The sequence below is a fragment of the Mustela lutreola genome, chromosome 18, assembly GCF_030435805.1.
Source record: "Mustela lutreola isolate mMusLut2 chromosome 18, mMusLut2.pri, whole genome shotgun sequence".
NCBI classification, from domain to species: domain Eukaryota; kingdom Metazoa; phylum Chordata; class Mammalia; order Carnivora; family Mustelidae; genus Mustela; species Mustela lutreola.
Window position 1 is genome coordinate 15,370,900 of NC_081307.1, and position 288,358 is coordinate 15,659,257.

At 40.7% G+C, this 288,358-nt stretch overlaps 2 protein-coding genes across 7 annotated transcripts; both read right to left on the reverse strand.

Moving 5' to 3' along the window:
• Positions 1-27,185: 27,185 nt before the first annotated feature.
• Positions 27,186-50,177, reverse strand: MTNR1A (melatonin receptor 1A). The gene is made up of 2 exons (XM_059156328.1): positions 49,952-50,177; positions 27,186-28,054 (listed from the first exon to the last, which is right to left on the reverse strand). Exons 1-2 carry the CDS (start codon positions 50,175-50,177, stop codon positions 27,186-27,188), a joined length of 1,095 nt encoding a protein of 364 aa, XP_059012311.1.
• Positions 50,178-67,771: 17,594 nt separating this feature from the next.
• Positions 67,772-195,470, reverse strand: FAT1 (FAT atypical cadherin 1). 6 transcript variants are annotated; one of them, XM_059156316.1, is made up of 29 exons: positions 194,653-195,466; positions 177,353-180,635; positions 139,564-139,878; positions 116,166-116,227; positions 112,757-113,086; positions 112,197-112,407; positions 109,881-110,020; positions 105,045-105,320; positions 104,709-104,919; positions 95,392-99,459; positions 94,634-94,830; positions 92,012-92,165; positions 90,948-91,181; positions 89,561-89,950; positions 87,805-88,019; positions 87,414-87,551; positions 85,130-85,273; positions 84,364-84,561; positions 83,143-83,944; positions 82,875-83,006; positions 81,082-81,239; positions 79,984-80,446; positions 78,346-78,499; positions 78,124-78,234; positions 76,014-76,645; positions 74,666-74,803; positions 72,252-72,311; positions 70,002-70,037; positions 67,772-69,214 (listed from the first exon to the last, which is right to left on the reverse strand). In XM_059156316.1, exons 2-29 carry the CDS (start codon positions 180,615-180,617, stop codon positions 68,586-68,588), a joined length of 13,863 nt encoding a protein of 4,620 aa, XP_059012299.1. In that variant the 5' UTR covers positions 180,618-180,635; positions 194,653-195,466; the 3' UTR covers positions 67,772-68,585. The 6 variants fall into 6 exon arrangements, with proteins under 6 accessions (XP_059012299.1, XP_059012300.1, XP_059012301.1 ...); XM_059156317.1 differs by lacking the exon at positions 194,653-195,466 and adding an exon at positions 191,880-192,016; XM_059156318.1 differs by lacking the exon at positions 72,252-72,311.
• Between the last annotated feature and the right edge of the window lie 92,888 nt (positions 195,471-288,358).

Below are 288,358 nucleotides of genomic sequence, written 5' to 3' on the forward strand. Positions count from 1 at the left end.
TTCTTTATTCTCTAATCTGCTATTGATTTGCTCTAGTATATTTTTCATTTCAGTTTTCTAAATTCCTCAACTCTAGTTCTTTTTTATATTTTCTATCTCTTTGTTGAAATTCTCACGGTGTCCATCCACTCTTTTCTCAAGCCCAGTGAATATCTTGATGATCATTACTTTGAGTTCTGTATTAGGCACAATGCTTATATCCATTTCATTTAGCTCTTTCACTGTAATTTTGTGCTGTGTCTCAGGCTGTTACTTAGTATTCTGGCTTTTTAAGGATGGGGACTCAATTTCCTATTACCCTGTTGTTCTCCCAGAGCTAAGTCTCACTGTTTTTCAAAGCCAGACATGATGAAGACTCTGGTACAGGTCACCAGTTCTAGGAGTATATAGCCTGGGGTCTGATCCTCTTCTCCATGCTTATGGTATCCCTCCCATTTATGGTTAGTCACTCTGGGGTTTTGGTTCCCAACTATCTCTGCCAATCTTACCCCTTTCATTGTGGCCTAATCTATGATGAGCTCTGGAAGGTCTATTCTGCCAGTCTTCAGATCTTTTTCAGAATTAGTTGTATAGATGGAGCTCTTTTCTCCATGTGTCTGTGGGACAAGGTAAGCTCAGGATACTCCCACTCTGCCATCCTGCCTTAATTTCACCATGATAAAACATTTTTGGTTACATAAAGTAGATATAAATAAATGAAGAGCAATATTATGTTATGATTAAGAGGACTCAATATTGTTAAACTTCTAGTTCTCAAGTGAATCCATAAGTTGAATTGCAAATCCAGTTGAAATCTCAGTAGGTTTTTTTGGGGTAGAAAATGGCAAACCGATCTAAAATTGGTATAGTCCTTATTTCGTGCCATATCCAAAATATAACTCAAAATGAATAATAGATCTAAATATAACACCTAAAATTATAACCTTTGGAAGAAAATGTAAGAAAACTCTCTGTGACTTATGTGAAACCCATTGGAATGTAAAATAATACAATAATTTTGGAAAGCAGTTTAGGCAGTTTATTTAAGTTATTTAAAAAAATTCCTATTTAAGTCAACTGTTCTTTTCCTGGGTGTTTCTATTCAAAGGAGCAAATAATTACAGGTTTAATTACATTTAATATTACATATGCTGTATGTTTGTACTCTAGAATATAATTAAACAGAGAGAGAATATATAACAAAAATCAAAGATTGGCTATTTAACACAAGAGGCCTTGCTTTCTGCCTGTCTCAGCTTTGACATAACTTTCTCACTAAGCTTAAACATTTCTAGCTTTTGATTTAAAGTGAGAGGCTTTCATCTCTAAAACAGGGCTCCCACCTTATTCATTTTTACATATTCAGAAATGTATTTTATCCCAGAATTCTTCCAAGGAGGAAAAGACAAAGAACAAGAAGCATCAAACAAGGAAAGGAAGAGAGTTCTCTTTTAATAAAGAAGTATATTCTTTCACTCTTAGGTACTGAGAGCAAGGATATCTCTTTTGCTTATCTTTATTTCCATGAGCAATCACTCTTCCTGTGAGAACCATATACTTGCTGTTGAAACATTTTGAGGGACATGTCAGTGAACTATGTTTAGAAAGGTAGTATGACTTATTAAGGTTAATATCTAGAAGCCTTTCATTCCTTAGGAAGCAAAAGAAGTGTTCTATCTCCTGACTGCAACCTACAGATTTTCCAAAAGACAGATAAGCAGTCCACTCTGATAAATGGTCAGTTAGTCAACTAACAGCTTTTTTTATATGCTGAGTAGTGCAAGAGTTCTTTGAAAGAATGATATTTTTCAAAGATGTTGAAATCATATCACATTTGAAAGAACAGATATCCATTTTAATGGATAAAACCACAAGAGAAGGAAGAACGTAAACTCCATGAAGCAGGGCTTTACATTGTTCTCTGCTGTAACCCCAGTGCCTGGCACATGTTAAATAGTCCATAAATAGTCTATGATGTGAGTACAGGTAATGGTGCAGACAGAATTGGAGCTTCCATGCCCAGTGTCTTTAAATATAAAAAGATAGAGAATATACTTAATCCTCTGCCCCATAATTTTATGTTAATTATATCTACTCTAAATTTATAAACTTAAAAAAACACATTTTGATGGGTGATTTTATTATTCAACCTCTCATGCACAGTGCCAGGAAGAAAGCTGTCAGTTAGTATATTAGATAGGGGACTACAGAGAAGTAGGATGTATAGGATGATTAACTGTGTATCAACTTGAGTGGGCCAAGGTACCCAGATATTTGACCTCAATGTTTCTGTGAAAGCATCATGTTTGCATGAGACTAATATTCAGATCAGTAGACTTTGAAGAAAGCAGATGACCCTCCATAATGTGGGTGGGCCTCATCTGATCAGTTGAAGGCCTTAAAAACAAAGACCGAGGTTTCCTGAAGAAGAAGGAATTCTGCAGCTTTACTGCAGAAAGCTTTGGGACTTGAACTGCAAATCAGCTCTTTCCTGGCTTCCAGCCTGCCTGCTGACCCTGCAGATCTGGGGCTTTCCACCTTCCATAATCACATGAGCCTATTCCTTATGATCAATATATTACCCCCTTCCCACCTACTTTATAAGTCAGGGTTCTTCAGAGTTTCTCTTCAGTTTCTCTGAAGAACACTGACTAACACAATGAGAGAGAGTGTGTGTGTGATTGATTTTGAATTGGCTCATGCAATCAAAGAGGCTGTCAAGTCCAAAATCTGAAGGATGGGTCAATAACCTACAGACCCAGGGAAGGTTTTATCTGCAGTTCAAGTCCAAAGGCAGTCTGCTGGAAGAATTCTTTCTCCTTGGGACAGTAAATTTTTTATTAAAGTCTTCCACAGATCAGATAAGGCTTACCCCACATTATGATGGCTATCAGCTCTATTAGGTCTACTGATTTAAATGTTAATCTTATTTTAAAAATACCTTCACACAAATAGCTAGAATAATGATTGACTTCATATCCGGGTACCATGATATAATGAGGTTGACACATAAAATTAACTATCACAGCACACATTTTTTACCTCTTTTTAAAAAAGTGCAATTAGGTGTCAAAGGCTGAAATCTGCTTTTTATAACATCTTATTCATTAGCACCTGAAGCCACATCATATAAACCTTGTCTGCCTAGACTTCAATTTTTTCCAAAGAACTTCATTACCATTCTAATCAGGTATGTTCTTCTCCAAACTCAGTAATTTGGTCTTTCAACACTTTCTTATCCATCACCCTGGGCTTTTCTACCCTGGAAATTCTTATCAGGAAATTAGAATATCTGTGTGCCTCTAAAGATTTAGCATCTAAATATGATAAAAATCACTATTTTCACATTTTCTCCACATGCCTTCCCATCTCTTTAAGTAATTCCAATAAAACCATCACAGATTGAAATCTGTCATTGGAATCAGCTGCCTTCTTAATGTAATTGAAAGTTCTGGTTCAAAATGGCATCCAGCTAACATTCTCAAATCCTTTTTCATTTAACTTCTAACTAAAATGCCAAAAAAAAGTCAGGGAGAAAGGTTGAAAATCACAACACAAAGCGGGCATCCTAATGTTTGATCGAGCAACATGTTAACAATAATCATGAAAAAAGGATGAAACTGAATTGAGAAGAATCCAAATCAGAATTTAGCACATCATATAGAGAGGTTCACTCCATAAGAAATGGGCCACTTTGAAAAGCTGAAAGGTTTCTGTCTTCTAAAACTGAAGTATATGTAGCAATGGATCCAAGTTTCTAAAAAATAGAATTAATAAAAGCAGTCAAATTTACATCACCTTAGAAAGTTTCTTTATGAACTCTGCTATTGACGGAATTTATGTCCCCTAGAAATTCATGTGTTGAAATCCAAGTCCCCAAGGTGATGATATGAAGAGGTAAGGGGCCTTGGGAGGTGATTAGGTTATGAGGTGGAGCCCTCAGAAATGGGATTCATGCTCTTGTAAAAAGATATAAAAGAACTTGAATTTTGTCTTTTTCTCTGCTGGTTAAAAAAAATGTATTCCAGTTATTATGGCCTTATAACAAATTATATGAAAACTCAAATAGTAAAATATGACAACAGGAATTTAGGTCAGATTTTTAGAGAGGACAAAGCTAGAAAGGCTTGTCTTTGTTCCACAGTGTTTGTAGGTTCATCTGGAAGACACACAGGCTGAGGGCTAGAAACTTCCAAACGCTCTTTATTCACATGTCTGGAGATTGATGCTAGGGGCCTCAGTTGGGCTGTACTTGAGACTTTCCAGATGATCTCTCCACACAGTCTAGTTTGGATTTCCTTGCAACATGGTGGTTGGATTCTCAAGATCAAGTTGAGAGAGTGTGAGAGAAAGATGGTATCATTACTTTTGTCATAATTTGTCAAAACAGTTGCAAAATCTTGGTCAGAGGAAGGAAAATAGACTGTTTCTTTTTCTTTAACTTCCCTTCACCTATCCACCCCCTCCCCCAATCCCCGGTAATCATCAGCTCCTTTTTCTCAGTATTTATGAGTCTATTTCTATTTGTTTGTTTTGGTTTGGTTTTTAGATTGCACATATAAGTGAAATCATTTGAAATTTGTCTTTCTCTGCCTGACTTACTGAACTTCCCAAAATGCCCTCTAGGTCCATTAATGTTGTTGCAAATGACATGATCTCATTCTTTTTAAGGATAACATTCCATTGTATATGTATACCACATCTTTAACTATTCTTCTATCAGTGGACACTTGGGCTGCTTCCAGATCTTTGCCATTGTAAATAATGCAGCAATGTACATGGACATGTATCTTTTTGAATTAGTGTTTTCATTTTCTTTGGGTACCTAGCCAATTGGGCAATCACTGGGTTATATGGTATTTCTATTTTTAATTTTTTAAAGAAGCCCCATATTGTTTTCCATAGGCTATACCAATTGGTATCTTACCAACAGCCCATAAGGCTTCCCCTTCTCCACATCCTCACCAACAACTATTATTTCTTAACTTTTTAACGGTTAGCTATTCAAACCACTGTGAGGTAATAGCTCGTTATGGTTTTGATTTGCATTTCCCTAATGATAGTGATATTGAGCATCTTTTCATCTCCTTTGATTATCTGTATATCTTCTTTGGAAAAATATCTATTCAGGTCCTCTGCCCATTTTTAAATCAGATTATTGTTATCTGTGTTGAGTTGTATGAATTCTTCACACATTTTGGGTATTAACCCCTTATAAGATATATCATTTGCAAATATCTTCTCTCATTTTAGTGGATTGCATTTTTGTTTCTTTTTCTTTTCTTTTCTTTCTTTTTTCTTTTTTTCTTTTTTGGTTGGTTGTTTCCTTTACTGTGCAGAAGCTTTTTAGTTTGATGTAGTAGGTTCTGCCTCTTAATAGGAATGAAAAAATTATGAGAGAACATGTAGGACTAGAATTCTTGCTGTGATTTTTTTTTTTGGGAAAATGCAACCTTCCACATAATCCATTATTAACCAAGAGGATAGATAAAGACATTTGGGGACATGCAGGAATTTTGAAAGTTTACCACAAATAGCTATTCTCTAAAACATAATTTCAAAAAGTCATTCATAGCAAAATACATGAATTAGGTCTAAGGAAAAAGAAGTTGGACATTTAAAAGAGGGGGGAAGGTAAGTTTAAAAAAAAAGTAAATGTACAGTAATGTCTAAATAATTGCTAAAACCAATAATCTGCAACTAAAATTCCAGATGATTTTAATGTAAACATGTTAGAGTTTTCCTTGATTGTTTTAACATGAATTTCAGATACTTATGGGAAAATAACATTAAACTATATGTTAGAAAATATAAGAGTGACTACTGGACAACACAGCATCATAATACAACAATAACAGGAGAAGCAGTGAAAATTGAATTAATCCAAATCAGCTAGAAAGGGGTTTGGGGAGTGGAAACAAACATGATCACCCTGCTTGGAACATTCCTGCAGAAGCCATGCCATCTGCCAAGTAAGGTCTGTGGGGACCAGCAGAGGTTCCTGAGCTGTGTTTAGCAGTGATAGTGTTGACAAGAAATAGTCAGGAGGCTGGGTTTCTACACCACATGCACAGTCTTCAGAATTCAGAGGAATTACATTCGAAAGGTGCCCTGGCTAGCAGTGGAATAAATAGCCTGTTGACAACCCATAACATCATCACTGTGTTTATTGTCATTTGGATTTTAAGAAGAAATGCCATCCCTGAAAACAAGATTATATGTACACATAAGTGGGAAAACACAACCAATTTCTGAAGACTATTATGAGAATGAGATGATTTTTTTTTAAAGTCTTGGGACAGGTAAGAAACACAGATGGTCATCATAATTTTTGTAGCCAGTCTCACAGTCTCTGAATTACAAGATTTCAGGAGTTTTTCTTTTTTTGTCTTCTTTCTAATTGACATAAGGAACACATCGTGCTCTGAGAAGGAATATAATAAAAAGACACAAATTGTAGGGAAGAAAAGAAACAGAGTAAGTCAAAGACATGGCAGGACAAGCTCAGATACTGGAGTGTTAATAATTTTAACATTGTTTACCTAAAATAGCCTTACCTGTCTCCTGGGCTTGTTTAGGGTTTAACAAGAAAAGACCATTTAGGTAGCTTTCTTTGTTCAAAGGTATCTAATTTTCTTTTTTCAGTTAGATGATTTATGGTCAATTTACTTTATTTCATAAAGGGCCCAAACTGCCTCTTGAAATTTAGGCTGTAGAAATAACTGCAGCTGGGTATTATGATAAAAGACTGACTTTGAAAGCACTTGGGAAGTAAACCATATTGATTATTATGGTAAAATATCTTGTTTGATATATATCCCAGAAAGAGCCAGGCTGACATTACTGTATTACGTTCTTTTAGAGAAAGGCATTAGTTGAATTCCAGAGAAAGAAAGAGAGAAATGAGGAAAGAATATATGGCTGTAAATTGATAAACTTTTAACATTTCCTTTTGAGAACTCCGTGCAGACCTCTATCAACCTGTAATCCATCCACCTTATCTTTTCTTCTCATTCCCCATGGGAACTGTTCCAGGCTTTTTGCTGACTCACTATCCCATCAGCCTATCACTAAGGCTCATCAGGCTCTCTTTTCCTTCTGAATTCTCTCCCAGTCCAGCTTATTCTTCAAGGACTAGCAAAAGCCTATCTCCTATATGAGTTTTTCCAGACCACTCAGGCTTTCTAACAATAAGGGACAGTTTGCAAGCGCACTCATTTTGCATTTGTATGAATTTGCTAGGACTTCCCCAACAAATACCACAAGCTGAGTGGCTTACACAACAGAAATTTATTTTCTCACAGCTCTGGAAGCTGGAAGTCCAAGAGCTAAGTGTCAGCATGGTTGATACTATTCTGAAGCCTCTCTCATTGGCTTGCAGATGGCCATCTTCTCACTGTGTCTCCATACAGCCTTCCCACTGTGTGTGTGTGTCTGTGTTTTAATCTCCTTTTCTTAAGGACACCTAATCATATTGGATTGGGTCTCCCTCCCCCAACAACCCTCTTTTACCTTAATTATCTCTTTAAAGGCACTATCTCCAAATAAAGTTGCATTCTGAGATATCGGGGGTTAGGGCTTCAACATAACGAATTAGGGGAGACACAATTCAGCCCATAATAGTTCTTTACTACACCTTGCCATTTCACCTTGCTGTTTTGTATGGCTCTTAAATGTTTATTTTCTGTATGATCCTTAAGAAGATGCAAAGCTTGAAGGACTAATATCAAACATTTGTTTCATTTTACCCTTAGCAGCACTTTGCGCTAAGAAATGGACATCAGTGGGGCACCTGGGTGGCTCAGTGGGTTAACCCTCTTACATCAGTGCTTTTGGAAAGAATGGTTGGAGTTTTGGCTAGTTCCCAATTATTCTTTCAAATAATTGTCAGCTTTGGTGATGCTCTTCTTCTGTATTAATGTTGCCCCCTTTAGACCATTACTGACTCTGTGGGTGAGAATCATAGAATGGTGAGGGGGTGGGGAGTGGCCAGAGCTTTATCTGGAGGATGCAGAAATGAAAGAGGACGGTGCACTCATAGAGCAAAGAACTATTAGAACGGGTATATTTCTTGGTAGTGAAATCAGACTCACCAGTAATTATGTTCTCAATTGATTTTATCCTATCCTAGTCCCAAAAGTATCTAAAGAAGCTACCAAAGACAGCCAAGTTAATTTCTTAGAATGGAATTCCAAGATCTAGAGGAGGTCTTTTTTTTTTTTTTTAAGATTTTATTTATTTATATGACAGATAGAGATCACAAGTAGTCAGAGAAGCAGGCAGAGAGAGAGGAGGAAGCAGGCACCCTGCTGAGCAGAGAGCCCAATGCGGGGCTCGATCCCAGGACCCTGAGATCATGACCTGAGCCGAAGGCAGAGGCTTTAACCCACTGAGCCACCCAGGTGCCCCATAGAGGAGGTCTTTTTTAAGGTAAAGCTTTAAATGTTTATTTTTATTGTTCTTCTATAGTTTATTTCTGTTGGAAACTGAGGCCAGGAGACTTTAAGCAAAACCTTAACAATATTCTGTGGCTTATCTAGTAGGGTTTGGGTGATGGGGGCCACTTGGATAGGTCAGGAGCTGAGAAAATTTGGTGGTAGGTGTTCTCTCTTGGTCCCATCTGACAAATTCCTATTCATTCTTCGGTCATCCAAAACCTTTAGCACACCTCTGTGTCGATTGTAGTTTAAAATCTGCAGCCCTTAGCAGATTATGAAATTCCAAGGGCAAGAACAGTCTTACTCCTGGTCAAATGAACACAGTGGAATGACTCTGAAAAGGGTCAATGGATCAGTAAAAATAATTGATAAATGGTAGACTGCATTCTAGGGCAGAGCAACTCAACTGCTTAATCAGTTGCTGAATTATTTAAAATACAGAACACTTTCCTTTTAGTTACTTGGACATATTTCTAGATAATCTTAGATTGAGGTCCCATTCTATCTAGTAAAATATACTTCTTTCAATTTCATATTATATTTACTACTAACGCCACTAAATATTTTATTAATATTCCAAGAAAAGCTCAGTGCCTTTATACACAACCTTGTCACCTACGGGTCCTTCTCTCAAAGTGTATAGAAGAATGCCTTCCTGTGGATCCTGCAGATACTCCAATTTTTATGCAGAATAGTAGAATAAGGTCAGGGACTCAGGAGTGTGACTGCTTGGTTTCCATCCCTGCCCCCATCACTTACTAGTTGTACGTCTCTGGTAAAATTACTTACACTTTCTGGCTCTCAACTTTTCACAAGTAAAATGAGGATAAAAATAGCCATCCATGCCTCTTAGATTTGCTGTGAGAATTAACTGGCAGTAGATGGGACAGAGGCACCACTTTATTTATAAGGTGATTATTTAAAATGCCTGGTACTCAGCAAGCCATAACAATTCTGTCAGAGACCTTTTACATAGATGATAATCTATGTATACCCAAGCCTTAAGACTTTAGGCATCAGTTCCTCCTTGTTCCATGCCCAAAGAAGCCCTAACATTCTTTCTTCCCCAGAATCAGCTCTTGAGACCATAAATTGAGTTGGACACCCACTCTACAAGTTCTAATTTCCTTATTCAGTATCCTTGTTTCCTATCCTGCTCCCTTTCCTTCTTATCTTCATGGTTGTCTTGTTATGAAGCCTAGGAAGCCTTCTAGGATAGAAGGTGGTGTGAGGGTTGGGAGATAGGATAAGATAAGAGCAGGGACGTTTGCTTCAAAGTCCAGGAATTGCCAAGGGTCTCTTTAAGGCATTGCTCTTGCTTTTGATTCTCCCAGATTTAGGCCTGGGGTCTTACATCTATATTTTAACACTTCTTCTGTATTAACTGCCAAGAGAATACTTTCTGGATGATTTTTAAGGTAGAGCATAGTCACCATTTTATGTCAAATCTCTAAAGATATTTATCCTTACTTTTTTTTAAAGGAGCTTCATTGTGGTGTGTGTGTGTGTGTGTGTGTGTGTGTGTGTGTGTGTGTATGTGTAAATGGAATATTACACAGCCATAAAAAGGATGAGATCTTGCCACTTGTGACAATATGGATGGGTCTAGAAGGCATTATGCTAAGTAAAATCAGTCAGAGAAAGACAAATACTATGATTTCACTTAAATGTGGATCTAAAAAAAAATGAATAAACAAACAAAAAGCAGAATCAGTCCCATAAAAATAGAGCGCAAACTGATGGTTGCTGGTCTGTGGGGGTGAGATGTACAAAAAGGGTGACAGGGAGTAGGAGATATAGAAATATAGTTATAGGAATATACGGTTATAGTAATAACTTAGAGGAATAAGTTACAGGAATAAAAGGCAGGGCATAGAGAATAGAGCTGATGATACTGTAGTAGCATCATATGGTAACAGATGGTAGCTACACTTGTAGAGAGCATAGCGTAACACACAGAATTACTGAATCACTGAATTGTACACTGTTGTACATCTGAAACTCATATAACATTGTATGTCAACTATATTAAAATTTTTAAAAAACACTGAAAAGAAAAGGAGCTTTAAAACCTGCGAACTTGGAAGGGCCAACCAGTGCTAACTGAATAAATAATGGCCTATTTAATTAAAATAATAATTAAATTAAATTAAATCAATAAAAATTAATTTGATTTAATAAAATTAAAAATTAACAATGAAATTAAAATATTTCATACAACATAAGTTCATTTAGATTTAATTTTTTTCATATAGTATTTTATTTATTTATTTATTTTTTCAATTTATTTATTTTCAGAAAAACAGTATTCATTATTTTTTCACCACACCCAGTGCTCCATGCAATCTGTGCCCTCCATAATACCCACCACCTGGTACCCCAACCTCCCACACCCCCGCCATTTCAAACCCCTCAGATTGTTTTTCAGAGTCCATAGTCTCTCATGATTCACCTCCCCTTCCAATTTACCCCGACTCCCTTCTCCTCTCTAACACCCCTTGTCCTCCATGATATTTGTTATGCTCCACAAATAGGTGAAACCATATGATAATTGACTCTCTCTGCTTGACTTATTTCACTCAGCATCATCTCTTCCAGTCCCGTCCATGTTGCTACAAAAGTTGGGTATTCATCCTTTCTGATGGAGGCATAATACTCCATAGTGTATATGGACCACATCTTCCTTATCCATTCGTCCGTTGAAGGGCATCTTGGTTCTTTCCATAGTTTGGCGACTATGGCCATTGCTGCTATAAACATTGGGGTACACATGGCCCTTCTTTTCACGACATCTGTATCTTTGGGGTAAATACCCAGGAGTGCAATGGCAGGGTCATAGGGAAGTTTTATTTTTAATTTTTTGAGGAATCTCCACACTGTTCTCCTAAGAGGCTGCACCATCTTGCATTCCCACCAACAGAGTAAGAGGGTTCCCCTTTCTCCACATCCTCTCCAACACATGTTGTTTCCGGTTTTGTTAATTTTGGCCATTCTAACTGGTGTAAGGTGATATCTCAATGAGGTTTTAATTTGAATCTCCCTGAGGGCTAATGATGATGAACATTTTTTCATGTGTCTGATAGCCATTTGTATGTCTTGATTGGAGAAGTGTCTGTTCATATCTTCTGCCCATTTTTTGATATGATTGTCTGTTTTGTGTGTGTTGAGTTTGAGGAGTTCTTTATAGATCCTGGATATCAACCTTTTGTCTGTACTGTCATTTGCAAATATCTTCTCCCATTCCATGGGTTGCCTCTTTGTTTTTTTGACTGTTTCCTTTGCTGTGCAGAAGCTTTTGATTTTGATGAAGTCCCAAATGTTTATTTTCACTTTTGTTTCCTTTGCCTTTGGAGACATATCTTGAAAGAAGTTGCTGTGGCTGATATTGAAGAGATTACTGCCTATGTTCTCCTCTAGGATTCTGATGGATTCCTGTCTCACGTTGAGGTCTTTTATCCATTTTGAGTTTATCTTTGTGTATGGTGTAAGAGAATGGTCGAGTTTCATTCTTCTACATATAGCTGTCCAGTTTTCCCAGCACCATTTATTGAAGAGACTGTCTTTTTTCCACTGTATATTTTTTCCTTAGGAAATAGTTTTTATAAAGAGAAAAATTGACTCAACATTTCCTAGCAGAAAAAAAATGCTTATATATTTTCAGTCCAAGAATCATGATTTAAGTGCTAAAAACAATAATAATGATCCTTCATATATGAACCCTTTATAGTTTCAAGATGTTTTTTTATAGTTGCCCTAATTAACAGTGAACACTCCTTACACAGACAAGGCAGCCATCACTCTTGACATTTTGCAGATGACACAACTCTAGCTTAAGTTTACAGAGAATTAAATCCCAGGTCCTCTGACTCCTGATCCACTGCTCTTTCCAATAAATCATACTGAAGTGGGAGAAAAAATGAAGTAAGATCAAGAAAAAAATCTCATTAATGGCATCACTCCCCTCAAAGGTGAGATCCTAAGAACTCAATATGTAAGTAGTCTACTGGCACACAGACAAGAAAGGGCTTTTCAGAAGATCTTGAAAGAAACACTTTCCATTACACAGTTTCCTCCCACCTTGAAAAAATACAGGCTTCTAGTGACAATCGTATCATTAGAAACATCTACCCTACTCCAATTGTCCATGGAAATTATAAGGGCATTAGAGAACATTGTGAATATTATCAGTGATTGCTTGAGTTGCAAAGTAAGAAATCATGTTGGGCTGCTTTGTGCTCTGGGGGATGGGGGGGCTCTTTATGAGGAGTCATTAGCTCAACAGAGTCCTTTCAGATAATACAAGACTTTAAAAGCCATGTGCGCTCATATTGGTGAGGGGAAAAAAACCCAGATGAATAACAAGCTAGGAAGAATGCAAGACAAGAAAATTTTCCTTTTTAAGAATTATCGATATATTTAAGAGTCTCTTCACTTTTAAATTAGGAAGTGCAAAAATGTGTGATGTGTTTAGAAAAAAAAATTATCTTTTGGAAACATCTTCATCTTTGCAACTAATGGAGCCTTTCTGAATATGGCCAGAGATGTATGTACTCAGACTTTTTATGTCATTTAATGTTTTTAAACAGACTTTTAAAATAAACATAATAATCATATTGAGTTCAAAACCACAAATTCAGGAAAACCAGCCAAAACATGAATCGTGCACAACCAACCTAGATGCTAGAGATATAGAAGCAAATAAGATACTCTCTTTCCCTTCCTGGAATTTGCAGGATTCTAGAAAGAAGACAGAAATAGAATAAGAAATTGGTGTTACTGACATTGGAGCTTGGTTAACAACCCAAAGTGTACAGGCTGCTATGGAAATCAAGGACGATTTCACAAGGAATAATGTCTAAGCTGAGACCCCCCCCCACCACCACAGGAGGGGTCTGATGACCTTTTGAAGATTGATGACTTTCCTGTGATTATTTTTAATCTTAGCCCTTTATTTTCTTCCAGCTATAACAGTGTGTATTGGAAAGAGCAGGTGGGCAGAGGACTAGCCAGAGATAGCATGGGCATGATGAGAAGCTGTAGACTCAGAGTGAGGGGTCCTGTACTTCACTCCCTTAAGATCAAGTACTTAGCCTGGTTTAAACAAATTTGGATATAGTTCTTTATAAATATGACATAGCTCCGTTTCTAAGAGCGTGCGTTTGTTTGTTTGTTTGTTGGATTATCCCTCTCTCCATACATTTGTAGAAATGGGTCAGGGGGGTTTTGATCCGATAAGACATTTTTCACAGTTGTATGCCAAAGCAACACTATTAAAACAAGGGGGTTTAATCTGCTGTCTAACACAGCACAGTGACTTCTAACCTCTAGGCAGAATGCCTTTACAAGCACCAAAAGAACTTTCACAGTGAGAAATCAAAGAATCCGCTATTGAAAACAGCCATTAATTTACTTAGCATATTTTTTAAAATCAAGAAATAGGGGGTCTATCCCATTTCTCCTTGCTCTATGATTTGTCTGGTATTTGAAGCACATCTAGGAAGGAATTCGACTTTTCCTCACAAAATTGTTAATGTTTTATTTTTTATTGTGGAAAAATATAAAATTTTCCTCCTGAACCATTTTTAAGTATACAGTTGAGTGGTAAGTATGTTCACCTTGTCGTGCCATTATTCTCCAGGACTTTCTGTCTGGCCAAACTGAACCTCTGTACCCATCCAGCAACTCCCTATTGCTCCCCTCACCCACTGCCACCCACCCTTCTGCTTTCTGTCGCTATGAATTTGACTACTGTAGTAGTTGTATAACTGGAATCCTACAATACTTGTCTTTTTTTTTTTTTTTTTTTTACGATTTTATTGACTTATTTGACAGAGATCACAAGTAGGCAGAGAGGCAGGCAGAGAGAGAGAGGGAAGCAGGCTCCCTGCTGAGCAGAGAGTCCGATGCGGGACTCGATCCCAGGACCCTGAGATCATGACCTGAGCCAAAGGCAGAGGCTTTAGCCCACTGAGCCACCCAAGCACCCCAATACTTGTCTTTTTATGTCTGGCTCATTTCACTTAGCTTAATGTTCTCAAGATTCACCCATGTTATAACATGAGTCAGAATCTCCTTCCTTCTTAAGGTTGAATGCCGTTTCCATTGTAGGTATAGACCACATTTTGTTTACCCATTCAAGTGAATACTGGGTTGCTTCCACCTTTTGGCTACTGTGAATAATGCTGCTGTGAACATGGGCATTTAATTATTTAGGACACCTACCCCAAAGTGGAATTGCTAGATCATATGGTAATTCTACTTTTAATTTTTTGAGGAACCACGGTCCTGTTTTCCACTGGAAAATTTCCAAGTAAAACTGTCAGTGAAAGTAGAGTTAATAAAAAGTATATGTATGTACATAATATATGCACAATTTTTTGAATAATTCTGTGGTCTCTAAATTATTCTAGAGGAATAATTAAATAAATTATATAAGACCCAAGCAATCATGTCTTTAGGGGGCACAGTCATTGAAGCAAATCCTACTTAAAAACAAAACAAAACAGGGGCACCTGGGTGGCTCAGTGGGTTAAAGCCTCTGCCTTCGGCTCAGGTCATGATCCCAGAGTCCTGGAATCGAGCCCTATATCGGGCTGTCTGCTTAGCGGGGAGCCTTCTTCCCCCTCTCTCTCTGCCTGCCTCTAGGCCTACTTGTGACCTCTCTCTCTCTCTGTCAAATAAATAAAAAATATCTTTAAAAAAAACAAAACAGAATACATGGATTCCAAGAACACTAAGATTCTCATGCAGATGAGTGGAACAGCAAAGGTGCCTGTTTGCTACACTGGGGGATTATACATGAGTGGGTTTCTTGGGAGGTGGAGATTGGTATGCAGGAAATCTTAAAGAAGTACAGTTAGAATCAATACCTCTGGGTAAATGAAAGAAGCAGTAATGTGCACTGAATTAAATTGCAGTGACATCACAACAAAGGCCTCAGACAACCCCACGGATGGGGGATAGATCCGGGACAGGACTTTTGAATTGGCTCAAGTTGGCCTAAGGGACCCAGCCTCTGTACTCCGAGGACTTGGGCTGTTCTTTGGGAAGAAAGCATAATGACGGGTGAAGCACCTCTCCTTAGTCTATGGCATGGGCCCAAGAGAAAATCTGCTGAGAAGTGTCGGTTGCTACACTGCAGTCTCCTGATGGCAAGATGGTGGCGCCCACCTGACCTTAGGACTCAGTGAGTCTCAGTTCTTGACAAGCAGTTCTGGGGGTCTTGTCTCTGGAAGTTCCATGGGTAGGCTCCATCGTTACTGGGGATTAGCAACATGCCAGGAGCTCTTTTGCAAAAAGTATATAGTTTTGCCCTGGAGTTAGCATGGATATGCTCCAGATCCCAGGGGTCTAAATTGTAATTATCCTCCTGGGGCTGCCATAAACTACACACACACACACACACACACACACACACACACACACACAGCGGTTTTTTCCACACCTGCAGTACTTCTGCTGTGGTGTCTGCCAAGTTGTATGACCCTCCCAGCCTGGATCTGCTGGAGAGCCATTTTCTGCCCTAGAAACCACACCAAGCTGGCAGGCTTATTTATCAGCTTGTGTGTGGGGTAGAGTAGGGTTCCCAAGTATAAAGTGAGCTGTCTCCAGAAGTTGGAGTTGTGTTTTCTTCTTAGTGGTGAGAATTGAAAAGTGTAAATGTGGCTTGTATTATTGAGGGGATGTCCCAGCATGTATTGGACCACTGGACCACTAAAACCTTCCCTTCTGTGGTCCTCTGGCATGTGTGGCTCTTGTCCCACCACCCAGTGTGCTTGCCGTTTTGTGCTTACTTGGTCCAATTAACGTAATAAATCAACAAAGAAGATTTAATAGACAGACGTAATGTTCTGTAGGATGTCCAAGTGATCCCAACCACCTAGACTATATTATGGGAGGGAGGGGAGATGATCCCTGGTTAATGCAACCTGTAAAACAGCTAATGCAAACTGTTTCTGATCCTTTTTTATAGTAGGAATAGGGAAGTTTACATTGATTAGATTAGTGGTGACTGACCAGGTCCCTGAGCCATGTCACTCTGTTCCACCTTGAGCACAGCTGGTGCAATGGGCTACAACTAGAGTTTGTAGTAGTCCATTGTCATCTTCTTGAACCCAGCTGGCTTCTTGAAGGGTCTGGCTGGTGAGTTTAGGATATATTGTGCATTTCCTGCATCCTTTAGGTTTTTAAGGCTGGCTCTAATTTCTATTTTATCCAGAGAGTTCCTGACTTAAGAGAATTCAACCTAAGATTTATTGACTTTACAGAGGGGTTAAAATATTCAGTAGAAACTGTACTTCAATCTTTTGGCCTTTACCCAGGCTCCCAACATGCAATACAATCTTCACTCATGATGCTGAACTGCTGCTGTGAGCTGTGGCACCCAGTCACGAGAGTCAACAACCGATGTCCGTACAACCATTCTACACTGCTCAATCATTCTATTTTTTACTTTCAGTACAGTATTCAATAAATTACATGAGTTTTTCAATACTTGATTATAAGTAGACTTCTGTGAGATGATTTTGCCTGACAGCAGGCTAATGTAAGTGTTCTGAGCACGCTGAAGGGCTCTGCACTTACTATGCCTGACCTACTGACCTCACAGATCACATGTTCAGTAGTAGGTATAGTAAACGCATTTTGGACATGCTATTTTTTCAACTTGTGGATTTTTTTGGATGTCACCCCATTGTAAGTTGAGGAGGATCTGTATTGTTTTGAATTAGTATTTTAGCTTAGGGGAGGAGGGTCATGGACTGTTTCAGAGTCATCTGTTTTTCTTTTCACACTATGATAGCTCTTCTCACTGACCAAGGGACCAGTGTTGGGTTTCTGGCAATTACAGAGTCTATCCATTCCAGGTGTATGAGCAGAACAGAAAGAAATGACCACTTGGTACCCCCCCCAATATGTTCACCTCCCCACAACATGAGCACTTACGACCCTCTGATGACACATATAAATGTCAGCTAGGACCCTGTATCCAGTTCTCCAAATGTCTGTATATTTCCTTTTCCCCAGTGCACCACTGATGAAGTAAGTAATTACAGGTCCCTTTGGGAAAAGAATGGCAGAATCATTACCATATGTACCTGCTGAGGTGTTTCATGTTTGCTCCTCCCTAGAATTTAGACTCTCCTTTAGTCGGTGGGTTCAGAATCTGCTTATCATAGTGTGGAAATTGAACATGGCTTTTTGTTGAGGCAGCTCCCCTTCATCCATCTTCTAATTTCTTTTGATGTATAGATTGACCAATACTTTGGGTCATTTTAAACAAATCCATTTGTTACAAGTCATTGATAAATTTCTTAAGTCTCTCTTAATACTATTTTATTTTAATATTAAATTAATTTTTTATATTAATAAAAATAAAATTAATTTTATTTTATATTAATCTCTCTCTCTTTTTTTTTTTAAAGATTTTATTTATTTATTTGACAGAGATCACAAGTAGGCAGAGAGGCAGGCAGAGAGAGAGAGAGAGAGAGAGAGAGAGAGAGAAGCAGGCTTCCTGCGGAGCAGGGAGCCCGATGCGGGGCTCGATCCCAGGACCCTGAGATCATGACCCGAGCTGAAGGCAGCAGCCCAAACCACTGAGCCACCCAGGTGCCCCAATATCTCTCTTAATATAAAATGTTCCCCCACACCTTTTTTTTCTTTCAATTACTTGCTAGAAATGATATTTTCTTCTGTAAATTTTAGCATATTTTGAATTTTGCTGATTGCTTCCTGTGATATTATTATGTGCACCTGTTCCATATATTTCCTGATAATTTCTAATTACATCAGATTCACTTTTGAGTTTTGGAAGACAAGACTACTTCATAGGTGATATTGTATATATTTAGTTGTCTCTTTATGATGTTAGCTGCTGTACTACCTACTAATTATGTGTTACCATGCCCTTCCATGACATGGTGAGCCCTTTGGAGAGCAAATACATTAGTATTCATCACTTTACCCCTACAACCTAGCATGGTTTCTCAAATACAATAGGTGCCCAATATTTCCTAAATGTTTAGTGAATCTAGGAACTCACAGTTCTGTTCAGCTCTAACTCTTTGTAGATCATTGGCAAGACAGTTAATTTTTAATGAATCGCATTTTCATTGTCTAAAAAATGAAAGGATTGATTTAAACCTGGCCTCAAAGTTTCCTTCAAAAATTATATGAAATGGTCAAGAATATAAACGACCTTGCGCCCACCAAAGGTTGTAAGAAGAAATAAAGTACCAAGCCCATGAACACATACTAAGAAATACTGTTTTTCTCTTTTTAAAAAATCTTTTTACAGGAGTACATTTGCTAAGTAATGCAACAAATTTGGAATAGAATATAATTTGTTGGTTGCATCTATCAATCTGGGCCAAATAACATTCAATTAAATTAATCCCTTCTGTGGTGGGTAAGAATATACAAATACATGATCTGTGAACACATATGAATTAACAGTTTCATCTGATGTATTCTATTGCTTTTTTTGTTTCTCTCTACCATTATTTCTACTCTAAGCTTTATTAATTTCTTTCCTTCTGCTGGTCTTAGGTTTGTTTGTTGTTACTTTTCTAGCTCCATTAGGTGCAAGGTTAGGTTGTTTATTTGAGACTTTTCTTGCTTCTCAAGATAGGCCTGTATTACTAGTGTACACTTGCCTATTAGGCCCACTTTTACTGCATCCCAGAGGTTTTGAAATATTGTTTTCATTTTCACTTTTTTCCATATACTTTTTTATTTCTTCTTTGATTTCCTCATTGACCCATTCATTGTTGAGTAGCACGTTATTTAACCCATGTATGTGTGGTCTCTACAGAATTTTTTCCTGGGAATGACTTATTTCATAGTTTTGTGGTCAGAAAGGATGCATTGTAGAACTTGATCTTCTTGCATTCGTTGACCTTTGTTTTTTGGGCTAATATGTGACCTATTCTGGAGAATGTTCTATGTGCTTTTGGAAAGAATGAGCATTCTACTGTTTTAGGATGGAATGCTCTGAATGTATCTGTTAAATCCATCCATTTCAGTGTGCCATTCAAAGCCATTATTTCCTGGTTGATGTTCTGTTTGGATGATCTATCTACTGTTTGTCGATGTAATGACGTAGACGATGTAAGTAGGAGTGTTAAAGTTCCCTATTCTTATTGTGGTATTATCAATTAGTTCCTTTGGGTTTTTATTAACCATTTTATGCATCTAGGTGCTACCATGTTGGGTATGTAAATATTTATAATCGTTATATATTCTTGTTGGATTGTCCCCTTTATTATTGTATGGTGTTCTTTGTCTCTTCTTACAGTCTTTGTTTCAAGGTGTATTTTGTTCAATATAAGTATTGCTACTCTGGCTTTCTTTTGACATCATTTGCATGACAGATGTTTCTCCATGCTTTCACTTTCAATCTGTAGTTGTCTTCAGGTCTAAAATGTGTCTTTTATATGCAGCATATAGACGGGTTTTGCTTTATTATCATTATTCAACCCTATGTCTTCTGATGGGAGTGTTTCATCCCTTTACATTCAAAGTGACTATTTTTTTTTTTTTTAAGATTTTATTTATTTATTTGACAGACAGAGATCACAAGTAGGCAGAGAGGCAGGCAGAGAGAGAGAGGGAAGCAGGCTCCCTGCTGAGCAGAGAGCCCGATGCGGGACTCGATCCCAGGACCCTGCGATCATGACCTGAGCCGAAGGCAGCGGCTTAACCCACTGAGCCACCCAGGCGCCCTCAAAGTGACTATTGATAAATATGTACTTATTGCCATTTTCTTATTGTTTTGTGGTTGTTTCTGAAGATTTTCTCTGATCCTTTCTTGTCTTCCTCTCTTTCATGTTTTGTTGATTATCTTGATTTATGTATCTGGATTTCTTTCTCTTTATTCTACATAAATTTATTAGTGGGTTTGAAAGATGCTTACCATCTGTTTGTGTATAGCCTCTTCTGCATATAACAGACTATAGTAAGTTGGTGGTGATTCAAGTTTGAGCCCATTCCTCCCTTCTCTCCTCCTCACATTTTAGGTATATGTCATCATATTTTATATCCTTTTTTGTGAGTTCCTTGACTAACTTTTACAGAAATATTCATTTTTACTGCTTTTGTGTTTCCTATATTTATACTGTCACTTTTGGTCTCTCCTTTCCATTCAGAGTCCTATTTAATATCTCTTGCACAGTTCGTTTAGTGCCCACAACCTCCTTTATCTTTTGTTTGTCTAGGAAACTCTCTCTCCTTCTATTCTGAATGATTGCCTTCCTGGATAGAGTATTCTTGGTTATCGAGTTCTCCCACTCAACATTTTCAATATATCACAGCACTGTCTTCTGGCTTGCCAAATTTCTGTTGAAAAATCTCCTGCTAGCCTTATGGGTTTTCCCTTATAAGTTAAGATCTTCTTTCCTGTATAAGCTAAGGAGTACTTTTGCTGCTTTAAAATTTTTTTCTTTTTCACTGTATTTATAAATTTAATTACTGTATGTTTTGGTGTCTGTCTGCTTTTATTGTTTTTGTTGATTGGTCTCTGTTCCTCCTGGATCTGGATGTCTGTTTCCTTCCACAGAGTAATAAGTTTTTAGTTATTTCCTTCTTTGAGTAAGTTTTCTGTCTCTCTCTTCTCTCTTCTTCTGGGACTCCTATACAATGTAAGTTACTACATTTGATGGAGTCATTGAGTTCCCTAAGTCTATTCTCATTTTGCATAATTCTTCTTTCTCTTTTTGTTTCACTAATTGCTTTCCATTACTCTGTCTTCTAAGTCACTAATTAGTTACTCAGCTTCTTCCAACCTTCTGTCCATTCTAACAAGTTGTGTTTCTCATTTCACTTAGTGTGTCCGTTGTCTCCACTATGTTACTAATGATCTATTTTAAAGGTCTCACTCATGTCTGCCACTCTTTCCTCAAGTCCACTGAGTATCCTCGTGATCATTGTTTTAATGTCTTTTTATATAAGGCATGTTCTTATATCTGTTCTGCTTAGATCTCTGGCCATGGCCTTGTCCTGTTCATTTAGGATAAACTTCTCTATCTCCTGATTTTGTCTGCCTCTCTATGTTTCTCTGTGTTAAAAAAGTCAGCTGTGTCTTCTGCTCTTGAAAGTAGTCACTTTATGAAGAGGAGGTCCTAGTGTGCCCTGAAGTGCTGTGTCCCCTGTTCACCAGACTCTGGCCCTTTAAGAACATATTCTATGTATGTTCTTTACATTGTACTATTGTGTCTGAGTCACTTTTCCTTTCTGTGCAGTTGTCTGCACTGACACTCTGCCTGTCGTGGACTGTGCTTGCTCTCCATTAGGGGACCCAAGCAGGTGAGCTCTTTGGGGGGCATGATAGTGGGGAACTTGGGAGCAGGGCAGTTGGTGTTAGCAAAATGCTGCTGGGCCATTATTCCTATGCCAGGTTCCTGGTGGCTGGTGGTTGCATGCCAGTGCAGCCAGGGACATGCAGCTGAGCATGATATGCTGGTTTGGCTCATATTTAACTGTTTTGAATTATCTAGACATTTATTCTCTAGCTCAGTGGTCACAGAGTCAGTGAGGATATTATAGCTTCTTGGCACCTATACTCAAGAGTCCTTAGAGATTGGTTGAACTCATTTTGGAAACAGAAAGTTCAATTCATTTTTCTGTTCCAAACAAAACTATTTTTCCACCCTATGTTAAGAAACCAGATACATGTGCATCACTCATAGAAAGTCACAGTTCTGTCAGAAATTAGAGCACCCAATGAGCACAAGAAAAGACAGGATTGGTATCTAATATTTAAAAGCAACAATAATCGGGACGCCTGGGTGGCTCAGTTGGTTGAGCAGCTGCCTTCGGCTCAGGTCATGATCCCAGCGTCCTGGGATCGAGTCCCACATTGGGCTCCTTGCTCAGCGGGGAACCTGCTTCTCCCTCTGCCTCTGCCTGCCATTCTGTCTGCCTGTGCTTGCTCTCTCCCCCCCTCTCTCTGATAAATAAATAAAATCTTTTTAAAAAAAAGCAACAATAATCAATTGGTTTTGAAATGGGCATATTAATCATAGACTTTCTGTCACCACAACACAGAAATGTGTCCTTGTAATAAACTGCTCCCTAGAGTCAGAGCATTATCACTAACAATGTAGCACAACATCTAAATAATCTTTTATACTTTAAAGCTGTGTACACTGTACATTCTCTTAAAAATCATCAACATTAAAGATAACACTAAAAACAGCCTATTGGCCAAAACACACAATATACACAGGTACACACAGACATCCATACATGAAATTGTCCTCCCAAGTTAAACTCTCTAATGGCAAAAAATACTGCTAAGTAATTGCTTTTATTAATTTAAGATGTTTCTATTCTAGAGAAGGTAAATATTATAAATATGATTAAGGCTTATGATTCTAACATCATTGTATGTTCCTTTATGATTGATGTCCCATAGTTGAATTTAAATTTCTCTCTGCCACCTTAAAACCAGGTGATACACATGTGACTCTATTATCCTTTGGTGGTGGACAAGCATGAGTTGACCCCATATCCAATTAGAACATGTTCCAGTGGGGCACCTGAATGGCTCATTCATTAAGTGTCTGCCTTTGGCTTAGGTTATGATCTGAGGGTCCTGGGATCGAGCCTCTCATTGAGCTTCCTACTGGGTAGGAAGCCTGCTTCTCCTTCTCTCCCTCTTCCTGTTTGTGTTCCCTCTCTTGATGTGTCTCTCTCTGTCAAATAAATAAAATCTTAAAAAAAAAAAAAAAGACTATGTCCCCAGCCTTTTAAGAATTTGGCACAGCTAAGATCATATTTCTCTAAACATTATAATTACTGGACAATCTCCTGGTACCCATTTAGTATGTTACTGAATTTTTACCATTTGTTACTGTTACATTATATGTACACTAAGATTTTGGTTAAATGTCCCACCATTTTGGCCTTTTCCTATATCTTACAAATCGAGTTTACATTCAGAGTTTGGTGTTCCAAAGACCTCAGCTAAAATAAGAACTCACTTATCAGCAACATAAATATTAAATATGATTAAAATCACTTTCTTTTCTTCTCTAGATTTTCACCAACACACAGTTTTAGGAGATTTACAGAAGTGATCAATATATGCCATTGTGGAGAACATAAAACTTTTTGTACTGTACAAGATAATTTTTTTAATGGAGATTATTTTCTAAGTGTCAAAGTAGGGAAAAGTAAAAAGTGGGGAAAGGTAAATTATAAAAATTATTTTTAAAAAGAAAATGCTGCTTATGCTCAGGCAATTCTTAAATATAATAATTTAGTAATTTAAACTGACTAGAAATATAACTATTTTATTCCAAATATCTTTTCTTATTCACAATGAAATATTTGATGATGCATCAGAGACAGTCCAAAAAATGGTCAAAATTAGTATTCATTATATAACATTGAAGCTGAATTTGTTTACTCAATGAGCAATTATGGATTTAATATCCAAGATTGGTTATTCTCTCATATTACTTGCCAGAATATTTAAAATCGGGTAGTTCTGCTTTGTGAGACAAAAAGTCATATTTATACATGGAAATGATTCAAACATAAACATTTGGAAAGGAAATATACAATAGAGTAGACAAACTAAAATTATTCCTCCCCCAATCTATTATTAGTTTTAAACAAATAAAATCACATTTTATGTGATTATGTAGCTTACATAATAAAGTATAGGCAGTATGTTCCAAACTAATCTGTTCCAACAGGTATAAAAAATAAAATAACATATATTTAAAAGTGACATTATCTGGTGACGAAAAAAAAATTCTATGTGACTTAAATTTTTTTAAAAAAGAATACGATTGAAGCCGTCCTTCCAGTGTTAATATTCAAATGTTTTATTTAAATTAGGATGGTCAAATTCTTTGATCTCTCCACTTCAAATGGATATTAGTGTAGGGACTTAAATTGCATAATGCTAACAATTGCACATAATTCTAGCAATTGATTTTGGAAAAGACAGTGATAGATGTTATGCTATTCTTACTCCAAATCAAATGGTTTTGATTTTGCCTATCCAGAATTTCAGATTCCACTGAGTGCTTTGGAAAGAAAGGTGTTTCCCCCTGATGTTATTATAGATACTGTTTGCAGCCTTACAAAGCCTCCAGCCTATGCAGTGGAATCTAAGATACAGGCAAATACAGATGTTCATAAAATTTGTAAATGTGCCACTCCAAATATTATTTCTTTTCATTTCTTTCAAGATTGTATTTATTTATTTGACAGACAGAGATCACAAGCATGCAGAACAGCAGGCAGAGGGGGGAGAGGGGAAGCAGGCTCCCTGCTGAGCAGAGAGCCCAATGTGGGGCTTGATCCCAGGACCCTGGGATCATGACCTGAGCCAAAGGCAGAGGCTTTAACCCACTGAGCCACCCAGATGCCCCATTTCTTCTCATTTCTAACACTCACATCACCACTAGAACTCTGATAGACAGAGGGAAGGCTAAAAAATTATTACATTGGTAAATAAATAACTCTGATAGATTAAAAAGGTTTAATTTAACAGAGGTTTATAGCTGATTAACACAACACAGCAAATGTCATTGAATTTGTTTCCTTGAATAAGGCAGCACATGTTCGACCATGCTACCCACATACCAATTTGTACTAAGCAACAGTCATTTGACAAATAGTAATCTCATAGTCTTGAAAGAGTTAATATTCCACGGTACAAAACAGTTTGTCCACTGGAAAACCAGGTACAACTGATTACATATTTGAATTTTGGGAGGGAAAAAAACATATCTAGCTAAGGACTTCCTGCTTATTAATATTATAGTGAGGAAGCCAGCAATAATATGTTGAATGTTTATAAAACTTCTACAGTGAGATTCCATTATGGAAATCTGAGAGTTTGACTTTGGTCTTCATGAGATGCTTTTTCATTGTCAATATTTTAACTAGATAGTATTCTGGTGTAGGGAAGAACAACATTTCAAGACTTTGTTACATATCTGATTTTAAGGTGAGATCCTCTACTTGGCAGACAATTTTTAAAGGGCAGAGTTTCTATTAAGTATTTTTGCTATTGTATAAATTAAACAAAATTCTATAAAGAGCAAAAGAATATACAGTTAGCAACATAGTAGTTTATTCCCAGTTTCAAGATAAAAGTATCCTGCATTTTAAAAAGTTTAGGTTAACATGGTAACTTTTTTAAGGTTTGGTTATCTGAAATTTGGAACATAGTTTTAAAAATTATCTATACTATTTAGTGTTGGTTCTGATTAGAACATTTACACATAAATGACTTGATGGGCAAAGTTTTAGAGAAAACTTACATACACACACACACATGCTTGCGCACGCACGCAGACCTTTCTCCCAGCCACAAACCATAATTTAGTGTTTCCCAAATACGCTTGATGAAAACAGTTATCAGAGGAACCTTGTAAAACATATGGTAGAACTTTCCAAGGAGATTCTGATCTAGATCTAGAGATAATCACAAATATATCCAGCTCACTTTTTACCTTGTATATATACCTCTGCAAATCACCAACTCTTTCTACTATGTAATAGTTTTGTTGAAGAACTTGAAAACACAAGAAAACATGGCTCTAATTTCCTGCAAAGCATTCCAGTAACAAACTTGACAGTGTCCTAAATAGCGTTTTGGGGTAAACCAGAGCCATAATTTCTGAAACCATACTTTATATGTGCACTTTTTCTTCTCCTAGACTTTTAGGATTATTAGGGCAATCAAATACTGAAATAAATTATTAAAGAGTATTGCTTCGAAATATCTATAAAAGAAAAAGTATCTGGGTTAAATATTTACTTGCCCCACTAGATTATCAATCTAGGACACATTCAGCATAGTATATAAGGATCTACAGCTCTTTGATCCTTTATCAGTTTTAACCAAACTGATTAGATGACTTCATAAATTAACAGATCAATTCAAAACAGTTTGTCAGTGTTAAAATAATACTTTTATTATAAAGTATATTATTATAACACTTCAGTGATAAAACAATAAAGCCAATGTCTAATAAAGTCAAGTAGAGTTTTATGTTTATGTTTATGTTTTATATTTATGATAAAATAATAAAGCCAATGTCTAATAAAGTAGAGTTTTATGTTTCGCTATTGTTTTCAAATACTATAGTTATTGGCATCCAAACAAGAGATCCGTCATATACTTAGCTTTTTATCTAGTTGAATGTGCAACTTTTAGTCTTAGTAGAAAGAGACCACATTCATGATCCTGACTGTAGTTACCCAATGCTACCAACTCCCAACTGGAAACTTTGTTGTGGTTGTTGCTATTATGTCAAGGTGTTCCCTGACTTATTTTCAGCCTTTCACTGTGTAATGAATCAATCATCTTACCTTTCTCTTTTTGTCCCATTTGCTTGTTTATAACTATGATACAACATTTGTTTTCCAATGAGAAAGCCTCAAAAAGTGGAGGAAAAAGCAATTCCTTTGTGATATTCATTTACAATAAAAGTCCGCACACTCTTTCTCTACTTGAATACATTTAGCAGTTTTAATTAAAATTACTGCCCTACCCTTGTCCCTGAACCACATTCTCGAATGAACTTGTAGCTCTCTGTACGTTCTGAATTTCTTTTCATAAGCAGAATTAGAGACTTATTCAAAAGGCTGATAACATATGAGCTCATAAACTAGAGGCAGCCTCTTAAAGTGTGTGTTTTCTCAACTATGCTGTGTTTCTAGGCATCTGTCAAGAAGGAAGCAAACATGAAAATGAGTAAGACCTTGGGCAGTGTGTATATCTTGCCAGCAGAGCTTTGTCTTTTAAACAGAGTCCACTTTTATTAGGTTATTTTTGGTCATTAATGGAGAGGGTTTGCACTTAACCCTATGTGCTGCATCATTTGAAATATCCACAAAGAATATTCTGACTGAACACAGTGAGACTATAATCCTTCTGTATTCCTTTCTGAAATTTTTGTTCAGTAGCCCATATATGATTGCATTGAGGCAGCTGTTGAAATATGCCATGTAGTAACTGGCCACAAAGAGCCACTCTGGTATCCGGGGCCCCATGCTGGCAGGGTCTGAAGCCACAGCAAGACCAATAAAGTTGAGAGGAGCCCAGCAAATGGCAAAAAGGACAAAAACCACAAACATGGTGACAAAATTCCTGAAGTCCTGTGGTTTCATTTTGGGTTTATTGTTGGGTTTCACCCTCTGTCTGACCTGAAGAACCAGAATCCATATTCTTAGGTAACAGAAGATGACTATCGTCATGGGAACGATGAAATGGAAAACCACCACAGCTATGGTGTATGCTGAACTGATAGACTGTGCAAAGGTGCAGGAGTAGACCCTTGGGTCATACTGCAGGGTTCCGGTACGCAAGTTGGGCATGACCGCCACGAGCGTCAGCGTCCATATCAGGAACACGTAGCAGAGGGAATTCTTGTTACTGTACAGCTTGTCGTACTTGAGACTGTGGCAGATGTAGCAGTAACGGTTAACAGCAATTCCAGTGATATTGAAGACGGAGCCAATGACACTGAGGCCCATCAGGAAACCACTGATTTGGCAGTGCAGATAGCCCAGGTTCCATCCATTGTTAAATATAGATGTCAGCACCAAGGGGTAGGGGTAAACAGCCACCACCAGGTCTGCAACTGCAAGGCTCACCACAAATATATTTCCTAAAAGAGAAAGGTTTAGAAAGTACAGGTTACCCCCAGTTTTATATACATTGCATTGGTTTTCTTTCACAGTTCTTATTTTTTTAAAGAACTGTTTCTGCAACCCCATTAACCTGGCATCACAGTCACTGCCATGCATAATCCATGCATAATGATAGTACCCTCTTCATAAGGCTATGATGAGGCCAAGTTGAGGCATTCCACATCAAATGCTGAGCAGTATCTGTCAAATAAGTGTTCAATGACTGTTGTTGGTTGTTGGTGTTCAATAACACTCTCACCTCAATCTAAAGGAAAAGGTAGAAATACTTCTAGGTTTCATAAAGAACCCAAAGTATAAAAATTAAACCCTAAATATTTTCTGTGTTAATATGGTAACTCAACACATTTGAAAGTATAAAAACAAGGAACTCCAGTCAAATTTTGTAAGATCTCTGCAAGGATGTTCTTTGCTTTTGCAGCTCATTTGCCTTTGTTTCTTACTATTCCTTCTGCCTTCAATGGCTCTTCTCTCTAATTTTTAAAATGCCACCCAATTTCCCAAATCCAACTTAAATGGAAATGCTCCAAATCTTTACTTATTTGCCCAACTACAGGAAGACCTTCCTCCTTCGTAGGCTTTTAAATCACTTTATTTTATCACATTTAGTTGAGATTAAGTTGTAATAAATTACATTCAATAAAACCTTATTAACTGCATTTAATAGGTACTGGCTAAACAGGAAGGAACAGCCAAGGGTCCTATGATCCTCAAACTTAGAAAAACAAAATTAAAAGAGAGAGAAAGAAGTATAAGAGTATGTGTAGAAAAAGAGGCAGCAAGTAATGGAGTGAGCTAGGAAGAAGCAGGGAAGAACATTCCAGGTGGAGTAACTATATATTTTGCCTTTTATTATATTTATTTGTAAAGTTAGGTTTCCTTTATTTCTATACAGTAGTGCCCTAAGAGTGTGTCCTCCTTATAATAGGATCTTGAATAGTAGTTCCTAGTCAAGACTTTTGCTCAACTGCTTGATGACAGATACTAAAATGTGATTTCCCAATATCTGAAATAAAACAACCTTTGTATTTTAGGTTCCTATTTAATTAATTTTATTCCTATTCCTCCAAAAATTGCAAAGAAGTGAAGTTAAAGAACGGTTGTGGCTAAAAAAAGGGAAGGTTTTGTCATAGAGGTAGGAATTTCAGATAAATTGCTGTAAAAACAATTTCTTTGAAAACTGGTTACATGAGGCCAAATTAAAGCAATAAAAACAAATTTATTTTTCCCCAAAGAACAATTTCAATCACCAGTGAAATATTTGAATTCCAAAGTGGGCTTGTTTTAATGAATTTTTAACTCAAAATGCATAATACTTTAAAAATATGTATAATATATGAAATTCAGCTACAAATTACCATCAGAGCAGCCCATTTTTACCCACAACATCACGATGACAAACCGACATAAATAGAGTTATTTTTAAAGAGCTTAAGTATAAGGTAATAAACAATGTCCTAGACTTCTTTCATAGCATTACTCCTCTGCTCCATTTAGTTTAGAGCAATTATGCTTCTTTTTGTTCATGTCATTACATTAATTAAATCATTAGTTTAGTTTTCTTTGAACTAATCCCCTTTCACAAGTGTCTGGAGAAAGAAAAATTAAGCCATAGACTGTACGCAGATGTGGCTATCAGGTAACTCAACTGGAAGCTTTGTCATATCTGCTAGGGGTGTGTGTGTGTGTGTGTGTGTGTGTGTATGTGTGAGAGAGAGATGGGGAGGAAGAGGGGTGATAACAGTAATTAAATAACTTCATCCTGATTGTACACATTATAAGATCATCTCTTCCATCTCAGCTCTACGTACCTCCAGAGAGACAGTGATCTATCCTTTTTACAGACACCCGACACTCCCTACAACCAGCTCAGCACTGCATTCTGAAACTCAGAATAATTCCTGTTAATGGCTAGCAAATTGCTTTTCTGTTGGATTCACTTCCACTCCTTACTGCAGAGCAATTATGGACTCCTAGGATGTTAAGATTGAGAGAAATATTAAGAATATGAGTGATCACACAGGGTAATTCCCACTTTTTAGACGTGAGGAAAACAGAAATACAGAGTTCATTTGGATGAAGTCATACAATTAATGCCAATACAGCACCAGGGCTGTTTCTTTGTTATCATAGTGAAGGGGTAGGAGCACACACCTCTTGGAATGGGCACGGAGTGTGAAGATACTTGTGTGCTTACAAACACTCACCAAAAAGCAATCTCAGCAGAAGAGGGTTTGTTTTCATTTTGTTTTGTTAGCAGAAGAGGTTCTTAATGACACAGCTTGTGGACATTAATCTTTCCTTGGCCATCACTGTCCCTGACCAACAAGCTCAAAAAGTTATCATGCCCCAGAAATAGAAGTTACAAATGGGCCCAGCCACATAGACTACAACTCATGAAAATGATCTGCTTATAGCCACTGCTGTCCTACTGAATCCCCAAACTGTCTAGAACAGAGACCAACACTGATATGCTGCCATTCCCAGAAATATCAGCCAGACAATGGTGGTAGATTGACCGCATTGGACCACTTCTGTCATCAAAGGGGGAGTACTTTGTTCTCGGTGGAATAGAAGCATATTCTGGGTATGAATTTGCCTTTCCTATCCTTAATTATTCACCAATCAGATATCCATAGAATCCCAAGGTGACTTTGTCTTTGTTTATGATAAAAAAACATTGCTTCTGACTGAGTAACCGAATTTGTAGCAAAGGAAGCAAGGCATTGTGGTAGAATGGCTTATGAAGGTTTAGTTTCAGCATCAGCTGAATGAGCATAGGGTAATGTCACCCAGGGTGTAGTATGTGTTATAAATGAAGGACTGGATTCATAGATCAGGTAATCAAGTGTGGAAATGGTCATTTTTCCTCTCAGAATTATGCTAGTGACACTCTAGCAAAGCATTTGTTTCCTGTCTCCACAACGAGTTCTGTCGTTCTCAAGTCTTGGTTTCCAAGAGAGGAATGTTCTTTACCAAGAGATATAATTGTGGTTTCCTTAAACTGGAAGTTGAGACTGCCACCTGGCTCCTTTGGACTCCTCATTCCAGGAAATCCATAGACTGTGGGGTCACTGTCCCAAGTGAGGTGACTGATGCTGATTATCAAGGGAAAATTGGGTTGGGACTACACAGTAGGAGCAAGGATGGATATGTTTGCTATGCAGGAGCTCCCTCCCCTGAAGTGCCTTGGTACCAGCATGCCCTGTGATAAAACCCAATGGAAGGGGCGCCTGGGTGGCTCAGTGGGTTAAGCCTCTCCCTTTGGCTCGATCATGATCTCAGGGTCCTGGGGTCAAACCCCACATCAGGCTCTCCGCTCAGCAGGGACCCTGCTTCCCCCCCTCTCTTTGCCTGCCTCTCTGCCTGCTTGTGATTGCTCTCTCTCTGTCAAATGAATAAATTTTAAAAATCTTAAAAAAAAACCAAACCAATGGAAAATGAAGCATCCCAATTCAGGCAGGAATGCCAATGTGCTAGAGCCTTAGGAAGGAAGGTTTGAGTCACCTGGACAGGCAAGAAATCTATCTCCCCATCTAACATTATACAAAATTTGGGCCTTGAGTTTGTCTTCATCAGCATGTTTCTGTGGCTCTTGCTATCTTGTTCCTAATTCGGTAACAGTCGAATCTGTTTGATGATTTCACCTGAGGAGAATTCATTTCCTTGTGTGGACTCCCCTCAGTACTCTGGCCAGGGGTGCCCATTACCATGGCAAGCTGGTCTCTGGGTTATTTCTCACATCCTGTCTGTGTCATAGGCCTTTGAGTAGATGCTACCAATACCTTTTCCAAGTGCCCTCTGCCAGGCTGGTGCACTTACTCCCGAATTTTGATGGGTGTTGGGTGCTTCCTTTTACTCACAGCTCCCTCCTCCAGGGAATTGCCCTCGGTTGAGTAGACAATGAGCGAAGAGTTGACAGTGGAGTATAAAAGCCCCGCCCCTTTGCCTTCAGCAGTTCCAACTTTGTGGTTGGACTTACACCTAGAGTCCCCGGCTTGTTAGATCTGGCCAAGTCTAGGCTTCACCTGAGATCCTGTCCTTGCTTGACGCTTCCTCTGCCCTAGGCAGCTTCTCTTGTCCACTATAGGTTCCTCCTGAGAGCAATCCCTCAATAAAGCTTGAGTAGCAAACCTGCCAGCTCCCTTTTAGGTTCTGTTTGTAGGCAACCTCACGTGGACCTTCAGCTCTGTGATGGGGTTAGGTGGTTTTCTAAAGTCTGCCACTTCTTAGGAAAAAAAAAAAAGAAGAAGAAGAAGAAGAAGAATTACTTACTCTGCTATCTGACAGAAAAAAACAAACTAACTAGCCATGTTGGGTTCAAATTCCAGACTTAAATCCTTTTTGGTCTTGCTCTTTATTCTTTTCATCCTTGCTATGTGTATGTATGCTCCCAACATCAAAACAACATGAGACTCTGTGCATGTGCACAGAAGTCTGTCTCCCTCTAAGACCTCTTGAGGTCCAGGACTCTGGAAGCACAGTATCTGGCACATTGCAGGTGCTCAGGAACAGTTTGCAAAATGAACTAATGTACCCGTAAGTCTCTATACTCTACTCATGCAAAGGTAGAAATTAGTTGCTTTTTTGTTCTTATTTGCCAGGATGTTGGTTGGAGAGGCAAAGGAACAGGCAATGTCTTGCACTCTTAAATTTTAAAGGACTATATTTGAGAAACTTGTCTTTGCAGATTGTTAGCGGCAATGCAGACCTTAAGTTTAGAAACAAACATATCTGCATTCAGATCCCGACTCTGACACTTGCTAAATGACCTTGGGTAAGTCATAGCTCCCCGGAGCCTTCATCTATTAATATGTAATAAATCAAGATAATAAGGACCATGGTGAGAATTTGAGAGAGTGCATGGAACACCTCTGGCTCTGGATAAATACTCATTCCTTCTCTTCTGCCGTGATGGAAAGCGCATGTCAGGTTTCACAGAAGGCTCCTCCCCTGGTCAGAGAGCCCTTGCTGAGGCAACACGTCTGCAGGCAAGGACTCCTCCCCTAATCCTTGTCATCTTGCAGAGCTCTCCTTTGGCAAATAAGCCTCCTTCTATCCCCCTGTCCTTCTGGCTATCAGCCCTTTCCTCTCCCTTCAAACAATCAGACAAGGCTGTGCCTCTGTTTCCGTCCCCCCTATTTTAAATTCACCTTCCTGTAACACCTGGGTTCACCTGGGTTCACCTGTAACACACCACATTGCTGAAACTTCTGTCTGGTCATCGGTGGCATTCTTGCTGAGCCTTCTTTCAGCCTTCATCCTCCTTAAAGTCCTGAAACATAATATCCTGTTCATGTAACACCTGTCCACATACTCCCACCTTGTGTGAATAGTGGAAGATACTATCCTGTGGTACCTGATCACATCTAGGAACCTCGCTCTCTTGCCTCCTTCAACCCACTTGCTTCCTTAGCTCTTTGGTCTCTTTGTCTCACTTTGTCTTCCCTGTCCTACTCCTTAACTTGGCTTGGCGGTGACTCCCTAATGCTGTAAACATAGTTGACTGATGTGTTGTCTTGACTGTTCTGGTACTGTAGCATGTATGCAATTAAAGAGGCTAAGAAGACTTTATAAGAAACTAACACATAACCTCTTGCTCTAGTCCAGTTCTCAATCAATTTGTAGAAGTGTGAAATCCTGCCAGGAATTCTCATTATCTAGATCTGGTTACTCTTTTCTCATAAGGGTGGTTTACGCAGATGCCTGTAATATGTAACCACATTACAGCCAGATTGATTCAGCCTTTCCTCTGTAAGCTAAACACAAACTACTGATGTCAGAGGGAGTTTGGGAAGATGGCAGAGTAGGAGAACCCTGAGCTCAGCCTGCACCGTGTTTGCAACTAGATACCATCCACATCCAAGTCAGTAAACCAGAGAGCGACCTCAAGACTGGTAGGACCAACTCCACAGCTAAATATGGAGAAGCTGCATCTGAAAGGGGATAAAGATCAGAAAGGCAGAGAGAGGCTACCTGCAGGAGGGAAGGAGCTGCACATATGCAGAGGGCAGAGAAATGGGCCCTTGTGGCAGGGAGCTCACACAGGGAAACCTAATCTCCCCTTTGGTTTTAAAACCAAAGGGGTTGAAAATCATAAGAGTTTGTAAAACCAGCGAGACTTGCAGCCCGGGGCTTAAAAGTCACCTTACTCAGCACTGGGGGAGCCGGGAGGGCAAGTGATAACCAGGTGGCTGCCCTTAAAGAGACAGCAGCCCATATGGAGAGGCGAAGTAACAACAGCAGTTTATACAACACTGGAGGCAACCGGGAGACAGCTCTGTTCATAATGGTTTTGGAGCATGTTGCGGGATGTCTTTGAAAACAAAGAAGCTGCAAGTGCCATTTTCCTCCCTTGCCCCCCAGCATAAACACAGAGTCTCTATCCTGAAAAGTTATCATTCAGAATAGTTCAGAATTTTCCCCAGACAAAAGCTCAAGACCACTGAACCAGTCCTGCATGAAGTATTAAAGGGGACTCTTTATTTTTTTTTCTTTTTTTTTCTTTTCAGCATAACAGTATTCATTGTTTTTGCACCACACCCAGTGCTCCATGCAAGACCTGCCCTCCCTAATACCTTTATACCAGGTCCATTGGTCCCAGAACCCACATTATTCAAAGGGAACATATTGCCCCCAGAACTTGAGTCTGTAATAGAACTAATTTTCTACAGATAGGAATGTTTTATTTATAAAGTGTTATATATAAAATAACTTTGTATATATATTGTATTTATATGTATTGTATTTTATAACCAATATAAAACATAACCTGTTTTGTAAATAGGCTTTTAAAAAAACACTTATATGGTAAGGGGCACCTGTGTGGCTCAGTCGTTTAAGCAACCAACTCTGGATTTTGGCTCAGGTCATGATCTCAGGGTTGTGAGATCAAGCGCTGTGTTGGGCTCCACTCTCAGAGGGGAGTCTGCTTAAATTTCTCTCTCCCTCTGCCTCCCCCCAAAATAAATAAATAAATCTTTAAAAAAAAAAAACAAAAAACAGTTTGTGTTGTAAAAGAATGTAATAATACCTATACACATGGCCCAAAAATGAAAATAGCTCAAGGTATTCTAAACACAAATATAGGAAATAATTAAAGGTAAACTAATAGGATGAATTAAATAACAAAGGTATACATGCAATTTAAATTATTTTTTAAAGATTTTCTTTATTTATTTGATAGAAAGATCACAAGCAGGCAGAGAGGCAGGGGGGAGGGTGGGAAGAAAGCAGGCTCCCTGCTGAGCAGAGAGCCCGATGCAGGGCTCCATCCCAGGACCCTGAGATCATGACCTGAGCCGAGGCAGAGACTTAACCCACTGAACCACCCAGGTGCCCCTTAAAATTATTTTTTAATTGGAAAATGAAACTCTTAAAAGTAAAAACTAAAATTTAAGCCAAATCTTAAAATAAGAATGAATTAGCTGGAATAGTGTTTGTCTTGCCACAGAACTCTGTCTCAGGCTCCAAAATCATACTAGACCTGGCACAGAGGAGATATCCAACAGACATTTAAAAAAAAAGAAAAGAAAGGAATTAATGCATGAAGGATAAAATCACATTATCCTTTTCAAGATCACATAAGAAAAGAGTTTTATATTTTGAAGTGTGTTAAGAAAATTATAAAAGATATTTATCATCTTCCATTTAATAACTATGAGAGAAAATGTTTTAAAATTGAAGTTAGCAGGCTGGTAGTCAAACTTCCAAGGGGTATTTTTCCAGGCTGTATTACTTCCTTCATAGATGCAAAGTCAATGTATTGTTTGCCAATAGCTATGCTTTGTCTCCATTATTGACAATTTTTTTGAAGTTCTCTCCTTGATTCTGCCCCATGTGTGAAGTAGCTTTCATATTTCCTTATTTTTTTTTTTTACTTATTCTTTCACCTGATGTTAATACTAACATTTTATTTATGTATTTTTATTTTTTAAAAGATTTTATTTATTTATTTAACACACAGAGAAAGATCACAAGTGGTCAGAGAGGAAGGCACTGGGTGGGGGGGGGGGACAGGCTCCCTGCTGAGCAGAGATCCTCATGCGGAGCTTGATCCCAGGACTCTGAGATCATGACCTGAGCCAAAGGCAGATGCTCAACTGACTGAGCCACCCAGGCACCCCAATTCATATATTTAAATTTGAATTTTAGCTACACTACAAATAACTTATTTTAAAAATTATGTTAGTCACCATAGTTTTTGATGTAGTATTCCAAGATTCATTGTTTGCGTATAACACCCAGTGCTCCATGCAATATGTGCCCTCCTTAATACCCATCACTGGGCTAACCAATTTCCCCCACCCCCCTCCCTTCTAAAATCCTCAGTTTGTTTCCCGGAGTCCATAGTCTCTCATAGTTCATCTCCTCCTCTGATTTCTCCCCCTTCATTTTTCCCTTCATTCTCTTAATGTCCTCCACGCTATTCCTTCTGTTCCATTAGTAAGTGAAACCATATGATAATTGACTTTCTCTGCTTGACTTATTTCACTCAGTATAATCTCCTCCAGTTCCATCCATGTTGATACAAATGCTGGGTATTCATCCAAGGTGGTAATCTCAGTGTGGTTTTGATTTGAATGTCCCGATGGCTAATGAGGATGAACATTTTTCCATGTGTTTGTTAGCCATTTGTATGTCTTCTTTGGAGAAGTGTCTTCACTTCTTCTGCCCATTTTTTGGCTTGATTATTTGTTTTTTGGGGTGTTGAGGTTGAGAAGTTCTTTATAGATCTTGGATATCAGCCCTTTGTCTGTAGCATCATTTGCAAATATATTCTTCCATTCCGTGGGTTGCCTCTTTGTTTTGTTAACTATTTCCTTTGTTGTGTAGGAACTTTTAAAATTATTTTAAATTTTTTCATTTTCAGTTGAAGTATAGTTGACATACAGTTTTAGTTTCAGGTGCACAATATAGTGATTCAGCTTTCACATACATCACAAAACACTCACCAGGGTAAGTTTAGTTACCATCTGTCAGGCAGTGTCTTTTAAAACAACTGATGAGTACTTCATCTACCAACCAAGTTTTCAAATATATCTTGAAAAAATTTTCTGCTAAATAAGCATGTTTCTAGTCTTAAACATTTACAAATGCCTTAAATACAAAAGTCTTAAACAAATGCCATGTCTTATTTTTATTTGAAAAGAGAAGAATTTTAAGTGCCGTGATTGAAAGTAATCTCTTTGAAACTAGGATCCATGTTTTTACACAAGCTTAGTATGTTGTCTTGTATTTTGACAAACCAACAATAATTTGCTGACAATTTATATTCCATCTTATACTGTAAGTATACAATAAATATTTATTTAAATAAATATTCAATCCAGTAAGCTCCAAAAGCACTCCAAGATCAGAGCAGGTAAGTGTCCTTTTAAGCCAGAAGCTCCACAACTCAAATTCAACCTAGGTAGCCTGAAAAAATATTCAGCATGAATATTTATTTTTTTTTTCTTATTCTTTTCACTTTTTCTGAGACTGCATTCAATGTGATTGCCAAAGCGGATAGCTCTGCAGAAGAATAAATCCTAGAGCACCTCAACCAGGAAATCCAGAATTTTATTCCCCAATTGTAGCATCATTGAATTTCACTGAAATTTCTTGAGATGTCAATAGAGCTGTCACATGTCAGATCAACTTGGTTAGGCAACCTGTTTGAGAAATTCAGGATGCTGATTAAGGAAGTATCTTTAGACTCCTTAGGAGAGTCTAAAGTGGATGATAGCAGAATGGATGATACTGGTGATGCCATTTCTGAGCATGAACAACTGCCTCCTGAAAAGCAATTAATTGGGGCACCTGGGTGGCTGAGTCAGTTGACAGTTGGACTCTTGATTTTGGTTCAGGTCATGACCTCAGGGTCCTGGGATCGAGCCCTGTGTCAGGCTCCACACTCAGTGGGGAGTCTACTTGAGATTCTCTCTCTCCTCGCCCCCATCCTTGCCTGCTCACACATGCTCTTTCCTTCCCTTTCTCTAAATAAATAAATCTTTAAAAAAAAAAAAAGTCAGTTAATTGCCTCTGGTAGCTTAGAAAATCCTGAGAGTGTATGTTTTTCATTTTTAGGAAATAGGGCATTTCTGCAAGCTAGGCAACTTAAAACTCCTTAGGAAAAGGAAAGAAAGTCAAGCTACCTTATGAAGACCTTAGTATTCACCTCAAATATTCCAATTATCTTTTTTTTTAAGGCTGCTAATAAAGAATGAGCAGAGCAAGGTCCAGAGACTATAGATATTTTTCAAAAGAGGTATTTTTTTCAATGGAAAGTGTAGTTGACACACAGTGTTACATTGGTTTCTGGTGTACAGTATAGTGATGTGGCAGCTGTGTAAGTGATGCTGTGTTCACCGCAAGTGTAGCTCCCATTTCTCCCCATACACTGTTACAGTACCATTGACTACACTCCCTATGCTGTACCTTTCATTCCCATCATCTATTCATTCCATAACTGGACTCCTGTACTTCTCACTTCCCCATCCCCTCTGACAACACAAGTTCTCTGTATTTTTGGGTCTTTTCTGTTTTGTTTTGTTTAGATTCCACATACAACTGAAATCATATGGTATTTGTCTTTAACTTATTTCACTTAGCATAATACCCCCTAGGTCCACCTGTGTTGTCACAAGTGGCAAGATCTCATTCTTTTTTATGACTAATATTGCATTGTGTGTGTGTGTGTGTGTGTGTGTGTGTGTGTGTATGTGTATCCAGATACACTACATATTCTTTATCCATGCATTTGTCAATGGACACTTAGGTTGTTTCCACATCTCAGCTGTTGTAAATAACGTTGCAGTGAATATAAGGGTAGATATCTTTTCAGCTTGGTGTTTTTTGTGGAATTGCTGGATCTTATGGTAGTTCTATTTTTAAAGTTTCTGAGGAAACTCCACACTGTTTTCGATAGTGGCTTCACCAGTTTACATTCCCACCAACAGTGCACAAGGGTCCCTTTTCTCCACATCCTTGCCAATACTTGTTATTTCTTCTTTTTGATAATACCAATCCTAACAGGTATGAGGTGATAGCTCATTGTGGTTTTGATTTGCATTTTCTTGATGATGAGTGATGAGTGATGTTGAGCATCTTTTTATGTGTCTTTTGGGCATCTGGATGTCTTCTTTGGAAAAATGTGTGTTCAGTCAGATCTTCTGTCCATTTCTTATTCAGATTGTTTTTTTATGTTGAGTTGTATAAGTTCTTTATATTTTTTTGGATATTAACTCCTTTTCAGATGTATCATCTGCAAATAACTTCTTGCATTTGAGTTTATTTTTGTATATAGTCTAAGAAAGTGGTCCAGTTTCATTCTTTCGCATGTAGCTCTCCAGTTTCCTAGCACCATTTATTGAAGAGACTGTCTTTTCTCCACTGTATATTCTTGCCTCCGTTGTCATAAATTAATTGATCATATAAGTGTGGGTTTATTTCTGAGCTCTCTACTCTGCTCCATTGATTTATGTGTCTATACTTTTCTGGTTATTACTGCATGTATTATATCTTGAAATCTGGGATTGTGATACCTCTAGCTTTGTTCTTCTTTCTCAAGATTGCTTTGGCTTTCGGGACCTTTTGTGGTTCCATACACATTTCAGGATTATTTATTCTTATCTTGTGAAAAATACTATCGTGTGAAAAATACCTTAGCAAATACTATGGTGTTTTGCTAAGGATTGCATTGAATCTGTAGATTACTTTGGGTAGAATGGACAGCTTAGCAATATGAATCATGAGCATGGAATATCTTTCTATTTGTGTCACCTTCAATTTCTTTAATCAATATTTTACAGTTTTTGAAGTGCATCTCTTCCATCTCAGTTAAGTTTTTTCCTAAGTATTTATTCTTTTTGGTGCAATTGTAACTAGACTTGTTTTCAATTCAGATATTTTTGGATATCAGATATTTTTAAAAACAGAGATAATATCAGATATTTTAAAAACAGAGCCATCAGATGTTAGTAAGAACTAAATGCAGGAGGTTTAATTTAGAACATTTTATCTTTGGTTAACTTTCAGATTTGACAAGAGAAAAGTTTTTATGATAAGCTCCATCTTATCTGTAATTAATTTATTGCTAGAAACTGCTACTTTTTTTCCTTTTTCTTTTTTTAAAGATTTTTATTTATTTATTTGACAGAGACACAGTGAGAGAAGGAACACAAACAGGGAGACTAGGAGAGGAGGAAGCAGGCTTCCTACAGCAGGGAGCCTGATGCGGGGCTTGATCTCAGGACACTGGGATCATGACCTGAGCCCAAGGTAGACGCTTAACGACTGAGCCACCCAGGCACCCTGAAAAATTGCTACTTTCTTATGAGATGAATCTTGGAGGATCCAAAGATCAGATCCAAATTTAATCATGTAGCCCTCCAAATCAATGATGTATTTAGGAGTCTTAATCCACTGCCATAAGGTTTCCAAGCAATTCTGAGGATTGCTTTGGCAAATTTGGCAAAAATTTAGAGTTCGTTAATAATATACTACACAGACCAGAAGAAAAGGTCATGAAACTTTAAACAGTGGCTAAGAATGCAAGGGGAAAAAGTCAATAAAATGTCTTTAAAAATAAAAAATTGCCTGAATCAATAATTTTGAATCTTAGAAAGAGCTACAGGAGGAAAATGTCAACAGTACTGACAAGAACTCTGTCAGATTGAGGATTATATTAAACATTGATTTTGTTAGCTTGAAATCATTTTCCAAGTCTGTACATACAGTCAGGTCATAACTTTTTGAATGTCAACGTACTTGTCTGAGAAATTTCTCGTAGCTTCCAGAGCTGATTCATTTTAAATTAGAGAACAGCTTGGATATTGAAATTATCAGCCTCTCAAAGGTTGGATATTAAAACAGTCTTGAGTCACAGTCCTACTTGCTATGGAGAGAAAATGTTTATTAAGAAAGGGAAAATTGTGACATCAGAGAATTTGTGTAATTTCCATAATGCCGTAAAAGAAATTTAGATCCTATATCTTTAGTTTCTGATTGATTTCACTTCTTACTGTTAATATTGTCCATTTACTTAAAAAAAATTAAAAAATTACATAAAAACTACTAATTATAGAATATATTAATAATGGGCGCCTGGGTGGCTCAGTGGGTTAAAGCCTCTGCCTTCAGCTCAGGTCATGATCACAGGGTCCTGGGATCCAGCCCCACATCGGGCTCCCTGCTCAGCGGGGAGCCTGCTTCCCCCTCTCTCTCTGCCTGCCTCTCTGCCTACTTGTGGTCTCTGTCTGTCAAATAAATAAATAAAATCTTTTAAAAAAAGAATATATTAATAATAACATTATAATGTCATTATTCCTGTGGTATTTTACCACTTCAAAGTGATTGGTTGAAGGACAGGTGGACGGATGGGCAAAATCTTAATCTATCCTCCTAGCAACCCTGTGAGACGGGTACTCCACTGGACAGATGGAGAAACTCAGGCTTGGAGAGATTGAGTAACTAGATCCCACACATAGCACAAATAAAAGTATTACAGACATGAAAGACTCAGCCTGGGTCTGATTTTAATTCCTGTGCTCCTTGCACTGTCACACTGGGTGGGTCCCTGGAATAAGAAGTACTGATCATTTATCTGTGAATTTGGGGTTTTAGTTTTCTTACATACCTGAGGAGGTTTTTAAAGGACAAAATAAACAAAATGTGGGACAGTGCTTTGAAAACTGAGAATTGCCCTATGTGCATAAATACAAAGCACCAGACATTCCAAACAGGAAGTTATTTTTCTGCTTCATCTACAGAAATCAGATAAAAATAGCTGTCTCTGAAAAGTAAACCACAGACTACAATTTCACCAATTTCCTACTTTAGTTTTCTCAAGCTTGAGAATGTTTCAGACACAAATCAATAAATTTTTAAAATAAAATCATAGGGTTGAAAAACTAAATTCCTTTAATTATTAGGATTAGGTTGATAAGGATGCTAAAAATACTCATAATTTCAAGTAGAAATGTTCACCAAAAGATGACCAGTTTTTGTAAAATCAGTTATGGATGGACCAGAACAATTAAAAAAAAAAAGACAAATTTTATCAAAAAAAGTTTAATATTTTCAATCATTACAGCAGAGTAGATCATTGGGGGGGAATATTGTCTGTTTCAATTGCCCATGTCCCAGAAGTTAGACCTTTGTTACAATTCTATTGACCTTATAGCTGATGTCCATGGATATTAAGTGAATCACAGGAAAGCATCACTTTAAGTAAGAAGAGACTATAGGATGCAAAATGAATCTTTATGGAGAAAGATTTCTGAAAAGATAAACTGCCTCAGTAGAATTGTCCAAAATGCATTTTCTTTTTCTTTTGAGACTGGGGCAATTGGCGCATATACAGATGTTTTGTTTTATGTTTTCGGATGTAACGATCCCACAGAACACTGGTTTTCAATCGCCAGTAAATCATGTAACTAGCCACCTTTAGGACCTGGATAGAGACATCATGAGTTGATTTTGCAAGAGACATTGTCTGATTCTTTAATTTATAACGTGGTAAAGGGCTTATCTTCCATCCACTTTTGAACACGTAAGTGAGAGGGATGTGCTCATTCCTGTGAACCCCCCTGTTCTTTAGATGTGTGTTACCACAAATGGAATGGCCAAGCTGGCAGCCAATTTAGGCTGTTGCTCCTAACAATGTAACCAAAATGTGGTTACATTTTGAAGGGGCCCCTGCTGACAGACCTAGAAGAACCTGACTCCAGCAATGCTCCGTGAGGAGGACTGTTCACTCGCACACACCACACATTAGCTCACCACCTGTGTCCCCAGGTCATCCCACCCAAACACAAGAACATGCCTGAGTCACAGAGGACCAACCCATTGTTTCTGTGTAGTTGGTTTCTTCATTCTCTTCCAAGAAGGGAGAAATCTATATGGGAAATTTCTAAAACTTGTGTACATGTGTTAGGAAATAAAACAGGGAAACCAGATGTCATACAGAGGTCTTTTTCTCTAGTAGATATACGACAAGTGACCCAGGTAGTTTAGGACAAGTGAGGCACACGAGGACACCGTTTCCTAGCTCTGGTGTCCGAAATCACTGCCTGTGTCTGTCATTGCACCCACAGTTCTTATACTTCACAGGGAGTTTACTAACCCTGTAAACACAAGGATACCAGAATCGGAAAGGAATCACAGATTTTGCCCAGCCCCATCATTTTACTGATGTGAAAACAGTACAGGGAAATTGGGGGATGATTTAGCTATAATTGTAAATCCATTCTGTAAAGAAGAACTAGAGTTCGGTTCCTGGATCTGTTCTCTTTGCAAGCTCCTCCTGGACGATCTGATACATTTGTCCCCAGCACAGGAGCCCTGGACTGTGTGTGCATACATGTGCTTACATCTGTTTCCACCCCATCTCTGATGACTTGCCCCTGAGCTCTGTCCCGACATTTCTAAGTTAGGAAAGGAAACTTCCATCTGTCCCTTCCACACCACTCTTCCCCATTCCCACAGGATCCCATAAGGGTCAGAACTTAGAACTTGCTTTCAGGAACTCGTGAATATCAGATGACCCAGCAGTTCAGAAGACTATTTCAGCCTTGTTGTTGGTCTGAATGATTTTGTGGGCCAGCCCTGAAGCCAAGTGTCATATCATATATTCTTTTAAAACATTTATAAGTGAACTTCTAGAATATGTTTGTTAAGTTCAGGGCTGTCTTTTTTGCTGATGCACAACAGACCCAGGAAACAGATACACATGTGACCTCTACTAAGGGATCAAACCTAATGATGATGATTAAACGGTACTGAAGAACAGGGAGTAAGAAATAAAGGGGAAGAAAAAAAGAGAAGGCAAAGGAATAAAAATGAAAGCCAGGAGACAGTGAACAGAATGGCCAAGGGCTCAGTCAAGGTAGCTGGGTCCCCTTCACTGGGACTGGAGTACTGGTGGACTGGAGTACTGGTGGACTGATGGTGAGAGTGGCCACGGGTCACGGAGAAGGCAGTGAGCCTCAGCCTTCAGTATCTGAGCAAGGACTACAGAGAGAGAAAGAGCCAAGTTCAGTACAGACAACCATCTGCTTGTGGAGAGTAGAGGAGGAAAATGGACATTGGTGGCCTTCCGTACTTAGACAAGGCATAAGTTCTAGTTCAAGTGGTGACTAATACTACTTCTATCAACAGCCTCATTTCATTTCTCTGAAGTGATGGTCACATGTATGTACATAAGGAAAAATACATTAAGCAGGGTCTTTGATTTGCATACTCAATTGTGTGTCTTTTGCCTCGATTTAAAAACAGTCTTTTTTCAGTAGGCATGCACTCCTGAGACTGTAAGCATCTTAAAAACAGGCCTGGGGCATCCCAGGTTGAAACTCAGATCTCTGGGCCCTAAGTTCATGTCTCTTTGCAGCTTCTCTGAGTAGTAATGCAGAATGGAGAGAGAGAACACTCCATGTAGGCCTAAAAGAAACAAGCGCAAGCGGTCTTGCCGCCAACGAGTTATACTCAAGCCCGTCGTGCAGAGCTGATGCTCCATTCTTATAGCCATTCTGGGGAACTTCTTGATTTCAAAATAATAATAAACTCCTTTAGGTAGGTATCTTCCTAAAATCTTCTGGCCCTGTGTTCTTAAACAGAACACAGTGGATGTGACTGGACCTTTCCTTGAATACTCAGGATCACAATGAATAAATACATTATTGAACTATATGTTTTCAGGAGCAGTTAATGGTGAGCAGTTATTTGCTTTATGACTTGCCTCCCAAAGATTGTGCTTGTTTAGTTGTTCTTTCTTTTCTTTTTTTTTTTTTTTTAAAGATCTTATTTATTTATTTGACAGATGGAGATCACAGGTAGGCAGAGAAGCAGGCAGAGGGGCGGGGAAGCAGGCTCCCTGCTGAGCAGAGAGCCTGATGTGGGGCTTCATCCCAGAACCCTGGGATCATGACCTGAGCTGAAGGCAGAGGCTTCAACCCACTAAGCCACCCAGGCACCCCTGTGCTTGTTTAGTTTTTCAGACTAGCTTTTATTGAGTTTATTTCAACCCATGCTGTTTGCCGCATGTACTGTTCCTTTAAATGTATCAGTTATCTTCCTAATTTATGACATAGTCTGGACACTAGCCTCTCTCTGCAGGGTACTCTAAAAACCAATCAGCTCTGGGAGAAAGCCCACTATTTTTGGTTATTTTTATTTTTATTTATTGGCTATATTCTAGATAGGTTTGATTGCCAAATAATTGAATTTTGAATACACGAGATATGACCATACTCTAGCTTAATTTTTTAAGTAAAAGTTTTAGTTAAGCATGATGTATATAGAGAAAAGTACACAGATCATAAGTCTACAGTTCAGTTGTTTTTAACAGATTTCAACCAAAGAAAAGGTTCTTTGTGAATGTCTGGGTGGCTCCGTCAGTTAAGCATCTGACTCCTGATTTTGGTTCAGGTCATGATCTCAGGTTCCTGGTATTGAGGCCAAGGCCCAGCCTGACTTCAGGCTCCATGCTCAGTGGGGAATCTGCTTGAGATTCTCTTTCCCTCTCTCTCCGCCCTCCCCCTACACACACACACACACACACACACACACAAGCGCACTCTGACTCTCTAAATTAAAGTTCTTTTGGGGACACATGTATGGCTCAGTCGGTTAAGCATTTGCCTTCAGCTCATGTCACAACCCCAGGGTCCATGCTCAGCAGGGAGCCTGCTTCTCCCTCTGCCTTCTTCTCCCCCTGCTTGTGTTCTCTCTCTCTTTGATAAATTAATAAAATCTTTAGAAAAATAAAGTTGCTTTTAACATAGCTTTGTTAGATATACCTAGCAAAAAGAGCACATAACATTACCTACTTTGTCATTTTCAAAGTATGCATCGTTTTCCGTATGCAAAGTATCCTTTCCCATATGTGTGAGGCTAAGAAATAGATACTTTCTGTATTTAACATACGTGTAAAATAGAGGTTAGAGAACTGATTTCTCAGATCACAGAGTAGAGAGCAAGGATAGTAATCCTCGTGTGCCAGTGCAGGAATCTGCCCATTACTATTGCAATGAAATTTACTCAGAAGGAGCAAATAAGGTATCATCGATTCTAGTATCAAAATTTGGACAGGAGGGAGCAGACATTCTGCCAGCACCTAAGATCATGGTGGACGTTTGAAGCCTGTGTCTGCTCTGACAGACCAGGGTCCCTGATGTACAGCTGTTAAAGATCATGAATTTCTTCTCTGGGAAGTCGAATGTCAACGTGCTCTCTTGGCAGCAGTGTGGGGAGGGAGGGTGGGCATAAGTGACCCTGCCATTACACCAGGTGGCCAAAAGAGAGCTCAAAGCTTAAGATGCCTTAGCATTCTTATTTCCTTATCTCATTTCTTCTATTTTCTTCTTTGCCTCTTTTATCCTTAATGCCCACACAATAATGTAACTGAAAGGGAGGGGTTGTACAATCGTAAGAACTTTGGATAAGCATCCCAAAACTCAAGTGAAAACCAGCTATTTCTCTTCCCTGTTTCAAATTACCATCCATTCTAGAAAGCCTCACGTGGTTTGAGCTGGAACAGTGGTACATCTGAATAAAGAGTCCCAATTACATAAGTATGAAAGTTCAAAAGCTTCACAAACTAAAACTCACTTCAAGTCTCCCCATTAGCTACAGAAAGGCGTTTATAGACTGCCCTGCTGAAAAATTGCTTAGCACCTGAACAGAATACAAAATACAAAGTTGCATAGAAGGTGCATTTCTTCTAACTCGTTTTCATAAAACAGCAGAAGTAGAATTATTTCGGGCATGTGAATATTTTTTGAGAGGAAAGTTCCTGCAAGCTACAAACTTGCCAAGTGTTGCACTTGTTGCTACTAACAAAGCAGAATGAGCTCTAGGGGCAAGCTCTGTGAATTTTATGCCCCACTCCACCACTTAAAGGATGCCTTCAGTTCCTCCTTTGTAGAAGAGACTAACAGTGGCATCTCTCACCACAGGGCTTCCCTGAGAACTCGGTTCACATAGCCTTCAGAACTGTGTCTGGCCCACAGACAACTGCTTTTAGTGCCAGAAGGGAAAGAGACTCTTTTTTGTTTGTTTTCACAAGGGAACAAAGGAATGCAACAGACAGGTCAAAGCAAAAGTCCTATTATCAAACCCTTATCCAAGGAACCAAAATAATCAGTAATGCAACACAGAGATTACAAAGCAGATTAACCTGTCATAACGGAGTCAGCTTCCCCGGACCCCAGAGATAGAAGGGACAGACTTCTAGGCTGTCAAGAAATCAGCCACGATGAGAAAGCAGCCTTCCCCCACAGCTTCTCTCCTGGGATGAGACAGATAATTCTTCTTAATTTTTTTTTTTAAGATTTTAAGATTTTATTTTTGAGTAGTCTTTACACTCAGCATGGGCCTTGACCCCACAACCCCAAGATCAAGAGTCTCACGTTCCATCCACGGAGCCAGTTACGTGCCCCAAGACAGATAATTCTTCTACCATGCTCCCAGCACTGCATTCTCTCAAACCCTTCTTTATTCCCCCATCCAATTTATTTAAATTAAACCAAAAGCAAAAATGACTCACCCATTTTTCTCATCCTCCTGTCCCCCCCCCCCCCCCCACCGACCCTCTGGCAACCATCAGTCTATATCTATGAGCTTGCTTGTTTATTTATTTATTTTTTTATTTATTTAAGATCTCACATCTAAGAGAGATCATATGGTATTGGTCTTTCTCTGACTTAATTCACTTAGCGTAATACCCTAAAGGTTTATCCATGTTGTCAAAATGGCAAGATTTCATTCATACATACAAATATGTGTATAACTTCTTTATATATGTATTTGTGTGTGTGTGTGTGTGTGTGTGTGTGTGTGTGTGTTTATGCGCAACATTTCCTTTATACATTCATCTGTTAGACACTTAGGCTGTTTCCGTATCTTGCCTACTGTAAATAATGCTACAATGAACATGGGGGTGCAGATACCTTTTTGAGTTGGTGTTCTTGTTCTCTTTTAATAAATACCTAGAAGTGGAGTTGCTGGAATACATGGTAGTCCTGTTTTTAATTTTTTGAGGAACTTCCATACTGTTCCACAGTGGCTGCCCCAGTCTGCATTCCAACAATTTACAACAGTGCACAGGGTTCCCTTTTCTCTCCACATCCTCACCAACACGTTATTACTTCTTTTTGATGATAGCAGTCTGGTGGGTGTGAGGTGATATCTTATGGTTTTGATTTTTATTTCCCTGATGATAAGTGAGGTTGAGCATCCTGTTATGTACATGTTGGCTATTCAGATGTCTTCTTTAAAAAAAAAAAATTGTCTATTCAGGTACACTGGGTAGCTCAGTTGGTTGAGTGGCCAAATCCTGATTTTGGCTCAGGTCCTGATCTCAGAGTCCTGGGACTGAGACCCCAAGTTCTCTACACTTAGACACAGAGTCTGCTCAAAGATTCTCTCTCCCTCTCCTGCTGCCCCCCCCCCCCATTCAAGCTCGCTCACTCACTCACTCTCTCTCTAAAACAAAAAAAATTCTCATTCAGATCTGCCCATTTTTCAATCAGATTTTTTTTCACTACTGAGATGTTTGACTTCTGTATATATTTTAAGTATTAGCCCCTTATCAAATGTGATTTGCAAATATTTCCTCCCACTCAGCAGTTTGCCTTTTTCATTTTGTTGATGATTTCCTTTCCTGGGCAGAAACTTTTCACTTTGGTGTGGTTTCCACTTCTTTATTTTTACTTTTGTTGCTTTGGCTTTTTTTCAAAAAAGCATCATGTAGACTGTGTCAAGGAACTCACTGCCTGTGGTTCTTCAAAGAGTCTCTTTTTGAAGGCAGAATTCCTCTAGTTTAAGCCAATCATATATGAAATGAGGTTATTCAGTGGACTAACTCAAATTCAGTTCATGGTATCAGGTGATAATCAAGTTACTTCTTAAACTACTCACTGTCCCAAGCATTAAAATGAAAAGGGGTCCCTCCCTGGAGAGAGCTAAAGAAAATCACAGCATTGATCAACTACTCTATTAGAGCATTTTTCCTTCCCCTCCCCTGCCTACCTCCAAAATGTCAGCTTCTAAATAAAGAAGTAGGCACTTAATCTAAAGATCTGAACATCCAGTGTCCTCTGGAAAATCATCGCTGGTCTTCCACCCAAGAGAAAGCTTCATTTCATTGCTTGGAGGATAAAGCAAGATTAATTAACTCAAACACAGAATTAGCTTGAGTAGCATATTATATGTAAGTATACTCTTTACTGTAACATTTCCTGTTTTAAAATGGAAACTTGTTTAACTTGGAGGAATAGGAATCATGTGTAGGAAGCTTGGAAGTCCTTTTAAATTGCATGCTAAAAACTGAAAACTACTCCAGGACAACAAAACTAAAGAAAAGCTTCTCATTTCACAAGCTTATTATTTTCTCCTATTTTCACAAAGGTGGGGAGAGATTATCTGAAAAAACCAAGCAACTGATAAGTTCATTGATCTGATTGGGCAGGACTTCAGGAGGAACTTTCTGCATCCTGCATCTGATGTGTCTCAATCCAGTAAACCTCAAAAATTGACCACTGTGCAGTGGGGCTTTCCCCCAAAGTAAAGAGAACCTGACTTGGGCAAAGTGTTTTACCCCTTAGGGACTTAAGATTTTTTGTTTCATTGTGAGGGGTGAGGAGGGAGAAAAAGGAAAACACAAAACAAAACAAATTAAAAAAAAAAAAACAAAAACAAAACTTACACAGGCAGGTTAAAGGAAAAGTAAATTTCCGGTGGGAAAAAACTCAAGTCACCTTTTTTAGAAAAAGCTAATTGACGGCAACGGAGGGGACTGTGTTCTGCAAAGGGGACAGAAAGGGGAGAGGCGGCCGCCGGGTGGACGTAGTGGGCTGCCCGGCCCCGGGAGCCCCTACCTGCGTTCCTCAGCTTCTTGTTCCGATACACGGACAGGATGACCAGGAGGTTGCCCAGGACGTCCACCACGATGGTGAAGATGAGGATGAAGGCAAGGGTGCAGGCCACCCAGGAGGGTCGCGGCCCTGCGCCCTCCCCGCCTCCCGGGGCCCGCTGAGAGGCATTGAGCAGCGAGCTGTCATTGCCCTTCGGGGTCCCGCCCGGCGCACCCCACAGCCCGGCCATCGCACCCTCCGAGTGCAGGGCCACCCACTCCACCACGGCTAATGGCTCCTCCTGGTGCCACTCCCCATCGCAAGTGCTCTTTTCCCACGACCCCTGGCTCCGCCAGCTCCCTGCAGCGGGACTCCGCACCTGCACCTGCACCCCCAGCCCCGCCCGGTGACACCTGGCATCCGCCCGGAGGCTCCTCGGCCGCGGGGCTCCGGGTGCCGTCCCCGCAGCCTGTGCCAACAGCGCCCCCGTGCGGCGGGCCTGCACCGCGCCGTCTGCGCTCTCGCCACGCCGCGCGCCCAGGGGAGCTAGAGTGGGAAGAAACCAAGGAACTTTCTCAGTGAGGTATCGCACCATTCCTGGAAGAGAAATCGCTTCCCTCACTCCCCCCACACCCGCTCCCGACCCACAGAGTGAGGCGGCCAGCCACAATTTTCATATTCTTCCCCCAAAAGCTACTTTTCTTTTGATATTTCCTGAACACGGTCCTTAAAATTTATTAAAAATAAATTTTCCAATTTAAAAATTCCAAGTTCTTGTCCTCCACCTCTCTGCATGCCTCTGGTTGCTGGCCCAGGTAATCAGAGGGAGAACGAAGACACTTGAAATGTCGGCATGAAATGACAGAATGTTCCACTGAGAAGCTGATTCAAAGCATCTCTAAACTTGTCATTTCAATTTCAAATGTCAGTGGATTGAATAGTTTCAAAGTAGCCACAGTCTTGCTTCACACCCAACACAGGCGGCTACTCTTCTGGCCGATTTCTTCCAGGAGCAGTACAGATCCCAGAGACCTCCAGCCGCCACACCCTGCTGCTCTCCCTGAGGACATCCTGGCTTATGTGGGGCCCAACTCACCCTATAGCTCCTCCTCCTCCCCTTCCTCCCCTCCAGGTTTTTTTTATGAACTGAAGATATTTTTCATAGGAACACCAACACATTCATCTGTTTGTAATACTGTACACATTAATCCAATGCATGTATTCAGGTAAATAAAAGACCCCATAAGATCAATAAAAAAACTAGTACTTCTATATGCAAATTTGATATAAATGACGCTCTTTAATTTTGCATTTGTGAGTGGAGGTGAATGAGTGTTTTTTTAGAGTCCCGCTCTGGAACTGAAGTTTATTTTACTTTTCATTTACAATGCGCTCTCTCTCTCTCTTTTTTAAATAATAGCTTTATAGAGATACATTTCACATGCTGTACAATTCACCCATTGTTGAATTCAGAGTATGTGACCATCATCAGAATCAGTTTTAGAACATTTTCATTAACTCCTCCACCCCCCTGGCCAAATTCAGTCTCTATTGGCTGTTACTCCCCAGCCCTCCCTGCCCTAGAAAACCATTTTCTGTCTCAATAGACTTGCCTATTCTGGACACTGTATATAAATAACTGCAAAATATGTGGTACTTTGGGACAAGCATCTTTCACTAAGATGTTTTCAAGGTTTGTAGACGGTGAAGCATCTGTTGATATGCCCTCTTGTTTATTGTCATTTGAGAATTCCATTGTATCGATATGGCATATTTGTTTATCCATCAGATGAGGGACATTTGGGTTCTTTCTACTTCTTCTACATGGAATGTTAGTTTTGCCATCTTGTGAACTTTATATGGTGGGTCCATACATATGTAAATGTTTGCTTTTATGTCCAACTTCTTCTGTTCAATATTAATTTGTGAGATTGGGGACATCTGGCTGCCCCCGCAGAGCACGTGACTCTTGATTTTGAGGTTGTAAGTTCCAGCCCTCTGTAGTCACCCTATAGCTCTTAAAAAGTTTCACTTGATCCCTGAAGGTGTCTAGGAAATCTGCAACCTCAGTATATAACTACCAGCCACCAGCTGCTGGAAATCATTCCAAAAGAATCTGAAGTGTGGCAAGCCGAGTACAGTCTGGAACTTTTCAGTAAAGCAGCCAAAGACTGGTAGGATATGTCCCAAGGAAATAAATAAATCCCCACCTACCCAAGGGTATCCAGCTTCCACTTTCCCTTTTAGATCTCTCCTGTATACATGCCTGAGCAGGAAAGTCCTGGGTAAAATCAATTCCCTTGCATTAGTGAACGTACTTGTTCAGGAAATTCTTTACGTACGTGGCTCTATGCTCAAACATAGTCCTTACCTTCTAAATGGCAGCGTGGGTTGGGGGTGCAGAAGTGAAATGCAGAGTCCACAAAAAAGGAGGGCATGGAGGAAGGAATTTAGAAATGAATACATACATTAAATGACTGAATAAGAGGGTTTTTAATTAATAAACTTTACTTTTTAGAACAATTTTAGGCTTACAGCAAAATTGAGAGAAATTACGGGGAGTTCCCGTATATGCTCCTCCCCACACCTGCACAGTCTCCCCTGCGCACTAGATCCCCACTCCATGGTGGTGCATCTGTTACATTCTGTGAACCCACACGATTCATCATTGTCCAAAGTCATAGTTCACATCAGGGTTCGTTACGGGTGTTCTGCATTCTGTGGGTTTGGACAGGTGTATCGATGACATGTATCCACTGTCATAATACGTCCACTGACTAAGAATCCTTTGTGTTCTGCCTGTTTTTCCCACCCTCTCCTCATCCCTCAGAACCAATGACCTTTTTAGTGTCTCCACAGTTTTTGGCATTTCCTGAATGTCCTCTGGTTGCTGTCACACAGTATCGGGCCTTGTTAGTTTGGCTTCTTTCACTTAGTAATCTACTTCTGAGTTTCCTCAGTGCCTTTGCATGGCTTAATAGCTCATTCTTTTTAGTCCTGAAAAATATGCCATTGTCTGGATGTACCATAGTTTATTTATCTGTTCACCTAGTGGAGACCATCTTCATTGCTTCCAAGTTTTGGCAATGAAGAATGAACCTGCTCTAAATATCCATTGTTGTGTGGCTATAAGTTTTCAGCTCCTTTGGGTAAATACCAAGGTGCACCATTGCCAGAGTGTATGTTAAGAGTATGTTTAGTTTTGTAAGAAACCACCAAACTGTCTACCGAACTGGCTGTACTATTTTTGCAACCCCCCCACCTCGCCCCCAAGTGATAAATCCACATCTCCATCAGCATTTGGCATTGTCAGTGTTCCAGATTTGGACCATTCTAGCAGTAGCGGTATCTTACGTTCTTTTAATTTGCCGTTCCCCAGTGATACATGATGTTGAAAATATTTTCATATGTTGACCTGTCATCTGTATGTCTTCATTGATAACGTGTCTATTCCGGTCTTTTGCCCATTTTTTTGTAACACATTTTTGGTTTTCTCACTGTTTTCAGTATTCTTTGTGTATTTTAGGCAACGACCCTTAATCAGATGAGTCTTTTGCAAATATTTTCTTCCAGTCTGTGGCTTGTCTTCTCATTCTTTTCACGTAGTTGTTCACAGAGCAGAATTTTTTTTATTTTATTAACATGTACCTTATCAATTATTTCTTTCATGGATTATGTCTTTGGTGTTGTATCCAATAAGTCACCTCCATATCCAAGGCCATCGAGGTGTTCTTCCACATTATCTACAAGAAGGCTTAGCATTTTGCATCTTACATTGAGATCTGTAATCCATTTGAGTTGATTTTGTGAAAGGCATAAAGTCCGTTGTATTTGCAGGTGAAAAGGCTATTTTTGTTCAGTTGTATCTCACTTTTGCTCCTTCTCAAAGATTATTGATTGTATTTGTGAATCTATTTCTGGGATTGCTGTCCTGTTCCATTGATGTACTTGTCTGTTCTTTTACAAATACCACACTATCCTGATTACTGTAGCTCTATGGTGAGTCTTAAAGTCAGATAAGTACCATTCCTCTGACTTCATTCTTCTCAGTTAATACTCAGTTGGCTTTCTATCTTTTGCCTCTCCATATAAATGTTAGAATTGATGTATCCACAGACATAAAACAAAATCCACATTGCATTGAATCTATAGATAAAGGTGGGAAACTGACATCTTAACAATACTGAGTTTTCTAAAGTACAAACACAGACCATGTCTCCATCATTTTTAAAGTTCTCCTTGGATACCTCTCAGCAGAATTTTACAATTTTTCTCATATAGATGTACATTTTTTTTAAGATTTGTACCTAAGGATTTCTTTTTTTTTTTTTTTAAAGATTTTATTTATTTATTTGACATAGAGAGCAATCACAAGTAGACAGAGAGGCAGACAGAGAGAGAGGAGGAAGCAGGCTCCCTGCTGAGCAGAGAGACTGATGTGGGGCTTGGTCCCAGGACCCCAAGATCATGACCTGAGCCAAAGGCAGAGGCTTTAACCCACTGAGCCACCTAGGCACCCCAGGATTTCTTTTTTTAAGGGCACTAATGAAAATGATAAAGTATTTTTTTTTATTTCCAATTTTGCATGTTCATTACTGGTTGTGGGAAAGCAGTCTAACCTTGGAGTCTGTAACCTTGTTATAACCACTTATTTGTTCCAGACATTTTGTGTGTGTGTGTGTGTATTCTTTTGAGTTTTCTACATAGGCGATCATATCATCTGTGAAAAAGACAGTTTTATGTCTTCCTTCCCAATTCATATACCTCTTATTTCCTTTTATTATCTTACTGGATTAACTATGATTTCTAGTATGATGTTGAAAAGCAATGGTAAGAGGTCACATCCGTGCATTGTTCCTGATCATAGTGGAAAACTTCAGGCTACTTACCATTAAGTATGATGTTAGCTATAGTTTTTTCGTAAATGTTCTTTATCAAGTAGAGAAAGTCCCCTCTGTTTATAATTTACTGAGACTTTTTATCATTAATAGATCGGATTTTGTCAGATTCTTTTTCTGCATCTATTGATATGATTGGTGTTTTTTTTTTAGCTTATCGATGTGGCAGACTACATTAATTGATTTTCAGATATTGAACCAGGCTAGTATACCTGGGATTTATTACATATATATGCTATAAATTACCCTCCTCTAAGCATTCCTTTCAGCATATTTCACAAATTTTGATGTTTTCCTTTTCATTTGCAATTGTTTTTAATTGCTCTTAGGGTTTCTTCTTTGACTCATGTGTTATTTAGAAAGGTACTATTTAATCTCCAAGCATTTGGAGATTTTCCACCTATCTTTCAGTTATTAACGTCTGCTTTAATTTCACTATGGTCTGAGAGCAGATAATGTATAATTCCTACTCTTTTAAGTTTGTTAAGGTGTGTTTTATGATCTTGGTCTAATTTGGTAAGCTTTCCCCCTGTACCTGAGAAGAATATGTAATGTGCTCTTGTTGGATGATGTAGTCTGTAGATGTCAGTTATATCTAGTTGATTAATTGTACTCTTAAGTTCAATAATGTCCTCACTGATTTTCTGCATGCTGGATTTGTCCATTTCTGACAGAAAAAATGTTAATGTCTCCCACTCTAATAGTAGATTCATCTATTTCTCTAGTTTTGTCAGTTTATGCCTCATGAATTTTGAGACTCTGTTGTTGGGTGCATACATGTTAAGCATTGTTATTTCTTCTGGACAGTTGAACCTTTTATCATTACATAATGCTCCTCCTTACCCCTCAAAAGTCTGAAGTCAGCTTTAAAATTAATATAGCTACTCCTGTTTCCTTTTGATTAGTATTAGCATGATATATCTTTAACCCTTTAATTTTGATCTATATATGTCCTTATATTTAATGTGGGCTTTTTTTTTTTTTTTTTTTTTTTGATCCTCTCTGACAGTCTCTTTTAAGTGGTATGATTTAGACCATATGTGTTCAAGGTAATTATTGATACAGTTGGATTAATAGCTACCCTACTCATATGGTCTTTCTAGTTTTTTGCATTTGTCCTTTGTTCCTACTTTGTCATTTGCTATTTTTTTTCTGTCTTTTGTTTTAGTTGAACACTTTATATGATTTCATTTTCTCCTTTCTTAGTATCACTGCTGCTGCTGCTCCTTTTTTTTTTTTTTTTTTTTACTTTTTTGTGGTTTTCCAAGAGTTCGCAGTGTACACTTATAACTAATCCTTGGGGTGCCTGGGTGGCTCAGTAGGTAAAGCATCTGCCTTCGGCTCAGGTCATGATCTCAGGGTCCTGAGATTCAGCCCCATGTCCAGCTCCCTGCTCAGTGGGAGTCTGCTGCTTCTTCTCCCTCTACCTGTTATGCTTTCTCACTCTCTCTCTGTCTGTCTCAAATAAAAAAATAAAATCTTTAAGCAGAGTAACTAATCCAAAGTCCACTTTCAAATAACATGATACCACTTCTGGGTAGTATAAGTACTTTATAATAAGAAAATATTTCTAATTTCTCTCTCCCATCCTTTGTAACATTGCTGTCATTCATTTCATTTAGATATAGGCATACCTAAGTATGTATATGTACATAAGCATGCATAATCAAATACATTGTTGCTCTTATTATTTTGAACAAACTGTAATCTGTTAGATGAATTAAGAATAAGAAAAAGAGGTTGTTATTTTACCTTTATTCATTCTTGGATACTCTTCTCTTCTTTGGGTAGATCCAAGTTTCTGACCTATATATATTAAAGAATGTCTTTCAACTTTTCTTTTTCTTTCTTTTTTTTTTTTTTAAGATTTTATTTATTTATTTACAAACAGAGATCACAAGTAGGCGGGGGTGGGGTGGGGTGGGAGCAGGCTCCCCACTGAGCAGAGAGCCTGATATGGGGCTCGATCCCAGGACCCTGAGATCATGACCTGAGCTGAAGGCGGATGCTTTAACTCACTGAGCCACCCAGGTGCCCCTTTCAACTTTTCTTATAAGGCAAGTCTATTGGCAATAAATTCCCACAATCTTTGTTTGTCTGAGAAAGTCTTTCTTTTGCCTTTGCCTTTTAAGAATAATACCTCAGGGTACAGAATTCTAGGTTGGTGGTTTTTTCCTCTCAACACATCTAATATTTTTTTTTAAAGATTTTATTTATTTATTTGAGAGAGAGGACGGTGAGAGAGAGCATGAGCAAAGAGGAGGTCAGAGGGTGAAGCAGACTCCCCATGGAGCTGGGAGCCCGATGCGGGACTCGATCCCGTGACTCTGGGATGATGACCTGAGCCGAAGGCAGTCGTCCAACCAACTGAGCCACCCAGGCGTCGCAACAACACATCTAATATTTCCCTGTACTCTCTGCTTACATGGTTTCTGAAAAGTCAGATGTAATTGTTGTACTTGCTCCTCTATAGGCAAGGCATTTTTACCTTCTTTTTATCTTAGATTTCTGCAGTTTGAATATAATATTTTGGGCAGGTTTGTTGTTGTTATTGTTTGCTTGTTTGTTGCTGGGGGTAGGGGAGTGGAGTTTGTGGGGCGGCTGTTGCACTTACCCTGCTTGCTGTTCTCCAGGTTTCCTGGATCTGTAGTTTGGTGTTTGACTTTAATTTGGGATAAGTCTCAGTCATTATTGCTTCAGGTATTATTTCTGTTCCTTTCTGTCTTTCTTTTCTTTCTGATATTGTCATTACATGTATGTTATGCTTTTTGCAGGTATCTTACATTTCTTGGACATTCTGGGTTTTTTCAGGATTTTTTCTCTTTGCTTTTCCATTTTAGAATTTTCTCTTTTCATATCCTCAAAGTCAGGGAAACTTTCTTCAGCCATGTCTAGTCTACTAATGACCCCATCATGGACATTCTCCTCTTCTATTACAGAGTTTTTGACAGCGTTTCTTTTCTATTCTTTCTTAGAATTTCCATAGCTCTGCCTACATTATCCATCTGTTCTTACATGTTGCCTCCTTTATCCATTAAAGGCCTCATATTAATCAGAGTTTTAAAATATTCCGATCTGATAATTCCAGCATTCCTACTGTCACTGACTCTGTTTCTGATGCATCTTCTCTTCAAGCTGGTTTTACCTTTTAGTATGCCTTGTAATTTTTTGTTCCAAGGTGCACATGATCTATTTTTATTCAATAGAGAAAAGGAACTGTGGTAAATATGCCTTTAGTATATAGCAGGAAGGTGTGGGGGGAGAGAAGTGTTCCATAGGTCTCTGATTAAGGCTGTTATGGAGCCTGTGCCCCTGAACTGTGAACTTTACTAATGTTTCTGTCCCCCCCGACCCTTTTGTGGGACAGGATGGTTGGAAGGGATTGAGGACTCGTATTTCCTTTCCCCCACATAGAAGTCTAGAGCTAACTGGAGTAGGGTATTTCTCTCCCCCCTCCCAGTTAGGTAAGGCTTTGATAAACCCCCAGCAGCTTAGAATCTGGGTAAACAGTTTCTCTTGAGGGCAGATCTTATTAAGAAGAATAGAATGCTCTGGACTCTTTCAAAATGTTTTTTCCCCCTCTGCCTGCTGAAAGCAGTAGAGAATTTTCTGTGATACTCTCTGTGAGGGCCTAGAAGGGCTTCTCATGGTAAACTCACAGAAACGTGAGGGCCCTCTCTAATTGAGTCCTTCCAGGGTTTTTAATTTTCAGACTTGTCCACACTGAGCCTCTACTAATTCAGTTACAGTTCAGATTTTCCTGTCACAGCTGGTGGGTTTCTGCTCTGCTGAGTTGTGATTCTCTGTATCTAATGTCTCTCTCTTCAGTTTTGGGGGTATTAGTGTGCCTGTGCCCTCACTTCTCTTATGGCTCTAGGAAGAGTTGCTGATTTCTCGTCTTGTTTAGATTTTTACCTTGCAGTTAGAATGGAGTGGTGACTTCTAAGGTCCTTATATGCCAGGAATAAATAAGTATTTACAAAAAGAGTTGATTATGGTCAAATGGGGTTAATTCCAGAAACCAAGGGTTTGTAGAGCATAAAATATATTAATATAAATTACTGTATATATAGATCAAAGGAGGTAAACCACCTGATCATATTTATACATGTTAAAGTGGTATTTTATTTTATTTTCTTGTTATGTTTTAAAGATTTTATGTATTTATTTGACAGAAAGGAAGTGCAAGCAGGGGGAGCAGCAGGCAGAGGGAGAAGCAGGTAGGGGGAGGGGCAGGCTCCCGCTGAGCGGGGAGCCCGATGCAGGACTCTGGGATCATGACCTGAGCCGAAGGCAGCCACTTTAACTGACTGAGCCATCCAGGCACCCTAAAATGATATTTTAGAATTCCCTATCCATTCCCAATTTTTAAAAGTTTCTATAACTTTAGTAAGAACAGAGTGAATACTATAAAGAATATTTCAAAATAATTCTCTTTAACTTAAAAGAGAAATGCAAGAGTTATTTTCCTTTAAGTCGGGAAGAAGTAATGCCTGCTAACATCACACCTACTTAGCATTGTGCTAGGTGTTTCTGAGAATGAAACGATATTAAAAGAGAAAAATGTAAAAATCAGTATTTGCAAAAAGGAGTATATGTACTTTCTTAAATTCCAGGAAAAATGAGAGCACCTAATGAGAAGGTCTGATACATAATAGCAATCAATGTAGAATTACTAGAAACTGGCTTCATCAGCAATGTGCAGGGCAATGTGTAAAGAAATTTTTTTAAAAACTAAATACCTCAAAACTTCATTGAGTATCTTGAAAGAAAACACAAAGGGACAGACAAACCATGCTCCTGGATTGAAAGCTTGAAAATTAATTTCCCAAATACTTTTTGCCAGCCCAACAAAAATAACAATAGCATTAAAAAAAAAAATCATGAAGTTCCTTGAAAGAATGTGTAGAAAAAAGGATTTGAATAAATGAGGGGGAGAGGGTATTAGTTGCCAATGTTAAACCATCCATGAAAAGTTACAATAACTGTGGGGCACCGGGGGGGGGGGGCATAGTGGGTTAAGCCTCTGCCTTTGGCTCAAGTCATCATCTCAGGGTCTGGGATGGAGCCCTGCATTGGGCTCTCTCCTCAACAGGGTGCCTGCTTCCCCCCGTCTCTCTGCCTACTTGTGATCAATATGTCAAATAAATAAAATCTTTAAAAAAATTACAATAACTGAAATCATGTGAACATTAACAATTGAAGATAACACAAGATCAAGTTTTGATGATTTCCCATCAGTGAAGGAAGGTTACATTATAAAAGCAAAGATTCATTTAAGAAAATGTAGGTAAAAAATATATGTATATAGGTTAAAAAATAAAATAAAATGTAGGTAAATACTTCTGTAACTTTGGTGTGAAAAGAACTCCGGCATGAAAAAGAGGATAGGACAGACAGCACTCAGAACCATAGAAGGAACAGTAGTAGCTACTGTATGCTGCATACTCAACACGTCCCAGTTCTGGGACAAGTATTCTCCGTGCATTCTCCACACAATCTGCTAGTGGTCCTAAAAGGTTGGGTATGGCTGGGAGTAGTTTATGGACGAGAGACTGGTGGCTCTAGAAGGTCATGTGATGCACCAAAGGGCCACAGCAGGTAGGGGATAGAGGCAGGATTTGCACTGTGGCCCCTCGGGCTCCTGAGAGGTGGTGTTTCTCAGCCAGGATAGATTTGACTGCACAAAAGTTAAAAGTTCTTCTCCTTTTTTTTTTTTTTTTAAAGTGCCATCAACAAGTAAAAGCCAGTTTAGACCAGGGAAATGATTTGCGGCCTATCATATAGAATATCAATGACCTTCATTATGTAGAGGATTTTTTTTCAAATAAGAAAATGATAGAAATATATTTTAAGGATATAATTAGAGAATTAAAAACTAAAACCTATATGCAACTTCTCATTGAGAAAACAAAAACCAAATGTATGGGAAGTTACCATTATAGTTACCAGCTATCACTTTTGAAAACATTAAGAGGAATGGTAGGTCCAAGTGTGATAAAAAAATATATACATATTGAAATCTGAGAAAAATTCCTGTGCACTACATAAAAGTCTTAAAACTGCATATTCATTTGACCTAATAATTCCACTGGTAGAAAATAGTGTATGGACACGTGGTTGTGCCTCACAGCATTGTCTGTAAGATTTAAAACCTAAACCTATAATTGGGGTTTTGGTAAATCAGTATAATCAATAGGTGAATAGAGCAGCACAGATGGCTGTCTCCCACCAAGGGGATGGTGTGATGGGGGAGGGGGAGAGTGCATATGGAAAGCTTCACAGTCTTTCTGGCTGGGAATGAGGGAAGGGAATAGGAAAACCATAAATACGCAAAGAATGGGAAATTCCCCAAGAGAAAGGAGCCAGAGGGGGGATTCCCCAGACTCTGACTGCCCCTGTCAGAAAGTGAGTGGTGTCTAAACCCACACATATAAGGAGTACACTCGAAGCAGTCCTATAGACAAGGGCTAACTCAGACTGGAGTGGCCACCCTTCAACGATGCCCTTTGCTCCTTGACCTTCTTGACCTTGGCCTTTCCAGCCTTGACCTTCCTAACCATTCTTTCCCTCAGCCAGGGCGTCTAATCCAGCCTCCAACCCATGAACTTTCTCTCATTCCTCAAACATCCTATTGTCGGGACCGCCTCCGGCCGGGAAAGTCCCCGCCGTTACAAGATGGCGCTTGGCTCACTGACAGCAAAATAGCTGCAAGTAAACAAGGAACGTTCTGGTGAAGCCTGCCTAAAGGAGGACATAGTCATTGGCTGTTTCAAATTTAATCAGCATAGTAACAGCACTCTCATTGGCTCTCCCCATTGCTTGGCCCCTTATTGGTCACCCTGCTGTATATAAGCTAAGGAAGGTGACGGAATGAAGCATTAACACCATACCAGGCTGATTGTCGTTCTTGCGGGCCAAGAGTGACACCTATTACCCACTTCCTGTTCTCCATAGTTCTTTCTGCATGGAATGCTCCTTCCACACTCTTCTCTGGAATCGCTTTGCTTTCCCCATGAAGTCAGGTCCCACATCTTGCTTCTCCTTTCCTCCTCAGTGCTCCTGCAGGTCACAGTATGCCCTTTATCCTAATACTTACAAGCCACACGTACCTCTTTTCTTGCTGGAGTCCCACCACATGGCTGGGAAGCTTGGGCCGGGGGCTTGTTCTCAGTTGCACCCCCAGGACTGAGCATAGCATCTGGGCTACAGTAGACACCAACAATTTTTTGTTGAATAAAATGAGAGAATAAATGATTCCATTATTGCCTGCTGGCTTTAAGCTGATGTAATTTCCATGAAATTATGTCTTTCATCATATTTGGAAACTTCTAATTTATCAGAAAAAACATTGCTATTTGTCAGACTAATGGATTTTTAATGCATTTGTCACCCTCAAGTCATGAGACATTTTCTCTGTTTCTTCCGTTAATAACAAGGAGAAGTATATTTTTTCAAAGAATTTTTATGTTGCATTATAATAGAGGAGTTAATATGGATTTTATTTGCTGGCCTGCTTTAAGAAGAACATTATAGTTAGGTACTCGAAAAGTTTGTAAAACAACACAAGAATTTAAATTTTATTTAGAGTATATATATTTTCACCAAATGTAAATGTATCCTAATTTCAAGAGCTAAATATACCATTAAAGAAATACTTTGTTTTTTACCATTACTTTATATAATTTACAAAGTTTCATTTCATACTAAGATGAGAAAGATTGCTTGCAGAAGAAAATAGTTCAAGGGATATTAAGAATAGTGGACATTTTCCTGGTGATACATGTAAAAATACACTACAGAATCATAAGTACATGCACCATGGCAGGGGTTATAAAATATATGTGCCCATGATTTTGGCTGGAAATCAGTGAAGTAAAGGGACAGATACGTGCTTATATGAGAACAGACCACCTGGAATTGGAATTGGCGAGTGAGGGGCTGATTTGGCCAGAAAGTCCTGAGACTTCCCTCTTGGCTCAGGGACCCCATGTGTGGACCCCTGGGGTAGCTATGGTCTGAGGCACCATACCTTTGTGTTTCTTGGGTCTTCAGGAGGCATGCTGAGAAGGCAGAAGAATGCCAGTCAGTTCGTGATCAAGTTCCAAAGTGTGTATTGTGACATTTCCAGTAGCAGGGATGAAGGGGAAACTGCATAGAACTAAAAATGACTGCTATTTCAGCACTGACATAGTCTAGAGTGCTTTAGGAGTTGGGAGAAAGAGGGTTCAACTTCGTAGTTCAGTTTTTAGTCAATATACATTGCTGCATGGAACACAACCCTTGACCACACTGAAATTTGTTTTTCCTCAAAGGCTACATGACCGCTCATTAGCAAGTTTTGCCCACTTTTATGTGTGCAGGGTATAGCAAAGGGTAGGCTAGACCAGTGTTTGTTAATGCAACCCAGGAGATAATTTGAACCGAATGAATGAATGAATGAATGAATGAATATATGGAAGGAAGGATGGAAGGGAAGAAGGAAGGATGGATAGAAGGACGGACGGATGTACAGACGGAGACAAGAGACAGAGTGTGAGGAGGGGCACCTGAGCCTCAGGAGCACTACAGTTTGAATCCCAGGTGAACGGAGAGGATACTTTACTTTGTTAAATGAAGCAGGTGGAAAAATAAGACGCGGGGTGGCAAGCTATAAATGTGACCCCAAACACTCATCTCATTACTAAGAGTGGGGACTTAGTCTTGCCCATCCTTCACCGAATGGCAAACACGATGCTTCTGGCCTTCACTGACTAGAGCAGATACTCAGAAACAACTTCTGGATGAATGAGCAGCAAAATTGGCATCTTTTTTTTTTTTTAAGATTTTATTTATTTATTTGACAGACAGAGATCCCAAGTAGGCAGAGAGCAGGCAGAGAGGGGAAGGGGAAGCAGGCTCCCTGCTGAGCAGAGAGCCCGATGTGGGGCTCGATCCCAGGACCCTGAGATCATGACCTGAGCTGAAGGCAGAGGCTTAACCCACTGAGCCACCCAGCGCCCAAAACTGGCATCTTGAGACTTTACCTGGCCCCACGGCGTCCAGTCTCCAGCGTGGAATGCTCTGACTTCGTAGAAAACAATGCAGATGCAAATGGCCCAAACTCTCTTGGATTCGAGGTCCTTAGTCAAATCTAAACTAGGTTAGGAAGCTTCTTTGAATTAGAGCATGTTCTATAAAGGCACTAAGTCAACGAAACTTTCAGGGATGCCTGGTGGCCCAGTTAGTTAAGCATCTTGATTTTGGCTCAGGTTCTCAGGGTTGTGAGCTTGAGCCTGCGTGAGACTGCGCTGGGCATGGATTCTTTCTCCTCCTCTCCTTCTGCTCCCCACCCCCCAAATATGAAACTTACATATGACACATCTTAAAAATAAGCTATTAAAATACCTGTTTGAAGACTGGGGTGGCAGTGAGGGAGGAAAGAGTACAGCAGCGAAAGCATTTGGTGAACATCTACTTTGCGCCAGAATGCTGGTGAGGACTTCTGCGTGTGCAGGCCGGTTCGCTTCAGTGATGCTTCAGAGGGAAGGCTGGGGATGGAGCTTTGAGACCAGAGTCAGGGCGCTGGATTTCAGTCCCAACACGGACCTGTGGAGTGACCTTCAGAAAATTATCTCTGAAAGTGGGAATGGTTTCCTGATCTGGAAAGTGGGAATGCTAAAGGGGAGGGGGGTCACTGGATAGATTCAAAGAGTTACTAACTGCAGAATGGAAGGTAAGCAGGTCTCCTGAGAAGCCTCATTTCGATCGCTGGTTTGATTCCGCGGAGCTCCTGTGTGGCACTGACGGCTCACACCTCCTTTTCAAAGGAAGCACCTAAATACAAGTTGGTTCTTCATCATACAGCTAATGAGCGGCAAGACACAGCTTAGAACTTTGAGGTCTGTGGCTCAAAAGCCAGCAGTTTCCACCTGCCACCGATGCCAGAAGGCATGAGAGTTCGCAAGTGTACCCCGAGAAACCACAGTTTTAAAAAGGACCCCTCTTGCAAACGGAGTTAAACTGAACCCGAAACTATGCAGAGCTACCTTAGCAGGGGTGCAGACTGCGGTCTGAGCTGGTCCTGGAATGCCCTGTTTCCCCAAGGCAGGGCATTCGGGGAAGCAGGGCACCTGCCGGGTGGGGTAGCAAGTCTTGGTGGGCTCTGCCCTCAGACCCCGCAGGCTGAATGGGGCTTTACCGCTTGCCAGCTTCGCAGCAGACAGATGTCTGTTTCTCTTACATAAACTGTGAACGATGACAAGAGGTGAATGAGCTCCTCCCCCGTCCACCTACATGGGGGTTGTAAGGGTTATGTAGCCACAGCTCTTAAAGCATGGTGCAGACACAGGTGTTCGCTGCTGCTCTTAATAAAGAAGAAACTGAGCTCTGACACTCATGAGGAGGGTAGCTCCAGAACCCCAGTGTGACTCAAAACTATGGCACAGAAATTAAAGGTCAGTCCACTGTTTCCAATGACCAGAGGGTATTTTTGAATCTTTTTCAAAACTTTTTAAATCTTGTGAAATTCCCCATTAGAAGTAAAAACGTAGCATTTGAGATCATTATTAGAAACAATCTCAGTCCAGTAAGAACTTTTAGTTGGAGAACCTTTGTGCATTTTACACATGTGGTTTAAAGAAATTTTAGTGAGGTCTACAAATAAATTTTATTTTGTTCCACCCTATCTTAAAGCCTCTACTGAAAGTATACTTACCCTTGAAAGAAGGGAAAGGCTCAATTAAGGTAATTACCTAAAAACACAAATCACAAGAGCATCATTGAAAAACGTTTGCCGTCTTCATTGGCAGGGACTAATATTCCGTATCTGGTGAGGAGGTGGGGCTGTGCTTCTCAGTCTCGGACAGGCCTGAAGAGGCGGACACAGCATCGGGGTGGATGAGGGTTTGTTCCTCCTCCTGTATTCTTCCTGTATCCTAAACTGTTAGGTGGTACTTACAAACATTACAATTAATTGAAGCAACCATCATTAGACATTATGAGAATTTCTCTTTACTCCTTGAGACAACTGGGTAATGGCTCTGGTTTAGAACCACTGAGCTATCTGTCATGTCTCCTAGAGACCCTGCTCTCGTAGCTCTTTGTGAGATCTATTAGGTCCAATGACAACTGCATTCAAACGTTACACATTTTCTGTGTCTAGCATCCTTTGAAAACCTAGCCTCTTCTAGAGCCACACTTTCTGACAGCATGGGGACAAGCGCATTCATTCCCTAAGGGTTCACATAAGCAGGGGTTTTCTTGGGGGAAAGAAAAATACTTGTCCTTTCCAAGTGGCTCATTCTGTTTGCAGTAGAGGCAGTGAACTGCTGTGAAGAAATGAAATTCTGACAAATAACTGGCTCTCAGCTGGTGCACTAATTGAAACTGAACCTAATGCTTCTGATGAAGAGTGATCATTAAGTCCACGCCAGTCTGCAAATCAGAACGAGCAGCCCACGTGGACCTTCAGAAGGTTACAGAGCGGAGCCAGTGGGCTGGGAGAAGGCAGCGGTGGCCAGCGGAGGGGAATCCGGAACTGGAGCAAGGCTGAGGGAGGTGGAGGGGCGCTGGGGTAGTTTTCCAGGTCTGATTACAACCTGACTGCGAAATTTCTATGAAGTTACTGAAAACTCCATAGGAATTCAATCTAATTTTGTGAAGATGATCCAGTTCCTGACTACTTTATTTTTCACAGAAACCAACTCAGAGCAGGAGGAGACAGAGCAGGATTTCCCAGAGTTCTACCAAAGCTTCCTCGCATCCAGATGCTAACTGTGCAGCCCTCAGGGCGGCAGGGAGGAGCCTGGGCCTCACCCCACGGGGCGCGGCGCGCCCGCACACCTGTGGTTTTCAGCAGCCTCCCCTCCCCCCCCACCACTGTGTATATGCCGTGACGGGGAGCAGACAAGGTAGGGGTTTTTTTGTCTTTTTGTGAACAATCACATACAGTAGGTGACCAAAAAATTCTTTTGGATAAATTAATGAAATGGCTTCAGATTTTGAAAAGTAAAAGAAAAATTAAGGCAACTGTTTCAGAAAAAGGGAAAGTAGCAAGGTAATTGGAAATAAACATCATGTACTACACTTAGTGCAGCAGTGAGTGTTACCACTACCAGAACAGTGCGAACCCTGTATGTGCATTAATCCGAAAGTCAGGGTTTAACTACAAGGAAGTGGGTTAATAGTTATAAGGCCTTCCTTGAACGTCACGCTGCATTAGTACACAATTCCTAAAAAAATTAGTGACCCCAGAAGCAATACAGAGACCTAAACATATGAACAGGGAAACAGGAAACTGCTCAGAGTTGCACCTGGATACAGCAGAAGGTATGACACGAGGGTGCTGTTTCTCAGTTATCACAGCCAGCTCTGATGTTTAGACTTTGCACCTGATCTCCTCTGGTAAAGCAAAGAAGGCATTTACTTCATGTACTTAAAGGAAAAAAAGTAGCTTTCTGAAGTTCTGAGAGCGCCTGAATCTGTCCTGCGTGTCATAGGACAGAGGGCAGGTAATAAGTACCGATTTCACTGTATCCACATGGCAAATAGCTTCTTGGTTTCAGACTAAATCATACACAAGTAGGTGTTTCTCGATTACAGAAGATAAAGTGCTTTGTACTTCGTTTTTGATAAAGTCAGAGGGGAAGACCATAGGAGCCTTTAAATGATACCCAACAAATACTGAGAAAATGTATAAAGGGAAGTTTTCTTGAAGTTTTAGTCGGAAAACACATAAAAGAGCAGGGTCTTGGGCCTACACCTGGAACTCTGAGCAGGCTCCAGTGGCCGTGTACTGCCACCTAGTGGCTACATCTGTAAGTACCACCGGGTTTGGCATCTGGGCCCTTCACATCGAAGGCCCCAAAAACCTAAGGTCTCTACACCCGTCCGCGTTCTTTGGCAACTCCTCTTTAAATCCTAAGCAAGGGCCTCAACACAGGAAAAACAGGCAGTAACGCTACAGTATTTTATTAATAATTTATTGTCAGTAAGAAAGACTGGCTAATGGTAGTTTTCAGTAAAAACCTTTACATGACTGTTGCATCACAAATATACAGACACTATAAAAACTGTGTCGTGATGGTTTTGGTTCTAAACAGGTAAGCAGAAGGTCCCCATTACACTTTCCAGTAATGAAAAATGTTTATAATTCTAAAATACAGTAACTCATTTAAGACATGTCCATGTGGAAGATCTTTCCTCCTCCTATGTACAGCGAGAAATCAAAGGCTATATTGAAATGTCTTAATGAAATGTCGTACTTCAGTGGAAAAGGACACATAATGAAACCCTGGTTACATTAAAAAATCAGGGTGCCAGGTAATGACGCTAACACCACCAAATTTCGGTCAAAAACAAATGCACCAAGTATTTGGAAAAACCTAGTTAAAACTATAAGAAATCAGATCTGTACATAAAATTTACAAAAAAAAATTAAAATAATCAAATCTATATAAATACATGAATCATGCTAACAAGGTGATAGGACTGATTTTTTGTTTCATTATTTTAACAGACACATGTAAATGCAGACAGAGGTTTGGAAATGGCACGGCCAAAGGAAACCTCCTCCCGTTACAGTAGGTTCGGACACCGGAAATGGCTAACTTGTCCAGAGGTGCGTGACTCAGTGCAGCCATGCCCATCGTAGCTCACCCAAAAAGAAGAAAAGGAAAGAAAAGCGCTGAAGCACTGCTGCGGAGAACGATGCGGAAGATCACGTACAGAACCAGCTCCAGGTTCGGTCGGGTCCAGGCACTTTGGGGGGAGGCTGAGCGTCACACCTGCGTGTGTTGCTGCGCATCCAGCGGGGGCACCGTCACCTCCTCGAAGTGACCGTCCTCCCCGCTCTCGTAGTCACTCATCATGACCTCCGACTCCACGTCACAGCACGCCGACACGTCAGAGCAGGAGGCCGTGGAGGCGTACACGGACAGGGGCATGGTTTCTGCGGGAGGGGCTTCAAAGTTTCTGGGGTACCCCGGAGGGAAGGGGGCATAGGGTTCTCTGCACGGACTGTTCTCGCCGGCGCCTGGTTTTTGAGGTTCAGACATATCGACGGGGTAGAAATTGGGCAGATACTGATTCAAGTGGAACCTCTGCCGGTTTCGCGAGGAGGAGCCCAGACTGCCCGCGGCGGGCATGTCTCTGGGAGGGTGTATGGACTCGAACTGGTCACTGAATTCCGGAGGCAAGGGCGGCAGTTCGTCAGGGGCGGGGAAGTCTTCTGGTGGCGGTGGGAAATCGCTCTCGATGTCATAGCCTCCGGGGTAATAGTCTGTGTCGATGGCGTTCGGATCTGCTGAGTAGAGTGGGGTCTGCTCGTCAATGACCTCGTAATTGGGAAATTCTTGTATATCTGGCAGAGGAACGCTCGGCATCCAATCCGACGTATCCCAGTGATAGCCTTGGTAGGAAAGAGAACAGATTTCAGTTTCTTTCCTCCCTGCTATCTGTGCCATCGCACAAAGAGCTCAGCGTAGAGCAAGCGCGAGGGCGTCCCACGGGTTCCTCCCTGCGGAATCCCCTGCTCGATGCTTTGAGGGCCTCCCGCTGCCCCCCTCACCCCGACTGAGTTTTGACCACCTCTCTGAACTAAGCTCTAGTTCCAAAAGGAGGACCGAGAGTTTCACGTAGGTGCCTGACTTTCAAGGAAAGCAAACAAGTCTGAACAGAAGCAGTGTGCCGGCATCTGAAGGACAGGTACTTTCCAACAAGCGCTTCCCAACAGCCCTTCAGGACCCACTGCTCTATCCAAAGGGGATCAGCTCAGGCTCAGGACACAGTGACATGCTAACATTACAAAAGAAAATTCCTTTATAGACATTAATAAAGGTACGTAACAAAGCATGCTTCCAAATCAAGCAAAATGCAACCCAAAACTGAAAAACAGCCCAAGTTTGGATCGATTACAACACCCAGTTTTTGTTACATTTACAAGGACAAAGAATCATTTTGGACTATAATTTTTTTTAGAAACCCCCCGATATGGGGATGCTCCCTCCGCCCTGGAGATTACGGAACTCCTCGGACACGCAGGCGAGGCGACAGGTTTAGAATGCAGCACAGACAGCTCTGGACTCAGTTACTGCGGCATCCACGGAGCAGACAAGTGAAGCAAGTCAGCCGTGGGGGCAAACCTTTACCAATTTTTTTTAGTGAGTATCAATGAACAACTGGCATGCATAAGTCACCTCTTGATTTGCTGAGGTCAGGAGCAGCCAAAGACTCTTTTGGTGGCAGAGTAGAGAGAAAAGAAAATATTTATAATTAAAACAGAAAGATGACTGGAAAGGCAATCACGATCAGTACATAACACAATGCCCACTGTCTATCAAGGCCCATGCAGCCATGGACCAGCCTCGGAGCCGGAGCCGTGCTCCCCGGAAGGTCCGAATGGCAGAGAAATGCACGCGGCACAAATGAAATGGGACGGGGAGGAGAGGAAAAGACTGGGATGATCAACTCGGCCGGGAGCTCCGTGGGAGTTTGCTTTCTCTTTCTTTTTTCTGGCTATCGGAACCTGAACGCACCCAATTTGATTAGGAATAGTTTATAAGCCCCAATAGCACGTAAATTGAGAGGGAACTTAAAGGACACCTTCGTGATACTGAACAGTATGATGACACAATCCAAATACATCTAAGACACACTTCACAGCACAGTACAGCCCTCAAAGGTACGTTACATTCAGACAAATCCACTATTGCAGGGACTCATGAATGGACAGAAGAAACTCTCTACAAACCCTGCCCATTCTGAATGTGACTCGATCTTCCCATTGTTCCCTTGTCCCGGGAGAGAGCATGGGCTGTGCTGACTCCTGCCCACACCCCAGAGCTGCAAAGCCACTCGCTCCTTCACGACTCTGACTCCGGGTTTGTACACAGAACTCCAGCATGGAGGCCGCAGGCCCCAAAAGATGTAAATCCCACTTTAGTAAGGGCCCCGGCCCTGGGCAGGTTGCTTACCCTGGCTAAACTTCAAGTTCTTATCTTTGAAAGGCAAGTGGAAATCCCTTTAATAGAAGGATTAAATCAGATAATGTAGAGGTCAAGCCCAAACTCAGCTGTTGTCATGATTCTTATTCTTGGAAAGTAGTAATCACAATAGAAATAGGGTCATTTGAGAGCTTTTCTGAATGCTTTCCATGCATTGTACAATTGTTCCCGAAAACCCATGTATTAAATAAAGAAATCTGGAGCAAAGAGGACCTGACTGGTGGTTCTCTTCTAGGAATTTAAAGCTAAAAGTGAACCACCATGGTGACGCTAAAAAATAAGCCAGTATTTAGTCAATGTGTAACTACAGAATTGTTTCTAAAGTCTACAAAAATGTAATTTCTTAACCCACTGAGCCACCCAGGCGTCCCAGCAAAAATGTAATTTCTTGAAGAGAGAACTTGACCACCTGTTACTCCAGGTGGCAGAGCAGAGAGAAAAGAAAATATTTATAATTAAAACAGAAAGATGACTGGAAAGGCAATCACGATCAGTACATAACACAATGCCCACTGTCTATCAAGGCAGGACCCACTTGCCTTCAAACAAGCGGTCAACTTTAAATACAGTTTCTATTACTTTTCAGTGAAGGAGAACCCATGAAAGAATGGTTTTAAGTTCTGCTTTCTAAAATTCCATCCATATTTATAACTAAAATCCACGAGACAAAATACAGATCACAGTACCTGTTCCTGGGGAAGTTACAAGCTTCCGCCTGGCCTGCCCTATCCTGAAACCATCCTCTCAACTCAATCTTAAAAACACACCTGTCTTCCCAAAGACAATCCCCTAAGGGTAATGCACTCTTGATTGTGTAGAGAAAGGCAAATTCTAAGCCCTCCTGGAGATGGGATTTACAATTTAAAAGCTACTAGGCTGTGCAATTTACATGTGATTACTCCTACTTCAGTGCATTAATAAAGGGCTTATTTAAAGTAACTTTAGGTGCTGATCAATGCCCTTTCAGAGAATTTTAAACAGAGATAAAGCTTCATATTAATTTTCACTACACCATATAATGAAAAGAATTACTTTCTGCCATGTTCTATCATTATCCTTAATCACACTCAGGTAATTATAAAAGCTGTGCGTTAGTGTTATTCCTATGAAGAAGATTGAAAAAAAGAAATGTTCAGCTAGAATGTAACTACTAAGCCTCTTAATACCATGTCATGTAAAGCCAAGCTGTCAAGATCCCACAGGTCACTTCTGATGTCTATATAAATTCACGACGAGTGGCAAAGAGTGACAAAGACGTAACATTACGTAAGGATATTTTTGCAACATATCTGGATTACGAATATACATACACACCATGCACAAAAGTACTCAACCCCCTCAAAACCACACACTTTTTTTTTATACACTACAACAGGCGAAAGCACAGGATTCTCTGTGGCAGGGACTATAAACACAAACACAGCACACGTATTGTGACTATACCTTCTTCATTCACCGTGTCAACGACAGCGTTGACAAGGTGGATTACAGTCACTATGGAAGCTTGTAAAAAGGTACAAAAGGAGTAAATTAGGAAAACCTTCAGTTAGAAAATAGTGCATGAAATAGGATTTCTTTATATAATTTCTACTTCCTAATTTAAAAATGTGAAAACTTTAACATAACACGTAATATAATTATGCATGAGCCCTGTACTCTTGCTATTATGTATCTTAGATATCTTTCTAGTCCAGCTATACGCAGTCGTTGTTAATCAAAGGGCTAAAGTAAGCACACTATACTGTAATTTAAGACATATTTTAGCTCTAAGTTTTCTCACTTGCAGATCCTAGTCATGACAAAACAATCCTTATTTAAACATCTCATGGGCAAAAGACTTCACATTTAAACAGTAAAGTGCTTGCTAAGCCAATTCTCTGGATTTATTTAATGAATTTGTACCTTCCAAGAAAAATTTAGTATTACATAATAAGATAAAATATGTAATATAAATACAAAACTGGCTTTAATTCTGTTCTATATACTCCCAACTACAAATTTCTTATCTTTTTTTTGCAGACGGGCTAACAGCTGGGGAGCTAACATACCAGCAGAGAAATGCAGACTGTCTGCCTGGCTGTTTCCTAGGTAAATTCCCTTTTATTTATAGATCAGATTGTTTTAAAGCATCTACGCCAAGATAAACATGTGTGCATTGTGGAAAGCTGAACAATGGCCCTCCAAGATGTCCCCATCTAATCCTGGGAGACGGTGAATATGTTAGCATCCCTGGCAAAGGGACTGACTTTGCTCGTATGATTAAAGGTCTGGAGATGGGGAGATTTTCCTAAATGGTCTGTAGTGGGTGGAGGGAGTGAGGACTACAGAAGAATGGCCAAGGAGAGAGGCAATGTTGTCTTTGCAAGGAGACCATCTTCTAGAAGCTGGGAAAGGTCAGGGAGCAGGTTCTCCTCTAGAGGGGGCAGAAACACAGTGCCCTGCCAACACTTTCATGTGAGCCCACTGACCTACGGTGGGATTTCTAAACTACAGAACTGTAAGATGATAAATTTACCTTGTGTTTAGCCACCACCTTTGTGGGGATCTGTTATGAAAGCCTCAGAAAACTAAAAATATAATTTAAGTCCACATTTTTTATCTGGACTTTGACTGATAAAAATTAAAATACAAACACTCCTGGATATGTTTTCTTTCTCATGCTAAATTTTCCAGCAATTAACTTTTGTAACTGATGGGCCACAGTTTATTAAAAGCCGTTAGCAGTATTAAGAAGAATGATGTTCTGAGGAAAACATTGACAAGATTCTGAAATTTATTTATGAAGAGCATTTGAGGAACCAAAATATAAATTACATAAACTGGCAACACTAAAGTTTTAAATTAAGCCTAATGGAAAAAAGAATTCATTTTGTTGGTTTAATAAGCAAAGCTACGCTCATAGACTCCGTCAGTAAGTAATAAGTAATAAACACAGGTGGACTCTGATCTGACACATAAGATGCTTGAAATCATACGAATGGAGTAAACTTGTGGCCATCTTTACTTTGGGAAAAGACTGAAATATATTATGAACTATTACTCTGGGTTTAGAAATTAATAATAATGGGTTAATTATTTGAAATGGCTAAACACATTACATTTTTATGCAAAAAAAAAGTAAAACTTACTAATTCTGAGCTGCAAAAATTTCCACTAACAACTATTTTATTACTGAATATTGACCATTTTCTCTACTGCTCTGTGTTATCATGGCAAAGCTGTTACTGATGCAGTTTACCTAGAGAAATCAGATCAACAGAACTGGCATCAAAGATCCCACTGTCAAACTTTCTTCATTAGAAATATAATCAGACTTACTAGCAGTCTCTTAAACTGTGCTCTCAGTCAGTACGCTCTGATCCAAATGGGAGCTGGGGCCGCAGGGGAGTTGGGGGAAGAGACAAATAAAACCTTGTAATAGTGAAGGAGCTCCCGGAGCTGAACATTCCGACTACCCCATCGCCTCCCAGGGGTGCAGCAGGAGGAGGGTGGGGGGCTGTGGTCAGGAAAGCTGCTGCAAGCATTTTTTAAAACCCCACAAAACCTCTAGAACATTTACTATTGTGGGGGAAAAAAAAAAAAAAACAACCAACAATCAGAAAAACTCTTTCAGTTAAGTGTATTTTCTTCCCTACTTCCGACAGGCTGCTGCAGTTCAAAGACCTGTCCCATTAGGAACGTCTGAAATACTCTCCCCGCTGCAGACGCTCATGCAAGTTGTACAAGGGGCTGTGCACCGGTGGTCCCGAGTGGGACGTGAACAGTCGCAGCCTCCACACCCACGACACTCCCACACGCAATGCCATGCCCACAGCGTGGCAAGCAAGCCTGCGCCGCGTTTCAGACTCTTCACTCACCATTGTCATCGCAGGACTCGGACTGGAAGGAGCTGAGAGACTGCACCTCTGACAGGCTCTCCCGGGCGCTGTATGGATGCGAAGGCTTTTCCTCCAGGGGTTTCTTGGACAGGCAGGGATCAAGGTCCACGACTTTAGCTAAAAGGAAAAGGACAATGGTCAGCTCCAGGACGGTGAGGCCTCCGCTCGGCTCGCTGCTGTGTCCTCACACAGGGCAAGCACACCCGAACGCTGCCTGAGCCTGCCGGCCTCCAGGCACAACTGAAAGAAAACGGGGGAAGCGACTGGAACCTTCAAACCTGCAGGTATTCCGGCAGATTCCCAGAACAGAAAAAGTCTCCATAAACCCAACTGTGGAGATCATGAGACAGTATGGGGAATTAAAACCTCCTCTTAAAAATAACATACAGGGGCGCCTGGGTGGCTCAGTGGGTTGAGCCGCTGCCTTCGGCTCGGGTCATGATCTCGGGGTCCTGGGATTGAGTCCTGCATCGGGCTCTCTGCTCAGCAGGGAGCCTACTTCCTCCTCTCTCTCTGCCTGCCTCTCTGCCTACTTGTGATCTCTCTCTGTCAAATAAATAAATAAAATCTTAAAAAAAAAAAAAAAAAGACACATACAGCCATTTTTAAAGCATCAAATGTTACAGACTGCTGTTACAAATACTATGCTTCTCTTTTTAAAACATCCATCATACAGGGGCTCCTGGATGGCTCAGTGGGTTAAAGCCTCTGCCTTCAGCTCATGATCTCAGGGTCCTGGGATCAAGCCCCGCGTCGGGCTCTCTGCTCAGCGTGGAGCCTGCTTACCTCTCTACCTGCCTCTCTGTCTGCCAAATAAATAAAATCTTCAAAAAAAAATTCCATCAGGGGCGCCTGGGTGGCTCAGTGGTTTAAACCTCTGCCTTCAGCTCAGGTCATGATCTCAGGGTCGTGGGATCAAGCCCCACGTTGGGCTCTCTGCTCGGCGGGGAGCCTGCTTCCTCCTCTCTCTCTGCCTGCCTCTCTGCCTACTTGTGATCTCTCTCTGTCTGTTTAAAAAAAAAAAAAAATCCATCATACAAATATTCTTCCTAATTTGTCCTAATAAGCCCCCCAAATCCTGAGAGCCCATATCCATCCCAGAAAGAGCTGCTCTCTCCTGAGTATGAGGTCCTTGATTGACAGACCACCACGGCTCTCGGCCACGACAAGCATCTCACATCACACCCCCAGGTCTGGGAGCCCGAGCGCACTGATCCCTGTCGTGGGCTCCACCACGTGACCGGGCCCACTGGCTGCTTTAGCAGAAGGTACAAGGTCACAGTTCAGCTCAGTGACATTTGATGCAGGTGCAAAGGGCCACGCTTACTGTCGTAGTCGAAGTCCCAGCTGGGCTTCTGTATGGAGTCACTGTCCGACGGGGAGTTTGAGGGCGGCGGGGGCGGCAAGTTTGGAGCCACGCTGCAGACGGCCACGGCTTTCCGGTGTCCGTGCACAGCTTCGGGGTTAAAGGTGCTGAACTCCGGATGCTCCGGGATGGCAGATCCTTCAAAGGAATTGCGGTCCAGGTTGTTCCTGGAGTCGCTTGGAATGCTTGGAGTGTAGGAGATAGGACGGACAGGCACCTGGGGTGGTATGTCTGAGTAAATGTTCTTATTGAGCTTGGCATCAAAATACGGTCTTTGCAAGAAAGCGGCGCTGGGGCCCAGGTGCTTGTCTTCGGGTTCGGCCTGGTGTTTCTTCTTCCGACTGACTATCTTGCGGCAGAGGACAAACAGCCCCACCAGCAGGAAGATCCCCGTTACAAAGACGAGAATGCCTATGCCCTCGGCCAGGCCGATGTTCCACGGAGTGGACACGTACTGATTGGGCGTGGCGTCCTCGCAGTGTCGGCCCCGGTACTCACGGCTGCAGTTGCAGTGGTAGGAGCCGTGCGTGTTTTCACACAGCGCCCCGTTGCGACAGGGGCTGGCGGCACACTCGTCAACGTCACTCTGACACCTGCCAAGAGCGAGGACAGACACTTGCCACACACGTCTCAAGAGGCCAGCCCCCCTAGTTCCCAGAGCCCAGGGACTGAACACAAACACAACAGCGTGAGTAACCACCAAAAAAACGCTACCAACAAGTTATTACAACGAAAAAACCCCTCATGGAGTAATTAGTCACGTGAGTCTACACGGGGTCCCTCGGGGAGAGATGCAGGACATCACGCTGTATGTAACTGATGCCACAGATGATTAACCCAAACCCACCGGCTAAGCATTCAGTCTGCGTCTCATTCTCTTTGTTCAGAATGCACACTGGATAAATGGCCTGCTGGCAACTGTTCTGAAAGGCTAGCTTAAATCTCTAAGAAAATCTTCCTGTTTAGAAATAGGATGGTTGCATAAAACATGTGAAAGATTAGAAATTTTCCATTTTAAAACAGTTCTCCTGCTGAAAACCTCCCACAGCCCCTCACCTGAGTACTCCCAGGCTGCTCCACCCCCTCTGCCTTTCCAAACGGGGGCAGATGTGCCCGACGCTTCTCAAAGCCTCCCCACTTTTATAAAATATATCTACTGCCCTTCCCTGTACTCAACTGCCAGTCAACAGTGGAGACATTTTTGTCAAATATATTATCAACTGACTGGAATTAGGAAAGTCAGTTTAAGAACTAAGACCACAGGGTGCCTGGGTGGCTCATCGTTAAGTGTCTGTCTTCAGCTCAGGGTCATGATCCCAGGGTCCCAGGATCAAGCCCCGCATGAGGCTCCCTGCTCAGTGGGAAGCATGCTTCTCCCTCTCCCACTCCCCATTCTTGTGTTCCCTCTCTCAGTCAAATAAAATCTTAAAAAGGAACTAAGACCATGTGACTGATGGCAAAACTCACTACTCCAACCACCGCTGAAGCAGAAGCGTAGGCAGACGCCCACAGGCCGCCGGCCCTCACAGCCTGCACACAGGACGGGGCACACCTCAGTGAGGCGGGAGCCACTGACAGACAACGTGCAGTTACTTGGTAAACCGAACAGTGACCGGGCATGCGGGAACTAACACGCCTGCTTCTTTCAAGGTGTAGCACGAGCCCCCCTGGGCCCCATTTTCCTCCCCCAGAAAGCAGCTGCTAGATACTAGATAGACGTGAGTTATGACATATTCTGAAGAGGGGTCACTGCTGTCCCACTGCAAAGACAGGTAACAACTCCGGGTGCCTCTGCTGTAACAGAATTACCGCTCCCCACACGGGTCCTGCCTGTGAGCAGCTTGTGCGTGAAGACCTCTCGAGGACGGAAGTAGGCATTTTCAAGCACGACGTTCCAGTTACCGGCTCCGTCTTTTAAAGAGTGAAAGGGTAACAGCAGCCAAGACCTCAGGGTGTAGAACGTGAGGTTCTAAAGCAGCGCTGCCCCACATGAACAGAGCTCTGCTACGTCTGCGAATTGACGTGACAAGACGGGGAGGTGCAAACACAGGTGCTAGAAGAAGCCAGTTACCTTTCTCCCCTAAAACCCGAATCACACTGGCAGACCGCACCATCCAAACTGTCAAAGCACGTGCCCCCGTTCTTGCAGGGCTCATCCGTGCAGTAGGGGCTAAGCTGGCACCTGCGGGGGGAGAGGGACAGAGGCATCCGGCGTCACACTTGTACTGCAAAGGACACAACAGGGAACAAAAGGAGGCATTTCCAGGACTCTCACCCCGAGAGCCACACTGACCTCTGACCGGTGTATAAGCCTCTGCACTGACACACAAAGTCCCCGTTGTCCACGATGCATGTGCCGCCGTAAAGACACGGGTTGGAGGAGCACGGGTTAACGCTCAGCTCACAGGACGCCCCAACGTACAGGGCACTGCACTTGCAGTAATAACCTGTAGGTGCGAGATGAGAAAAAAAAGCTCATTCAATAACTCAAAATATCTGAGCAGAATACTGGTTTTCACTTTTAAGAGAAGCCCTCGTTAACAGCCGCGAGACCCGCAGAAGTTCGTACAGTTCCCGTTCTCTCTGGGCACAGTGTCGTCTGTATCAACAATCTCTCACTTCCGCTGTTGGCAAAACCAAACCAGAAGAGCTGCACAGAGAACCCATAATTAGCTTCAGTTAATCAGAACTTGTGGGCCAAGGACAGACAGCAAAGAAAGTCCCTTCTTTGAGTGACCATGCGGACTGAGAGCCCTTCTGGCCGAACACATCCCCGTTTGTCCGCAGCTCCCAGACTTTTAAAGGCTGCGATAGTAACGTGAAAGCCCTCGGGAGACTATGAACTACCATCGGGGAAAGGGACTGTCACAGGTGTCCCAACGAGCATAAAGAATGTCAGATTTCTTGCCAAGACTGTGGCCTGGGACGATTCATGTGGTAGACTTCCTCCTACTGTCCCTGGGCAGGACTGCGCTTCCCCGCTGCCGCTGCAGGGGGGCACGGCTGTGAGAGCTTCTCTAGCCCAAGACGCGCTCCTCTGAGCCCGAAGCTTTAGGAGCCTGTGTGTGGCACCACGCTCTCCTCCTCCTGCTGCTATAGGGATCACGGTAGCCCGTTTCAAGAAGAGGCTGCTCAGCCCCATCCCTGAGTGAAGGACGATGGGGTCCCTGCTGAGCTGACGTGGGCATGCAACGTGAGCACAGGATAAACCTGCACGCGGCGTCCTCTGGTGGGGATAACCTGGCCTGTTCTTGGCATGCATAGGGTATGCACAGACATGTCCCCAAAATAACACAACGCCAAATCCTCTGAAATCCCACTCAAGCGCCATTCTCATTTTTGCTTCATTCATCACACACAGCTCTACTGATCAGGCACTGTGACTGTCCTGTCCTTTCACAGCATTACTGGGAAGGGGACAAAAAGGGGCCAGGTTAACAAAATGCCACGGAGTCCTCTACTACTCCACTACTACTTCGGGACAGGACTGGTTATACTCCCAAGAGGGTTCGAGGCATTCTGCAAAACCAAACCCCATCTGTAGCAAGGCTAGCAGTCCCTACATGCTGAGCCATCAGACCTAGGGGGCCCTGCGGAAGGAAAGCGTGCACAGTCCTGAGTCCCGGCGGGCCAGCCCCGATGTGACCGGAAGAAGACTGTGCAAAGCAGACACCACAGGCAAGAGGACAGAGCCAGCAGAGCTTCGCCAGTGGGTGCCGGCGCGGAACGAGGAGGAAGTTCTGCAGCCTGACTGGGGGGACCTGGGGGGAGCCATCCTGAGTCCAGCCCTGCTCTGGTTTCCCTCAGTTCCAACACTGACCGCAGGATCCGACACCATCGTTCGCATGGGAAGGGGAAGCAGAAAGACCTGAGGCTCTTCCCAAGTGTCTCCGCGTGCAGCGCTCTGAAGATGACTAGCGCCGAGGCCTACCTCCAGCAGGAGACGGGTGGCAAATGCCTCCATTCTGGCAAGGGTTGCTGGAGCAGTCTTCGGTAGCTGTTAGTAAGCACCCAGGAGAGACGTCCACCCATTCTTCAATGTGTGCATAGCTTCTCGGTTTGTTGTTCAGAGGGAGCTCCTGCCCGTTCAAATAGATGGAGTCCATACAGCCCCGGAAACCGTTCCCGACTTGCGGGCTTCTCCCGTGCCTGGTGCCTTGCTGACGGATGTGGCCACCGAAAAACACATGGTTATCCAGGTTTAGGGTTTTCAGGGTCCCGGGGGCTGTGCCTGATGCAGTATGAACTTGGTCTAGAACCAACCTAGCATAGTTTCCATTCACTTCTAGAGACACGGCATGCCACAGCCCATCGTTGACTTGAATGCTCTGAACAGACACGATGCCAGGACCACTTCCACAGTCAAACTTGTACTGCAGCCTTCCATTATGAATCTGTGTCAAAGACAATTACCATTCACATTACTCTTACAGGACCGTCCACGAGGAACTGGTCAAACATCCAAAGGAGAGGTACATTTAGTGACTGAAGGGAAAAGTGAGTGAGACTGCCTTTAAGCACTGCAGAACACACACTCGTCTCATCAGTGCCCAGAGTAAAAATGAACCTAACACAAGTTCAAGTGCCAAGTGCACCTCCGAAAAGCATCATGGAAATCACCCACAATTAGCTGTTAACCGAATAACAACCAAAAATAGCATCAGGTAAAATCAAAAGTGAATTAAATGCATTAAAAAAAAAAAAAGACGATGATTAGCACTATTTAAACAGTTACGAATGCTCTCTATAAACGGTCTCTGTAACATTAGTAAGATGTAATACCACTGAGAGTTTGAATGTTAACTGTCACGTGACCTATAGATGCTGTGAGAAACAGAAGTCAATCTCTGTATTATGGAAGAGCAAAAAGAGCTTTTTAGCCCCAACGTCAAAAACTTAAGAGAGGTATCAAGGAACTATTTAAATGTGGAATAAAACCATGTCCCTTAATTTTTTTTCCCCCAAAATGGACAACATGAACATAAAACAGAATTTCGTGTTTTTAAAGTCTTCAGGTACAAAAACGTACCTCCAAGATGCTGTAGTCGGTCCCGCGGGCATACATCACAACCGCGTGAGCAGAGTAGGTTCTGAGCCTCATGGTCAGCTTCATCTCCAGTCTGTTTTCATTTTCCATTAGACGGTATTTCACAAAGCTGTTTCCAGTAAATGTGACCGATGAACTCCCTGAATCATGAAGAGGAAAACATGAATCAGAACCAAGTTGAAGCATATTTATAAAAGTGAGATTTCCCCCCAACAGTGATCCAAGTTTTTATCTAAGGTTACAACATTATAAAACTCAATTCAACGGAAAATGTTTATTTGCTTTAATAAAAAGCACAGCATAACTGGATTTCTTTTGGAAGAGAACTGGTCTACTAGATCAGAGAGAAACGAATTCTATAACAACGCAAGATCTAAGTATAAAAAGGTTCAGTACAAAATTATTAGGAGACAATTGAGGAGAATATTCACACAGCCATGGTGGTCTGGGGAAACTTTTCAGCAAAGTATAATCCCCAGTCTCCAAAAATGATGAATATCACTCTGCAGAGGTAGTAATGGTTATGTAAAATTACACAGAACTGACAAAAATTAAATTTCAAAATGACAAGAGACACTTTAAACAAATCAAAACACCAGTAATAGACAGTGGGATGGAGGTAACATTCACGCTCACAGCACACGGAATGTTCTAAACACTGAAAACAAGACACAGATAACCCCGACAGGCAAGGAAAGCATAGGAACAGGCCAGTCCAGAGAGGAAATGCTAGGAGGAGTAAATAAAACTTTCACAGGAAGCTGCAGCAATGCAAACTAAAACAACTAGTTATCATTTCATGCCTACTGGATGGGGGAACTTGTTTTTTAATTGAAAACCTTATACTGACAAGAGAATGGACAGACGGTCACAAAGGACTGTAAGTAAGGAACTGGTGTGACTTTCTGGGAAACTAACATAATAGAAATATTTAAAAATTAAAAGTGTAGTTAATCTTTGACATAGTAAATCCTAGTTTTTAGAAAGCACCAATAAAGGCTCTATGTATAAAGTACTTTTTAAAAAAATTAAAGTACAATTAACATACAATGTAGTATTAGTTTCAGAACTACAACGGAATGACCCAATAATTCTGTCCATTCTCAGTGCGTCACCATGATTAAGTGTAGAAAAGGATTTGGTTTTTTTTTTTTTTTTTTTTTTAAAGAATTTTATTTATTTGACAGAGAGTGAGAGGAGGAGAGAGAGCACAAGTGGGAGGAGCAGCAGAGGGAGAGGGGGAAGCAGGCTGCCTGCTGAGCAGGGACCCTGAGATCATGACCTGAGCCGAAGGCAGCGGCTTAACCCACTGGACCACCCAGGTGCCCCCAAAGGATTCGTTTTTAACACGAGAAAACATCTTCACAACCTCAAGCTCATTTATAATTAAGGACAAAGCTGACAAAAAACAATCCAGCCCCTCAGAAGCATTAGGTTTATGGGCATGGACTTGGGAAGATGCCCACAACACATGTTAAGCCACAGAAAACCAAGCAGGAGACTGTGAGAGGTGGGGAGTCCAGTTTTTCTTTCTTTTTTTTTTTTTTTTAGTAAAGAGAATGTGGAGAAAACCACTCTGAGTATGTACTCGTGGGACTGTGATGTCGGCACGAGCAGTCAGAGGGAAGGAAGAGCGTCGCTAGTAACTCAGCGGTACACACAGAGAACGGAGAAGTGACTTCGGCTCTCGATTCGTCTTAAGCCCAACTTGTTATAATCAATGCGCTTTATATCTGTCAACTCCAATAAAGAGAAGGATGGCACTGAACTCTTACCCGGGCACGGACCAAACTTGCCACCCGGGCAGACGCAGGAGTATCTGTTGTCTCCTGGATCCGGGACACACTCAGATCCCTCAGGGCACGGACTGTCTTCACATCCATGATGGACAAGTGGGCATTTTCCCTCTTTGTTTAAAAAACAGAGGGGGAGGGGAAGCTCATTAACAGGAATTTCAGGAAAACAGTCGTTACTGTGTAGACTTCGAAGGCTGCCCATGGAATGACCTGGACCCCCCCGCTGTCAGGGACTTGTATGTGTTACCTGTGCAGAGACACACGGCTGTTCGGTGGTGGCGCGGGGTCACAAAACTCAGTCTGGCCGTGCTATGCGTTGACATGACGTTTTCATCCATGGTCACCTTCTCGTCACAGAATTTCCACGGGCAATCCAGTCCTGCACAGAGCTTCTGGAATACGTCCAGTATCCTGACACCAATGATTTCTTCAATATCCGTCACGGAAGAATTAATCTTGTGCAGGAGCTGCTTGGTTGAAATGGGGGCGCTACCCGAGTTCTCCACGAAAAGCAGGACATCCAGATGTGGAGGAGGCTCAGAGGGCTGCAAACTGACCATCTGTACGTCGTTCCTCCTCACCCCCAAGATGTTCCGTAAAGCCCGTTGGAAGTTGCGCCAGTAGTCCCCAACAAACTCCTCCGGAGTGAGATTGGCGAAGCGGAGTGTGATGCTGTGGTTCAGCATCTCCTGTGTCACCTGCCGGATGTGCACAGTGATGTCTGCCACCGTCGTAAATCTCCCATCGGTGACACTGACGTTGAGGAGGTACTGCCCCACATCCAGCTTTTTGTGGGCTATCAGCTTACCGCCGGTGCTGGAAACAGAGAAGAGCTTGTCCATTTGGGGATCCAGACTGTAGGTTAAAGTGTCATACACATCTTGGTCTGTGGCGTGAATCTTCCCAATGACGCCACCTGAGTATTCCTCTCCAAAAGCCGTAATGAAAATCTCTAGTGGCAAGATCGCAGGTGGATAGACGCTCTCCTCAATGACCCGGATGTCAACATATGTCAAAGATGACAACGGAGGCTTTCCATTATCTGCCACCTGTGAGGAAATTAAAACAAACAAACAAAAAAACCCAAAAACTCCTTTGTCTTTGTTTACAATTTCTTACTAAAATATATTCACACTGTTCATGTTTCAAAAAATTACCAATGACCAGATACTTATTTCTCTACATAAGAAGCCTAGCTAGGAAAAGGAAAAATATTTCTTCACAGCCTTTTTGCTAACTCGTAAGGAAGCTTAGCTCTGTCAAGGTCTATGAAGTGACCAAATGAATAAATGAGACCCCCTCAATGTACACTGGGATCAAAACAAAGGTATGGCAAAGAAATAAAAACAAATAAAAAACCCCCACAATTCTCATTTTGTTTTCTCATGAAACGTAAGCTGTTCACACAGGAGACAGCTTCCAAACGGGCTCTCCTCTAGGAATCCACAACAAAATCAGACTTTCATACCTTCACGTGCAGGAGGTAATGATCTTTCTCCTTCCTCTTTACGGCAGCGGACGTCAGCAGGACCCCTTGCTGGTTCACTGCGAAGGCCCCCTCCTCGTTCCCACTCACGACAGTAAAGAAGAAGGGCGGGCCATTGTGCGAGGAGTCCCTGTCGGTCACAACCAGCTGCAGCACGCTGAAGCCCACCGGCTTATTCTCCTGCAGGACACAAGGACCAAAAGACACAAGACTTTCAACAAGACCGAATCTATATGGTACGAGACACAGGCAGGTTTTCTGTAACACGAAGTAAACAGAACACAAAGCGCTGCTGTGTCCCACCGGACAGGACAGAGAAGACGGGGTGAGGGTGGGGCAGTGATGTGGAGGGGGAGGGGCAAAGGGGGCGGTGGGGGCTGGGGGAGGGCACGCGTGAGAGGCGAGGATGCACGGGCAGAAGTGCGAGGGGGATGGAGTCGGGGAGTCGGGGAGGCGGAACACGGAAGACGTGGATGAGAGTCTCGGACACGTCTCCAATACAGGACAGCAGAAAATAGGATTAAGGATCAAGCCAGTGAGAATGTCTTAAAAAGCACAAAAAGAGAGAAAAGTTAGCTCTATCTTGAAAACACTCATTCTGTAATACTGACAGACGGATTTTACTCTCCCTGTTTTTCTAAATAGTTGTTTTTGGAAAAGAAAGCTGTTTCCAACAAACTGAGGCCGAAAGAAGAGCTCACTTCCAAAGGCAGGTGTTCGATGAGCCCTCTAGCATCCCCGAGACTACCTGGATGATGACGCTGTAGTTTTCCCTGGAGAAGACCGGGGCGTTGTCGTTGACATCCGACACGTCGATGTTCACGGTGGTCGTGTTGACCCGGGGCGGACTGCCGTTGTCAGACGCTTGAACTGTCAGTGTGTAACCTGAAATCTGTTCAGACACAAGAGAAAAAGAACACATGTCCACTTCACAAAGCCCAAATACGGGGTTTCATCAGATGCGGACTGGCAGCCCGGAAGGGCAGACCTGAGTAACCGTCCTCACGTGCTGTGTCTCGTATGCGGGCAATTCTCCGAGCGACGACAAGCACGCTGCAAAGACCTACACATCCGAGTGTGCGCTCAACAGAAGCGACCACTGGTGGTTAGAGTCTCTGATGCACGCTAGACCTTCTCATTCTGTGAAAGCATTCCCACTTTGATAAATAACAGATTAATGGAACTTGTAACAGAGAAGTAATACAGTGAGAAAAACGGAACAGAGCCGGAAGGCTGCTGCACTCGAAGTAAGAGGGATGGCAGCTTTCTCTAAGGCCCAAATGGGACCGTCTGCCGGAAGCCGAGGGAAGCCGTCTTCTGGCCCCAAGGGTTTCCTCATCTTCAACACCTCAGGACACTCCAGATCACCCTCCCCATCCCTTTTGCACTCAGATTACAGTCCCTGTCCAAATCCCCTAGGGTGAGTTCTCTGTGACCCCCCTCCCTACAAAGGAAACTACGTCAAGTGAGGTGGATTCCTTTCGAGGGCAGGCCCCGTGAAGCTCTCTTCCAGAGGGAGAGGTGGAAGATGCCAGAAGTGGGCTAAACCCCAGAGTATGTTCTGCAGAACAGGAGTCCTGGAGGGTGCCCCAACAGGAAAGGGCAAACGGCCTGGGACATACCACACGCCTTTGTCCTGAACATCAGCACATTAAAGGAGCAGACAGGCGCGTCCGTCACAAACACTCATAGCTGTTCAGCCAGCAGCACGGCAACCGTAAGCCTAACATCGGGCTTCCTAAGCTCTTGCAAAGTCCCTGCTCAACAGTAACAGGTCACAGAAGGAATGGAAGAACTGAGACTTGAACGAGGTAGCTCATCACTGTATTCCCAGATCCCTCTCATCTTAGCTCTACCCGCTAGTGTTCTGAAACTATACTCCACTGTCACCAATGTCCTTTTAATTCACTTCTGGACTTTGGGACCTCTCCAGGCAGCTCCCTGAGTGTGTGAGAGGAGGGACAGAGGGACGGAGGGACAGCCTGGCGTTGCTCATACGAACTCACTACCTCAAGCTGCTTCTATCATCCTCTTCAGAGGCTCGAGCCATATCTGTATTTCCAGCTTTCACATTTCTTAAGTTTGAGTAAAATCTCCAAATACTGGCTGAAAATTTCTCCTCACATAAGCCACTCTCCTCTAAAACTCAACACATCAAACCCCACAGGCCACTGCGTCTCCTCCCGGGGCAGAGTCAACGGCCTCACGACCGGCTCTCGGAGGGCAGTCCCCAGGCCCAGGTGGCGAACGACAACCGCCGTCTCGGACGCGGCTGCCTCCCACGCAGGGCCTTATCTGAGCTGTGCAGATTCGGATTTCTCCCTCACGGAGCCTCCACAGTTGTCTTCTCACTTGCTCGTCGGCACCTGCCAACCGGGCTGCTGTTGCTTCACGGTAGAGTACTGGGGGCTGGTCTGCCCGCCTCGCTGGCACCCCTCACACCGACCGTGGCACTCACCTTCCCACTGGTCTCCTTGGGGAGTTACACCCGGGCTCGCAACTGCTCACTAACCGCCGCTGCTTGCGGCATCCAGTCTGAGCCTCGGATGTGTTCCTCGCACACCATTCTACTGCGTCCCTCACTTCTTGGTAGGATTCCTCTACTCCAATACAGCCCAATACAGTCACCTGAATACTACACACATCCTCCTGTCCCCATGCCTCGGTTGACGAAGTTCCTCACAGGGCCTCCCCTTCTCTCAACGACCATGGTTTTCTGAAGTCTCTGCCATTATTGAAAACCTAGTGACTAGCTCCATGAAGTGTCTCCAAACAATGGAGCCAAGAGTAGTTTCTTCCTGAAGATAAGCCTTTATTATTTAAACTTCTATCCATATGAAACACATCTCTTACACTCGGAGATTTCCCTACTGGAATTGCTTTTCAAGCGTTTGTACCTTGCTTGTCAGTGCCTGAACAAGGCTGGTTCTACCCTCCCCATACTTCCCATCATGTGACAGATGTGAGCACAAGAACTTATACGTACTGATTTGGTGATTTGTAAACAATTTAAACCAAACTTTTGCACATACCGTTTCCCGGTCCAGAAGCTTGGTCACTTTCACTTCTCCCCTGGTAGGGTCAATCGTAAACGGACTTCCTTGGTTACCATCTATAATCGAATAGCGGATGTGGCTGTTTGAAGGTCCATCGGTGTCATCAGCCATAACCTAGAAAACATCAGACTCCTGCTTAGGAGACAGCTAAGGAAGGGGCAGGGGTCTACTAAGCCCATTTCTGGTACCAATAGCTAGCTGTTATAAAGCAGTAATTTACAACAGACTTAATAACTGACTGGGATAACAAAAGACATTTCCACATCTTCCAATTATTTTTGAGTAAGGCCACAACAAAAATAACAAAAAAAATTCCTCCGAAATTTCCTGCAAAGATCCAGAAGAACATAGTAGAGAAGAGACACACCGTGATGACGGACTGCTCGAGAAGGGCGTCTTCACTGATCACTGCCGTGTAGGTGTCTTGGCTGAACACAGGGGAGTTATCATTGATATCAGTTACATTAATGTTCACGGTTGCAACATCACTTAAGGAAGGCGTGCCTCCGTCAGTGGCCTCGACAGTCAGGTAATATTCATGAGAGCTTTCATAATCCAGATTCTCAATGATAAATATGGCCCCTAAATGGAAAACAAAATGATTTTCAGGACTTTTAAGTGCTACCGCTTCCTTCCATGGTGACGGGAACACACTTCTACACAAACCATTTCTGCCCCAAAAGTTTGCTTATTATTTGTGTAGGTTTTCTAGTATCTTAACTCAGCAATTACAAATTATAAATCTGCCCACTCATGGATGCTCATTTATTTCTCTGTGGTATTTAAATTGCTTCCCTAGTCAACACTACCCACATCCCACTAGAAAGTGATTATATCTCTTCTCTCTTCCAAAACACAGTTTACTACAGACATCTCTCTAATAACATAAAAAGGAAAAAGAATTCCACTCTTCAGCTTTTATTTTCCCTTTCCTTCTCATAGACGTTTTCCTTTTAAAGAAATGTACATCTTTTTTTTTAATCTCCAGAATAACTATTCACATCCTGCCCCCCCCCCAAAATCACTTTTTGATTTAACAATTCCTTTAACACCCCACTTCTTCAGGGTGCCTGGGTGGCTCAGTCGGTTAAGCAGCTGCCTTTAGCTCAGGTCATGATCCCGGAGTCCCGGGATTGAGTTCCACATCAGGTTCCTAGCTCCATGGGGAGTCAACTTCTCCCTCTGACCTTCTCCCCTCTCATGCTCTCAAATAAATAAATAAAAATCTTTAAAAAAAACAAAACCCAAAACAACACCCTTCTTTATAGACCATCCTAGGAAGGAGCCCTAAAAACAGTAATTCTTTGATATGCATTAAAAATCCATTTTTAGGGTGCCTGGGTAGCTCAGTGGGTTAAGCCTTTGCCTTTGGCTCAGGTCATGATCTCAGGGTCCTGGGATCGAGCCCCATATCGGGCTCTCTGCTCAGCGGGGAGCCTGCTTCCCCTCTGTCTCTGCCTGCCTCTCTGCCTACCTGTGATCTCTCTCTGTCAAATAAATAAAATCTTTAAAAAAAAAAAAAAGTTTTTAAACAGCATCATCACACTCCTACTCTTCATCTCAGTCACACACAATTAAATACGGTTTGAAAGGAGTGACTTTTTACAAGTTTTGAAGACTTACAGCGGATTCAGACCACGGTTAACAAGACAACAAAAGTGTTTACACAGCAAGAGTCACTAGCTGCTTCCACTCTTGACCTTGCTGATAGCTGCCACTCAGTTTGATTCAAGGACTTCGACTATTCTATATAACTAACATAATGAAAACGTCAATTTTAATGAATCATCAGATGCCCCCTGTGGAAACTAAGATCAAAGAGGTCGAAACCACTGTTTTGCATAAGAAGCTACTTTCACGTGGGAGAGAGCACAGGACTGGCACGCAAGGTCCTCTTCTGTCTTCTACTCTTTACCGTTATGCCATCCTGACTGCATCACTAGAGTGGGCTTCTTTAATTTTTCACTTAAAGGTCTAAACCACTCTGAATCCCACTTAAAGTAACAACACAAAGAAAACTCAAGTTTTATCTTTTCAGAGTAGCCACAGCCGATTTCTGATCTCTTTGTAGCAAGCCTTTGGGGCAGAATCAAGGGCCTCCTCTCATTCACCGGGTAGGTCACCTGTTTTAGAATCTATGCTGAATTTTCCATGTTCATTTCCACTTATTATCGAGTAGGTGATTTCTGCATTTGCTTCAATATCCCGGCTGGCCGCATACACTTGAAGAACTTCTGTTCCGATAAGAATGTCCTCGGACACGGTGGCACCGTATTCACGGTATTCGAACACAGGTGGGTTGTCATTTATGTCCAAAACCGACACAACGACAGTGCTCGTTGCAGTCAACCTCCTCGGCAAACCTTGATCCGTGGCTTTCAAAGTCAGGGTGTACACGGCCTGCTGTTCTCTATCCAAGGGCTTTTCTAACTGAATGATTCCAGATAATTCATTAATGGAGAACTGCCCATCAGCCGAGTCGATGAGTGAGTAGGAGATCTTCTGATTCAGTCCTGGTGATACATGACCATATGTAAGACTTTTATTTTGAGAAATTTAAATTTTCTGAGAAAACATGCAGCATATTTTTAAAAGGGAAAACACTCATACGCATTACTTAGACATTCTTATGACTATCACCTTTAAAAAGCAAATGTTTTCATTAACAATTTACTAACTTAAACATGATTTCATAGTCACCTGGCTTTTTAAGACGATACTCTATAGGAATGTATGCTAGAATACCCAGCAGCGCTTTTAAAATGAAGTCAAAGATCTGAGAAGCAACATTTTTGTTATTGCTCTAATTCTTCAGTACTAGTCTGACTTAAGAAATTATTTTTATTCTCTGCTATGCAAATGTTATAAACATGTGTCCTAGAGGATTGTACTCTCTATAAAATTATGAGAGGTCTGTTAAACTATACCAATGTAACATTTGCTTCTGTTCTGCTTCCATATTAACATCTCTATGGTACTAATGGTTTATTCACAACATAACACCTCAGTTCATTAATTCAAATGGATACAAAGATCTGTTAATATAGTCACTAACCATAATTTTAAGGACACCACAGATGTCCTATAATAGTTAAGTACATGGGGCACAATTTGGGGACTTCAAATATTCATTAAAAAATGAATTCATGGGTGGCTCAGTGAGTTAAGCCTCTGCCTTCAGCTCAGGTCGTGATCCCACAGTCCTGGGATCAAGCCCCACATCAGGCCCTCTGCTTGGTGGGGAGCCTGCCTTCTCCTCTCTCTGCCTGCCTCTCTGCCTGCTTGTGATCTCTCGCTCTGTCAAATAAATAAATAAAATCTTAAAAAAAAAATTCATTATTCTAAAGATTCCATTCCACTTTTAAAGCTGAGAAATAAAATAATAGAAGTTATTTGATATGCCTAAGGTGAGGTTAAGTCAAAGAGGCTGAATTTGGGATGTGTTCTGGACAGAGGTCCCTGTAATCCTTGAGCACATCTTAAAGACAAAAAGCATCACCTAGACAGTACCTGCATCTGCGTCCGTGGCCTGCACCCTGGTCAGCAGCGTCCCAGGCTCTGTGTTCTCAAACACGGTGATGGCATATAGGTCGGCGGAGAACTCGGGGGCATTATCGTTCACGTCTTCTAATGTGAGCACAAGATTAGCCTGACAGAATCGGCCCCCTCCGTCTGTGGCCTTGACCAGGAGGTTATAAATTGCTTGCTCCTCACGATCAAGAGGGGCTAATGTTTTCAGTTCACCTAAAAACAAACAAAAGTAAACGGACTCATTTGAAATGTTAAGATGCGAACTGCAAATGCACATCTTACCATTTCTCCCCATTTTCTCTTACGATGACAGAACTGGGGAGGCACAGTGGTATCAGTGACAGGAGTCAAGAGCTGCAGGAGCCCAGGGAGAGCTAGGTTTCCAGACCCTGCCGCCTGCCAGCTCTTCAACTCACAAAGATTTCGAGGCCAGCGCCTCTCAGATTATACATAATATCACAAAAACAGAAGAAGAAGAAAAAAAAGCACTACTTAATTTACCAAATCTAAAATATTTTTAAATTGACTCATAGCTTCATATGTTTACAATTAGTTCTGGGGCGGGGGAAGCTGCCAGAAAATTGTAATTTTAACAAAATACAAATTATAAGAGGGAAAACACTTTTAGAAGATTTTAAATACAAATAGAATACTACTAATCATTTTAAGGAGTATGCTAAATAATTTATGTCCACGGATTGAAGAAAACAAACTATATACAAAATAAAGCAGAAAGTTTGAGAGATACTTAAATTTTTGAACTATTTTTTAAAAAAAGAAGTTGATACTAATCTCAATTTTAAATCCTTGGTTCAAGTAGGTGATGTTGTTAATTTTTTAAAATCTTTAAATCTTTTTTTTTAATCTCAAATTTTACACAGTAAATTGCTGTGTAGATTTTTAAAAGATGCCAATTTTGTAGTATCAGAGTACATTTTATAGGAACAGAATGTAATTTCAAATTTTACATGGGACCTAAAATCACCCGGATATAGGAGAGGACTTTATTGGAACATAGTTAATTTTGCAAAGCCCGTCTTTACCTGTGTCTGGATTTAGTTTGAATTTTTCTGCGCCTGGACCAAACAACGTGTAAGTCATGTCTGCGTTGGAGCGGATGTCCGCATCTGTAGCGGACACCTGCAGGATCAGCTTCCCAGGAAAGGCGTCTTCTGGAATCGTGTCCGAGTATAAAGTCTACAACGATTTTAAGTAATGTTGTGAACATAAAACATGAAGGGTTAACATGACTGCCAAGAGAATAATGGGAAAAAAATCATTTAACTTTGGTCACAGAAAACATGGGACATGACGGAATTTAAAATCCAAGGAGCTTTGAAAACTATTTTTCTTTTAAAACAAAACAGAGTCGTGTAACAAGTAACTCCTCTCTCTCACTGAGAGAGTCTAACCTGACATTTACGCACAGAAGTCTGAATACTTGACATCTCTGAGTTGGGTTCATGTTCAACTTAAGTTCTTATAAGAAAACATAAGTAGTATTCCATATTTATCCAAAAACTGTAGAGTAAATGCCTGTTACATCATGTCTACTTCTTTTCAATACAGGAAATTCATTAGTTGCAATCGTTCCCAACACATGACCAGCTATAATTGCACCTGAGACAGCAGTGATCCCCATGTCATGAGGGAAAACAGAGAATCCCCAAGGTCCGGGGGGCGGGGGGCGGGGGCTCTGGGGCTCTTCTCCTCCACCCCTCCCTTCCCAGCTGACCGAACTCTAACATAACGAATGGTTAGTTCCACTTCCAACTAATCAGAAACTTCCACCATAAACCAAAGCATAAGACAAACAGGTTAAGATTTTGTTGACTTTTCTCTCTTAATGTGAGCTCAGTTTTAGGTAAATGACATTTTATGGCTCATGAAACAGGATATTTTGCAATACTGATGATTTCAAATGATCTAATGTCCTAATTTTATTATTTCCAAAGATGACAAGGCATTGTATCCAAGTCATATGCGAAGTATTTAAAAAAAAAAAAAAAAAAAAAAGAGGCAAGCAAGCAAGCAAGCTAGCAAAACACATTTATTTTCTGTAAGACACACAGACATCCTCCGCTCCCCCGCCACCAACCCACTCAAAACGCTGCTGCCAGAAAGTCCGCATGTGGACTGAACTCTTCATTCCTCTGGAGCGCCTTTCCCTCCTGATGGCACCGTACTGTCCGGAGAACGGCTCTGTCCCCTTCCACTGCTGCGACACTGCCCAGCGACTCTGCCCCTCTTCAAGGCCACTGTCCCCCACTGTCCCTCACTCCCCCAGCCTCCCCTTTATCTGCCACTCTTCATCCTTCCTCGGACTCCCCTCTTTCTTCACTGGCCAAATCCGTGTGTGTATTCACACACACCCTCTCTGGAGTCTGGCGTCCGTCCACCTCAGGATACAAAGCTTGTGGTCTCTAAGCCAGTCTCCACGTCCCAAAGTCCCAATCCACATCTCCCTCCTCTGCTTGGCCACCAAAGCTCCACTCGCTGGCCTGCCTCCTAAAAATCGTCTCCTCCTGGGCTCTCAGTAACACTGCCCATATGGTTCCCTCCACCCACCTCTGCTTCCTCCTCCCTCTCCCCAGGAAATACCCCTGCGGACTCTCGGTCCCTTTTTGTTATTATCCTCTCAAGTGGATTCCAATGTTAGTTCACGGTAGAAACTGTCAAGTTTACATCTGTCCCGAGTCCCCATCTTCAGTCTTACCGTCTCTCTCAACGTCTACAAAACCTATTCCAGACTGTCCCACTACCTCACACCAAGTCTGACCTGGACACAACACGCTTCCTTTTAGACCAATGCCACCCTATGCTGCATCTTTGGTCTCTCTCCCTCTTCTTGTAGCAAACAGCAGTCACTCCTGATCCGACACATCTGCCGGGCTGTCCCACGCAGGCAGCACCTAGGACACCGGCTTGTCCTTCCTCTCCCTCGGCCCCCTCTGCCTACCCCCCAACCCGGGCTCTCACGTGATCACCTACGTGCACCTGATCCCAACACATTCATCGTCTTTAAGGAACTCTTCCTTCACGTCATCACCACCTTCCAAGTACAAATGGGGGAGGAGTCCCGACCCCCGTGCTTATCTGAGCACCACTTCCCCGAGGTGGAGCTTCTGCTCCCTCCCCGGCTGCAGGGAGCACAGCCACTCCAGGCCTCCCCCACGGCCCCGATGGGAGCGGCTCCTCTCCGGTGCACTTGTTCTCCTAAGTCAACGGGCTCTACCGCTGTAGCAAAACCCTCATCTGCCTCTTCATTTCTCAGGTGTGTGCGAGAGCAGGTGCCGCCCAAAACCAACTTATGAAAGCAAAATGGAGCTTTGCAGATGAACTACTGCTCGGGTATCTTCCCAGAATAATCGCATCCCCCAAGACAGGGAATGAAAATTTCTCAGAGCTTGTTTAGAGTTAAACTGTAAGCCTGCCCATGATTTCCAGTGTTTTTGAATGAGACTTTGAAACGACTTAGCATTCCCCCAAATAGTTCTGGAGCCACTCCAGTTCCTGCTCCACTGAACACTCACCTTCGCTTAAACCGTCAGAGGTTATAATGTGAAACGCATCTGAATCACACCCAGCATCCCATGACAGTCCTACTCAGAGGGTGAACAAGGAATCATAATATAGAAATTCATAATATAGAGAGAACAGCCCACCTTTTCACAGACTGGACTGTTGTCATTTGCATCAAGAACTTTCACTTCAACTATGGCTTTGGATGAGAAGGTCCCATCAGTTGCTGTGATGGTCAGAAGATAATTGTCCCTTTTTTCCCTGTCTAGAGGTTTCTTCACATAGACCTTCCATTCATTCTGTATGTTTTCAATAGCAAACTGTCCCAAAGGATCTCCTCCTATTAAATCAATGGAAGATAAGGACAGTCAAGTTTATTGAAATAAGGAACGATCTAAGTAACAGGAGAAAGAAACTGCTCAAATATATATAGAACGTTATACATTATAACAAGAATTTTTACATTTTTACAAGAATTACTTTAAAAAAAAAACTATTATATTTAAATTTGGTATATTAGGTTTCCGACTTACCACCCCTTCCCCAAATCACGGCATTAAAATGTGTACTGAAAAACAGTATTAAGCTAAGTAAAATGCAAAGCCTACTAAACAATACTTCAGCCTATGCTGAAGCTATAGTTAATTATAATGTATCTGTCATATGCTAATTCAACAGAATGAATCATAAAAATCAAAAACAGTCAAATGGAACAAGTGTTCACTTTCCTCAGGCAGAGAACTTGAAATGTAGTTTAACAGATGTTATTTCTACTTATTTCAGATATAACGTTACTAAAATCATCCCCTTAACTCCCCATTTTCCCAAAACATGCACTTCAAAATGTGTACCTCTAGCACAATTTATTTTTAACTTACACCCTCGCATTGAAATATTTTACCTGTGATGTAATATGTAACTTGTTTGTTAATCTCCTCAGAATCAGCATCCGTGGTACTTAAGATGGCGATGACACCGCCTGGGGGATCATCTTCACTCACAGTCCCCTTATAAATCTCTGCCGTGAACCGCGGGGGGCTGTCATTGACGTCAGTGACTGTAACATCCACAATGGCTGTGGAGGACAGCTGAACCTTCTCACCGTGATCTGAGGCAACCACTCGAATCTGGTAATTGCCTCTCTCCTCATGGTCAAGTTCCTTCAGGGTCGTAATCCAGCCTGTCTCCACATTAATGGCAAAAGATTCGATGACTTCTACACTTTGTGACTGATCTAGACTGTACATGACTTGGCCATTGGTTCCCGAATCGAGATCGGATGCCCGGATCTGGATGACTCTACTTCCCCCTGGCAGGTTTTCAACAATAAATGCCTCATACGGGTTCGACTCTAACACAGGGCTGTTATCATTGGCATCTTTCACTTGGATGCTGACATCCACAGAAGCCACCACTTCGTAGTCCTCATGAGTGCACTTGGCAAGTACAGAAAACTGGTACCACTTAGTTGTCTCATGATCAAGACTCTTCTCCAGTTTCAGTCTGCCACTCTGCCTGTCGATCACAAAGAACTCATCCCTGTTACTTTCGGGAGTATTCCCTTTGACTAGGCTGTAAAGAATGGTCCCACTATGTTCTGCTCGGATGAGATCGATCTCTGTCCCAATAGGCATGTCTTCTGAAACCGTGTAGGTGTAAAATGGCTCTGAAAATTTTGGAAGTTGTATTTCTGGTGGAAGTATTTTTACATAGACGGGGACAACAGATTCTCTGGATGGAGACCCACTATCCACAGCTCTCACGAAGAAAGTGAAGAACTCATTTTCCAAGCCAATTAAGCTTTCTTTTGTAGTTATTACACCAGAGAGCTTGTTAATTTCCAAATTCTCTTTGACACTTTCAGAATCTGCTTCGATGGCATAGGTGACATCAGCATTGGATCCCTCATCAGCATCACTTGCAAGAACTTTAATGACTGATGTCCCTTTGGGAGCGCTGGAGCCAATGTCCACTTCATACCTGGTTGCTCGAAACTGGGGTGCATTGTCATTGTCATCTGTAAGGATGACGTTAACGGTGCAGAAGGCAACCTTTCCTCCAGTATCCTTAGCCATTAAACGAACCGCGATCACTTTCTCCGCTGGGGTTTCTCGATCGAGTTTCTCCAGAGTAAATATCTGTCCTCTCTCATTTGTGTAAAATCTGTCTTTGGCAAAGTCATTGACAATATGGTAAGTAATGTGACCGTAAATACCAGAATCCCCATCGGTTGCTTTGACCTCAATCACCAGGGTGTGTACGGGAGCATTTTCAGCTAACTCCACTTCATATTCGCTCTGAAGGAAAACAGGGCTGTGCAGATTGCCTCCAATTACAGTTATGTGAACCTGAGCCGAACCCCTAAAAACTCCATCGGAAACAGAAATGTTAAGACTGTAAAACGGCTTCAAGGTGTGCCGGCGCAGGTTTGAGAGTGTGATAATCCCCGTCTCACTGTCCATGACAAAATTCTTCTGGTCGTTGCCAGAAAGAATGGAATAGTCCAACTTGTCTACGTCTGAATTGTCTGCGTCATAGGCTTTGACACAGGTCACGAAATGCCCATGGCTGGCATGCTCGCTAATTCTGGCTTCATAAATCTGCTGGTCAAACAGCGGCGGATTATCGTTGAGGTCTGTGACCTCCACGGTGACGATGACATCACTGCTCAGGGGGGGCATGCCACTATCCACAGCCCTCACAAAAATCCTGTGTTGCTGGAACTGCTCATAATCCAAAGTCCTGACGAGCGAAATGAGGCCAGTGCTGCTGTCGATGTGGAAATGATCATGGCTTCTGCTGTGATTCCCGAACATGTGGTAGGAAATTCCTCTGTTGGGTTCGGAATCTGAATCGGTCGCTCTGACTTGAACGACAGACGTGCCGATGACGGACGCCTCCGACAGTGCTGTGGCGTAACCCTGCTGACTGAAGACGGGAGCGTTATCATTGACGTCTTCCACAATGATGTCGACAAACACCTCGGCATGGGCGCCGGTCAGGGAGTCGGTCGCTCGGATGCTCAGCTTATACGCTGGGTGCGACTCAAAGTCCAGAGGAGCTACGACACTTAGGACCCCGGTGTTGAAATTAATGGTAAACTGGCCAAAGGGATCTCCATCGGTGATGCTGTAGAACACTTTCAAGCCTTCCGGACTGTTGGCTTGTACGTGGACGACCGGACTGTGCAGCTGGATGTTCTCTGGCACCTCGGCGCTGTAAAAGGGTTTCTCAAACACAGGCATGGCTTTATTCATAACAGTGATGGGCACGATCACTTCAGCGGAAAAGGCTGGGTTCCCTCCATCTTTTGCGACCACTGTGATGAGGTATTCTTTATTTAAAGTGTCAGGTTCAAATTGCTTTTTCAGGGAAATTTCGCCTGAGGCTCCAATCTGAAAATGTTCGTGGTGCTCCTTCAGGTAGTAATTCACCTCCCCATTTCTGCCGCTGTCTCGGTCCACGGCGGTAACGTAGCGAATCACGTGGCCCACCACAGTGTCCACTTTGACAACGGCATAGTAAGGGAGGTTGACAAACACTGGTGCATTGTCGTTCTGGTCTTCTATGGTGACCTTGACGACAACGTGGGCCACTGCCGAAGGCTTCTGTTCTTGGGTCACTTCTACCACCACATCAAATGCCTCCTGCTGTTCGCGATCGAATGGTATGCCCGTGGTTGACAGCACGCCTGAAGTCCGGCTTATCTTAAATCTGCGGTCTGGGTTGAGGATCTGATAAAACAAGGGCTCATTGATGGGGTTCCCAATGGCAGTGATGACAGCTAACGTTCTGGCTTCAGTGGAATTCTCTTTCACTACTGCGGAGTAGAAATCCCGGGTAAACTTTAGCTGGCTTTCTTTGCTTTCTTTCACGTTAATTTTCACAGAGGTAAAGCTTACAAATCTGCCGTCAGAAGCTCTCACGGTTAACTCGTACCGGCTCCTTAACTGAGCTGTGTTCTGTACAGTTATAGTCCCTGTCTGGTGGTCCATAGAAAACTTCTCCCCAATGTTGCCTTCGGTGATGGAGTACATCAACTGTGAGAATGCACTCGAATCGGCATCTGTGGCATTTACTGTGATGACTTTGACTCCTCTGTATGTTGGCAGCAAGAGAGATGCTTCGTATAACGATCTGGAGAACACAGGAGGGCAATCATTAATGTCGATTACACGGATGGTCACGTTAGCCGCATACGCAGCAAATAAACGCGGTGTACCCATGTCGTGCACTTGTACGGTCAAGTGGAAAGTACTTGTTTCTTCATAGTCCAAACTCAGCACGGTATGAATAGCACCAGTGCTAGAATCAATAGCAAAGTATTTGTGTACAGATGGTTCAACAATGTGATAAACGAGCAAAGCATTGGATTCTTTATCAGCATCGGTTGCTCGAATCACTAACGGGATGTTCTTGTCAGTTAGCACCACACTGTTGATTGAAGCTGATTCGCTAATGAGTCCCGTATACTCTGCCTGCATAAAGACGGGCAAGTTGTCATTTTCATCTTGCAGGTGCACCAGAACAGTTGTGTTAGTAGACAAACCAGCCATGTTAGTTCCTTGGATGATCAATGTGTAAATGGGCAAAGTTTCAAAATCCAGGGCTTTCTGAGTGATGATACTTCCAGAATGTGGATTAATATCAAAAGCATCGGCTACATTTCCATCTTTTATTTCATACACCACCGATGACTGACTGTGGGCTGTGACCATCCCGACGAAACTCCCAATGCTGACAGTTTCACTGATTTCCACAGAATATTCTTTTGATGTAAACTTAGGAGAGGCATTGTCCGCAATCGTGACAAAGATATGCACAGAAGTTATTTCACTCATAGGTGGACTGCCTTGATCTGTAGCTTTTACCATTAAGTCATATTCCACTTGGCTGTTTCGATCTAACTCTTTGGCAGTTTTTATAGAGCCCAAGACGGGATCAATTGTGAAAGAATTTCCAATATTTCCTGGGGGTGTGTGAAAAAAAAACATGTTAGAGAAAAATATAAGGACCAATACAAGTCACTGTTGGAGATACAGAGATAAAGCTATCCTCAGAAGTGATATTCTAAAATGAAACAGAAATTCAGGAGTTATTAATATTTGAATGGAACTCATTTCATTTTTAGCCACCTATAATACAGTAGATTTTTCTGAGTTTTGTCCATAAAGTATGAAAAGCAAGAAACAGAAGAAAGATTACTCTATAACCTAAAGCCAGAACTCACTTGCTATTGGTTGAGCCAGATACTTGTTGTGGAATGTATGGTTATCCTTTTGTAAGGTAAGGTAAGAATTTTCCATCAGTTCCGAAAAAACCCTTTGGAACATACTTCTGGTTTCAGCATGTATCTCCTCTAAGTTCTCAAGATTCTTATTCATTATGAAAGGGAAGACGTCAATTCACTAAGAAAAACTTTAACAAGCTTCAAGAGAGTTGTCCCTTATTTTAAATATTCAGGAAATTGATGAATTACCTTGTGTATAATCTGCCCCACTATGCAGGCTTCAAAGATTTCAGTCATACTCCCTTCTTAATCTTTTCCACGTGAATCTGCCCTCTGTGTCCCTGGTTCTCTCTACTGGGGGCGATCTCGCCTAGATGGACAGGCAGCCATGTCTAGACACATTTTTGGTTATCACTACCTAGAGTGTGCTGCTAACACCCGCTGAGTAGAGACCAGGGATGCTGTTAAACATCCTACAATGCACGGACAGCTCCCATAAGGAAGGTTTTTTTGCTCCCAAGTATCAGTAGTGCTGAGAGAACAAACTGCCCCCCCCACCCCCACCAGAACAGACTGTGTTCCTTGCTTCTCTTTGGACCTTTTCTAGCTATACTGTATACATATATTTAGCTTCAAATGCAATTCCATAACAGTTCTCGGTTTTGTATCATCACCGAGATCTTTCTGGAGACACCAGCAGTTTACTGAAGTTTAGCAGTTTACATCTCTGGATAGATTCAGGCAGTGCTGTGGGGTCCTCAGATCGATCCATCCACCCACACTTCATGCCTTTTCTGTTTCACACCAGGGTCCAGAATCCATTATCCAAGCCACAGTACTGCATTTATTTTCCCCAAATGAACTATTACACTTCCCCACAACAAAGCTGACTTGCCCCTTACCTGCTTTTTTAAGTTTTGTTTTCCTCTAGGTTTGCAACTGTGTGGGGTACACTTCAGAGGCCAGAACAACTTACTGAGTGATGTGCAAACCAGGAGATTGACCGAGCACCCCTTTCCCCACATCACTACTAGTCAACACTTCCCCTGTAGCCTTCATTTCCTTCTTTTAATATGTTTTCTCAAAATCCATGATACCATTTTTTCTGAGGCCAGATCCAGTCTGGTTTTCATTAAGCCTGCCTGGCTCCGCGTCTAGGCACCACAGTCTGCAACACAGCAGAGGCCCAGGCTGTCTTCAGGCCCCCAAGTTCCAAGCTGAACCCTCACGCACAAATGGGGTCACACTGCCTCTACCACGCCTCACAGACCTCTAATTTCTTCCTGTCTGCATTTATGAGTCAACAATCCCAGATTCTCACGTTGTGCTTTAGCCAGTCACCGAAACTCCAAGGACCTCTTTCCTCCTACGTGGGCATCACCCCATCTTTCAAAAGCATGACCGGTTGCCTGGGACTGGGAGGGTGACCATGAAAACCTGTGGACGATGGTTTTCACCTGCACCCCTCAGGCTGTCCTATGTCTGTACTAACAGCAGCCGACCTACCACAGTTTACATTTAACCGTCTCATCCCTCTCTTATTTTATACGGTGAAACCTTAAAGCTTCAAACACGCAAGGCCCTCCAGAGCGGAATAAATACATATTCTACCTGCGCTAACGCAAGCTGGTGGCATCATTAGAACTTGCCATCTTCTGCACAAAGTACTCGCTGCCCTCCAGCCTTGCTAGCTCCTCACACCTCAACCGGGAAAGCACATGCTCACTGCAGCATGACTGTATTTGGGGGGTCCTTTCTGGAACTGTCTTCCCTACCTATTCTCACTGCTTCTTCATTCATTCATTCAGGTTTTACCCAAATGTTCCTCTGCTTAGAGAATGCGATGGTGAAGCCTCCCTTTACCTCCCTAATCAGAACGGCTGTTTCTGCCCCCATACCCTCTTCTTTTCTTTATAGCACATATTGCAACCTTCTTATTCATTCTCCCTCTAGGACATAAGTCCCCATTTAAGCATGGGTTGTTTTACTATTTATCATCTGTGCTTAGAAAAATGCCTGACACATAGGAGATACTCAGTAAGTGTTGAAGTTGTTGTATGGAAAGATAATAAGGCACTATTTTTATCTGATTTTGTTTTCCTGCGTTTTACTTCTATCATCTCCAGCAACGACTTGTTAGATTAAGCACTACAGTTGAAAGTATTAACAAAAAAAAGTCTACTAATCGGAAATTCCTGAGAAATTTTTACCAGCATGTAAAATTCAGGAACATTACTACCTGGAGTATTATCTTAACAAGAGGCTAAACAGGAACCCAGGCAGTCAATTAGCAGACAGCTCCTACATACATCTCCACTGTGGCAGAACTTCTTGGGTTTGCAGATGGGCAAGCAACATGTTCCTGTGGCAGAACACGAAGGGCCACTGAGTGGCTTACGCAGACCCCTGTCTGACCTAGTAACAGCTACATCAGATACTGAGACACACATGCAGTATTTGTAAGGGAACTCCCAGCACAAGCAGCAGAGTCTGCACCAGCTTGGAGGCTTGGGCGTTCACTTTAGCTGAAGATACTGGTGATTTCTAAATAGTCTTAGATTATTGTTTGAAGAAGGCGATTATCCAAACGTGAATCTGTACTCATTAGCAAGGACTGTACTACACACATACACCCCAAAGGGCATGTCAGAGCTGTGCGCAAAAATCCATTTCTCCCCGCTGGGCACACGCTGCGGACGCTCAGTAAAGTGCTGCCTGCCTGACCACTGGCGGCCTCGAGTAGGAAACCTCCAGTTTCTATTGCAATTATATTTAACCTAACTTTGGGGAAGGAAATCAATTCTAGTTATTAAGTTCAATTACTGACTGTCTTTTATTTCTAGGCATTGTGACAGTTTTGAAGTTACAATAATCTACCTAAAAAAAAAAAAAGAAAAGAAAAGAAAAGAAAACACCAAACAATCCAGAGTATGGCCCTGATTGTCTCTAAACACACAAGTCAATTGTTACGGAAAATTTCCTTTAATTAATTCTTTTCCCTAAAGACTCCTAATCAGACCAAACTCTTTGCTCAATAAATTGCTGCTAATTAAACATGCAGTGTTACAGCCTGAATCTATAACTAGTTTTTTGAACTTTACGAAATGTAATCTGACATCAATGAGAAGCAGGTGAATATAATAAGTAACTTAAATGAAAGGAGGTACGACCATTTTACATTTCCTATTATTCCAACAGATTCACATACACACGCTTCTGCATTTTAATGGTAGCTGCTGCCTACAAATGCTTTTTGTATTACCAAATCTAGAAAGATTATCTTCTTAGGAGTCCAAATTCTGTATTGAAATAGGTCCTTGGTATCATCTATTCTTTGAGGGGAGATAGAGTTCCATTCTTGGAATACCAAATTACTAATCCCATCAGTCATTACAAGCATTTCAAGAATGTACATGCCTTCAGTCAGGCACCAACAATCATATTTTAACCACCCAGTTGTTGAAAATTATGTGAAAGCTAAGGGAAAAGTTTAACATTTTCTCCTACACAAACCCAGGCGGTTTGTCTATGAGAAAATTATTTTGCTGAACTGCTCAGGCATGCACAAATGGAATGCACTGTTTTTTTTTTTTTTTTTTTTAACAGCTAAATTTCTAAAGAAGTGGAAAAACCTGCATCTTTGTTCAAGGCGCTAACTATACTACATTTGAATCCTGAACCCCAGGGAAGTACAGAGAATCTTATTTTGTAATTGACTAAATTTGGTTGTTTTCAGTTAAAGAAATGAGGCTTCAAATGTATTAAGAAATAAAAATAGTTTAGTCACATAAAACACATCGATTTTTTTTTTTTAATTACTCTTCACGCTCAGGTTTTGACTATATAACCTAGAACTGATGCATCTACCAATTCTAATGTGTAGGAAAGGCACAATTTTTAAATATGCAGAGGAACGGACTTATGCAAATCAAGTTAAGTGCACGATATTCTAAAATCATTGTAAAGACAAAAGAATGAGAGAGACTATATTCTTTGCACTAACGATTACCTTGAGAAACATGGAAAAACGGAAGGAGGCTTCTTGATCCTTCATCACATACTCACTGCATGTGGCACGAGTAGGGAAGGTCCCCAAACAAAATGAATTCTGACTGTACAAATCATATGCTCTAAAGCAGACCCCTATTTCAATCAGAAGCTTCCTTTTTGCATGAACATATACAACTGCGGACCAATGATGGCCTCTACCTACATCCCACGCCTAGCACGGCACTTGACACAGAAAACAGGCTTCATCAGTCCATGGAATGAGGAGAGGAAAGACTATGACTAGCATCATACAAGAGAAGAGAGAACAAAACACCTTACTTGGATCCTCTTTGTATCTACCAGCAAGACTCGGGATCTCTTGCCCGATCATATGAAGAAGAAATGTTCAAACCCTTCCTTGCCCAGCTCTCCAAAAGACTTCCTGGGCTTTGCAACATCTCAACTTTGGGGGGCCTACATAACAACCCAATTCCATGAACGAAACCAAACTGTTAAAGATTCAGGAGGGTGAAAGGGGCAGAAAAGCTAACCCTGGAAGGGGCAGCGGAGGAACGACACTCTGTCATGGCAATTCCTACTATGCCCAAGAGAAAATGCTCTGACTAAAAGTGAAATCACTGAAGCCAGTGGTTTCTTAAGAGTGTTTCACAGTTAACAAGTATTATAAAGGAAAATGTTGTATGGTTAAAAAAAATTGTGGAAATATCGAATTGAATCAAATACAGTTTTCTTCACTCTGGAACTTCTCAGAGCCTTGAACTATGCTAATAATGTGAATCTTTTTATTTAACGTAAGACTTTTTGCTTTCTATTGAGTGAAAAGCTTAAAAAAAGGTCTTCTTTCTCCTAACAAGAAAAATGGTAGCTAAAGATTAATTTAAGCAATTTTTACGGCAATACACAAATGTTTCTACATACAGAACTAGTTTTAGAAAATAAATATATACTTTTTAATCTACTGAATGCTCCAAAAATACCTGATTCGATGGAATACAGCACTTCAGCATTCTTCCCTTTGTCCTTGTCCAGAGCTGTAACCTGCAACACAACTGAGCCGACAGCCGCTGATTCATAAACCCGCCCTTCATAGGAGGAACTTGTGAACCAGGGGGCGTGGTCGTTTGTGTCGCTGACATTAACAACAATCCGAGCAAAGTTTCGCTTTACAGGGACATCTTGATCCCGCACCTGAAAGAATCAATAGGTTATCAGTGCTGTCCGAGGTTTCCCGGTCTTTGATTAAAGATCACTCGGAAAGACGTGAAACCCTTCAGAAAACAAACGGTGGCCAACGAATGAGCAGAAAGCCATACCATGACTGTAAGAATGTGCTGGTGGATGGCTTCATGATCAAGTGTTTCAGAAGTCGAGAGAGAGCCTGTTGCAGGGTCAAGACGAAATTTCTTGAGACTCAGTGGATCAATGCTGCTCTGCAGAGTATAGATCAGCTTGTTTTTCTCATCCTTATCCATTGCACTGATTTGCAAAATTTCTGTTTCTGGCACTGTGTCTTCAGGAATAACAACTTCATACTTTGATGTAGAAAACTGAGGACGGTGGTCATTTGTATCTATTACTTTGATGAATACCTATTAAGGACATAAAGACTCAAATTACAGTAATATCCTTAACTGTGATATTTTATTATTTACCGAATCAAGGGGAAACATAAGATGCACATTGAAAAAAAACTTTTTAGCAAAATGAAACAATGAGAAATAAAAGAAACAAAAATCTAAAATAAAAAAAATCTTTAAAATTTTCCATTGATATATTACCCAGATCTGTAAGATAATGAAGACCTTTCTAATTTCTTGAAACTAACTTTGAAGGGCAAATGTAACATCCTTCAAACGCTTCTTTCTGACTGCACACTTCATTTCTCTCAGGTCTCCACAGGAGAGAGATTTCTAGAGCACTCATGTCAGGAGAACACAGAATTTACTTCAGCTGGATTTACAGAAGATAATTTCCTCTATCAGATCTGAATCTGCAGCTACCAAGCAAACGAGGGGACTATGGTACTAGATAAATACCGTATTCAAATTTCTTGTTCTAATTGTTGAGACTCCAAATTCCTACCAACAAATTAGAAATGTGCTTTAAAAATCTTTACTACATTTTTACAATCACAAAACCTACATATAAATAGTAAACCCATTCATTTCCTAAAAGCACTTTAAATACACTAAAGATAAGCTCTCTTAAATACCTCAACACAGAATAACAACCTTAAAGGGGGAAAAAAGCCAATACTGAAAAAACTCAGCTGAATTTTTAAAAATATGTGTTTTTTTTTTTTTACTTTAACGCTAAGAGGATTAATTTTCAGACGGAAAAGACGTGTGTGGAGATAAGGCATAGTGGAAATCACTACTGACTACAAAGATGGTTTATGGTTACAAACAAGAAATCTGAGCTTCGTTGGCACGTGTGGAATAAAGAGGTTTGCTAGTCCTGACGGCCCAGGAGGCCGCAGTGTCAGGAATGCACAGGTGAAGCTATTATCCACCCCCGTGCAGGCATATGAGCTGCAGGTCTTTCCATGACGATTATACCAGCGTTCTCATAAAACACGACAACATCAGTGATGGATTTGTAACATTACACTTTATATACGTATTAAATGCATTTGCTAAACCCAAGAAAGGTTTTTTGTGGAAGTTACATAAACATTTAAAACCACAGACCGTTTTTAAAGGTCGACGATCCACAAGCGATGGTTTTATAATTTCTCTAAGTTTAATCATTACATATTCATTTCCACTGTACATTTACATAGTACTTTTCTAATGGGAGTATTGGGTAGAGGTAGTTGATTCCTGCTCTCAAGTCAATTAGTCACAACTCGGTAGGAACAAGGAAGGTAAAAACCACCAATTCTGATACAGCGATTCAAAGGAAGCACACTCACAGAGCCCTTATCCACGCAGCACGCACCCCCACGTTACCGGGGAGCAAGTACGATGAACGTACAGCAGTCCCTGCGCTCGGGAAGCTCTCAGGCTCGGCCGGTGAGGTCGTACGCACTCCGAGATCAGGCTGCACATATTACCAAGCGAGTTATCAAGAAAGCCTTTACGAGTCCCGAGATGGCGAGGGACATTCTGAAAGCTTTTAAGGAGAAGGTAAGGCTTTGCTTGCATAGGTCTTAGGTTGGTAATCAATACTTACTAGGATGGGGTTTGGGGGCGGGGGGGACCTTGGTCAGAGACAGGAAGGCAAGAAGTGGCATCAAACACCCTATCTCCTCAACACTAGAGAGAAGGACTTGGAACTAAGGGATGGTAAGAGCAGGGAGAAGGTGGCATCCAGTGCGCAGAGCCTGGACTCGCAGGCAGAGGCTGGAGAGCTACAGCTCGCGTAGGCCCTAACCAGCTGATCAGAGGAAATTCACCTTTACCGCCTCTTCCCAACTGGGCAGACCCCTGCGGTAGTGGACACAGCCAGGTGAACCGCAGGGACAGAGGATGGAGACAGGCAGGGGACTGAGGTGTCCAGCAGCAAGTGCACACTAGCGCGGCTGCGACCTCACCTACCCCTCAGAGGGCCTTGTGAGGACAAAATCACTATGTCCCTTTCCCGGTGACAAATGGAAGCCAAGAGGGTTACAGCCACTTGCCCAGGGACAGGGTAAGATTCAAACCAATCGACCTGTGCATAATGCTGATGCTCAAGAGAAACAGAAGGAAACATAAAAGCAAAGCTGTTTCAAAGAAGAAAAAAAAAAGCCATAACTGGATTTGGTTAAGTGATCTTGAGATAGGAGTGAAGTGAAGCAACTTGAGTTGATACTGGTCAGATCCCAAGCAGCAAACAGCAGGACAGGAACGCAAGGAGCAGTGCTGTTTCAGCAGAGCACTGGGACCTCCCACCTCCCCCTCTGCTGCTGATGCACCGTGGCTCACGCGACACTGCTCCCCAAACCTCCGACCTGCATGCAGCGACGTCTGCCCTGGTGCTTCCCGAGTTTTACCTACAAGCCCAAATCTACCCTGTCCTCCCGTTCCTCAACAATCCAGTTCTCATCTCCGTGTCGCCCTCCACGTGCGTTTGCTGCTCCGTTCTCATCCCTGTTCGGATCGCCCTGTCCTGGGCCCACGTGGAAACTGAAACCTAATTACTGCCTGTCCCCTTGGTCCTGTACCTTCACAGGGGAGTCTGGGCTCTGGGACCATATCTTTGAGACTCGGACTCCCCTTTCCTGCCAGCAAATCATGAGGATATTATCAAGACTCCCTGAAAATAACTCAAAAGAAGTTTTTAGGTATAAAGGCAGCACTACAACTTAAGATATTTGTGTCCCTGGGAAGACTGCAATTTATTTCCTGGGTTTTACAGGAAATTTTAGTCAATCGACTTCACATTTCATATGAAGTTTTTAATGGTATTTGCTAAAAACTGCAATTATTTGGGAAGGGGCATACTGCTACTCATTCATTTATGTCACAAGCAATAAATGCTACAGGTAAATAGATCGTCTTCATTAATGAGAATGGCTGGCACGGACGGCCACTGCTACTGCTTCTTAAGTTCCTTTTGCTGGATTTCCGCTTAGTAGATTATTTGAACTGGTCCACGTACAGTTATACTCTTTAAATCTTTCAAAATTCATCCTGTTAAGTTTATTACAACTCCATGTTTTTATTCTCATTTTCATGCTCTAAAGTTTAATTTCTATAATGAGAACGGTTACTGACAGAAATGAAATTTTAATACTGTACTAAAACTTTTACATAACAATCTCAAAATGACCCCAAAGCATGGTACATATGTCAATTTTAAATACACTAAAAATCACAACCACGTGGAGAAAGGTCTTTTTCATAACTGGCTCTGAATCATCTACTCATTTATTAATTTTTTTTTTTTTTTAAAGATTTTATTTTTATTTATTTGACAGACAGAGATTACAAGTAGGCAGAGAGGCAGGCAGAGAGAGAGGAGGAAGCAGGCTCTCCGCTGAGCAGAGAGCCCGATGTGGGGCTCGATCCCAGGACCCTGGGATCATGACCTGAGCCGAAGGCAGAGGCTTTAACCCACTGAGCCACCCAGGCGCCCCGAAGTTTAAAAGTCATTTATTAATTAAAAATACATCACAGACTTTTATTCTTCAGCGCAACTAAATGATGTAGCAGACGATCTCTCTCATTTGAGATTTAAATTAGTATCATCTAAAGATAAAAAACTGGAATTCGGAAGCATTTTCTCTCCTAATATTTAATTTCTTCCTTTGTCTTTTAGGACACAGCAGATATACATGTAAATCTTAGCTTCCACCATCCTAAGGTGAGCTCAACGAGGTTAGGACTGTTTCCCAGTATTCAGTTTCTTGAACAATACCTTCCACAACAAATGTTCAACAAATTCTCACAGAGCCCACACTAAGAATCAAAGAGAATTTAAGGTATAGGATTTTAACATTTAAAATTTGAAATCCCGGGCGCCTGGGTGGCTCAGTGGGTTAAGCCGCTGCCTTCGGCTCAGGTCATGATCTCAGGGTCCTGGAATCAAGTCCCGCATCGGGCTCTCTGCTCAGCAGGGAGCCTGCTTCCTCCTCTCTCTCTCTCTCTGCCTGCCTCTCTGCCTACTTGTGATGTCTCTCTGTCAAATAAATAAAATAAAAAATCTTTAAATTTGAAATCCCAGTAATCTGGCCATCTCTTAAATCACCATGTAGGAACAAGTAAAGATGTTAAAGTGATTACAAGAACAATTCTATCAACCATTTTATACAACCCTCGTTAAAATAGCCAAAAGGGGAAAGAATTTAAAAAGTGATTTAGAACATGATTAATCACTTTAATGAGCTTTAACGAAAAGGACTTGGACACATTCATCCTCAAGAGCGATACAATTTATACTAATGCTGTTCAAAGTCAGTATAAAATTGAAAGATCTTGATAATCAAAAGTGGGTAGTTGTTTCTAAGTCTTCTTTCAGAATTTCCAAAACTGGTTAATTACAGTCCAAACCTACATTTTCTTTCCCTAAATACAAATCCTTGGTGTGCCTCTATGTAAGCCCTATCAATACAGTAGCTGTGCTTGGGAGTCTTAGAGAACAGAATCACGTGGCCTGCGCACCCTAAAATCAGAAGGTCATTAGCAGCCCACCTCTGACGAACGCATCATCAGTGATTCACTTACCTGCGTGAGGATAGCGGTGGTTCCGTCTGTAGCTTCAACTGTGAGGTTATAGCTTGATTTCTGTTCCGCATCAAGAGGTTTGGCAACAATGATGGTCCCAGTGCCCTTGTCCACATCAAAGTGGCTGTCGTAGTTGCCACCTAGTTTAAGTTAGGACATACAGAAAAGTATGAAAACCTCTCACTTCTTTTGTGGCTTTCTAATTCTTCATGACAGAGGGGAAAAAAACCCCACTTCTGATATACTGCTCAAGGTGATCCCAAGGAGCTTTCATTTTGGAAGACAAGAAAAGGGCCAATTAGAAAGACAGAGCCTACTAACGCAAACTTGAGCCCGAACTGTCAAGGGAAGCTACTGAGAGGAAAGCAAGAAAGCAACTCTGAAGGCAGAAAAACACTGCTAATATTGCCAATGAGTTACTTTCCATTCGCTTTTTCGGGGGTTCTGGATAGGTCTTTAATTTATATATCCCAGTAGCTATATATCAAACATCCTTTACTGAACAGAGTCAGCCATTCAAATGCTTAATTACTCAAAAAAGATTCGTGATGCCTGAAGCACACTGCCCTAAAAAGTAAACTATTAAAAACAAATGTTAACTCTGAGAAAAATCATAGCAGTTAACATCAATTAGTTCTGCCTCTTATACACTTAAAAAGACATTTTCCTCATTGTTGCCAAACACAAAGCTTAATGAATCAAGTTTCTGTGCTGCTGACATCAAATGCATTCCCAGTTACGTTCTAGGTAGAACTCTTCCCACATCCACTGAACTGGAGATACTCTTATCAATGAAGTGATATGGAATGAAAATATAGTCTTAATGTCATGATGAGGCTCTACTACTAAATCTTACCGAAAAGTAAAATGACACGCACATTAAAACAAACCAAAAAACTTCAGTGAAATCTAAAACTAAGGCTGATTTTGGGATGTCTTAGAAGTCAGCATGATGTGTGCAACTGGAATGGGTGACCATGGGCGCGCCATGAAAACAAGGGGAAATGGAAAACAGTCACTAGAAATAAAAAAGGTTTTAAAAACCGATGCTTTTCTTTTAGATCCCATAATCTAAGGCAAATTATGGGATCTCAGCAGATACCTTCTGCTGTACAGTTCGGGTCACAAGTCATCTGAATGATGGAAAACACTTCTCTAGCGAGTGTGTCTCCTGGCACAGCCACAAAGAAGCAAGCAAGCATGGAAGGCAAGCACAGAACAAGGAAGAGCGTCAATCAGACCAGTTCCAACGGCGGTCAGCGTCACACACAGCCCAGTCAGGGCCTGGCTCATCTGGAAGTGTGACAGGAGTTAACAGGGAGCCAACAAACGACTCTGATCGTAGTTCACTGTGAAAATCATGTTTCTTCTTTAAAACTTAAAGTGAGGGTTTCGGAGGTGTGGATGACCTCAACGATTTCATACAACGCCCGGAGCTGGGGACGCAGCCGAACCGCGTGCTGGGGGAAATGAAGCGGTGAAGCCCGCGCCGCCCACGTCGCAGCCGCCTCACATGCTGACACGACATTTCGTGGGAGGGTGGCTATGGGCTGAAAGAGGGAAGCAGGGATCCGCGGGACCAACTGGAGAGGAGTCACAACCCATACTTATGCTTTTAAAGATCCTGATGATTAATAGCACATGAGGAAATACCATTGAAAAAACAAAGATGTCAAAGTTTAAGGTGAATTTCTTTCCTATGTACAAGAGAGTAAGGGAACACGTTCTCTGTCTAAACTCAATTAAATGAAAAACAAAAAACTCAAATAGGCATATAACCTTTATTTTAGGGTCAATGAACCTCCTGAACCCTGCTTCCCACATTCCCAAAATGTGGTAAATAAAACACAGAAGGCCACAGATGGCATTCTCATTTTTAAGTTATACAATTAAATTTGTAACATTATTCCCTATAAAATACTGACATGTGACAGTCACAGTTATTTTAAGCATTCAAACCATATTCGCTAAAAATAGCAATGTGCCATATGTTATGTAACAAGAAGGAAAATTAAAAAGTTGTGCTTTTGGACCACAACATTCAGGTTTCTAACTCCTTCATGCACTTCTGAAAACCTTATTTTAACATTAAGGGTATGGTACATGCATGGCAGCAATTTTAAACAAGTTCAGTACACGGCTAGGTGTTGTAAAACCTTTTGTGATCAAAATACTGCAATTTAAGACAAATTCTCCACTTCTAAGTCTCACTTAATAATTTTAAATCCAGAGATATATACAAAAATCAGAAAACCAAAGATAGGTTCTCCTCAGTGTAACCTATGCAGGGACAATAAAACTCTGAGGAAGACTCACCAATGATGTCAAACCAAAGAGGCGTGCCAGGAGGCTCCACAGAGATCACGCCAATCATGTGAGCCACTGGATCGCTTTCCATGACAGTGAAGGAAAAAAATGGTTCTTCAAATGAAATTGGCTCCACTGATGGCTTGGGTTTGGAGATCCATTCAATATGGAGTCGAGTGGTTGATGACTTTTGGGGGCGACCATTATCAACTGCCTTAATCTATAAAATATAAGCAGAGGGGATGGAGGGAGCAAATTAGAAGTTACATCCCACAACCGAAGCACAGACTGGTTTGGTCTCAAACTGAGCCAATTTCAAACACTTCGTTTCTGTATTTGCATATTCCCCATGTATAAGCCTTGATCAAAAAGAGTGACCTCTTCATGCCACACTCAACATACATAGTAACTGGAGTGATGGCTGATAATGGAAACCCGAAGCAAGATTTCCCGACTGGACACACACACTGAGGCCCCTTCTTGAAGAGAGAGAAAGTTTTCAGAGAAGTGACATTAAGACCAGATGAACGAAAGTATGTGAGAAATTCAAAGATGAGATCCTAACTTACTGAAAGAATATCATATTCTCCAGCTCCAGAAAACTTCTTGGATGAAACCACTCCGGTTTTGGGCTCAATAAAAAATTTGCCATGTTCATTTCCATCTTCAATGCTGTAAGAGATTTCCGCATTGGGACCTTCATCTTTGTCTGTCGCTATAACACGATAGATGGGCTCCCGCTTGGCATTTCTTTCTCGTTCTGGTCTTTCCCGCTCTGGGAGCCTGATTTTGTAGAACTTCTGCAGGAACTGAGGTTTGTTATCATTTTCATCAAGGATTTTCACAATCACTCTTGCAATGGTGGATTTGGGGGGAATACCGTTGTCAGTCACAGTAACCTGTTTTTGAAAAGTAACAGATCAACAAATGTTTTTAAAATATAACTATATAAAAAGTGACTCTCTTCCTAATTAATGATAAGCCACATTTGCACAGACCTGCAGAGTTCACACACACTATGATGCACACCATGTTCTCTCCTTTGACAAGAGCCCATGAGGAGGCAAGATGATGATGTGTCCTGTTCCAAACAGGGACGGGGGAGCGACAAGGGCCCAGTAAGAGGCTCTTCCCTCCCCACACCACCTCTCTCTGCACTACCGCACCTATAACATGAATGTTGCCAAAATGGGAAGCTATCAAAAACAGCTTATTTTTTTTTTTTTTTTAAAAAACAACTTATTTTTATGCCAAGAAAAGATACATGAAGATTTTGCTTTTAAATATGAGTCCGGTGACAAATAACATACACTCTATGCACTTAAAAATCAAATCTCCACATATTGCATTAAAAACCTTCATTTTTAGGCAACAATAAAGCAAGCTAAATCTTCAATTTAAAATATATGTGAAGGAGCATGCCTTTTAATACTAGCTGTCATCATTTTGTTCTGACTCTTTTCTCGTTCAGAAGTCCTCCACGTTTAGGACAGCAGATATAAAAATTTCCATTCAGACCCACTTATTAAGTAAGATCTTCAGTAAGAAAAATGTGAAGTAATGGTCATTCTCGAATTATTCATGTACTCAGCTGAGGAACAGAAATCGGAGTCTTTTCCCCCCGAACCAAATGTCCCCTTTACTTTGCTGTGGACATTAAAAGCAATGGCCTTAGGAATAGCTATTTTTCTCTCACCACATCCTCCAAAAATAATGGTTGAAATACTAAAAATATTAAAGTATACTGAAGTTTTCTGTGGAACTGTTTTGTTAGGTTTTTAAAAAGCTTGGTGAATATAAATCCTGTTGTTTATAGAAGTGTGAATATATCCTAATGGTACTTGCCAAGAATATTTAAGGAGTTGCTTAAAGTACATGATTTACAATCCCACACTCTAAAAATAAAACAAAATATACACTTACTATTAATTTTAATCTCTCAAAACACTCCCTTTTGATCAGTTCTCATATGGTCTTTAGGGACAAGAAAAAAATCAAAGAGAAATATAAGTGGGCACTATGTTTGTGGTAATCATACCAAAATGTTAAGGCTGGGTTTAATAATCAAAAGCCAGTAACACAGTTTTTTAACATGGGATAGGGAAAAAAAAACCTCTTCTTTAAGACCGTCAAATCAATGCCAGTGTTGGCCCTCAAATCCACCACCAAAAAGGATTACAGAAAACATACAAGGTATGTAGGTCACAAACCATTACAAAGGCTTATTTCCCATCAACATCTTCATATTATCTACAAAGTCCTACGTATCTTGTACTTGTTCCCACCCAGCCTTGGACTTTACTATAAAAAGGTGGCTTTGGAGGGAGGCACATGGCGGACAGGTGTCCACTGTAGTTCTAACCAGGGTGTGGCCGCAGCAAGATGTGAATGCCTGGGACCTGCCACCCTGGAAAGCAGGCCACCTGCTTCCTTTCTTAGGGAACCACAGTCTCATTCTCAAACACTGTAGGGACTGAATCAAAATTCTGAACTCTGATCTAACAGAAGGAAAATGAATTTAAGGGAACTGTACGACCTAAGACTAACACTCAGATGTAACACATGAAGAGATTTACAAACTATAGGGAGATCTGGGAGCGCAGTCAGTTAGGCATCCCACTCCTGATTTCAGCTCCGGTCACGATCTGGGGGTCCTGGGATTGAGCTCCATGTGGGGCTCGGGGCTCAGCAGGGAGTCTGCTTGAAGATTCTCTCTCCCTCCACCCCTCCCACTGTTCACATGCTCTGTCTCTCCCGCTCTTGCTCTCAAAATAAATTTTTAAAATCTTAAAAAAATAACAATAATAATTACTAACTGTAATGGTGGCTGTGAAACCACATTTTCTAGACAGGATATTCACAAGCACACACACACACACTACAGAGCTATAAAAAGTATTTTCCTGACAAAGAAATTTGGGCAAGGATAAAATGAAATTAAGCAGGCAGCATTATGAATAGCGATAATATAAAATGGGAGACATGAGTATTAATAAAAACAACCAACCACCGTTCAGGCCTTTCCCAAGCACGCGTACTGGAAGAATGGAGGACTCGTGTGGGTATCTCACAGGTCAACAAGCACTCAGTCTTCCCCGGCTCCAATGACCAACATTGGCTTTAACATGTGGTAGTGGTTACCATACGAAACCTCTACGTGTGGTAGAAACCTTTCTACGTGTGGTAGAAAGTCAACAGAGGTTACGTGTCCGCTCTGCTCAGTTTTCCTCTCCAAGAGAAACTCTCCCAACTGCCCCTTCTCAGCCTCTTCCTGACCTGGAGACCCTGGCACCCAGCAATCGCCTGTGGCCTCACCTCCACATGACCCTCTACCTTCCTCCTCCTATCCCTGCTCCTGCAAGGTGCCTACCATCCACCAGCACGCCAGTGTAGGACAAGCCGCGTTTCTTTCAGGGACTAGACATTTTAAATTACCCATGAAAACAAGAAGCCTGTCAGAAGAGATCATTTTAGAAAAGCACACATCAGTCTTTAATCTTTTATTTCAGAAATGTTTAAAAATCACAAAACTTTCTCCAGTTCAGTTTAAAATGCAAAAACAATGCAATTATTTGAGAACAACACAAAAACCAGAAACAAACCACAGTTGAATGAGATCAATTAATATCATATAAATATCCTGGAAACAGAATACTAAGGAAAAAGATGTAGAAGGCATACAGAAAAAGTATGTCTTATGTAAATGAAAAGGCAATGTAAATACTATTGTTTCCAGTTTGTTTGCTCTGTATGTATGCACAAAAATTAGAAAAGAACTTACACAGTGATCTTGTTTTGGGGAGAGACGGATTTAAGGAGACATGAACTACACTAAAAAATGTTTCCTTTCCCCTTTTCTTTTAGTAATGACCAGAAGCTAATACAACAAAATCATAATACTTATGAATATTAATGTGAACAAGAATGCTTTCCCATATTTCCAAATCTCTTAAATAATTAAAATAAAGAAATGCTTACTTCTAATATATGTTCATCTTGCTGCTCTCGGTCTAGTTTCCTTGATGTCGTTGTGATAAGACCTATCAAATGAAAACAGTTCATTAATCCTTACGGATAAAACCAATTACAAAATACTGTCATTGAAACCACACTGAGTATAAAAGTCTGAGCAAATCTTTGGATTCCCAAGGGAAAAAAATGATTAATCCAGGTTCAATTATTTTATTTACAAACAATATACTTTCTCATTTTAATGATTCTTCAACAGTGGATAAATGACAGAGGATGAAGAAAATGGCAAAATTGGGGCACCTGGGTAGCTCAGTGGGTTAAGCCTCTGCCTTCAGCTCAGGTCATGATCTCAGGGTCCTGGGATCAAGCCCCACATTGGGCTCTCTGCTGGGAGCCTGCTTCCCTCTCTCTCTCTGCCTGCCTCTCTGCCTACTTGTGATCTCTGTCTGTCAAATGAATAAATAAAAATCTTAAAAAAAAAAAACATTTAAAAAAAAAAAAAAAAAAAAAAAAGAAAATGGCAAAATTGAAATCAGTTACACTTTTTTGTTTGTTCAGTGGTTTGAATAAACATTTTATCAGTAGAGATTTTTAAAAACTAAGATGAAGTTACCCAGGATTTCAAACTCCTCTAACTGCTGCAGTGATGATTAAGAACTAACAGAAAAATCTTCCATAACTGTATTAAATAGGACCACTGGAAAATCTAATGTTGACTACGATTTATTATCTTTAAATCATTTACCCTCAGAAGTGAAGAACGGTTATAAAAGTACTTTTCCAGGAAATACTGTTCAAGTATCAATTTCCAGTGAAAGAAAAAACATAAGTGATCCTCAAAGAAACCCTATATTCTTTGTTTCTTTGATCTTTCTATCAAACTAGAAAATCTATAGTTTCAATCTCTCTCTAGAACTTTAATCAAAGTTGGCTGAACTGTCAACACACATTGGATCGTGGAAGACCATTAAAACTGATTAAATATATTCTGTACTTCACCAAACACAAAATTCCCAACTGCTAAAATATCTGCTGCAGCCTGTGCTGAATGACTCTGATGTCGATCTGAAGCTCAGGTGAAACCTTACATAGCAAGACAACTGCAAGGACCCTTCTCCTGCCCAGCTTTTTGTGTGCCCCCACCCACCACAAGGAAATACTTCAAATAATTTATATTTAAGAACAGACTTTATTGCTATAATTGATTTTCCCCTATTAACCTAACTAATTTCACACAACTACCAATTAAAGGCTATTCGAAATGCTTCTCTAAAATTTGTAAGATTTGTAAATTTCATGTAATTTGAAGTTTTTTTTTTTTTCCCTCAAATAGTTAGGAAGGATCTCAATCAACATTATCTTCCCCACAATTCAACGAAGCAATGCACTCTTGTTAGTAAGAACAAAAGACTATATTGTAGACCAGAATCGGGGGTGGGGGTGGGGGTTCCCAAACCATACTTCTAGATTAAAAGGGGTTCCAGGAAATGCTTTACAATGCTTAATGGTGTGAAAACGCTGCTTAATGTGGCAGGGGTTTGATTTTCATTAGTAAAAACCTTTTAAAATTAATCCCTCTTTTTTCCTATCAAAAGTCTACAGTTTCTGATTGTAATTTTACATAGTTCAAGAAGGACACGAAATCACTGTGATTAGTCCCATCTAACTGCCCTAGTGTGCCCTTCAGAAAGTTGTTATCAGTGGTGACACTGCAAGGGCAACACCTTAGCATGGTCACAGCAGAAGAGTGTCCTGCTTCCATAGAACATAATCATTCCTTGCACGAATATCTTTTAGCAAATAAGCTTCCATAGCAAATAAATAACTCCATTAGCAAATAACATTCGCTACTGTCCAGTTTCCTTACAGCACACCAGACAGCTCACAACGGATGTGCCTGCCTCCCTGCTATTAACTCAACAAAGACAAAAAGCAAACCTAGGTTACTTGCGCTCTCCACGTTTCAAATTAATTCTCCTTTGTTAAAGCAAATGGAACATTAATTTCATTCGAGTACAATGAATTCTAATGTTCCTTCTACACATTTTCTTAGCCTGGTCACTGCTAGCCACTCCTTCGCCTCTTAGCTTGGACACCACTTCTGATGCCTGCCCTGACAGGTACAGCCTGGCGTCCTGCTGCGGAGTTCAGGGCTCTGAGGTTTGCTCCACCATAACACACCCCCCAGGACTACAGGCACTCATCTCACGGTCTTCAAGAGGACAAGAGACTCCTCCTTGTCCATCTTGGTTATCCTGCTCTACTTCCATTGGCCTAAAAAAATACGTAAATGTGTGAACACAAGAATTCCTTAAACCCATAAAACAGCGGCATTAAAAATAGGTATCTGAGTGACACAGATGCCTAAACTACACCTGGAAATAATGACACACATTAAAGGCTTATACGCGTGCCAGCAGAAGACCACATATCATGCATCTGGAGACGGTGTGCCAGGCGGGCCGTGCGACAGTGGCGGACACGGAGAGACACAGGTCCCAAGTGCAGGTGAGCAGCCGGAGGCGGACAGATTCAGGTTACACCACAAGAGGGTGGGAAGAGAAAAAGAGAACGGAGGGCCAATCTTCCAGGGGCCGGCCATGTTCAGAAGCCATGAAGAAGATGAGGAAGCATTTGGCTCAAAGAAAACCATGTGTCCCACACGCCCGAGGCAGAGGATTTGAGGAAGTCCCTTCTCCAGGTACACTGAGACGCTGAAGAGAGAAGCTGCAACAAGAGTCAGGGAGGCAGGAAGGAAGGAGACCAGGGAAGGGTTTATTTTACGAAGAGGAGACTGTCCTCACATGCAGCGATGTTCTGAGTGAGCACAAAACAGGAGGGAAGATGAAGATCTAGACCCGAGCTAACCGGTACGGGAGCCACCGGCCTTGTGTGGCAACTGGAAGTTAAGTTCCATATAAAATTGCTCATGAAAACAAGACATTTCAGACTGACAAGATGACCTTTCTTTCTAGATTCACAGCACTCCTACCGAAAGAAATCCTACCAAAAGTGCCTCAGTGCTTTCTTTTCCTAATACCACCCACCTGGGGTGCAGTGGGGGGGGCTGCGCTTGGGGAGTGGGATGGTGGCAAGAGGTGCTGCGCCCCCTAAGAGAAGGGGAAAATTCATGCTTCTTGTGGAATTTGCATACAAGATGAACCCTGACCAGAAAACAGTTTCCTTGAGAGCTTGTTTGGAGGTTCTAGCAGGGGAGCGCAGCTACTCGTATACCCTTGACCGAAGAACGGTCCTCTCCTCTATCGGGGAAGGTCGTCCTCTTCGACCGAGCGCGCAGCTTCCGGAGGATGCACATGGAGCGGTGAGGGAGGAAGGTGACCCCCGCCTAGCCAGCCAGATCAGCCGAATCAACCCTGGCGATCAATGGGGTGACAGATGTCGCAGCCAGATCACCCTCACATCCAGAAAACAGTTTCCTAATGAAGCAGGACAAGGTGAGGAAAATTGCAGATAGTCCCAGGAGGTACCCTTTACCTTAGAGCAGTGGAGAAAACCCGGAGCTACCCAAATCCACCGTGGTCTGACCATACCGACTCGGCGGGGGAACTCCTTATGCATCTCCTCACGCTCACTGCCCCCGGAATCCGGTACCTCTCAGTCCTGCCAATCCTTCTGCCTGGCCTACTTGACAAACACCTGTGTCAAAAGATGGACCCAAAGTGTACTTTTCCTACATACCCAGGACGTATTATTAACCCTGTCTGTATTAAATAGCCTAATAAGTATATCCATTTCTTTCATTTTAAACAGTTGTGCTCATCTGTAATGTTTATTACAAAATCCCAGGAGGACATATATTTAACAGAAACAGCACGATTATAGAAACAGCAGGATACCTCAGAGCTAGAGAGAAATCTTCAAGATTATCGAGCTCAGCTGCCTGAGTCAAAGAGAAGTGAAACTGTCTCAAGGCCACCAGCAAGTCATTATCAGAGCCGGGATTAGAGCTCAGTTTTCCTGAGGCTCAGATGACAGTGTGTGGGATTTCTTTTCCTCCCCATCACCCTATGCTGCATAATTTCCTGCACTTTGCTATTTCAAGTCTCCACAAACTCTGAACTGTGACTTACATACAGTTTAACACCACACACACACACACACACACACACACCAGCAAGAGTTCATCATTATTCATTTAGTAGGTCAAAAAAGCAAGTGAGAAAGTAAAACAGAGTGGACAAAAGCAAGAAGAAGTTTATGTAGGTGCTTGCCTTTTGTAATTCTGTGCCTTATCTTTTCTGCACAGCACTATTAAATTAAAAATGGAAATGAAAGAAAGTTTCTCTCCTTGGCATAGAAAAACACCTCACTATGCAGACCAATACTATTCTAAATAAAGGCAAACTGAGGTAGCAACTACATTACATTCTCACCCAGTAGCAGCTACCAATTTACCCCACATATGTAGGTAAAACTAAGAAACCAACATTTCCTGTGTTTGAGGATCATTAAAAAAAAAAAACTCTTCATAGGGGCACCTGGGTGGCTCAGTGGGTTAAAGCCTCTGCCTTCAGCTCAGGTCATGATCTCAGGGTCCTGGAATCAGGCCCCACATCCGGCTCTCTGCTCAGTGGGGAGCCTGCTTCCTCCTCTCTCTCTTCCTGCCTCTCTGCCTACTTGTGATCTCTGTCTGTCAAATAAATAAATAAAATCTTTAAAAAAAACAACAACACACAAAAAAACCTCTTCATAGCTTTCCAAGGCTGTATTAGAATTTAGAGGAGAATCCTTGTAAGAAAAGAATGTTAGATTAACGGTTTCACTATAAAACTTTACTCTTTGACATTCCTTTACATCAATACCAAAAACTACCTCCAAACTTCCCAAAGAGATCAAATGGACGTGGCAAAGCAGGTAGCACAGAAAAGCGAGCATCCGAGGATCAGCAGATGAGGACTGCGCGAGACAGTACGCAATGGTGGAGCTGTGTTTCGGTATCCTGTCAAGTGTTCTGCGCACTGCTCTAAGAATGCAGACATGCTTAAGACAGAGTCTTGTTTCCAAGAAACAAGGGTGAATGCAAAGGCCACATTCAGGAAACAATATGGAAGTTAGACTAGAGTGGAGGGTTCATACAGAACACAGGGGGAGAGCTCTGTATTCCAAGAAAGCTTGAACTTGGCAGGATGATGAGACACCTATCGTCTAGCCATCTACTGTTCTGGCAGACGACCAGCGCATTGCCCAACATGCAAGTGAGGCCACCCAGGACCCGCCAGCCCCAGCGCCAGCCAGCCAGGGGACCACCATTGCATGAAAGATCCATCAAGCCTGGAGAAACCAGAACCGCCCAGCAGAATCCTCCACTCAATGTGCTTGTTTTCAAGCCACTAAATTTCTGGGACAGTTTGCTACACAGCAAGAGCCAAATCATGCATCCAATGACCTCATCTCCAATTGTTACCTGACTTACTACATGCCAAGGTATTGTGCTGGAGATTTAAGTCCATTACCTCATTTAATCCTGATGTATATAAATGGTGGTACCTGTATCATAAAAAATAAATTCTAACACTTTTACAGGCTCAGAGAGATGAAATTGCTTACTCAAGGTCTTTCAACAAGGTGGGGAGTTGGAAGTTCAATACTCCCGGGGCATCAGAGTCTGAAGTCTACAGTAAGAATGAGAGAAATGTGGGGAGGGACTGAAAGATCTATCTGGGTCTATTAAAAAATGGTCTGAAACGTCAGGGCTGCGGATATAACTAGACAACAGCCAGAGAAGGAGGGGGAAAAAATTCTGAATAGGATTAAGGTCCAACCACAATGAGAGAGCAAATACTGGTGATCAGTAATAGGAGTTTTTAGGGAAACAAAATGGGGTGGTGGGAGGGAAGAGTCTTGGTTTCAGAGGCAAAGAAGTATGGCCTTGAGTTCCCCTTGCTTGGCAGGAAATTTACTTTGAACCATTTTCCAATTACTCTACTTGAGAATAAGCAGAGGAAGGGGAAAGATCAAGGGGGAGGAAAGTCTACTCAGCTAATCCACATTCCCATTACTCGGATCGTTTTCCTCTAACCCCTGCCGCTGTTTTGGCTTTTGCGTCCTTTTGCTCATTTTATAATAGTGCAGGAACTATAGCAACATACATTGTAGAAAAACACGTGTCCAGCAGAACTTTCTGTGATAAATGCTTCAATGTGTGCTGTCCACTATGACAGCCCCCCAGCTTATGTGGCCATTAAGCACTGGAAATGTGGCTTAATTTTTAAGTTAATTTAAATCATTTAAATAGTCACAAGTCATTTCTGCTCTTTTAGGGAAGATCCAATTTTCAAAGGATCCCTGTCAAAACCTAAAAATGACACCTACATCCTCAAAATCTTTTTCTGTGGTTAGAATCTGAAGCAGTCTTTCAATGGCAAATATATTTGCTATCAAAATCTACGTTCTATAAATATCTGTCTGAAAGAGTGAAAACCAAATGTGTCCAAGATTCGGACCTGCTGCTGGCTCCACAACGCTCCCTTCCCTACTCTGTCCCTTTCCCCCAGTCTCCTTTCTCACTGGGCTCAGGTGGGGACGAAGAAACCTGGTCCTGGCTGGTAGTTTACAGCCTCACTCAAACACCTAAAAATCAAGAGCCTCTGTGATTAAACACTTTGGGGAGGGGGAAAAAAAAAATCTATATTCTACCAACCTGTATTTTTGGTTTCTGCTGATTTCTAAGAACTAAAAATTAACCAAGGACATGTGTGTTCATGAACAGTGATGACGTTGTCATAGGCTTAGGAACTGAAAGTCACCCACTTGTTCAGTCCATTTTAAGTTATTCAACCTATTTTTTTCAGAACGTTGTCCTCCAACATGGCACTCCGAGACACACATGTAAAAGCCTAGGACAAGGCCCACGTCCCTCAAAGGTGTGCAATTCATTTAAGGAAATAGCTCTCAGACCTAAAAGGTATACACAACTATTAAACTATGGTCTCGGGGCGCTTGGGTGGCTCAGTGGGTTAAAGCCTCTGTTTTCAGCTCAGGTCATGATCTCAGGGTCCTGGAATCGAGCCCCACATTGGCCTCTCTGTTCAGCAGGGAGCCTGCTTCCTCCTCTCTCCCTCTCTGCCTGCCTCTCTGCCTACTTGTGATCTCTGTCTGTCAAATAATAAAATCTTAAAAAGAAAAAAAAAAACAAACCACACTATGGTCTCATAGCTCACTTTTTAGGCAATGCCAATGGTGTGCTTTTGAGGATCCCACTCTGGGCTAAGCACTTTATAGAGGTGAATAATCACAGCAACACCACAGGGGAGCTACTAACAGACTATCTTAAGGTATTTGAGGCTTTTGAGGGAGTAAAGTCACAAGACTAGTAAGCGGGCAAAGCAAAGATGTGACCCTAAGTCCATATGACCCCAGAGCCCAAGCTCTTAGCTCACACAAATAACTCTCGAATGTGTAGATCATAATTGCATATTTAATATGTATAATGACCCAACCACAAAATTATTCAGTGAACACACAGGAGTTTCCTACATTATCTAGGGTTACCTCTAAGCAGCCAGTCTAGTGGATGTCCTCAAGACTCCGTATCCTTTCCACAATGCTTTACTAATCACGATTCTATTGTGAGGAGCCCTTGACTATAGTCATGCAATTTAGGTCTATTACTTTCAACCGTTTTCTCCACTGATTTTGCTGAAACACTTTAATATATATTCTGTTCTTTACTAAGTTTAAGAACTTTTATTGTGGCGTATTTGGTAGTAAAACAAGTATTTAGTTTAAGACTTAGGCATCTTCAGTGAGGATAAGGTAATTTCTCACATGGAGTTGTTACGATCTGGAAGTGGGATTGCTACCTTTCTACTTTCAATCCCTCCCTTAGCAAGGATTGCTCCCAGGACATTCAATGTGCTTTAATAATCAGCAACAGTCAGGACAATTACAATAAAACCATAATACCCCAGTGAGTAGGCAATAAAAACAACATCGCTCAAGCCAAGTGTCAGACAAATGTTACAAAAACTAAAAGGGTAAAATATGTATCTATGACACGTAATATGCGTACACACCTTCATAAAAGGCTAAACCTCAAATTACTAGTGGGTGACCTCTGAGAAATGGAACGAGAGAGCCAAAGGAAGAGGAGAAGAAAAGGTACTTTCATGTTTTACTTAATACAGTTCTTTACTGGAAATCCTTTATTTTTAACAAGTACATTGTTTAAAGAAATTTAAACATGAAAATAGTTTAAAAATCAGTGTGAAAAGACGAAAGTGTTTATTGATTGAAAACTAATCTTAGGCTGGAAGGACTTAAATAAAGGATTTTCTTTTTAAATCTGGAGTCTCTAGCCACATATATAATAAAAAATTAAGACTTAGAAATATGAGAGTAGTATATCTTTTACCATTTTTTTCAATACTACTTCTTTTCATACAGAGAGGGGAGAGGCCAGAGGGTAGAGGGACAGGGAGAATCTGAAGCGGCCTCCACACCCAGTGAGGAGCCGGATGCATCGGGCTCAATCCCGTGACTCATGAGATCATGACCGGAGCCCAAATAGAGAGTCGGAGGCTCAAGCCACTGTGCCAACGTGCCCCTCTAACATGTTTTTTAACATTAAATTTTAAAATTTAATGAAATATGTCACATGTTCTAAAATGTACTTACTGTAAAAACTAAGCTTGCTAGAGCCAAAGAGTGTTTGAAAAGGAACAGGAAGCAGGCTCTCAGTTCTGGCAGGAACCTCCTAAACCACTCTGTTTGAGAGCCACCCATGGGCTAAGTCTTCTTTTTAATTAATATATAAAATATGCAATATAATATTGTATATCAGTTGTATCTTTAATATATTATTTCTCGTGTTCTTTCTTCCTCCATAGTAAAACAGTGAAATACAAAAATGCCTAAATATTTTTCAGTAACCCTATTAATAACTACCTTAATGACTATAAAATGTAAAGTCCTAATTAGAAAGTTGTTTCAACTAAAAACCAAGACAGAAAAAAACCTTTTATTGTGAATAAACCGAAACTATTTCTTGCTGCACTCCACGCTCCTCGCCTTCTTTAATCTTCCTCGCTGCTCTTTTAAGAGTTCATTAAACAAGCACCACAAGCCTCAGGGTACCATGAGAATAATAAGAAAAAAATGTTTCAAAAACCATTTATACCCAGTAAAATATTCTTTGTCAGAAAAAAATCTACCTGTGCTTTTCCTAGATTTGCCATAATGATCTTTTCCAGTTTAACCATAATGACCTCTCATTCCTCTGACATCCATTATAGGTTAAGAAAAAAAAAAAAAAAAAACAGTAAAATGCCTACTACCAGGAAAAATTAACATTAACTCTACAAAATAAATAGAGAAGATATGAGAGGTCAGAAGTTAAACAAAAGCATTTCAGAACTTTATGGGGTATGTATTTTAAATTCTGGGCTCCTGAATGATTTTTTTTTCTTTTTTAAATGTCCATGATGCACTACAGCCTGCTCTAAGTTCATTAAGCTACTAAAGAACTATAAGGACTAATCACACGTATGGAGCATCAGGGAGGAAACACAATTAGTGCTTACTTTCATTTTTAAAATGAAGTATTAAAGCCAGGCAAACAGTGAGACAGGGAAGCAGAAGACAGTAACCGTATAATGCCATGTAGCACACGCCTGTCTCTCAGTAAACGGCTTCCCGTGGGACACTGTATCTGACAGATTTGTTCCCGACCAGCTTTAGGGAAAGGGAAATGTGGGTGCCTGGGTGGCTCAGTAAGTTAAGCATCTGTCTTTGGCTCAGATATTAATCCCAGGGTCCTGGGATTGAGTCCTGCACTGGGCTCTGTGCTCAGGGGAGTCTGCTTCTCTCTCTCCCTCCTGCTTGTGCTGTGTCTAATAAATTAAATTAAAAAAAAAAAAAAAAAGAAAAAGAAAATGAAAATGTTCTCAGGTCAAGGCTAATGACTGTAATTTACAAAGATCCCAGCTTGAGCCCTGAGGACTACCATGCGGTAGACAGAGGGAGGGAACCTACACCAAAGACAGCATTTCTCTGTTCAAAACTTTAAAGACTCTCCTTCCAACAGGTGAAATGAAAATCATATGAATTCCACCATTTTTTAAATCTTTGTCAACTGTAAAGTGACTCTTAAGCAGGAACCACAGGTACCATGTGTGGTTCTAGGACTGGATATAGAAAATGAATATGGGTTGGTCCTGGCCCTCAAGCCCTAAGCCAAGACTGAATGCCCACCCAAAACAGGAAGACAAGCACTTGTGCTGACAAGGCAGAGAGGACTTAGAAAGACAGGCCAGGAAGCTGAGCATCACTACCCTAGCTCCATTCTAAAAATATAGATCACCTCCCAGGCCAAGAGAGAACTTTCCATTTTTCCTAGACTTATCACTCAACATCCATCCCCTTGGAGCGTCAGACTATGAGCTCAGAGGCACTCTGAAGGACCGCGCCGTCTTTATTTAGGTGGTGTTCGAAGAACATGTGTAACCGCAGCCTGTCGAGAGCCCCTCCGGCAGCTGTGGCCATCTGAGCGGCTACTGTTCATCACTGCGGTCCTGGTGCCGGCAGGATTAGGCTCAGAGCCAGAAATGGCATTCTATTCATAGGCTGTCAAGGCTGCAAAGGCCCTCGGTGCTCACTCAACTCAAGTTTTCAGAGTCCCAGGGAAAACCCTTATAAAATGAATCAAACGACCAATCTAAAGTCACACACAGGCAGTGGCTGGCTGGGAATTTATACCCTGACGTCTCCAAGACGTCTCCAAATCTCTGCTGGCTTTAATGCTTTTACTGGCTGTTTCTCATTGAAACCTCATGGTATTAAAACCTAAGGTAAACACAAGATCAAAAGCCCAATGCTATTCACTGGGAATTGCCCCGACGTTCCTGTGAATGTCCGATACAGTAGAGGTAGAGAGGGAAAGAGTCCATCTCATAAGGCTCACATCATGTTGACAAAAAAAGTCCCATAAATGGAAAATCTTAAAATACAGGTCTGTAACACATGGAGAAAAATCAAACAAACAAACAAACAAACCAGAATACCCCTTAATAAAACTTAATCTTAATGGGGCGCCTGGGTGGCTCAGTGGGTTAAGCCTCTGCCTTCGGCTCAGGTCATGATCCCCAGAGTCCTGGGATCGAACTCCGAATCGGGCTCTCTGTTCAGTGGGGAGCCTGCTTCCTCCACCTCCAGCCTGCCTCTCTGCCTACTTATGATCTGTCAAATAAATAAATAAAATCTTTAAAAAAATAAAAAATAAACTTATCCTAAGGACTTAAGATGAACAGATTTTAGGAGTATCTACTTCAACGTGTGCAAAAAAGGCAGTGAATACAACTTTACTTCAGTCTCTTTTTTCATTTCACTATAAAATAAAAAAATAAACTGGGGGAACAGGTAAGAAAAAAATCTAAAGATTCTTCTTTAAAATATCTGCTCCTTTGGCAAAAGACTACACATAGGTAAACTTTTTCCCCCTCCTTAAATGAATTCCTGCTTCTGTAAAGTGACTGGCCCTTTATTTCCTTCCTTTGTGGTTATCAAATGGTACCGGAAACCCTTGGAAGTTGTTTGCAGCTGTAGCTACTTCCTATTGCACTTTGTTCGGCCTCCTGTTCCAGCCACATAAAATGCCATTGGCTTTGAGAAGAAGAAGAAAAAAACAAAACAAAACAGTGGCCGTGTGCTACTGGACTAGAACACAGATGAGTACCCAGCTTACCTGCAAACCTGGGAGTCACAGAATTTCAAGTCTTTACCGCACGTTAGGGATTACTACATATCAACTATACACATACACAGGCATATATATGTACCTAATTTATATAAACAGCACCAAATCTATCTGTAATCAAATAAATCTGTCTCATCCTGAATTTAAAATAATTCCACATTAAATAGTCCATCCTATATATAAATAAATGAATGAAAAACAGGGCCCTGTATAAAGCTGTCCTCTACAAAGCACAAGCCGTCATCTGGTACTTGGGGCCATGAATATCTTAACTCAGAATGAGGGAAAGGGAACAAAAACGGAGGAAGTAGTCAAGATTTGATACGTAAACATAATAGTCAATTGTGAGAGCTGGAATTTCAAGCTCTGAAGTACTTCTAACAGGACACGGCAGCATCAAAAAAAAAAAAAAAAGTGTGAAAATCTCAAAACCTGGAAATATTTTCTAATGAGAAATAGGCTTTTTTTTCCCCCCACAGAGGAGATCTCATAATCTGTCATCAACTTGCTAAATCGTACCTGAGACTTTGACCGTGATAACAAATATCCTAACTACTATTCTTTGAAGAATAATTTTAATAACACAGAGAAGAAAAACACAGATTTTGTTTGTAAGTATTCACTGCTTAGCAATGGGAAAGATTCTCAAGTTTTACTTGATCAAATAGTCTACCCTGAGAAACAAATCAACAACTTAACTAGTCCAACTAGTAAATACATCAACCTATCAGGAGCCAGAAAACTACCTCAACTGGTTTTTATTCGGCTTGCAAGCTAAGAATGGCTTCTACCATTCTTAAAGGGTTGGGGGAAGAAAAAGAACCCACAAGAAGAATATATTGAGACACATGAAAAATACATGAAACTCTAATTTCAATGTCCATAAATAAAGTTTTATTGGAACCCAGCCGTGCCCATTCATTTCCATTCTGTCTAAGGTTGCTTTCACTCAGTGACAGACTGGATGGTCCACAAAGCCTAAAATATTTACTCCCTCGCCCTTTACAGAAAAAGTTTAACATCCCCTGCAATACATGGTTAATGAAACTAAGTTTAAACATCTAGTGTTATTTAGAAACTTCATGCCTTTCAGTCTAAAAATATCACAGAAGTAAGATGAGCCTCAAAACCAACCATTATGTCATGCAGGAATTCCTCAATACAAAGAACAGAGAAGGTACAGAAAAACTGGCTCCAAAGCACATTTACATCCCAAACCCCAGGCCACAGCAAGTGAACGAGTGAACATGGGAGGGACTGTGCTTCCAAAAGCAGCAGTTAGGGGAGATGTGCCTTTCTGGTGTCAACCCCCAGGTGTCTTTACCTCTCTGAAGTCGTGGGATGATGTGTGAAATGGGAAAAACACACATGGGAAAGGCAGCCGACTCCTGGTACTGTTTGCACTCTCTGGCCGTCTCACAGGGCTCCTTCTCAAGAAGTATGTGAGGCTCCCTATAACCTCTAAAGCACAAGGCACCTAACACATAATGAGCTACACTCATCACTGGCCCCTCTGACTTCTAACGAAAGTTTTGTCCTGGCTTGATCTAAAAGTGAGGTCAAGGGATGGTGGCAGGGTGGAAGAGGGGTCCAGGAAAGATCAGAGAACAGCACAGAAGGGGCAAAAGAAGGGAAGCCACAGTTTGCTGGTTTCTCTTTGGCGGTCTTTTTCAAGCTCAAAGCTAAAAGGCAACAGGCATGAGAGAGCCTGATGGAAATCAGCCCAAAGGGAGAGAAGCAGCAGGACTTACAAGATTCAAACTGTGGTTTGTGCTCCAGATCCAATAATGAGATGAGATCAACCTCCAAAAGACCTGAGATTTTAGCTCTACAGAATTGATAAAGGAAACGCTAAGAAAATAGCCAAAAGCCTCAAACTCTTTTTTTTTAAACCATTTAAAATTCCAAACAGATCCAACACCTATCAAAGAGCCTAAATCCTTCTATTATGCACATGTAGACATACAGTAATTACACAAGCTCACATGCATATATTAAAAAATAATGCCTCTAGTTTTACTTAACAAACTTTTCTGATGCATTTATTTTTAACCATAAAAATTGTTCTCAGTTTATTTGTTCCCAACAGGAAGATGCACATCAGCAGATGAGAAGATCTAAAAAACATATTTACTAGACAGCATAAAACCACTGGATCAGCAAAATGGGTGTTGAAATTGATGTGGATATGCACATATATTCCTATAACAATGTGGCAAAGTCCATCCATAAATAAAACCACTTTCCTAAAGCGTAGCATCACCTACTACAGATAAGAGAAAACCCAAGATGAGTATCACTATGTGTCTTATGCTGGTACCTGTTTAGAAAAAGGAGAAAAAAATAATAGGACTTCTTGCTTGTATAGAAGGGAAAGAAACTGCAAACACTAGTTTCCTCTAGATGTTTCAAAATGTAGATTTTATCAGTCAAGTATGATGAGGCCAAAAAGTCAAGAGACCACGGTCACTGAAGAGGTCATCTATTACAATTCCCAGAGAGAGGACACACCAGGCCACACCATACCACAGGGCGGGCACCCAGGGACCCACCACATGGGCCAGGAGGAAGAAGGAAGGAGGAGAAGGCATGGGCAAGAGATTCTGTTGCGGGTTCTACAAAATAAACAAAGCAGCACCAGCAGGTCAACTGGCTGGTTTCAATTATTTCAGTGGGCTCTGGAGCAGAGAGGGCTGCCTGGAACCTGAGCCTGGGAGATGAAGGCAGGTGGAGAGAAAGGGCTCGGGTGCAGCGCAGCTCTGTGAAGAAGTGATTCCAAGCAGGGCTCTGGATGGGCTACTGTGCATATGAAAAGTGGATCGTCTGCTTTCTCTAAAGCTGGCTAGTCCCGTGAGGGAGTCTCTGCCCAGGTCAGAGGGGGCCCTAGACACGAGAGCATCAAAGACATAGAAAATATGACATAGTTAACATACTAATAAAGGAAACACAATGTCTACAGAATTTAAAAGGAACAAAAATTTTCACTGGGTTTTTTTGGGTACCTTCTGAATTTTGTACTCTGAATGCATTACCCATTTCTAACCAGTAATTTAGGAAGTAGGTTATACACACACAGGCATGCATGCAAGCACGGACACTCAAACACACATCTGCTTTCAATTCTTAGTAAACAGAACATAGAGAGAATGACTGGTACCAGCCAGAACTTGAGAATCACCATTCTGGGCATTAGATACAATACTGTGATGCAATTTTGTGGACCGAAGTGTACAGTGATCTGTATCTCTACAAACTCTAGAAACATACCCCAAATGTTGCTAAGTTTCTGCTTAAGATAAATCTAGAAACTCAATTTTCACTCCTTAAAACACACACACACACACACACACACACACACACACGGCTAAGAAGACTCCTACTACTTATTACTTGAGATTTAATTTAAAGGTACAGACATATTTATGGCAGTTCTAAATTAAGTAAGCCATTTTTCCCCCCCAATTAAAAAGCAATAGTTGAACTTCCACTTCCAGCCAGGGGATCAGATTTACCCTCCACCAGGAAATATACAAACAAAACAGACAAAATAAATGAAGTAAAGGTTTATGGGAACACCAGGTATCAAACAAAGACAGCAAGCCATCCCCGAGATGGGAAACAAACAAGGCAAGACCTACAAACATTCCAGCTTACAGCCTCAAGACAGTTTCTAGACGACTGTCCACGCCCAGGGGAAAGGGGCGAGAAATGGAGGTACAGATCCGCAGGAAGACTTATTCTCAAATGTTCCCAGTAGCTCTATTTGCAGCAGCCATAAAGTGCAAGAACACAAATGCCCATCAACAGGTGACTGGGTAAATTATAGTGTGTCTCTGCAAAGGATATTCAGCAATAAAAAGAAACGTACTTTTGGTACTCACTCCCACATGCATGAGTCTCAAATATGCTAAATCCAAGACACTTTACCAAGAAAAAAAGAGTATACATTCTCTGGAGTCTATTTACCTAAAGCTTTAGGAAATGCACACTCATACACAGTGACCCAAAGCAGATGAGCGGTTGCATGGGGATGGGGGCAAGGTTGGGGCGAGGGTTATAGAAAGATACAAGGAGGCCAGGGAATCTTCTGGAAGAGTCAGACGCATTCACTGCTTGCGTGTGGGAATGGTTTCATAGTTGTATTGCTATGCCAAAACTTATCGAATGGCTGACTTTAAATGTGTGTCAGTTAGACTTCAGTGTAACTTTTTTAAAAAAAGAGCACTTCTTGCTTCATATCCAAAACTTGAAAATACCAAATAAACAGATGAGAGACTATAACTTTGGTCTTTTCTAAAGCACACCCATGCACAAAAGTAACACTTCAAAATTATGTGCCGATTATGAAAGTAGCCTTTCACTCCTCAGAAGTAAAATTGTTAACAATGAATATAAAGACATTTTGTTCTGCTCGGGTGGTTTCAGTTTCCTGAGGCTACTTGTAAATCATGAAACCTGTGAGGTGCACACTAGTTCCTTTTGTTCAGGACCCCCTTCTTCACTGTCCTTGACACAAGAAGCCGTGAGGGGTCTGCAGGAGCTAGGGCTGCCGAGGCTCAGACAATCTAACATTCTCTGCTCTTGTCTGTCTCCCACAAGCAATGGCAGGATTTAAGTTAAAAGAAGCAAATTTAACAAAGTCTCTTGAAGACAGAGAACTGACTGTTGCCAGAGGAAAGGTGGGGGTCAATTTGGGGTGGTGGGGGGAGTGAATTTACCCTGAAATTGGACATATTCAAACAAAACATGTTATATAAATTCATGGCGTCAAAGAAGTGTGTGTGTCAGCAAAGGAAAACAGAGCAAGTCTCTTCTGCTTTTTCATCCTGGGAAAGAAAAGCTCTGCCCTCCTACTTAACGTAAAAACCATCCGAGATGGGACGCCTGGGTGGCTCAGTTGGTTAAGCCGCTGCCTTCGGCTCAGGTCATGATCTCAGGGTCCTGGGATCGAGTCCCGCATCGGGCTCTCTGCTCAGCAGGGAGCCTGCTTCCCTCTCTCTCTCTCTGCCTGCCTCTCCGACTACTTGTGATTTCTCTCTGTCAAATAAATAAATAAAATCTTAAAAAAAAAAAAAAATTCAAAAATGTTGATTCAAACGTGCTGTTTGAACCTAAAATTCAGAGTATCAAATCCAGTCCTAGGAACGGTTTTTTTTTGTTTTGTTTTGCTTTTCAAAAAAATATTTGTCCTACTCTGACAAAAGGAGAAAAAAAGCACTGCGGATACATTCTCTTCCTCTCCAAAATGAGTTGGTGAGGTCATCTGATTCAGATGTTATCAAAAGTTCCGAAGAATTACAGCCACATTCTTGAAAATAGGTCATTATTTATAAAAATAGCATAAATACTGGGATGCCTGGGTGGCCCAGTTGGTTAAACATCTGCTTTTGTCTCAGGTCATGACCCCCGGGTCCTGGGATTGAGTCCTGCATTGGGCTCTGCTCGGCAGGGTGTCTGCTTCTCCCTCTGCCTAGGGTTCCCCCTGTTGGTGATCTCTCATTCTAACAAATAAATAAATAAAATCTTAAAAGAAATTTAAAAAAAAAAAAAACACAAAAAAACCCACTATACATATTGTCTTTGAGCTGTTGTTCTGGTTTGAAGGTTTTCCAGCACACGCAGCCACTCTCCCACACACTGCTCTAACTTCATCGTGTGGCTGCTAGTCATTATCACCATCAAAGTGCCTCCCACCAGGACAAGTACCCCGTACCTCTTCTCCAGCCACCCACTTCCCCACCTTCAAAACCAGCGCAGTAACCTGTTCGCAGTAACCTGTTCGGGGGGCCTCATCCTCCTAACTACACTTACCCCATCACTCTGTTTCTCACCTCCTCCGGAGGCGTCCATCTGAGCTTGGCGCCACGCTATCCCGTACCCCACAGGTTCCCCTTTGCCATTTCACTCATGCAGATGAACTTTCAAAGCATCTCTTAAGGTGCTGTATACAGAAGAGAGGCTCAGGAAGGACTCATGGAAAAACAAATGACTTGAATAACAATGAATTTAGGCTTTCTCGAGTCTGTTGCACATTCTGATATATCACCAGGGTCCTAAAGTGATGTTTACCACTAAAGAGCAGGTAGATTCATTTTATTCCATCAAGTGTGTTTATCCTGCATCAACCTACCAAAACCTTGATTATCTTATGCACAGTGAACAGGGCAAATGTAGCCCGTGCAAATGGAAGGGGCGGAGACCTCTCTCCCATGAATGATTCTGAGTGGTCTGCACTGTGTGTAGACGTCCCTCAACAGGCGTGCAAAAACTCATCACTAATCACAAGACGGAAGGACCTGGAAGCAGTTTTCCCCACGATCCCAGAGGTGAGAGCCTCACTGCCGCCCAGATCTCTGGATTTCCAGCCCAGTGATTTTCTCACTCAGCCATTAATTATTTAGGAACATGATTTAGGGTCTCCAGGTGGTGTTATGGTCGGTAAATCAGGGGAACTTCATTCTACTAGACTCTTTCATCAGCTTCCACAATCTGGCCTCCAATAATACCGATCTACCCATTAAAAACAGGTCTGCTTTGAACGTTTTGAGCAAGATGTATACTTTAAAGCACTGCAGTTTGGGCCCCGAGGATCAGGCTCAAAGTTTCTGCTGAGTTGGGAGAACAGAATCATCTGGAGACAGGCCTTGCAAAGTTAGATTTAACCTTTAGTAATGTCCGAGCTAAAATACACTTACTTCCTGATCTTTAGAGACTTTACTCAACTTGTGAAATGGTTAGACTCTTTTACTAACCATGCAGTTTGTAATATATTTCACAACAAAAACATCCTTGTGTTCTAACTATAGTTATTCCCCACTATTATCTATCTTCAACTCATAAAGAAATAAAGTCTCCTTGTAATCCTCAATTTGCTCCTGCCGTGCCGACAGCGGGATGCACAGCTTTCCACCCATAGGCTCCGGAGCAAGCCGTGGACTCCTGGAAGGGGTCTATTCTCCCTGAAGATCAAGAAGTCTCTGCAGACAGCCCACCTAAGAGCTGTCAGGAATGAGAGCCGTAAGAGGAAGCCACATTAATCACATTTCCGCGAGACACACCCGCAGAGCAGTGGAGCGGTCATTTCGGAGGCCCAGAGAGAAGCAAGGTTTCGAAGCAGCTCTAACCGACACCAGCAATTTCAGCGTCTTTCTTCTTCTCCTTAATTACACACTGTGCCCAGACCCAGAGTCCTGGCTCAGAGATTCACAAAGACATTTACTGCTCGTTTGTTTGCCTGTCTCTGCCCAGAGGACTCACCCTAATCTAAGAGAGAGAAAAAGAAGACAAAAAGGAAAGCATTTTAAAATCGAATTCATGGAACAACTGTAAAATCAGGGGTAGTTCTATTCCTGAATCATCACCTCAAAGGTTTAACTTCTAGATTTCTTGTCTCCCAGTTTGACTCCAAAATCCTGTGAAATTTTTATAAACTTATCTTTTTTCTTTGATGTTTCATAGTGCCTTCTAATTTTTTGGCTTCATTTTCTTTCATTTTACTTCACCAAAACGAAGCTGAACTTGGTTACCACTTGTGCGGTGAAAACCAGTCCGCAACTAGGCCGCTTCAACAAGCCTCTGGTGAATCATTTACAGATGTGAATGCCAGTCTCCACGTCTCCACGTCTCCACGTCCCTGTATAATCTCTTATTCCAGCCCTCCTCCCAGTGCTTCCAAACAACTCTCAGATCCCCCTTCTCTCTTCTGTAATTAAATTCGTAGATGGCTCAATTATTCTTTTCAATTTATTTTTCGGTCTTCATTCTGTTTCATCACGGTAAGTGTGCTCTTTAATCCCTGTCACCTGTTTCACACATTCCCCACCCCCCCCACACCCACCTGCCCTCGAGGAACCATCCGTTTGTTCTCTATAATTAAAAGTCTGTTTTTTGGTTTATCTCTCTCTTGCTCTTTTTTTTCTTTGCTTATTTGTTTTTTTTCCCCTTAAGTTCCTCATACGAGATAGTACAGTATTTGTCTTTATCTGTCAGAGTTACTATATATACTATATATACTCTCTAGCTCCATCCATGTTGTTGTTGCATATGGCAAGATTTCATTTTTCTTAACAGTTGAATAATATTCCTGTGTGTGTGTGTGTGTGTGTGTGTGTGTGTGTATGTATACATATCACTTCTTCATCTGCTTGCCTATGGATGAACAACGGAGTGGATTCTGTTGTTCAGCTATTGTAAATAATGCTGCTGTAAACATTGGGATGCAGGTTTCCCTCTGAATTAGTGTTTTTGTATTTTTTGGGTAACACCCAGTAGTGCAATCGCTGGGTCATAGGACAGTTCTATTTTTTTTTAACTTTTATTTTTAAAGATTTTATTTTCAGAAAGAGAAAAAGAGCACACAAGTGGGTTTTGGGGCGGGGGCGGGGGCAAGTAGAGGGTGAGGCAGGCTCCCTGCTGAGCAAGGAAGCCTGAGCAACACTGATCCCAGGACTCTGGAATCATGACCTGAGTGGAAGGCAGATGCCCAACTGACTGAGCCACCCAAGTGTCCCTGTTTTTTTTTTTTTTTTTTTTTTTTTTCGTTTTTTAACTTTCTGAGGAAACCTCCATACTGTTTTCTAGAGTGGCTGCACAGTTTGCATTCCCACCAACAGTGCAGGAGGGTTCCTTTTTCTCCACATCCTCTCCAACACTTGTTTCCTGTTTAGCCAATCTGACAGGTGTGAGGTGAGGTCTCATTGTAGTTTTGAACTGTATCTCCCTCATGAGGAGTGAGGTTGACCATCTACTCACGGATCTGTTGGCCATCTGGATGTCTTCTTTGGAGAAATGTCTGTTCACGTCTTCTGCTCATTTTTAAACTGGATTACTTGTTTTGGGGATTTTGGATACTAGCCCTTTATCAGCTATGTGATTCGTAGAGATCTTCTCCTATTCTTTAGGTTGCCTTTTCGTTTGGTTTCCTTTGCTGTGCAAATGTTGTCTATTTGATGCAGTCCCAACAGATTAGTTTTGCTTTTATTTCCCTTGCCTCGGGAGACATATCTAGAAAAAAGCTGCTATGGCCAATGTCAAAGAGGTTACTGCCTGTGTTCTCCTATAGGACTTTTATGGTTTCAGGTCTCACATTTAGGTCTTTCATCCATTTTGAATTTATTTTTGTCTGTGCTATAAGCAAGTGGTCCAGTTTCATTCTTCTGTGTGTGGCTGTCCAGTTTCCTGACCCCAATTTTTGAAGAGACTGTCTTTTCTTCACTGGGTGTTCTTTCCTGCTTTGTCAAAGATTAATTGATCATACAGTTGTAGGTTTATCTCTAGGTTTTCTACTCTGCTCCATTGATGCATGTGTCTGTTTTTGCACCAGTACCATACTGCTTTGATGACTACAGCTTTGTAATAGAACTGAAGTCTGAAATTGTGATGCCTCCAGCTTTCCTTCTCTTTTTCAAGACTGCTTTTCTTATTCAGGATCATCTATGTTTCCATACAAATTTTAGGACTGTTTGTATTACCTCTATGATAAATGCTGTTGGTACTTTGAAAGGGACTGCATTAAATGTGCAGACTGGTTTGGGTAAATAGACATTTTAACAGTATTTGTTCTTCCCATTCATGATCATAGGATATCTTTCTATTTCTTTGTGTCATCTTCAATTTCTTTCATTAGTTTTTTATAGTTTTCAGAGTATAGGTCTTTTATCTCTTTGATTAGGTTTATCCCTAGGTATCCTATTATTTTGAGTGCCATTGTAAACAGGATTGTTTTCTTATTTTTTTTCTTTTTCCTGCTTCCTTACTGGTGTATAGAAATGCAACAGATTTCTATACATTGATTTTGTACCTTGTGACTTTGCTAAATTCATTTACTAGTTCTAGCAGTTTTCCGGTGGAATCTTTAGGTTTTTCTGTATATGTCATCAGCAAATATGAGAGTTTTACTTTCTGGTACCCATCTAGATGCCTTGTATTATTCTTTTTTGTTATCTGATTGCTGTGGCTAGAACTTTTAATACTATGCTGAGTAGACATGGTGAGGGTGGACATCCCTGTCTTGTTCCTGACCTTAGTAGGGGAAAAGCTCTTACTTTTTCACCATTAAGAATGATATAAGCTTTCATATAAGGCCTTTATTATGTTAAGGGATGTTCCCTCAAAACTTTGTTGTTGTTGTTGTTTTTAACTTTGTTTTTTGTTTTTTTGTTTGTTTAACTTTGTTTTTAACTTTGCAGGTTTTTTATTATGAATGGATGTTGTACTTTGTCAGCTCAATCATTCTTAAATCATTTAAATTTTTTTAGAAAGAGTGTGCATGCATGCATAGTGGGGAGGGGCAAAAAGAGAATCTCATGCAGATTCTCGATAAATCTTGCACTTAAGTTTACTTTCAACAATCAGGACGGACTCTATGAATGACAAGAGGTTTTAAAAAAATCAATATTTTAACTTTTTTTTTTTTTAAAGAGAAAAAACATGCACACTGATTTCTACCCAGTATCTTTGTACAGCAGCTTTGGTACAGAGATACTAACCTCAAGCTTCTTTCTATCTCAAGAATTGCTTGAAGAGTTGCCAAGAGTTCGACAAAGAACATTACAAAGAAAAAGGGGGGGGGGGCAGCAAAGACTGGTAAGGAAGTAGGGAATACCTCCTTAATTCTGATTTTTGTATATTACTTCCTTAATGTATGAAATAGACAACCCAGTAACTAAACACGCCAACTCCCCTAGAATTATGAAAAAGACAGAATTAGCAAAGACATGACCGGGGAATGTACATACATTTCAGTCAATCTCCCTCTTCAGAATTTTCTGTTAACCAGATTCTACTGAAAAGTACCGCATCACTGAAACATCCCTATGTTCATAGGCCAGTGATCTATCTGATAAGTTTTCTTTCCTACAAATAAACTGTCCTCTCAATGTCATACGGCGATTCTGCCTTAACTGTGATCAAGAAGTCAAAGAGTATGATATAAATGGTTGTTACAGGGAAGCTATGTGTTGGGGTGGGGGGGTGAGAGACAGAGAGAGAGAAAGAGAGAAATGAAGCAAGATTGGAGAAAAAAAATCAGAGGTGCTGTCAAATGTAAAAGAACAAAGATTAAAAGTTGATAAGGATTTTGGAAGAGGATTTTGGAGTCGAGGAACTCTCCACTTACAAGCAGGCGGGAAACAACCTGGGGAAATCAGGAAAACTTGATGCGTCAGTTCAAAAAAGTAACTGCTCCCAATTTGAAAAACGTTTAATCTTGATCCCCTCTAGGCTGTAGAGTCATGGCACTGCTTTATGAAAAAATGCTAAAACCACACAGAAAAATACTATGAATTGTGAAATAAATTCCTTTGATAATTCTTCATAAAATGCAGACTTCAGAAAATTGGAATACTTAGCAGCAGTAGAATTTGCAGGAAGTTTAAGACAGACCACTAACTTAGGAGCTATTATTAAAACACTGTATTTGTTTTTTTCCCCTTAAGTAAAATTCTACTAATGAGCAAAGCGATAAAGATAAAGATAAAGATAATGAGCAAAGCTCTATAAAGACAACTTCAAAGGGGATAAAGAAAAACATTTGGACTTAATTCTCATCTGGAAATAAAGCCTTGTTCTGAATAACTCAAGAGGGAAATGATTTATCAAAATAAAGAAACGTGGTAAATTTAGAAAATTCTTAAATTCCCCGTATCAAGAAGTGTAAGCATGAACATTTCACATAATACCATTACCACATACCTGTTTTAGGATGTATTGAAAAAAATCCTTGTGGATTTCCACTCGTTATTTTGTACATCAGCTTGTCATTAGAGCTAGAATCTGGATCAAATGCCTCTATTTGCACCACAGATACATCCTTGGGAGAATTTTCTATTACTTCTGGATAATAAACAGGCTCTGACGTCTGTGGTGCATTGTCATTGACATCCTCAACCTCTATGTAGATCTCGATAAACGAAGAGAGAGGCACGACACCCTGATCCGCTGCATAGACCGTGAGCCAGTAGTGGGAGGTAGACTCCCGGTCCAGTCGCTCTGAAGTCTCTATGACACCTGTGAAGAAAGACGACGACACGTCAACAACAATGGACCCAGGGTCAACCCAAATAACAATTTTCATTTCTCAAGGGCTTGTGTGTCGCTTACAGCTGAGAGACCTTGGACAAGTTGCCTAACATTATTGTGCCTCTGTTTCTTCCTAGAAGATGGAACGCATGTTTACAGGTTGATTAAATGAGTGAATAGACATATTAACAATCAGAAGAGCGCTTGGCACATAGCATCAGCTGTAAAAGTGTTCGTCGTCATTAGTGTTAGGGGTCAGGCACTATGCAGAACACTCTATGAAGAATGTGTCATTTAAGTCTCGAGAAAAGCAGTGAGATGGGCACTAAGAGATCAGCTAATGGCCCGACACTCTGTGCCTCTGAAGATGAAATTTGCAGGTTTTCCTGGAGGTCCATCAGGGACCTCTAAATCAAAAAGCCGTGTCCCAGATCAGAGTCCCCATGGCCTAGCAGCCCCTGCTTCCCACACTGCATTCCCATGGCCACCGCCAGAGTTGAGATACGGAGGCTGCAGCGATGCTGCTCCACACATGGCAGTGCGGTCTACACACCCTGCAGAGCACGGCCCCTCCAAGTCCCGAATAAAGGTCTGCTCAAGTCTCTTGTGCACAGAATGAAACCATTTAATCCCCTTAGGCTAATGGCAAGACAACCAGTGTGCTAAATAAAGTGTCCCAGGACAAAGTAAGATCCCCAAGGGCAGAGGTCACATCCTTCTTGAGTACCAGGACAGCACCTGACCCAAGGCCAATAATATTAAATGAACAAACACGAACAGATGCCTTAACTGAAGTTGGTACAGAAAGTCCCTCCACTGGGACCCAAACTACAACACATTTCCTACTAAATTAACCAGTAAAAGGTGAATTACGGGATTACGAAGAAGCGGGTTAACATGTCTGTCATGTTCTGGCCCAGCCACTAAAACCAGTCAAAAGCTTACTTCATCCCAGGATTAACCACTTCCCAGGGTGATGATAAAATGAAAATATCCATTACTCTTGGGCAAATCCCACCTTTTTATTCAATTTATCCTGTTATCCTGTCCTTTGGCTTTCCCAAAATATGTCACTGTATTTTTTTCCTTATGCATTAATCATTCTGAATGAATGCTACTTTTGGGGTTTCAACACTATGGTCCAGGTTGGACTTTGGAAATTCTTCAACTCTAGCATTACAGGTTTCCCACTTAATGCAAAATAGTACAGGAAAAAGAACAAACGTCAATTTAATCTGCACTGAGAAATGAAACAGTATTTATCTCAACCAAACATAAATCTGTATGTGTTACTTTTTGATCACTGCATAAATGTAAATCTTTGCTTATGTGAAGTAATTAAAATCTCAAAAACTCATTTGTTTTGAATGTCACATCATTATATCGAACATTTCCCAAAGGTTTATAAGTTATAAATACCAAACTTAACTAAATATTAAAATATGAAATAAATGATCATGAAATGAGTACTGCTATTCAGAAAGCATACTTAGTTCCAACTGTTTCATTAAGTCTTATTAGCAAATGCCCAAAATGGATCTGTAATACTCCTAGAAATAATGAACAAAGCCTCACAACTCTTAAATAAAAAGGAGCTAACTGGTTTCCCTGTGCAACAGAGGTAATGGTCAGAAAAGCTCAACATGTTTTCCTTTTTGTCTGTACCAAACATAGTCTATGCATACCCAATCTGTTCACTAAATTAGTAAAGTTCTACTTGTCTTTACCCTGAAAGAACAGCGTCCTTAGTGACCAAGGAAAAATAATCTCTAGTTTCTCCTTTCATTGGCCCCATCAATGGATACACAGAAGTCAGGGAATAACAGAACGCTCTCTCTATTAGGATTGCATATTAATAAATGAGTGTGCATATGTTCCTCTGTGTTCTGCCATTAAAATGGAACATAATTCATTTGACAGGAGAAGTGTTAGCAAATCTCAGGAAGACAGCTACATGGTGCTTATATTCACTTCTTTCTGGTTCTAATACTCAAATCATTCATGCTGCTACTGACTTTTTAAAATTATGTCTCACTAAATGTGATCTGTAGGCATTTAATGACAATGATCACTACAGAAACAAGTCTGCTCAGTGCTTACTATGTGCCAGGCCCTATGATAATGGTCCCACACATACTACCTTATTTAGCCGTTATAGCCAACCTGACTACACATGTGGCCTTATTACATCCATACCACAGATGAAAACCTCAGTTTAAGAGATGAGGACCTTTCCCAGAGTCATAATAAATGTCAGAGCCAGAGTTCAAACTCCACGAATCTCTAACGTCAGTGCCATCAGTCTGTGGTAGTTTGACAAAGTGTAATAAACAAAATTTAATGTGAAAACTCTAAAAAGACAAGAGTGAAACCTCTTACTCATTTGTTTACACATCAGGATTCAGAAGAACTCTATTAAATGTCCATTTGCATATAATAGCTTTCTCCAGTTTCAAGGTAGAAGAAAAAGAAAAAATATATTTGCATTTTATAAATAAGTATAATATAAAATGCAAATACAAGGTTTAAATCACAGACAAAAGTAGGTATTTCTTTTCCATCAGGTTCTGCTTCAAATCTAGTCTGTGAGCACCCAGACTGTAGTGTTCCAAGACGCCTTCTGCTGTGAGCTACTCTTCTCCCCCTAGAGGACCAATGATCCCCTTCTTTGCATGACTGGCCACCATTAGGAGGGGGAAGTTTCCAAATCTCAGGTAACTTCCAGATATTACTAAACATTAAAAGTTAGAGAGAAGGGGGCCTGGGTGGCTCAGTCAGTGAAGCATCTGCCTTCTCCTCAGGTCATGATCCCGGGGTCCTGGGACTGAGCCCTGCACCAGGCTCCCTGCTCAGCTGGGAGCCTGTTTCTCCCTCTCCCTCTTACCCCTGGGTGTGCTCGCTCACTCTGTCAAATAAACAAATGGAATATTTTTAAAAAGAAAGAAAAGAAATAGCCCCGGTCAAGGGTTCGAGGTAGAAGTGGGATCTGAGATGACCTGACTGCAGAACTCAGGGTCTTCACCACAGGCTATACTGTCACGATCAGGCCCAGGGTCGCGGTCACAACCCCACAGCACCAAGGACACTGGTGGCCACCAGGAGAGGCTACAAGTTTTCAATTGATTAAGTAATGGCCCTCCCCACACTTAAAGGATATTCAAAGAGAAGATTCAAGGCCTCCACTTGGTCAACAGACGTTCAGGGGCAGTGCCCAAGTACTATTCTAACCACTGATTCGAATTCTAAGCACTATTTTAAAAGCAGAAGGTAGGTGGGAAAAGACTACATGTATGCAAAGCTATTTTATGTTCTGCTTCTTCATCCGTCTGCTCAGTCGTGAGATGCATCCACGGAAGTCTCCCAGGCAGGAACTTGTGGAGCAGGCATAAAGCATCGCAATGAGTTCCACCGGGAACCTAGGAAGAACGGACTGCACTGGTCCAGGACCGGCTACTGCCTAATACAGCAAGAAAGACGGAGCAGATATAGCCATGGTGACCTCAAAAATCAACAACAGTAGACCAGCAACCCTTCAGCAATCCAACAGTGCAACTCCCTTGTTTTTACAGAAAGGTGGAAGGATTTGCCATGGGCAGGAAGCTGAGCAGGTAAAGAGTTCAGAATCCAGAATGAGGCACCACCTCGATCAGCGGCTCGTCACAACTGTTCATTCTTTACAGGGGTCCTGGCCTCTGAGATGACCCTCAGACCCACTGTCAGGAAGCCTGACCACAAGCAGGGTCCACTCTTCCAGTCACGGTGTCCACCGTCCTACCCATGCCCCCAGTCCTTCCGGGAACACAATCAGTATAGACACACGGATGTCTTCTGCAACCTTCATTCATTCACAAAAGAGAAATCTTCAAAATTCCACATGGGGACTTCTAGTTAGTTCCTTTGACACTGGTAAGCAGCAGCTAAGATTCCCAGCCGGCCGAGGAAATGAATCTACGGTTTATTCTCAAAACCACCTCACTCCTCCTTCTCCCATGAACCCACTTCCCATAACCACTTCCAATAACCAGCTTCCAATAACCACTGATTCCGCACTACGTTATAAATTCCCTTTTCCTGAAACAATTCGCAAAGGAACCATCAACAATTACAAATATTCAAACTCCAGTGTTTAATGTACTTTTCATTAACACATACCACAGTAATACCATACTGATGGGCACATACAGACACCGGCGCACTAACTCTTCCCTGTGGTCTTCCTCGTGTCTTCATGCTTCTTCCCTTCTTTCTCTGCCATCTCTCCTCTATTTTTTGATTCCGCTTTCACTTCCTGAGAGAGCAACAATGCACGCAACCAGATGTAAACCCAGGCTGTTAGAGTGGGAGGTGGGAGCCCAGAGCTTCCCCAGCAGTCCCTCCAGCCAGAGGAGGAGTGACCAGTGCTCCAAGAGAAAGTAACAGTGAGAAAGGCAACATGAGAACACCTTTCTACTGATCATGAGGTTCTGGTACACAAGCAGTAGGTAAAGTGGGGTGCTGCTCTGGGATTTTGGGATGTATATTTTGAGCATGGAGACAAGTTTAGACAAGCCTGTTATATGCAACACTCAGCAATGTTACAAGGAATCATTCCTTTGCTTTAATGAAACATGACGGAGGCAATAAATGACTTGGCTTCCAACCTCAAGAGTACAATGAAGACATTTTCAAGAAAGGTTGTTAATAAGCTGAAAAGTTAGAAAGAAGCCGGAAATCTGGAGCTATTGAAGTAAAAATATTTATCATTCCAAACATACTCTCCAGGATTTCAAAGCCACCACCAGATGTCACTATGGAAACTGACTTTAAATGTGCATACAGTGGAACAGCTAGACTGAAAGGGGAAATAAATACAATGTAATTGTTCAAAGAGCTTGACCAGTGTGGCTGAAAATGGAGCTCACAGCAAAAGGTCTTTTTGGAAGATTCACGCCTGACCATAAATAATTATTAGACACTGATGCTGTCTTTCCATAGCCTGATTATTCCAAGGTCACAGGGTACAGTATCAGTTGCTCAAGTAAATGACCCAAAAGTAGAGAAAGGTTTCCAAGAATAAGTAATTCCTACTATCCACCCCTGACGGCTAATGATGTTAACCCGAATATTGTCCTTGAATAGCAAAGGCCAGCATGTCCTCCAGCTGACACAGGTGGATCAGAATGCTTTCAACACACTCATTTTTAAGGCAAAAGTAAAATTATACGTAGCCACTATACTGCCAAAAGTATTTTAACTAACTCAAATTTCCATGGCCACAGAACATCTTTCTTTCTGGAATTTTCCTATTTTCTTTGTTCAACAGGTCTTGGCCCCTTATCAAGCCCCAGTGCCAGAGGTTTCAACAAAACCTTGCTGCTATTTCAGATTCTGCAGCAACTCCAGCTCAAAAATACTTATCAGCAGTGGCCTAGCAACATAAATTTGCAAACTTTACTCTCCTTTCTGGTAATCATGCCACATTTATTTATTTATTTATGTTTAAACTTTTCTGGAACCAAACTTAGGACCGCCTCTTCAGTCAATCAGGAGAAAAACTTAAACACGAAAAGTAACTGTGTATAGTATTTTTCCTACAGGGAAGAAACAACTGACTACTTCTTCCTCCAGTTCTGTAGTCTCATACACAGAATAACTCTTCTGGAGTTAAATGTTTTCCCAAATATAAAAATAATACTTACTCTAAAAAATTTTTTTTCAACAATATACACTTTAAAAGAATAGATACCTTCTACACACTAGAGATGCAGTATCTGTCTATAATTAATCCATAAATAGTTACTCAATTTTTTCCTGCTAATTAGGGAAAAAACAGAAGTCCCACAGTTGTCACACTCAATATTAATGTGTTATGAAATAAATTTTAAAAAAGTAGACTATAAGCTCCCTCTTAAATGCAAACCCTCAAGGGCAGACATGTTTTGTTTAGGGCATGGTAACTGTAGGAGCTTGTTAAGCATGTGTTGTTGATAAAAGGATGTCCATCACCAACCAGGTAATTCAGAGAAACAGTCACAGCAAAGAGGAGTCCAGGAGGCAGGACTCAATGTAATGGAGCAAGGTACACAAGATCCTGGACCAGAAAAAGAACATTAGGAAAAAGCTAAGGAAATCTGAATGAACTATGGGCTCAATAAAGTACTGATAAGAATATATCAATGTGTGTTCATTAATTATAACAAACAGACACACTAATATATGATGTTACTAGGGTGAACCATATGTTACATAGGGGTACTATAGGAACTCTATACTATCCATTCAATTTTCCTTTTAACCTATTTGTTTCCTTCTTTAAGTGATAAAATTGTTCTAAATTTGTTTTTATCTGATTTTCATTACGTACTAAATTTTATATACATAAAATTATAAACTGTATTTTACAATTTTTTAATTTAAATTTATATATATATATATATATATATATATATATATATATACACACATATATGTAAATCAATTTTTTTAAAAGTAAGCTCTACACCCAACATGGGGCCTGAACTCACGACCCCGAGATTAAGAGTTAAAAGCTCTACTCCATGCTTTTGATAATAAAAAGAAAGGTCAAAATCAGTAAGATGAATCAAATACACAGCACCCTCCATGGGCCAAGCAAACTGCTGGGCAGTATATGGGCACACTACTCAGTTCAACAGATAGCTCTTTGCCCTCTTACAGCTAAAGACCGAGTAAGTCATGTCGTAAACGTCTTTCTCCAGTTTAACTAAAGACAGTGTACTGATTATTACCATGACTTGATCTTTCAAAACCAATGACTTGCTGTGTCATTTGATGGGAAGCCACTTGTAAGTGGAAACATAGCAAGTTCCATGAAATGTTACTGATACTGCTGATACTATTATTACCAAAAATACATATTTAGAGCTCATGATACGCCAAATACTAAACACTTTCCATACGGGAATTAACTTCATCTTTCCAGCAACTCTAAGAAGTGAGGTAATATGACCAACCATATTTCACAAGAGATGAAACAGTGTCAACAACTTGCCCAAAGTCACCGTTTGCTCTTGGTGGAAATGGGATTCAATCCCACAGACGGGCTTCAGAGAATTACACCGCAGCACCTCCCAGTCTCTGGCTGTGTCCTCTAATTAGAGAGAAGCATGAAAGCAACTGAACACAGCTTGCAGTTTCCAGAGAAAAACTCCTGGCTACAGTGGAATGTAAAAAATGTAATGACCAGATGGAAAAAATTGTTTTTGCTGTCTTCATGGCATTTGGGGATCTAGGTAAAGTATCTGAGGCTACAGAAACCTTGTTGTTCTGTGCCATTAAGACATTAAGCACATTTCATAGTTTCAGGAGAAAAAGGAAACCATTTTAATACATAATAGTATATATATGAAAAGGCTTTAAAAAAAAAAGGTATGAATGGGGTCCCTTGGGTGCCTCAGTGGGTTAAGCGTCTGCTTTCAGCTCAGGTCATGATCCGGGAGTCCTGGGAATAAGGCCCACATCAGGGTCCCTGCTCAGCCGAGAGCCTGCTTCTCCCTCTCCCCACTGCTTGTGCTTACTCTCTCTCAAATAAATAAAATCTTTAAAAAGAAAAAAATTGTGTATATTCATTACATACAAAAATGTCAGTAATATACAAGTTAAGAAAACAAATGAAAAACCTTTATAGAAGTATATAAAGTATTACTTTGGTTTTGTTTAGTTTTGTTCTAAAAATAAAAACCACACAAACACATAATTACATGTGCAGGGAGGTGGGGAGGCATACAAATAAACACGATGATGGACGGCAATTAAGAAAAATCAACCCACGAACCAATTTTTTTAATCCTTAAATTTCTTTAACAATGAATTTTAAGCCCTATTTAAAATGCACATGATAAAAAGACAAACCGTTAAGTACCAGCAGTCCTTTAAAAGTTTTGCTAGTATCACCTTCACATTTTATTTTCCCTTTCTATTTTTACATATACACTTTCTTTCCAAGTATTTATCTGTTCCATTTAATATAAACAGATGTGTAACAATGGACAATGTGACAGCAGCAACAACTAAAATTCTAAAGTATTTATATGTCAAGCGACTGTATTACAAGTTTAAGGTCTAGGAAATTCTGTAATTATACAGCCCAGAGTTAGGTCACAAATTAATGATTAAAGGGAAAGTTTTTTATGCCGTAACTGCCAATCTGTTTTTTCATTATTTAAACTGCCTATTTAAATCATCTTAATTAAAATGTAGATCTACCAATTCTTTCAATTAAAATTGTTGCAATAGCTTTAAAATTAGCTGAGGAAGCTTTCTGACTTGCAAACTTACTAAAACATATTAAGTTCATAATCAGATTTTAAGCATCATGTTTCAAGTCCAGGGATTTCTTCAGCTTTGCAGAGAGTCATTCCCATGGCAAGCTCTGCTAAACCATGTTTTCATGCCTTGTTGAGAAGCGATTCCAAGTTCTGATTTCCAAGTCAGAATCATTAATATTGTTAATGAGGGCTTTCATGGATAAGCTCTCTTTAAGAGGATCATCCTTAGATATCAAAAGTAACATCTGAATACACATTAAATGGATAAAACTACATACATAAAACAGCCTCTGGAGGCATTAGAATTCAAAGGCTATATTTCACATACTTAAGGCAATGTTTCTAGTGGTTTGCTGTGTATGTTAGATGCTGTCAATGTTGATTATTTTTTCCACATTATATTTACTGGATGCACATTGAGCAAATGCTACATGCCATATTATTTAAGATTTTATTTATTTAGAGCGGGGGAGTAGGGGGAAAGGCAGAGAGACAGAGAGAGAGAGAGAATGAATCCCAAGCAGACTTTGTACTAGGTGTGGAACCCAACTTGGGGCTCTTTCCCAGGACCCTGAGATCATGACCTGAGCTGAAATCAAGAGTCGGACACATCACCTACTGAGCCATACAGGTGCCCCGAACCGTATTATTTAATCCTCACAATTACTCTGTAAGTTTGGTGGTCTTTCCTCATGTTCCAGATGCAGGGGTTTTGAGCTGAAAAGTCACTTGTTCAAAGTTGTTTATTCACCATCATAACAGAATACATTAATCAATGAATTAGCGAATTCCCTTACCAGTTACCTATCTTATCACAGCACTTATATTCAATAACTTCTTTAAGCCTCAAACGTTAAATTGCCTTAAATTACCCAACTAGCTGCAGAGAAGAAAGAATCCAAAATGTGGCCTACTACTAGCTCCAGAGCCCAAACTCCTAAGCACCCGGGTGCTTTCCTTGACTTTTCTTATTCCTATGGGGTAGCAGAGCTGTGACTTAACAGGAAGGTCTGACTCTCAAGTTTGGCTATTTTCTTGTAAGCCTGTGTAGGTGATCTTCATTAATCTACCGCTATCAACGAAAAGAAAAATTGACACATAACAAAAGATTACCAGCATTTGCCCATGGAAGAAGGAAGTACAGGACTTAAAGTATAAACCCAACTAAACGTGGGCCAAACAGATCCCTACACAAAGTAAGAATCTCATCTGACTACGTTTAGGATAAAAAAGGAAAAAGGACATGATAGCATTCAACACTGTTCCAGATTCAGAAAGTTACTATACACAGCTGACCTCTGAACAACACGGGTTTGAAACGCACAGCTCCCCACTTACAAGTGGTTCTTTCTCAACAAATGCGCTCTAGTGCTATAAATCTAGGTTCTCCTCCTTATGATTTTCTTTTCTCTAGGTTACTTTACTATAAGAAAGCCATATATAATACGTGTAGCACACCAAGTACGTGTTAAATGGATTATGTTACTGGTAAAGCCTCCGGTCAACAGTAGACTATCAGTAGTTAAGCTCTGGGGGAGGCAGGTTATATTCAATTTTCAACTGCCAGGAGGCTGGGGATGCAGCACTCCTAAGCCCCACATTGTTCGGGGGTGAACTGTGTTCTTCCTATCATTCTGCCAACATAAAAATTCAGACTGGATTTATATTACATGAAATCTAATAGGTGGTATATAAGGCGTTATATAATACTGAAGATCACTATGAGGTCATAATTGAACTGTGAATGCAGTTAATAACTTGAAAATACTGAGTGGTGGGCAGTAGATCCAAAATGCTAAAAGGTTAAGCCATCATCTATTTAAGTTTGGTATCAGATAAAAACTGGTATTTTAAGGAATACCCCTCTTCGGAAAAGAAATCTCAGTGGCTTTTTAATCTATCCCAAAATGTAATAAACAATTTTTTTTTAAAAACTGTATCTTGTAACACCCTCTTCATTAAAAAGGACTTTGATGTTGCTTATAGTGGTCTAGATCTTCCTAGAGATTAATGTTGAAATTGGCATTACTGACTGACACTTTAATTCATTCAACAGAGTTCCTACATTTTTTTAAACCTGCATGTATAAAAGATGAATCCAAAGTGTCCTCAACAGAACTTAAGAAATGAAGAGTGATGGACAGGTTTCCATAAGCCAGTGGAACAACTGCCCGAAACATTTGTATTGCAAAGTATGTTTTAGCTTGAAGAAGACAAGGCGCTATTCAACGATTAAAATGTCAGTTGCAATGACGAAGCCTCATGCCAAAATCCTTCCAGCACTCCCTGGCTAAAGAAGGAAAGGAATGAGCTCCCGCTGCTACCATCGAGGATTATGCGGGCCACTGTATAAACACAGCTCTTTCCAAAAGAGACAGTAGTCTCCCAAGTCCTAGAATGCATCAGGCTGGTAGAAGAGCAAGTTTTCCTTTTTCTAACGTTTGTTTAGGCTGACTATAAAACAGATTCTAAACACAGAAAACTGCACCTATTTCTTTTTCTTAAAATAAAACCTAAGACCCACATGGTTCAGCTCTGCCCAAAGGTAGGTAGGTGCGTTTCACATGAACTGAACACCACCAGCTGAAGCAAATACAAATCTCCCCTCCCTTTCCTATCCATTCTAAAGTCACATTTTCCCTCACTTTCGATAAAAAAAGAAAAAAAGTTCTGTATTAAATTCTATTTTAATTCAAAAGCAGTTTTTTAATTTTAAAAATTCAAATTATTTTACAAATTTAAAAAGTGCAATTTAGAGGCAATATTAACTTTAAAGATTTACTCTGCTGCCAAACCCAGTACCTTTAAGAACTCAGAAACTCAGGTTATGCCTCAATTTCCTCATATATGAAAAAGAGGAAAACAAGATGTATAAGATGTATTATAAGGACCAAGGGATTAGCATAGAAATAAAGGTAATACTAATAACCTATTGTGATGCTTGAGAAACTCAAAGTCAAGATTGAAGATGACTCTTACCAGAAGTGTAACACTTAATTCCTAACCTCTGTCCTACAAGGATGCTACTATCAGTCCAGGGAGTAAACTGGCTAACAGAAACTACATTATGACAAAGTAGTATCTGGAACAGAACTACGAGAATCACTTATGAACCAGGTGACCAAAATACTCCTAAGTGTTCTGAACTGAATCCTGCAGAACCAAAGAAATTTAGACCACTGTGGCAACACTTTCAACAGACATAAATAATTTCCACTGAAGGTATAAAAAACACGTTATGTGTGAACACCATGCATTAATGCATTTCCTGAAGCGTCTTTGAGATCTGTTATTAACTCTCCCCCAAGCCCCAATAACGTATAGAATGACTTTTATGAGACACTATTAAGTCCCAATTTCAAATATGGCATGATAGTCAAAACCAGGAAGAATCAAATTAGGTATGTCTGGAGCAAAGAAAGTACATGTCTGTCTTTGCCCCACGTACTATCTCCTTCCCCACTTATTTTCATCAAATTCTGATCAAATTTCAGGAAGGTTCTGACAGTCATTACAGATTTATGAGTTAAAACTAACCAAGTTCAACAGAAGTCATTGCTAGAATATACTGTGATCACTAAAAAAAAATTATTTGAAGCACAAGCCTTTTATCTATATATAGTTAACCCTTAGTGACCATATGTGGGAAATTACTAGCATCACATGGAGATGAGACACATCTGAGTGCCTCCTTAACTAAAACCTGGGAAGAAAAACCCAAGACCCCACTCAGATACAAGAATATGAATCATATACTTCCCAAGATTTCTCTCAAAAAATTGTAAGTGTCTCTAACTCGAAGTGTTTTATGACCTGTATGTGCAAAGACTTTTTTTTTTAATTTAAAAAAAAAAAAATACATGCTTCTGAGAGAAAAGAACTGGCTTTTAATGATTTCCTTTATACATAGTTAAAAACAGCACTCCCATCCAAGGGTTTTTATCCAAAAGAAAAAAAAAGTCTATTACCAAAGGGGAAAATTGGTTTGGCAAACCATCAGAACTGACAAGCGTGGAAAGAAAAAGAAAGACTTTTCCTTGCTTTCTGCTTGTTACTAGAATGATTACCTGCTATCACAGGGGTCCCCAAGGAGCCAAGTGTAAAGCCTGGACTGGGAAATAAAATGAACAAGAGGGCTTGCAGGTAAGGGGGAAAAAAAAAAAAAAAGAAAAGAAAGCGGAGCATCTACCACAAAATCGGAGGGAGACAAGCTGCTGGTACCCCTCCCCTGTAAGGCAGGGCTACTCCCTTCCCTGGGACTGACCACCCTGGACCCCCGCCATTCTCCTGCAGTTGCAGACCACGGGGCTCCGCATGACTGGCTCCTGCCTTTCTCACCTACCTCATCTCAGCTTCTAGCCACACAGGCCTGATCATATTTTGGGGGCTGTTCTTCCTAGGATCAAAAATTGCCCTAAAAGGCTGGCTCTCCACTCTCCACTCTGTCATTCAAGTCCCAGCTCACACTGCCTCCTTAGAAGTCCTTCCCTGACAAGACCGGTTCAAAGAAGGTCTCATCAGTAGCCTACAGAAAACCACCATCGTGCTGCCCTGTTTAATGTTCTCCATGGCACTTCTAAGCTGAATGTGTGTGTTTGCATCTTCTTTGGCATGTGTTTAATCAGCGGTCTCCTCTTTCTAGAAAGCCAGCCCCACAGAGTCCACAGGATTATGTGTGTACCTTGTATGGTGCAGAAACCCCAGCACCCACACGCCAGTGTGTGGAAGGCAGTCACTAAATGGTCACTGGCAAAACAATAAAAAATAAACATAAATAAAGAAATGGTTGTCAACAAGTGAATGAACAAAGGAATTCATCAAGGCCTTTTTTCACCGTCTGAAATCTTGCTTCTGTGAAATTCTCCCAAAGTTTCACTTGCAAAGGCCACTGGGGACTTCCCCAAAGTCCTCACCCCTTGGGGAGCCAAGCAGGAGCTGAGAGTGCTGCCGCATAGACTCTCGGGCCACAAAGATGGTCCTCCCTCTCCTGTTCTCCATCCCCACAACCTCCTGCCAGGCTTCTAGGAGAGTCCAATAAACTGGTTCTTCTCCCAAACAAGATCACAGATCCACCAAAGATCATGAGGGCTTGTTATCTGGTTCCTCATTCTCTCTGCTCACCCTTTAGAGTTATTAATCCTGCTAGCAATCAGAGAGTCCCTCTGAAGATGGTCATATTCCCTCAGTAACATCCAAAATCTTCACTGAAAAAAAATTTTAATATAATTTAAATAAAATTTAACAAAATATTGCATATAGAATTTAATAAAACTGTATTTTCCTGTTGTTTTCGAGAGTTACAGCACAGTAAAATGACTATTTAATTAATTCCACTAAGCTAACACACACGCATTCCATAATTCACTTAAGCAAATAATTGAATAAGCAAATTAATAGTTTAGTAAAATACTGATATATACTTACCTACTTAAGAAAATACGCTAAAATTAATCGTGTTTATTTTTATTTAAAAATGTATTAAATCTAGGAGTGCCCGGGCAGCTCAGTCAGCTCACAGGTCATGATCCTAGAGTTGAGCCCCGTGTAGGGCTGCTTCCTGTTCAGCCTAGAGTCTGCTTCTCCCTCTGCCCCTTCCAACCTCCCCCCACTCTCCGCACCTGTGGCCTCTCTTTTGCATGTTTTTTTCTTGCTCTCAAATAAAATCCTTAAGGAAAAAAAAAATGAATGCATTAAATCTATAAGAAATTCTTCATTCCGTAGAGCCTTATCTACTCCACTCAGGTCGTTAGAACCATGGGTATTTGACAATAATAAACTAGATCATCTCCTTCAAAAAAAAAAAATAATTTTTAAAAGATGTTTTTAATTACATTTTTTTTTAAAGTCTGCGATCTGGAATGAACCCTCTCTCCAATTACACTCTCCCCACCCCAGATGGGAGGTTCCACCACACAGCGTATTCAGTGCTTTGTGCTGGACACTGGAATGACTCTATAGAAAGGCCAGAGTGTTTTTGCAAATTTCCTGCTGATGCTCATACAAGACTCACTGACTACTGTTAACTGTGCTTTGCCCCGAGAAAAAGGTGCCTGCCCTCCACACCTGAACATTCCAATGCACAGAACGTAGAACTGACACTTGGCCTCTTTCCAACAGGATGAAATAACTACGAAACTTCTTAGGAAACTTTCAATAATTACCATGTATTTTCCAGAGCAATCAATATTTCTTTTCCCAAGTCAATGATGTATGTTAATCATCAGTTTGGGGTTAGCAAGGGGAAAAAGAAATGAGGAACACAGGTCCCTTTACCCCATCACTATTAATCCCTTCACCTCACCAGTATGAACTGCAGCAGGTGACGCTTTCAGATACATAATTTAAATAGGGTCACAAAACAAAAATGTAGCAAATCTAAACTTAAAGGGTAACCCTCCAGATAGTGTAACATAGTAAATATAAGAGGTGCTCAGTTCTGTGTTCAGTTGGACTAACTGAAAATGTTAATCTCTTATTGTTTTTGGCAACTTTCTTTATTCCAAAAATCAAGTCATAAATTTCAGGAATTCGGCAAGCAAAGCCCCATCTGTGCATGAAACACTGTATCTAAAAAGAAGAAAAATCAACCAGTGTCCTAATCCCTTGGGAAAAAAATAGAGACAGCCAAAGTCTCGAAACCAAAATGACTGAGAAGTAACCAAGCAGCATACACCCTTCTCATGTGGCCTGTGATTCACCTCACCTTTCTTTCAGTCCTCGAAGGGCATTCCAAGGGCATCAGCCTTAGATGAAACAAAGCATTCCAAAAAGGCACGGGCATTCACATGAACCACTTTTCACAGGGACAGCAAGAACAAGCCTTACATTTCATGAATGAATAAGCTGTAATGAAGCATTTCTGTCTGTCCTTAAATAAAATTTCAAATAGCTGATGGCGCGTGGGATGGCAATCAGAGAGCGTTAAATGACCACGACGATGAGAAAACTAATAAGAAAGCCAAACTTCCCTAGGTTTTAGTTAGAACATAAATTATATGAAGACCTAGAATTTTACTTCAATTGAAAACTCTTCACTGAGATGTTCTTTAAATCACAGATTGACAACCAACAAACAGAGGTCTGGGGTTGCTTCAGAGCATCTAGTTATTCCTCAAGTAAGGTCTATACATTTAAAAAAAAAAAATGTTTTTAACTTCAGTTAACTTTGCCTTTGAATACATCTCAGAGGTTCTTTTAACTTTCTGAAGGATTTAGCCAGTCATTTCCAACCTGAATAATGCTTTCTATATATGGGATTCTGTAATTAACACAGATCTCTGATTTCCATAAAGCCAACCTACATTTGGTTACTTTAAAAAACAGGGAAAACTTTGTTAACTTCTGCAAGAAACTACTTTACTCCCTCCAACTTAGGTAAGAAGCATGGTACTCTCTCCTAAAAAAAGAACACAAAGGCAGACCCTGTTCTGTCTGGTAGGTAGGCTGCACCATCAACACATCCAAGTTCACCATATGTATTTGTAGACAGGGGTCCATTTCTAAGCAACCAGGCTGGAGGAATCTGCTGCTATAAGGAAATCTACTTCCCTTAGTTAAACAGTCTAACTGTAATGTCACAAAAAAACAAAATTAATCAAATCCCTACTCTAAATTCTTTGACTCTCTGACTCACTTTTAACAATCCCTAAAGCTTGAATTCAAATATGTACAGGAAGTAAGCACTGGAAGCACTGGGGAAAAAAAGCCCTAAAGAGCTGTAATCAACCAACTGTTCCATTAAAACAGACAACCACTGTCTGGTTTAGAAAAATAATGGATTTCTTACTTCCAGATGATTAAAGATGCATCCATTCAGTACGGCTGCCTTTAGAATGAGTCCCCCAAGGCAAGTAAGACAGAAAGTTTGTGTACCATAATTATTTGTGAATTTTCTTCCCCACCCAAATTTGGAAGAAACCATGTAGATAGAGATTTTTTTTGTCTCCACACCTCCTCCCATCTTCATCATTTTACCAGTGAATTGGACTCTAAAATGTCAGTTTTTGTAAGTTACTGCAATTTTAAGTATGCAATATGAAGCAAACAAAAATAAAATATTAGTGGATTTCTCAATGAAGATTCTTTTTTCCCAAGGGCTCAATAAAATTACCTTAGTATATTGAAATCAATGTATTAACCTCATAATATCTGGGCCTATAATTTTAATATTTAACTGAGATTCATTGCCTAAATCATCAAAAGTTCTTTTTTTTTTTTTTTTTTTTTTTAGCTGTTATTTGCCCAATTACGTTTTGAATAGAAACCTGTGTGTTTTACCTGCTTCATACTCTTTCCTGGGTCCTTCCTTAATAGCTGTCAAGAATTGCTTATTGCCCGGGGCGCCTGGGTGGCTCAGTGGGTTAAGGCCTCTGCCTTCGGCTCAGGTCATGATCCCAGGGTCCTGGGATCGAGTCCCGCATCGGGCTCTCTGCTCAGCAGGGAGCCTGCTTCCCTTCCTCTCCCTCTGCCTGCCTCTCTGCCTACTTGTGATCTCTGTCTTTCAAATAAATAAATAAAATCTTAAAAAAAAAAAAATAAATGTAAACAAGAAACTTGCTTTAAAAAAAAAAAAAAAAGAATTGCTTATTGCCCGATAAAAGATCTTTGATAATTTGTTCTGAAATCATCCCATGAATAAGATAATTTGTCTCAATTCAATCACTGTACTGCGGAGTACATATATTAGCTATGGACTTGGGTCATATCAATTCACAAGGACCACTTAGGGAAGAAAAAGATAAACTGTATTCTTGGTTGTAACAGTAAAAATTACTTTTTTTAAATTACTTTACTCTAGTTGACATGCGCATTGTATTTTAGTTTCACATGTACAACAGTGACTTGACAATTTCTATGCTTACCACACTAAGTGCAGTCACTGTCACCATTCAACATTGTTACAATATCACTTGACTATATTCCTTATGCTGCACTTTTCATCTCCATGACTAATTTTATAACTGGACGTGTGTACCTCTTTACCTCATTTTTAATCCCATTTATTATTTGGAAACCCTCACAGCAGCTCAAATTAGAAATTCATACTAAACAGAGGCTTTTATGAATAGTAGCTAACCAAGTGAAATAAAAAGCCTCCATTTTTAGAGGTCCTCCCCAAAGGACCTTTCTCTGGCACACATGAGACACCTTTTTTTTTTTTTTTTTTTTTTTTTAAAGACAAGTTAAAGAAATAAGCCCTATGACATCACCGGGGAGCCCCCCCCCCCCCAAAAAAAGCAAGGAAATCAGAATATGGTCTCAAAAAGCTGGTTGTTTTTTTTTTTTTTTTTTTAAGATTTTATTTATTTATTTGACAGATCACAAGTAGGCAGAGAGAGGCAGGCGGGGGGGGGGGGGGGGGGGGAAGCAGGCTCCCTGCTGAGCAGAGAGCCCGATGTGGGGCTCGATCCCAGGACCCTGGGATCATGACCTGAGCCAAAGGCAGAGGCTTTAACCCACTGAGCCACCCAGGCACCCCAAAAGCTGGTTTATAAAAAAATAAGAATTTTCAAACACATAACCAGACACATAACTAACAACCACCATTTCAATTATGACAGTTCCCTGAATGAAGCAAGTTTTTTCACCAAAAATACTGGCCCCTTTCTGGTTTCTTATTTTTAAATCTAAACAGTTAGTGTCAGCAAGAATGCAGAGAGATGAATATTCTCAAACTGCTAATGAGACTTTTGTTTCTGGATAAAAATGCAGCAATTTGTCTTGTATCAGAAAGCTTTTTAAATTTTTATTTTCTCTGACCTGGTAATTCTGCTTCCTGAAATTTATGTGAAGGCAAAACAGAAACACACCAACAAGGAAACAATTTAAATGTTCTAAATTGGCTGTTATTCTAGATAATAAAGTTTTTCTCTCTCTGATGACATTCCATATAATCAAGAATCACGTTCCGTAAGAATACTTAAGAATCCTAAAAAGCTGTGGATATGTTAAAAGGATGTCAACATTATATGTCCACCATGTACTTACTTTTTATTTTTTAATCTAGTATCTGGAGCTGTAGAGGTGTGTGTGTGTGTGTGTGTGTGTGTGTGTGTGTGTGTACAGTACACACAATTTAACAAAACTTCTAGGGTGCTCTGGACAGTACAATTTTAAGAAGTTTCTTCCTTCTTTATAATAGTCTACATTTTCCCAGACTTCTACAGTGGTGATATATTGTTTTATTGGAAAATAAAGCTCATTAAAAAAATATCTTTTTAATTTGACTGAGATCACAAATAGGCAGAGAGGCAGGCAGAGAGAGAGAGAGAGAGGAAGGGAAGCAGGCTCCCTGCTGAGCAGAGAACACGATGCGGAGCTTGATCCCAGGACCCTGGGATCCTGACCTGAGCCGAAGGCAGAGGCTTAACCCACTGAGCCACCCAGGCGCCCCTAAAGCTCATTTTAGAATGTGGGTTAGGTCTCTGCCCATTTTGCCCAAATGCCTGAACAGAAAATCAACTCTTCAAAGAAAAAAAGTCAACATTATATAATCATTTTCAAACTCCCCTTCCATGACCTTTAATGGGACTTCTAAAGCTAACAGACTCCCCAGCAGGAAATAAAGCTGCTGCGGAAGGGATGCACCCGCAGAGACAGGGCAGGGCAAGCTGTCAGTGGCTTTGGCAACAATTTCCTTTTATTATTCCTTCGCTCCCAAGTGCTTTTCAATTCCAGGAGAAGCCTGAGGAAGTTAATAGGTCCTTAATACGTGCTCTGCTGCCCGAACAGATTCCTGTTCACAAGGTAATAGTTGCGACCCCCACTGGGCCCTTTCACACGGGCTTTAGCAAATCCTCCCCGCAGTGAGGTGGCCCCAGGGCATCTCTGTTTTCTGCAGACCAGGCTGTGACCTAATCAATGAGGTCCCCAGCAAGACAATCCCTACATTCAACAGTTCTGAAGAAAGGAACAGGGATGGGGAAAGAGTTCAGGCTTTACCGAGGAATGCTATTTACCTGTCACAGTGATGGTTCACCCGACAGGGGTTTAAGGGGGAAGAAAAAAGGAAGAAAGAAAGAATAAAAAGAAAAAACCTCCAGGCGTTTCAGCAGATTTCTGGCCAGCAGCACAAAATAAACATATTTACTTAAGCTTCATTCACAACTTTTGATGTGAAACCGTGGAAGCCCAAATGGAAACAGGTAGATCTGTGATCTCCAAGGGCAGGAGTGCAAGGACATAGTAGATTTTAACAGTCTGTGTCCATTAAAATGCCAATAAAAATGGTCATGACTAGAATAAATACCACTGCAAAAGTCATCTCGGTGTTCACGTCCCAAAATTTACACAGAAAATTCCAAAATCTAAAAATATGACTTTTTAACTCAGAAAAGGACAACATCAAAACAACACAAAGAGAAGTTTACTAAGAGGGACGTCTCCTGACTGGCCATATTTCCAAAGAGAAGTATAAAAAATAAGGGCTTTGAATTACTTATACGAGGTTAATAATTCTGTAAACCCACAAGAACTTATTTGTTAATGACTGAAGGCTGCTTTCACTTGGAAATGGCAGACAGCATCTAATCAATTCTTTTGGAACATAACTGCAAATCTGTCTTGAGACATCATACTTTCAAAGAAAGATTTTTATCTCATAGGTCAAATCAAATTAGATTTTCTACCAATCCCAAATATGCCTGCAAAAAAAGCAGTATAATAGGCAAATTAAATAACAGATGTATATCCTGGAAAACAAAAAAGGCACTTGATTCACTCAGAATTTTATAAAAGCTATCACTGGACAATTTTTAATTGAAAACAAAATTCTAATTTGAAATTAACTGTTAGGTTGTTTTAAGACATCCATTAACACAAAGCAAGAGAAAGCCCGAGTCAAGTGATTACAAAATGAGTTTCCATCTGCCTCTGACACTAGTTTAACATCACAAGAATTGCTTTACTGTAATATTTTAAAAGCCATGCCAGGATCTAGGCCATCAGCATCTTTGACAAAGAAATTTTCTGCAACACCAGCATAATGTGTTTCTAGCATCCTCAGTGAATGCCATTAGAAGAGGGTATCTGCCTCCCACCAGCACTGAACTCAACATGCAAAATCACTTAACCCTTTCCACCTCCCCATCCTGCAAGGGCACGCCAGCCAGTCTTGCCAGAAGGGACAGACCACGAGGGCCACCACCTCACCCAGGTGACTGCACCTCGCTTTACATCCACAAATATTCTTTAAAGTGGCTGAATTCTACACAGATCTCTAAACCTCTGCTGTGGTAATGGACACTGGAAATGAGGGTAGTCCAAATTGAGAGGTGTTCCTAAATGCAAGATACACACTGATTTAAAGATGTCACGTGGGACGCCTGGGTGGCTCAGTTGGTTAAGCGGCTGCCTTCGGCTCAGGTCATGATCCCAGCATCCTGGGATCGAGTCCCACATCGGGCTCCTTGCTTCGCAGGGAGCCTGCTTCTCCCTCTGACTCTTCCTTCCACTCTGTCTGCCTGTGCTCGCTCTCATTCACTCTCTCTCTCTGACAAATAAATAAATAAAATCTTTAAAAAAAAAAAATAATAAAGATGTCACGTGAATACAAGAATGTAAAAGATCTCATTAGTACTTTTCTATGTTGATTTCAGATTGAAATGACCCTCTTCCATCTGCAGGATTAAATAAAATTTATTAATAAAATTAACTTCATCTGTTTCCTCTTTAGTGTGGTGACTACAATATTTAAAATTACATATGTGGACGGTATTACTGAGCAGTGCTGCTTTAACGTGTTAGCACAACTCCTTTGGAGATTTGAAAAATAAAAAGCAAAAGTAAACACTGGCAGAATTTATACAATTGTGCTCATATAAACTGAAAATCAGCTCACGTTTTCACATGGATACTCGTATCTAACTAACAGAATCTAAACAATGGAATACTTCCAATAAACGGTTTTATGGTACATTCTGGAACAGGAAGTGTTTTGTTGTGTTTCTTTTCATGTATACAGGTTGTACGGTTTAGGTACCTTAATTCAGGATCATCTCTAATTCCAAAACAGAATTTATGACTGTCACTCTCTAAGATCACTGGTCTTCTGTAGACCATATTCAAGATTCACTATTTATTAAAGTATCAAATTTTAGGTCAGCACCTCTAGATTAGGTTTCTCATGAAACCTACATTTCTGTTATAGAATCTCTATTTCATTCCATGAAAGAATTTTACTTTTTTAAGATTTATCTGAGAGAGCATGTGCACACGGCAGGGAGGGAGAGAATCTTTACGCAGACTCCTAAGCCCAGGGCAGAGCTCAAGCAGGATCCTGACATCATGACCTGAGCAAAAACCAAGAGCTGGTCACTTAACTGACTGAGCCACCCAGGCAACCCGCCATGAGAGAGTTTATTAGAAACTTGACCGTTTGAATAATGATCACTGAACTCTCTTAGGCAGTAAACAACGGCAAACACTTACGCTTTACTGAGGTCGCTTGTTTTTCTCATCTCTAACAATGATTTTTACTTGCTTGTTTTTCTAATGTCTTTGAGGTCAAAAAAAAAATACTAACTGGGGTTTCCTCACATCTTCTCTAAATGAACCCTGTAAAAAATACAAGTTTCCTTTTCCATATACAGATCAATGTGTTCAAAGACATTAACTCTTTCAAAATTCCCAGACAGAAACATTAGAATATTTAGTGCAGCAGTATAACTAGGAATTTCTGCTTCAAATCGTGATTTCTATTTCAACTCATCATGGAGCCTAATTTCCTATTTATTCTGTTGCAAATATGTCCCCTAACAAGTCTCATATAAGCCAAATTTAACATAACAGTAAGCAGCACTACAAAATACATCTTTATTTTTAATACATCGCCACTGAAGCCGAGACTCCGCAGAGAGAACAGGGATGTGTGCGAAGCGCCAAGATCCCAACGCAACACGTGTCCTCCCCTCTATTCCCGTTTCTATCTTCACCTTCACGTTCCCCAAATCTTCCACCTCCTTCTCATGCCATTTCCCCCCATCTTCCCTCCTCTAAGAAAAAGTAATAAATGAGTGAAAGAATTTGTGACAAATTAATTAGCAAGAAAGGTGGTACTAATGAGCAAAAACAAGATACGGAAGCAGAAAGCCACGGAGAACTCCCTGCTGCCTTCTACTCCTCAACCCACCTCTTCCTTCCGCATGAAAATGAGGGTCAAGAACTGGGATCCTCCCAGGAGGCAAGAAACTTAAGAACTCTTTGTGATCGAAACTGAAAGAGAGAAGGAAGAGAGGGATAGTATCTAGAGATCTTCAGACCGCACGCAATCCTCCTGGTATCTCTTAAAGATCTAGCTTAAGTAGAAACGTATTAAAAATAACTTGAAAAAGTACTTTAATACTAGTATATGTTTTAACAGCATTAAGAATCTGAATATATAGCTGAGTAAGGTATAAATTTTTTAAGACACCACAGATATTTTCCCAATTTTCAAAAGCCTTTAAATTCTTGTGCACATTTTCTATCCAAAAGGAATGTCCTCATCAAAGGGGGAAAATAAAATCTGATAAAGTATCTCTACAGTAGACTAAAAAATGAATCCCAAACTTTCCAACTCCTCCCATCAAGACGGGCAGCCTATTTTCTTACCTGCTGAATTACCTTATGTGGACAACAGGATGGGGGAAAGGAATATGTAGGAGTTCTGAACCTAGGCCATGAGATCTAGCTACTTCTCTCATCTAGCTCTTGGAAAACTGACATCCAGGCTAGGCAGCTGAACAATGACAGACACAGGCCCCAGGAGCCCCTGCCTGCAGCCAACATCCAGCCAACTCCCAGAGCCAAGCCACCAAGCTTATCAGCAAGGGACCTTATGGGAACAAATCCAGCCTGAAACTAGCAGAGGACAAAGCCGGTGTGGGTCCAGCCCAAATTGCCAACCAAATGAACTGTAACCCAAATAAATGGTGGCTGTTTAAAGCTGCTACATTTTAGGGCAGTTTATTTCCCAAAATAATACAATTCTCTATAATGTCCTCCACAGTGCTTATTATCAGCCCATATGTAATAAAAGTTACAACTGAGCTTTGAACATCTTTGCACTTGACCCACCACATTTTCTAATCTCCCTCATCTAATCTAGAACCCAGAACCATTTGTGTAAAACTCACCTGTTCTCAGATGTCCAATGTGCCTCCTCAAACAGATCTCTACCCAAATATGCAGAGAGAACTTCCACAAAGGCTTTCAGAACTTCCTTTAGTCATCCAAAGAATTCTTTATAAATTAGAAAAACAGAATTAACCTAAGAAGCCACTGCTGTCTATTCACATGGATGAAAGGTTCAAAGAATTAGAGGCCAGGGTAACAAAGGCAGACCAAGACCAAGCAAGAGTTTTTAAAAAAATTTGCTATTCAGATGCATTCCTTTATGTGAGAAAAATATTCTTCGTTTTCACATACTTTATTCTCCTTCAAACAGCCTCATCACTGGATTTCCCTTAATTCAACTAGGCTTTAAAAGAAGGGTCTGCTTATCTGTAAATAGCACCCCATCAGCAGAAACAACCAAAGACTTAAAATAAACACAAATAGCTTTTTAAAAGGTTACATTTATACCACTCAATTTAATCCAGGAAATGGACAGTTTCAAAGACTCTGTGAATCTCTAGAGGTAATTACTTCTTTGAAGCTTTAAGAAATTCACCAATAGTGATAATAACAAAAATAAATCCTACTGAGAGTCTTTCAAAAGTTGAAAATTTTGCCATATAATGTATAATGTAAATGGATATTCATCTACTATACTTAGAAGTAGGGGCAACTGGGTTACTCGGGCGGTTGGGCAGCTGCCTTTGGCTCAGGTCATGATCCCAGGGTTCTGGGACTGAGTCCCACATCAGGCTCTCTGCTCAGCCAGGAGTCTGCTTCTCTTACTGCTGAATCACCTTATGCAGATGACAATAAACTCCCCTCCAGCTCTTGCAAGCACACCTGTGCACTGCTCTCTCTCTCTCAAGTAAGAGGATAAATAAAATCTTAAAAAAAAAAAAAAAAAAAGGAAGTAGTATTTTCCATTCCAGGGGATGCTAGAGGCAATAGCCCACTCCACAGTCCAAGAAAACAGTAAGGCCTCACCCACTATTATGCACCTGAAAAGTCACAGATTTTAAGATTTCTAACTCTAGGCTTTGGTACTCAATCTGACATATTAAGTTGTTTCCTCACAGAATGAAATATAAACAAAAGGAAACTGCACTGCTACTGAAGTGTTATGGATGTTGTTGTAATTTTCTTGTTTTTAGCTACTTCAGAGGTACAGAACGAGAGGGCATTTGAAAGGGAAGAGCAGTTTTACTGCATTGAAGGAATAGGCAGTCCTCAGGCACGTACGACACTTCCACTGGATACAGAAAGGAAATTCTAATTGGGAGTAGAGAACAAATTTAAAACGTCTTTCCCAGTAATAGTTACTTATGGGTTTCCTCTTAATATTCTGGCATAATCGAACTCACGTTCAAATTGGACCCATTCGTCAAGTTCTAGCTGGGGGCCTCCCACGCATGCGCCAGGAACAGTTCCAGGCACCAGCAATCTAGAGCAAAACAAAACAAAGTCCCTGCCTATGCTCATAAGGCTTAGATTATGAAAGATAATGACCAAAACAGATTTTTAATATGCTAAAATCATTCTTGACATACACTACATGTAAAACACCACTGAAAAAATTATGAGCCTTAATTTATAAAACTTTATATTCTGTAGATGTGATGATCCTTAGTTTGACTTATTTTAAGAATCAACAGCACTGAGCTAATTAAAACCAAACATGGGTATTATTCATGTTCATGCTTTCCTAATCAATCAGCTTTCATCTTCTACATGAGGCTCACACACTATCTAGAAAAGATACTTCTGAGATCAAGCCTTTAAAAGAAACTGAGTTCTATTCTGATGCTTCACCCAATAAACTAACTCAGTATTACACAGCAAATTCATCTTTTTTCCATTAAAAATGTAAACACCTTCAGCTGAGCAAAAGATCAAAAGAACAACACTATGTGACAAACTTTTCCTGGGTTTATCAAAAGATGAACATCACTGAGTAAGTATTTACTAAATACCAGCTTTGTGCCTAGCACTGTCAGAAGACAAAGATGTACGGGACTGCCTGATGTCAAGCAGCTTTAAGAGTAAAGGTGCAAATAAAAATATTAAGAATTAAAAGCAAATGAATTTCAGAGGAACTTTTAACTAAGAATTTACAGTGGGACTGCTTTAAAACACTTTAAAGTTGACTCAACTTTAAAGTCCTTTTCCAAAGAGCTGTTCTTGCTTTCAACTAACCAAATGTCTTCAACTTACAAAAAAGAAAACTTCCTGAAAGATTCCAGAATAACTGTTTACAAAGACTCATCTCCATGGGTCAAAAAACATACTGACTTGAAGGGATAGGAGTATAATTCGCAGATCAGAACATTTTGCCACATATACATCTATTCCAACTGTCACTGTAAAGTTGTTCACCGCTCCTTTTACAATAGGAGAAAACCTTTTAATTATGAGAAGAGCAACTGTTAACAATAGGCATTATTTTCCATTTTTTTCTTTTGTACAGAATAAGGGACTCTTGACACAAAACTAAAATGGTTTATTAATTCCCAAATGCTCTGATTTTTAAAGTCCATTTAAATAAAATCCAGTCTGTGAAGAAAGTTAACGTTATGATTAGAAGTCTGACAGATTATTCTACCTTAATAAATAAAAGCATGCTAGCGGAGCAGCAGAGGGTTTCCATGGTAAACTGCCAACACAAGAGATCAGATCCTGGCCTAGAGGGCTGCTTCACTTAAAAATAGATGTATTGTTAAAAAAAAAAAAAAAAGATATATTGTGTATTGTGTGTACTGCAATTATTTTACTATAATTGTCTTGTCACTTACACAGGAGACCAGACTGATGACACAGGTTTGTAAAAAACTACAGGCCACAGCATCATTTGAAGGTGACAGAGTGCTCTGAATCAAATCAAGCACACACACAAGTACACAGGAAAGTGGCTGCTACTCATCTACTGTACAGTGGATCTACCTTATTTATAAAATAGCAATGACACCTACATGTTAGACTAGAAGCCATGAAGTGTATACAAACAGGTGCAGGCTGTTGAGCCTTTTTCAAATGCATGTCACTAAGACAGTCACTGTCGTCATTACCATTACCATCACCACCAGCAGCACCACCACCAGCACCAGCATGACCACCAGCACCACCACCACCATTCTCACTGCTATCTGATTCTCCTTCAAGAGAACTCGTGAGGACTGGCAGCCCTGGAACTCCCAGAACAGAGAGATATAAAACCAGAAATCCCGGGACATAAAGATTCAGCTCTTCACGAGCCTCCCGCTACGACAACCTAATTGCAGTCTCTGAAGACAGAATGTATAGTTTTCCACAGATTTTCAGAGGTTTTTAGGATGTCAAAACTATTAAGAACCAGTGCCTGGAAGTCTAGAAACGGACAGGAGGTAAAGGAAAGGTTTCCCTCAACCTTATGAGCACCATCATTCATAGGGTACAATCGGTTGGTTTGTTGTGCAAACAAGGGCTACACTTGGCCCTGTCGGCCACTGTGCTTAGGAGAGGCTAGAAGAGGAGACAAGACGACTCTGTCCTTGAGTTCTGGGAGACAGACAAGAAAGAGATAAATAACACCCTGACATGTGACAGAAGAACATACAGAAAGTGCTCCTGGAACAAAGCAGACTACCTGTTCCAAGAGAGGCAACAATGGCTCGAGAGGCCGAGGCCGACCTAACCGAGGTGTACTGGGTGCCTGTTTTCTGAGTCCAGTGGTTCAAGATTTAGCATCCACACACACAAGAAGCTCACAATTTAGAGGAAAAAGGACAAATACATATTCAAACGAGAGTGATACTTATAGTAATATATATTAAAAAAAAAAAAAAAAAGACATACAAAAAAAGAAGAAAAATGAGCGAAGGCTTGTCAGGAGAGATTTATTATGCAGTCAGGGTTAGTAAGAGCCCATCTAGGGGTCAACGTGTCACCCAAAGGCAAGGAGACAGGACACAATGGGGCAGAGCAGGGCGGGGAGGGCCTGGCTCCATCTGGCTGAAGTACAGGAGGCGTACGGGAGCCAAGGAGAGAACACGGACTAGTGGCAGGGGGAGGCATGTCAGCCTGCACTAAAAACTTTGGGCTTTATGTAAGGGAGACACCAAATGGTTTTAAGAAAGATCTGATGAGAGACAGAAGGCCTCTGTTTCAAAAATTAGGTCTGTATTACCACCACACCATCAAAGCCCACTTCAAACCACATCAATCTTTATTATACCACCACACACACACACACATACACACACACACACAGACACACACTCTGCAAAATTCAATGGTACGAGGTCAGTACGTACCATCATCCCCATCACTCATCGTATCTTTAGAATTTCATACAGGCCCTACATGAACACAGCATATTACCATCTAATTTTACTCACAAATTATTGGGATGATCTAGGGAGATAACTTAGTAAAAGAACTTGAAAACAGTGCTGGCTCACAACAAGCATCCAATTAATGGGACCTCTCATTATATACAGATGATGACAGAAAAAGCTCAGGCACCTGGGTGGCTCAGTCAGGTAAGCCACTGCCTTTGGCTCAGGTCATGGTCCTGGAGTCCCAGGATCGAGTACCACATCAGGCCCCCTGCTCAGTGGGGCGTCTGCTTCTCCCACTGACCCTCTCCCCTCTCAAGCTCTCTCTCTCTCAAATAAAATCTTTAAAAAAAGAAAAAGTTCATCAGCAATCAAAGATAATATGGTTAAATAATCACAAATGAGAAATAATTCTTAAGAAACTACAGAAGCTGCTAGGTAACTTTTTTCAAAAAAAGAAAAAAAAATCATTGAGGCTGAAACTAAAAAGATGACAATCCTGACGAATCTCTTCGGACAGGTCGGCTCACTCAGCCAAGCAGAGGCCCTGCCATGCAGCGGGTTCCACACCCTCCTCAGTTTTTCCGGAGTGGCCACCGTGTCACCCGCAAGGCAGCTTCACTGGGCAGGCTGCCCCAGCAAGCGCACGTGTGAAGAGTTCCCTGGACCTCCTGTCACTGCCGTTACACCGGGGACCTGCCAATTCAGCAAGTACAGGCATGTGCCTGTGAAGAGGAAGCTTTCCAAGCCCATTTATTCCCGGGAACAAAGATATGAAAGACTGTGCTTCATGGCATGCTGTCTTGGGCAGGATACACTATTTATAACCAACATTGCTTGACTTTTTTTAAAAAGTTCCATGAAGGTAACTGCAAACACACTGTTGATGCAAATACACTTGTATGTTGTTTGCAACAGTATACAACATACAAGCAAACAGATAATAAAATCTTGACAAATCCAGGCTTATGAATGAAAATAACCCACAAACTGGGACGCCTGGGTGGCTGGGTCGGTTAAGCTGCTGCCTTCGGCTCAGGTCATGATCCCAGGGACCTGGGATCAAGTCCTGCATTGGGCTCCCACATCGGGCTCCCTATCCAGCAGGGAGCCTGCTCTCTCTGCCTCTGCCTGCCACTCTGCCTGCTTATGCTCTCTCTCTGACAAAAATTTTTTTAAAATCTTAAAAAAAAAAAAAACCCACAAAATCAAAACAACAGGAACTCAATGGTTAAAAACCAAAATCCAACAAGGGACAAAACACTAAAATGTTTCAAGACCCACTCAATTTTCATAATTGGGCAAGGTAGGCAACAGGAGGAAAAACAAAAATAAACATAAACAGGCCACATATTAGCCGAGCATTAGATGTCTATACACAGAGGCCACTCAACAAGTTATGAACACTTAAGTCTTCAGCAAGTCTTAGAACATAAAAATGGTCCCTTGCCAAGAGGGATTAGAAGGAGAACAAGTTCACTGGCACAAACCAGATGGCCACGGAGGACAGATGCTGAAGCCAAGACCTGCATTGAGGACAAGGCCCGAGAACAAGGACTACCAGGACCGTGACTCAGTGGAGAAGTGGGGGGCTGTTAAGTTAACGTCAGCTATTCATTCCGTGGGTTAAAATTAATTTTAAAGGTTAGCCAGGACCCTAACAACCATCTAAAACATTGTTTCAATGAGAAAAAGCTCCAATTAACATCCTGTACAGTTCACACCAGCAGCATTTGTATTTATGAAATGACTGGACCTTCGCAATTACAAACCAGATCCGTCTTCACTAAGGAAAACTCACTGTCTGTACTCAGCATGAGTCCCCCACTACTAACCACTTCACTGGAATAATCTTAAATTGCTTAAATGCCACCCTACATATTTCTAAAATCCTGTTCACTTCAATGCTAAAGACCCATACAACAGCTTGAGAAGAAAGGATGGAAGAAGACTGTTAGAGTCAATACTCCTTCAAGACCAGTCTCAAATCTAGGATTCAGGTCTCCAGCCAGCTCCTCTCAACCCAGTTCAGCCCAGAATCCCACCCCACTAGTTTTGGGGGGCAATTGGGTGGTTCACCATTAAGTGTCTGCCTTCAGCTCAGGTCATGATCTCAGCGTCCTGGGATCCAGCCCCACATCAGGCTCCCTGCCTCTCCCTATGCCCCTCCCACTGTGCTCTCATAAATAAATCTTCAACTAGTGGTTTTCAAATGGGCTCCCTGAGGGCATCTCCAGATCACTCTGTAAAGGGTGAGAGGCAGTGAAGTGCAGTGTTGGCAGGCCAGCTGGTTCTGCCACTTAGTACCCACGTGGTCCTAAGCAAGCGACTTCACTTCTCTGTGAATGTCCCCTCACCAGTAACACGGGGATAGCTATCTATCTGGTAGTTGTGACAACTAAATTAATGGAAACAAACAGAGTGCTTGGAACAGCCGCCAGTGGTGACAGTGTCTGTGGTTTATTCTAGGACGCCCTTCATCCTTACCATCATCATCATCACCGAAAGCACAGAGCATATTTTCAGTTGTTTCTACTCCATCCTGGATCTGGCCCTTACACATCCTTTAGGATTATATAAAGGCAATGCAGAGCTCCCCCCACATTCTGCAGAATACCACCTGTATCTCAGCCCCGAGAGATTTACAACACAACTCCTCCCCCAACCAGTACTCAGTCAGGACCTCAAGCACCAACTTGCTCAGTATCATACAAATAACTAAAGAGAAGCAGATCCTGTTTTCTCTCAAAACAAAATGAACTTCTTTAGGATTCCTAATTAGATTCTATTCTCACCTTAACATCCTCCAGCTTCAGAGGAGGAACCTAATCCTGACAGAAATGACATGCCCTCCCTGCCTGGACGCAGACACACACACACACACACACACACACACACACACACACACACACGGGCGTGCACGCAGACCATTACTCCTAAACCCAGCAACAGCACATTATCATCACATAATTCCTGCCAAGCCCTGATTTTCAATCTCACTGTGGCTAAGAAGTCAGTTTCTTTTCTGTTCAACTTCCTGAGGAAGAGAACGAAAAGAACAAGACAGGAGCCACTGCATAGGAGACAGGAGATGCCCACACCAAAGCCCCTCCGGCGACAAATCTGCGGACTCCGTCACGCGGCCTCCCCCCTGTCCCTGTTCCAGTCCCTGCTGCCAGACACTCTAGACACAGCCCCAGCAGCGGGAACAGGTCCCTCCACACACACCACACTCCTCAGGGCTGCCCAGCTGTTAGCCACTCTTACAGACTTTTTGGTCCCAACACTTGAGGTCATTAATAACATTCTTTGCATTCTATGTCCTGTTATGCCAGCAGGCTCTAAGAAAAAAGCCTAGGTCCTTGGCTGTATGCATGATACTCTACTTTAAGTTGGGAAAGCGTTTTGTTTTGTTTTAACTGGAGTAATTAAGATAATTAAAATATTCAGACTTCTGCCAGATCAGAAAGAAGCCCCGGAAACATCTGCCCTCTCACTGAGGTCAACAATAAGGTTAACCTGGATTGAGGGGTGCCTGGGTGGCTCAGTGGGTCGAGCCTCTGCCTTGGGCTCAGGTCATGCTCAGGGTCCTGGGATCGGGCCCCCGCATCGGGCTCTCTGCTCAGCGTGGGGCCTGCTTCTCCCTCCCTCTCTCTCTCTGTCTGCCTCCCTGCCTATTTGTGATTTCTCGCTCTCTGTCAAATAAATAAATCAATCTTTAAAAAAAAAAAAGTTAGCCTGGATTGAAATTCCCTTCTGGTCCCACTATACAAATCTGTTCATTCTGTGTCCCCTAACCAAGGAGAGCCAGAGCCAGTCCCCAGATGGGTAATCCAGGAACCGAGCAGTAGCTAACACTCCCTCATGGTGTGAATGTAACCATGGACTCTTGTGCCTATTTTCCCTCCCATACTTCGTGAATGGTGATATCTTGTTGCAACAGCTGTACTTCCATATTAATTCTTCCCATGTCTTTTCACCGAAATGTAAATTTCAATTCTGAAACCACAATTGGGATTCTAAGAGCAACATGGCATTAGTAAGTTTAGAAACTTGTAAGTTTAGAAAATTGCTCTTATCTTAATGAAAAACATGGTCTCCCTAAATAAGTAGAGAAGTACAAGTGGAAAAGGGCAACACTCTTACTGGGATGCATTATACTAACAGCCAAAAACTGTACCAAAGTACTCTAGACCAATGAAAACATACTTAAGGCAACTTATTACAATACATACATCAGGGGACTAGACCCCAATTACCAACAATTAAAAAAAAGAAATCTTTTGGCCAAGCATGTTTCTAGACATTACCTTACGTTAAAGGCTAACAAGAAGCTGCACCATTTTACTGATGCTCAAGTAATAGTTAACTTGATGTGTACCTATCGGCCAGGAACACCAAGGTGAATTTATTCCCTAAATCTGCAAGAGGGATCCTCCAGATTCTGTTCTGCTCAACTCTAAAACTGACAACAAAACAACTGGGCACATACGTGAACTGAAAATGGGGGTGAATGCTGAGAAGCAAAAAGTCAGACAAATAAACATCTAAATGTGAAATTACACATGCTTCAGCGATCTTCCACTAACATTTGTTAAATCTGCTTTATGACCAGCCCTGTAGATTTTTCAGGAGACAAAGGGAGGGGGTGATTTTAATAAGAGCCCTGGAGATTGGCTCTCTAACATGACCTATTTCCCAAAATCGTTTTCACCGAACCTCCAAACCCAAGACAGACGAGCCATCATGTGGGCACGGATTTGTCAGGACAGTTCACCAACATCCAGAGGCCACTCCAGGGAAAGCATGTGACACAGTGAGAGATTATCAGAGGAGTCAAATGACAATCACCCCCACACAGAGATTCCATTCACCTCCTTGCAAAGCCAATTAGCAAAATATGTACAAAATGCAGAGCTAACAGGACTGTACATTTGCCTACATATTTTAGATAGTTCATAGAATTTCTAGTTAAAAAACTACTTTTCAGGGGATGTTTCAAATTTAAGTTTTTTTTTTTTTAAAGAACAGGACCATAAAAATAGTAAGAACTAAATTCAGATTGCTAATTATATTCTCTGTTCTATGAAAAGGATGCAAATGATACACCTATTTGACAATGCTGAAATAGGTCCAATACCCAGAAAACTTACTTATATTACTCAACCAACACTATAGTTTAAAGTTAAATCAAAGGCAAAAAGCAAACAGTTAAGTGGGCAAGTTCATGGTCCTGCACAGGCCCTTCCTTGGCAATTAGCCCAGTATAACATGTTACACTAGAAAACAAAGTAACAGCATGAAAGAAACAGGCAATGAACAACTTCGGAAGTTCTAGAAAGGTGTTATTAAAGCTGACCTGAGCCAGGCCATCTTCAACTCATGCTAAATTTAGTCAACTCATGCTGACTTCACAGGACCCCCGCCTGTGTTCCTGAACTTCTACTTTTCTTCATCTGACGGGTACCTCTCCACAAGGAATTTGTTAGACAAACCCCCCAAAAAAAGAACATACCTAATTTTACCCCCCAAAAAGAACATACCTAATTTTACTATTTCTACTGCCCCAAACATATTGACTTTTCCTGAAAGAATTCTGTACCACGACGCCAACTGTCTTGCCAAGTATCTCTAAAATAACTTGGGCTGATAATTCTATTGCCAAAAACACATCTTACAATGTGTAACAGGCCAATGTGTAAATACTACTCAATAATTTTGATTCAATTCCAGAAAAAGATAAACAATCTACTGTGTTATTAAGTACTTTTTTCTGTAAAGTCAAAGACTACACAACAGATGACCAAGAATTTCCAACTTCGCACCTTCAAATCTCAGTATTTATAGAGATACTCAACGGTTTCGTACATACTCACCAGCCCCACCGCCCAGTCTCACTTCCTCCCCTCAGCCCCTCTAAGTAAGCTCTGACACTGCCATTCAGCTCTGAAAATTACTACAGATTTCAGAACACAGACCTGTTTGGTTGGTTGTTTCCCCTTTTTTCCTGGTTGTAAGAATATCCCAATCTCTTATTAAATTTTATAGGCAAAAAAAAAATACTCATTTCTAAATGAGTCTTTAAAAAGCAACAAAAGTGGTGCCTGGGGTAGCTCAGTGGGTTAAGTGGCTAACTCTTGACTCCAGCTTGGGGAGCCCCACACCAGGCTCTGTGCTGAGCATGGAGCCCACCTGAGGTTCTCTCTCCCTCGCCCCTGTTCGTATATGTGCTCTTGATCTCTTTAAAAAATAATACATACACACATAAAAAGCAATGTAAAAATACTCTTTCCCCTTGAAAGAAAAAACCCAAAAAGCAGTGCTCACATAATTTAAGTCATCAGGTAATGTAAAGTAAAATTATGGTTCTATTTTCTGTCTCAACTTTTACTTATACCAATTCCTTTTAGGCTTTCAAGAGCAAAAAGGGAAAAAGGGGGGAAAAAAAGGTAGGAATAATGGTCCTTGGGAAATTCACAAACATAGTCATTGTTTCAGCTGCAGTTCTTAAATTTTGGATATTCTCGCATGTACCTGAAAATTCAAGTTAATATTGGATAGTATGAATATATATATATATATATATATATATATATATACACACACACACACACACACACACACAAATTTCTCTTTAGGTGAGTGACTAAAAGAAAACAGCATAACCAACAGCCATCAGTTAAACTATTATTTAAAAATCTGGCTCTAGTAGCCATCTTCTGTCCCCAGGAGTGAGCACCTCATCTCAGCTGGGCCACTGGAGACCCACACTGAGCACCAACCCTACTCCCCTGTCCCTGTGTCATCCCCCCGACCCTGCCCCCGCAGTCCCACCTCTGCTCCAACAAGATGAGAGACGTGATGGTGAACCAGGAGAAGCTGCGCATCGGTGGGAGAAGACATGCTCGTCAAAAGAAGGTGGTTCACAGAACAGCTACAGCAGACGATTAAAAAAAAAAAACCTTCCATTTTGCTTGAAGAAGTTAGAGGGAAACACGATTTCCAGTATGAAAGGAGGGACTGCGCTCAGAAATCAAGGAGCAGGGATGCGGCAGGCCTCCCCAGCAGAAAACACTCGCTGTGTCCACGCTGATACATAGCCAAGACAGAAACACGACCCAGCATCTCAAAGCAACTAGGTGTAGATGGTCTGACCAGTCCAAGAAGATGGGCAGCCGCTCTGCCCACACAACCTGCAGATAGCAAAGCCCCACTTACTGCTGGAGACCAGGGTAACAGGGACATTCCAGATTGTGTGCCAGTTAAGAACAAAGCAAAGTGAAAGGAGTCAACTTCTAAAGAAGACAGAACCTGAAGAAGTTACTGACAGTGGCTATCATGTATGAGCACTCCTTTTTAAAATGTGGTTCTGGGGTCCGATAAAATCTAGAGCCCAGTATTTTTAAGTCCAAGCCCTATGGACACTGCAGCTCTTGTCAGTTTTTGCTTAGACACAATTCATTCTTTGCAGCTAATTATGCTGAAGAAGCTGGGAATAATGTTTGAAACAGGCTAATAAAATTCTTTGCCTAGTATACAGTTTTATTTTTTAGGCCATGGACACTAATTTGTACACAAAAGCAAAGTGGTTTATAGAAAGCTAATCATTGCCCCAACATACAGCTGACAATCTCATGGAATCTGATTATACTGCCATTTATAATCTTTAATGTAAAAAAAAAAAAAAAAAATGTGGTGTTTTATACATTACACTGAAATTTAAAGTTAAAAAAAAAAAGAAAAAGTAAATCTCTAGTAACTAAAAGAACAAGTAAAAAATGAAAAATAAATAAAAATCTGGTATTTTCGAAGAGTGGCATATAATCCATAGATAGAGTTAACACAGGTGAGTGGTATATGACTCATTAGAAAAAGAATCCCTTTAATAAGCAAAAGTACATTAAAATATAATAGCCTCTAAAATAACTGATTTCTAGGATAATTACATGCTTCTTGTACTTTATACATATTAGATGTACACATGGTTGGTGGAGTGGGTGTTAAGAATAGAATTAACTTATGGTATTACTGAATATAAACTTGAATTTTCAGTGTATTAAGAAAAGCATCGTTTTTAGAATGGATATGTTCACAAAGGAAACATCAAGGAGATTAATAAACTGAACTCCATCTAGGGCAGTTCACCTAGCACTGTGATTACTACCCAGTTTCCTTCTATTTCCACTATCATTCTCAGAGGATGTTCAAAGCCAAAATAATCACTAATTTACTCATATGTCAGTTTAACACTTAATAAGCAGTTTCTACATGCCTGGTACTTCTTGCTAGGGCTAAGGACAGAAAACACAGGCGCTAAAAGCCTGTCCTGGAAGGTGGTACGGGGCTGATTGTGTCCCCCCAAATTCATGCATTCAAGTCCCAATTCCCAGTACCTCAGAATGTGATTTGGAGAAAAGAACTTAAAAGAGAGAAATAAAATGAGGTCATCAGGTGGTCCCTAATCCAACGGGACTGGTGTCCTATAGGAGATCAGGACCCAGACACACACAGGGAAGACAGAGGGAAGACAGAGGGAGAAGACAAGCCAAGGAGAAAGACTCCAAGAAAACCATGCCCACACCTCCAACTCCGACTTCTAGCCTCCCGAACTGCGACAACCACCAGTGTCTGTGGTTTAAGCCACCCCATCTGTGCACTCTGCTATGGCATGCCCTCTCCCTCAGGGAGACGGACCCATAACTCCAGTGTCTTGTGAAAAGCAGCTACATTAGAGATCTGCACAAAGTACGAAACAATACACACTCTAGCCTATACTGGCTATCTTGGATATTCTGGTTTTAGGCTCTTACTCCAGGTGGAAGAGTCCCATAACAAAGCATTCCTACCATCTCTAAGACGCAAACAGACTCTCTAACACATGCTGGGCAGACTTCACACGTTATTTTACTTTATCACCCATTCATCTTGCAGCCATTTTGAGTGTCCCCATCTCAGAGAAGACGTCCGTCGCAGTTAGATAACTAACTTGTCAAGATCACCCTGAAAAGAGCCAAGTTCCCTCCATGCAACACAGCCCTGCTCTGCTTCTGATCCTCAAAAAAAACCTGGAGGACCTCCTAAGGATAGCAGCCCGCATCATGGAAGTTTCAGCAGAGCCTGCTCTGTGCACTGCGTTGTCTCCTAGGGGTACAGTAATCTCTGAGAGGTGTGCTAGATAGTGCGAGGGGCTGTTTTAAGTCTGCAAAGAGTCTGGAAGGGTTTCTCAAAGTTACAGCAAAACCACAACCATGCCTCTGATAATACAGAACACAAACTAAAAGATCAGTATCAGGGTGCCTGGGTGGCTCAGTGGGTTAAGCCGCTGCCTTTGGCTCAGGTCATGATCTCAGAGTCCTGGGATCGAGTCCCACATCGGGCTCCCTGCTCAGCAGAGAGCCTGCTTCCCTCTCTCTCTCTTTGCCTGCCTCTCCATCTACTTGTGATTTCTCTCTGTCAAATAAATAAATAAAGTCTTTTAAAAAAATAAAAAATAAAAAAAAAAAATAAAAGATCAGTATCAGTGGTGATGATGACAATTTTCTCCTGGTTTCTTTTTGTTTTGTTTTCTTTCATTTTTTTGTTTGTTTGACTCATTTTACGCCACGTCATTCAGGTTCCTTAATTCCAAACTCAATGCTTACTACACAGAGAGACACCTATAAAAGGACAAAAAGCATGCAGTGTGTACGCTGACAAAGGTCAATGGTAAAGCAGCTAGCACCGGGCAGAAATTTCCTTTAGGAAAACCAGAGCAGTAAGAACGTTATTTACCTGTTTCTTCATCTATTTTGAAAACACCAACACCAGAACCATCTCTAATCGAATAGCGGATCTCCCCATCTCGTCCTGTGTCCTCATCATGAGCAGATACTGTCAATATGGAGGAGCCAATAGGGACATCTTCTTTCACAACACCCTTTTCCACGAAGCTGGAAAACACTGGTGGGTGTAAGTTCTCGTTCACATCAATGACCTCCACTTCAACATAGCAAGTGGAAGACAGAGAAACTGGCTTCCCTTTGTCTTTGGCCTTCACGGTGAGATTATACACTTGCTTCTTCTCAAAGTCCAAATGGTGAACAATTCTGACTGCTCCGCTGAGTTTATCCACATCAAAGTGTCCTTCTCCATGGTCCAGAAGACTGTATCTCACTTGACTAGACTGGCCTAAGTCAGGATCATAGGCCTCCAACCACATGATTATGGTTCCTTCTGGAAGGTCCTCTCGAACTTTCACACGGTAATTAGGGGGGATGAATCTAGGTGGGTTGTCATTAACATCCTCTAATGATACCTTCAAAAGCACAGTGGAAAGCAACTGGGGCTCTTCCCGGGCTTGATCTCTGGCCTCAATCTTTAAGTAATGCACATGCTGTACTTCCCGATCCAAAGGGTACACGATTTTAACAACTCCCGTCATGCTGTCAATGGAAAATTTATCTGTGTCTGTAAGAATAGAGTAGGTCACATGTCCATTGGGCCCTAAATCTTTATCTGTGGCTTCAACCTGGATGATTTCACTATTCAGCTCCCTGTCTTCGCTCACTTCAACAAAATAGCTCTCCTGCAAAAACTCTGGGGGATTATCATTGGCATCCAGAACTCTGATGTCTAGGAGACGCCACGCGGCCTTCTGTGGTATACCAAGGTCAGAGACTGTAATGTTCAGGGTGTACTTGTCTGTTGTTTCACGGTCAAGCGGTGATAAAATTTTTAGCATTCCAGTTTCCATGTCAATAATGAAGCAACTATCCTCATTTCCTCCAGAAATAGCATAGACCAGTTTTCCATTGAAGCCAGTGTCAAGGTCAGTAGCATTCATGAAAATTACGTTGGAACCCACTGGATGGTTTTCTTTTACTTCAATGCCAGTTGGAAGGGTACTTCTGAACTGAGGCGCATGCACGTTGACAGAGTGGGAATCGAAGAAAATATCCTCGACCTCTCCCTGACTGTGTAACTTATTTGCCTGCAGGAGCTTCTCCGCCAGCATTTTGGCAACACCGGTCTCTTCACACTGCAAGTGCACTGGCTTGCGCCTGGCAGCCACGGTTAGGTTGATGTATAAAGGGGTGGCGAAATTTTCTCCATCTGTAGCTGTGATTCTCAGGCTCTGAAAGGACACCCTGGTCCCTACGCCATCCAGGAGCGACTGCTTCAGGGACAACACCCCAGAGTTGGGATTTAAGCTAAACAGATCTAGTTCATTTCCGGCTTCAATCTGATATTGGACCAACTGAAGTTCGTCGGCATCGATGGCGGAGACAGTGGTTATCTGCTCCCCGACACCTAGATCCCTGGGAATCGTCCCCTCACAGTTGATTTTCTCAAACAAGGGTGTGTTGTCATTCAAGTTATTCAGAGTCACCGTGGCAAGGACTTCAACTTCCCGGCGGTACGGCAAGCCCCAGTCTGATGCTCGGATCCTCAGAGTATAAACTCGAGGCATCAGTTCATAGTCCAAGTCTTCTGAAGTGCTCACAGCACCAGTGAAATGGTTAATGATAAACGGCACGTGATTTAAGTTGGCAATGCTGTAGGTCACATAGCCATTCTCACCCTCGTCAGGGTCTACCGCACTCACGCTCAAGACCGTCGTCCCAATGGGCACATTCTCATCAAAAGAGGCTTTGTAAGCAGTCTGGGTAAATTCAGGGGGATTGCTATTCGCACTTAAGACTTTAACCAAGACCCTGGTGGAGGCTCTTCTGTCACTTGTTGTTACCTCGAGTTCAAAATGGGACGCCTGCTGTCTTTTAATTGGTTCTAAAATGGAAATGAGACCAGTGTTGTGATTTAAACTGAATTTAGCTTTTCCAGGTGTACTTTTAAAAACATACTTCAAATGAGAGTAACTAGGCGTGACTTTCACCATGACCACAGGTGTATTGGAAGGAGCAAATTCACTGATCTCCGCTCTATAAACATCTTTTTCAAACTTGACCGGGCCGGCTTTGAACTGCGGAGAAGTCACACGAATGACTTTTACGGAAGAGAACTGGGGAGGAGTCCCTTTATCTTTAGCCTGCAGTGTCAGATTATAGCCAAAAGGATGACTGTCCCAGTCGATGGCACCCACTGCTTTGACTTTATATTCTTTGCTCCCCGGGGAGGACCTCACTGTTCTAAACTGTTGAAGGAGGTCGCCGGCCACAATGCTTAAGGAAGCTATTTCCCCATTGGGACCCTGATCACAGTCCTCCACGGTCACGATGGCGTACGTTGGGTCCTTGTCCAGCTCTGACGGGGACAGCGTCACTGCAGTTATGACAGGGGCACACCCGTTGGCCTGCTCCACGTGGACGGTCAGCTTGGCCATGCTGCTGATACCACTGCTTCCGTAGAGTTTCATCCCACGGTCCACAGCTAGAATCTCCATTTCATAAAGCCTGGTCTCTGCATAATCGAGTCTACCAGTTAAAACTACCACACCGCTGGTTGGGTGAATTGCAAACATGTCTGTTCGGTCTTTGAAACTGTAGTAAAACTCTCCATTGGTTCCTATGTCTGCATCTGTGGCGCTGACTCTTGCAATGCTGGTCCTTATAGCTGTGTTTTCAGGCAAGGAAACGCTGTAAGAGGTGGGTGAGAACAGAGGTCTCAAGTCATTTGTATCCAGCACTTGTACCCTGACCTTTGCTCGGGCTTCAGCGTTAGTATTTTTTTCAACCGCTTTGACTATGAGGGTGTAATGGTCTTTCACTTCTCTATTCAGAATAGCTGTATTTCCTCCTTTGGTCCTTATTCTTAAAAAGCAAAAGTCTCCAAGAATGTACTCTTCAGCTTTGAAAAGGTTTTCGTTGTCTCCGGAGACAATTTTGTACCGTAACTCCCATGATGGATTTGTAAGGTAAATACCCATCTTCACAGGATGCCCCACATAGGTTTTTGCTGCCGAGTTCTCGTGCACCGTGACATTGTACTGGAAATGTGTAAACTGGAGAGGCATCTGGGCAAATGTTTGGCTTCCGTCACCATCTTCAAAATGCTGGAGGAGGAGGAGGAGAAGCGGAAGCAAGACCAGGGGTCTCCCCATCGCTTAACCCTCAGGAACCTAAAACAGAACAAAGAAGTAAGAATCAAGACCTCAAAGAAATGAAACAATGTAAATTTGTTCTGTTAGTTTGTCTGGGAACTTACATCTTAATAAAGTATTGTACATCTGTATGAAATGTAAATAAATGTAATAGTTATTAGGTCTTTCACTGTTTTCCAGGTATCGATACCTCTAACATGTCTGGAATTACTAGGTTTAGGACAATATTTTTCTCATACTTTGATGACTCAAGTTAAAGAATTGTAAGGCGCGTCAAAGACTGCCAACTGTTAACAACTAAGTTGTATTCTGATATTTAAATCTTCAAGACAAATATAACCAACTGTTAACAAAGGGAGACATCAAACATTTTTTAGGTTTACTCATACACAATAAATTTAATGCCCCAAAGCTCACAAATTTAATGCCACTATAGTACCCTAAGCTCAAGAAGCTTTGAACAATTTAGAACAAAAACTCTAAAAGGTGGTTTCCTATGACCTCCCATAATGACATAATGTAATCTCCTTTCAAAATTTATCCTGAAATTATTTCTTTATAAGAGTAATTAAGTTCACTCCCTACAAAATTTAAGGGTTTATTGTCTTGCTTAGCACTACATTAACTACTTAAGGATATTAGAATAATTATAAAATAATTACATCGTTTTGATACTGAGGTCACTTCTAAAACAACATGAGTCAAAAAAAGAGTCCACTTACAAATGGGAAACCAGCAGCTTAATGTCAAAGAGAACTTTTCCTAAGTCAGCAAAGCAAATTTCACCAACCACGTCAATGTTTTCTCACCAATGCTGTCAACGACCAGTGTTCACTACTGAATACCAGACATGCACATATGCACACAGCTAAAGCATCTAAGCTAAACACATGGAGAGGGCCCAATCAAGGCAGCAAGAAGGCAGGCGCTGTAGGCAGGCGCTCTTCCATCCCAGAGGGTGAGGTGGAAGGCAAGGAGGCATTTGAGACAGGACTGCCTTTAACGCAGGAAGGTAGGAACGCCACTGGGCTGGCCTACTGGGTGGGCAGAACAATTATTTTCAGACTGACTGCTCCTCTACATGCCAACAAATTCACCTTGCAAATCAAGGGAGCCTCACAAAACATCCCAGTACTCAGCAGAGGGCAAGACTGCACCTTGGTGAAGGAACTCTCAGATGAAGATGCACGGAATGGGAGCCCCACCCAAACGTGAAAGCACCCGGGGACTGGAGTGCGGGTTCAAAGGCCAGCTGAAATTAGCACAGCACCATTAATTTACAGTATCTTAACTGCACCACTGCCAACTTTGCCCCATTAGTCATTTTAGGAGGAGGAAAAAAAAGAAGCCCTGATATGCGCAAAGCAGTAAGAAGCTTCACTGATACTGAATTACGCTGCAGCTGGGCACCCTACCTTGTTCTTTAGCTGTCCTGCCATATCCTCGGCCAATAAAGTCAGGAGATTACATAGATTTTTGGCTTCCAGGAGAACAATCATCATTTAAACCAAGTATGAAAACGATATTCTCCCCAATCTCTTCAACTGGTCAACAGTTCTAATATCCAGGGAAATTTGAATTATGTAATGATCCAATGATGTTATCAAAACAAGGGAAAACTTCAACTTAATCTACAGGTATTGGGAATCTGCTATCATGTAAAGTACGTGGAACTAAAGGTCATTTCCTGATCCTGAGGCATTTACAAACTAGGAACAATATGTGTGTGTGCGTGTATATATGTGTATATAAATATATGTATAGAAAATGCTTTGGGAAACACTTAAAAAGCTGATGTTTAACAAGCACTGTCTTTTGTTATACAAGATCTAATACTGCTATCTACTTTACAACAAGGTATTATGCCAGGATTCTACTGTAAACAATTATTTTTGCTATATTCTACATATAAAATATTATACAGCCATTAAAAGGAGTAAGACAGCACTCTACATGTTGCTCTATGGAGACCATCCAGATATGTTAACTGGCAAAATGAAACCGACCCCATTTATGTTTGTAAAAAGGGAGAGGAGATGAATTGTGTGTGTAAGACATGAATGCGCTGAAAAATGAACAGAAAAATTCTGGACGGATAAAAAATAAACTGTCAACAGTGGTAACTTCTGGAGAATGGGCAGCTGAGGGGGAATGTTCATGCTCCACTTTCACTCTTCTATCTGAATTTTTTAGCTCATGTCCATGGTGTCTGTATCAATCATTTACTCCCCTCACCAATTCCTTGATTCATTCAGCAACTATGTAATGAACACCTGCTATGGGCTAGGAGTAGTTCTGGATGCTGGGGATACAAAAGTGAGCCAAACTGGCCACAAAGCCTCATGGAAGACAGGTTTCCTGGTGAGAAACAAGCAGAGAGTATATCACATGCTGATGAGGAGGCAGGAAGCAGGAAAACAAAGAAGGGCAAGCAACGTGGTCAGGAACCTGAAGGGAAAGAGAAAACCCTAGATTCAAAAGGCCCAGGATGCATTTTAGGATGTTTAGTATTATCCTGGTCTCTACCCGACTAAAAGCCTGTTGGATCTCGTCCATCTCACTCCACACTCCATCTCACTGCGAAAAAAGTTTCTAGACACGGCCAATGTTCCTTGGGGCTCCAAATCACCTCCAGCAGAGAAGCAGGAGTTAGAGAAACAGCAGAGACCACTGCGACTGGGGCACATTGGTTGGGGGCTGGGCAGTAAGGGAGATTTTTTTTTTTTTTTCTAAAAATTTTTAATTTTAGAAGCATTTTTAGGTTTGCAGAAAAGTTACAAAGATAGTTTCCCCTATCGTTAACATCTCACATTATTACGGTACACTAGTCACAACTAGTGTTGTGTGTACACTAGTCACAACTAGTGAACTAGTACTGATACACTGTTATTAGCCAGTTAGAAAACCACTGCACTAATAGAAGTGACAGGCCTTGGTGGCTTAGCCTAGAAATGCCAATACTAGAGGTGAGGAGCAGCAGTTAAATTCTGGATGAATAGGAGGGACGGGGTGGGGGGCAGGGGGGGGAGCAAGAGGAGAGAGAGGGGACAAGGGAGACAGGTACCAAGATTCCAAGGACTGGGTGCTGAGCATGGAGAAAGGAGCTGCCAGGCCCTCCGAGAGGCACAGGATCTAGTGATTAAGATCAGGAGTTCAGTCCTGGAAAGTTAAAGTGGAAATGCCCACTGTTACCCAACTAATGATTTCAAGTGGGCAGGGAGATGTGTGGGAGAGGTCCAGCCTGGAGACAAAAATTTGAGAGCTGCCTGAAAATACAGAAGATGCTATTTAAAACCCAAAACTGAATCAGATCACCCAGGGAGAGAGCACAGATGGGGAAGCAAAGAAAACCAAGCCCTGATGCTCCCCAAGATGTGGAGGACAGAGGAGAAGTACCAGCACAGGAGACGGGCCACAGTCGCTGACGTAGTAGGAAACGGCGGCGCGGTGAAGACAGGACAGGTCCAACAGTCTCTGAAGAGCTGAAGCCCAACATCACAACTTGGAAATGACCCATCAACACTGGCTGGCCCCACGCTGCTGCCTGACCCCAGATGCCTTCTCAGCCAGTAACCCCCACCCAAGGGGAGACCCAACACATCACTTCACTGATTCTGTCCTCCCTCCACGGCCGCTCAGCCACTCGGGCTACGCCCGCACCACTCCACTCTCACAGCCCCTTTCCTGAGCCTGGACCACCTTCCTCAACCCACCCACCAGCTCTCCTCAGGGACACCTCAAAGCCGAGGACACCTGATGGACCACACCCATCACAGAAACCTTTCCACCCCGGAACCAACTCACAGACCTGGCTGACAGAATGCCGCTGTGATTACAATCAATTGTTAAAGGCAATCCTTTGGGTCAGGAGAAGAAAAAATCCATTTTTAAGTACTCCTACTTACTGTTAACCTTTAATAACGTAACCCAGAACCATGAACTCAGGTTCTGCTATAAAATGCCACGACCCAAGAAATGGTGGCCGTTCCTCTGCGCCAAACAAATCACAAGGTTGAAGGGGAAAAGGAAAAAAACCCATAAAAAGATACTAGTATCATTTCATCTGAAAAGTACATTACCTAGAGTTCAGGCTCATGAAAAGTACAATGATTTTAGCTGAAAACTATATTTTGATATTTGGAAAGTGATCATACTCCTTGAACTCACAGTTAAGTTAGCAGTTCTGCTATGCATTTTCCAAAGTGAAAACCAAGCGTGTTTACCTAGTTCGGCCCTTACAGAAAAGGACCTCAGGTCCACAGCTGAAAAATCTTTAGCATAGATTTCTGAAAATCCATAAATAAGAGAGAAAGATCATTTTTCTAGTAGAAATCAGATATTAACATGCTCATATTTCTTCATTCAGGAGACCTTCACGTCAAGTATTCTGAGTCAATGACTGTGACGGCACGTTCTTCACAAAACAGAACACAGCCCGGGCGCTGAGAACGTAACTGCATCAATTCAAATACTTAGGTCTAAGCTGAAGATTCGTATGCTCCTGAGACAGGATTAGGCAGTTGCAGCACTACACATGCATAAATTCTATAAAATGCTGTACATTTATTACTTAGAGACCCCAATTCTTAATAGCCTGTTAGTCCTCCACACCATAGGGAAACAGTATCAATTCCACGCGTGATGACAAAAATACACAAAAATATTCACACGAAGAACTCTGTGTTCTCCCTCCCCGTGCTCTCTCCCACACACTCCCATTTTGTATCAGCAGCAGTAAGAGCGTCACTGGAGTTGAACTTATTACGGAAATTCAGAGCTTAATGCTCAGTTTGAACAGTGTCACATTTTTAAAGTATTTTTGAAGATGTCTAAACTGCAGGGAAGATACCTACATTTTCAAAGAAAAATGTCACAAAGATGTCAAAGAGAACATGAAATGTAAGTGACTCTTGTTTTTTTTTAAATATAATATATTAAATAAACATTTAATGGCCTCTAAAATCATTTAATAAGAGTCAGAAAAAAGACTGTATCCTAATAAGGAAGTCTGTTAATACAGCTATGACCAATGTGCAGCTTCATAACAGAGACAAGAGAAAAAAAAAAATCCTTTTCCTAATAAATTATAATAGCCATGAACAGAACTCTTAAAAGTTTTTATTGTTATACTGAAAAAATTAATGGGTGGGTCCTTTATTTTCTAGGTGCATACCAGATTTTTTTAAGCCTTGTTAAGGCATCTGTCAGTAACAATGGGGGTGGAGGGCCCAGCTATGATGCAGAACAGAAGAGCAGCCTTAGGCTCGGTATGTGTCACTTAACTGCTTCTGGTAATTCTTCATGTTGTTAGTTCTGATTGGAGCTGCAATAAGCCTGATTACTCTCTCAACGACATGATTTAGATATTGCCTTCAAACGATCAACAACTGATTCCCATCTACCTCTGAGCAGTCTCCAAACTACTAATACTGACAGCTGAGAACCCCAAGTCTCTCCCCTCAGCACCTCAGAACTCTTCTTCAGGACTTAAAACCTTAAGAAAGTTAGAGACCTCCTAATGTTTACGTAGCCTCCAAATAAAATCTGCTCCGTGATTTACCTCCTGTATGAATCTATAAGCCACGTCTACGGGTATCTCAAGAGGATGGTCTCTGGCTGTTCCTAACTACTGTGTCATAAAAGAAGTCAGGAGAACGCCGGTGGCATACACATTTCTGGCTGCTCGAGGGATGCCTCGCTCTTCACTTCTCTCCTCTTTCTACAGACATGACGTGACCACTACCTGTTACTCACCTCCAACCACTTTCTCCTCACCCACGCTCCAGGGCAAACGTTGCTCAGAGAGGCTCCATAAACAGAGTTTACCCCCTGTGATTTAGATCATTTCACCTAATGTATTTTTTTCTGCAAACAGGAATCACGTAAATGTCACATTGTCAGGGTAGCCAGTAATTAACACTGGCCACTTCCTTGACTCCCAAATTAGTAAAGTTTACTGGCCAAATTATAATTAGAGTTATTTTCAGAGGTATGTACAGGCATTTCACTAAATAGATCAGGAATGTGAATAGTTCCCTGTATGGTAAGAAAATGCAAAATCTGCGGGGAAGAGTCCCTCCTATTCTTCTCCTTAAAATGCTCTCTTCCCCTATTCTCCCTTCTTCCCACCTCTTAGCAAAGATGGGATCCACCCCAGCTACAAATAAAGACACCCTGTAAGGCCAAAACATTCTGCCTTTTCTGAAGCTCCTCTCTAAATGATCACTCCCTCTCAAGCATCACACTGAAATAAGTGCCGTTCTCAAAAGGCCCCTTTGTATACACACACACCCCTTCGTCCCTTCTGGAAAATAAACTTCATTCAAACCTTCCCCTCCTTCAAACTCACACCTTGGGTTTCACTTTCTTGTTCAGAGGAAGTTCTAAAACTGAACGGGCTCTGGGCTACCTTGACTTCTGCCTCCTGTAAAGACCATTTCTCCCCCTCAACGCTCTCCAGGGCCTCACAAACAGCTTCTCCTGGTGTCACAAGCCAATGGCAAATCAGATGCCCTTTTCTCAGCACTCGCTGACTCAAGGTCACACAACTCACACCCTCCCTGATACCACGGTGTCCTTCATGCGTCACAGACGACCTAAAACATGGCAATCCGCAGCACAACACGTGAATGACACTATGTTGTCCTGATTCTCTTCAACACTCTTTTGCCTTCAAGTTTGTCATTATAAACTTGTCCTTCCAACTGTTGGCACAAGGTATTATCCTCAAAGACCTCACCCACTACCTCACTTTGGAATCCCACATTCCAGCCTTACCTCCCTTAAGAGCAGGAACACCTTCCTGAGATACCATCAGACCTGCGGGGACCGAGCCTTTCACCCACTCCCAATTGCAAAACACCAGCCATTGCACTCGATTATTCCACTGCACTATTTCTACGCCAGCGAAGAGTTTCACCACTTCCCAAACCACTCAGGCTTGCAACCGAAGAAATCAAGAAAAAACAGGCTGGCAGACATTAAAAACTGTGATCTTGCCCAGGCTTTGTCCCTAACCAACTCTGTGGGTTGAAGGAAGTTACCTAATCCTTGGATTCCATTTCTCTATTCGCAAAGCTAGAGATTGTACTAAAATCTTCACAGCCTCCTCCCTCCAGGGAGATACTTCTCTCCTCCCCACCCCGCCCCGACCACTTCCCTCTGTCTCGCCCAGGCACTCTCATTGTCTGTCTTGTCTGTCTCTCTCTCTCTCTCTCTCTCTCTCTCTCTCTCACTCACACACACACACCCCTTTTATTTCTAACTACCAAACCTTCCTATCTAAAGTTATCGAGACTGGACTTTCCTCCCTCAATTTCTGAAAACTGTTCCCTTTCTATTTCTGCTGCTGCCTCCTAGTTCTTGTATTTGCTCAGGCACAGCATTTCCTAGCTTCCCAGTATTCCAACTTTCTGGCCCCCGTACTACTTGGCCTATCAACCACAATCTCACAAAAACTTCTTTGCGACATTAGTCCCTAGTCTACGAATACTCAGTGTTTCCTCTTAGCCTGCTTATTAAGTGTATTCTTCTTAGCCTTGTATTAAAGACCTCTGATAATTTTACTTCTACCTATTTAACTAATTGAATCTCAAATTAGCTTACTTTCTATTTCAAACCAAAAAGGCAGACTTCCCACAGGCTGGGAACAACCAAGCTGTCCAGAGCACATGACACCACCTGGTGGTGAGGGTTCTCAACTTAAAAAATCTCCACCCCACCTTCTTATATAAAAGATAAGCTAATCATTGTTTTTTTCTGCCCTTTATCCCTCACATTTAGTTATTGTCACCTGTCTTCTACATTTCTTTCTTTCCTTCCCTTTTAACGCCTGCTCCATTAAAAAAAACTATCCCTCCTGTCTATAAAACAACGTAAGCCCAAATCATAGATTTTCTATTTTCTCCTTGTGCCAAAAAAAAGAAAACAAAAAAAGTATAAGTCATAAATCATATAAAAACAGAATCGAAGAGACATCTATAATCCACCAACCCTTTTCCTAACAATAACAAATCTTGTCACAACTAGGGTTTCTAAGATCTGCTTTGCACGTGTCATTTAGAGTCCTTGCATTATTCCCTTCTGATTCACTCTTCCCCCAGAACTCACCCTAATACCAACCTCTCCGTCCCTGCCCAGCTCACCAAGATGCTCGGATGAACTACCGTGTTTTTATCACAGTGGATATAACCAACTGCTTATTTGTCCTTCTCCCCCACAGGACTGTAAGCTCTGTGAGGGCAGAAAATGTGATCTGTTCACCCTGTATCCTGTGTCTGGCCCAGTGTTTGGCACACAGGAGATCCGCAGTTGCTGAGTTCATAAATGCATGGAGACTGGGAGGCAGGGGTCTAGTAGGGGACGGAAGGGAAGGAGGGATAACATGGGAAAATGCACATCCATCCTTCTGAAAATCCTGGTGCAACCACCACCAGGCCAGTAACAGCAGTGCAGATGGCTGCCCCAGAGATGGCTCTGATTTCTAGCAGCTGAGAAAGAGGTCACCACCCACCTCAGAATGCTTCCAAACCTGCTATAGCAGATGCCAGATCAGTTTCTGCGATGCAGAGCTTATCCTGAAACTCTCTGCTTGAATAGTCTATGAAGGGGAAGGTTTCTATTCTGCCTCATTTTCCTAAATAGTTCACAAAAAGACACTGAACTATAGATATATATCCACACATAAAATAACCTTTTGGGATTAAACAAGAATTTGGGCAATACATTTAAATCTGGGACTTAAAGAAAGGTAAGCTTTTTTTAAAAAAATGTTTAAAATGTGAAATATACAGATTCTTCCTCTGATGGACTACATTTGAAATCAGAAGACAAAATAGCAATGTACAGATCTTAAACGAATAACCTGGATCACTCATTTCAAAAACTCCTTTTCAGTGCCTAAGGAAAAACTAACACTTGCAAATTGACCAATTAAGTGAGACAAAAAAAAAAAAAAAGTTTGGCTTCACCATTTATACAATTGGTCAAAAGAAAGCTTACCTACTGCAATTTCCCACTCATAAAGATTAAACAGACACCTAGCCTTACGGCTTCCTGTTATTAAGTCAGATCCTTTAGGCCACAAATTAGGCCACTGAGACAACATTTAATGCAACAATAATGCACTAATTTGATTCAGTTTACTGAGTCTATGTAAAATCAGCCAAACTGGGGTGGAAAACAGGTGGTGGCAGACTTGACAGTGAGGTTAAATGACCGTTAAGATCCCTTTCACTTCTAACATTCAAAGAAATAACTGCTTCAGCGGTGGCTCAAAAGCTAAGTCTACAGAGATACACAAGAGAGGCAGGGAGCAAGGGACGGAAAACAGTATTAGTTTACACATAATTTTCAGATTCCCCTTTGGCACCTGTCCACAACATGGATTAAGTGATCTATTAACATGATGATAACCCACTGGGGGAACTTCTAGTGACTAATTAAAAGATACGAGGAATATACAGGTGGCCTGAATGCTTTTATTAAGTCCTTTAACAATCCTGCTTCCGCTCAGAGTCACAAAAGAATGTGGCTCATTTAAGATGTTCCTTTTTAAAGAAATGGGTACACAAATGCATACTGTATTCAAGTCAAACCTTACTCTGAGCTTGTTAAATGCCATGTTTAGCTTAATGAGAGTTACGTCAACTGTTGTTCTTTTAAAAATTATGCAATACTTTAAATATTTTTAAATCCATCTTAAGGTTTGATAGTACCATAAGAACAGAGGAATAATAATTCTAGTTGTGGAACCAGAGCTGTTCTTTTAAAACCCAAAGATAAAGCCAAATATATTTCATGTATATTAACCTCTGCAACTGCAGAAACACATTTTCATGAATAACTGTTAACAACTGGACACGGTGGACAACAACCACAACTCTAAAAATTGGAAAGAATACTACCATAACCTAGTTTTAACACGTGCACCTACCTATCTCCAACTATGGAACTCATGTCTGAACGGACCAAGCCTTAAGAAGCTGCCTTTATCAAAGATAAACAAATGAAGATCATTTGCCTTTTACATTTTTCCCCGATTTTAATATTCATTTTAAATATCTACTAAAAAAGGAAAATAAAATCCACTCTACCAAGCACCAGAGTGGTTTAACAAAAGCCACTTAATGAAACCGTACTTCAAACACATACAAAAAAAAAAAAAAAGCTTAAGTGCATAAAAAATGTTTTGAGTTTACTTTCCTAAAGCATACAATTGCGTCCTTGTTTTCAAAGCTCTGCAACTCACATCACTGGGAACAAAAAAAATCTCACGGAGACAACAGAAAGTTAGCTTCCTAAAAGAAAGCACTGCGAGTAAGGGAAAGCAGTGAAGAATGAGAATCCCTTCTTTAAAAAAAAAAACAAAACAAAACAAAAAAAAAAAAACCTTACAAAAGTTTCTCTTCTAGGAAAAACAACAACAACAACAACTAAGAAGCAGCACACTTTTGCAAAGGTTTAGTCCCCGCAAGTTACCAATCGCACCTATTCTATCTACACTGAACCAGTTAGTACTTAACCCTCAGGGCAGCGATCCCTCGGGGCACAAAACATCTGAGAGAACTCCGGGACTCCATTTCAAAGATCCCATCTCTTTGGCTACCGGCCTCTCCTTTCATCTCACCTACGCCGGGACTCTCCTAAATTGGAAGAATTAACCTAGGGGCGAGATCAGTTAAGCCATTAGCAGGCACCAGAGTTACCGGGGAGAGCGCGCGGGGCGCGACGGTGAAGTTTCCGAGCTGCAGGGCGCAGCGGAAGTCCTCGCCCTCCCGCCGCCCCGGAGCCCCGCGCCGCGGCCGCCGCTTTGATTTCCAGCAATGGCTCCAGCAGCGGACCCGCGCCGCCCCCGGGCCGCCGCCGCCACAGCCCGCAGCCGGCTCGCGGCGGCACTCGGGTAGGTAATTACCATTCGGCGCACGTTGCAAATTATCCCCCTCCCACCCCTCCGCGCCCACGTCCTCCCCGCCGCCGGAATCCCGAGCCCGTCCCGAACTTTCCAAGCCGGCAGGCGCCGCGGCACTGCACCACCTTCCCGCGGAGCTTGCTTTCATCCCTTCTCCCCGAGCGCCGTCCGGGGCTGGACAGCGAGGGAACAAGCACCCAAGGAGCCTAAAGTCCGCCACCCCGAAGCAGCAAGTTGCATGCCTCCTGGGCGCAGACGGCTCCGCCCCGGCCGCGCACCGGCAGCCCCGGCGCCTCGCTGCGCCCCCCGGTCACCCGGCCCTCCAGCCCCAACTTCGTTTCTATCAAACTTACAGCAAAGTTGGCCCCAAGTGGCGGCGGCACTCTCGGGGACGCGCGTCTCGTCGCCTCAGCGCGCCCCCGAGCGGGAGCCGGGTCCTCCGGGGGCTTCGCTGGGCGGGCGGGTCCGCATGGTGGCGGCGGCCCTCCCTCGCTCCCCGCGCGCCCCGCTCCGAGGCCGCTGCTCGCCGTCCGCGCACCCGCTGCGCGGCCGCCCTGCTCGGCACCGGCGCTTCACGCGCCCGGCGCGGAATATATCCCTCCGCCCGCAGCCACGCCCGCGAGCGCCGGCGCTCGTTTCTCCCGCGCGGAAACTCGATCTGACTTTCCCTGGCGGCCAGACTCTGAGCTCGCGGGTCCCGGGCAGCTACTCCCCGCCGCGGGTCAGTGATCCCCTGCCGCTAGAGCGGCTCCCTCCTCCGAGGAGACAAGCGAGTGCCCAGGGTGCTCCTGCGACACTCCGAGGAACGCTGTGGGGCTTGCTGTAGTGCGGCCGTTGGTTATGGCTAGTACACAGATTTGTGCAGGGAATGAGTATGGAATATTTCCTGCTAGGAAAGGGGAAACAGTTTAGCTTTAAAGGGGGGGGGGGCAGCTAAGGCTAATAAGGCTTCCCCCGGCTCCCTTTAGATTCTCTAGAACCTTCGGAGAATTCCTAAATCTGCATTTGAAAGCCTCTGTTCTGGGTCTACAATTGCTCGGTGGAATAAAATCTTCCAAAAGGTCTCAAAAGGAATGCAGCCGGATCGGATCTACTTCCTTCTTCGGTCTACACGAAGATCCAGGGAAAATGAAAGCGCTTCCTCCGCCACTTCATGGTGCAGAGCTAGTTAAATAACCTCCCCGACCCGGGTTCCGAACCCCAACGCCGGCCTCTTCCGGCAGACACCCCAAGACTCCCACGTCTGCGGGACAAAAGGCTGCTGTGTCGCCTCGTGCGCGTTCCCAGCCGGCAAGTCCACCGCACAAACTGTGAACCCAGTCTAACGTGGAACTACAAGTTCCCTAGGGAGAAGGGGAAGCCCCGGGCGCTGGACGCACCCCCCTACCTCGGGGAAGCCCCTCTAACAACCCACGCCAGAGCGAGCAGTCTGGGGTCCGGGGACTGTGGGCCCATCCTCAGCGCCGGCAAACCTCCAGACGCAGGCTCCGCACAGCTGAGCCTCGGCCGAAGCCCGGGGTGCCCCTAGGCATTGGAAAACAGCCCAGAGAAGAGGGCGGACATGACCTCGGAAAGTTTGTGGGACTCGAACATTTAACACAGTGAAGACAAAGAGATCTGATTTCCCCGTAACCGGTGGAGGGGGCTGCTGGGGGAGCTGCGAGGCAGATGCGGGCGGGTGAATCTAGGGTTAAAGAGAGAAATTGCTTGGTTCAAAGTTAATGCAGTCTCTTTTTAAACCATCCCAAAGAATGTGCTTGAAAAAATAAAGGTGTCCAGCAGGTAATGGCTGGGAAGCAAAGATAATGCCTGCAGAATGAATGTGCCGAGCCGTAGTACTAAGAGTATGTGGCGTATTCCCTGCGCATTATTTGGAATACATAAATCCACACACCCAGAAAACACCATTCTCCAAACCCTTGGCCATGGCCACAAATGCGCATAGTGCTCCTAGAGTTACAGGTCAATTTTATACTTCGAACACGTAGAAAATATGTGACCTGATCTCCGAGCTCTACCGGCTTGCGCCCCTTGCGCTCCTTGAATTCTAACTCTCAACAAATCAAGTCACACAAGAACGCCAACAGTTTGCTGGCGGAGGGAGGTAGAATTGGAAGGGAAAGAATAGTTAAAAAGTAAAAAAGACATCATCCCGTAACATAAAATCACAAGATGTCTTAAATGGCACAAAAGAACTCCTGAAAAAAAAAAAACTACCATTCATTAGTAAGTAAAAACCCTCACTCGAGCTAAAAACATCTGCTTGGGAATCCCGATTTTTCAGGCTCACTGCGAAACCTAACTGCCTGGAAGAAGTTGCACTTTTTCGCCACAGGAACAGCCGAGAGCCAGAGATGGAGATTTCAGACCCTAGCGCTGCCGCGTTTTTCTGCTCTTTTACCCCTAACGAAATAGAGATGCCTCTTTGCCACCATCGAATTACCTTCACAAGAAAGAAAAATGTAGTTCAAGCTCCACGTTTGTCCTTTCGGTCGTTGGCCCTCCCTAACCCTGTCCCCAAAGGCTTTTGGAAACTAGGGGAATAGGGGACGGTTCCAGAAAAAAAAAAAAAAAAAAAAAAAAAAAAAAAAAACCGCTTTCCTCGGGTACGGCCTCTCCAACCAGTCCACCCAAGCTAGTATTTGAAAATTAGATAGCGAACGGGCTGGGGTGGGTGGTGAGTGAAGGCTGGGAGCTCACGCCCACGTCCCTGGAGCGCCCGGCAGGTCCAAGTTCTCGGTCCGCGCGGAACCCAGCAGAGATCGCGCGCCTTGCCGGGTGCCCGGACTAGAGGGCGCTGCGCCACTGCAGATAGCGCGGCCCCAAGTTGCGCCCTCCCTGGGCACCATTTCTATAATAAGTTACATTCAAAATAATGCACAAACAGTATAGCTTTTCAAGTTCTTTTTGAACAGTGCTGTGCATGTATTTTATGAATTCCAAAACCTGTGCAGACTGATCTTTCCATTCCCGAGCCATGTACAACCAGAGGGGTGTGCAGCTCGCTAGGAAGAGCTTGTAGGATGCACACGCTTCCGTGCACTAGCTCAGGGCCAAACACCCCACGTAATTTCATTTACGTTTTAAACTTAAATACAAAAGGCTTACACTAAACGAAGAACTCACCAGTCCAGCCGCTCGAGTCCTTGGGTGCTGGCTTTAAAGACCTCGGCAGCTCCGTGATCCCCACGCAATTTGGGTATTTGTTAAAAGCCGTATCTGAAGTACCAACTTTGCCTCCCTCGGATCTTCAGCATGTCCCCAACGAGAGTGCGATCCGCCCGCGCTGCCGGGACCCAGGTGGCCACATCTCCGGAGGCTCCCGTCCTGGGTGGAAAGTTGAGCACTAAGAGGAGGCGAAATGAGAGTGCGCAGGGGCTACGGAAAAGGGCCGAGGAGAAGCCAAGTTTGTCAGGACATGTCCAGGCAGCAAGCCGCCCGAGTTTAGGAGTTGCGGCCGAGAACTGCGGCGGATCGCTGCCTTTTCCCCCACTCCCTCCCTCTTGGAGACGGTGGGGGAGGGGAGGTGACGTCAGCGCCCCGCCTCACCCCCCGCCCCGCGGCGCGGACGGGATTCTCCTGCGGGGTCCGCCTCCCCGACAGTAGCTACGAGCGAGCCCCCGGCTGGGGCGGCCTCCCCTGCCGCAGCGCTGTGTACCCAGAGGCGCGTATCCCTCTCCACCGTGCGGCGTCTCCCCCGCTCCGCCGAGCGCTGGCGTTCCTCGCACTCAACACCGGAGCGGCCCCGGAGCCCCGCGCACCTCTCTGGTGTTCTTTCTTGCAGGCCCCCTCCCGCAGCGTTTTCCCACGCGTCGAACTGCAGGTGATGCTCTTCCTCTTCTGCAGCTGAAATTCGTCGCGACGTGTCGCCTGCCGGGTTTTTGCAGGGCGGAAGCAAGCACAGTCTCTGCAGACTGGCCTGGACGACTTGTACTTTGTAGCCCTCCAACTTCTGGATGTGATGTATTTTAAATAATTCTTGTGCTCTAGCGCTGTTTGTGGTCTTTGTGTTGAAAATCACAGAGCCATATTTTAATTTTCAAATGCTTTCCAAACGCGCCTACGTTTTTACACGGTACTCCGAAACGTAGAAGGTTCCGGGGGTGTGGGTGAGAGATGGAGGAGGAGCCAATTTTTAATGTGTCTTACAAATCATACATAGTGATAGGGGCCAAGACACAAATCAGTCGTCTAGTCGTAAGGTAGACTAAGACAAATGCAAACACTATTGAAATTCAATTTATAAATGAACGCATCGTTTTTATGTAGGCGTCCAGACTCCAGGAAAAATATCTACTGTGGAGTGTGTGTGTGTGTGTGTGTGTGTGTGTTTTAATGCCGCTAAAGTACCAAAATAAAATCAGAAGAGATCAGCGTGAAATTCCCAGGGAGCCATTTCTGTGAGTTGACACTGTCCACAGAAGGCTGGCATTAAAATTCAGAGAACCCTGGAAAGGGTGAGGGCGCTGGGAGCAGGTTCTATCAGTACATTTGCAGCCATTGGTGTAAATCTGGTCTGTTGAGCTGGTCCTTCTCTTTGCTGGGTAAAGAGCAAAACCCTGAGGACACAGGAAACAAGGCAAGGAGTTAAACAGTTACCAGACAAGGAAGATTAAATGTTGGAGTAGTGTGAGGAAGTCGGGTAACCTCTCTAAATTTCAGTTTCCTCATCTGTGATAAGGAATCATATTTGTTTCACACGGTAAAAATGCATTCGTGTATTTATCCATTCAAAAAAAAATTACTGAATGCCATGTATTTGCCAGGAAGAAAACATTCATTGATGCGGGCAACACTTTCACTGAGCATCATCTAAAATGTCTGGCAAGCACACCAGCTGTCAGTCAGTAGCCCTTTTCTTACCCTCCCTATCCTTTGCAGTGGGTCAGCTTTCTCATTTCTAAAATTTGGAAGAGTAAAAGGGAGGTTATCACAAGTAATTCAAGATAGGTTTTGATTTAGAAGGGAGGAGAGGGCAGTGAGGAGCTAGGAGACAGAGATTTGGGGGAAAGGACCTTAGGGGCCTCTGCAGACCAGAGGGCAGCCAGAAGGTGCAAGATTCCTGAGGAGGGAGGGGGCAATCAAAAGAAAGACTGGTTTGGGAGGCCAGCCTGTCAGTGCAGGGGACACACTTCTCAGGCTTCACTATTTCAAGTATACAGGCTCGCTCCTTTTATGTTAATAGTTGAAGTTAGAAATTGACCACATAGTACAAGTTCTTATTAATGAGGCACATACATTTTTTCCCATGATGCTACTGTGCAAGTCAATTTGATCTTTAGAGTCACCATAGGTAAATCAAAGTATTTCCATTTTTTTTTTAAAGAAAAAACAAACAAAAGGAACTTATCTAGAATTGATGGTACCAATCAAAATAGCTATTTTTAAAAACAAAGGGAGAGGGGCAGAAAATTCTGTAACAACCCCCAAACCTGCATGCTCTATCCAATACCATAGGTATTACTAGGTAGATACACAAGTAGATACACAAGCCACAAGTGGTTGTTTAAGTTAATTTAAAATTCAGTTATTTTTGTCTCACTGGCTACATTTCAAGTATATGATGTCAGCTTGTGGCTAGTGGCTACCTTTTGTTCAGGGCCGATGAAAGAATATTTTTGTCATGACAGAGAATTCTATTGGACAGTATTATTATAGACTTTGCTATTGTTTTTGGAATGCTACATCAAGTATTATAGTTTTTCATGGACCCAATATTGAGTCACTTCCAAAGTAAAACAAAAACAAAAACAAACCAAAAAAAAACCCAACCAGAATTATAGAAGGATTTGCTCATTCTGCAAGTATTTATCAAATACCAACAAAATGCTATGAGAAATTATAAAGGACTCGAATTTTAATGAGTTAGATAGGTTTAGTGATTAAGAGATATTAACACGGCCTAACATGGACTTTTAGTTGTTTGCTTTCATTGCCAAACACTAAAACCAGAGAAAATCACTAAACTTAAAGCAGAAAAGAATTCTAAAACACTTCTAGTTCTAGTCCTAGGATCAAATAATTCCAAGTAGTCTGACTGACTTCTCTGTTCCAAGTCCCTGCTCGCATATCCATCTACCTGAGCTCCCTTTCTGCCTACACTTCCTGGAGGAACTCCCTCTTCCGCCCTCTCTGCTTCCCCAGCTTTGGCATTATTTTACTCTTTGCATTCAAATACAGCTCTCCTCTGGGATCTGCTTGTACTCTCCAAGGGGTCCATTAGAACGGACAACTACTCGATCTGATAAGAATCAGTAGTGGTTAACAAGAAGTGTGAATATGTTAATATTCCTAGTCCCTTCCAAGTGCCTTGTATCAAGGGCTTTCTTAAAGCTAAAACTTAATGGCAAAATTTTATTCTAAAGGTGAAATTCCAGATGCCATGGCCAGTTGGGCAAATATTTGGAAGCATTACAGATCACTTATGGGATGGCTATTAAAAAAAAAGTATGCCTTCATTTTAGGAATAAATACATAGTAGAATAGGCTGGTTGTGAACATTCTGTCCCTACAAAAATAAAATCAACATCCCCAAGTGGTTTGGAAAGGGATCTTGCTGGATAAATAGAATTCTTACGATGTTTACTCAGCTCAGTGACTGAAGGATCCCAAGTCTACCTCTTTGAACAATAAGCAATGAATCTTTTCAGAAAATGTTAAAACACTTTCTCCACAAAGGTAAGGGAAAGAACACTGCACTCAAGGTCAGTAGATTTGGTTTGAGTCTAGTCTTTGCCATAAAATCTAATGCTGGGTTATTACTGAATTTGGGAGTCTCGCTTTCCTTTATAAAGGTGCATTTCTAAGAACACCCGGGCGGAGGGGGGAGGGCGGGGGACTCCCTTGACAGTTGTGAGATACCAATAAACAGTGTTGATAATGACTATAATATCAGTATTCTCCTCAAATTTCTCACCCTGTCACTTCATTCCAGCTTTCTAGACCCAGTAGTAAAAAGTAACCTTGATTTGGGACACCTGGGTGGCTCAGTTGGTTAAGCGGCTGCCTTCAGCTCAGGTCATGATCCTGGGGTCCTGGGATTGAGTCTGCATCGGGCTCCTTGCTTGGTGGGGAGCCTGCTTCTCTCTCTCCCTCTGCCTGCTTGTGCCCTCTCTCTGTCTCTGTCAAATAAATAAATAAAATCTTAAAAAAAAAAAAAAAAAAAAAGACAGAAAGAAAAAGTAACCTTGATTTGAAGCCAATTTTGCCCCAGACTCTGTTTTATAAAGTCTTTATGAAGCCATAAAGACTTCTTTATATGTATCATCTCCTGTAATTCTTAGGAAACTCTACATGGTATTAATAATTAATACTCTACTACCTTTTTCCAGATGAGAAACTAAAGTTTGGGTAGATTAGGTAATACTCTTTATCAATTTAATACACTAATTCCTATACCCTTTACCTCACTTGAGCCCTTTATAAACCAAGGTGGTTGTTATGGTTTGAGAAGCAACCTAAGAGAAGCACAAAAATCTATCAAATGATGACTGGAGGAAGATGTTCCTTTGTAGCAGCTACATAAAGTATGGAGAAGAAATTGTTTAAAAGTGGGTCCTTTGGGGCACCTGGGTGGCTCAGATGGTTAAGTGTCTTCTCCCGTAGTGATCTCCAGGTGCTGGGATGGAGCCCCATTGGGGCTCCCAGCTCAGCAGGGAGTCTGCTTCTCCCTCTCCCCCTGCTCATGCTCTCTCTATATATATCTTTCTCAAATGAATAAATAAAACCTTTTAAAAATAATAATAAAATAAAAGTGAGATCACAGAATGAGAGCATCACTGATGGGCTTTAGGAGTATCTCTATGTAATACACCCATTATTTGCTTGGCTTTCCTAAGCAATAATGTGTAAAAAGTCTCTTCTCTTCTCCTCTGTTTGGCTTTCCTATTTTCTAGATAGATATACATACTCTTAAACACATTTTGATTCAAAATCATTGTCTGACTCTTAACTTGTTTAGTCTGAACAGCAGAGAAATACACACAAATGGTTCTCAATGAATTCTGGTAAGGACTATCTCACAGGACCTCCTGATCAGCATTTCAGTTTATACTTCACTTTTCCTTTTCTTGATCTGCAACCACAAGTGTGTCCTTTCTTTCTTTTTTACTTTCCTATATGATAATGTGGGAAATTCCGTCTACAGATACTTGTGGACCATTACAATCCCATCACCTTTTCCTGGTAGAATTTTTTTGGTCATAAAAGCTAATATGAGACTGAAAGAATCCCATTTGGGAAATGGGAATTGTAAAAGTCCCCCCAAATCCTTTCTCTAAAAAATGATCTATCTAAGCCCATGGGGTAGTTCTGTAGCCTTGGTCATAGGTATGTGGACCGACCGCAGCCAATGAGATATTAGAGAAAGTTTGCCAGAGGCTTCTGGAAAAAAAAAAAAAAAATGTTCTACCTCCTAAGAAAGATCCATAAGAGACATTATGTCTTTCTTTAGACAATGTCAGATTAGAAATTCATGGCTGGGACTATTATAGTTATCCTACTTGCTGAGGATGAGACCTAAACCAGGGAAGGCAAATAAAATTCCCAATGACATTGAATCAACCATCTTTGAAGGCCATCTTAACTCAAGATTTCTTTAATGAGAGATCATAAATTTCCATCTTATTTAATCTGGATTGTGTCAGGATTTGGTGTGCTTACACCTGACATCATCTCGCACAGCTAGATAATCCTCTTTAAAATATAGTAGGAATTGTTTGGAAAAAATAAGTTGATGTTCCTCCCCAACTCCTTGATCAATAAGAATTCAGCCTGACTCTAATGACAAGACTTCTGGAGATTTTTCCTTAATGGTGAGAAAGAAGTTTTAAGATACAAAATGATTCAATCTTGCACACTGTCCATTTTTCTACCATGAGGAAGATGAATATAAGGATATGAAATTTTATCTATTCAACTAAAAGTTTTTCCTTCATTCCTACTGTTCTTTCCTTGCAAGTGCCAAAATCTTTTTAGCGTGTTTCCCAATATCTTTGTAATGAACACCCAGAAGTAATTTCCTAGAATCTACAGTGAATGTTAACAAAACTAGGATTTCAAATAATTATCAGAGGATAAAACAGTCAGCTGTATTGCCCACTAGCAGTAAATCCATGACATTTGGAATTTGTATCTATTTGTTCCTCTGATTGCCAATACCCCAATGCCAAGCCCAAAAGTGAAATCAGTTTATATTCACCATGGCCCACTCTGTCCACACTTTGCCCTTTAATGAAATGGAATCATTAAAAAAAAATTTTTTTTTAATTAACATGTGCTATGGTCGAAGATACGGTGATCTTTAAGTCAGCTTTATTGTTTTATATGTGTAGGAAAGGAGATAGTCTGCCTCTGCCCCTTTCCTAAGCAGCAATGTGTAAAAAAGCCTTTTCTCTTCTCTGTAAGTAGACAAATAACAAAGCAATCTTTGTAAGGTAAGGGGAGTGAGAGAGGAATCTGGCCAAATGAATGGGGCAGGATTCTTGCTGAAGGCAGCCAAGATGTGATCCAATATTACCTGGGAGATGGTGGGGATGACGACATTTGATCACATATCCAAGGTGGGGGATTCTGACTAAGCCAACTTAACAGATTTCTTGCTACAACTGAATGTTGCTGGCCTGACAAGGACAGATATCAAGGTCAAAGCCTAGAGGGCTTAAAGAAGCCTTTCTAGAGTTTGGCCCAGGAGAGTCTTTGTCAGTAGCAGGCTCCTTCTGTTCTTTCTACTCTCCTGTAATCATTTTTCCTGAATCAAGCAAAGAAAAGAGAGGAATAACTGTTAGTAATCGAGCCTCTAAGACCTTCTAAATCTCAGCTGTAATGTTTGCAGGTTAACATTATTAGTCTGTGTCACTGGTTTATAAAAATGCCAGACTGTTCGAAGAGGTTGAGATAGTGCCTAAATGTATGAAAGCAAAGTACTAGAGAAGAAAGGAGTTAAAAGTCAAAGGATCTAAGGGAGAATTTTGCTTCTAACATTTACTGGCAAGATACTGAGCTTCATACATCGTGATGTGATTTGCTGGACTACAAGATGGGCCCCCATGATCTCCATTCAGACTTTCACTTTTTTGTGCGTGTAATCTCCTCCCACATCTTACCAACCAGGGTCTGTGACTGTAGAAAAAGCCTTTGTGATGGTATGTCACCTCTGAGATTAGGTGATAAAAGACAATGAGCTCTCTTTGTCTCTTTTTTTCATTATTTGCTCTGGGGCAAGCTCCAAACCCCCATAGTGAAGAACACTTCTTCCAACACCCACAATTCCAACCAACCTGGAACCAACCAACTTGGAACGCCAAAGCTGAGGTCGATCCACCAGCCCCAGTCAAACCTTCAGAGAGGTGCAGCCCCTGGAGATAGCTTGATTGCAGACTCATGACTGACCCTGAGCTAGATCACCCAATGACGCTGCTCCCAGACTCCTACTCCATAGAAACTACGTGAGATAATAAATGTTTGTTATTTTAAAGTGCTATGTTGGGGAGACTTTGTTGCTCAGCAACAGGTAAAGAAATTTGGAAAAATGGCTTCCTACCAAGAACACAGTGAGGACTCTGTATTATCATGGATGAGAAAACCTTAAAGTATACGTGAATGTTAGAGCCATGCAAATATAGTGGGAGAACATGTCTAGAACACCACTATCCAAAAGAACTTTATGTGCAGGTAGGAATGTTCAATCTCTGCCCTTCTGTATGTGCTGAGTACTAGAAATATGGCTAGTGCAAAATGAGGGATTGGATTTTTTATTTATTTTGAATCATTTAAATTTAAATAGTCATAGGTGGCTAATGGCTATCATTTTGGATAGAACAGGTCTAGAGGTTTCTAATCCAATCCAACAAATGACTATTCTTTTTTTTTTTTTTAAGATTTTATTTATTTATTTACTTATTTATTTATTTGACAGACAGAGATCATAAGTAGGCAGAGACACAGGCAGAGAGAGTGATGGGGAAGCAGGCTCCCTGGTGAGCAGAGAGCCCAATGCGGGGCTCAAAAAAAGCCAAAGGCAGAGGCTGTAACCACTGAGCCACCCAGGTGCCCCAGCAACAAATGACTATTCTAAAAAAGAGTCAAAAAGAACCCAGTATATAAAAATCACAAGCATGCTCTCTTTACCCAGTTATGACTTTCTAAAGAAAGACTTGTGTTTTTATGAAGTTCAGAAATTATGGGTTGAGTTTAAGTAATATTTCCTTCCTTGCAGGAAAAGAAATAATGCATTTTGTAAAACTGGGTTTTTTGAGACCTCAGATTTCCCCTTGTGTGTATGTATGCAATTATTAAACATGAAATTATCGACTCAATGGACTGGCTCACACAACTGGCTAATTTGCGTGGTCGATTGAAAAGGCATGCAATGAACCAAATGTGCCCACTGTTACTTTAACTACACAGGGCACTGATGGGTGAGGAAGAGGTAATGACCTGAGTGTTTCTTGGCACCACTTTATTTAGTGAGGTCATTTGGTAATTATGAGACTCCAAATGCCAAAACAACTACTGTAAGTTACTTGCAATGATAGTTAAATCTAACGAGAGATAGACTTAAGTGTATACAAGGTCGTATTAGTTGGGGCTTGTAGGACGCCATGCATGTAATGTTGTTAGTAGGGCAGGAATGTTCATCTGGATTTTCTTATTCTTTCTAAATGACATATGTTGAATTGTGCTCTGTAATAAAGCTGATGTCATTTAAATGTTGACTGTATCCTTAACATAAAATCCCTTCTCATGTCAGATCATGCCTTATCGCCTCAAGCTTGCAGTCCACGGCTACTCCTGACACTGAGACAGGATGAAGGCAAGTGGTTATCCCCCTCCATGGAGAAAAGTAAAATTAGATTCTTAGCTCAAACTATGCACAAAAGTTTTCCCTTGATGAATTAAAAATGTAAGGCTCTAAGGCCAACTAAAAATATTTAAAAGAAAATATAAGAAAAAAAATTATTTGCGACTATGGAAGGATTTACTAGATAAGACAGACCATGTTCTAACCATGAAAGAAAAGACTGAAAAATTCAATTCATAAAAATTAAGAACCTCTGTTTATCAAAGACACCACTTTATTTCTTTATCTATTTATTTGAATTTATTTACTTGAGAGAGAGAGGGACACAAGGATAGGGAGAGAAAATCTCAAGCAGATCCATGCAGAGCACAAAGCCCAACTCTGGGCTTAATCTCATGACCCTGAGATTATAACTTGAGCCAGAACCAAGAGTCTGACACTTAACTGACTACACCACCCAGGCACCCCAAAAGACATCATTTTATTATCTACTTATTTATTTTTAAGGATTTTATTGATTTATTTGGGGGGGCATGAATGCGGGAGGGGAAGAAAGAGAGGGATAAGCAGACTTCCTGCTGAGCAGGGAGCCCCACATGTGGCTCTATCCCAAGACCGGGAGATCATGACCTGAGATGAAGTCAGATGCTCAACCAACTGAGTCACTGAGGTGCCCCCAAAAGACATCATTTTAAAAAGTGTAAATGCAATCCACGGGTTGGGATGATGTTCATTAAATAAATATAATTAACAAAAAATTAGCATTTTTACTATAAAGAAGCCCTACAAATCAAAAACAAAAAGACTCAATAGAAAAATAAAATAGATTCAATAGAATAATGGGGAATATCACAAACCTGTAATTTGGAAGAAGACATGAATAATGATTATACTGGTAGTGGGTAAATCGTGGCTTGCAAAATAACTTTCCATGTCTGGTGTGCCTGGATGGCTCAGTGGGTTCAGCCTCTGCCTTCGGCTGAGTCATGATCTCAGGGTCCTGGGATCAAGCCCCGAATCAAGCCCTGCATCAGGCTCTCTGCTCAGCGGGGAGCCTGCTTCCCCCTCTCTCTTTGCCTGCTTCTCTGCCTACTTGTGATCTTTCTCTCCGTCAAATAAATAAATAAAATCTTGGAAAAAAAAATATTTCCATGTCCTAATCCCTAAAACCCGTGAATGTGACCTTTTTGGAAAAATAGTCTTTGCCAATATAATAAAATAAAGAATCTTGATCCTTTCAATCAACCTTGATCATTCAGGTGAGCCTAAATCCAGTGGCCAGTGGATTTATAAGACATTTGGGAGAGAGACACATGGAGCTAAAGACCACAGGAAGGCAAAGGCAGAGATTGGGCCCATGCAGCCACAAACCAAGGAATGCCTGGTGCTACCAGAAACTGGAAGGTGCAAAGAAGAATCCTTCCTGAGAGTCATCAGAAGGAGCACAACGCGACCAACACCTTGATATTGGACTTCTAGCCTCCAGAACCATGGGAGAATACATTTTTGTTGTTTCAAGTCACCCAGTAATGGTAATTTGTAAAAGACAGCCCTCAGAAACTAATACGGTGCATAAGAGAGAAACTTGCATTCGTTATTAGAGAAATATAAGTTAGGTCCTCAGTGTAATACCCTTATAGACAAACCATATTGGCAAAAATTAAGACATCTGATCGTATCCAAGGTGATGAAGCTATGGTTCAACAGGAACGCTCATATGATACTGGTAGGATTCTAAATTGGTGCATGTATGTTGCAGAACAACTGAGTCTTGCCTTGTGAAGATGAATCTACACATATCCTCCTAATTAAGCTATTCCACCACTAGGTTTAACACACCCCAAAGGCGCTCTAAAACACACACCCAAGAGATACGTATAAGAAAATTTTCAGTTTTTTTTTTTTCAGATTTCATATTTAAACAATCTCTACACCCCATGTGGGGCTCGAACTCACAACCCTGAGATCAAGAGTCGAACGAAGGGTCCATCAAATAAGCCCGCCAGGTGCCCCCCCCCCAAATTTATAGCAGTTTTTTTCATACTGACAAAAAGCTGGAAACCATACACATAACAAGAGTATGCAACATGCTAATGAAAAAATAATTTGCAGCATGTTCACAGGGATTTTCACAGGGAGAAATGAATGTGCTATTGTTACATGTAACAATATTTATTGTAATAACATGAATGATTTTTAGGGCGTATGGAGGGAGAAATAGAAATAGCAGAAAATTTGTTCAAAATCCAGCAAAGCTAAATAAGATGTTGCTTAGGAAAATATGTGTAAGATACCATATATATATATATATATTTTAAATGATCATGGCTATTTGAGAGAAGGCTGGTGGATGAGATGGGGAGATATATTCTGATACAGAATATTCGAGTCCTGAGATGGAGGAATGAGTTCCTAGATGATTATATTTGTTCTGTGTTTATTAACTTAAACATTTTATGTAAGCTCTTCTTAAAAATATATTACTATTAAAAATACGTAATACCGGGGCACCTGGGTGGTTCAGTGGGTTAAAGCCTCTGCCTTCGGCTCCGGTCATGATCTCAGGGTCCTGGGATCGAGCCCTGCGTCAGGCTCTCTGCTTGGCGGGGAGCCTGCTTCCTCCTCTCTCTATGCCTGCCTCTCCCCCTACTTGTGAGCTTTGTCTGTCAAATAAATAAATAAAATCTTAAAAAAAAAAACAACTTAATACCAAAATGAAATAAGCAAAGGAAAATGCTATAATACTCAGTGCTACGTAGAGAGTATCTGTAACCCAAAGCCATCAGCATGTCTGTTGAATATCTATTGAGAGGTATTTGGAGAAATGGAAGGTTAGCAAGAATGAGTATAACCTCAAATTTAGAAATGGAGAGAAATAATAAAATGACCCTGTGCGCATGTGTTGAAGTGAGAAGAGGCTGTTAGAGTAGGTAGTAGGGAAATGGGCCATAGCTTAGAAGAAGGGAGACAGGACTACCTAGATAAAAGTCTGACCCACCACAAAAAGCTTTCCTAGACACTAAAAATCTTAAAAGTCATGCTTCGAGTAAAGATGAATTAGTGGGATCAAGAGGCCGAAGCTACCAGTTATTCTTAGGGAAAAAACAAAGTTGCAGAATATACAGCTAGGATATCTGCCTTGGTCTTCTAGCCAGAGTACAGATGTAACCTCGTAACTTGACCTTGTGTCAGCTGTTTTAAATGAGTGTGTGTGAAGATGAGCAGAGTTCAGTTTTTTAACCTGTGTGCTTCGGTCTTTGGTACAAAACCTCAGGGCCTAACAAGCTTTGCACGTTCACTTATTGGCTGTAGGGAATTATCTTATTTGAAGTGTGCCATCTGTTTCCAGTTGGGACCCTAACTGATACAAGCAGGCCTATTAATTATCTCTCTCAAACCAGCTGTTGGCAACCCTGGGAGTGGTTTCCTGGCAGCTATTACCATACACTATTTGCCTATATTCTTTGTAAACAAAGGTGTCCGTATAGAGCGTTGATTCTCAAAAGTGTGGTCTCCTACCAGCAGCACCAACCTTACCTGGGAATTTGTTAGAAATGCAAAGTGTGGCTTCACCCAAGACCTACCGAGTCCAAACCTCTGGTAGTGCGCCAAGCAATCCGCTTCAATAAACCTTTCAGGTGATTCCAATATGTGCTAAAGCATGCGAACCATGAACCTACGGGAATCACAACGGATACAGCAGCATCTGCAGCCAATAGCAACTGAACGTCTATTTTTAAAATAAAAGCTGTATATGTCTATAGCATGATGCTTCGATAAACATGCACATAGAAAAAGGATTACTAAAGTTAAACCAGTCAACATACCCAGCTCCTCGGGGCTCCTGGGTGGCTCAGCGGCTTAAGTGTCTACCTAAGGCTCAGGTCATGATCCTGGGGTCCAGGGATGGAGCCCTGCGTGGACCCCTGCTCCTTGGGGAGTCTGCTTCTACCTCTCCTTCTGCTCTCCCCCACCCCCCTCAAGCTCACTCTTTTGCACTCTGTGTCTCTTTCAAATAAAATCTTAAGAAGAACAAAAAATAGCCATCTCCTCACATAATTACCTTTTTTGTGTGTGCATCCTAAGAGCACCTTCTGAGATCTACTGTCTGAGCAGATCTCTGCTGTACAATACAGTACTATTAGCTGTGGTCATCCTGGTGTACATTAAATATCTAGAATTTATTCATCCCACAAACTTAAACTTTATACCCTTTGACTAATATCTCCCCATTTCTTCATCTCCCCACCTCTGCTAACTATTGTTCTACTCTGCTTCTATAATTTCGACTTTTTGTAGATTCCACACCTAAGTGAGATCATACAGTATTTTTCTTTCTGTGTCTGGCTTATTTCACTTAGCATAATTATCTTCCAGGTTCATCCATATTGTTGCAAATGGCAGGATCTCCTTTTTAAAGACTGAATAATATTCCTCTATATTTAAACCACCATTTCTTTATCCATTTATCTACCTATCAAAGGAGACTAAAGCTGTTCCATATCTTGGCTGTTGCAAATAACGTTGCAGTAAACATGGACATGCAGATATCCCTTGGAGGTATTGGTTTAATTTCCTTTGGCTATCTGCCTAGAAGAGGGATTGCTGAATCATATGGTGGTTCTATTTTTAATTTTTATGGAGAGAAACCTCCATACTGTTTTCCATAGTGGCTGTACCAATTTACACTCCCACCAACAGTGATCAAGGGCTCCTCTTTTTCTCCACACCCTTACTTCATTTATCTTCTGTCTTTTTGATAATGACCATCCTAACAAGTGGGAAGTGATCTCTCATTGTGGTTTTGATTTGCATTTCCCTGGTGATGAGTGATGTTGAACATCTTTTCATGTGTCTGCTGGCCATCTGGATGTCTTCTTTGAAAAAATGTCTATTCAAGTCTTCTGTCCACATTTTTTAACCATCTTATTCTTATTATCATTATTATTCTGGCTTTGCAGTTGTATGAGTTCCTTATATATTTTGGATACTAACCCCTTATCAGATATATGGCTGGCAAATATCTTCTCCCATTCTTTAGGCTGCCTTTTCATCTTGTTTTCTTTGACATGCAGAAGCTTTTTAGTTTGACGTAGCCCCTGTTTATTTTTGCTTTTGTTGCTTGTACTCTTCAGGTCATATCCAAAAATTCATAGATAAGAATGTCAAGGAGTTTCCCCCGTATATTACAAGGAGTTTGGACCCATTCTGGGTCTTATGTTTAAGTGTTCAACCCATCGGGAGTACATTTTTGTGTTTGATAGAAGATAAGATCTAATTTCATTCTTTTTCTTATAGATATTTAGTTTTCTCAGCACCATTTACTGAAGAGACTCTCTTTTAAACCCCACTGTATATTTTAGATGTCCATGTTGAAAATTGGTTAACACTGGGGCACCTGGCTGGGTCAATTGAGCACGCAACTCTTGATCTCAGGACTGTGGACTCGAGCCCCATGTTGGCTATGAAGATTGCTTAAAAATAAAATTAATAAAAAAGAGCTAACACTGTGTGCTTGGGTTTATTTCTGGGCTTTCTACTCTGTTCCATTGGTCTGTTTTTGTGCAAGTACCATAGTGTTTTGATTACTATTAATTTATAATATAATATAACCTGAAGGGAGGAGGGAAGAGGGGTGCTCCTAGAAAACAGAAGACAAGAGTCAGGTTTAGCCACCTTGAGAAAGAAGTGACTTGCCTTTGAAGGAGACAGGCAACCCACGGTAACCACACAGGAAGGGAAACAGGGGATAAGTACCCTGACTTCATAGCTTCCCTCCCCTAATTTCCATCTGAGCTCCTCAGATGGAAACCAAAGAGCAAGGAAGGCCATTGATATAATCCACAAGGCCCAATCTCCAAGACAGAGAGCCAAGTATAGAAGGGTAGCATGTAGAGGGGCAAGTGAAAGACATTAGGTTCCTGCCAACTCACATCCCCTACTTAGCAGCCCTAACTGCAAGTGAAAGTTGACGGAGAGATGATGGGACCAGAGACAGGCAACACACGTTTGGGGTTCTTGTCTCAATTTTCTGCCATATGTCAGGAAACAGCACAGTCTGAGTCTGGCCGACCGGCATTTATGGAATTCTCCAACACTGCAGAGGTAGAAGACGTTAGAAGGGAAGCTTAGATACCAGGAGAAAAACATTCCCTCTAGATTAATATGTGGGGTGAGTCTCAGGGGACCATTACGCCATCGTGTTCAGTGACTCAAGGCTATTCCGACAATGTCCTAAATAGATTACTTTATTGGAGATTAATGAACTGAAGGATCCTCTTGAAGACAGTTGTGTTAATGGGATCATCCTCTAATTCTACAGCTCATACCGTCCCCAAATTTCATAGTGAGTGGGAAAAACAAAACAAAACAATTTCAGTGTGTGATAATTACTCTCCTTGCAATAACAGGGCAGAGGCAGGCCAGAGTCTAGTAGCTCCAGCTCAGGGAAGAACTTGCTAGCTTATTGGATGTTTACTATTTTTTTTTTTTTAAGATTTTATTTCTTTAGTTGAGATAGAGAGAGGGTGGAAGGAGGAGCAGAGGAAAAGGGACTGAAGCAGGCTTTCCACTGAGCAGGGAGCCCGATGCCGGGCTCTATTCCAAGACCCTGGGATCATGACCTGAACTAAGCAGACCCTTAACCAACTGAGCCACCCAGGTGCCCTGGACATTTACTATGTTAATTTTATGAACTGGTTATTACTAAACATAAAGCTGTGATGGTGGGGAGAAAAATGCCTCTTATCTTACAGCAGGATTTACCACTGGAGAGGGGCCTTCCAGGGACCTCAGCTCCCCCTTCTACATTTCAGTACATCGTGGAGAAGCGACAATCCAACAGTGTGAGTGGATGACATCATTGTGTCTGGGAGACCATTATGAGAGCTCACGGAACGGTTCTCTAAAGTCCTATACATCTTAGATAATAACTAGAAATGATCCTACGAAAAAGTAGTTTTGTCATGACCTCATAAATCACTTATAGCCTAATATTCCAAGATTGCTACCAGTACCACCTGGTCAGCTCCGAGGAAGTATGATCTTTTAGGGGTTCAATATTTAATGTTTACTGCACAGCGCATAGCACCTATGCAGAAAACCTATCAAAAACCTCATTGCTCAATCTTTAGTTTGATGAAAGTTACTAGTTGTTCATTTTTAACACATCTTGATTTTTTTTTTTGGAAAGCCTCCTTAATCATGTCATTTAATGACTCTCTGAGGTAAAGTGCATTTTGATTAAATAGTCTGCCATAAAATGCGTTTACATTGTGCTTCATTTGGCACTGACTCCCTGATATCATATTGCGTGGATATGAAATGAAAGGTTCTGGAAATGAATACTTTGACTACAGAAGCTAAAGTAACTGGCTTACCTCTGTTTATTTTTTTATTTTTCTTTTTTGGGCTTGTACATTTGTCATCTGTGGTCTGTTTATATTCACTGTGAAGAGACAGTGAAGATATAGGTTTCTAAATTTTGTCTGGAATAAAGGAGAGATATATAATATATATAAAGATATTCACATAACATATGCGGTTATATATTAAAAATTATATATTAAAATATATATAATAATTATGTATTAACTATATATTTAAAATTATATATATCTATTTAAGATGTAAGTTATATCTTATACAATGATATAAGGATTGTATTGTATATTATGCATATATATTTATAAAGATACCCATTTTCCCAGAAATGTTCTACTTCTGAAATGTCTTATTTAAGTAAAAATGTATATAATTTGCCTTTATACTATGTGTATGTATTTTGGACAGGTTTAGCTATGGGAATGTATTCTGGACTACCTTCAGGTCCAGATACTTCCTATTGAATAGTGATTTTTTAACAGTATTTTTTAATGGTGCTTTTACTTTAGTGCATGTTTTAAAAATACTAAGTGTTTCCATTAAGAGTGCTAACTTTTTGGTAGACTTTAGTCTACCAATTCAAGTAAACCCATTTCTAAAAATCTTCAGGATGCCCTGAAACTCTTTCTTTGTAAGTTTAATGTTCTTTGGAAATGGACGAAAAGCTCGTTTTTGAATTCCATCATAAAGGCAACTTCTATTCGGTATTGCATTTTATTTTAACCCTTGTCTGCCCAACTTCAGTGTCACAACTCGCCATGGGAAGCAAAAGTCTTATTAATATTAATAACAGCAGTGTTTAGATTGCTGAGCATCTGCTTTCCCGGTGCTGTCCCTGACAGGCCTCATGCAGAGGACACAGTGACTCTGATCGTTGATACTTCTTGAGAAAGGACAAGGCAGACACACCATCCAGGAGCGTGGCCACAAATCCTTGGCTTTTTTTAATGAAGCAGCTTTTTCATAGCAAATTATGCTACTGTGATCATTATCTTGGCATGCTGCCCTAATTCATTCTTGGACAAGATTCCACAGCCAAATGTAGAGAGCTAATTTGAATGCTTTTCATTCAACTTTAAAAAGTGGTGAATGTTTTTACACATTTTATGAACTTACCTACCAATTACCTTTATTTTAGGCTCAGATTTGACCCTTTGGTTGGCTAAAATCGTGCTGCACTTTCCATGTGCGAAAACTCCTTTTTTAACGCACTTACCCAGTCATTATTCTTTGAAAGTTCATGGAAAAATTGTTTTTGCTTAAGTATACAAGTGATACAGAGGAAAGAACATGGGATTTAGGCTGCCGCTTGTAACGTGAGACAAGTTATTTCACGGCTCAGAGCCTTAGTTTTCCTATCTAAACACTTACATGATAATATTTAGCCAATAGATTATTGAAATAACATGTGTAAGTACCTGAAAAAGTCTGAAACGTAGCATGTCCTCAAATATAGGTTTCCACTTTCTCCCTTTTATAAAATGCATTTGTTATCTATTAACTGTTGTAAAATGTACTCAAATTCTATTTATTTGAGCAATAACCTAAAAGTCTGTTTTATATCTTTAAAAAGCATAGATTAGAAAATTGTTATATAGGGAATTTTATCTCCCAGCATAATACAACTCTTTATGCTGAACTCTAATACGCTTTCTTCCAAAGATTTGGGTCTTTAAACTATCTTTAGCCCTGTTATCAGTATTTCAGATAGGGCCATTTGGATGCAAATTAGCCAGAAAATGAACTCTGGTAGAAGTATTCATTTAGAGACCAATATTGTAGTACTCTGATCCAAAGAACTTCCTCACAAAATGGGATCACACAAAGGTCAGTTGTAATAAAACAAAGGCATAAATCAAAGTAGAACCTTCCTATAAATCAACAGCAATACACTCCGTTATGACATCAATCAAGATTATTTATAAATATGTCGATAAATAGTGTACCATCTCTTGGTTTCTCTTCATGTTTTCATAGTTTATACAATTTGAATACTTGTTAATGTAACCCATAATGTGAAAGAGAATCCCATTGTTTAACAAACACCCATCCATTCACCTACCCTAAGGAAATTGAAGATAAACTCCTCTAGGAATTTAATTACTGGTAATTCTTTATTGTTCTGTGCTGGTGGTTCTCAAACTTTATCAGGCATCAGAGCCAGGACGAGCTGATTGAAACACAAGATTGCCAGACCGCACCCGCAGATCTTCCATTCAGCAGGTGGTGTCCGGGCCTGAGAATCTGCATTTCCAGCAGGTTAGGGGTAGTGCGGAGGCTGCTCTCGCTCAGGCTTGTAGCTCAGGCAAGGGAATGCGCATGCTCAGAGAGGGGAGCGAGCCCCGCCCCTTGTTTTCTTCTTCTTCTTCTTCTTCTTTTTTTTTTTTTAAAGATTTTATTTATTTCCTCGACATCAGAGATCACAACTAGGCAGAGCAGCAGGCACAGAGAGAGGGGGAAGCAGGCTCCCCGCTGAGCGGAGAGGCAGATGCGGGGGCTTGATCCAAGGACCCTGAGATCATGAGCTGAGCTGAAGGCAGAGGCTTAACCCCCTGAGCCACCCAGGCGCCCCTCCTCTTCCTTTTCTGCGGGCTCTCTTGCCCCAGTCTTAGAACGGAGCTGGAGCCAGACCGCTGTCCCACTGATAGAAAAATAAGTGTTTTGTGTTGTGAGCCTCTGAGATTTAGGGGTTGTTATCCCAACAAAAGCTGACCAATGCGTACCCGTTTGTTGTGGCGTTGTTTTACCAGGGGCATTAGGAAATGGTCTAATGATTCTTTAAAAAGAATAAATAAATTGTAGACTATTCAGAGTGGAGTAAAAGTTAAATTGAATGAACAATCGCCTTCTCTACAAATATGTAAATCTTAAAAACAAGGTTTAAAAAGAAGCCACGCTGCACAAAGCTACATATAGCATAATACAATTTATAGAAATTTTAGAAAATGCCAAATAGGATTCCATGTTCCATATAGATATATCTGTAGTGGAACTAGTGTAAGGTGACTAGAATAATAAATTCCAAATTCAGAAAATTGGTTATTTCTCAGAGAAGAGTGAATAGAAAGATACCGAGGGGCAAAGAATAGAGAGCTTCTCCTAGATCTATAGTTTTGTTCCTCAAAAAAAAAAAAAAAAAAAAAAAAAGGCAGAATAAATGTCAAATATAGCAGATACACTGTTCTACCTGCTTTGCTTTATGATTGGAGTTGTTGGGCACAACAAAAAGTATCTTTTAAAGAACAGTGCTTTCCTTTAGTGCTGTTTTATTGACAGCTCCTTGGGTCCAGCAGCTTTAGGCGTGTGGTTGATGAGTGAGGCTGGGATTTTGGGATTCTCAGATTAAAAAACTGACACAATAGAAATAAGCAGTTCAGGCCTTGTATGTTAAACATGGACAGATACCAAGCCGTGGAGTGTCAATAAGCATTCAGGACCTGTTATTTCCTTTTTCTTGAATGCCGTTTCACTTACTTGGTTGGAAAATTTGATTTGATTTGAATTCAGTAGAAATGCTCGACTAGGCTTTGAGAGATTGCACTGGAAGCCCAATTTCCCCTCATTTGTTTTAAGTGAAGACAAGAAAAGAGAACTACTGGGGTGGGCGTGATTATTGCTCACGCACTCCTTCAGCCACTCCTTCCCTTCCCTTAAGGAGGAAGGGGGTATAGCGTTGCCTTCAAAATCCTGCAGCATGGGTGGCTGGGTGGCTCATTGGGTTAAGGCCTCTGCCTTGGGCTTGGGTCATGATCCCAGAGTCCTGGGATCGAGTCCCACATTGGGCTTTCTGCTTAGCGGGGAGCCTACTTCCCTGCCTCTCTGCTTACTTGTGATCTCTATCTGTCAAATAAATAAGTAAAATCTTAAAACAAAACAAAACAAAAAAACCCACTCTACAGCATGTCAGAATAATCCGGAGAGCTCCCGGGAAGCACAATTTTCCAGGCCCCACCTCAGATGCTACCAAATCTGGATTTTCCAAATATAAGGCAGAGAATCTTTATTTATTTTTTCTTTCTTTCTTTTTGAAAGCTTCCTCCAGTTGCTGTTACCTTCAAGGGATCACAATCCCCCCAAGTCTCTACCAACTGAGTTTCTCTTCTGGATTTGCTCCTCACTGCTGGATACTATCCATTTTCTCTGTTGTATAAAGCAGTAAGCAGGTGTTAAAAACAGAGCAAACCAGGAAATGCAAAAGTATTAACAAAAGTAATAACATTATATAAAAATTGATTTGCACAAGTATTATAAACTTATAAGGGAGAAGAGCAACCCAGTTGCAGAGTTACCCTACTGAGCCTTGGATTTTGATTTTCATTTACAAGTTGTCATGTATGAAAGATTTTCTCACAGCTGTGCTAAGAGTATTTGTGTTCCCTGGGTGTAAATGCCTTCTACCCAAAGTATGTACCACAACTCCGACTCAAGGTGGAGGATATGGATATGCAAAGTTTGGGAGAACTTTATTTTGGCAACTGATATCATTCAAACTGAAATATTGTAATGATAACATTTTACTGGTTTTCTTTTCAAGATCTCTGTGCTCTCAGCTGACCATGCTTTGCTGGCATTTATTAAAATATTAATATGTTTTTACCATTCAAACCTCTATGCTGACTCTTTCTCGATGTGCGTAAGTGTTGCAACTCAGGGAAGCAAGCGTAAAAATAAAACAGAGAAGCAGCAGAAAAAGGAGGGAAATAAATACAAGATAGTATATCGCCAATTAGCCTCAGTTCTACTAGAAAACACAGCTGGTTGTATGGTCATGAGGGATGGCTTCTGAGAGGTTATATGGCACTACTGCATCTTGGAACGATGTCAATGAGGAGGAAGGGGAAGGAATTTGCCAACTCCTTCCCTTCGCCCTTCGTAGGTTGGTCAGAGTTCCCCTGAGTTCCTGGTTCTCTTACCAAGGCCATTCAAGGAGCCTGGGTAGCAGAGCCGCAGGACACAAGGCAAACTTGTGAGCAGGTGCAGATTACGGCACCATTGTGTGAAGCCGGCAGCCTCAAGGCCTGCTAAGTGAGCAGGGGCACTTGAGTGATGACCGAGAAAGTCCAGGTGGGAGGGTCTGAGGCATAAGGTGAGGCGCTGTGGGGTCGGTCGTGCCCCAAGTGACTTGGAAGACTGGGAGCAGCTGCTGCAGTGAGCCTAACTAGGCAGCGCTGGGCCTCCACCACGCAGCTGGTGATGAAACTCACCGCGCCTGTCCTCACCCGAGCCTCTCGGCGCTTTAACACTGGCTTGGCCTTCTTGGACTGTCTTTAGTAGCACTGAGCCAAAACCTCACAGCCAAGCAAATCCAGGGAGGCACATAAGCGGGGTCTGCTACACCAGATCTGCAGGGTCAGCAGCAGAGAAGATGATTCTGGGGCATCTTGTGTCAGAAAGTAAGGAGGCTGCCACAGCCAGGTCTTGCCAAAAGGACACAGGGGCCAACTGGAGACAGTCTGTTGGCCAAAGACATGATAGTTTCAGCAGCAAAAAGAAGAGCAATGGATTGCAACACATCAAGTATATAAAATAAAAATTCCCAAGTTATTAGTGCTACTCCAAAAAAATTAACTGTGGTTACTAGAGGCAGGGGTGGGGGGTGGTGGAGTGGGTGAGGTTGGTCAAAGGTAAAACCACAGTTGTGAGATAAATAAGAACTGGGGACATAAGGAACAACATGACTACAGTTAATGCTGCTATGTCGTATAGCTGAAAGTTGTTGAGAGGGTAGATCCTAAAAGCTCTCATCGCAAGAAGAAAAGACTTGGAAATATGTGAGGTAATGAGTTTGGATGAGAGTTACTGTGATAAATGCATGTCATTTTGCAATACAAGCCTGTCAAGCCATTATGCTGTACATTTCAAATTTATTCAGTGCGATATATCACTTATGTCTCAATAAAACCGAAAATAAATAAGGGAATTAACTAATAAATAAAATGCAGAAGAAATAATAAATTTGAGAATGTTCATTTTGCAAACTTTAATAAAATAATGGATCTAGGCAGTAAAAAACACAGGCTCCTGAAATCGTTAAGTAGAAACTTAGAGGGAAAACTTTATAAGGGACGGAGCAGCTTGATAATCTCTGAACCCACGGATCAGTCTTATCACTAAAAATGGAACAGAACAGACAACCAGATATTAAGTATCTCCTATGTAGTATTGTATCTCAAAAATTGAACCTGAATCTAATTAAGCATTTTGATCCACCAATTTATAAGAAGCCTGAGGGAAAAAGGAACATATAAACTGATACTTTGAGGATGAAATCTGCCAAATTGAGAATAAGGGAAATAGAAAAACCCATTTTTCAACAAACAAATGGCATAAAGAAAATGAGAGTGGGGACAGGGAGACAGTACATATCTAAAGAGGCTTAGAAAACATGTCAAGCAAATACCATCTTAGGATCTTATTTGGACTTTGATCCCAATAAACCAACTTTAAAATACATCTTAAAAAAAAAAAAATCTGGGAAAATCGAACACAAACTGGGTGTTGGGTGATATTAAGGCTTTGCTGATAATTTGTTGACTGTGAGCATGAAACTATAAGTATGTTTTTTGGTTTTTTGTTTTTTTAGAAAGTCCTTATCTGCTAGGTATATGTAACTATTTCTGTGGGTGAAATGATATGGTGACTGGAATTTGCTTTAAAAAAAATCCAGAAGAGGGCAAAAAGAAATGGGGAAAGATAAATAAGAAAATATGAACAAAATGTGGCTGGCTTGTTGAACCAAGGTGGGAACACCGGGCATTCATTCTATTGCAGTCTCTTCTTTCGTGTACGTTTGTAAATGTCTATAATAAGAGACTAAAAAATTAAAATACATGAACAAGTTCTTTTTAAACAAACATACAGACTTCCCAGTTGATTCCAATGAACCAGCCAGCTTTGGGAATCATTTGGGTAGAGAGGGCCTTGGAAGGAAGGAGAGGCAAGTGTAGAGAAGCTGAAACAGCACCCCCCACCACCACCACTGTCGACAGGTGCTTGCCTACTTCCTGTGACAGCTCTCCTGGGGTCAGGTAGCAGGTCATTCTCAAGAACTCACAATCTCAGTGATGAGAAGACAGTGCAAAAGAATTCAAGATGTTTGGTGGGAGAGCTAGTGGTTCTATTAAAATTCCTTCTCAGATATAAGAAAAAGATTAATGAGTGTTCATATTTAGCTCCTACTTCCATGAGAAAGCCTGTGGAAAAGCATCTATGGTAAGTAATCTGGAAAATAAATCAAATTAGTCGCTGTTGAGCTGGCATTACAATCCAAAATAAGATATATTTTGTTGTTGTTGTTGTTGTTGAGTGGCTTAGCTTGAGGGTAGAAGTTTATGGTGGATTTTTATGACACAAAATTTACTATTTATTATTTCAGAGTTTGTTTAGTTCATACTCTAGTATAATTCTATGGAAATAGCCCTGAACTGGATGTCTTGAGACCCAAGTTTTGATTCTGGATTTTGCCCTGACAAGCTTGTGACTTTCTTCAGTTTACTCTCTCTGAGGCTTACTTTTCTCATTTCTAAACCAAACAGGTCTGGGGTCCTTCCAAGCTTTAAAGTTCAATTTGTGAATAAATTCCTCATTTCTCAAGGAATCTATTTTGTAGAAATGCTCTTATTGTATCTTACCAATGATGATGCGTATTGAGTGCAAAATTTTTATAATGGTTAGAGAAATCCAATTTCCCTAATGTTTCATTTCTCATATTCATTCCTCATATAATTGAATTAAGTATTTTTTAAGGTTGGGAATTTAGATTATTTACAGTTTGTTTTCACAAATAATACCAATTTCAACATTCTTATGTAGACCTTAGATGTTTCCTTAGAAAATAATTTTATCCTGGAATTGTTGGGTCAAAGTATGTGAATATTTTCAAGAGCTTCTCACTACTAATCTGTAAAAAAGAAGAGATTTCACAAAATCATTACCAATGCTTACCGTTATCATTTTAAAAGATTTTCTTCTGGGGCGCCTAGGTGGCTCAGTGGGTTAAGCCTCTGCCTCTGGTTCAGGTCATGATCTTAGGGTCCTGGGATCGAGCCCTGCCTCGGGCTTTCTGCTCATGCGGAGCCCGCTTCCCCCGTCTCTCTGACTACTTGTGTTCTCTCTCGCTGTCAAATAAATAAATAAATAAATGAAATCTTTAAAAGAAAAAGTTTTTCTTCCTCTAAAAGCAATTAAAAATTCTAATAAAATCTAGCTTTTAAAAATGTACTCATTCCTTTCCACGCACTGTTTCATTTATTCCTAACAACAAACTTGTACCACAAGTAGTTTTATTATTTGTACTCAACAGATGTAGAAATAGAATTAAAGAGAGTAAAAATCTGATAAAACAGATTCTCAATAGATGCTGAACAATGAAAGTTTAGGGGTGCTCCAATTTTTATTCTCACAGAAATATCCAGTCATTGACTTTTCATGCATGGTAGTGTTCATTTTTAGTCGTTGAGACTCAAAGGATTAGACATTTGAAGTCTTTTGAAGCTCTGAAACATTAAAAAAATTGGATTTCTCTAACCATTATAAAAATTTTGCATCTCAATACGAACCCTCATTTGTAAGACACAATAAGAGCATTTCACAAAACAGATTCTTTTCCATCTGGATTTGTGTGCACACACGTGTACAAAAGTAAATGTCTTAAAATTTCAGGGGAATCAAGTGAATCAATAGTATGTATTAGCTCTAAGATGTCTCAAAAAATAAGTGAAAGTTCTCTAAACTTAAAAAGATGAAACTCATTCATGTAACAAATATTTAGTAAGCTTTTACTATGGGCCTCTTTATTCCAAGTGACTCTGAACCTTTAGTGTGTCTCAAGAGCTACCTGGACAAGAGTGGGGTCAGCTCTCATGGAGGTGCCGTGGGATAGAGCCTGGCGTCCAGGTTCATTGTCCTTTAGACCACACACAATGCATTTTGTCCCTGTGAGGCACATCCCGGCATCCACAAGAAAGCTCGAAATACCAGACCATCTGTGGTCTAGAACAGAACCTTACACATGATACAGGTATGCTGTGAGTCAACACTGAATTAAAGATAGCATGAAGATTTGCTTCTTGAGGAAAAAAGCGGCCAAATCAAAGGCCATTCTAGCAGGTGGGATTTCAGATGGAAATATACAAATCATGTTATTATCATAAGGGCAATGCATATCTGGTTCTTTGTGGCTTTTCTTGTGCCAAACCAAACCTGTGCTGTTCTAAAGATTTGATTTCCTCAGTGACAGTGAGAGTAAAGATACTTGTTTCTCACTTTATACACTTTTTTTTTTTTTTGGTTTCTGTTAACAATCATGGCTGAGCATCGACTGTGACTCTTTTTTTAAGAAAGTATCAGTGACTGGCTGCATGGGCTGATTCTAGAGATGATTGCTTTCTTTCTTTTTTAAAGGTTTTATTTATTTGACAGAGAGAGTGAAAACAGGGGGAATGGCAGGCAGAGGGGAAAAGGGAGAAGCAGGCTCCCCACTGAGCTGGAAGACCAAAGTAAAGTTCGATTCCAGGACCGTGGGATCACGAACCAAGCCAAAGGCAGCCACTTAACCCACTGAGCCACCCAGGCACCACAAGAGATGATGGCTTTCTAGGCAGCTTTCACGCAGCTGCCCCTGTGGCTAGCACCAGGTGCACCTGGAATAAAAGAAATAGTGTCTCTAACCTTGAGGAAGTCACCACCTCCCTGGCATCCAGTCCCCTGTGGATGAGACACAATGAAAGGATGCTTTTTGCAATGTTTTATTTCATGCTTGTGAAAGCACTTTGGTTCTGTTATCTCCTTTGATTTTTAATGTCAATTCTTTTTTCTTTAAAGATTTTGTTTACTTATTTATTTGTCAGAGAGAGAGATGAGAGAGAGAGAGAGAGAAAAAGAGCACAAGTAGGGGGAGTGGCAGGCAGAGGGAGAAGCAGACTCCTCACTGAGCAAGAAGCCTGATGTGGGACTTGATCTCAGGACCGTGGGATCATGCCCCAGGCTGAAGGCAGACACTTAACCAACTGAGCCACCCAAGTGTCCCCTTAATGTCAATTCTTGAATGACAGTTGCAGGCAAGTGTAAGCTGAAATCTTATGTGGAAGATGATCCAACCTCATTTTTTTTTTTTTTTTTTTTTGGTGATAGCATTTTCCTGCAGAGAATTAACGTCACAGAAGGAATAGAAGAACACAGTGAAGCCGGCACTGGCTTACACATTATGGGAGCAGTGTACAGTTACAACACTGACATTGTTGGCTAAAAAAAATCCTGAAATGCTTGGTGGGGGAGACTTCTTTCATGCTAATGTCACCTATTAAGCTTTTGGATTCCTTGGTGAACCAGAGGGGAACTTTGAGGGCTGTTAAAATGACAGGCGTGCTACTCTGTTTTAAGTTGTATGACCAAGAAAATTATAAGTCTTTACAAAACCAGTTTTCTAATTTACAGTGCATTTTAATAAGCATGATTCAGTTATTTAACTCCCAGTAACACTGAACAGAAAGTAACACTGTAGGTGGCTGATTAATAATTTGTTTATCTTTAGTAACTAACCATGTCACCATGCGAAGATGTTCTGAAAGAAACAGCATATTCAAAACAGACTTCCTTGGCTATGTCATTTCTTTGGGATAGGTCATTTTTCAAAGTGTTTATATGAAAGCTTTAAAAAATGTGCTACCTATCCCAATGGTATTTGTACCACATATTTAATGCAATTTATATAAATGGTTAAGGATGGAAAATTATCAACTCAACAACTGTTTAAGGAAATTTCTTTCCTGTTATCATCTGCTATATTGAAGTTTCTTCCTATACAGTTTCTTCCAAAGCATATTAAAGTCTGAATGTCTTTTTGAACAGTGTTTAGATCTTCAGACTTTAATATGCTTTGGAAGAAACTATATAGGCCCAGGTCATTTCCTTCTAAATTTCTCAAAGTTATTCCAGATTTTCTATTGAGTTAGCAATAAACATGTTATTATTTTGTCTTCTGCCATCATGTCTGCCTAACTGATGTGTTCCCAACCCCTCACAAGTTGCTGGGTGCATCAAATCTTTTTTCTGGTGATACATACTATTTAGTAGAAGGTTTGTTCTTTCTTAAAGGAAGCAACCCCAGTCAGTGTCCTCACTAAGATGATTTAGGTAAACTTATTGACAAGAAAGACCATATTTTATAAATATTTATAAAATATTCCAAATATTTAACCACTGATAAGTCTAGGATACTGACCAATCAGAATAGACCTGAGCCATAAAGCTGAACAAAGTCCAGCAGGGCCCTTTAGCGACAGATGTGAACCCTTTGGTTGTGGGATCCTGAGAAAGTGGGAGGAGTGGTGAGCCGAGCGAGAGGCAGAGGAGGGAGGAGAGGCTCATAGAGGGGGCTCGTAACAGTGACTACATGCCAAGGGTCTGAACGTTTGACATTTTGGGACCAATGATTCTTTGTTTTTGGGAGCTGTGCTATCCATTGTAGAAGGCGTAACTATGTCTCTGGTTTCTATCCACTAGGTTCCATTGTCACTTCGCCCTCAGCCGTGGCAACCAGAAATATCTCCGGATATTGTCAAACATCTCCCGGGAGGCAAAATCACCCTAGCTGAAAACCACCGTTTTTTATGCCATCTGGTACGGAAATATTTTAATATATTAAAACTGTTACATTCACACCATCACCCACAGTGTCTTGAACTGTTGCCTGCCTCGTGGTGCTTAACAGAGATTTGATGAACAGACAGATGACTCATGCGAGTAGTTAAACCAGTGGGAATAACCTTAGAGGAAAGGTCGACTCACAAGTTGTCTCTTGTGCTTTGAGTGCGGGTACATCTTGATTTACGACTAAACAGGTGTTCAGCGAGACCCTTCAACATGGCCACCACAGCACTGGGGAGGCTTCTGGAGCATGAGGCCGGGGTGTGCTGTCTGCAATTCTTCTCCCTCTGTACACTCTGGGCTCTTTCCCCCCCTGTCCTGGTTGTCACTGACATGCAGGTAGAGTCTACATGTGTACCTCTATGCCTCATCCTCTTTCTGAACGTAAGCAGTATTTCTTCCAGCCTTGTGCATATTAGACCCTACGCATGACACCTAGACAACTGACCTCAGCTTTTGCCTCCCTTCCCTATATCCATACAAACTCCATGTCCTGCTTTGCTTAAATGAATTAATTAGGTCATTATTGCTTCCCTCAGGTGGTGATTTAGAGAGAATACACACACTCTCTCTCTCTCACAACTCCTACCTGCAAACGATAATCACCAAGTGCACTAAACCCACCAAACAGCCTGGATTTTCTTCTCTTCTCTTATTCGCTGCCCATTGGAATTCATTCTTGTCTCTCCGGACTGGTCTTGCAGGCTCTGGTGTGTTCTCTCTCAAATTCAAGCTTCACACTGCCTTTGGTGTCATCTCTCTAAATGGCAACTTAAGGCCAATTAAAATGCTTCTGTTTTCTAAAGGATAACATTGAAGCTCTTCTGCCAAGCTTTCTAGACCCGGCCTCTGCTGTCTCAGAGCTTTCAACGTGGCCTTGCCTGCTCTCGAAAATCTGAGCAGCTGTCAATTCCCTGCGACTCTAGGGTCCACTTCTTCCTTTGATCTGCAATGTCCTCTTGACCCTTTGTCACTAAACCAACGCCAAATAAATCCTTTAGTTCAGGTGACACCTCTTCTGGGCGGTCTTTCTTCAATTGCTTATCATGGACTCAGAGGCTCTTTGGTTTACTGTACTCTGAGGCCTCCTAAATTGTAGCATTATCATCCTGGGTTGAAATAATCCGTTTAACTATTATATGGTTTATCACTCGGGCTGAGACTATGTCTTATGCATCTTTATATCCTTAGTTGCTGCCATAGGGGCTTAAGAAATGCTTCTGGTATGATCTCAATGCCGGAAGAAAGGAAAAAGCTAGATAAACAGAAAAAAAAAAAAAAAAAAAAGACTGGAAGGATAGCCATGTAACAATGCCAGACTCTATAGTTTTAACATTTTATAGGAACTTCCTCCCACCTCGGCCAAAAGAAGTGTCAGTGTGAGGCTTACCCACATTACCACGACACACAGAAAACACAGTCGCTTTGCAAACCTGGAGAAGGCTGGAAAGAAATGAGGTGAAGGGGGAGAAAGGGAAGAAGGAAACAGCAGCAATAATCAAAGCATAAACTTGGTTAATCGTATCACAGTAAACCCAAACCTATAACCCTACTTCTAGCGAGAAAAATTTAAAAAGCAGAACGCAAGTCCAACTGTAAGAGTTCTGTTCACTTCCTTTGTACATTGTGAACAATGTCCACCCGTCCCTTCTCACCATCCTGCATGCCCAGGATCAACCTTACTGAAATAAAAATTAAGTTTTGCGATTTTTTTTCCTGCTGTTTTCAAGGACTCAAGCTCAATTGAGGACATAAGGCTAGCAGATGGCATAGTTTTAAAGAAGTTATAATATTTGGGTTGAAATTCCCTACTCTGTTAATTATGGCCCTGAAGACTTCTTGTCACAAAAGCAAAATTTTACAACCCCTTGACATTAAGAATGTCGATACTCGGGCCCTAGTGCAGCTGCCTGTGCATGAGGCCAACAGATGGGTGTAGTGTTTTTAAAGAAATAAAAGGCCGTGTTGCTAAGGTTTAAATTCTCTAATCCAGTCACCGAGGCTCTGTTAGCTCACTGCATGAAAAGAGGGCTGCTGCTTCCTCATGTGAAGAACCTACTGGCTCTGTGGGGCCTTTCCTGCCCCAGCCCAGCTTCCTACTTGGAGCCACTGGGAGAAGAAGGTTAAGAAGCCATAACGAACTCAATTAGCGCGTCATGGAAGACATTCCCTGGGTCGGCTCATTACCATGAGCCCACCCTCACCTGACGCTTGTCTGGAGGAACACTTAGGAGTGGGGATAAAGGCAACAATGTGGAAACGCCACGCATTACCACATTTCCACATTGTTTCTAGAACATGGCATTACATTCGCAACTCAACGGGGAATCTACTTATAGTCCGCCAGCAAATAACAAGAAAAGCGCTGCAGACCCTTTTATTTACAACAGTCTCGTAGAAGAAACATTTCCATGCAGTCCTCGTGCAAGTTAGACTAAGCTTGAGGAAGATCACAAAATATGGGATGTTGAATATAGAATCGGAATGTCTGCCACCTACAGGAAGCCCAACTGAATGGCCAGAGAAGCCAAGATTTTGCTTCAGCAACATGGTGTGGTGGGAAAAGCCTACTTTTTCAACCAGTCTGGCCTCCGCTCAGATCAGGGTTCTGGCACATACCAGCCATGTGACTTTAAGGGAATCACTCCATCTCCTGACCCCTGGGGTTTATTCATATGTAACACTGGAGAAATCCTGCCTCCCTGGCAGATCTTGCTGGGCTTGAGAATTTGAGTTTAAGGTATTATAGCTCATTAGCTGGGGCTGCTTCTTTTTTTTTTTTTTTTTTTTTTTTTTTTTTTTTTTTGGGGCTGCTTCTTGATGAAGATTCAGTTTGTTCACCAGAGGCTCACACCCTGTCTTTCAAAGGCCCAATGGGTGGCCCTAAGGCCTTAACCGCAACTTCTGCTTCACATCTCCTCTTCCTCGGCATTGGACCAGAAATGCAGTCATTTTCCTGTTCTTTTTCACCCCTGGTTCTGTAGGGTGGGGTATGGTACGCTCTTCTGCACTGGAGGGGTGTTTTGGATGTGACCATCTATTTTTTATTTTCCGTCTTGAAGGAAGTGACAAATACCCAAGGTATGAATTTTACTTATTTAGAAGAAGATAACGTTTCCCCGCCCAACACACTGATATTACATTTTGAAGGGATGAAACAACAAGTGTTGGTGAGGACATGGAGGAAAAGGAACCCTCAGGCCCTACTGGTGGGAATGCACACTGGTACAGCTGTGGAAAAATATATGGAGGTTCCTCAAAAAGTTAAAAATACAACTAGACTATGATCTAGGAATTGCATACTGGGTATTGATCCAAGGATATAAAAGGACTAATTAGAAGGGACATATGCAACCCTACATTTATAGCAGTATCATTTACAACAGTCAAATTATGGAAGCAGCCCAAGCATCCAGTGACAGATGAATGAATAAAGAGGATAATGGAATATTATTCAGCCATAAAAAATGAAATCTTGCCATTTGCAAAAATATGGATGGAGCTAGAGAGGATAATGCTAAGCAAAATAAGTCAATCAGAGAAATACAGATACTGCATGATTTCATTCATATGTGGAAATTAAGAGACAAAACAAATGAACAAAAAGAGAGAGAGAAAGAAACAAATCAAGAAATAGACTCTTAACTATAGAGAACTGATGGTTGCCAGAGGGGAGGTGGGTGGGGACATGGGGGAAATAGGTGATGGGGATTAAGGAGTGCACTTGTCTTAAGGAGCACTGGGTATTGTATGGAAGTGTTTAATCACTATATCGGACAGCTAAAACACACTATGTTGACTATACTGGAATTAAACTAAAAACATTTAAAACATTTTTTTTAAAAGATTTTATTCACTTATTTGACAGACAGAGATCACAAGTAGGCAGAGAGAGAGAGGAGAAAGCAGGCTCCCCGAGGAGCGGAGAGCCCGATGCAGGGCTCAATCCCAGGACCCTGAAATCATGACCTGAGCCAAAGGCAAAGGCTTTAACCCACTGAGCCACCTAGGCGCCCCTAAAACATTTCTTATGGAATGAAAAAACTAGCTATGAAAGAAGTCTGAAAACATTAAAAACCACAGATATTCTTGGGATTAGTATGGATATTAAAAAATTAAATAAACAATAAATAAAAATTAAGTAATAAATATTTAAAATATTAATTGAACATTGGATTCATGGATATGGATTCATGGATATTAACTGGGACTCTAACACATATTGACGGAAGAACCTCCTCATGGCAGACATACCAATACTGGACTGCCTGCCAAGTGGTTCCAACATTTGTGGGTGGCCAAATGCAGTTTGTTTTAGTTAATGAGGTGAAGTACAGTGTGGGGGTGTGGGGGAGAAGAATTAGGGAAATCCTTTGTTCTTACTGATTCTAGAAGAACAAGCTGCAGCAAGCCCCATTTGTTCAAGAGTAAGTTTATACTTGAGTAGGGTTGAGAGAGAATCAATTTCTATTAGTCACCCAATGAGGGGAGGCTGTGGGATTGACTCTGGGGGCTTGGTTTAAGGAAGAGGGGTCAGAAGCCTCATTTCTGTTGACTCTTGTGAACTGATTACCAGCAAGATCTGCTCTCCGGACACAGCTCCCTCTCCCTGTGGAATTACTGAACTCACGCCTCTTGTGCCCATTTTGTCCCTAGAGGATGGAAAACCAAATGCAGTTCTTTTAACTTACACACAAATCTAATTTAATCTTGGCTTTATACCTCAGCATCTTCTCATTCCTATTCCACCAAATCTGCTGTCAAGGTCTAATGCTTGAACATCCTTAACGAAGACACACTTCGTTAAGTGTGTAATAATAAAGGCCCCCAGCCTTTATTATTAATTGTTAGGCACCCATTACCCCCTCTGGGTTGCATTTCTCCTCCTCTGTCACCCCTTAGTCCCAGAGCACCTGTTCTCCACTGCCAGTTTCTGGAAACAATCTGAGCTCAGCAGTGCATAATTTAATTTGAATTTTAAAGTTAGAGGGGATCAGAGGCACTTGAATACCATGCACAGGGTCTTTTTGTGAAAAGCAAGTCTCGCCCCTCTGTTAATGGAATGTTAGGCGTTAGCAAGCTGTATGGAAAGGTTTTTATATTGGGGTGGTGAGAAAGAGTGGGTGAGAAAATGGTATCTCCTGACTAATGAAGTGACTGAACACAGATTTAGTAAACATTGGGATGCATGGTTTGATGAACACAATTATCGTGAGAAGACAGTAAGATCGGACTTAGCCTTTCCGAATGATCTTCTGGGAAAATTCAGAATGGGGAATGAATGGCATGCGATATGCCCAGACTTGTTCTATCAAAAAGATACCATCACCGACGATGTACATTCCTCCTTCCCTAAATTTACATCTGTTTCCTTTCTCCCCATCTTTCCTTGTCTTCAAAATCCTCCATTTAGAACCAAACCCCAGCCTTGAAATATTTTTTTTCTTAGTTGTACAGAGAAAAGTTTGTTCTGAGTTTGATGCGGTGACCTCTGCATGTGCTACCTTTATTCAGTCACGTACTGGGTGTTCCAAGAAAGAGCTTTCTTTGAGATCTCTACAGGAAATCGATTGTAAAAATATCAAGTGTTCTACTGAGGCTCATTCCCCTTGGGTGTGGCCTTGCCAGTTCCAGCAAGTGTCAAAGATAAATAAAGATCTGCTTCCCTAACTGTCCTTTCATGGGAGGAGGCAATAAGAGAAGCAGCAACAGTATTAACTAAATAATAAACGGCTGCTCGCTGAAGGCCTCCCAGGTGCCAGGCACTGTTCTAAGCACTTTCTGTGAATAAATGCATTTACTCTGCATGACGATCCTATGGGAAGGTACTCGTTCGTTCCTCCTAAGGGACAACACTGAGGCCTGTGCCTATCGTCCACTTGTCTAAGGAGGTGGCAGGTTATGTGTTGTGCCTTTGGCCTAGCTCAAGAATGGTTGCCTGGCAAACAAGTGCCAACACCACCCCCTACAGGGATCCCCTACCAGAGGGTGACCCGGAGGCCCGAGACCAACGTGGATTTGCAGACAATTTAATTTAATCCTCTTCATGGGCACTGAACACATCTTTTTTTCCTACGAAGAACAATGGATTAAAGGAACTAAACGAGGGAAGTTAAATCAGATCCAAACATCTCACAAAATAATCAAATACCGAACATGACCTATTGAAGGCCAAATATGTCCATAATTAATACTAAATGAATGTCTGCAACACATTTCTGAAGTATGCTTTGTTTTACTAGCCACCGTAATTGGATTCAATTCAGTGATTCACTTAACTTTTTCCTTAAAGAATGGAATTGATGTGTTGAGGAATTGATGTGTGTTCTAATGATTGTTTTTGCTTAGCCTGTTGCTATTAAAAACCAAGTTATGGAACAAAATATTTAGTAAAGAGCACGTCCTACATATTTTATTATAAATTGAACCCACTCCATTTCCCCATGCACTCGTACCCTGTGCTGCTATAGAAAGTCTGTGTTTTGACCTTGGGAAATCTGGCCTCCGCTTGTATAACTTTGCTCAGTAGGAGGGGGCAGCTGAAGTCACCGCATGTTGGCCCGACTCAGATGAGAGAGCAGGTACAGGCGGAATTCGGAATTATGGGTTGAAGTGAGCAAGGATTTGTGAAAGACTTTAAAGCTTTAAAGCTGAAGATTGGGCCTTCTCTTTATCACAGCTGAAGAATGAAATTCTCTTAGCAAAAACACATATGAGTGATAAGATAATTTAGGTTGACGTCTCCCACCAGCCTCACCTTCTACCTTTGAAGTCTGAAAGCAAAGAAAAACTGGCCAATTGTGAATCATGACTTAATTATTCATTAGGTATATGGTATATGTCAAAGAAAGGGATTAAAAATGTTTGATGTAGGGGCGCCTGGGTGGCTCAGTCAGTTAAGCATCTGCGTTTGGCTCAGGTCATGATCTCAAGGTCATGGGATCGAGTCCCGCATTGGGCTTCTTGCTCAACAGGGAGCCTCCTTCTCCCTCTCCCTCTGCTGTTCCCCCTGCTTGTGCTTGCTCTCTCTCTCTCTCTCTCTCTGTCAACTAATAAATAAAACTTTAAAAAATTTTAAAAGAATAAAAAATGTTTGCTGTATTCTGCCTGAGAGACAAATATTACTATGGGGTATTTATTATCAGGTAGAGAAGACAAAACAGGTAGCAGTCCTATGTTCTAGGCTACGGAAAGCAAAGGATGAAAGTAAGTATTGTCTATTACAGACTGAGCAATGCTTTGGGATACGTTATTTGTACTCCTCTGCCAAGCAGGGGGCTGCCAAATGTTGTATGAAACCTAAAGACGATGGTGGGTTACCAACCTTTGCCCTTTCTGATTTTTCCTCAACATCTGGAACATTTACCAGGGTATAGTTTCTCCTTGCAGATGAACTTGAAATTCCCACTGTTCAAGTTTAGGCCAATGGAGATAAATCAGAACCCACTTTGAAAAGAATAGGAATATGGCTCAAAATACTATCCCGATAAGCACCCACTGATATGTCAGCCTGGATTCTGACTGTCAGATCAGCGGCTGGGATCCTCGCACCCAGTGCCGCAGGGGAGGGACCTCTCGGAGAAAGCTGGTCTCGCGCTGCAGGAAGCCCGCGGGCAGGGCATCTCACCCCACTGTCTCAGCATCGCTGTGAGGTAGTGCTGTCACTCCGTGGGCCTCGAAGGCAAAGCACTGACCCAAAGAGGATTATTCCCGAGCCTTAAGATCTAATGGAATTTACCTTGCTTGGGATCCATCTCCCTTGGGTTCTGTTTCCCCCTTTGAAATGGGAATGTCTGTCCTATACCTCCCCCACCTTTGCATTGTGGGGGCACGTGATTTGTCTGGTTTCACAGGTTCACAGCTGGAGAGGAATTTTGCCTCAAGGATCCTATCTCAAGTCTCCTCCATATGGGACTCAGATGATATTTAAATGAGGCTTTGGATCCTAGGCTTAAAGGGGCTCCTGGAATGGGTTAAGTCTTCTGGGGCTTTTGGGATGAAATGAGTGCATTTCACATGAGAAGACAAGAATTTGGGAAGAGCAGGGGCTGAATTCTAGGCACTGAATTGTGCCCCCCCATATTCATGTGTCGAATCCCTAATTCCCAATGTGATGATATTTGGAGATGGGACATTTGGAAGGGAATGAAGTTTAGATGAGGTCATGAGATTGGGGCCCTGATAAGAAGAGACATCAGGGGACTTGCTTCCCATCATTTTCTCCCCACCATCTGCCAGGATATTGGTCTTGCATTTCCCAGCCTCCAGAGCTGTGAGAAAGAAGTATTGCTTAAGCCACCCAGCCTATGGCGATTGGTTATAGCATCCAGAGCTGACTAAGACAGCAGGCTTCGTAGCTTTAGGCCTTAAAGACCCGGGATCATGTTAGCATTTTAAACCTAATAATTATGACTATAATAGTAATGGCCAACATTAACTGGGTGCTTACTGCATTCCAAGTGGGGGTGTAGCTGTGGGAAAGTCTCTAGACCTGGACTTGGTGGAGCCTTCCTGCAAGGACTCTGGGAGACACGGAAATGGGGCCATCTATAGGAAACAAGGTGTTGAACTGTGATTTCAGCTGCGTCACAATTTCCATAGGGTAGGGACAGATTGTACTGTGTTTCAGAAGAAAAGAAAAAAGTTTTGAGATCCAAAATAATTACATGTTGACTTAATCACTAATCTTGATGAAAATTTCATTTAAACTATGTGATTTCCATTTCAGGTATGATAAAAATGAAGTAGGTCTCCCTGCATGACTTGTGAATAATAAGCTTTTGAGTACCAATAATTTGACAGCAATGGGCTGAACAGAATAAGCGTTTTGATCTCTAATCAGAGAAATGAACACCTGGGAGAATAAGAATAAAAAGTCGTTGTAGGATCCACATTTCCAGAGAATGTAACTGCTTAGGAGGAAGAAAAAAACCAACCTAAAAGTTGCTAAGAATCAGTGTTTGTCTGGTAGATAAAGAATTGCTTTAGAATTCCTAGCCTTTAATTTTCTATTTTCTATAAAAAGTGTTATTTTTAAAGCAAACAATGGAAAAACGAGAAAAGTTGGAAAATTTTCAACCCAGGCAGAGGGGAAGCAAGCATCCTTTGTTTTGCTGTAATGTTTTAAAACCACCTGGATATATTCTCCAAATAAAGGAGAAGTAGAGAGGGTGATATTAAGAAAACATAAATCAACCCTGAAGTATGTAATTATTGTGAAGTAGGACTTTCCCTTAAAACTTTGCTGAAAAAAATATAAGAAATAGTAAATACTTCTAAATTATTTATGCTCTCCTAATATGCTCTGACTTTCCATCTCTGCTTTTAGATTTGATTTTATACTGTTTATTTTTATTTACTGGATTATGGGATAATGAGCACGATTATCATTGCACAAGTGACTTAGATTCTTCTAAGCTCTCTGTTGGTGACCAGGGCACGCTTCAACATTTTTGAGAAAGGCTCAGTGGATAAAGTTGGAAGTGCTAAGCATCCTGTTACTATCTAGGACTTCAACACCCCGGCTCCCAATACGTGTGGATGCCTGAGGGCTTTTTAGCAGGGGTTGGTGGTAATTGTTGCCTCTGTCAACTCTGTGAATTTGTGTGGGGCTGGTCTGGCCACAGCTTTGCCTCAAACCTCCATCCGGCCCAAGGAGTGGGGCTGGGGACTCCAGAAAAGAAGTCTGTTAAGGAGGGTTGTGCTGTGTGGTGTTGAGGCATATCTGAGTCCCAGCCTATGTCATCACATATAAATTAAGATGGCTAGCCATTTCCACTCTCTCGTATGGTTTTTTTGTTTTGTTTTGTTTTTTCCTTTTAAGAAGGAGAAACTATTTTTGAGCTTTTATGTAGCTGGTACAGATTTGTTCTAAAAAAATGTAGCACATTAGATGCAGTCATTTCATCCTGCTACTAATGATTAGGATGAATCACTACATGATTGACAGAACTCCATGGCCTGTTTTTTCATTCTGAGACCGTCAGGGTTAACTCGGCCTAATCATGTTTGTTTTCTGCACCATCACGGTCTGGTTGGCCCTTTGTCCTCTCCTGTTCCGTCTTCTTTTTGATGTGCTTGTGCGTGCTTGTGGAACGGGCTGTGAGGCTCAGGACCGCACTGCTTCCCTTCACGCTCAGCGTGCCTGCGCCCTGCGGAATGACAGGCCTTCATTTGCGCCCTCTGCGTGCCCTCACTCTCTTTGCCCCTACCCGGATCCTAATGGGAAGTGGCCTCAAATCCCTGCATTCAAGTTCATTGAAAGCTTTGTTTCTCTTCTGTAATCAAGGCATTCAGTCTCTCATTGATCAATCTACAGACCAACCAAGTGATTGAGAAAAAAAATTCGTCTTTGTTCTCAAAGGTTCACAGTGTTTGGAAACTACCAAACAGGTGGTAGACTCACTAACAAACGACAGAGCACCTGCCTAGGGTTGGGGATGGCGGAGGATAAGGATATGTTAAGGCCACCCTGGGCCCCGCCTCTGGCTGAAGAGAAGCCAGAAAGCACACAGACCCCTGATCAGTAAATGATGGGGATACTAGCATTTACCTTCTCAGGGACCAGATCATGTTAGGAGCCTTGGTTAAGATCCCTTATCTGGTTACCATCCTGATTCTCATTCCTGCCCCCACCCCTGTGGGGAGAGACTGTGGGGTGCACTAACTAATATGATCTAAATAGATCCTTTCATCTAGATGGGAAGAAGCTATTAAAACATATCTATAAAAGCACTGGATTCAGAAAAATCAAGGGTGTAGTACACTCTGTGATAGAGGGAATTTTGACCTTGGAAATTGTCCTATGGTTCACCTAATTATTTTGGGATATTTTATTATTAAGAGTATGTGTGCACAAGAAGGGGGAGGAGCTGAAGCAGACTACCCACCTAAGTGGGAAGCCAGATGTGGGGCTTCATCTCAGGACCCTCAGATGTGGGGCTCGATCCCGGGATCCGGGATCATGACCTGAGCCAAAGGTAGTCGATTAACTGACTGAACCACCCAGTGCTCCTGTTTGGGGATATTTTAAAGACTAGTCCTATCGTGAATTGACTTTGACCATTAAATGACATGATTAAAAGTAGACAACCAGAGATACTTCAATACCTTTAGCTTTGGCCCCTAACCAGGAAAATTACTTATTCCTTTCTCCAAAAAGGTATCGCTTGCCCTCCATTTCTGCTCTCCTTCTTTCCTGAACGCAGGATTGTGGGTGTGGCATTGATTCAAAGGCAGGCGAGGTAATGCCCTGAGGCAGCTGTTCTCAATCTGCTGTCTTCAGACCTCTTGGGATCCCCGAGACATTTTCAGTGGGTCCACGTTGCCAAAACTCTTTCAGTAATAATACTAGGATGCTATTTGCCTTATCTACTGATCCACAGAAGAAAAATGACAGTTTCATTAAAAAACATCCTTGATGAAGCAGTCACACACAGCAATGAATATTGTTAAATCAAGGACTTCGAGTTCATAAGTTTAATAGTATGTGTGAGGAAATGAAAAGTATGCCCAACACACCTGTGCATGCTGGGGTAGGACCGTCTTGAAGCAAATCACTTCTGCAACCGTTGAGTTGAGAACCGAACCATTCACTTTTTTTTCTAATGTCACACCATTTTCACTTGGAAAAACAACTGGCAGACATACCATGGTTATTCAGACTTGGGTACTTGGCAGACATTTTCTTGAAAATGAATGAAGAAAGCTTATGGCTTCAAGAAAAAACAACTGACAGTGTTTGTTGCCAGAGATAAGATTCAAGTTTTAAAGAAAAGAAAAAAGAGAATTGCAAAAGTTGTATCTGCCTCTGTGATAGCTTCCTAATGTTTAAAGAATTTTCTAATGAGATTTGGTCGTGATGTTCATAAATGTTGTTTAATGTTGTGTAATAAAGTGTTCTAATAATCAAAAGATACGCACAATTCAGTGAACTGATATTTGCCAAATGATGAATTTATGATGTTATGAAATAATTCATGTGGAAAAATATCAAAGTGAAAGTTGGAACAGTGGATTCTCATGTGACAAGAGTATGAAAACTACATTAATACTGTTTTGGGCTCCACATTGCAGCCAACCTTTAATAAAATACCACTTGTCAAGTTGTGGTGTAGTATTAAATAAACCTACCCATAATTATTTAAATGCTTTTAAAATGCTCCTCCTTTTTACAGTTATAGGACTGTGAAAATGGATTTCTTTCACAGACTTCAGCCAACATAACACATTACAACAGACAGAGTGCCGAAGCAGATATGAGAATCCAATAGGTTTCTGCTAAGCAGATCTCTCATCGAAGAGATTGGCAAAATGTAAAATAATGTTACTCTTCTCACTCAACTTTACTTTGAGTTTTGGAAAATACACTTATTTTTCATTTAAATCTATCTTATTTATGTTAAACATGATGATTTCATTGTCTGTGGTAAGCTGAATAATGGCCACCTAAAGATAGCTACACCGTAATCGCTGGAACCTGTACGTAGGTTCCTTCAGAGCCGAATTTACAGATGTGATTGAATTAAGGATGTTGAGAATGGGAGAGGCTGTGGTTATATGGATGGACACATAATCACTAGGGTACTTACATGAGGGAGACAGGAAGGCCAGGAGCAAGGAAAGGAGCCATAATGAAGGAACTGGAGATTGCAGTGATGTACCTTGTAAATGGAGGAAAAGCCATCATCCACGTGATGCAGGCAGCCTCTGATGCTGCAAAAGGCAAGGGGATGGATTCTCCTTGGAAGCTTCCAGAAGTAATGCTGCCCAGCCAAGATGTCCATTTCACTCATGGCTTCCAGAACTATAAGAAAGTAAACGTATTGTTTTAAGTCCCTACTTTGCCGTAATTTGTTACAGCAGAAATAGGAAAAGAATAAAATGTTATTTTTCAAAGAATTAAATAAATACTTAAAACATTTCTTAGTTTTCATTTCGCAGGTGCTAAACACTGATGGATATGATGCATACAAACAAAAGCTCTTTGGAGTCCCAGGAATTTTCCAAAAGTGTAAAGCATTCTGAGGACAAAAATTTGGGGAATTGTTGTGCTAAGAAATGGCAGAGCACCAAGATGGAAGAAATATGAATCCCTGAATGAATGTGCAAGCTCAGTTGGCTTGCCAGCCTGGACTATCGGCCCGTCTCTGGATTGCTATTTGTGTAAGAGATAAACTATCTTAGTTAAATTACTGCACTTGGGGTCTCGAGTAACAGCAATCCAGCTGATACTTCAATAACTAAAGTTTTCCTTGTTTTCTTCTAAGTGCAGAATCCCATTTAAAAACCAATTATAATTGATTTCACAAGGATTTTTAATTTTCATCTGATCTTTAATTTAAAAAATGGCCCAAATAAAATGAGATAGTTTTAGAAAAATTTATCCTTTCCCTATTAAAATCTGTTTCTTGCTAATACTGAGACATTATTTTCTCAGCTTTAGAGGGAAAAAAAAATCTTTAATATGATTTTCCTAATCCTTAGAATGAGATGAGAACTTCTACCAGCAATTATTGGTATGATCACTTGCTGTTGAGTTTTTCGTTCATCCTTGCTATTCTTTGGAACTATCAGCAAACTAAAGTCATTTTGAGAAATTAAAATAATGATGCTTATAATTTTGCCTCTGAAAGTATCTTGATTTTTTTTTTTAATTTCTAATCACCTGATAAGGTAGGTTGGGAAGATGTTATTAACTCGTGGTAAGTGAGGATAGAATAGGAATACAGAAAAAGTAAGAGACTTGAGTCAAATGCCAGAAGTATCTCCCGGCAGAGTCATCCAAAAACAAATTTTATGCAGATGTACTAAAAGAGCACAGTTTTGTTGATAACATACAACTGGGTATTTTCAGAATATTTGGTAGGTTATTAACTGGTAACTGTTTGAATTAGAAATAGCTGGTTTCCAAATAGCTTTTTAAATGTGGAACCCCCATCTTATCAAAATTCCATAGGCAGTGAATATAGGTAATAACCATTAGAATAACAATTTAAGCACAGTAACAAATATTATCACAGTATCCTCAATTGTGTTGTTTACCTAAGAAAAGACTTGAGGTCCAGAAGTTTTAAGTGAATAACATGAAACCCAAAAAAGTTACATCAATAAAGTAAAAATAAGCTAGAAGACTTAAATAGTTAGAAAGACCACCAAGTCTGTATATATAAAAGGAAGCAGTGAGAGTAGACAAGATGTCACATAACTTTGTGAGAAAAAGCTAAGATATTCAAAACAACGTCAGAACGAACTTGCATATATTCACATGGCACATGGCATTATGATTATTTTCTTCTGACAGAAATAAATTATATAAATAGGACATCAAAAGGAGTATGTAGCTTTGATCTCATTTCTAATTAATTTCACCCAGAGAATTTTCAGATCACATAAGTGTGGGATAGTAAGTGTTACTTATGTAAATAATTAATAAGCATCTATGATCTATTGGGCTTTTATCTGTCCTTCCAAAGGGGAAAGTTAGCTACAGTGCAGCCAGTAAGAAATAAACTCATCATTTAACTCTCTTCTCTAGGCTTATTTCTTTACAACTTAGAGAAATTTCCTCAGAAGCAAAGCCATTTCCATAATCTTGTTTAGAAGATCATTTTCTAGAGCACAAGCTACAACTAAGTGTTCCTTTCTAAACATAAGAGAGGCAAGGAATTTTTGTTTGCCACCAACATCTGAGCTCTTCTTTTTCCTTAGAGATAGAATCATAGCTAGCTTGTAACTGCCCAGCAAGGGACATCATTTTCTAAGCCCCCAACAATGAGGTGTGTCCATGGGACCATAGGATGTAGCAAAGGAATGTGAATGGAAGTGAGGTCTTTACCACCAACTAATTTCCTAAAGAGGAAATTTTTGTTCCTGGATAGCTGTTGATGCCACCTTGAAAACCATGTGTTAAAGATGGCGAGCTGTGGACACCTTGGGTCCCTGAATGACTGTGCGGAACCTCCCTCTGACAAAGAACACTCACCTCACACTAATGAGAAAGAGAAATAAGCTTCTTTGTCGCTTAAGCCCCTTGCTAATGCACTGCTGAAGAAATTAAATGGAATCAGATGGATTTTAAATTCTTTCTAATCCTTAGCTATACTTTATAAGCTCTAATCAGTCTAATTCTGCTTCTGTGAAACACGTGAAATAGACCTATAGAATTGGATCTTGGGGCACCTGGGTGGCTCAGTGGGTTAGAGCCTCTGCCTTCAGCTCAGCTCATGATCCTGGGGTCCTGGGATTGAGCCCCACATCGGGCTCTCTGCTCAGCGGGGAGCCTGCTTCCCCTTCTCTTTCTCTGCCTGCCTATCTACTTGTAATCTCTCTCTGTCAAATAAATAAATAAAATCTTAAAAAAAAAAAAGAATTGGATCTTGGTGATTTTCACTGTTTGGTGTCAAATGTTTTGGGAGGGGCAAGAATAAAAATTGGAACCCTTCTTTTTTTTTTTAGAAAACAGGCTCCAAGGTGGTCTTCAACTCACGACCACGAGATCAAGACCTGAGCTGAGATCAGGAGTCGAACACTTAACTGACTGAGTCACCCAAGCATCCCTAGAGCTATTCTTTATACATCCTCAAATTCTCTCCACTTCCAGATTTCTCTGTTGGAGCCCCTGGGTGGCTCAGTCATTGACCCTTCTGCTTGGGTCATGTTCCCCATCAGGCTCCTGGGATCAAGTTCCCCATCAGGCTCCCTGCTCCGTGGAAGGTCTGCTTCTCCCTCTCTCACTCCCCCTGCTTGTGTTTCCTCTCTCACTGTGTCTTTCTCTGTCAAGAAAATAAATAAAATCTTAAAAAAAAAAAAAAAAGATGTCTCTCTATATGCCCTCTTTCTACATTCTTTTCACTGAAAATCTTTATCTAATGCCCTTCAAGCACTGGCTCATATGGTTTTCTCCTTCTGTCTTGGTTATCATATTTTTTTTCCTTTGGTCTTTTCCTCTATGCACTGAGATATACTTGGGTCTTCCATATACTATAAAGCATTTTCTTTTAGTTGTAACTCTTATTTCAAGTTATCACCTTATCTTTTTCTGTTCCTCTACTTTCTCCTTTTGTCCCACTAAGCCTTTCTCGAAATTCCTTAAAGAATATATAATCCTTGTTTCCCAGTTTCATATGACTAGTTTTCCATTATATTCTTATACAAAAACTTCTTTCTTTACTCACTATTCATGAATCCAATTCTGTCTTTGTTAATGTTATTCTTTCTAAGGATGTGTATGATACTGACTGATACTATCTTTTTATTCTACTTCTTTGACCATTCCTCTGAAACTTCTACTTTGTCTCGTCTCCACTTGGTTCAGCAAGTGTCTGTAACTCCTAAAACCTGTCCTTTAACTTCTCTTTCTCCCTCTTGACTATCATCTACCACTACAGATTGTCTTATGCAGGTGAACCTCCATCTATTATGTATTGGTTTTGTGTATTTATGTGGATGACTTAGCAGCAACTCAAGCTCAACATTCTTCAAAGAGTAATCACCTTCCTCTCACGCAGATCACCTCTTATACTGATGTCTACATTTCTGCTCATGGTTACATTGCCTATCCCATACTCAGGCTTGAAATTTCACAATACATTTTTAACAAGTCTCTCCCTTTTTGTTCCCAACATTTAGCTACCTGCTGTGTCTTTTGTCTTGTCTTTTTGTTTCTACTTTTGAAATAATCTTCCTGTTCATTCCTTTGTTGACCTGCCCCACTAATACTCTAATACAAGTTCAAATTCTTATTTTTCCTAGGCTTTTGTGATATTCTCCTCATCTCTAAACCTTTTGTCTTTCTGTCTCATTCATATGCCACTGTCACAGTAATTTTCCTGGTGTGCAAAACTCAGCATATCATTTTTCTCAATAAAAAAATCTCTACTAGGGACGCCTGGGTAGCTCAGTTGGTTAAGCAGCTGCCTTCGGATCGGGTCATGATCCCAGCGTCCTGGGATCGAGTCCCACATCGGGCTCCTTGCTCAGCAGGGAGCCTGCTTCTCCCTTTGCCTCTGTCTGCCATTCTGTCTGCCTGTGCTCGCTCTCTCCCTCTCTCTCTGATAAATAAAATCTTTAACAACAACAAAAAAAAATCTCTACTAGGGGCATCTGGGTGGCTCACTGGGTTAAAGCCTCTGCCTTCGGCTCAGGTCATGATCCCAGGGTCCTGGGATCGAGCCCCACGTCGGGCTGTCTGCTCAGCAGGGAGCCTGCTTCCTCCTCTCTCTCTGCCTGCTTCTATGTGATCTCTGTCTGTCAAATAAATTAATAAAATCTTAGAAAAAAAAATCTCTACTAGCTCCCCATTGCTTATGTTTTATTTAACAACTTAATTAACATATTAAATGTATTATTAAATGAAGTGAAGATTTTTGTTACATTACAAGATCCTTTGCATTCTGATTTTAAGGCACCTTCTAATCCCATTTTGTACAAGATGTAACCCATAGGCCAGACAAACTGATCTCTCGATCTCTCCCTGATAAGTCCTACCCTTTCCCACCTCTGTGGCTTTCCTTATGTAATTGTCTTTCCTGGAATGCTACTGGCCTTGTCTACATTGGACAAATTCCTACTCCATCTTCAGGCTCAGCTTTAATGCTACCTCTATCAACAGAGGAAATAGTACCCTTGTCTAAACACTATAGGAAACCATTCTCATGTCACCCTTTGATGCTGGTGGAGCTCTTGTCATTTGGGGCAGGAGAAATAAGAGGATAAATGAAGTGTAACAATAGCTTCAGTTTCAGCTCATCCACTGGGCGAGCCGGTTATTTAACCTTCTGAGTCCATTTTCCTATCTATGAAAGGCAGATAAAAATATCTATTCTACTTCAGGATTTCTCAGAGGATCCTATTAGACCATGTATGGGATAGAATTTGGCAAATTATTAAAACCTTATAAACATTACTTGTTAATATTATGATTATCTATTATTAGAATCTAACTTCTCCAAATATTTTTTTTAAAGATTTTATTTATTTATTTGACAGACAGAGATCACAAGTAGGCAGAGAGGCAGGCAGAGAGAGAGGAGGAAGCAGGCTCCCTGCTGAGCAGAGAGCCCGATGCGGGGCTCGATCCCAGGATTCTGGGATCATGACCTGAGCTGAAGGCAGAGGCTTTAACCCACTGAGCCACCCAGGCGCCCCTTCTCCAGATATTTTTAAGCTTCTCAGAAATAGGATTAATATGTCGCCTCTTTCTTCTCCCCTGATATAATTGCCAGGGTGAACTTGTACATAGAATTTGCTTAATAGGTTATTTGTTGAACAGCAACAACAATAAAAACAAACCTAGAATTAAAAGGAGGACTTAAAATTAAATGTAAAACATTCAAATGGTCTGCCTGTATAATAAAAATTCTACACCTGGATGTGATGACACAAAGTTTTTATTTTGACAAGTCACGTTATTTATATTGTTTAAGATTCAAAAGGACTATATGCATTAGTCTGCAGAATAAGGAAAAGAAATAGACACAAGTGTATTTCTCAAGTATTAAAATACCCCTGAATACTTTAGAATGAGTTTCCTCATCTCTAAAACAAAACAAAACAAAAAACCCCAAAAAACAAACAAACAAAAAAAACAAAAAACAAAACCCAAATATTTAATGTAGGTAGAAATGCCACAAACGAACATGCCAATTTCTTTAGAACATTAGGTGGATGGTATTCGTTATTTGCAGGCAAATCCGTGCAAGTGAAATCATCAGGCAAGCATTTGTTGATATCACACAGTGATTTGTATAAATCAAAACAAGAAAATCTCTGTTCAGACAATAAATTCCTCTGGAGGTTGATTAGAAAAAGAAAATTTTTAAAGAGGATTAGAAGATAATTTTCAGCAGGAGGCCCATAACATATAAAAACATAGTCATTAGCATTCTCTGGGGATGAATAAGAGTTAGACAAACTAGAAGAAACAAGGCATTCTGATCTCTGCTAAAGGGCTTCAAAATTAAGAGCCAGAACCATCTTATTGGAGATGGAGTGCTTTGTGTATAACTGTCTTACCAGTAGATTTATTTCAAAGAAAACAATGAATAGATTCATATATCCTCAAATGAGAAAAAAAAATATTTTTGTCCACAAGAGCATATATTATTATAAGCAACTTAGAACTTTCACTATGTTTTTATAACAAAAACAACTGTGTCTAACATTTGAAACTGAGGCTAGATGGATGGCTATTGATTTATACATAAGTCTTTCAAATGGCGGTAAGGTTGGCATTCTCCCCCACTTCTCGCTCACCCCTACCCCTCAATCTTCCTTCCCCGATGGACAAAAGATGGTCAAAGCAGACACCCACAGACTCCCCTTTGTGCACCCATCAGGAATGTTGTTTATGAAAACCTCACCTGCTTCTTGGATCTGGGTGAGGTTGCTCCAATGTGCAGGGCCCCCTGTACTCCTTAAACATTCTTCCGGTGTTCTGTACCAGGTTTGGAATTCTCTGGAATCGCTTCTGCGAACTGCTGTTAACAAGGTCCCTGCATTATTCCCCTGGGCGTTTCTCTAATTTTATCCTCCAGATTAGCAGCACCAAAAACACAGATGAGAAAGAGCAGCTGGACCTTCCCCAGTGGTTCCAAAAGAGGTGCCTTGCAACAGATTTTCAAGGCAAAATGTTGACCTACGTTGACATAACCATTGTTCAAAATATAGTGAAAGGAGGTTAGAGGAAAAAATGTGAACATGACTCTGGAATCTGCATAGAAAGGAGTTTTGGTTGTTATCTTTTTATATATGCAGACTGCTAATGTAGGTCCATCTCACCCCCCCTCCCTGGGCACGAGGGACTAGCGAGGGCTCACTCCCTAACCTGGGCACATTACTCTGCTATTTGATTCTCACTTGCTCTCTGAGCAATTCTACCTTTCTATCATGTGTCTCTAGGTGCCCAGTCCCCTGATGTGTGGCTATACTTTATGTTCGGAAGGGCCGAGGGGAGGAGTGGCAGTTTCCTTAAGCAACACTGAATGTAATTCTCCAGGTTCCAAGCAAATGACAAACCTAAACGCTCAGTGGGCACAGGCTGTGCTGGTGAGCGTGATTTGGCCTTAAACAACCAGTGCATCCCTCTCCTTTCCCTTCCTAGACTTGTTTGAGGACTTCTTTTTCCTTCTTTCTTTCTTTCTTTTTTGGCTTGGTGATGTTGTGAACTCCCTAACTGCACGTCGTATCCCAGATCCCATGCAAGGCTGCCTCCGGGTTTGGACCTTCTATCACACACTCATTTGGTCGTTTATGCCTCTGCTCCAATATTTGGTGGAAACTTCGTTCACGAACAGAAATAGAGTATTTCATGTCATTCAGAAGAACGTTTTTGGCACATTTAGACTCAAAATAACATTATACTTGGAGAAAAATGCATACATAGGTACACACAGACCCCTGAAACGTTTCATATATTTTAATACAAGCTTCTTTATCTTCTGGCTTTGAAGTTAATATATTCCAATTCTTAGGGGATAAAAAAATGTGGCAGGGTCATTCTTGATGTTCCATTTGGAAACTTTTCTCCACTTAATGTACTGGCTCAGATCTGTCAGTCATTCATTTCTTTGTTCAACAAGTGTGTGTTTTTCTACCGCCTAGTAAGGGGCAAATACTAGACCCTTGCAGGTTTGGGGACAAGGGGGTTGGCCTCGGAGTGAGAAGCCATGGTCTAGAAGACATTAGCTGGGCTGTGGGTGACTCATAACTTAACAGAACTTAAGAGAGCAAAGAGATGGGCATGTAAATAATTAATTTTACCTCAACTCATTAAGTGTTGCAATAAAAGTAGATATAAAGTCCTGAGGCAGTAATTACCAGGGACTGTGTCTCAAGGAAGCAGGAAATGCCTCAGAGACTAGCCTCATAATTATGATGCTTCTGCTGTACTTTGTACCATTGTTTAAGATTTATGCTCAATCTAACACCATATGACCTATTCTTTTTACTTGCTCGTGGCTCTGCTTGGGGAAGATGATGAAGGGAGAGAAGTAGAATTTACTTCAGCTACCTTTCTGCCCAAGGACAGCAGCCCTGACTTATTTTTGTAAACTTTCTGATGACATGTCCTGCCGAAGAGAAATTTTATGCTTGGGGAGGTGGTTGGAGATGAGGCCCAGGGTTCAGTGTGGGGATCCTGAATCCCTCCGCATGGGCCAAGGGTTATCCTGGGGAAGTAGAGAAAATAACATGTTCCTTGAAGGCAGAGAACGTTCACCTGGTAAATCCTTTATTACTCTCTTTAGGACTCGTTTGTGTGTCTGCTGTCTCTCTCAGGTGACTGCCTCAGAGTGACAACAGGTGGGCTATCCTCTTGGTGGAATTAGAAACTTGCAAACAGGTATCAATTCATCTTTTATGGGAGTCTCTGGGTTTTTTGGGTTTCTTTTTGTTGGTTTCTTGTTTTTGGTTTTTGTTGTTGTTGTTAGCATTTCTTAGGCTCTGATGTTTCCTAAAGTAGTCTTTACAAAATATTCTTCCTATCCAGATATACCTTACACGAGGCCTCAGACAGAGCAATGCACAGGAAGGCAATCTGTCCATTGGTGAATCCTGAAGGATTCAATCCATCAGTATTATCTTTTGCTGAAGAGATCCCCTTTTGATGTCAGCATAAACTACCCATATTTCGGGTGGTAAGATAGAAATATCATTTTGCAAACAAATTCTAGAAAGACTCTTTCTTTCTTGTCTCCCTTCTGATCAGAATGTGGTCACACATCTGCTAGCCAGGCCCCAGGGCTTTTTACTCACTCTCTTAAGTGATTTCCAGGGCAAAGCACAGGGATGAATTTTTCTTGCATTTGATTCTTGGCAATTTTAACACCTTTCCTAGCTTGCTGGGATTTTTTTCACCTCTGGAAGATTAAAAGGTTTGTTTTCCTCTACAGAGGACAAACGTTTATCTTTTTTTTTTCTTTTTTTTTAGTCTTCCATTTGTCATTCAATACATTTTCAATCTTTCCTTGATCATTCCAAATTGTTTATTTTCCCCCCAATAGAAGAGAAATGCCATTCCCTGTTGGTCTTGTTGAAGCCTGTCCCTCTTCCTGCTCACAGTACCTCAATTGTTACGAGAGGTTTGCGTTCCTACATGTCTTTTTTGAGTCACAGACCGCAGTATTTAACTCGGGAAGATCATTGCTGTCGCTGTGCAGGAAATGGAGAACATTAGTGAAATTCCTTTCATTAAAAGAGCACATAAAAAAGGAACAGCATATCATTTTCATTTAATTATCTGAACACAGAGATTGTTCACTTACAAAGCCAAACAGAAGGCCTTTCAAAAAACTGTTGTTTCCATGAACCTGTATTTGATTTCCTTTGGCTCATGTATGACATCTCAAGTTAGAATGGGTTGGCTGTCAACTTGCTGATCTATTTTGCATTGTCTTGGTGCTTTTTAGTTATTGGCTCAAAATAACTTTTTTTTTTTTTTTAAGATTTTATTTATTTATTTGACAGATCCCAAGTAGGAAGAGAGGCAGGCAGAGAGAAAGGAGGAAACAGGCTCCCCGCTGAGCAGAGAGCCTGATGTGGGGCTCAATGTGGGGCTTAATCCCAGGACCCTGAGATCATGACCTCAGCCAAAGGCAGAGGCTTAACCCACTGAGCCACCCAGGCGCCCCTGGCTCAAAATATCTTTTACTCCTTACATATTTTGAAAAATTTTAAGGTAGACTTAGCATCGAAATACTAGAAAACTCTGTATCCATTTCTTTTCTCTCTGTATTCCATCACTTTGTTGTCTGTCCACCGTTTCAGTGACATGTTTCAAAGGAAGTTCAATAGGCATTTAATTTCCTTTCTTAGATGCTCAGGATTAACTCTGTAATGATAATTAATTTTGGTCTTTTCTTATCTGCATTTTTAAATGGTGTTATGTTAGTCACCATACAGCACATCATTAGGTTTTGATATAGTAATTAAAGTAACCTGCTAAGAAACAAACTGCAGGAGATACTATTATGTTGTTTTTACCTTTTCCTCCTTCTACTTACTATGATACACATTACATGTGGTGATACACAAAGCAGCTAGTTGGAGGTCAGTCCCTATTACTTCCATAGATGCTGCCAGAGGTTAGCAACTGTGACAAAGAGAGTATTTCCATTTCCACCAACTCTTCCAGCCACAACTCTGAATTGCTTTCCGGTAGCAGGTTTCAATGTAGTTACATAGCTGTGTTATAGTTAGTAAAAATAATATCACTCCTCCACTGATGGTGCCAGTACGGCAAATGTTTTGAATGTAAAGGAGATGAAAAATTATATTTAAAGATCCTCAGAGAGCTGTTTTGTGTGAAAGGAAAAAAATAGTTTTGTTTATGGTCAACACAGATTCTGGGAGAGAATGCTTCCTCATTTCAGACTGGATTTTGACACCCCCTTTTCTCTCATTATCTCCAGTTTGCTTTCCCTTCCCCATGAATATTTGTCTGGGGTCCTGTCCTATTCTCTGAAGCTCCAGGTAAGCACATTATGACTAGATTACTTGATAAACTAACTTCATTGTTAATATTAATGACTCAGCTTGTTTCCCATACAATGTCTGCCTTAAAAAAAAAAAAAAAAAGATTTAGGGCCTCTGGGTGGCTCCGTAGGTTAAGCGTCTGCCTTCCGCTCAGGTCATGATCTCAGGGTCCTGGGATCGAGCCCCACGTCAGGCTCTCTGCTCAGCAGGGAGCCTGCTTCCCCCTCTTTCTCTCTCTGCCTGCCTCTCTGCCTGCTTGTGATTGTTCTCTGTCAAATAAATAAATGAAATCTTTAAAAAAAAAGATTTATTTATTTGAGAGCAAGAGAAAAAGAGAGAGAGTGTGTGTGCATTTGTAGGAAGGGGCAGAGAGAATCTTTAAGCAGATTCACTATGAGCTTGGAGCCTGATGCAGGGCTTAATCCCACAACCCTGGATTTAGTCCCACAACTCTGAGTTTATAACCCTGTGGTCACCACTTGAGTGGAAACCAAGAGTATGATGCTTAACCAACTGAGGCCCCCAAGTGCCCCACAATATCTGCCTTGATTCAGGGTTTCAAATCAGAGGAATGATCAATAAGAGAATATCAGACACACTTATCTAGGTATTCCTATTTAAGTATTTGCAGGATCTTTAAAACTTTAAAAGGAATAAGTAATTCAGCATTGGAAGAAACTCCTTCCTACTGTTTCTAGGGACTGCCACAGCCTAGTGTGTGGCAGTCTTAGTCACTCACATTTATTCACCCCAGAGCTTTTGCTTCTACTTTGTGTCTAGTACTTTATGAGTTATAGAGCAATGAATAAGGCAATAAGCTCAAAAAAGTGAGGTTTTTCCACCCTCATATGTCAGAGGCCAGAGGTATCATGGAGAACTCAAGCTCTTTTTACTGTTCTATCTATCATCACAATGTGAGTTTCTTCCTCACAATCCTAAAATGCTGGGATGTCTTCCATTCAGATATCATGGGTCCAAGGAGAAAGGAAAGGGAAAGACAAAGTGGAGGGCAAAAGCCAAAGGCACATGCCAATTGAGTCTTTCTCCTTAAAAAAATCGTTTTTTTTAAGTCCTACTAGGAGACGCAATGGCCTCTTAGGACCAGAAGTAAACCACATGACCTCTGCTGCACAGAAGGTGAGCATTTGGGCTGGTCACCTTGCTGCATGAACACCATCTAGGTTCTGTTATTATGAAATATGGGGAGAGTGAATTCCACATCAGAAAGTAGCCATGTTACCACAGGAATCTAACCAGCTTGAGAGCCTGGGAAGGCCAGTCTTACAAGTAGTAGTATCACAAATACTACATGAAGAAGTGGCCAGACCAAAGCAAGAGTGAAGTTCAAGCTGAAAGAACACTCTGGAATGAAGGTTAAATACTAGGATGGCTTGGAGCTTGGTACCTCAAAGAGTGTAAAGAAAAACACATTGAAAATAATGCTGGTGGCAAGAGAGGAACATAACTCTCTATGAAGACTAGTAAAAGAAACAAAGGTCTCCTTTCAAGCAGCACTAGAACTTTTAGAGTTGAATGTGTGAGCACTGGAAAGTACTAACGTACTTTAATGAAGAATTGGTTTCACGAGTTTTGCATTTTTCAGAACACTTTGGGTTTTTCCAATGGTGAGTAATGAGGACAGAAGGGAATATGAAGCACCAGTTTTCCTCAACAGAGGAAAGAGCTGGTGTTAGCCTGGACTAAGCTAGAAGCAGGGAAATGGAGAGTGGTAGAATCCTGTAGGATGACAGGACTTGGTGACTGTTTTGGTATGGTGTGTAACAGACAGAGGGGACTTGTGAGAAAGAATGAAGAGCCCAGGACAATGCTAAGGTTATTGACCCAGCAACAGAGTGATGGTGATGTGTGCTGAGCCAGGGAATGCAGCCTTTGGGAGAGAGTAGACAACTATGAGTTCCATCTTAAACTCTGGTGCTTGAGGTATCTGCTGAGCATTCAAGGGGAGTTCTTTAAGATACAGATGGATGTTATGGTCTAGAATTCAAGACAGAGCTCCAAACTTGGGTTAGAATATTTTGAATATAAAGATTATAACTGAAGCCGTGGGAACGGATAAGATTGTTCTAGAAGACTGGGTTGAGTGAGAAGCTCAAGACAGAACTCCTTGGAGTTTGGATGGAGGAAACATTAAAGAAGGTGGCTGGAGGGACTATGGTAAGTTGAAAAGGCAACTCCAAAGGGAGGACAGAGGTGTTAGAGAGTTTCCAAATGGATAATGTAACAGCATCTTGTTCTGATGCCGCAGGAGTTTCAGGAATTAGCCGGCACTATGGACCAAGCCAAGTAAAGAAATTTGCCTCACTAGGGCTAACTCAGGGAGCATTCAGGCCAACACACTTTGTGCTCATCCAAGTAGAACACTGAAGACAGCAAGTGCATTTACATATCTCCAAGTTCCATCACTGAGGAGAGAGGTGGGTCCTCAGGGAAGCTCTGAAGGACTTGAGCAAAGATCATGTCTCATGCCTTTGGTCTGCTCTTCCTCTTTCCTTAGCTCCGGTGGCCTCCCCGCTCCCCTTCCAGCTCCTATTTTGTGTTTAGCGACAGAAATTTCTCTCAATTAAAATAAGACAGGCTCTAATTACAGTTATTTACTCTTTGTAGAAAGTGTGTTTATGCCAACATGTTATTTTCTAGGCTTAAAAAAAAAACCCTTAAATTCTAATTGAACAATAAGATTCATTTTATTTTAAATCTGTAAATGAGAACTGCAGATTATTGGGACAGTGGAAGCTTAGAAAACAATCTTTCAAAGAATGCACAGGTGATCAGGTAAGAACATTTGATAAATGTTCCCTCCCCTTCCTCAGTCTCCTCACTTGCCTAAAGAGAATGATCTCTGCATACAGGTCCTGGGGGGTTAGTGCTAAAGGCTTGGGACATGTCTGCCAGCCTTGGCTATATTTTTAAGCTATCCCTATAGACTGTTCCCTTCTTGCTTCTCCACTCTGGTCTTACCACCCTGCCTCTATCCTTCTGCCTCAAGATTCCCTAATGCCAAGAGACCATTCTCTTGGGGTCCTTCTCCTCTTTCTACCCTGCTGGCCATTGGCCAGGATTTCGCACCCTTCAAGCCAGGAGACTGGACTACTGCCCAAAGGGTGTGTCAGTTGTGTGTGACAGAGAAACATTGGATGGGGACTTATGGCCCTTCATAAAACACGAAGAATCTCAGCCTGGTTGGGGGGGGCATTTCGATATGACACCCCATGTGGAGAGTTGTAATTTCAGTTACTGAGAAATTACATTGGAAGATTTTGCCTATTTACATGTGGATAACTTGTGTGTGTATGTGTGTGAGTGGGGAAAATGGGAGCTAGGATGGGGTGAATGGGACGGGCTGGTGCCAGGTTGATCAAGCTAAATAAATTTAAAAAAATACATGGTTTCAGATTTTACATATTAGACTCAGATTTCAGACATTGGAATATGGGGGGAAATGTCTAAAACTCTGGTTCATGTTAAATTTTAATTTTTGTCATTAATGTGAACCATTTTTATGCCTAATAATCATATAGTATAAGAAGAAGGCATATCCTATTGTAGAGACAAGGATATGTAAGCATATTTGACATATATGAATTGAATACACATGCATATATACATCTTTGGCCAGTTAAGAAATTCTGTATCAGCTGCCCCCTTCTCTTTATTTCCTCAGCAATTTCCTTGAGCCACATCATTTTTAAATAGCTAACTTCTATGGCATTATATATGGAGGGCTCCAGAGCAAATATTCTATCCCCTGGTAACAGGTCCATAATCACGGAGTTGCATTATTAAAATGCTGCTGTCACTTTTTTTAAACAAAGATGCTTGAAAACCAATATAATAAAATTCTTTGTTGTCACCTCAAACAACCTAAATGAGACATAATTGATAATATAGAAGGAATGCAGAGGAATTTTCTTCTCTTCTACAGAATGGTGGCCATGGAGGGGACCACCTTTATTTTTTCTGAAAGCCAGTCTTTCAACAGCATTCATCTGCGATGATAAATTTCAGGCTTACACCAACAAAGAGAGTACAGAGAGAAAAATGAAACCCTTTGCCAGAGCAAGGCTGGGCAGCTGTTATTTTTTGGTTAGGGATATTAGAGTTTAAAGAAAGTGCCCCTTAAGGAATGGAAAGCTTCTATATACAATCTTTACAGAAGAAAGTCCTATGGAAAAACCTACTGGTAGAATCCTAACAGATGTAGAAACAGAGGAGGAGGACCTATGACCTAATATAGCTTCACAATCCAGCAGGGTGCAAAATCACCCCACCTTCTCCCATTTTCCTTTCAAAAGTCATTTATTTCTATGTTTGTCTTTTCAAATAATGCTGTGACAGGTCCTGACCTTGAATCTCTCAACCTGAGATCTGCAACTTCTCTCCTGGACGGGCTGCTTCTCTTCATTCCCATGGGGCCCAGAACCAAAGCTTCAGCCTGTCGAACCTCTGGTGCTTTCAGAATGTGCAGATTTCCGACCCCCTGTCCAGCATTCTGATTTCACAGATCTGAGATGAACACAGGAAGCTGCATGTTTAATAAACAAATCAGTGAATTTTCATACAGGGGGTTTAGGGAATCCCACCAAGTAAACACTGCCCTAGGCTAAGCTTGTTATTAATTAGTTATTGTCAACTAAAAACATTTCTTCACTAGAGATGAGAAACAAAACCCAAACTTAAAGCTTCAGGGAAAATTGCAAATTGACAATTACTTTCTTGAGTATTGTTTTGACCCCAAATTTCAAGACCACCATCCCAGATAGTATTATTCTCATAGAATAATCAAACATTTAAGTTCTTTATTTCACTTTGAAAGAATTTTAGAAAGGTTAATTATCAACAGGCGAGACCTGAAGTTTCTGTAGATTCAGTTTGTGCCTTTTTGCTCTAGCTCCAAACCCAACACACACAAGTGATGTTCAGAATTCTGTCTCTGAAATTCCACAACGTCTTGGCAGCAGGTGCCCTTAATTATTTACTGAGGCTGAGTTCCTGAAAGTGGAATTTCTGGATCAGAAATGTTTAATTTAAATGTTTAATCTAAAGGCTTTGTATGTATAGCCAGATCAGAATATGAAGAAGTCATCATCATCATGAAATCAAACATATGAATGCTTACAATGTGCAAGGTGCTGCCTTTGAATCTTTACTAGGACATTAAAATTTAATTTTACCATCATATCCATTTTAAAGATGGTTTTAAAAAAATGAGACCTAAAGGACTAAAGAAATTGGCCAATTTCACATATGCAGGAAGTAAGAAAACCAGAACTGGGACTTAGGTCTTCCTGAGTCCAAACTCTTGTTGTTAACCATTAGGCAATGCTGCCTTTTGAAAGGTTGTGCTAACGGACACTCACACTAGAAGCATATGAGAATTCCCATTTCCCTATACCCTAGTCAGCTTTGGATATTACTTTTCTATTTAAATTGCCAGTTCAGGGCGCCTGGGTGGCTCAGTGGGTTAAGCCGCTGCCTTCGGCTCGGGTCATGATCTCAGGGTCCTGGGATCGAGTCCCGCGTCGGGCTCTGTGCTCAGCAGGGAGCCTGATTCCTCCTCTCTCTCTCTGCCTGCCTCTCTGCCTACTTGTGATCTCTCTCTGTCAAATAAATAAATAAAATCTTTAAATTGCCAGTTCAGTGGGAACAATTATTGGTTTAAGGAATGAACTATTTTTTTAATAGTAGTTCTAGAATTCAAGTTATACCCATCTACAGAGATTAATTCCTCCCCCTCAAATTTCCTACTGTGCAGTTGCCCTAGGAGGCCAGATGCTAGTCTTCAAATACTTGGTGGTAAAATGGTTCTCAGACCCTTTTGGGGCCGTGTTTAGTTGAACTAAGTGCCATGGTGGGACTGGGAGTGATGGTGATGTGCCTGTCACTGATTATGTGACTTTAATTGAAGAATGGTGATTGGTTTTACTATGATCTATTTACATATGACTTCTGAGCTCAATTTCTCCCCACACGGATTTGATAGTGTTTTGAATCTTTGAGAACTTAATAAATCGGACAATTCAAAAGAAAACAAAAGGACTGATTTTAGTTAAATGAAAAGAGGAAATAAATATAGCAGGTGTAGGGTTATGATAGAAGCCAAGTTCTAAATTTAGCTGAGTTCTTGACAAAGGAAACAGAAAATGTTCTGTAGTTCCCATTGGCCTTCCCAAATGGAAGCACACAGGTTTTTCTGGAGAGCAAGCTTTCTGGCTCTAAAATAAAGCCTATGACATAAGTGTCCTTTGGTGGCACAGTGGGTTAAGGGTCCTACTCTTGGTTTTTGTCTCAGGCCCTGATCAAGTTGTCAGATCAAGGCCTGTGTGGGGCTCCGTGCTTAGAGTCTACTTGGAGTTTCTCTCTCCCTCTCCCCCTCCCCTGCATGTGCATGCACACTCATGCTTTGTCAAATAAATGAATCATTAAAAAAAATAATAATAAAGAATACTAGATAAAATAATGGATGATGGCTTCAGGCAACAGTGTTGTAACAAAAGATCTTCAAAGGAGTACTTTTCATATGTGATGCAAAAGAGATGCACTTTTTAATAAAACCATACTTGTCAAAATTGTCTTCTAAAAGTTTAAGAAAATGGGGTGACAACCTACTGCAAGTGGGAAATAATGACCCCAATGACTCAATTTCTACATGATTTAATACTATCAGTTTTCTGATGCATGAACGTATAGTAATTCACAATCTAAACTCTTCTTGGTTATTGAGTAAGACACTGAAAATTATCTTAATATGGGCCATTCATGTTTCAAAACATATTAACTCTTGAAGCTTTGAGATGTACCTGAGTGTTGAAAATTCACAGCTTTTTCTCTAATCACAACAAGCTTGTAACTTCTGTTTGGAATCGTTCCAAAAAAGCCCTTACCATGCAGAGCTATTCTTGGGGACAATACAACAGAAGTATATTATCTAGGCATAGGTCTAAGGTTATTTATATTTTTCCAAAGCCTAAATTTGTTATTAACACAATCAGAATTAGAGTGCTGGCAGTCACCATTTTAGTTAACTTCCAAAGTGGTTTAAGCACGATTATTTTGAAGAATCAGGCATACCTTCCTTAAAATACAAGGTTGAAAACTTTTGACCTAGTATTTCTACTTTGGGATATTATTTCTATTCAAAATGTGGGGAAATTTTTTATTTTTAGTAGTGCTATATGGAACATGAGACATCATGAGGCCTGAAAGTCCTCCTGATGGCATGGAAACATTTTTAATATGGTACCCTGGAGTACATAGCTCTTGCTTATGGTTTAGAGAATGCTTCCAATAGAAGCTCCTTGAGGAAGGTAATTTTGTGTGTTCTTTTCCATATCCCCAGTCAGAAGTGCTCATTATGCTTTCATGTGCACTCAATAAATATTTGCAGGATGAATGTGTATTTAGTCATTTATTAACTAAGTCTTAGTCAGCTAAACTTAAGTAAGTACCTGGCATTGTTCTAAGTACTTTAGACATATTAACTCTTCCAATTCTCACAACAAAACCATGAGGTAGTTACAACTATTGTCTTCATTTTACAAATAAGGACAGAGTGACCCATGCAGTTAGAGAACATGTTCAGGGTTACAGAGCTCTAAGTGTTTCAGCTGGCATTAGAACTCATGCGATTTATTTCCATTGTCCATGCTCTTAACAATTATTGCCTAGTTTAATGATGTATATTAAAATGGTAGTTTGAAAGAAGGGACAACTATTCTAATATTTTAAATTGGCTTGTTGGGTGGACTGTAAAATATTCCTCCTTATCAGAACAAATGACAAGATTCCTTCTCTATGTCCAATGTAAGGCTTGTCATGAAGGACCAGAGAATGATTTTAAAAAGCTGAGTTGGCAGACACCTGTGTGGCTCAGTCAATTAAGCATCTGCTTTTGGCTCAGGTCATGATCCCAGGGTCCTGGAATTGAGTCCCACATTGGGCTCCCTGCTTCGTGGAGAGCTTCTTGCTTCTCTTTCTCCCTCTGTCCACTCCACCCCACCCAGCCCCTGCTCTCTTACACTCTCTTTCTCTCTCTCAAATACATAAAAATAAAGTTAAAAAAAAAAAAAAAGCTGAGTTGGTTAGCTGAAACTGTTTGAAATAATATGTTAATATAATCTGTTTACACAATTCCTCTTTCACAGTTGCCTGGAGGTAAAAATAAGGTTACTACAGTAGAAGCAAAATAGAGTTTCACTGATATTCTAGCCTTCCTCTATGGAAATCCCAACCAGCTCAAATTCTACCCCCAAATAGTTTTGAGATTCCTTTGGGGATGTTTTGGTGAAATACCATGATTTGCTCGATTTTTTTTTTTTTCCTGGATGATTCTTCCTTTTTGTTGTGATTAATTCTGCTAAGGGGGTATGCCTGAGTGGTCCTTTCTAAGGGTCTCTGAGTAAAAAGCTTCTCCTGGATTTCCTGGCACTGGTGGGGCTAGCTGCCTCCTTCAGTTCACTGACTTCTCAATTCTGACACTCTTAAGATGAACCACACTCTTACAAAAATGATTAAAATAGTATTGTCTAGTAGTGATTTTGTTCTTAAAGGGATTATAATTCATGGCTCTTTTGGATTTCATTCAGTTTTCTTGCAGCTCCTCTTCCTAGAACGTAAGCCTGGTGCCCCTGTACTCAAGAACATGTAAGAGACAGAACAAAAGGACCAATTGTGCTCAGAATCACCTCTACAATGCACTCTGCTGTTCTTTCACTAAACATGTGTATCCTAATGTCCCCCTTAAGATGAATATATTTCGGAGGGCCGGGGTGGCTCAGTGGGTTAAAGCCTCTGCCTTCCACTCAGGTCATGATCCCAGGGTCCTGGGATCGTGTCCCGTATCGGGCTCTCTGCTCAGTGGGGAGCCTGCTTCCTCCTCTCTCTCTGCTGCCTCTCTGCCTACTTGTGATCTCTGTCTGTCAAATAAATAAATAAAATCTTAAAAAAAAAAAAAGATGAATATATTTCAAGGAATCTCCCTGCCTGTTATTTCAATAGAGCCCTGCAAGGTTGACCTGACTGGTCTTCCAGATATGCCCGGACAAGTCGAATACTAGGTTTAACACAACTCAGGTTCAAACTGGATTTCATACTCACTAAGATAAAAATGACTACATTTTGCAGATAGTCTTTTTAGATTATTCGTGGTGGTGTCCCCTTCAACTTGAAATGGAGGTAAAGTTTGCCCTCCAGAAAGTTAAGCTGTAAGATCAATTCCTTAACTGATCATCTTGCATCATGGGAGAAAGGACAGTGACTTTGGGGTCTGTAAGACTGTCACTAGGTTAAGGGTGCTAGTGTATCTAAGAGAAGAGTAGCAAGGATATGACCCAAGAGAGGCTGGGCACGATGGGAAGCCTAGAGAAATGAAAGTTGAACAAGCAGATGATGGCAGAGCCACGACCACTCTCAGAGGGACAAAGTACTTCAACTATTTCTATGCTAATCATAAGAACATTCCTAATAGAACAAGTTGCAAAATGTCCTTCTGTGCAGACTATTTGAATTCCATTGGCAACAGCATCCTACTTGCAAGAATGATGAATCGGATTATCATGCCTAATGCCATGAAATATTTAATTCAGTTACTTTCCCTTGTTCTGATTCATGTACTTTAATATTACAACTTTTCCTACTGCAACTACTACTGATTCTTTTGAATGCTTAATGTTTGACAGTATTCAAGTACTTTTCTCATTTAATCTTCTGATCATCCCTATGAAGAAGGTGACGATCATTGTCCTGAAGAACTGGGTGAAGAAACTGAGGTTTCAAGGTGTGAGTACAGATTTGTCTGACTGGGTTCAGTCTCTACCCTGAGATTTGACTTCAACAGGTGTCTGTCACAGGAAAATAAGGGAAGGCCAATGGGGCATTAATTTGTCTTATATAATAACTAAATTCTCCTTTGAGGATCAAGTGAATTACAAGCACCAAACATCAAACACTGTATATTCTCATTTAGGCCAAATACTTGCCTGCATTTTCAAAACACAAGATTTTATTACCTTTTAATAAAATCAGATTTTTTTTTTAGTTACAAGTTTTGTTTCTCAGATATTATTTATTGTTTTAATAATGGTAGAAAAATGTACAGAGTATAAAATAATCCAAAGCGATTTACTATTGAAATTGTACCAATGGATCTAGGATTTATTGTTTTCATCCCCTAAAGTCCACATTTTTCTATTCTTTGGCTTATGGTTCCTTTCTGCCTCCACACACTTCATGATTATGTTGGTTTTAGTTCCTGTACAAGGTTAAAATTGATTTTTCAGAACTTCCAATAACAATTTATAAAGGCTATAACCCCAACGGTGGCATTTCCAGGCGAAGTGCTTAGCTTATATCTGTTAATTTAATATCACAAACTTCTTTCTTTAGCACAATAATTTATTTCTTAACAGAGGATGTGTGAAGGACAAAAAGTGGGCTAAGTTAAATGGTACTATTTCTGCCAAAGTGTTCTTGAGACATTGACATTATATATGGAATGTAATAGCTACGATCATTAACTCAGGAGAGCTTTGATATGAAGGTAGACCTCTCACTACTACAGACTTAACATTTACACCATGCTCCTTCTCCAAAATTCAGAATTCTTTATTGAATTTCATATCCACAGTTTACAAACAATAGTGTTAGTAAACAATAGTGTTTAATAATATAACAATAGCATTTTAGATTTGCTCTTTCATATGCGATATGTGACCTCGAGCATGAGACTTGTAAATTTTTAGTGTTTCTTTGGTAATCTTTTTCTTTGAGGTCATTGGGCTATGCTCACTGTCCTTATTTTAACATCTTGAAAGGCTCCATACAGACTGAACTGCTTTTCTAATCCTGTCTATTGCTCAATACTGGTATAATGAAAGACATTAGGAAAACCCAGTGCAAGAAGAGTCTTATCTCTAGATTCCCAGTGTTTTTCTCCTCTTTCTTTTTTTACATTTAAAAAAAAGATTTATGTATTTATTTTTGAGAGAGCAGGGGGAGGGACATAGGGAGAGGGAGAGAGAATCTTAAGCAGACTCTGCCCTGAACATGGAGCTAAGATGGGGCTTGATCTTATGACCCTGAGATCAGGATCTGAGCCGAAACCAAGACTCAGTTGCTTAACTAACTGTGCCACCCACACAGCCCCACATTTGTGTGTGTGTGTATATATACATATACATATGTGTGTATTTAACATATAACGTATTATTGGTTTCAGGAGTACAGGTCTGTGATTCATCAGTCTTAGAGAATTCACAGCACTTACCACAGCACATACTCTTCCCAATGTCCATCACTCTGCACCCCATTTCTCCGGCCCGCCTCCCATCCAGCCACCCTCGGTTTGTTTCCTGAGGGTAAGAGTCTCCGATGCTTTGTCTCCCTCTCAGGGTTCGTCCTGTTTCATTTTTCCCTCCCTTCCCCTAAGATCCTCTGTCTTGTTTCTCAAATTCCTCTTATCAGTGAGATCATATGAGAATTGTCTTTCTCTGACTGACTTATTTTGCTTAGCCTAATACCCTCTAGTTCAATCACATCTAAATGGCAAGATTTCATTGTATTGATGGCTGCATAATATCCCATTGTGTGTGTATATATATATATATATATATATATATATGCATATATATATACACACACACCACATTTTCTTTATATATTCATCTGTTGGTGGACATCTAGGCTCTATTCATGGTTTGGCTATTTCGGACATTGCTGCTATAAACATTGGAGTGCATGTGCCCCTTCGAGTCACTACATTTATATCTTTAGGGTAAATACCCAGTAGTGCAATTGTTGGGTTGTAGGGTAGCTCCATTTTCAACTTTTTGAGGAATCCCCATATACTGTTTTCTAGAGTGGCTATACCAGCTTGCATTCCCACCAACAGTGTAGGAGGGTTCCCTTTTCTTCACTCCTCACCAATACTGGTCCTTTCCTGACTTGTTAATTTTAGCCATTTTGACTGGTGCAAGGTGGTATCTCACTGTGGTTTTGATTTGTATTTCTCTGATGCCAAGTGATGTTAAGCACTTTCTCAAATGTCTGTTGGCCATTTGGATGTCTTTTTTGTAGAAATGTCTGTTTATGTCTTCTGCCCATTTCTTGATTGGATTTGTTCTTTGGGTGTTGAGTTTGATAAGATTCCCAATGTTTTCAATCATGCTGTACCACCAATGTTTTGTTTTGTTTTCCCTTTGGCATGTTGTTCATATAGGGTAATATTTTTTTTTCAATTTTTTGAAAAAGATTTTATTTATTTATTTGACAGAGAGATCACAAGTAGGAAGGCAGAGAGAGAGGGGAAGCAGGATCCCTGCTGAACAGAGAGCCCAATGTGGGACTCGATCCCAGGACCCTGGGATCATGACCTGAGCCAAAGGCAGAGGCTTTAACCTACTGAGCCACCCAGGCACCCCCCCAATAACTGTTTTTATGATCAACTAATATGATGGCTTAGAAACATTGTAGCAATGACCAATATTAAAGTAGTTTTTGGACTTAAATCCTAAGGGAAAATTTCTGAACTCCCTGGCAGTGTTATTAAAAGATATTCATAATCATGCTTTTCTTTTTTCTTTTCTTTTCCTTTTTCTTTCTTTCTGTCTTTCTTTCTTTCTTTCTTTCTAAAACATTGCTCTGAGTCTCTATTGTTTCAGTGTGAGTACTGGTTTGAAGTCATTGTAGGTCAGAACTCACTGTGGTATTCACAATGCATAGGACCTGGCCCTTGCTGTCATGTGACATGGTAGGTTTTAAAAGAATATCAGCTGTAGGTAGACTTGGGTTCACCAGAAAACAAGATCATTGATGTTCTAGAATCAAGTATTATGTAGTACCAGCACTTTTCCTCCTGAATGTATTTAAGAAAGGCCATTTAAAAATCTTTATTAGGAGCCTCTCAAAGAAGGCTATAGCATTATTAAGCCCCAAAGAAAGACATTAGGTCTGTTTTATTATTTGCCAAGAATATGAGCAACATTCTAAACTAAATATTACAATATGCTCAGAAATTTTTGCAAGTCTTCTGAACTTTAAGCTAAGTGTGAGGGTTTTATGAAAGCTTAGTGAGTTGGCTGTGTTAGTTATTTAGCCTGGAGCAATGGAGAGACATGTAAATAAGAAACTAACTCTTAATTCTAGGGAATAAGCCTTTTTAAAAATAAGATATTCTTTGCCCACTTTTGTACTCTCATTAAGTTTTCCTTGAATTCTTTGGTCTTCCCTCCCTTCCTCTCTCCTAATTACTAAATGAGGTAAAGACATCACCAACCCATTCTGAAGTGAGAAGAATTAGTATAATATGGTGGATTTTAAATAAGGTTATCATTTTTCCTTTTGAAATACTGTTCTTTATTCTGAAATTGTGCCCTTCCCACTATTTTGATATTAGAACATTCTTCTGAAATATGGTTGCTGTTCTAATGATTTTTTTTTTTTTTTTTTTTTTGAGAGAGAGAGAGAGTGTGTGTGCATGCAGGGGGCTTGGGGTGGGTGGAGGGAGAGAGAAAATCTTAAGCAGTGCCTATGCCCAATGTAGAGCCCAACCTCGGGCTCCATCTCACAACCCTGAGATCACGACATGAGCTGAAATCAAAAGTCAAATGCTTAATTGACTGAGGGACCCAGGTGCCTCGATTTTTCCTTTTGAAAGAAAAAAAAAATTCTTACTGGGTAAAAGTTTTAAAGATTGGTGATGCTATGTTAATCCCAAAATTTATATTTATATTTGAAAGTTTATCAATTTATGAAGTTGAAAGTTGGCAACTTACTATAGACACAATCTGTTGTGTCCGTATTTCTCTGAAAGGGAACACACTTAGCAACAGATTTTAGAAATGCTTTCACGAATACGACAGATGATTTTTCACATCAACTAGGTGATGAGTCATCACCTGTCAAGTTTCTACCTGACCATTATCTTTTATCTAACATCTACCCTCACTACACCTCTAATACATCATGGCTTTAGAACTTTTATGTTTACCCTGAAGACAGTCACCACTTGGGTCAAAATCCAAGAAAAGAAGACTACTGGATCTGTTTCGTCTTGTGGTTCTCATCTCATTTCAGGGTGTGATTTACAAATGATGCTGCTTAAGGCTGGATGGGGTCTGAAGATACAACATTAAGAGATGTTTTTAATATCTTTTCCCAATTTCTAAATAATTGTTTGAATATGACTAAAACAGTTTGAGGACTGCATCACAAAGTTTAGTTTTGAGTTGTGGTTTAAAATGAGTTGAGGATATATTTTTCTCTACAGTTTTCATTAGAAGATCACTTGGTAAATCTCACCATCTAACCAAGATAAATGGGGATTTTTAGTCCCAAATAGCCCACTAAGCTGATATTAGATCTTTTCTCCACCTAGCTGTTGGGTGTAATGTACTATGGAATAGATACAATATGTCGTTTTGCCAAATGCTAGTTATGGAAAAGGACTAAAGGTAGAATGAGTTTATAAAGACTGGATAAAGAAATGTTATTTTCTTTTTTTAAAGACTTATTTATTCATTTAGGGAGCATGAGGTGGGAGGGGCAAAGGGACCAGGAAAGACAGAATCTCAAGCCGACTTGAGACTCCACTGAGCCTGGAGCTGAAAATGGGGCTTGATCTCACGATCTTAAGATCATAACCTGAGCTAAAACCAAGAGCTGGAGGCTTAATCACCTGTGCCACCCAGGTGCCCCAAGAATGTTATTTTCAAATATGAAAAGTAACTCCTAAATATAACGGGTAGAAGGGGGCTATCATCCAAGGTATCAAAAAGTATAAAAAAGATTATTTTGTTATTTACCACTATGCCTTACACATGAAAGGCAATAAATATCTTTGAATGATTGAATGAATTGTTTCTATCAGTTTTATTTACCATCACAAAATATACCAAACTGTATAATATAAAATCATACATCATTCAATATGAATTTATAATTTGTGAAACACTTAAAAGTCCATAGAGAATCAAAGAAAGCATTATATAAAACCTATATTGTAAACCATTTTAAAGTTATTTTATTACTAGAGTTAAGTCACATATAATTTCATATTCACCTTAATTTTTATCCATAGATAATACTTAAAAAAGAGCAATAAGGAAAAACAAATTTTGAAATGAATTTACAATAATTTTATATAGTCTAGGTACTGGCAAATGTTGTCTTTCAATTTTTTTTTTAAACACATTTTAAGCTCTGTGTCTAGTTACCATAAATCACATAACAATATATAGAACTAAGTTTTAAAACCTGAGGCAGTTTATTACTGTGTTAAGTTATGGCATGGAAGAAAGAAGCCCTGAGGTCTAGTTCTGCCTTTTCCTCTATGAAGTAAGGAAACTGGATTATAACATCTTTAGCTTTATATGTATATATTTTAAGATTTATCTATTTTAGAGAGACAGAGCACGAGAGCATAAGAGCGTGTGGGGGGGGGAGGGGCAGAGGAAGAAAGAAAGAGAGAATCCCACCAAGCAGACTCCCTGCTGAGGGCAGAGCCTGATGTGGGGCTCAATCCCAGAACCTGAGATCATGACCTGAGCTGAAATTGAGTCAGGCGCATAACCAACTGAGCCACCCAGGCCCCCCTGCAACTTTATATTTCTATTTAAGAAAGACATTCCAAACATAAGCTGAAAGGGTAGTAAAAATTAGCCAAAGGTTCATTTAAAAATATGAATGTTAAATCAAAACTACAATAAGATACCACCTCACACCAGTCAGAATGGATAAAATTAACAAGACAGAAAATAACAAATATTGGCGAGGATGAAGAGAAAGGGGAACCCTCTTACACTATTGGTGGGAATGCAAGCTGGTACAGCCACTCTGGAAAACAGCATGGAGGTTCCTCAAGAAGTTCTCCTATGATCCAGCAATTGCACTACTAGGTATTTACCCCAAAGACACAAATATAGTGAACCGAAGGGGTACCTGCACCCCAATGTTCATAACAGCAATGTTCCCAATAGCCAAACTATGGACAGAGCCTAGACGTCCATCAACAGATGAATGGATAAAGAAAATGTGATCCATATCTACGGTGGAATATTACTCAGCCATCATAAAGGATCCATTGATATGGATGGAACTGGAGGATATTACGTTGATTTAAATAAGTCAACCAGAGAAAGATAGTTGTCATATGGTTTATATGGTTTCATTACTACGTGGAACATAAAAAAAAACCCAGCATGGAAGACCATAGGGGAAGTGAGGGAAAACAGAATGGGAAGTCAGCAGAGAGGGAGAAAAACCATGAAAGACTATTAACTACAGAAACAGGGTGGCAGGAAGAACAGTGGATGGGGGATGGGGTAACTGGGTGATGGGCAGTAAGGAGGGCACATGATGTAGTGAGCACTGGGTGTTATATGGAACTGACAAGTTACTGAACATTCCACCTGACACTAATGCTGTACTATACTATAAGTTGACTAACTGAATTTAAACAAAAACCAAAATATGACTCTTATTCAATATCTTTTGAACAATTTGATTAAATCCTTTCCATCTCAAGTTTGGCACCTCCTCCCTATTCCTTGTCTAATTTGCACAAAAATTCACTTCGAGTTTTTTAAGGAACCGGTAGGATTTTGTATTTTGTATTTTGAATATGATGACATGTGTACCCTCCCAAAGCACAGGGACTGTACCACACTTTGTTCCGCTTTGTAATCCACATGATGCCTGGCGTCGTGTCTTACACCAAACGCTAAGCAAACACTTATTAAATAATTGATTGAACTATTACAGGAGGTATTAGCCAGAGATTTGCTGGACAAGCTACAGCATTCAAATTATTCATTCATTCATTCATTCATTCATTCATTCATCATTCATTCAACAAATACTTGCTGAAGGTTTACTGTGCACCTGACGCTGGGCTGGGGGCTAAAGAGAGAAGGGTAAATCGAGTTGCTGGAAGTATGAGATCTCGTAAAACCACAGGCTGACATTTAATAAATAAATTACCATACAGTGTGATACAGCAACAGCAGAGTGGGTGATAGTATATAGATGACAGGAAAGGGTCCTTGGGCGAGAGAGTGTTATCTCTGAGCTAGGTGGTAGAGGATTCCTATGTGTTTGTGAGGTAGATTCTGTGTGCTTGCAGGGTGGGTGTGGGTGTGTGTACAGATTCCAGGGTAAGAGAATGAGCTGGGCCTTCAGAGAGGCGAGGAACAGCGCATGTCTGGGGCAGGCTTGGTGGAGGCGAGGGTATACAGCACCGACGCTGGGAAGAGGGTGAGGACAGATGAGTCTGAGTGGTGGTGGGCAGAGGGACAACTGTAGGTGATGGAGAGACAACGATAGGCTTTAAACGGGGAAAGTACCCATCACTCTGCTGGCTCTGTAGAGGATGGTTTGGGGTCGAAGAGAGTCCAAAAGAAGGAAGACCCACATCTAAGCCCGGGTGAGAGATCCTAAGGGCCAGAGCTCCACTGGCTTCGAGGTGGTGGAGGGCAGCAGATGATTACCTAGCTGCTTATCGCTCTGACACAAAGAACTTTCGATTTTCACTTGCGTTAACTCATATGGGTTTGTTCTTGGTTTGTTTTGTTTTTCTAGGAAAACATTTGAAACTTAGACAATAAAAATTATGACCAAGAAGAAGGAGAGAATCCAAAAGTTACGCTCACGGGAGAGAAAAAAATTGAAGAAAGAAAGGCATGACTATATCCCTGCTAATGAGTAGAACCTGTAGGACATGGTGAAAAGGTTTCCTTTTATGTGTCTATGTGTCAAATCTGTCATACCAGAACATTTCTGAAAGAATTCAAAAGGTACTTCTTCAGCTGAGTTCACTTGATTAGATAGGAACTGAATTATCAAGGTCTCCGTATTTCTTTGTGAGTGTGTGCGGTTATTATGGGATTATTTCACCCTGTGACTGTATAGGGCTGCATCCCTCAAACACCTGTCCTCTGAGAGGGGGCAGTGAGCCTCACACAGTGGGGAAGCTTTATCGAGCAGGCTGATAGAGGCCGGGGTTAATAGTTGTGTGACTTTGGAGATAAAATCTAAGGGTGGATGGGGAGTACAGAGCCAGTGGCTGCTCTCTGTTGGTGTTTCCTGCATAGAGAAATCCTACCCCTCCTGGGCAGAGGGGCAGAGAAGTCTACCCCCTTGGGGAAGGAATGGCTCAGTGCCATTGAACTTCAGGGAAACTGATGCAGAGGAGACCCAGAATAAGTTATCTGAATAAAATTTAGGTGGAGTATTTGAAGGATTCTATTTGAAGAACAAAATACAAATCATACTGGGAATGTGCAGATAAACACAAATCCTTTATGTCTCGAGCTTTATTAAACAAACCTAAATAGGTGTTTTTTTTTTTTTTTTTAAAGATTATTTATTTATTTATTTGAGAGAGAGCATGAGCGAGAAGAAGGTCAGAGGGAGAAGCAGACTCCCCATGGAGCCGGGAGCCTGATGTGGGACTCGATCCCGGGACTCCGGGATCATGACCTGAGCTGAAGGCAGTCGTCCAACCAACCGAGCCACCCAGGCGTCCCAGGTGTGTTTTTTTTTTAAAGTAACCGTTTATTACTGCTAGCCAGATAGTGAATTCTTTTTTTATGTAAGCTACTACCAGAACTAATTCTATACCAAAATAAATGACTTTTGTCTGTTAGTTTTACTTATCACTAATCATTAGAAAGACTAGTCATAAGGAGGCACCTTATTTTACACGGTATCCCACATATATTTCTAACCTTTTATTATGGAAATTTTAAATATCTACAAAAGTAGACACAGCGCAATAACCCCAAAGTACCTATCATCCAAGGTCAACATTCATGACCTCATCATAACCTTGCTTCCTCTTACCCTCTTAGCCTTTCTCTTACTATTTTAAAAATTTTTTACTTTTAATCAATTTTTCTCCCTTTATTGTTTTAAAGCAAATCCTAAACATTTTATCTTTTTTGCTTCAACATTTCAGCATGTATCTCTAAAGATGGGGATTCTTCAAACAAACAAACAAACAAACAAACCTAGCTAGAGTAGACTTCTCACTCTTCAACATTAACAGAAATTCTTTCACTGTCTCTCTAGCCTAGGCTCAAATTTGTAACTCTCTCTTATTATCTCTGTAATTATCACTTAATACTTAATAATAAGTCTGTTGTGAACGGACTTTCCATTGTTTGAGTCAGGACCCAAATAAGACACACACGTGCAGTTGCCTAATAGATTTAAGACTTTATTAATCTATAGGTTCCACTTCACCTCACTATTTTTCTTGGGTATATTTATTTAGTTAGGGCCCTGGGTCATAATCTTACTGTCTCCCAATCCAGATTTTGGGAGTTGTCGCCCCATTGTGTGACTAAACATGTTTCTTTGCACTCTGTATTTTCTGTAAGTTGGTAATTACACCTAGAGGTTAGATCAGATCCAGGTCAATATTTTTATTATTATTGTTTATTTTTTGGCTGGACTTCTTCATGGATGAAGTTGTGTTTTTTTCATTAGGAGGTTCATTAGGAGGTTTATTGTCTTATAATGTTAACAGCTGTTGATACACATAGCTAGATCTTCACATATATATTTTAATTTTGAAAGTTTTGAAATAGAAACTATTCAAATGGATTTTCTGAACAACCAAGATTTGTTGAGAAAGAATAGGGAAGTGTCGCCTGAGATTAACAACAACAACAAAAAAACCTCTAAAAAAACCGTGAATGCAAATAATTCCTAATGATCCCATCAAAGGTTTGTTTCATTTATCCAAATTATATGCCATGGATCAGCAAGCACCTTGACAAGGAAACTTCTTTATGTGGGATATAAATCACCAATTGCTTCCTTATTTAAAAACTGGATGATGATCACAGCTCTGTGACTCCATAAATTTGAGTTCTAATATTATGCAGAAGAACATAAAACCTGTTTATGCATTATAATGCAGCAATAATGTATCTTTTCGCAATCATTGGCATAACTAAATCTACTAACTTGCCTATAGCATGCATAATGACAAGTTTGCAAAATGATCAGAATTTTAAATTTTAATTCACCTGCAATCCAAATCCCCACAGCAATTAAAGAGAAAACCACACATATCAAGCCAACAAATGCCTTTAACTGAATAAGACACAATTTACAGGGAGAGTGTTTTCATAAGCCCGTTGAGGCTACAGCAAAACTAGAGTCCAACAAATATAATTGTATATTAAAGTAAGTCCTGATTGAAATGATTTGCTTCTGCATCTTCTATAAAATAAAGATTTACAGAAGTTCAACAAAAAGCATAATGTTAGTTTGGGCTGCCCAAGGGGTTATTTTCCCATGTTTCTGGTTACTTCTATGGAAGCAACAATGAAGTGAAGAGTCGAGATATTTATCTGGCCCCGGAACGGGCAAATTTTTTTCTACAAATGTCCAGGTAGTAAATGTTTTAGGCTTTGTGGACCATCTGATCTCTGATGCAACTACTCAGCTATGCTACCATAGCAGGAAACAATCTTAGACAATATGTCAATAAATGAACATGTGTTCCAATGAAACTTTATTTACAAAAAACAGGCAGTAGGCCTTGTTTGGCCTGTGCATCACAGTCTCTTGACCCCTAATCTGGATAATTCAAGGCAAATCTTACTGCTAATTGAAGAAAATATTTTTTTCTTCCTCTAAATAATTGAGGTTGGCTGCCTACACTAATTGAGTTCAACAAAAAAGTAGCTTAACTCTCCCCTTCATTTGATATGTGTAGACACAGATTTTGTTATATTTTTAAAGCAAGTCCTTTGAGAAGGCCAGCCACCTGTCTGAGTTTATTAGAATTAGTGAGGGATAAGAATGGATCGTCCTGTGTAGAACAAAAGAAATCTGTCAGAAGGAGGTTCAATACTTAATGGGGGCATTGTGCATTTTTACTTGATTTTATAAAGCAACCACTTCAAAGTTGAAGACCAAAGAAAACTTGAACATCGGAAAAGGGAGAGAGAGGAAAGGATTTTATTTGTCAGGGTCAGAAATCAATCATTAACTATAACATTAAACATGAACTTTGCATTCCTGTTACTTCAAATAACAATAACAACAAAAACCTCACAATCCACTTAAAGTTGGCAACTCACTTTAAAGAAGCTGTATGAATTGTTTCATTGTCTTGAAATTAAAAATGTTCACTCTATCTTTAATTTGTTTATAATTAACTTCTGTTATAACAATGATTATGCAATTGTACAAAATAATAATTCCTTGCAAAGAGGTCCTACAATCTTAAGGGTTTTAAAATAGCACACTTTTAATATGCTTTATAAGCCCAAATGAATATATTCCATAGAGCAAAGATGATTTATTTTAGTCTGAAATTTAAATAAAATGTGTCTATAATTTGTCTTGATCTTTCCAGGATTAATTTTCGGATGAATTTAGTAGAACTTAAAGTTGCATTTTATTGTATTTTAAAATTCATAGAGGAGCCTAATGAGAACCTTAAAAGTGACTTTTAAGTTGTGATCAGTTGAGATGCACTGAAACATAGAGATCTAGAAGGAACTTAGATTCCTTAGCATGAAGTGATTGTTTTCTTTGCTTGGGTGCACAAATACTTGTTTCCAAAGGACATTTTCTGGCAGTTGTCCAACTTGTTTTGCTAATGTTAAAAAGATAATTCACAAACATTCAATAAATTATCTAACTCTTGCCATTTGCACTTTCGTTAATTCTATGAAGTGTCAAGTAAGACTGCTCCACGGTCCACAGGCATTATGTTCTGGCTCAAGGGAAAATTCAACTTTTGAAACATAAGGAAAGATTTTACAGTGTGTGTCTTTTCTTTCAAATGAGGCTTGACATTTGAAAACTTTAAGATTGAGGACACAGATAAGTGATCTTTTTACATACAGAAGGAAGGAAAGGAATTGGTAAACAAGCTTATAACTGCTGTTTATAAAATCTGCTAATGATCCTGCTAATGGGAGACAGATTAAGGAATGTATTTTCCACGGATTTATCTCCCGTAGCAGCTACAGTGAAGAACTACGATTTTGGCATTCCGTTCCCAAAACAGTCTTTGTAATGGGGGAAAAGAAAGGCAACACAGATTACACAGGGATGGACACTGTGTGTTAATGAGTTAATTATATTTACATATTCATAGAGAGGGTCTTTAAACTATTTTAGCACAAACTTGAGATTGGATATAAAATCAGTGTTTTTAATGTAATGATGAAACTATAAATAGGGACCGTGTCCCCAGTACTCATTCTCGACTGTGTGCTTCTGAGGTCATCTCAGCAAGGCTTGTTTTGAGGGAATTTCTGGCTGCACTGTGCTCATTTGTAGTCTTAGATCTGATGACCTTTAAATTTATGACCTCCTCCATAATCTTCTTCAGCTTTGGAGGAAAAAGAGATGGGTCAATAGAGTTTTAATTACACAATTCCTGGCATTGACCTTGTTAGTAGAACACAGACTCCACAGTACATAATGCAATCTAGTCCTCTTTTACATTTATTTGCATTATGTTCTGCCCTAGAATGGTACCAACGGAAGAAATACGGTTTTTAGAGCAGTATGACGAGAGATGGCTCATCTACTCATGAAGTCTGAGAATGTCCTTGTGCATCTGTTTTTTTGTGAAAGCACATTTCCCATTTAATGATACATTGTGGTTTTTTTAAGAAACGTATAAAGCGGTTTCTGGAAAATGGAGCACATGATGTTATCTATAGGGCCGCTATCACTCTGATATTTTGTTGGGAATATCTGTTTAGGTTGCAAGCGTTTCTGGTTTCACTACATGGTTACATACAAGTGAATCAGTAAGTTCTGACCCTGTGAAAGTTGATGCATCCCTGAGAGGAGGAATTCTGACAGTGTGTCAACAAGTTCTCACAGATCCAGATCAAGCCAACTACAAGAGGAATAACAAAATCCTTTCATGATGTTACGAATGGATGATTTTCAGTTAGAGGCTTTTAGTTGAGGATTACAGTGCCAGGCAAAAAATGACTAAGTTGAAATGCTTTGGAGAAAAACTCTCATCTCTGTGTTGTCATTTGCCTTCTAGACATTCTCCAACAGGTTTGGCCATGGGCTGGGATTTCCTGTAAAATTCAAAGGGGTTTAAAGGAATGTCTTACGGGGTAATAGGAGTACCTGCCACAAGAACCCATCTTTGGGGAAGGAAGAATTATGAGAGGTTTTTACCAAGTGAGGAGGAACTAAGAGCAAGGCAATGACATTGTGGCTTGGAATAAGTGGTTGGCTTTGGTAGATAAAAACCTCAGGTATTGCTTTTGGAAAAACTTGTTCCTGATGAATTTGTTCCCCCTTGGAATAGTTTAGGTTGTAAGTCAGTTCTCTGGATAACTGGGTTGTGTCTACATAGTTGGGGATTCTTTGTAGAATTTAAGTCAATTTGGTTACGTATTATTTAGTTTTTGAAAACTCTTTATTGTAGCCCCACAAACAAAAGTGCACATTTTCTGAATGGATACGGCTTACAAATGGTCACAACTGTCACTATGGTGTCCAGCCTCCACATCAAGAAACATAACGTTACCAGCCTCTGGAAGCTCTGCTTATGTTTCTTTCCAGATACATCTCCCACTCCTAAGCTTACCACTATTCCTTATTCCTCAGTTATAGATGACTTGATTTTTCCTAACTTTGTATAACTTGAATCATAGAGAATATATTCTTTTGGGTCAGGCTTTTTGTTTGACGTTGTATTTGTTAGATTTACTAGGACTAGTTTTAGATTGTTAATGTTCATTGTGTATTTTGTTGTGTGACTATATCGCAAATTATTTATCCATTCCACTGTTTTGTGGATAGTTCCCAGGTTTAATGATTAGGAATAGTGCTGCTATTGGACATTAAAGTACATGTTTTTTGGTGCCTGTGTCTATGCATTTTTCTTGTATATATTTTTGCCTTAAAAAGTACACTTTGTTATAGTTTTTTAAAAGTATTTGCCAACTCCAATATTCAGATCATCTGTTGATCTGCATCTATTCGTTTACTCTTTTCCTCTTGATTATTGGTCATATTTTCTTGGCTCTTGCACGCTTAGTAACTTCTGATTTTTATGCTGTAATTTATAATTAAAAGGCACACAGAAGGTCCCAATGGCTTTGTCTTCCACCAAAGGGCAGGCAGATAGAGAGTAAAGGGAACATCACCTTAATCCAATCAGAGATTGCACTGGGCTAGGGCTGAACGGATTGCAGTGTTAGTAAAGACTACTGACATCTTGCTTGCTGGTATTTCTTGAATGTGGTTCTATGATATTTTGATTGAAAGACCATTCGTCAACCTTCCTTTCAGTCTTTCCTTAAAGACTGCAAGAGATCCAGCTCTGTGTTTCCTCTGAAATTCCTCAGTCCAGTTCCCAAGCCACATTTCCCGGGAAACTTGGAGAAATAGCCAAAATCTTCAGGCCATGACTGATCCTTATACTTGAGGTATAAGGTGCCTTATACTTGAAGCACCTTCCCCTGGCAGGTGTGCTCATGAAGCCCTGTGAAACTTCAGGAATGCTCGTTCTGCCTTTTAGGAGTTAAGTCCTGGCCCTACAACCTCTTACAAAACCATGTTGTCCTCTAGCACTATAATAGCTGCTAAATGCTTTTCTGGTTTCTCTTTTCCAAGCTCAGTAGCTCTAATCAGACCCAACGCTACACTCAACCTAAGCCTAAAACTAGTAAAAGCCTGACTGTCACTGGATATCCTTATTATATTTCTATCCCCCTGAAATTTTAGCTGGTTTACTCTTTGTTGTTTCCACAGCTCTCCGATGGCTTTACAAACCCATTATTCTTAAATGTATCTTTCTTTTTCTACTTTGGCAGCATAGAAACGTTGGCCCCTCACGACCTCCTATATCTCAGAAATGGAGGTCAAGTATATTCATTTTAATTATAGGTTGTCATATAGAATTCTTGCTATTTTACAGAGTAAGTACATTATCTCAATTTGTATTCTCACTGGAATTCTATGAATTAAGCAGATGTGCATCAGTCTTTCTATTTTATGGATTAGGGACTAAGGTCCAATAAATTAAATCTCTTGTTAAAGATCAATCTGCCAAGGGGCAGAGAAGTACCTTTTATCTTTTAATTCCCTAAAGTTCAGTGCTATTTGCTGCACTCCACAATTATTTTTAACTCATAAATACAAACACAGTCACAAATACTTCCACAGACATTTACATATCAAACACAGATTTGAGACCAGTAGGATATTTTTATACGTTGTTTTTAAGATTTGATACCAGTGGGGGAAAAACAAACACAACTGGAAAATGATATACATGAAGGGGTTTATAGGACACTAAAAACTATAAACCCCTCACCCCCCAAATTCATCCTGCCCTGTCATGGGGTAATGCCTGAAATGTCATCATTTTGACTTTAAACCTTTGGGTAAATAGAATCTTCCCAAGATTCCCTGTCAAAACAGAGATATTCCTGTTTTGTATTGTTTTGTTTTGTTTTGATCATGAGGAGAATGAAACTTTCAGAGGATGGCAACATGCCGTAAGAAGTGAGCCAGAGTGGGGCACCTGGGTGGTTCAGTGGGTTAAAGCCTCTGCCTTCGGCTCAGGTCATAATCTCAGGGTCCTGGGATCGAGCCCTGCCTCAGGCCTGCCTCTCTGCCTGCTTGTGATCTCTGTCTGTCAAATAAATAAATAAAATCTTAAAAAAATATAAATAAATAAATAAGAAGAGAGCCAGAGTGCTGAAGTGTACAAAACTGAAAAGAACGGATGACGCACGGACGGATAACATGTTCATCTCAGAAAGCCTACACAGGTGCAGGTGAACTACAAACAGCGGGATGGTCAGAGACCAGTATGGTGAGGGGTCGGTTAACCATAAAATGGTAAGTGCCACAGGTGAAAGAAACAGGATGGGCAGGCTGAACCATCCTGTAGTACAAGAGGGAGAATAACAGACTGAAAGTGGGATGGTGCGGACCTATCTGCTCGGGCTCACGGTATGAATAGCATTAGAGGGCAGCAGCTTTTGGTTCAATGCTGTCCCCCAATCTTCCCATTACCTTTTGTTCATCGGTGTTTCCTCTCTGCCTCTTGAAAACATTTGCGCTTATAACCCTTGACTAGTTAAATCATTTTATTTTATAGATGAGATCCTGAGCCTGGAAAGTGGCATAGCTAGCTTAATGAAGCATGTCCTTCTTGTCATTATTCTCAGAAAGCACCTCCTCATATTAGTTCAAAACCTATTCATCATGAGTTTACCCAGTGGTTATTTCTCTGCACAATGTGCTTTTTTCTTTTTTTAAATACTTTTCTTTCCACTAGACTGTCTCTTCCTTCCCCCACCCATAAAAGAACAGACATTTTTGCTTCAGGTGATTGATATAAGGCCAATGGGTAGAAAATATGAAGCAGATTTCAGCCTACCTATAATAATTAACACTCTATAAATTTCAGTTGTCTCAAAAGGGAACAGTGGTTTTGAAATAACACACACTCTGTCATTGGAAGTGTCCAAGCCAAGGTTAGGGATACTGAAGAAGGAATTCTTATATTGGATGGAAGTTTGACTTCTCGATCTCTAAATTGCCTTCCAATTTAAGAAACATATGTAAGTCCTCATCTGGATCTATAGCCTCTGTAAATTTGGCATCTGTATATCTACATTGGAATCCATCTCTAGTTCCAGAACTACATCTTTAACCATTATAGCTCTGTGTCTATCTCTATGGGACATAAAACATATAAACTTGTTTATGCATCACATATTCATTTAATATATAAATGTATCCCGTATTTATTGTGAATAATACAGCATTTTTGGTGCTGTTGAGGATACAACTGTGGACCAAAGCAGTGTTGTTGCCAGAAGTAGCCACGGCCAGTGAGATTGTTTAGGATTAAAGGACACAATTTTGGAATAAACTAGCAGTGATAGAAGTTGAGGATTCTCTTTGACATCTTTGATTTAATCTGTGAGTTTACAAAACATTCCCATGGAATATTTCCTAGGGTTTAGATCTCTATCCAAAGCCGTCAGAGGCCTTGTATTCTATGAAGTTGTGTTAACATAAGCAAACCATCGCTGGGTCTGGGCGGAGATTGCAACCATTGAACTGGATGAAAAGAAGGGTCCTTTCCAGAGATTTTGTATTTATGTAAGCAAAGAAATTTAAAGGAGTTTAAGATTTTGGTTTTTTTCTCTTCTCTTTTTCCTTGTGAAAGAGATAAACAAAACACTTTTTGTTCCATTATAAAATTGTAACTAATGAAATGTTTGGAGACCCATAAGGCTAGACAATATGGCAAGGCTTGAGTTCTTAGAAAACTTCATTTCTTTAAGTAAAAATGCACACACACAGGGAAGAGTTTGCAAACTTCCTATAATTTGGAAACAACTACTTTCTTGGCTCAAAATTTCAATAGTTTGTTTTCCTACAACTAATGTGACAGATTGAAATGGAGAAAAGAAAAGTAGAAAGAGATGGTATTAATCCTCTGGTTTGAAACCTTCAGGAACTCAAAGGCTTTGAAATGTAATACAAAGTTCTAGATTGTTTTACTACTTTCTTATAGGAAAAGTACTTTCTGGGGAAGAAAACAAACTTTTTGCCTCATGAGACATCATTCCTTTTCCAAATACTTATAAATATCAGCAAATTTCTTTCTAACATCTTGCCCATGTAGGATTTTTAGATTGTAATATTTCTATGAGGTGGGGTTAAGTCAGTGTATCTAAGAATCCGTTGCCAAATCTGAGGTTGTGAATATTTACTGCTATGATATATTTAAGAGTTTTATAGTTTTAGTTTTTATATTTAGATTGTATCTATTTTGAGTTAATTTTTCCATATGATGTGAAGTAGGGGTCCAACTTCATTATTCTAGGAAGGGATATCCAGTAGTATTCTATCACTTAGTATCTTATTGGGAAAGAAAACTAAATTATTGACCTATCAGAAAGCCATTCCTTTTCTAAAAACCTGTAATTATTAACAAATGTCTTTCTAATGTGGCTGCTACATGTAAGACTCCTATACCATGATAAGCTTTTAAAGAAGAATGCTTGAGTTATAAATGTTGAAATGTGAACTCGCCTTCTATCAGTTGAGAGGCTAGTACATTTCAGGATATGTAATAAGTTAGCAGTATTTAATAATTATTTGTTAAAGGAGAATTGTTGGTGAGGTGAAATGTACTGAGAGGATATGTCTTGTTTTTTAATTCAAAACCAAATTGCTACCCCACATTTCTATGACAACAAGGAAGTTACTGAACAATTGTGAGCTTAGTTTTCTCATCTATCAGATAAGGACAACAATATCTATCTCTTATGATGTGCTATCATGATTAAATGTGATAATATATGTAAAACTGCCTTGAAAAAATAAGAACTCAATAAAAATTTATTAGGATTGACTTGGTTCTAAGATGAATTCATTTTGGGAATGTATATATTCTTTTCCTAGAGCTGCTTTACTGAGGTACAATTATTATCATAAATGCACCCTTGGACATTAAATTGCAGATATTTAAAGTGTACCATTTGATACATTATGATGTATGCATATATCCATGAAAGGCTCACCGCAGTTAAGATCGTGAACACATGCATTACCCACAATAGTGTCCTGTCTCTGTAGTCACTCTTTCCTGCTCCTGCTGGTTCTTCCTTTCCTAGGCAACCACTGATCTCTGATCTGCTACTATAGATTAGTGCACATGTTCCAGAGTTTTCTATAAATGAAATAGGCAATATGTATTCTTTTCTGTCTGGTTCCTTTCACTTAGTATAATGATGCTGAGACTCACGCTTACAGTTGAGTGTGTCAGTAGCTCACTTATTTTTATTACTGTGTGTGTTCCACTGCATAGATATGCCACAGTTTGTATGTTTATTAACCCGTGGATGGACATTTCGTGTGGTTCCATTTTGGGGGTACTAAAAATAAAGATGTAGGAAGGAGGAATGAGTAGGTGAAGCACAGAGGATATTTAAGGCAGTGAAACTGCTTGAAATGATACTATAATGGTGGCTATATAGCATAATAAATTTGTCTAAACCCATAGAATGTACAATACCAGGAGTGAAAGCTAATGTAAACTGTGGACTGTGGGTGATGATCATGGGTCAATGTAGGTTCATTAACTGTAACAAATACATCTCTCTGGTAGGGATGTACATAATGGGGGAAGCTACCTTTCACTCAATACCTAAACCTAAGCCTAAAATTGCTCTAAAATATTAAGTCTAGGGTGGCTCAGTGGGTTAAAGCCTCTGCCTTTGGCTCAGGTCATGATCCCAGAGTCCTGGGATCGAGCCCCACATCGGGCGCTCTGCTTATCAGGGAGCCTGCTTCCCTGCACCCCTCCAACCCCTGCTGCCTCTGCCTGCCTCTCTGCCTACTTCTGATCTCTGTCTGTCAAATACATAAATGAAATCTTAAAAAATAAATAAATAAAATATTAAGTCTATTAAAAAAAATTTGAAACATCCATGCACAGGTTTTTATATGAATATACAAATTCAGTTCTCTTAGGTAAACACTTAGGTATAGGACAGCTGCAACATATGGCATGCATATATTTAACTTTTTAGAAAACTGCAAAAATGTTTTATGAAGTAGTTGTACTATTTTTATTTCCACCAATCATGTGTAAGTTCCAGTTGCTCCATAGCCTCACTCTCCCTTGGAATGGTCAGTCTTTTAAGTTTTACTCATTCTAATTCTATCAGTGGGTTTTTTTTCCCCCATTGGATTTTAATGTGCACTTCCCTAGTGATTAACGATACTGAGTTTTTACTTATGTGTTTGCCATTTGTACACTTTTGGTGAAGTGTCTGTTGAAACTCTTTACCCAGTTTTTATTTGGTTTTGTTTTCCTGCTGAGTTTCGAGAATTCATCCTACAGTCCAGATACAAGTTCTTTATCAGATATATGTTTGGCCAATAATTTTTCTCCTAGCTTGTGGCTTGTCTTTTTGTTCTCTCTCTTTAAAAAAAATATATATATATATCTATATCTATATATATATATATATATAGATATAGATATATATATTTTATTTATTTATTTGCCAGAGATCACAAGTAGGCAGATAGGCAGGCAGAGAAGGTAGAGAGAGAGAGAGAGAGAGAGAGATTGAGAGAGAGAGAGAAAGGGAAGTAGGCTCCCCGCTGAGCAGAGAGCCCGATGTGGGGCTCGATCCCAGGACCCTGGGATCATGACCTGAGCCAAAGGCAGAGGCTTAACCCACTGAGCCACCCAGGTGCCCCTCTTTTTGTTCTCTTAATGGTCCCAGCAAAGAACAGAAATTTTTAATATTAATGTGGTTAAATATGCCACATATTGTTTTTTGTTGTCATTGTTCTTGTTAGTTTTTTTTGTTTTTTTTTTCTTTTGATGTTGCATCTAAGCAATTTTTGTCTAGCCTAAGATCACAAATATTAAGTTTCTTGTAGGAGTTTTCTAGGTTTTACATTTAGGTATATGATCTGTTTGATTTCTTATACGTGATAAAAGGTACACATCAACATTTATTTTGTTGCACATTTGTTTCCAATTATTCTGGTACTGTTGACTTCTTTCTTCTCTGTATGGTTTTTGCATCTTTCTCAAAAATTAGTTGTCTATCTAAAAGGCTATTTCTGGACTCTATCCTATTCTACTGATCTACTTATCTACCTTGAAGCCAGTAACAGTGTGCCTTGATAACTGTGGCTTTTAATAAGTCCTGAAATTAGTAGTGTAGATCTAGTTTTGTTCTTTTTTCAAAGTTGTTTTGAATTTCAAAGATCCTTTGAATTTCTGTATACATTTTTGCACCAGCTTGTGTTTGTTTTTCCCAGATTATGCTCAATCTATACTTCTATTTATTAAGACTCAAATCTTAATACTAGGTCTTTTGACCCATAGAACAGTACATGGAACAGTGCTTAGGTTTTCTTTATTTTTCTCAGCAGTGTTTCTAGTTTTCATTGTATGGGTATTTAACCCCAGGTGTTTCACATTTTTGATGCTACTGTTAATGGTATTCCTTGTTAAATTTCAGTTTCCAATTGTTCATGACTAATCTATAGATGTAACATTGACTTTTGTATATTGATCTGGTGTCCTGCAAACTTGCTAAAATCATTTATTACTTCTAGTAGCTCTTTTGTGAATTTTCTACATAGACAATTTTGTCATTTGCAAATAAAGACAGTTTTATTTCTTTCTGTCCAATATGGATGCATTTTATTTCTGTTTTTGTTTTTTTTTTTTAAATATAGCACTGGCTGGGACCTCTAGTTCAATGTTGAATAGAAATGGTGAGAAAAGATGACCCTGATATAAAGTTCTTTGTGTTTCTTGAGCTTTGTGTTTACTGAACTCCTTGAAACTGTGGTTTTATAGTTATAATCAAATCTGGAAATATTTGACTATTATTTCTTCAAATATTGTTTTTTGTTTCCCTCTTTTCTCTCTTTTCCCTCAAGGATGCGTGTAAAACATGTATCAGGCTTTTTGATGTTGTCCCACAGTTCATCGATGCTCTTTCATTTAACTGTCCTTTTTTTTTTCCAATATTGCTTTTTCTTCAAGTTCTTAATATTTTCTTCTGCAATGTCTTGTCTGTTGTTATTCCCAATCAGTGTATTTTCTAAAGTCCCTTCCCCTGCTTCCCCTACTAAGGCAATATCCTTCTGAGTATTCTACCCAATGCTTGGAATTATGTTTCCCAGTATGGCTAGTAGAACAGGAACTACTTTTTTCTCTATGTGAAAGTCTGGACGTGTTCCCTTCAATCCTTCTAATGGTTTCTCCCCTCTCCTTGGTGTGCTTTGGTCACTGATCAGTGTTCTCCTGGACACTCAAAGGGGGTCTCCACCAATCTCCAAAATCCTCTCTCTCTTAGGCTTCTGTGCAAAAGATACACCTTGCAAAATTATTCACACTTTATAAACCAGGGGTCAGCAAACTTTTTCTATAAGGGGCCAGATGGTACATATTTTAGGTTTTGCAGGCCATATGGTCTCCATTGCGACTACTGATTCTGCCATTAAGACATTAAAGCACTTATAGTATGTAAATGAGGGCATGGCTATGGTCCAATAAAACTTCATACATAAAAGCACGTGGCAGGCCAGATTTAGCTTGTGGGCCTCAGTTTATTGACTAATGACTGCCTTTTGGATTTTGTTTTATTTTGTTTTTTGTAGTTACTATCTCTTGGATGGAATTTAAGACAGAAAAACTCATTCCATATTCAAAGTAGAAAGAAGAGTATAGTGCTATTGAGAATGTTCGGATGGTGTCTGCTGACACTTGGATTCATTACTTTCGTCTTCTGTTTTTGGAATGCTAAGCAGTGTATCGTTTGATTCTGACATTTAAGCTAATTGCTCTTTAATGTACATTTGACATATGAGGCAACATATTGCAATCTAAAAATAATTAAGATAAATCATTTGCTTATATTGCTGTGGAGAAGACAAACTATGTTCCATCTCCCTCCGTCATAGCGTCTGAACCAGAGGATGATGCTGCAGTCAAGACAGAGAAGGGGTACTTGCTGCTCCTGCCACACCTCGGCATCTCTGCACAGTAACCAGGACCAGCATGTGGCAGCTTCCAGAATGCTCTCTCTGTCATCGGACAACCTCTCCAGATGGGGCTGCATTCCAGGCTTTGCTCTCCCAAATTCCTCTGGAGTGCTTTGGCAGACAGCCAGCATGCTCCGAAGGATTAGATTCTGCTCCCTTCCTCCTCCACACTGCCCCACCCCCCAGAGGATTTCCCTCTTGAAGTTTAAGAGTGGCTCCAACCAGCAGGTCCAATAAGTGGGCCTATTTGTAAGTTGAATACCTTGGGAATTAGGCTGCACAAAAAGGTCACAGTTGAATATGTAGCATGTGCAAATTGACTTTTCTCTTTGGGGCGGGTGGTGGGAAACCCTCATGGTGTTCTCTAGGGGAATTATACCATCATATAACAACTGTCCCACGGGTACCATACATGCAGGGGAACAGATCATTTGTTTCTATGGGCACCCCACTTTTAGTTATAAAGTTAACTGATCATATTTCAAAAGCATGTTATATGTTCTTGAAAGGAAACCTTTTCTCTATGCTAAGCAAGGAACGGTTTCCGACTTTATTCTACATGATTACATATTATGAAATCAAAAGTCTATCTGTTATTTCTATACAAAGCCAATTTGTTCATTCTTTATAAATACAGATTTTTGGGAAGCTCTCAAATAAAATGCACGTGCCATTTTTCTATACTGTAATTTTTCAAAAAGAGGTCCATTCTATGAACAGATTTACCACATTTAATTAAATATGCATTTATTTAACACATGTTATATATAATGTGTCTTTGCTAGAAAGTAAGCTCTATGATATCTAGAAATATGTGTGTCCTCTTTATCACTGTATCCTTAATGGCTAGAGTAACTTGATACACAGTTATATCACTAAATGTTTATGCAGTAAATGAGTGAATGGATATAACTGACCCTCCTGGGTGGGGTGACTGAAAAACTACTGGAATGATAAAAGGTAAATATGTTTACAGAAAACAGTAACTTCATTTTTATAGTGCTTAAAGGTGGGGGTCTTCTCTGTTGAGGAGAGCTTAACAACGCAGTGGAGTCTCCCAAGAAGGTCTTTGATGGCAAGACATTTTATAGAGAACATCAGAGAAAACAGTTCTATTTCTAGAACAATCCTTTTTGTTGTTATTGTTACTAGTTTCTATCTATATTGAGCTGTGGTTAGAAAATATAGTTTGTATTATAGTGGTTCTTTCCAATTTGTTTTATGAATCAATTTTTGCCTGCCTCTGCAAAATGGATTTCTATTCACCCTCTACCTTACCCTGTCAATGATGCTGTGGGCTTTCTGCGTTCTGGTTTTTGGCAGGGATCTCAGATCTTCTACAGACATGAAACCAAAGTTCAAGGCCCCCGGAAACTGGTAGATGCTTGTCTAGGACTGTTTTCACTTCATTTCTGATCATATAGTTGCTTCTTATTTTTTTCCCTGAACTCAGCCATTCATACGTAAGGGAATATGATTATTTCACACAGCATTTTCATCAGGTTCACAATGGAATCTCCAGATCTCTTGGTGAAATATTGTGAGATACAGACATCCTTCTCAAGGTTAAAGTTCTTTCTTCCCATGTCTTTAGGGCCAGGAAGAAGGGGTAAAAAGTGAGAAAGTGAGTCATAAGCCCTCGGTTTTGGCATCACTATCTATTCCACTGGAACAAGGTTTGATCATGGTAGAGGTTGATAAGGCAGGAAGCTGGAAGACAGACATTTTGTCCTGAGACTGTGATATATCTTAAACTAATTAAAACTTCTTGATTGTGTCCTAATGGTCAGCTATCTCCTGTGCAGAATAGGAGTGAGGCTAGAGCCACGGATTTCCAACTTGCCTTGCAATGTTTAATGTTGAGCAAAGTGCCATTTTAAAAATAATCTTAGAATTCCATCAAATTTTATCACCTTTATTCTTTGTTGGGACTAAGAATTTAAGTTGTTTACTGTAACATATTATACACGCTATCTTTTTATTCATGTGAAATAATATAGTCTATTACTATGATTTACCGTTTTACTTAGAGCCATTACATTGCAGTGACAATAAACAGATATTGTTCTTGTCTTCCAGAAATGGTGACAGTGCAAGTTGAGCTGAAATTGAACCATTATCACTATAGACCAGGCTGTATGGGTAGTATACTTTGTGTATATTAACATATTCATTTTTATGCCCTTTGTTTGCAAATTTTCATATACCTTTCCCAGTGTGTATGTGTACTTATTTTCTAAGTTGATACATGAATAATAAGCAAAGATGACAGTAGCATAGTCAGAAAGCAATGGAAGTCCTTAGGAATTTTAGAAAAACATATAGTTTACATTTTGCTACTAAAGGTGTAAGAGAAAGATACTGGAAGACCCATACAGCAGGAGTTAATAAACCCAAATTTTAGCAACTCAGCAACTACCACTCCTCTATAATACAGATTTTGCACGCACAGTTCAAGTGTCTTAAGTTTCATTATTTAGTTGTTACTTAGTTGTTATTCCTATGAGAGAGTGAGTCATGAAATTTCTGTTTCCATCATACTTAACTCAGAATTTCAGGCAGTTTTATGAAACCTACATACTTTTATGATATTTTACCTCCTTTTTCCTTACTGTTTACCTTGGTGAGTGTTTAAAGCTGCTTAACTTACTGCCACGTAATCAAGTTCATCTTAAGGCTGAGGCAGGTAACAAGTTGCCAACCATATTATTTTTAAGGGCTTTATAGAAATGATCTAAACCCTATAGCATTAAAAAAAAAAAATCACACAGACCAAGAATCCAGGCACTGGAGTATGTGAGGAAGAGCTTGGGATTGGTGTCCTGAGTACACTGGCTAGTCACACCAACTTGTAGGTCAAAGAAGGTGAAATGCCAATTATATACAGTTCTCCCTAATCTTATCTATGTAATGCTGGCATATTTCTGAACCTCACGAACTTCAGTTTTATCCACTTCAGTGATGAAGTAGCTCTGCACAGAAGATGATTGTCAGGTATAAACAAAGTAGTATATTTTATTGGCTTTAAACCATAAAGCACTATAAATATATGCATTATGCATTTTGTAGAGTATTGTGGATTCTAACTTATTACATTTTTCCTTTAGCCCCTATGATTTTAATTTTATCTGGAAATTACCCTTATATGGGTTGGGAGATAAAGAAATGTGAGAATATTGGAAAAGTAAAGGTTAAGATCACACAATCAAGGGAGATGAAAAGGTCACTTTTTAGGAAGGAAAAAAATTAACAGTATCTGTGAAATTTTGTTTTTTTGAGATTTTAAAATAAATTTTAGAAGTGATGGGCTGTTCTTTAAACAACGGGTTCTCTTCATTATCATTATCATGACATCCTTACCCTTAGCTTCATTCACAGGTAAAAATAATTTAAAAATAACAGAAATAAAAATAAAAAATAATAAAGTATTTCCTGAAAATAGTAAAAATAAACTAAAGTAGACTCCTTCATTAACAATGTGAATTCTTGATTTGGTGGAATGAAGGAATTCTCCAAAAAGATGTACAAAGAACCAATAGGTTTTCTAGAACTCACTTATGGGAGAGTTGCTATAGAGGTCTCGCTTTCCCCTTGCAAGAGGAGGTCTCTGCCCAACATCTGGCAACAGGGTACAATAAAACTGTTCACATCCAGGCTCTGAGATACTTATGGATGAGTATTAACAGGATTTTGATATTGTTATAGAAACTAAGGCAAAAGTAGAAATTCATCAAATGCAGGTAGATAAGTATTCTTGAAAAAATATATATATATATGCCCAATTCATACGCATGCAACAACACTGCTCATTTCCAAATTTGCCAAAATGAAGCAAACTACAATCTGGAAAACGTATTGAACTCCATGTGTTTCCCATACATTAGCAAGTCTGAAACAATTCCTTTGTGTTAAACCAAAAAATGCCTGTCAGGAAAGCAAGGAAGTATCTGCCCCCTCACAGGGCTGGAGGAAAAGGCCGCATGAGCACAGAAGCTGACGGGGTTGTTTACAGAGTCTCAGACTGGTGGGCATCTCCCCAGGGGAGAGGAGCCAGGGAGGGGAATGGCAGCAGACCATAAAGAAGAGTGCTGTCTGTCACGATGGAAGCCAGCTGGCACACTGAGGGAGCCCGGAGCTCAGGCTGCTCCCAGGCATGGTGGGTGTCTTCGATTGTGATGTCACAGCTGCCTTGGGCATCACAAATTCCCAATTTCATGCTTTTTATGAATAATGGCTCAGTGGTTAGTACCCAGCCAGAGGAATTCAAAATAAAAAATGTTTTGCTGCTTCTGACACTTCTTAAGAGAACCACAGAAAGGAGAATTTTATGTATCCTTCAGTCAATGCATTGTCTACTAATATACCTCATATGAGTCTGAGAAAAAATTCAAATGGTTTTCGGAACATAGATCTGAGGGTCTTGAGATTTGAGGGTTTTGAATATGTTAAACTGACATTTCTAGTATTTTCCCAAGAAAGCCCCAAATGGGCACACAATACATAAAGATTAGAAATCATATTCAATTATTTCAACTTGCTTGTATATTATAAACATATATGAATATATGCATATACACATTCATATACAATGGAGTATTGATAAACATATACAATTTTAATTAGCCCCTCTGATATTATCAGTAACATATTGTCTGTTGCCCCTCAAAGATTTTGTTAAAAGATAAACAGAAGAAGAATCCTATAATAAATATGAGTTTTATGACTTGTTTATCCTTAATTTAAAGGTAGTGTAGTTAAGAAACAACCTTTGGAGTCAGAAAGAATGGAGTTTGAATTTCAGCACTACCATTTTATAGTAATAATGAAAACAAATTGAGTTAATATTTATAGAATGCTTACTACATACAAGGTGCTCTGTAACAGGCATTAGCTACTACATTATTTATTATCTATAGAATATTATTTATCATCCTTACAGCAAACCTATGAGGTAAATGATTGGAAAATGTATCTGCTTTTATAGCTACATCTTCTAGCTCCTCAAAGATTTCTCAATTTATACCTCCGGGCCCCGTATTTCTCTCAGTTTCCAAGCTTCCACATCTGCTTGGCTGACAGGAGTCCCAGCATTCTGTCATATGCAAATCAAATGCTCAATTTGTCAACTCCCCCTGCTTGCATCGAATTAGTGCCCCATGCTGCCAACTTCCTTATTTTTATGGCACTTGCCTTATTTTAATGAAATGTTACTCGTCCCCTACATGGGATTTTGCCCTTTCCCTTTCCCTAAATATTCATTCAGTCCAAGTTGCCAATGTGTCTTTTCATCTTGATGCTCTCTTTTCAAGTCCTACTGCTCTCAGGCTTGGTTGTGGACATCAGCTAAATGCATTGTTTTGCATGGAAATGTTGCCACATCTACTGCATTCACTTTTCCACTCATTTCTCTCTTCCCAAACGTTCAGTACCTATAGCCTTAACTTTACACTTAACTGATGCTGACAACAGGAGCAGCCCCGGGGGACTTCCAGCCTATGCTGCCCCCCACCCTTGCCTATACAGCACACCTGCATACTCTGCTTCCTATCCCAAACTGACAGAGATGTTGCTGGAGAAGATAAAGTAGTCCTCACAGAGAGAGCTATTACCCAATCACAACACGTGTGAAATAGCTTATATGGCAAAAAGTAATTTCACAGATGAAATTAAGGCTATAAACTTCAATGGAGGGAGATTACTCTGGACTTGACCCCTTAAAAGCAGAGAAGTTACTCTGCCTGAAGGAGAGTGTGGAAAGATGAAGCAGAAATATGGTAGGAAAAGGTAATGGAATTCAACGTCTGAGGACTCCATATGTTGTGGCTGGTTAACACAGAGGGGGCAACATGACAAGGAATGCCCATGAATTTAAGGAGTTGAGTCTCCTGACTGTCAGCCAGGAAGGAAATGGAGATCTTAGTCATAGAACCACAAGGCACTTAGTTCTGCCAACAACTTGAATGAGCTAGGAAGTAGATTCTCTCCCACAGTCTCCATATTAAAGCCAACTCTAGCCAGCACTTTGATTTTGGCCTTGTGATATTCTGAGCAAAAGACTCAGCCATAGTCTCCCAATCCCCACACTCTGACCTACAGAACTTTAGAGATGATCAATTTGTGTTGCTTGAAGCTGAAAGCCTGTGGTAATTTGTTTTAATACTTGGAGAAAACTAATGCAGGTCCCACTTCTGTTTACTTACTCAACGATCTTGAATGCCACAGTCCTTCCTTCCCTCTTTATTATCATCAGCTTTTCATTTCATTCTCATCAGCATATGAAATGACATCTTATATTCCATCTTAAAACAAACAAATCTCCCTTGGGTCTACTTTCCCCTCCAGCTACTGTTTTATTCCTCTATTCTCTCTATTTTTCCCTATATATATTCCCTGTCTTTCCTTAAGATAGAACTGAAAGAATTGTTTCTTTTCCCCCCTGCACTTCCCCTCTTTCCATTTTTCTCTTCTCACTACCATCAGGCATTCACTGCCCTCCACAACTGGTACACATAAAACCTACTTGGAAGAGTCACTAGATGCCTACATGTTGCTAAATCCAAATGTTTAATCGTCTCATCTTCCTTGACCTAAATCCAGCATTTGACACAAGTAATACCCTCCTCTCTCTGAAGTACCTTTTCACTCATCTTCCAGAGCCCTACAATTTTATTTTCTTCCTGACTCACCACTTCTCCTTTTAAATTTCCTTCTTGGGTATTTTGTCATTTTGGGGAGGTCTTAATATTGTATTTTCATGGGACTTAGTGGTTCTTAGAACTCTTCTTTATCTATACCCATTTCTTTGGTGTCCTCATCTAGTCTTTATGTGTCATGTACATGGTCAACTCCCCTATTTCTCTCTCCAGCCTGGAGTTCAGATCTGTCAGATCTGGAGTTCTGAAGTTCAGACCTGTCCATCTAATGCCCACTTGGTATTTACACTTAGGTGTCTAATAGTCACCTCAAGTGTAACAAGTGTAAGACCAAACTCCTGGAGTGGGAAGGGGAGAAACAAAATAAGTAAAGGAGATTAATATTTCAGTTATAAAATAAATAAGATGTGGGCATGTAATGTTCAGCATAGGAAATAGACTCAATAGTATTTTAACAATTTTGTATGGTGACAGTAACTAGACATATTGTGGTGACCATTTCATAATGCATATAACTATCAAATTGAATCCCCATTTTGTACTCCTGAACCTAATGCAATATTGCATGTCAATTATTCTCCAATTTTAAGAAGTTGAAGGTTATTCTGGTCCAAGGTGGCAACAAAGGAAGGCTCAGAACTCACCTCTTCCATGGACAGACCAAATCTACAGCTATCTATACAGCAATTCCTCCAGAAGAAGAATGGAGGGCTGACTGAACAGCTTCTGCATAATAACGAAAAAAAGAGAGATCAAATAGAGAATGGCAAGAGAAGTGATGACATAGTAATGAAAGGAACCCCCACACTTGACACGGCAAACTACAGTGGGGAAGAATAGTACTAAGGGACCATAAACATATTCATCTGTCCTGGGGTACAGAAGAAAAGCTGTGACTTAAAAGGACAATCAGAATACAAAGGAACCAGCCCTAGAACCCTGCCAAATGATAGGAGAGCTGCTGAAATTATCTCCAGGTCAGAGGGACTGGTGAGCATCATGGTTTACATTCCCCCTCCATCTTGAAAGCATGGGCAGGAACAGGGTCTGGGTACACTTGCCACGAGTCCCTAGCCCACAACAGGCCAAGTCCTCCCACCAAGGTGGCATCAGTGTGACACACACTGGATATACCTAGTTAGAATTCACTATAGCTGCAGTTGTCTCACCAAGGTGACACAGGCACAAAGAACCCTGGAACACGCCAAGCTTGCACTACTTCAGTTCCCAATGACTTGCTGGGGTATCCCTAGTACAGTGTGCTCTGGCATCTCTGGGCTCATGACTAATTAAACTCCAGCTGCCCCACCAAGTCATGCTCTACACAGAACACCACAGAAGACCCTGACCTGCATCCTGCCTTGACTCTAGCTGCCTCACCTGGTCACCTCCTGTTTGGAGAGTCCTGTGATTGACCAGGCCTGCATCTGCTTTAGCTTCCACTGTCCTGCCAGGGTCCTCTGTGTACCCCAGGATACCAGTCATCTTGCCAAGGCACTGTCTGCATAGAGTACTGGAACCACCCTGGCCCATGCCCACTTCAGCTACAGCCATCCTGGTAGGCAGTCCCAGTGTAAAGTGTCTCAGGACACCTAGCCCATGCCAGCCTTAGCTCTAACCAGCCAAACAAATTCACCAGGTATATACAATCTACACAGGAATTGACCATACACAAGATCATTCTTTCAAGGTCAGGAGAAATAGCTGTTCTTTTTTTTTTTTTAAAGATTTTATTTATTTATTTGACAGACAGAGATCACAAGTAGGCAGAGAGGCAGGCAGAGAGAGAGGAGGAAGCAGGCTCTCTGCCGAGCGGAGAGCCCGATGTGGGGCTCGATCCTAGGACCCTGGGATCATGACCTGAGCTGAAGGCAGAGGCTTTAACCCACTGAGCCACCCAGGTGCCCCAGAAATAGCTGTTCTGACTAATTTATGGAAACAAACACAGAAGTCAAGCAAAATGAGGAGGGAAAGGAATATGCACCAAAAGAAAGAGCAAAACAAAACCTCAGGGGGAAAAAAACCTAAATGCAATGGAGATAACATATCTACTTAATAAAGAGTTCAAAGTAATGGTCATAAAGTTGTTCACTGGACTGGAAAGAAGAGTGGATGAACTCAGTGGTACTTCAACAAAAAGATAGAAAATATAAAAAAGAACCAGTTAGAGTCAAAGAATATAATAACTGAAATGAAAAGAATACTAGAGAAAATTAGAGGTTGAAGAAGAGTGGATCAGTGATCTGTAAGACAGGTTAATGGAAAACACACAAGTTGAACAGCAAAAACATAAAAAAATTTTTGAAAATGAGGATATGTTAAAGATTGTCTTGAACATCAAGTGAACAAACATTTGCATTATAGGGGTCTCAGAAAGAAAAAAGAGAAAAGGGCAGAAAACTTATTTGAAGAAACAACAGCCGAAATTTTTTAACATGGAAATAGAAACAGACATCCCATTTCAGGAAGTGCAGAGAGTTTCAAAGAGATGAACTCAAGGAGATCCACACCATGACATATAATTAAGTATTTAAATAATTAAAATGTCAAAGATTAAATATAAAGAGAGAAGTTTAAAAGCCGTAAGAGAGAAGCAATCACATAAGGTTGTTAAACTATTTTTCAGCAGAAACTTTGCAGGCCAGAAGGGGTGGCATGATATACTCAAAAAGCTGAAGGGAAGAAAACCTACAACTAAGACAGGTCCACATAGCAAGATTATCATTCATAGCAAGATTATAATTGAGAGAGATAAAGAGTTTCCCAGGCAAAAAGAGTTAGAGGGATTCATCCCAGTGAATCAGCCTTATAAGAATTGTTAAAGAATTTCCTTAAGTGGGAAAGAAAAAGCCATGATTAAAAGTAAGAGAACTATAAAAGGAAAAAATTTCATGAGTAAAAGCAAACATACAGTAAAATAGTACATCAATCACCTATCAAGCTAGTATGAAAGTTAAAAGACAAAAGTCAAATCAACTGTACCTAAAAAGTTAGCTAAGGAGATTAACAAAATAAAAAGATGTAAAATATGGCAACATATGAATAAAACATAGAGTGGGTAGTAAAAATTAAGTTCTTTTAGAATGTGTTGAAATTTAAGTGACCATCAATTTACTACAGACTGTTATATTCTCAGGCTGTTATAAATGAATCTCATGGTAACCACAAACCAAAAACCTATAATAGATAAACAAAAAAATAAAGAGAAAGAAAGTTAAGTATAACACAGAAGAAAGTCATCAATCACAAGGAAAGAGAGCAAGAGAAGAAGAAAGGGATAGCAAAGAATTAATGACAAAAAAATTAG

What these genes read in the sequence shown, in the direction of transcription:
- MTNR1A (XM_059156328.1), bottom strand. Translation starts at nt 50,177, where the DNA reads ATGGCCGGGCTGTGGGGTGCGCCGGGCGGGACCCCGAAGGGCAATGAC. An exon ending in CAAGAAGCTGAGGAACGCAG is followed by an intron (nt 28,055 to 49,951) that starts GTAGGGGCTCCC and finishes TTTCTCTTTTAG; the next exon opens with GAAATATATTTGTGGTGAGC.
- FAT1 (XM_059156316.1), bottom strand. Translation starts at nt 180,617, where the DNA reads ATGGGGAGACCCCTGGTCTTGCTTCCGCTTCTCCTCCTCCTCCTCCAG. An exon ending in TCGAGCAGTCCGTCATCACG is followed by an intron (nt 87,552 to 87,804) that starts GTGTGTCTCTTC and finishes GATGTTTTCTAG; the next exon opens with GTTATGGCTGATGACACCGA. An exon ending in ACTACAGCGTCATCATCCAG is followed by an intron (nt 84,562 to 85,129) that starts GTAGTCTCGGGG and finishes TGTGTCCTGCAG; the next exon opens with GAGAATAAGCCGGTGGGCTT.